This window comes from Styela clava, chromosome 3 (assembly GCF_964204865.1).
Source record: "Styela clava chromosome 3, kaStyClav1.hap1.2, whole genome shotgun sequence".
Lineage (NCBI taxonomy): Eukaryota > Metazoa > Chordata > Ascidiacea > Stolidobranchia > Styelidae > Styela > Styela clava.
Window position 1 is genome coordinate 21,702,090 of NC_135252.1, and position 288,358 is coordinate 21,990,447.

The 288,358-nt window shown below is 35.4% G+C and overlaps 12 protein-coding genes across 15 annotated transcripts; 7 read left to right on the forward strand and 5 right to left on the reverse strand.

The window, feature by feature from the left end:
- Positions 1-5,492: 5,492 nt before the first annotated feature.
- LOC120343117 (uncharacterized) lies at positions 5,493-11,220 on the forward strand. The gene is made up of 3 exons (XM_039412229.2): positions 5,493-5,775; positions 7,391-7,523; positions 10,121-11,220. Exons 1-3 carry the CDS (start codon positions 5,513-5,515, stop codon positions 10,394-10,396), a joined length of 672 nt encoding a protein of 223 aa, XP_039268163.2. The 5' UTR covers positions 5,493-5,512; the 3' UTR covers positions 10,397-11,220.
- LOC120343177 (choline/ethanolamine transporter flvcr2a-like) lies at positions 8,884-27,125 on the reverse strand. 2 transcript variants are annotated; one of them, XM_039412305.2, is made up of 13 exons: positions 26,961-27,125; positions 25,566-25,689; positions 23,827-23,950; positions 22,923-23,023; positions 22,053-22,148; positions 20,849-20,990; positions 20,311-20,442; positions 19,030-19,097; positions 18,232-18,338; positions 16,936-17,046; positions 15,472-15,577; positions 12,003-12,111; positions 8,884-10,548 (listed from the first exon to the last, which is right to left on the reverse strand). In XM_039412305.2, the coding sequence occupies exons 1-13, from the start codon at positions 27,044-27,046 to the stop codon at positions 10,478-10,480; spliced, it is 1,377 nt and encodes a 458-aa protein (XP_039268239.2). In that variant the 5' UTR covers positions 27,047-27,125; the 3' UTR covers positions 8,884-10,477. The 2 variants fall into 2 exon arrangements, with proteins under 2 accessions (XP_039268239.2, XP_039268240.2); XM_039412306.2 differs by lacking the exon at positions 16,936-17,046.
- Positions 27,126-43,523: 16,398 nt separating this feature from the next.
- LOC120342082 (signal recognition particle subunit SRP72-like) lies at positions 43,524-48,280 on the forward strand. The gene has a single exon (XM_039410756.2). The coding sequence runs from the start codon at positions 43,590-43,592 to the stop codon at positions 45,693-45,695; it is 2,106 nt and encodes a 701-aa protein (XP_039266690.2). The 5' UTR covers positions 43,524-43,589; the 3' UTR covers positions 45,696-48,280.
- Positions 48,279-93,894, forward strand: LOC120342083 (polypyrimidine tract-binding protein 3-like). 2 transcript variants are annotated; one of them, XM_039410758.2, is made up of 17 exons: positions 48,279-48,413; positions 50,846-50,891; positions 78,724-78,783; positions 79,001-79,129; positions 79,715-79,873; positions 80,418-80,583; positions 81,374-81,432; positions 82,070-82,262; positions 82,663-82,800; positions 83,894-84,000; positions 84,814-84,847; positions 85,881-85,973; positions 86,627-86,742; positions 87,324-87,424; positions 87,848-87,922; positions 88,846-88,909; positions 89,873-93,894. In XM_039410758.2, exons 1-17 carry the CDS (start codon positions 48,325-48,327, stop codon positions 89,939-89,941), a joined length of 1,698 nt encoding a protein of 565 aa, XP_039266692.1. In that variant the 5' UTR covers positions 48,279-48,324; the 3' UTR covers positions 89,942-93,894. The 2 variants fall into 2 exon arrangements, with proteins under 2 accessions (XP_039266692.1, XP_077966811.1); XM_078110685.1 differs by lacking the exons at positions 48,279-48,413; positions 50,846-50,891 and adding an exon at positions 73,490-74,007.
- A 2,591-nt stretch (positions 93,895-96,485) lies between these two features.
- On the forward strand, positions 96,486-118,766 carry LOC120342979 (uncharacterized). The gene is made up of 15 exons (XM_078111216.1): positions 96,486-97,138; positions 100,733-100,929; positions 103,473-103,724; positions 105,112-105,247; positions 106,946-107,037; positions 108,185-108,353; positions 109,724-109,866; positions 110,857-110,915; positions 111,926-112,031; positions 113,072-113,227; positions 114,238-114,368; positions 115,351-115,454; positions 116,094-116,262; positions 116,766-116,851; positions 117,228-118,766. The coding sequence occupies exons 1-15, from the start codon at positions 97,084-97,086 to the stop codon at positions 117,329-117,331; spliced, it is 1,959 nt and encodes a 652-aa protein (XP_077967342.1). The 5' UTR covers positions 96,486-97,083; the 3' UTR covers positions 117,332-118,766.
- Positions 118,767-126,922: 8,156 nt separating this feature from the next.
- Positions 126,923-147,527, forward strand: LOC120342085 (uncharacterized). Its single transcript, XM_078111006.1, has 14 exons — positions 126,923-127,167; positions 129,811-129,892; positions 130,424-130,507; positions 130,918-130,980; positions 133,114-133,194; positions 134,309-134,413; positions 137,162-137,197; positions 137,970-138,089; positions 138,608-138,691; positions 140,351-140,413; positions 143,695-143,748; positions 144,111-144,210; positions 145,140-145,260; positions 146,555-147,527. The coding sequence occupies exons 1-14, from the start codon at positions 126,952-126,954 to the stop codon at positions 146,747-146,749; spliced, it is 1,404 nt and encodes a 467-aa protein (XP_077967132.1). The 5' UTR covers positions 126,923-126,951; the 3' UTR covers positions 146,750-147,527.
- Positions 147,528-154,780: 7,253 nt separating this feature from the next.
- On the reverse strand, positions 154,781-185,405 carry LOC120343347 (angiopoietin-related protein 2-like). Its single transcript, XM_039412489.2, has 11 exons — positions 185,046-185,405; positions 183,440-183,589; positions 182,871-182,959; positions 181,824-181,985; positions 170,130-170,273; positions 169,356-169,419; positions 166,733-166,848; positions 157,343-157,457; positions 156,788-156,947; positions 156,198-156,356; positions 154,781-155,853 (listed from the first exon to the last, which is right to left on the reverse strand). The coding sequence occupies exons 1-11, from the start codon at positions 185,347-185,349 to the stop codon at positions 155,745-155,747; spliced, it is 1,572 nt and encodes a 523-aa protein (XP_039268423.2). The 5' UTR covers positions 185,350-185,405; the 3' UTR covers positions 154,781-155,744.
- Positions 185,406-190,655: 5,250 nt separating this feature from the next.
- LOC120327816 (zinc finger BED domain-containing protein 4-like) lies at positions 190,656-192,545 on the reverse strand. The gene has a single exon (XM_039394177.2). It carries the CDS (start codon positions 192,543-192,545, stop codon positions 190,656-190,658), a length of 1,890 nt encoding a protein of 629 aa, XP_039250111.2.
- A 22,757-nt stretch (positions 192,546-215,302) lies between these two features.
- LOC120342918 (heat shock cognate 71 kDa protein-like) lies at positions 215,303-220,787 on the forward strand. The gene is made up of 12 exons (XM_039411966.2): positions 215,303-215,413; positions 215,524-215,653; positions 216,128-216,234; positions 216,309-216,560; positions 217,259-217,382; positions 218,273-218,426; positions 218,846-218,993; positions 219,193-219,363; positions 219,605-219,766; positions 219,842-220,069; positions 220,205-220,402; positions 220,536-220,787. Exons 1-12 carry the CDS (start codon positions 215,348-215,350, stop codon positions 220,647-220,649), a joined length of 1,854 nt encoding a protein of 617 aa, XP_039267900.1. The 5' UTR covers positions 215,303-215,347; the 3' UTR covers positions 220,650-220,787.
- A 13,300-nt stretch (positions 220,788-234,087) lies between these two features.
- On the forward strand, positions 234,088-239,264 carry LOC120343109 (heat shock 70 kDa protein cognate 4-like). The gene is made up of 12 exons (XM_078110766.1): positions 234,088-234,153; positions 234,235-234,364; positions 234,928-235,034; positions 235,126-235,377; positions 235,586-235,709; positions 236,143-236,296; positions 236,989-237,136; positions 237,716-237,886; positions 238,139-238,300; positions 238,407-238,634; positions 238,828-239,022; positions 239,151-239,264. The coding sequence occupies exons 1-12, from the start codon at positions 234,088-234,090 to the stop codon at positions 239,262-239,264; spliced, it is 1,851 nt and encodes a 616-aa protein (XP_077966892.1).
- A 9,753-nt stretch (positions 239,265-249,017) lies between these two features.
- LOC144421011 (heat shock cognate 71 kDa protein-like) lies at positions 249,018-257,829 on the reverse strand. Its single transcript, XM_078111051.1, has 12 exons — positions 257,752-257,829; positions 257,181-257,310; positions 255,630-255,736; positions 255,300-255,551; positions 254,496-254,619; positions 253,692-253,845; positions 253,273-253,420; positions 250,625-250,795; positions 250,218-250,379; positions 249,916-250,143; positions 249,369-249,566; positions 249,018-249,239 (listed from the first exon to the last, which is right to left on the reverse strand). Exons 1-12 carry the CDS (start codon positions 257,815-257,817, stop codon positions 249,126-249,128), a joined length of 1,854 nt encoding a protein of 617 aa, XP_077967177.1. The 5' UTR covers positions 257,818-257,829; the 3' UTR covers positions 249,018-249,125.
- Positions 257,830-274,068: 16,239 nt separating this feature from the next.
- Positions 274,069-279,567, reverse strand: LOC120342233 (heat shock cognate 71 kDa protein-like). Of its 2 annotated transcripts, XM_039410980.2 has the most exons (12): positions 279,461-279,567; positions 278,910-279,039; positions 278,300-278,406; positions 277,969-278,220; positions 277,328-277,451; positions 276,546-276,699; positions 275,986-276,133; positions 275,593-275,763; positions 275,204-275,365; positions 274,902-275,129; positions 274,458-274,655; positions 274,069-274,331 (listed from the first exon to the last, which is right to left on the reverse strand). In XM_039410980.2, exons 1-12 carry the CDS (start codon positions 279,524-279,526, stop codon positions 274,218-274,220), a joined length of 1,854 nt encoding a protein of 617 aa, XP_039266914.2. In that variant the 5' UTR covers positions 279,527-279,567; the 3' UTR covers positions 274,069-274,217. The 2 variants fall into 2 exon arrangements, with proteins under 2 accessions (XP_039266914.2, XP_039266916.2); XM_039410982.2 differs by lacking the exon at positions 274,902-275,129.
- Between the last annotated feature and the right edge of the window lie 8,791 nt (positions 279,568-288,358).

Consider the following 288,358-nt stretch of genomic DNA (forward strand, 5'->3'; position numbering starts at 1 on the left):
GGAATAGTCCTGCATCTGAAATAAATACTGTTAACTTTTGACTATGTCGATAACCGACATCCAGATATTACCACTACTGTCTATTAATAAAGCATATTTTCTAATTTCATAATCCTTTACTGATTCAAATTCTGTACCTCATGAGCAGATTAATATAGTTTAAAAAAAAGATCCTTTCAACAAGGAAGTTCCAGTAAATTCACCTTAATCCAGTAAATTTACCTTAATAAAGATTCTTAAGCATTGCGAAAATTTAATATTAAATTAGAACCACACGGAAATAACTCCCTTTTACAAATAACAAACAATCTTATCAGTTATTATCATTGAATAAATTTGTAAGGCAAATAAGAAAATATTTGCGCTAATGATTTGGTTTCTGCGGGACTAACTACTTATCCTCCTTCTATGCCTTTGTGCCGGTGGATCTGTATGCATATAATGCAGAGATGCTGTAGCAAGAGTAGAGATAACTATCCTAAGTGATTCAAGAGCCTAGTTGAACTATGTATTTCTGAAGAAGTCTAACCTCGGTCAGACGAAACATTACAGAAATAATTTTGTGTTTGTGTGCAGCAAGACTCTTGAATTACTCAGGAAAAAAAAGATTTATCAGTACTAAGAACACAGTCTGAAGTAAACAAATCAAAATGTCAACAACTAAGTCAAGTGACAATTTTATTTCAAGAGAATCACAACTATGCACCTGTGCTTTTAAAATCAGACAATTCTATAAGCAGAAAACTTGTTAATTACAGGTTTTGGCGTCTCTGAAGGACAAACATGAAGTGTCTCGATTTAAATATAACAGTGAGCTGAAATTTGGCTTCGACAACCAGGTTTTAGAGATCTGATCTAAGTTGTAAGTAACCGAAATAAATTTTTTATTAGCGTAAATAAAGTATATTTCAAGCCAATAAACAATATGGGACTGATGGAAGTCATAGTCAAATTTCTTTTTTTCAATCCAGTAAAAAATAACATACAAAATTAAGAAAAAAAAATAAATTTAACAAACATTTTCACTGGAGAAGGGAAGTCGCTAGGAACCAAAACTGGTTTTCGAGCAGCAAGGCGTTGCTTAAAAAACAAAAGCTTTGGCTTAAATTTAAAAGAAAACTGTATTTCAATCACCAGTAAAAATCAAAGGCTAGAATCTGCTCTTTTTAGCTATCATGGAATAGTGGTAAAACAATTGCATTTGGATCTCTTATGGTCAAAAATCTTAGCTTTCCTGACAGTATTAAAAAATTGTTTCCAGTCTTGTACCAATCACCAACATCAGAATATCTACTGCCATTTCTGTGGGGATTTCATAACCAAATTTAATTTATTTGTTTTTATCAATCATTTTATTTATTGTTATGCTAATTATGGAGTCAAAATAAACTTATATTATACTGAACTTATGTACAGCTCTTTACATGTGTTAGTGATGATCGTATAAAACTAAAATTGTAGTTTGTCTGTGTCTGTACACCGTGTATACTCTTCTAGTAATTATGGAGAATGGTGCTATAATTACTGATTTGTCTGAAATACTTCAAGTACTTAATACCAGCCTGAAATTTAAATCTTATAATTGAATAGGTCAAAGGAAAACAAATTGAAAACAAAGTGTAGAACGTGACACCTATTTTATACATGTAGTTTGAGGACACGGTTGATTTCTTCTTGTAACCATGGCAATCTCATTTTGATACAATACCCAATGAAGCATGACTGAGCAGAATATTCATACTTAATAACTTTTGGGGTCACATGGTGGGTACGCCGTAGCTAGTAAAATAACCCCACAATAATAATGTAATGACTCATTTCTTAGAAAACTGCAGAGACAAATGAAGTAAATGATACATCAATTGTTGATAAAGCTTTGCCGACAAGATCGATGCTTTACAGTTTTATCTGTGGGAGTAGTACTAGTAGTAGTAGCTAAAGCGTGTACTCCATGAAACCCAATTTTTTTGTTTCAACTTGTGAGTATGTATTTTTATTTGCCTCAAAATGCAACAGTATCTACATAATAATTTAACGGTATAATAGAGACGGGATATATGTTCAAGACCTTACTGGCTTAAGACATGGATTTGCGACATGCATAGGTGCCACCCTTCATCACAAACTTTCTCAGTAAAGATCAAAATATTCCAACATAGGCTACTATATTATTATAAAGTTAGTAGGATTTACATATTTATTTATAATAATATAACATCAGCATGTTGTACATTTAGAAATAACTTAGATAGCCTACATCCAGCAAATAAAAATCTACCTGCCTGTCTACATACCGGTACTGACATAAACGAAGGATTTCACATATTTATCCAGGGGAGGGTAAAGTCGATAGGACGCATTTATCATACACATATGGCGAACAGCCTTTCGCTCGTCGGTTATCCCATCTTACTCTTTTCTTCATCCTATTCTTCCTACTTTTGGTGTTCAATCCGGCAGCCCTGCTTGAATTCTCCTCTTCGCATAGGGCTGTCCATATTTGAATACGACCGATAGAGCGGGACTAACGCGGACTGTAAGACATCAGGGAGTCGAAACTCAAAATAAGCGCCGATTCTATTAACATAATAATATAACATCAGCTTGAAAAATGCGGCCGATAGCTACTCATTCGCGACATCTTACGAAAAAGATCATACCGCAGAGTATGATAACCCTCTATAATCAATCAATCAATCATCAATCAGTTATTTCGGTACTCTGACATGAAAACAAAACAACACAAAAACTGGACAAACAAACAAAATGTAGAGATAACTGGAAGGTGAGCATAACTTTAAAACTAAAGTTTAAAGTTAAAAAACGTAAAAGTACGCGCCCGCCACCAAAAAAATAAAAAATATTAATACAAGAATACAAAAAACACGATTCAGAATCGGGTAATGCTTTTTAGGGATCTGTGGACAACTTACACAAGATATAACAAAATTTAGGTAGATAAATTAAATGTAATATACTTTTGACGACCTCTTCCGTCCAATTATGGTAATCACCAGAATTTATCCCACATATCATATATATAAATGAAGTTGATTTTAAATATTTGAATGCAGCAAACTCTGGGTCTGGAATTGTAGATTGTGTATTTCTAAATAAGTAAATAGCTGTAGGAAACATCTTGCTTTCAAATACATAAAAAATCACCAATAATTTATCAAATGTACAAACCAGATAAAAAAAATTGCATGCATGAAAGGCAGCATGAAGTTTTGAACATTGGAATTGGAAATAAAGTGTAAATTTGCAAAATCACTAAAAAAATTCTAAATTGATTTCATAGATTATTTCTTTGATAAGTTTGCTAACAAATATTGAACACAGCAAATTTCAATAAGAGTGCTATGCAAGTGGGGTCATGCTCCTTTTATAATCAAACTGAACTATCATTATCGTATCATTATCATGTGTCATGATGTACACTATGAATGAAAATTCGGCGCTCTAGAAGTATGTGTACCAACATGGAAGCAACTAATTTTTTTTGCCTACCCAACATCAAGTTGAGTAAAGAGGCTGAAACCTATGAACAGGGGGTATATTCACTTGGCTAACACAGACAGTCTCCGAACGTAATAGAACTAATATCGTGTTTTACTGAGAAAAAGAGTGGGTCTTATTTCAATTTTTTTTCTAAAAATAACACTAGGGCTTATTTTCAGGGCTTGTCCTATATTTTCATTTATTAAAAACAAAAAGGTCATTCTAAATCACTTTCTTTTGCCTCTATTTTGCACAACCACATCTCAACAAGTGTGCTTTGGTCGGAAGCAAATAGATCACTATAAGTAGAAAAGCTGGCTGTTGGTGGAATTTTACTTTGTAATATATTTAAAAACAAGGCACAGAGTTTTGAATTTTTGTATTAAATTTGAGTTTGAAAAGTTTGAAAACTGAATATATTTATTAAAAATAAACAAAAAAAGACTCAAAGGTTGTAAAAGAGAAAAAATTATTTTAGTCTGCGACTTGAAATAAAAACCACACAGAACAGAAATTCAGGAACGTTCTCAAAACTTTAATTGAAGTTTAAGCATGTAACATAGAAAAACAACATTATCAATCTCATTTCTTGACATAGAAAATAACTGAAGAGACATGTAAGCGATGTGTCGTGTTCCCGGAAAATAAGACCTAATCAATAGCGCAAATTTTATTTTGACCTAGTCGATAGCAAGAAGTCTTTCCTCCTCGTTTCATATGATTAAAATTCTGTGTTTAGCAGTAAAAATAAAAACATGGTATTAATAGGTAAATGGGTATCGGTGTTCATAGTATTTTGTATATTTAAAAATATAATTCTCTACCTAGTAATTTTGTTTTTGATAAAAGAAAATAAAAGACATCCCCCCAAAATAAGTCCTAATGTTATTTTTCGAAAGACAATTGGAATGAGACTGTCTCAGTTTACTTCTGACTGTTAGGCACTGTAGATCTAGTAGGTTGTCTATTTTTCAATAGGATGAATGGGTAAGATTTCTAGCAATTATTTTTGGTATTTCATTCAATACACGTGAATATTTACTGTTACAGACAAAGTTTCTTTGTTTTATTTTGTATATATTTGACCCGGAGTTATCTCGAGATATATCGGTCATTGCACTTTGTCGAATGACCTTTCACTGGCAGGTTATACATAAAGAGAAGTTAATATCGCGAAGTGTCACCGCCCAACACGTTATAGGCTTCTTGTAGAGCCTCATCATAAGTACGAAGTCGCTTATAATTTACATTTACTTTTCATTTTTGATAGCCTAAACGTACCACAAGAGGTCTCTCTAAACCAATTTGATATCAAATTTCAACTATTGTTGTATTTTGCTTTTATAGAGAAACATTATCCAGGTGTAACATCGTCTCGTCAGGATATTTAGCATTTGTGCTAAGACAAAAGGTCGTCGGAAACCTATTATATACGTCGACTACCGGTCTTAATATTCAGTTAGGTTTGAGATGTTATGAACGCTGTATAATTGTGTAGTGCTAGTATTTTTCTTTACCAAACTACTTTAAATTTTGCAATATTGAGGTATTTTGTTTAGAATATAATTCATTTATATTTTTTAGTGTTAGTGCATAAAATAGAAAAAAAAGCACAGTAATCAAATATTGCATTAAATATGTGAGTTACTCATCCCGGGCCAAATGTTGTCTTCTTACTAATGTGTTTTATTGGAAATGAGCTGAAATGGACAGCAAAGCTGTTTTAAATTCAAGCACGTTTCGTGTGGTAATATATTCAAATTTTTACGTATAAAGATTTTCAACTGATAATATGTTCGCTAGGTTATCAAGCAAATTTTATTATCAGATCAAATACTAGCTTCAAGCCGGTATGAAAGAACATATTCTCAGCCCTATCCTAGAAAACATTTTTTTTTTTATATAGCTATATATATATAGAAAAATTTGAAGGAAATCTATGTTCATATTCCTTTTTTTTTTCTTAAAATATATATTTGTTAATCAAGAAACAATAAAATAAACTCTGACCATGACGGATGTAATCAAGTTCTACCACACGCCAAGACTGCACCACAACACGCCAACTGGAATAGTTCGCAGTGTTCCCCCCGTTCATTTAATCACCACACTCGAAGCCCGAGCGTTAAGAACCGCGCCTGCTCCGACCCCGATGACAAAACTCCCACAGAAAGAGGAACACAAAAAACTGTTGGCGAAGGTTGTCGGCTTTGATGCTGGAGCTTTACTGGAAACTTCAAAACATCATCATCATGCAGGAATACAGAGTCCGAGGTTAGTGATACAGTCGGTAGATTGTTATTGGACACGAAATGGACACTATGAATCGCTTTGTTACTTATAAATCTTTAGATTGGTGTGTATGTTGATAGGTATTTGTCTGTTTGTCTGTTAGATGCACGCGATATCTCACGAACGCGTGATTGATTCTGCTCCAAATTTTGCATGTGCATTCATCATATCTCGGACCAGAAGCCTATTGATTTTGATAAATTGTCGTATAATTAGCGAGTTATTAATTAATTAGTGATGGGACACGCGGCGTCACTATAGAGTCATGAATCGAAACCGCAGTTTCGATCGATAAATCTTCGGTCTCCGACCGATATTCTCGTTATTATGTTGTTGTTTATCATCATGTGTTTAGTATTCCTTTACTTTTTCTTCTCGTTGGCACTGTATGAAAGGATCGCTTTTCTCATTGACTACTGGATCAACTGCTTTGAAATTTTAAGTAGTTAAGATTGTATTTTTCGCTGAAAGGCTATTACTTTTATCTATTTAAAACATTTCTGCGGCACTATGGGATTCGTTTTTTGTGAGCAATTGCGTCATCAAAAATTGCGCAACCTGTGGCGGTTATGTTTGCGTTATTCGCATAGTTTGCGGTTCGTTTTAGATTTCTGGTCCTTATATTTGAGTATCACGACATCTTGATAGACTAAGCAGCATTTACGAGTTGTGTACGTATTTGCCAATTGCAATTGTGAAACTTATTCTTTGTAACGTCCATGCTATCATGAGTAGTTCTTGACATACCATAATTACTTCAACATTTTTGCGGACTAATTTTATACTCGACCTGATTATAATTCTCACAGACCCAAGGGCATTGGTCCAAGGGCATTTTGCGCTTCAAAAGCAGATTTGAATTATTTACTTTTTATTAATTTTGCCGCCCTTTCTCCATAAATATATGTACCATGGAGTATGGCCGTCTACAATCAGATTGCCACCAAGTGGTTTAATTACTGACTGTTTATGACTCCACTAGCAGTCCAAAGCCGTCAACTGTTTAGCTTTTCGTACCGCTCTTCTGGTAACAGGAGCACATCAAAATATCAGAACTGTTCAAAATAGTATCAAAGAAGACATATGGTTGTCAGCGGTATAATTTTATGATATGTGATAGTCTGAATAGATACGTCTAAGATAGTGGTTTCCAACCTTTTTTGGCTCATGGCCCCCTTCCGGAAACTTTTAGCACTCATGGCCCACTGTAAATCATTCCAGTGGTATTTATGGTGTTATTTTAATTAGTTGATTCCAAATCCCATCATGTTCAAACAATTCATGCATAACAAAGGGAAAACACCATAGCAAGCAATGGAATTGGAATAAACGGGGAGTTATCATGTAAATCGGAAAATAAATCAGTTTCACGGCTAGCATTGTTGTCTCCCTCCAACTGCTCTGTGGCCCTATTGGAGGGCACGGGCAGCAGGTTGAGAAACGCTGGTTTAAGATTTGTTTGGACCTCACACAAGACAACACAAACTATCCTCATGAATTATAGTAATTAAAGCAGGCCGTGTCAGACCATATGATCGAGTCGTATTATCCATTTCCTTACTTTATGCGACATAATATTCTAACTTTTCACATGCAGGCATGGCAGAAGTATGAGAGAATTAACTCCCAAACCGGACAATACCGAAGTAGAGGTCAGAGGTCAAGCATTTTCAGGAACTCCGAGGCTACTGAGAGGCGGAAACTCAAAATCTTACGGAGTTCGTCGACAGGTGGGCCTTAGTTTTGACTTAAAATGGTATTTGGTATATTTTACTCCGTAATAGTTGAAAGAAGTCATCTTATATAAGTACTAAACTATTTCGTACAACTATTTGATAGGAATTAGGAAACAAAACTTTGTGAATGCCTCACACGTGCCCGGTATGGGTATCCTATTGTCTCGTCACAAATAGAAAACTTGTTGAAACATTATCCTACCACCCGGACATTTAAATGCCCTATTGTTCCGAAATAAATACTTCGGAATTAAGACAATGACTCATTGTAAAATTACTCCCGCGGACGCTAAATGTGAATTTTAACCCTTTATGAGCAAAACAATTTCCTTCTTTGCGCTTTTACTGAAACTATGATGTCACGGACAATGAAATATTTTCATCATTGTTTTGTAACAAGCAATTTAACATGACTTGAAGACTTTAATTATTTTCGTCACAATGAAAGCAACAGGTCGATACTTGTTCCAGGCGGGAGCCACGCCACAGGTGCGTGCATCGGATTGTTCGTAAGACGTTCCAGCCACACGCGCCCTTATAGTAAATAAATAAAAAACTGAAAGAAATACCAATACTATAGAGTGCCGGTAACAAGTTGTATTTCACTACGTCCACACACCGCCGGAAATCTTTCAAAACTCAATTTAAATGCATCACAAATGCGACGCAAAAACGTACCTGAAACCCACGTTAAATGAAGTTTTTTCTGCGCGGAACACCATGAAACGTAAAAACTCAGCGAGTCGCTTATTCGCTGCGCTCACACTGTCGAAAACCTTTCAAAGTGCAATGCATATGGCAGACTCGATTTTTTTGGACACATCAGTGTACATAACGATCGTTTCACTATTATGTTGTTGTTTTTCTTTCTTTCGTCATGATGAAATCGCTTTTCTCTTCGAATAGTGGACCAATTGCTTTGAAATTTTCAGTGGTTAAAGATTGATTTTTTTGCCAGAAGGCTATTACTTTCATCTATTTCAAAAATTTCTGTGAACTTCAAGAGATTCGTTTTTATGTGTCAGAATGAAAAATAGCGAAACCTTGTGACGTGTCCATATATTTGAGCACAGCTCTCTTGTTTCGGTTATGAAGTCTACGCATGTGCCCTGATTGACAGTCGATTTTCAATTATTATTCGCAAAACATACCGATGAATGCTTTCATTTCACTAAAAACCTTTCAGAAACCGTTTCATAATGCGATAAGAATAACTCAAAATCCTGCTGGATGTAATCGGAACTAAAATGAAACAATCTCCACGTGTACATCTTGAGACACGTCATCATCTCAGCTACACTTATTTAACACTCAAACTCTCCCGCCCAGAGTTCTTTTATATGACCTTACAATATAAAAATCCTTACTGTATGATATTGACTAATACCCACTATGTAATTTAAATTGCACCTTCGTGAATATCATCCTTACAAAATTACACAACAACATATAGTACAAAACTATCCGGAGATAGACTATAAATAAGCAAAAAATACCACGCTTACACAAAATACGGTAAAAAAAAATATTGAGAAATATAATGAAACTCGGGGCTGGAAGTCGGGAAGGGCTTTCGCTGTTGGGTTGGCGTTATAGTTTGAACTAGCAGCCATCAGCTGCGTTCTTCCCGGTTTGACTAAACGCCCTTATCGGGTTTGATTAAAGATATTCACATTGTCCCGTAGAGAAGGCTGGCGAGGCTGCTTTCAAGCATGAGGCGAACCACAGCCTTTTGCCTGGCCGAGTATGAAGAGTCAACCAGGTAATAGTTTCGTGTGCATTAACTTGGATGGCGCAAGAATGACGTAATCATTGACGTAACAATTTGCGTCTAGTTTGAGCTCAGACTAAGGTTTGACATTGTCTTTTTTTAGGAAAAAAACCATAACTGATTTAGTGATATCGAAATTGAAGTGTTTCAAATAATGGTTAGAATTCATATAAGACAATTTGTGTGTAATCTGAGATTAGATTGACTTTTGAACCGGTCTTTTTATAAAAAAAAAATCCTAATGCAAGGTCACGCGCACTCGCTCAGAAATAAAAGAAGATTGATCTCTGAGCGAAGTTACGCGCGACTGTTAAGAAGCCGAAGGCATGGCTTACTATGAATCAGTGGTTCTCAAGGTTGATTGACCGGGGGCTAAAATTAGAGGCGGAAAGATATTCGGAAGCGTCCGCAAAGGACCGATTGGTATAATTGAATCGTGACGATATACACGTGCTTGGACTGTGATAATGACGTAACAATTGGCGGTATCTAAAACGCAAAAAGAAGAAACAGAGTGTTAAACTATTTAATTCAATTAGGTGAGCCATATTAAATTGTTATGCAGACATTAATTGTCTAGCGGGTCGCAATTTGGGAGCTACTGTTCAAAATCAACTAGTAATCGTTACGCGGGCCGTAAATGGCCCGTGGTTTTGGAACCAATGGTACAAAATCATTATAGTGCAAAATTGCGCGTTAGTGAATACCGAATGACGTACAGTTGTTACGATGATACCAAAACGACCAGTAAAACAGTTACTTATTACCGACTAAAAGGCTCTTTATCAAAATTTTGACTTGAACAAATATTTATTTTCAGATTTCTCCGGACAACCAACTGGAATTATCACCAGATAATACAGCGCCTCCAGCGACCGCTGATTCATGGCAAGTCACAGCCGATTTCGTCCTTACGTCAGAGCCTTTGAGGTCATCAAGAAGAGTTGCCGTCACAAATAAATTACTAGAAAAAGAAAGACGAAGAGACGCTCCGTGGGTGTATTGTTTTAAAATAAAGAGAGATCGGTTACGGATGAGTAATCTCATTGTTACGAGTACATCACCAGTGGACAATTTGTACCCGGCGCCTCTGTGATGTCATAAATGATCATAGTGAACAATGTGATTATTTCAACAGTGACATAATTGTTACGCATGAATTGACAGAAAAATCGCATTATTTATGATCAGAATCTTCTATGATCTCATAATTTGCCCTCGTTCTTCGTAAATCTGGTTGCATAAAACCTAAAAAACGAAAGAGTCCGGGTTTAATGAACTAAAAAAGACTTGATCATCAGTCCTATGAAAATTTAGTTGGACTATTTGAACGGGCAATAGCCGTTCTAATTATGCGCTAATGATAGTAGAAAGCTAATCCTTAAATGCAAAAACCAAAAACTTTATTTTCAACCCCACAAGAAATTTTGATCGACTGATTTTAGCGCCCCTCGATTTCAGTGGATTCTACGTTTACATTTTTACATCATGTTTTCTACATTTTTGTGGCCGAACACCGTAAAACTTGTGTTTTCATGAATTTTGAGAGTGTAAAAAGCTACGAAAAGTTATGAGAGGGGGGAGATGGGTCCGACTCCCAAAACCACCCCTGGCTACACACCTGCCACAATGTGATAAAAATATGTTTTCCAGTCCGATATTTAAGCAGTTCTTATATATTTATCAGCATGGTTTTGTGCATGGATGAAACCCGTTTTTGAGAATTTCGAGAAAAAGAGAAACTGTTCTTAAAAAAATCGAATCCCATCACCGGTTATATACGAGGGAACAATCGTATAATAGGGAACAATCAAAATTTTCCTTATTTATTTTTGTAACATACACAATTATAGTGCTGATTTCTGTTTTTCAATTTCTCATTTCAATTATTGTTTACAAAAAATAAAAAGTACTTTAAAACGATTTGTGATGAATAGACGCAGCATTTGAGTATTGAAGATAGAAAAGCGACCAAGTTTATCAATCGCCTTTGCAGGGGGACTGGCGCTGCTTTCAATATTTAAATTCCAACTAGGAGACATGTGGTTATAACTTGGGTGAGAAATGCAGAACCAAAACGATTCCGGTCCTCCTTATTCAGGGATGGGCAAGGATTTTGACTCCTGGCACCTAGACTGACGGGCTATTAAGTGTGACGTAAAAAGTTACATTTCATGAACAATATTTACAGTGTTACAAAAGCAAAAGTGGAAAACAATGAGCCTCGTGCCCAAACTAATTTTAATCGTAAACTCAAATTTATTGCAGCATCAGGCGGGCCAGATTGAATCATCCAACGTGCCGGATTTGGCCATTAGGCGGTAGTTTTCCCATACAAGGAATCTAGACTATAGTGGCACTTTGCTCAGCAGTGGCCGCTTGTTCAGTGCCTTGTCTCAGTTGTCTGGGACAAAATATAACAAATGTCATAATTGACTATTAAAGTTAGAAGTAGGTTTGAGTGAAAGTTGGGTACATGGATGAAACACACAATGTGAAAAATTGAACAGGCTGGGAAAATCTGCCTTTTAATCTAGTATATCGAATTATTTCTTGTTCAGCAATAATAGGAACTACCATGTGCAGTGCACTGATGACTAGCGGTCGACAACAGAAAGAAGTCGCCTTTTCAGCTAAAAGTGTGTCAAATATGTTCTTGTTTAGTGACTTATTCTCAGGCAAAAATGAATAATAGTACTTACATGTAAATATAAACGCAACAACGGAGCAACTTGCGATGAATACATTGACATAGACGTTGGAAAGTGTCAAGAGATATCGCATCACTTGGATAAAAATAGTTGTGAAGAGCTGTGAAATAAGGGGAATTTGTAAGTCTCCCAAAGATCATTAATGGAGTGAGTTGGGTATCGATATGATGACATATAACGTAAAAGATTCCGGATTCAAACCCTATTCTCACCAGTTCATTCTAAGGTAAAATAAGAATCAAGATAGGTAACATATGTAAAGGCGTGCTCGATTCTGATAGATTTTATTTCTTGGCGATGGCCGTGATCAGTATAGTCAATACCGACCCTTTTTCATTTCGTCTACTCTCAATATATATATAAGCATCGACTGATGTACTAAGCATTACAGAGATTCGACGAATCCGAGTAATAGCTCAAGGACTCGAATCGAATCGTGAGGGCGACTAGCGGCAACATCATTGGTATACGTGATCAATAGTTTTTAACTTGCGTTATATTATATGGATATCTGTCGTCGTCTTTATTAGGAGTGTTTATAATACATATCTGACCTTGAATTTTAACTAGTTCAGGTATGTACTGAGATTTATAGAGGTAAAAGTACAAACATAGGCGTAAATCAGTAAAAACACAATTGAATATAGACTTGGTATAAACGACTTGGACTCAGGATAGAATCCGAGTCCAAAAAATGCGTGGATTTGACTCAAATCTGAGTCCGGATCCGAATCTCAGCCCGTCCCTACTCAATTTTTATTGAAATCGATAACCAATATATAGCGCGCAAAATAAATTGTATTGTATCTATACCGTGATTTAATCAAGGCGATGGGCGTTGGCGTTTCAGATTGCAGGTTTCGAGTATAACTCCGTGGCAACCATTTGAGTGAAATACACGTTGATTTATGTATAATAATGCATTGACAAGTAACGTCCCTAACAATTGATTGTGCTATCTGTCTAGTGTTAACCTTTCGCTGTTACGTCACTTGCTTGTTTGATCTGTTGCTGTAAGCATCTATGTTGTGTGTTATGCTGCTGTAATAAAGAGGTGTAAGCGCACTCAGTTGAACCTTTATATTATTATAGCTTGGGTGTAGAACTCGGCATATACCCAAACATTATTAACAATACAACATACAAGGCATGAGTAATGCTAGACCACTTGTTCCAGGTTGATGCGAAAAAGAAAATTATGAAATTGACCGATCTCGTCGGCTTTGGGAAACATCACCTCGCTCACTGAACGTCGCAACGAAATTTTAGTGAATTGAATTATTCTATTCATGCTATTTTAGGTAAATTCACTGATTTTTGTTAATCGTGTGTCACCATATACCGTACCCGATTTACGTCAAAGCTATTTGCGCAAGATTTTAGATTAAAAGATCAGTCAGAAATATCATCGTTAGTCAAAGGCGCGATTCACCGCAATATTTGAATAAGTGCAATTAAACAAAGTTTCTGGTCTGGGCTGTGAAAAGACAGAGAGAGAGAATGGATCGTAGATATGGTATATATATGGTATGAGCTTAAGGATTGTCTGCTTACACAAAGAGACTACATACGGTATAGTGGTTATCAAATAGGATAAGAGTTTCATACTTATTTGGGATGAAGGAAAGCCGATTGGACGGCTCCATCATATTATGGCGAAGCACGGTCTCTCGTCAAGTTACCAGTGCATTTCGGGTATGGAAATAGTGATATTTTGTACAAAATTCCCGTCACTAATGCAAAAATGTGAGATATAATAAACTACGTTTTTGAATAACAAATTAGCAATTAACCAGTTTAGGTTAGAAATGATTTGAAATTTTGTGCTTCCAGCGCAATTTGCATTTCTAAACCAAACCATAACTGGTTAATTTGATGGTAGAGGATGTCGTAACCAATCAGCGGTTACGTGAACCATCTTACGACGATGAGAAGTTCAGCAATACTCTTGCACATAATTGTCTTCTGTGGGATTCGAACCTGCAAACCCACGCAGGGTAATCAGAGGTGCGATGGCAAGTGTGTTTTTTCACGCACAGCATGACGCGCCAACAGACGATAACGGTGGGTTGCAAAATGAGAGAAGATTGCTTTAAACCAGAAAAAGTCTGGGTTAATATGAGTACATAGAAAGCACACACTGCGGCACACAGCAAGCACATATGGGTTACAAAATATGGACATACATCAACGTGTTATATAAGGTAATAAAATGTATTTTAATTGGCGCATCGTGCTAAGCTTTAGGAAAACTCTAGCCGCTGTACCTCTTATTACCCTACGTGGATTCGCAGGTTCTAATCCCATACGGCATAGTTATGTGCTGGACTCCTTGCCGCCGTGGTGGTTCACGTAACCACTGATAGGTTGAGACTTCTTTCACCATCAAGTCCATGCTTCCGAAAACAAATAACTGGCTGACTAATCTTATACTTTACATGGACTAGCAACCGGACGGGAGGCCGCGGTTCGCCACGTGGTCAGTTCGTATTGTATGAAAAAACAACGAACAATCACACAAAACATAACTGTTTTACGTGAAAGCGTGGAATGACGATTGCGATTACATCTTATCCAAATACTCAATTTCGTTATATAAACAATGATTTCATTGAACAATGAAATTATCTCGTGTACTTTCATCGCTAAGAACAGATGTGACTTATTTATTCAGCCGACAAAGCTTTTGATGGAAGCGGTTAGAACGCTAAAGTGAGATGCCAACGGTTCGAAACCGACGAGGGTGAACTATGCGAATTATTTAAATTGGATTGAATTTATTTTTGGTCTTTTAGATTGTAAGTGATAATTTATTCATGTCGTCTACGGAAGAACAAGGTAAAATGCTGTAACTATGATTTGGACTAGTGGCATTACAGCGTGTCCATAAAGTCCCTCTACAGTTTCAATTTTGTCATGAAGTCAGTTCTCAATATATCCTAACCTGGTTTGTTGTTTTTACTCAATAATTGTTTTGCGAGAGCCAACACAATAGTATTGATAAATTCTATTTGTAATTTTAAAATTTTCAGAGATTTTATGGACACCCTATATATTTATGCTTTGGCAAACATATTTCCTGTAACAGATTATGTCAAGAATTGTTTGTTTACGTCACATTAAGTCTTTTGTGTAACCAACTTTAAAATCTATAGGACAGAGGTGTGCAACCTAATGCGGCCCACAAGGAAAACTTGTGCGCCAGGAAACGAGTTTTCAATTCAGTTTAATCTAACAAGTGCGAGTGGTTCCAATTTTGTTGCGCTGCAAAGCCTATATCTGAGCTTGTGCGCAAACTTTTTTAGTCTGAAACTTCTAGAAAACCGCATAAAGGTGCGGTCCGCGGTTTCACCCAGTTATTTGCCCTTCGGTATTAAAGATTGCGCACTCCTGGACTAGGGTGTGTTTATTTTGTGAAACTTAGAAATATTCATCGGCCCTAAAATAAATTTTTACTCACCGACATCGCCCAAACTAGTATACCGGATGATGTTCCTTCCGGTTCCGGGTACGTCATCTCTGCTGCTGTTTCAAGTCCAACCGACATTTTACCTGTGAACCCGAACCTGGAACAGTAAAACGTTTATTTAATCTCTCAACAAAAAGCAAATACAAGACTGCTAGAGCAAAAATAAGCAAAAATTAACGGCGCCCAGAAGTATGTGTAGCAATATGAAGGTAACTAATTTTATTCGCCTATTTTACATCAAGTTGTGTAAAGGGACTGAAACCTACGAACAGGGGGTATATTCACTTGGCAGTCCCCAAACTTATAACAGAACTAAACCTGACCCTAACCTGGCACACATACTACAAGAGTATCCAATAATCACTACCAAGCTATGAGATATGCGTAGGTCTACTGGTGCTATGTTCAATTGATGTATACAAAATACTATATATATGCAGCAAATACTATATATATGCAGTGGTGGAATTCAAAATTTTTTGTCAGCCGGTTATATCACACAAATGTCATATTTTTCAGCCGGTTCTGTTACAAAAAGTCATGTTTTTTTCGGTAATGATAACCGGTTCGCTGATCTCATAAAATTTCGCGAGACGGTTCTATAGAACCGGTGCGACACCGGCTTAATCCCACTACTCTATATATGTGAAGTAAAAAATTGAAATATGATTATCCATGTTTATTTAGGGGAGAGGAAAACTGATAAGACGCTATCATTCTCATCTTGAGCATGCCCTGATTAATCATAAGCTGAACCACGGGCTCCTAACATACATAATTATCCATGGCTACGGATTCGAGGGGCTGTAGATTATGGGCAGGGGGTATACACGGATTAACACGGCTAACACGGACAGTCCCCATACTCGTAATGGAACTAAAATAAAGAAAATCGGATTAAAATTATGCCCTAATCCTAACCTGGTACACACACAATGGGAGTAATCTCTATGGTGCTCAGTGGTGGAATTACATGCCAACGTGTCCCCAATGCATTTTAAGGTTTTACATTTGAGAATTGGCTGGCCTCGTCTTAACCACGCACTGTTCAGATGTAGGTCGAAAATGACAAGATACACGTGACTCGTCCAAAGGTACGAATAGATGTCAGTAGAAAACAATATACATGCAATGGGTTGATACACCCTATCACCGCCCTTAATAGACACACCTCACCAACGCCCTAATTTACATCGTTTCAATATCGATTCGGTCAATATCGATCAATGGATTCAATTTGGAAATAATACAAGAAAAGGCTTAAACAAAGGGTCATAAAAACTTGGAAGGTTTTATTAACACATTAGAGAACTGAATTTTGTCAAACAATTCCCCTATATACTGCTTTAGACGAATGATGTTCCGCCACTAATCGACTATTTTCAACAATATATAGACACACCCTAGCACCGCCTTCATTTTCATCTTTATAATATTAATTTAATTTATACTCACCCAAATATCCCTATGCCAACCCAAACCATCCATATTGTTTGTGACGTCATAGCAAATACAAGAAATATTGCGGAAGTGATACAGATTCCATGAATGCATAATAGAGTCCACCTACAGCCGAGAAAAAAATTTTGTTTTAGAAATTTGAAATCTTGAATCTTCATCACTGAAAAACAGGATACAAGGATACAAGTATACGTTGTTGCAGTTAGGTGTATGGATGGCTATATGGTTTCAATCGACATTGTAATGTCCGTCTCTGTAAAGTGCTGCTGGGATGTCTATTGGATAGAACGTTGAAAATAATGATGGGTATGCGGTCTCAGTGATTATCCCTAACTAAAATTTTAACCTAACCGTCCATTCCTGACTTCAATTTAATTAAATTTGAATATCCACAAAGTAGCGTATACAACAGTGCAGATGATCAGTTAAATACATAACCTATTTCGAAAGGTTACCAAGTTACCTATAGTTTTATCGCGAATAACAGAATTTATAATGCCTTTTATATTTGGGAACACTTCCCTAAAATGTAAAGCTGGGAATATGTGAGGTCCTTATCGACATTTGAATACCTTCCTCAGAAGAGTGCTGTTGGGCTGCTATTAACCAACAGTTTGGTGATTAGAGGCAGCTGCACAACATGTGTTCAATCAAATGCAGTCCATGTGAATACTTATACACACTTTAGTATCAAACCGAAAGGGAATCGGATTGTTTAAAAATCCGTGGGCGACATCTAGCGGATAGATAATTTTACTTTTGTCCGAGTAATTCAGACGAGAATCAACGGCCAATTTGAGTTTATCAGAAATATGTTCCTGATTTAAAGTCAAATTACAACAAGAAAAAATATCAGGGTAATACTAACACAATTGTGTCGAATCCCCAATATAAAAACGGTCCTCTCGTTGTATGTGAACCAGGTTAGAGCATAATCTTATTCCGATTTTCCTTATTTACTTCTATTACGAGTTCAGGGACTGTCTGTGTTATTCAAATAAATATACCACCTGCCCATAAGTTTTAGTCCCTTTACACAACTTGATTTAAAGTAGGCGAAAAGATCGATTTGCCTCCATATTGGTACACACACTTCTGGAGCGCCCGAAAACTAGGAAATATAATTTTATGTGCATTCATGTGTTATGGAGGCGTTTTCACATTTTCAATGTAACAAGCAGATATTAATGTTTTTCGTAAAGAAAAATTTACTCAGAGGCTGCGTTAAAGTAGTGGGCATAAGTGTTGAAATGTGCTCATCAATTTCAAAATAAAGCACAAATTTCTTACTTGAATCTTTTTGTTTTATCCAGAATTATTCCAAACACAAGAGGCGCGGGTGTACCAACTAATATCATAAATGAAACGATCTGCCCCGTCGTAGCATCTGAGATACCCTGTGAAAGAAATCGAACAAATAATAATATTTTTTCCAAGAATTAAATTCTCAAACCAAAAAAAGGACCAGTAGAGGTTACGGGAGACTAACTCCCAATCCTGCCTCAATGCCTTTGAACCAGTGGATCCGTATGTGTATAATGCAAGAATGCTGTAGCAGAAATAAAAATAGCATACTATGCAATCCGAAATTCCTGCTGCACACCAACACGAATGTATTTCTGTAACGTTTCGTTTTACCAAATCAGACTTCCTCAGACAAGCAGTTTACAACAATCAACAACAAAAAAGATCTAAGAAGTACAAGACGAGGTAGGCAACTATCACTGTGATAAACTTCTATTAATAACAGCTGTATCTCGCTTGGATTCAACAAAAAAAAAATTCTGCAATGCAAACGAAACTCATTCACATGCCCGAAATATTACAATATAAAGATTTATTGTCATACATATGGGTTATATTATGTTTTATTTTTGATAGCATACTAGCAGAGAAGAGGATTACTGATTTGATTATATGCATATAAATAATTGTAAAACACTTGCCTTACCAAGAGATGAAAAAGAAATAAAAATGTGCAATATTATGCTAAAAATAGGTTGCAAAAAAATCGATTCGTCTTACAAGTAAAACTCAGTGCTGACTAGAATTTGGTTGCATTATATCTTATAAAGTTGAAAAACTTACTGTAAAATTATCTTCAATGACCGACTTGAAAAGTGATTGAACGCTGCTGAAGATTCCGAAATCGATACCTGGAATACAGACAGACAAAAAAATTTGGTAATAACGTCGAAAAAATGACATAAAAGTTGACATTTTAGAAATAAAAAACAGGGCGGAGCTCGCGACATATACCTGTCTACATTTGATTATTATAAAATAGAACATTTTAATGTAACACCATTAGTTTTATGTTCCAAGCTAAGTAAATCAATTATTTTCTACAATTAGTACAAGTATGAATACAAAATTCGATAAAAATACAAAATCGTGAGGCGACATTTAGATCATGAACCACCTTATATACGTTCCGTGATTTTTTCTTTTTAATCACCCGAATCAATATACAATAAACCCAAATACCTTGATTTGGCTTCCACTGATATATGGACCAGCAAGTATCATTTTTAATTGATATTACAAAGAGTTGTAACAACGTCATTTATTTTGAACACTTTAAGTTAAACATTAGTGTGAATGCTGTGCTTGTTCGGTGTAAATAATTTACGAGTTTATTCGACACGTTCAAACGTTAAAACAAACAAAAACGAGAGCAAAAGTTTAAATCAGTGGGTCTCAAACAATGGGGCGCGCCCAACAATGGGGGCGTGGAAGCTAATTAAAAACAAGAGAGCTATGCTCAAATATCTGGACACGTAGCGCCACATAATTTTGATGAGGTCATGGCAAAAAATAGTAATAGCCTTCTGGAGAAAAATTCAATCTTTACCCACTGAAAATTTCAAAGCAATTGATTCAGTAATCAAGGAGAAAAGCGATTTCTTCAAAACGTGTCAAAAACAACAAGAACAACATAACAACAGAACGATCGTCCACTATGTGTCCAATAAAAATATTTGTTAGGTTTGATATTGCCCGACTTATTTCGGATATTACATATATTTATTGTTTATAGATTGCAAAGTGCTGTTGCACTTGTATCTTTATTATCCTTATCGTGGAGCCTTACTATCTATTATTTGTGGCTTATTGTTAGCTAGTTATTTTTGAGGTGGGGCGCGAGACTCTAAAAAGAGGTCGGCTTGAAAAGTTTGAGAACCACTGGTTTAAATACCGTTACGGTATTAATTATTCATTATATCTCAGTCAATGTACATTAACTTAATTTTATCATCGTGAATTATATATAGTGAATATTTTTGCTCTTGGCTCCTGAGAAACGCCCTGTGGCCCTCCAAGACCGTCAATGGGCCCAGTTCGACAAACTCCTGTTTTAAAACTTACCATAAGAAAACATGAGTAAAACAAAATCGCCGTCAGTGAAGAGATTTTTTAAAGATTTAGCGAATGAGGTATTTGACGTTGAAAACGTTGCTTGTGCTTCTGATGGAGGAAATTCAGGCTTTTCTGCAAAGTCTATAAAAAGAATAATGTAATAAAGCGATTTAACGAAAGGCTAGATTTAGTAGATGCTTGTTTCAATCCTCGTTCAAAGTGGAGGTGTTGGAGCGCCTCATTGAAAACGGCTGTATTAAGATTAAAGGTACTCCCGTAGTGTGTGTATCAGGTTAGGGTTAGGCAATAATTTTATTCTGATTTTTCCTATTTTAGTTCTATTACGAGTTCAGGAACTGTCTGTTATAACCATCCCCACATGGAATTCAAACATGTGAGCCCACTCAGGGTAATCAGAGGTGCGGTGGCGAGCGTATTCCTAACGCTTAGCACGATGCGCCACATCGCCGTGCCAACCAAGCCAATATCTGATGAGTCAGGAAAATATATTGAATGAAAATATACCCCAAAAAATAAAAATACTTACAGAGCCGGATCATGATAAACATCACAAAGGAGAAGATTGAGATTGAGGTGAACGTCACAATAGCTCTCATCCCTAGTGTTGCACCAAGAAATTCTTTAGTGACCACTAGAGGCGCGGTTAGAAGAGAGAGTCCATTTCCCAACTGAAACAAATTATATAGAGACAGTCTATAGTAAATTCAAGTCTATTGGAAATAAATGATTTTTTTACGAGTTTAATTTTAATCGAAGCCTACAAAGTTCTTTCCATTTTCCTAACTATCGTAAGCTATATAAGTAGTCGTGTTTGCAAAATAGGACAGGGGCGTTTTGAAAATGCAAAAATGGCAATTTTTTGTATCATACATATAAATTTTGTGACCTGAAACGCTTTTTAAACCCTCAGCACTTTTGAAAATCCTCGGTTTCCGACCCGTTAGCTGTTACGGGTAAATTTGGCAATTGAAAATTTTAGAATAATCCCAGTGGTATTCGTAGTGTTATTACTTATCGATCTTAAGATCGGTAAGTATATTGATAGGTATTTGTCTGTCTGTCTGTCTGTCTGTGTGTCTGTTAGATGCACGCGATATCTCACGAAAGCGAGATTGAATCTGCTCCAGATTTTGCATGTGCATTCATCTTATCTCGGACCAGAAGCCTATTGATTTTGGGCGAATTATGTCGTATAATTAGCGAGTTATCAATCAATTATTGATATAGTAATCTAGATTTTTGTAAAGCGAGAGAATTTTGAAACCCGCCGAGTGTGTGTGTGCGATGCGCAGTGCGCAAGTTACAAGAGCGGATGAACCGAAACTGCAGTTTCTGTTTTGGGGGATCCCGTAACTATCGATCGATAAGTCTTCGGTTCCAACCGATATTCTCGTTTTGATATTGGCATATTCCAAATCCCATCATGTTCAAACAATTCATGTTTAACAGAGTGAGAATCTTATCAAGCAATTGAAACTAGGAAAAACGGGGAGTTTCTTGTATAGTGTAAGTTAAAGCAGTTTTGCCCCTAGCATTGGGGTCCCCTGCAACTTCCCTGTGTATCTTATGAGGGGCACAGGCCCCAGGTTGGGGACCGCTGCTTTAAAAGTGAATGGTCTATTAAAATTGTAAAATTCTAGATGAGGTAGTGGATAACGACTGACTTAGATCAGACATTAAACTTTCAAAATGCCATTTAGATGTTATAATTTTCGTTACCAAGTCCTCACCTGATAGAAGAACACCAGAGTCCCAGATGCCGTTGAAATTTCATTTGTTGGAAACCATTTCCCAGCTAACAGAGATGGGAGACATAATACGAAAACCTGTCAATAAAGGTGAAGTGTTATCAGATCTCTGATGAGTTTGTGATACAAGGATATTAGCTGATGAATTTTTTATCAATTTCAAAATTATATGCTTTCATTTGAAGGGGTTGAAATGGAGCCAAAGCTTTTAGATATGGGAACATGACACAGAGAATATGACAGAGTTGGTTGCTGAATATTTCCAAGTCTCTATAAAATGTACAGCAACGCCAAATCGTAGTGATGGATGGCCGGCAATAACAATGCATGGTTTTCTTAAAAATGCAGACAGACAAGTTACCCAATTAAATCCGTTCATCGTGTGGAGGGGCGATATGGAACAGAATTCTCACATGTATCGCGGGAGAGAAAGGGATTTATCATTAGGTGAATATTTAGTTAATTACTCAATACGCATTCTCTTGTATGACGGGGGAAGTCGTAAACGATTGAAAGTTTCGTGTAATTATAATGAAATAACATGCTGAAACAAGTAACCCGTGAGTTACACATTCCCATTCATTGACGGATTGAGTGCCAAATGGAAGCCCCTCATCAAGAAAACATTTGTGTGAAACGATAAAAGAATCAATGTCAGACAGATACGCAGGCAGACAGACAGAAAGACATAACGACTAGCATGGAATGTGTCTCTACATAGAAGATCTCTTATTATTGTAATTTACTTGACACCTGCGAGCACCACGTAATCCATCTACGCGTATCATATTGAAGGGTAGGGGTCAAAGGTGACATTTATGTGTGTTACATCACAATATAAAATTTACTCACCTGAGCACAGCCGGCGATGAATTCTGAGGTCAAAGCAACGAAGAAGAAGTTTCTGTTTGACGTTGAAATTGCAGTCATTGCTGTTCCGATGAATATTAATGCTGTAGAAATATAACATCGAATAAAGCACCTATGTTTTTAAAGCTTCCAAGACTTATATTTATTGTGTGTAGCCTAATATTCTGCGGAAGATGCCATTCGAATGTCGTTCGGCCCGTATGGCTATTACTAACTATTTATATATTGATGTAATTGTCTATCAGTAATTTTATACGTCGTATGCGTGTTAATGAACTGACTTATTTTAGTAAATAAAAAAAGGCAATGAAGAATAAAATTGAATGTTATACCTAAATCGAGATATAAATGAACAAGAACCCGAACGTAACTAGAACGATCGTCTACAACAAGGTTCGCAACATACGGCCAGCGAGCCGGATCAAAGTTGATGCCAAGTAAAAGGTTTCAATGGCGCCGAAAATATTCAAATGGATAAATCTATATTCCATTCGAGAGATGTATCAATGCTTGATTTTTATTTAAAAAGTATCATCCGTTTGGTTTTTAATTTTCTAAAAATATTTGCGGCCCGCCAATGACTTGCAACCCTTAATTTTGGCCCGCGAACGACGAAAAGTTGGCGACCGACCCTTGGTCTACAGCAACAATCATTAGGTCAATTGCTCACTCCAGGCTTCACTGACTGAAATGACCCTTCAGATCAGTGATTTTCAAACTTTTTGGCTCACTCAAGAAACAAAGTTGTTTAAGATATTTTTTAAGCTCCAACGCGACCGGTGTGGCTCTTTTGAAAGTAAATATGCTTGTCAACGTGGTTGTAGCATTTTGAAAGCCACTGCCATAGACGTGAAATGTTAAAAATAATATTTACAAAAGTACTTACTCGCGGCACATTGTACAGTGAATCTCAAGCCATATCTCATTATCAACCAAATTACAGGAAAACCAAATGCAATGAACGATATATAATATGCTTGTGTTAGAAGATCTCCTAGAACGTATGAAACCTGCAATAATGAGAGTGGGATGCTGAAATACACGTATACGAATGTCATATGAGAGTGTACTGAATGGCATATGAAAGTGTGCACATGACGTATAAAAAACAGCAAATTTGGGGTAAAATATTGGGAACGTAGAACTGCAAAGAAATTTGAAAAATATTAAAACTAAAAGTAATAGAATTCAAACGACTTCTTCCATCTATGAGAACTGAAACAGCATTTGTAAACTGCACCAGGGCTGTGGGCCGCAGAAAATGGAGGGTCTGGCCTTGAGCCTAGAGGTACCATTTGTACACAGTATCCTATAGGTATACTATTATAGACTATGGAGTACAGACCAACACGATATAGTGCCGGGGTAGACAAATTGCGGCCATCGAACGAACAAAAAGAGCTCACAATAGGCTGTTGCACGGTGTTTGTTTTATAGTAATTAGTCGAAGTCGCAGGTACGTCAAAATACGTTGAAATTTTATGGTTTTACAGGCGAAATTAACATTGTCCGGACCTTACCGAAAATGTGTATATTAGGTCCAGTGTTACATGAAGTTTGCCGACCACTGGCTTAGTACATGTATCCGTTTCTCTTTGGATCGAGCGTCTTCTGGGCATCTAGGTTGCTTCGACTTACTTTGACGTAAACTTCTTTCAATAATCATTGTATGATTACTTATCGATATTAAGATCGGTAAGTATGTTGATATTTGTCTGTTTTTGTGTTTGTCTGTTAGATACACGCGATATCTCACGAAAGCGAGGATGAATCCGTTCCAAATTTTGCACATGCATTCATCATATTTCGGATCAGAAGCCTATTGATTTTGAATTATGTCGTATGATCAGCGAGGTATTAATTTATTAGTGATGGGACACAAGGTGTCACTATGGAGTAAGAGCGCTGTTTGGGGGTCCCCTAACTTTTGATCGATAAGTCTTCGGTCTCTGACCGATATTCTTGTTCATCTATTGCTGTTAGATTTGGACCTAAATCACGTGTGTCGCTGCTTGATAACCAGCAATGATGTCTTGCGCATTCCTTCATTCCAAAGTGCCGTTTTACTTCTTTTTTGTATTGTTCATTTATACAGTGTATTTTAGTATGGTGGAAAAATAAATTACTGTTACGGTACTCCTTAAGTATACGCATCAAGATGTCGCACAACCTGAACCCTAACCTGGTACACGACCGAATTCAGGTTGTGCGCCATCTTGATGCGCATACTTCAGGAGGTCCCCTAATTCTATTCTCATATAACGCACATCAGGACAGGTTGGATTTTTTCCGCGTGTAAAATAAATTCCTCTGCTTTTATGTTTACTAATAGAAGTTGAGACAAAGAAACACACATACGCGCGCGCGCAAGCACACACATGCACACTTGTGTATTGGCGTCGGCGGTCGAACTCGGAGAACGCTTTTTAATTTATCGACAACAAAAAATTGGAAACTTTTATATATATACAACCGAAGAACGTCATGGAATACTCACTTCAAAGAATGTTCGAAATAAAACAACTCATTTTGCAACAAGACTGCCTTGAAATATTTTAATTCAACGACAACAAGAAAGAAAATATATTATACATAAGGAGCTAACAAAATTCATAAAATACTCACTTCAAAGAATGCCACGGCGGTCGACTCAAATCCTGCGAATTGTAGATTCTGAATTCCATTTATAAGTCCAATAGCTGAGCCCATGAATAACATAAACCATCTCGAAGACGAAGTGCGGACGATTCTAAAGAGAAAGCAATTTTTTTACACGGGCTTGACTTTTATATCTCAAACGGACCTCCTGAAGTATGCGCACCAAGATGGCGCACAACCTGAATTTAGGTTGTGTACTGCAGGGCTACTCAACTATTTTTATCGAAGGTCCGCAAACAAAACTTCAAAATTATTTGGGTCCGGTCTTTCCAGAAATGATATTTCGGCATCCTTAAACGAGCACTTCCTCGACCGACTAATGATTAGTAGCAAATTAAAATTGTTTATTATGGTGTTATAGTTCTTTTCGTATATATTCAAAACTATGAAAGTCATTTTATAATAGAAAATTCAAAAAGTGGGGCTAATGATCCAAAATAAATAATTAGGTGCGGTCCAAATCCAATACTCGAAAGGTCCGGATTCGGACCGCGGTCCGCCAGTTGAGTAGCCCTGACGTACTGGATCAGGGTTCAGGTTGTGCGACATCTTGGTGCGCATACTTCAGGAGTACCTTTCACACACGCACATCCACTAATAAAAAGGTAATTCAAATGACGATTGGGGCCATATAGGTATCCCTACAGCAACAATTAGTGAGATACATTTTATACAATGGCAAATGCATCTTTTAAAGTAACTCTGATATTTTTTAGTGAAAATATTTTTCCAAAATAAACAAAGTACCTAGGGAATGGATTAGCTGAAACCCGAAAGCAGTTAGTGTTAAACATTGAATAGCAATTGAGAGTTAAGCGCAGAGAAAGATAATCTGGTTTGAATATCGGCTCGGTGGTCTGACTCATCGTGCTCAGCGTTAGGGATAAGCTCGTCAGCTCAACTCTGATTACTCTGCCTGCATTCTGGGATGGTTATGTGCGAGAGGATTGCAAGACTTCTCACCGCCGTAGGGTGGTTCACGTTACCGCTGGTCGGTTACGGCTTCCACTATCATCAAGTTCTTGCTTTCGAACACAAATAACTGGCTACCTGGTCCCATACCCGACATGGACTGCTGGTAACCGGACGAGAGGTCGTGGTTCGCCGCTGTTTTATCGGCTTTTCTACCCCCGGGATAAATATGTAAATCCTATCCTAAATCGGTACTCCTGGTGTATGCGCATCAAGATGTCGCACAACCTGAACCCTAACCTGGTACACAACCTGAGTTCAGGTTGTGCGCCATCTTGGTGCGCATACTTCAGGAGGTCCCCTAATTCTATTCTTAGATAACGCACATCAGGACAGGTTGGTTTTTTTCCGCGTGTAAAATAAATTCTGATTCTGTCAAAACCCACTCACGTGTTTGTTTTATTATTCAGAAGTCTATCTTGCTCTTTTGATTCCTCTACAAATAATAAACCATCGCTTTCCGTTGATGACATCATTGTGATGACGTAATGAGTAGTTTCGTAATCCTAATTACCTCGAACGTAAAGATAATCATTACCTAATTAAACCTATTATCTAAATAGGAAACAAACAGGTGGATGATTTAATAGAAAAGGGAGTTTTTAATATAGCGTCGTGATTAGAAAATCATTTGCTCAAAGGTTATCACGAAGCACTTAAATTGATTTCCTGATTTGATAGGTTCAAACTATTAAAAGTTAAAATACGGGGGTGATCATACATATATGAAGCAGATCATTCAAATTGCTATATCAATCCCTGTTTCTGACCTGATTCCTATATTACAGATCAATAGCAGTGTACAAAAAATGCCACTCTAATAACGATTGGAATCATATATCCATTCCCAACCTGCTGTCAGTATGGTATAGCCCTCAGCGATTTTCACCCTAAATCCATTCCTAACCTGCTGTTTATATGAGCTCAGACCAATAGCTTTCAACAAAGAAGCCCATACTAGTAGCGAATGGGGCCATCCATATATCTATCTCCATTCCTAACCTGTTGTCTACGTCGCGGACAAACCGCCGCTTGCAGAGAAGGCCATTTAAATGGTGATTGGGGCCATATATCCACCCCTATTCTTAACCTGTTGTCTATATAAAAAGCCCGATCGCCCTCTACAGGAAATTCCATTCAAATGGCAATAGAGACCATTTATCCGTTCTTAATTCTAACCTGCTGTCTATATGGACAGCCCGATAGCCTTCTGCAGAGAAGGTCATTCAAATGGCGATTGGGAAAACATACCCAGCCCCATTCCCAACCTACTGTCCATATGGGCAGCCCGATGGTCTACGCAGGAGGTAACTCATATGCCTATTGTAAACTATCAACCCATAACCCACATCCTAAGGTGATGTCTACATGGCAACTCTATGCGCCCTCTACACAGAAGGTCTGTGAAACTATATACCCATCCATATTCTAACCCTGCTGTTAGTATGGCAGTCCAATATATATTCTAATTGCCTCGGTGAACCTATATCAATGCCCGTTTTGTACAGCAGCTCAACAACTCTCTACGGGAAAGGCCATTCTAATTGAGATTGGCGTATATATCGATCCCAATTACCAACATACTGATTACATGGAATAATTTCCACGCGTGGGGGCGTTTGATGTCAAATCGGAGAGCATATCCAACCTTCTTCCTAACTTGATGTCTCAATAAGTCTACTATTCTTCTACAAACCGAGTTCATAAAATAGGTGATTGGTATCATATATCAAGGGTTCTCTACTTTTGGTGTTACGGTGCCCGTGAAGAAGGTCCACAACCTGAACTCAGGTTGTGTACCAGGTTAGGGTTCAGGTCATGCAACATCCCGGTGCGCATACTTCAGGAGTACCCAAACATTGTTATTTACCGAGTGAAGTCCCTGAGTAAACTAAAATCACTCTATTTAATGATTCGGGTGTATTTGCTGCTCTGTATATAAAAATAATTCAGTATTTTAATAGGTGAACGAATAGCTTGCGGAGCATCTAGGTTTCTCTCACAGTCACATGCATATGGGACCCCTCGACGCAAGTAAGTGACTTTGCTCCAAGCATACGTTCTCTGAAGTCCATTTCTTCGCCTTCTTCCTTTGTGATTCTAGTACCCAATTGATTGTTTATTGATGTTTAGATCAAATTTGAAATAACAAAACAAGACTGTGTTTTTCGTTGTTGCGACATCGAATCCCTGTTCTATTATTTATTTATTTTTATTACAACTACAATACTTTCAATGAGCCCATAACAAACGATTTAAACTGTATTGCTGCCAAGTGACAAGTTGTTCCTTTATAATCATGCGCTATTAATATTAAACAAATCAATTTATATTCAAAAGTGCGGATCTCATTTCAATACTAATTCTAACGGTCAGTTCATTTTCATAACCCAGAGTTTCCCTAACTTTTTGGGCCGCGAACTCCTGTTTGTTAATCTTATTTTTGAAGGACCCCCAAGTCGCGACCTGTATTTTGTTATCATATTGGTGGGAGCTGAAATTGCTGCCTATATCATGTATGACTTTGCAAACGCGATAAAATTTTGATTTTCTTGCCTGACAGCAATTGATACCGATATTCGTCCGCAATGCTCAACCAAAAAGACGCATTGGAATAAATCATTAAAGATCGATTAGATTCGCTTCACACAAACTTTTCCTAAATTAAATTTTGTAAAATTTCGCGACCCCAAGACATGCTAAAATACCATACGGCATGTAATATTTTCATACAAAACAATTATTTTTACATATTATTTATATTCCCCCAGAAATTACCCGAAAGTGAAGAGGAACCGCTTGTTTGCACTCAGCGAGTTTTTGAAATGGTGGTGGGACTTTAATTAGCAAAATGAATGCTGCCAAGTATTTACGAATTGATACATATTTCCCATATATACAATTACTATTGAGCAACACTTCAATACTAAATAAAAATATAAAATTTACCACAAAATTAAAATTAGTAACTTTCAGTTTTCTTTCTGAAAAAAAAAAACGAGGGGGCTCCCGAAGTATGCGAACCAAGATGGCGGACATCGGAATGTGATATGTGTACTAGGTTAGGGTTAGGCCATAATTTTAGGCATAAATACTACGGGAGACTCTTGGCTAGTCTTCGAACTGATAATAGGACTAAAATGAGGAAAATTGGAAAAAAATTATCGCCTAACCCTAACTAACCTGTTACCCATGTTACGTTCCGATGTCCGCCATCTTGGTTCGCAAACTTCAGGAGCACCAAAACGAGCGACCTAAGAAAATTTACAGGCTATACATACCCAGTCTTTGGTCGCGAATCATAGGTTGGGAACACTGCACTATAGACCTACTGCGCCCACGAGGACAATACTTTTAAATAGGAATTACAACACAAGAAAATAAACATTGCTAGATCTTCATGTCCAATACTATTTGTTTAACCCATACTATTTCTAAATAAACTTTGATTGATCTCGTTGTTACTGTGAACACAAATGAGTTTTGTGTAAATCACACACGTTGTACGCACACACATGTATGTATTTGTACCTAATTTTATACTCACTTTGAGAGTATGATCGCGAACTGGGTCTCGGAACTAATTCATATGTTCAATACGATCATTTTGATTACGTATTCTATGCTAACTTTAATTCTGCACGGATACGCCCAATAAACAGAATCCATCAATTTATATTTTTTTCTACGAAACTGAGGGAAATTAATTTAACACTTCTTCTTCTGTTTGGGTAGGTACCAGTAGGTTTGGCCATAATTTTATTAGGCCAGAATTCTTTGCACAAAAGTTTTGTTTTTTGGCCAACCTGTACCTTGTAATACGTACTAAACATAACAAGAAAGTAAAGTAGTAAAGCTTTTTCTAACGCGAGTTCTTTTTCTAATAAAGACTAATGCTCTTTGTTTGACCTGCGCTTATCATGTAAACTTTGATTGATCGTGTTGTTACTGACAACACAAATGAGTTTTGTGTAAATCATACACGTCACCTTTATGTATTTCTGTTTCGTCAACGATAATATTTGTGAATCAGGCATTTTGTTTTTATTTATTAATTTAAAGTTTACAAAATCATTAAGCTTTCTATGAAAAAAAATTACTCATAAAAAAGTCAGTAATAGTAAATTGATATTTTGTATACACACTTAGCGTAATCGCATTGACAGTGATATAATTTCGTTAAAAATACAAATTGTATGAAATAAAAACTTAGCTCATAGACAGAATGATACGGTCTTTATGGTGCCATGGTACCCGGTTAATATATATATATATATATCAGGGTGGTCCAAGGTTGTCGGCTCCGCGGGCCACAAAATTATTTTTGCATTGTTCGCGGGCCACAATAGTGCCAAGAATAGGTAAACAGTGCAATACAAAACAAACATTTTTATTGTGCAAACACATAGTTATCATGCATAGCCATTCTAGGCTAATAGAATCCGCATTCGATTTTTAGTTTTTTTATGATGCCTATACTGTTAGCATATATTCCCGACCAATAAGTTAGAAAGCCAGATAACAATTTAGACTGCCAGGCACATCATTCAACTTCGCTAGTTTCCCCAGCTAGCCATAGCCAGCCAGCTAGCGTTTCAAACTACGAAAATTTGCTACGTATGATAAAGGAAAATGCATTTTTTACATTTCAAAAGGTGTGGTCCATTAATTTCAGTTTTCCTTCATTAATTAAAGAAACCGACACCCACTGGATGATTCGAAACATCACACACAGTGATTTTCAAACTTTTTAAGCCGCGCCCTCTTGAATTTGTCAAGTCTCGCGCCCAACCTCAAAAATACCTAGCTAACAATGAGCTATGATAAACATGCATGAAAAAAAACTAACAGCATGTAGTTGAACTCTCAAACATACTTCACGCTAAGGGTATTAAAGATACAAAGACAACAGGTCTCTACAATCTTTGAACAATAAAGAAATGTAAATATCCAAAATAAGGCGGGCAAGATCAAATCTGACAAATATTTTTATCTTTAAACCCACCCACGTACAGTTGAACCCATACATTTGCACCCGTATATCCGCGGGTTCAATCTATATGCGGGTGCTAAAATCCATGGGTTAGGGTTAGTATAGGTTCAAATATCCGTAGGTGCAAATTTACACAGGTGCAATAGTATGGAGGTGCAATATGTCGTGGGTTCAAATGTAATGGGACCGTCTACGCCAGGGGTGGGCAACATACGGCCCGCGGGCCGAGTGTCGAGCATTTAACAAAGATTGGATACCAAAGTATTTTTTGTAATAATCCGGCACGCCGAGAACTTCATTTTCCCACATCCGTCCGCCGACTGAAAAAGTTGCCTACCGCTGGTCTACGCCCTCCGTTTGAAATCCACTTATCACCCATATACAGTATAACGACCGATAACCAACGTTACTTCAGCATTATCGTCCCGTCAGGGCTAGATTGAGATCATAATGATCAGCTAACTAGCTCTGAAAAATCTTTCTCTCCATGAAAATAAACAATACGACATCCTCATGACTATTGTGATTGATTGGGAATAATGTAATCAACTAAGTCTCCGAAACTGCCGAGATCGAAGGTGGCTATTATCTACCTACATACACAATACAAAAGATGAACGCAGACGTAATCACTGATCACGTGTCACATTGAATGAAATTATAAACAGACGTACTGACTAGAATTAGATAAAATTTTGAAGTAAGTATACTTTAAAAAATACTTTCGAACGACCCATGTATACCGTCCAGGTTCCAGACCTGATGACGTCCAATACTGTATAACAAGTACTATATTTCATAATAAATGGGATTTATCACATTGGTGCGGAAAGCCGATAAGACATACTTAATCACATTATCTATATCCTTTTATCTTAGTTTGGGTAAAATTAGCAGAAGCATTCAATGAAATAAGATGAACAGTAAAGGGTGATGCAATAACTTAACATAGCTCATCTTAAACTAACCCAAGCATAGTCATATAGTCATGCCCCGCTCAAAAAAAAAATTTTAAACATTTTTTTAAATGCAATTTTGCGCGCAGTAAGACATACATTCACAGCCTTTTCCCACACCATTTTCTCCACTCTTGAACGATTTACTAAAAACCGGAAGTTTTCTTACTTGCTATCCATAATCCTTTCATCAAATGAGATAGACGAAAATGTGCGCTTATATGGGCATAACTTCGACAACAAAGTACGATTCTTTAAGATATTTTTACATATCAGTGCTTTTATTTGACTTTGTTCGGATAAAAAGGCACGAGTGAGCGGCGAATTACGTCATCACGTCAAAAAAAAAAATTGGTTGACTAAGCTCTTAATTACCCAAGCTAAAGAGAATTGAAGAAAATTAGTATTGGGGTAATAGATATGGGGATATCGTACCCAACTTTTTATTCCTGTCCAATCTTGATGTATGACATCTTGAGCTAATCAATACAGTGAAATCCATGGTGAATATACTGTTTTTTTAACTGCGCCGTTTCCGTAAATGATAGAAAATGTTGTAACACAATTCCTGTGTGACGACAATACAAAACAATATGGCGCAAGACAGATCAAAACAATACAACCCCCAAGAATAAGAATTCCTCATGAAAAGACTACGTAAGCCATGACTATGAATGCATAATTGTGTCACTACTCACGCCGATGTCAAAATGTGATTCTATTCGAGTGTCTGAACCTTAGCGCTGACATTTTTACATTATGTTGGTGTGACGATGTTACTTGTCGCACGAAATTTCCATTAATTACCTAAGTGTCAGATAAAAATAATTTATCTACAAAACCTCTCATTGACCATTATTTTCATTGTTAAACTATATATTATATACAATCAACATATATATAACAAAAGTGTTTCGGCATCATTGAAAATACCTAAACCACACGATCCGTTCATGATAAGTCTGACTTGAGAATACGAAAAACATACGTATTTGTTCAATACGATTTCGGATGTTCGTTCCAATTCATAACCATATTCACTACGATGCCAATAAACAATATAGCAATCGCAGACAAGCTGAAGAGAACTATATTGAGACCGCTCATATAACCGCGTGCTTTACACTTTGAGTTTTTAGCATCAACAAACGGATCGGCGGTGTGGCGCATCGTGCTGAGAGTTGGGAATACGCTCGCCACCGCATCTCTGATTACCCTGGCGTGGGTTGACATCTCACGCGGGTCCAATTATATGCGAGAAAATTGCTGGACTCCTTGCCATTGTGGGCCGGTTCATAATCTTTTCACAACATGGCCTTCGCCACCATCAAGTTTATGCATCTGAAACAAATAACTAATCCCACACTCGACATGAACTGGTAACCGGACGAGAGGCTGTGGTTCGCCATATGACTAAGTCTGGATAAACATATAAATTCTGTTCTATCCTATTCTAAATCATTCGCGAACTCTGTGTTCTCATAGCCTTTAATTATATGCCACGAACTGACACCTGCATGTATTGTAGAACGCGTATTATAATGCGTAGAAGCAGAAAAGCATCTGTACATCGAATCTAATACCGTTACGCCAGCACCTGTCTATCTCCGGCCGGTACGCGGAATCTGCAACGAGATCATCCCCTTACGCAAAAAACTTCGATGCACAGTAGTAGTTCTGAATATCACATTGTTAATTGCCCTGATTAAATGTATAGTACGTAGTTCCGGCGTTAACAACATTTCCTACACTTAATCTCCTACAAATACGCAATCAACAATTTGTCGTTCTTGTTACAACACTATTAAACAATACATTTCAGATATAATGCTCCGTGTTCAGATCCTGAGACGCCAAAAACCTATGCGGCCACAGTAGGCATTCATAGGTCACCGTATTCTCAAACTTTTTAAGCCACGCCCCTTTTTAAAAATTCGTCAAGGGTTGCACCCCATCTCAAAAATAACTAGCTAACAAAAACCTACAAATAACAGATAATGAGGCGAAAGTATGTTTTATTCAGAAACACGTTGAAAATATGTGGGTGGAACGTAATGAAAATAAAAGTTTTGAATAAAAGTTCAACAATCCGTTTTATTTTATATTAGCTTCACGCCCCCTCAAAAATTGTCTACGCTTTCTTGTGGGACGCACCTCACCGTTTGAGAACTTTGTATACATATAAGGCTCGTGAATAAAGATACTTTAACTGTGATTTTGTATTTAGGATAAAAGATAACAAAATGTGAAACGACGAATGAATTGTTTATTTTCGGCGATGTGTCTTATCGAGTACTTTGCGTTAGGAATACGCTTACCACATTGCCTCTGATTATCATGTGTGGGTGCGCAGAAACAATTACCTGCAAGATGATTGCTTGACTCTTCGCCGCTGTTGGGAGGTCCACGTAACCGCTGGTCAGTGACGGCTTCTTTCCCCACCAAGTCAATGCATCTGAAAACAAATTAAATAGCAAACTAATCTCATAATCCCGACATAAACTGGCAACTGCAGGAGCCGTGGTTCGCCCTATGATTTGGCCGTCTTATCGACTTTCCTTTCAATCTGGATAAATATGTAAAGCCTATTCTATCCTTTTTGGCTATCATCAATCTAGACTCGGCTCAACACAGTTCCTTTTGCACGAGTTATCTTAGATCGGCCCTGCCTATATTTCAGCCTTTTCAATCACACTATTGACGCTCGGACGAAAATCAAGACTAAATCTGAATGTTGACTGTTTACTGCTAGACTGATTTCAAATTAATGACTAATTACGAGCTAACGTTTGTTTTTATTTTGATTTAAATTAACCGATTCACAAAAATGATGTGATTAACTGTATATTCTTGAAAATAAGAGATCATAGAACGGGAAATTCATGCTCCTTTAAATCAAGCGGAACGACCTTTGACCCCTGCCGCGAACTTTCCGAACGCTGCGTATTGAGATAATAATACATTTACATACAAATGTATGGCTAAATTAATCATTTTTCTTGCATAACGTTTCCTGAAACTTGAGATCCAAACAATCATATTATACCGTTAATGATTTGTTTCACACGTGAATGACTTCCGTTGTTAATAACGGCAATCAAGCTGGCAAGGAAGTTTATCGTTACTCAGCGTTGTTAACGATTTAGAATGAAATATATAAATCCAAGGTGAATAATGTAGATGAAAGTGGTCGCGCTTATCTATCTGCCTTCAATTTTAATTTACCTAGCCCTAAATTTGTGACAGTTTCGAGACTCAGTGCTCTTTCGGCATGCTTTTGCAAAAATCAATTCTAATTAATATTTATTGTCAATCTAAACCTCCAATTTTTTATACATCGATGCGATACATTCTGAATATTTTGCGAAAATACGGTTTCATTATCAAATTAACCCGCCAAGTCTGTAAGACCCTCAGAAGATTCCAGATGATGCGAAGCCTACAATTGGTTGAGTAGACTGAGGATGTTCGTAAAATCTATTCCCGTCACACTATATTGCTTCATCGCTACTGTTCTAATTTGGTTGATATTTTAAACTAACGTCTATTGACAGTTTAAAGCGAAAAATGCCGTAATTATTTCAATAAAATTAATAATGAGAATATTGAAATGCCAGCTAGTCGATTACGGCTTCCTCCACAATCAAGTTCATGAATCCGGAAACAAATAACTGGCTAACTAATCCCATACCCGACTTGGACTGGGAAACGAACGAGAGGCATCGGTTCGCCACAAGTCGTCTTATCAGCTTTTCATAGTTGTAGTACCGGTTTGTCAAATCCAACTGTAATTCATACTTATCGATTTTAATCGGTAAGTATGTTGATAGGTATTTGTATGTCTGTTTGTCTGTTAGATGCACGCGATATCTCACGAAAGCGAGATTGAATCTGCTTCAAATTTTGCCTGTGCATTTATCTTATCTCGGACCAGAAGCCTATTGATTTTGGGCGAATTATGTCGTTTAATTAGCGAGTTATTAATTAATTAGTGATGGGACACAAGGTGTCACTATGGAGTAAGAGCGCTGTTTTGCGGGATCCCCTAACTTTCGATCGATAAGTCTTCAGTCTCTGACCGATATTCTCGTTTATCTATATTGTCAAATTTTACGACTGGATCGCTCATGCTGGTCATGACGAATATATTTTATCATCACTCTTGGTCTTGCCCGATCGGTTAGTAAACAAACTAGTGTGTGGAATATAATGAGTGTCATATTAATATAAATGATTTTGTGGTCTATGATAAAATGAGCATTTTATTGCTACCCATTGCTTGGAACAACATGAGTGAAAAAATATTTTCCACTGGAAAGAAGATAAATGTCACTAATGCTGGTTTGAAATACTTGACGCATAGACAGTGCTGGATTAATTATTAGCAAAATAAGCACATGCTTATGGCACCAGGGAAAAGGGGACAGCACAGAAATTTCCATAGACGACCTCCAATAGAATCACAAGAAATGCATATATTTTAGTTAAATATAAAACCGATTAGCCATAGCCTACCTACTTTACATTGATTATCTTATATTTCACCACAAACCGGGGAAAGATGGCTATGGACTAGACGTAGTTTCAGAATGAATAGAATCGTGCGTCGAACGAGCAGTTCTATCTTTAGTGTCAACGGTAGTTTTACCCGTCGTAGGGCTCTCAAGCCAAATTTATCGTGTTTTTGTTTTATTTCCAGTGTGTATGATATCGTTTCAATCTGTTAAGAGCATATCGCCGCGCTAATTTCAACATTTTTTTCTGAGATATTTCATAAATTTGGAAACAGTGAACCAGAGACATGACGGTCAGTTAGCACAAGACATAGAGAGTATCATACTGATTAAACGTCTTCCAGTATTAGTATTTTTCCATTGAAAATCAGGAATTTGGTTTGCAGATTCACTCATTTAAACACAATAATCCAAGATGAACGCCTTCCATTTAGGCATGTATACCAGGATTGTTCAAGGTTGTTGGCGTCGGGGGCTACATTATTAATTTTGTATTGTTCGCGAGCCACATTAGTCCCAAGTATTTGATCAATATTTATCAACAATCAATGTTTTTGTATCAACAATCAAGGACGTAAACAGGGGATTGTTTTGGGGGTCGGAAATGTTTAACTTTCAAATTGGAAAAAAAGCATCTTTCTGTATCATAAATAGCAATTTGTCGTAGCTTGAAACGAAAAAAATATAGTAAAATATAGCGTGACACTACAGGACGGCAAATCCACCATGCACTAACAGTACGTTGTGTTGTGCTGTAAATTTTTGCGATAGTACAGTAGGAGGGAGCCCATAATATTTTCTGGTGCAGTAGCTGAACTACCCCTCTATGTGTTGCTCAAGTTACTTAATGTAACACTGTAAATACATGCCAATAATGTGCATATTGTATGTGACACTACAGGACGTGACACTACAGGACATTTTTCCACTTCGGAATAGCGGCCTCTATCATCTCTTAAAATTCTGGTAATAAATCGTTAAATGGGTGAAGAAATGTCCTACAGCACTGCAACATTTAAACTTTATTAACTTAAATCCAGTGCGTCAATTCCATATAAAATAACTGTACCACACAATCAAACACTTTGTGTCAGGAATCATCACAAAATATGTCAATTATACCAAAATTTCTACATTTAAGGCCATTTTTTATAAACCATCAAAAACCTGGGTGAAATTTTAAATTGCTCGATGAAATGAATGCAGTCCAATAAAATTCCAATGTTTTTTGATATCAAAAATAAAAAAAAATTACTTTCACTACACTTTTTGAAAAATTGATGGAATTCAACTTTTGCTTGGAACGGCCCATATTCGTTTGACACCGACACATCTTGCAGACTCATCAAGCATTGAGGCGTTTTTTTTTTCAGGCAAGTACTTTTTCTCCCATATCGAGTTGAAATTATGTTTGAATTGGTAAGCTTCCCTTCCGAACTGGCGTTTACAAAGCGACTTACCAATCACTGCAGATTGATCAATTACTAAACTCCGGCAATTGTTAAGCAGAGTATTATCGTGACATTAATTGATATTTACTGAATTTTCGGCACTCCCGAAGTATGAGTACCGAATTTACTGGCATATAAAAACCAATTTTAGTGCTGCTGTTCACGCTACAGTAAAAAGACACAAATATACAATGCGATAGGGGTAGGGTTTACAATGCTAGGCAGATATTTAGTTTTCTATGTAGACTATTGAGATATTGTTAACGAATATTCCAGAAAGAAGAGATCAATTTGTGGAAGTTTTTAGTCATTCAAGGGTTTCGAAATTGCAAACCTGACGTTTAAACCTGTTTAGGCTGCCCAAGAACACTATTCAATTACCCTATTAAAAAATCACTTTTGCCCACTGACTGTCTCGGCTATTCCTGTCTGTCACCAGTAGACATTAGTGATGCGAAAATTTTCCCGGTTATTTTTATGACGAAACAATATTAAAATGCTATTTTTTGATAATCGCCCATTGTTACCTATAACAGCAAATGTGACGCGGGAAACAGATAATGATACAGCGTGCCAAATGCGGCTCGCGGGCCTTGGTTTGGACCGCCCTGAATTGTATACACTTGCATCGAATCAACGCAGTACGTTAAATATAATCTTCTCATGGCAATTAGCCTCGTCGTGGGACACCAAGCGTGACGTTGTTGATTAAGTAAGATTCTGATCCAGACGATCTCCATCAGTGGCGGTGGCGCAGAGGAAGCGCAGACACTTAGGCAAACATCAGACCAGGTATCGGGGCGGGTTCGAACCCCACAGGGTAGACTAAGTTGTAGGGTAGAAGATAGGTGGTCGAGGCGAGAGGAAAGGCAAAGAGCAAGCAAGAGTAGAGACAGACAGTGAGAGCAAATGTGGAAGGGAAAATAGATAGATGTCAGAGGAAAGTCAGTCAAGCAAATAAAGATGGTGGAAAGAACGAAAATAGCAAGGCCAGGGCGAGGATCAGGAATAATATATAAAGAGCGAGAGATGGTAAGTGCGACGGGTGCGCAGGCCGCCGAGTCAGGAAGAATGAGAAACGCAGCAAATTAGTGCTCTACCGGTGCAGTAAGGAGACCGTAAAATAATGAAGAATCTGATAAGGGTGAGCGAGCGAAGGCGATAGAAAAATGCCGAAGCAAGCAACCCAATCCGCAAGCAGTAATGAGACTGAAAGTGGGAAAACAGTGGATAAATCAAAAGTAGCAGTGGGAATCAACCAAAATTTACGATCAAATTTTTTTTCTTTCTCTTCACTGTCTAAACGACTACCACGAGCGAAGGATGCGACAGCCACTCCCCGCAAATGATTTGTTTCATAAAAAATGAATAAGAAGACACCGAGTCCAAAATTTTGTGTGAAGCATGTCGAAGCCGTGTTACATTAATGTCTATATTTCAGACGATTTGTGCAACAATTCTAGGAAATACCTTAATATGGCTTAAAGTAGAGAAATTTTAATGGGGGTAGGGCACCACTCACGGTAAAAACCAGGATAGGCAAGGATTTTGAACTAGTGGCCAAAAATTTTGCCCACTCAAGACTGGCGGACCATGAAAGTGTGACGTAAAAAGTAACATTTCTTGAACAATGTTTCCAGTGTTACAAAGCAAAGCTGAAAAACAATATGCCAAAACTGAATTTGATCGCAATCTCAACTATTTCCTTGAGCTATTTTTATCTGAAACATCAAAATGTTATTTCAGTTTGGTTGTGACAGCATCGGGCTGGCCAGATTGAATTACCCAACAGGCCAGATTTGGCCCGCGGGCCGTACTTTGCCCATGTCTGGTTTTAAAATGTGCAAGATATTTTATTCACAAATGTAAACTTCGTAATAAGAGGCCAAAATTTTCTCAATTTTTATTCGCGATGAAAATGTCAGTAACTGCCAAATTAATTATTGAAACTAATATTGGTAAACTGCCAGTTCATATGAAAAAGTGGAAAATTATATTGATCTCGTATTTTAAATGCAAATTTATATATGCGTTAACTATTATGTCTATAGAAAGTGATGTTTTTATCAATAAAAAAATAACATGTTTCATGAAGCAGGATTCTCCTATCGGTTGGCGTACTTATCATCACACCGATGATTAATGCCCCGAATAGAGTCATGTCGCGTTTATTTTTTCAAAACATTTCAAATATCAATTTCATACAAATACCAAGAAAAAGATAACTGTTTCATTGGTTTGAAAAAAATAAACTGGAAGCCCGTACACGTTACGCATTTACACGTTTACACGTTAGGTAAACAATAGAAAGCAAAGTGGTTTGGTATCCTACTGTAGGCAGTCGATGTGAACTGTAGTGATATTGCACATTTTATGTTAATTTAATTCAGTGCTCGAGTTCATGACCTTTCATGCAGCTGTTATCTTGCTCTGGCCTACCCTAGTGTATACTATGTATATCATTTTCTGGTTCATGAAGTAAACCAGTACTCTGAAATATCGATTCTGGATAATATTCTACACTCCGGTATAGAAATCAAGGGTAGGAACATTATTACAATCACCATGTACGCACATTTTAAATTAAAGAAGAATATTTGCCAAATTCTATGTCAATGTGTCAGTAGAATCGGAACCTTCATGTGTAGCACTGGGCTCTCGTATGATATTGCATAATGTACCGGTATGCTATAACAGTTATCCAATAAATCAGTCAACATGAATGCATTGGGGTGAAATGAAGGTCACTTCGTTGAGAAATAGTTGCTGGACCACTCGCTGTTTCAGGGTCGTTTGCGCGACGTTGACCGCTTACGACTAAATGGACACGTTTAGTGGACATAACGATCGTTTTGTTGTTATGTTGTTCTTGTTCATTGACACGTTTTTAAGAAATTGCTTTCCTCTTTGATTACTGGACCAATTGCTTTGAAATTTTCAGTGGTTAGAGGTGGATTTTTTTCCAGAAGGCTATCACTTTTATTTTTTGCTATGACGTTTTCAAAATTTTGTGGCGCTACGTGTCCGTATATTTGAGCATAGTTTTCTTGTTTATATATGTAAACACATCTGAGACAATAGAACAATAAACTAGTTACCTATTTCTATACATGACCTGATTTCATCCTGATTCTGTAATAAGTTTTTATTCCTCTTAGGTATTATTAGTTATGTTATGCTAATTAGTGTTTATCGATTCAAAATATATTTACATACAGTTTACTGAAATTCCGAACATGGGAACGCATATGATTAAGACTCACTCCACCGCCAATCTCTCCGCTTCCAGCGAGGTGTCCTTGTGGCTCTGTAATTTCCATATTTCTGTATTTAGTCTGGATGTCGGGATTTATGAGATTTATTTTGTAATTGAATTACCCCGTAAATATTCAGTACCGGTACAGTTACTGTCATGTAAAATATACCAGTGCGGTACCGGGACCGTAACAGCTGGACAGACTGCTAGACTGCAGCATAAAATAAACACGTCTTCTTGCCTTTTCATTCAGTCATTACTGCATTAAGTACGGTACAGCATTAATTCACTCACATACTATCATACCGGTACCGGTACTGTCAGACGGTGGGCAGGTCTAGTAGCCAACCAGAGAATTTTTCAACATTCTACAAGTGTGGTTGTGATTTTAAAATAATTTCTTTCCAAACTTTTGTAATTTGTTTAGACACCGGTCGTTTCAATATTGATAGGGCGTCGCAAAACTTTTCTTCTTTTGAGGATTTGTAGGGTGGTGTAGCCAGTCTGCGGACGATTTCATTCAAACCGCTATAAAAAAAAACAATATTTCTAACCCGTAGGTGCATTGGCATTTATTCTACACGCTAAACCTCGAATTAACTTTCTACGACCAGGAGTTAAAGCTATACAAACCACCAAAGTACGACACTCTGATTTCTGAAGACATATTTGCGACCGAACGACCAGTGTGCGACTAAGGATTTCAAACTTTGGACATAGATTCTGCTGCGTCGAGACTAGGGCATAGGCAACCATGCATGAAAAACATTAGCTTCTAATTGCGTTTCTGACCGTCATATATTTTAAGAACACGGTTATTTCGAACAAAACTCATCAAATTATAAACAAAGCACCGCATCACAGCAATCAAACAGACAAAAACACGGTGGTCGCAAATTGGTTGATCTCTTTATCTCTTATATTTGTATGGATTTTCAAGCTTTTCTAATGGAAAAATGGCCCGTTTTTTTTCTTCGGTCGGGTTTTCGGTCGTAACTTTTTTGTTTGTGGCCACACTTTAGTGTAATTTTGCAGATATACGAGGGATAAGTGGACGATAATGCGTGAGAAATATCGTCGCGGTTCGTTAATTTAATCGATGAAGTTGATGGTCGCAAATAGGTCGTGGCCGCAAAGTGGGTAAGCCACCCTACCTGCAGTGCGTAGAAAAAGTCACAATTTTCGTCATTCTCGTTTAAATCATACTTGAGAAGGGCCGGTTTGAATAAAGGTCCGGTTAGTGAGTTTGGTAAAAAAAATATGGGCCCGGGCTACAAAACGAGCAAATACAGTATTTAATATGGCTGTCACATGACCAAAATTGTGTTTTTTTACCTAAAAATTCTTAAATGCTCCGTTAAAATTTTTTTCCGAGGAATCTAATGGTGACGTTTTTAGATTGCAAGTTTATCGCAAACTCCAGTAACGCACAATTCTTCGATTCCAAGATGTAGCGACATTTGGTTCAAAAAATCTAAATTGTTAAAATTGTGTTTTTTGCTAAAAAGCCTGGAATGCACAGTAACTTTTGTTTCTTTGGTAAATCGTTTTTTTTCCCGATGAATCTAGTGGCGATGTTTTCAGATTGTGCTTTTTAGTTTGTTATGTAGTGCCTGAATGAAGTCCCAGACTGTCTCGTAAAGGGAGGTCTGTGCTGACTGTTTTAATTGAATATTTAAATCGGAGAACTGTGATGTACTGAACTCTGTAAACCAAACTACATTATGGTGTCATTTTCATGAATGTTGATTTAATCTAGGAAGCATGGAAGGGTGAACTAATCGATTTATTTTATTACTACAGAAAGCTTTAGTCGAATAACTTTGCTTCTTAAGAAACACACTTCAACATGGCAGAAGTTAACATTCTGTCATCAATGTTTACTGAGTTGAACAAAGCAATTCATGTGTCTGATTATAAGCAAGCTCTAAAAATTACAAACAAGATAATCCACACGAAGGAAGGGAATCATGATGAAAAAGCTATGCATTGCAAAGTAGCATGTATGATCAATTTAAACCAGTTTTCCGAGGCGTTGAAATTCCTACAATCGGAACCAAGTATTGATAAAACCTTGATCTTTGAGAAAGCCTATTGCCAGTATCGTCTTCTACAAACGGACAAGGCACTTGATACGATCAATGAAGTGAAAGATCTCGATAACAGGCTGATGGAATTAAAAGCTCAAGTTTTGTATAAACTTGGTTTTTACAATGATTCTTTAGATTTATATAAAAGATTGATGAAAGAGTGCGCAGATGAAGATGAGGAAGAGAGAAAAGCAAACCTTTTAGCTGTGACAGCTTCATTATCTCTCTGGCAAAATAAACAAGTCAACGTCGACTTGGAGTTGAGCTCGCATGAGCAGTTTTATAATAAATCATGTCAGTTACTCGGGGCTGGAAAAGCAAAAGAAGCAGAAGAATTATTGGATCGAGCAATTACTGAATGTAAGGAATATTTTGAAGAGGATCCTGATGTAACAGATGAAGATATCGAGTCTGAATTAGCTGTGTTAAAAGTACAACGTGCTTACGCGATGCAGTTACAAGGACGTGAAGATGAGGCAATGAAAGTGTACAATCAAGTTCTCAAATCCCGGCCTTCGGATATTGGGATCGTTGCAGTTGCTTCTAACAATATCATCACTATTAATCGTGAGCAGAATGTTTTCGATTCGAAAAAGAAATTAAAAGCGACTTTTGTTTCTGGAATTGAACAAAAATTAGTCGGCAAACAGTTAAGTTCAATTGAGATTAATAAATCTCTCTTGTACATGTACTCTAACCAATGGGAAGCTTGTCGCAAGTTGTTGAAGAACCTAAAACGATCGCATAAAGATAGTGACGTGCCGTGTCTAATACAAGCAGCTCAGTTTTGCAGGGAAAAGAATTTTGACAAAGCAATTGCATTTTTGTTTGATTTTATAGAAAATCATTCTGACCCTGACGTCCATTCTATTGATCTGACGAATGTTAAACTGACACTTGTCCAGTTACTTTTGGGACAAAACCAAACTGATCGGGCTTGTGAAATTCTGGAAGAAATGGAATCTATTTGTTATCGACCTGGAGTTATATCTCTTCTCGTGGCTTTGTACGATCGTCAGAAAGGAAGCGAATCGAAAGTTATCAAGATTCTCAACCAAGCAATTAATTGGCATCAAAAAAAGAAAAGTTCAAATAAAATTGTCTCAAAATTGATGTGGGAATGCGCCCAGTACAAACTAAAACGGCATAGACCTAAGGAGGCTGCTGAAACCCTGGAAAAAATGAGGAAAATTGACCCAAATAATGTGAAAGTTTTAGCTCAGCTAATTTTTGCGTATTCACAATTCAACCCTTCAAAAGCTCATCATTTGAGTGAAGATTTACCATCACTTGAAGAAATGTCTCTTTCAGTTGATGTAGACCATTTAGAGAAAAACGCAATTGGCTTACTTGCACCGAGGTATGTCAAAAGACAAGCAAAACAACAGCAAAAATTACAGCAGACTAAAACAGGAAAAAATATGGCCTCCGGAGATGAGGGAGGAAAAAAGAAAAAATCAAAGGCGAAAGAAACAGTTTCTGAAGTGAAAACAGATGAAGTTGTGAACGCTGAAAAGAAGAAACGTAAACGAAAGAAGAAACGCTTGCCGCAGAATTATGACCCTGCAATTGAACCTGATCCGGAAAGATGGATTCCACTTCGAGAGCGTTCATACTATAAAGGAAGACGTAAGGATAGAAAGAAGGGAGTCGGAACTGGAACGCAAGGTTCTTCTACTATTAGTGCAGATAGTTTAGACATGTCAAAACAAAGTACAACACAGACAGCTGGCAGCACAACTCCTGCTTCTCCTAAACCTGGAACTGCTGCCGTTAATTCACCTAAGCCTTCATCTGGGGCGAGACCAAAGACTAAACAAACTGCAAGAAATAGAAAGAAGAAGGGCAAAGGTGGTGGTTGGTAAATCCAATTTTTAAACTTTTCAATACAGAGCTTAAAATGAGAAATACATCTCAGAATCTGTGAAGTGTGCGATTTAAAGAGGAAGGAATGAACAGATATTTATTCAGATTTATGCACAGTCTTTTGTGCAATTTATTTTTTGCTGCTGGTGTGTCTTTGTTTTCAAGAAATTAATTTTCAAAATCAATTTTTAATGGTGTTGCAGGGTGCGTGGTATGAATATTGATTGTAATTTGACATGTTTCAACTCTCATAATGGTTTTGGTTCCGAATTCCCAGTTGGCAATAGAGATTATTAATTCATGATAATTATTCAAACAAGAGCACAATAGTCAATTATATGCGCATAAAATGACTTCCGCAATGCTATTGAAATTTCAGCCAAACAGGTTATGCTAGTAGAAAAGCGAACTCGAATGAATTTAACTTATTTTGATGATCTGGAGCAAGAATGCCAAGAATTGTACCAGATGCCATATAACAGTGTTTTGGTTGATTAAAAAAACAGTCGAATTTTGGGTGAACTATCAGGCCATGTTCCATGACTAGGAACAAATTAAAAAAAAAGAGAAGTATCGTTCTAGCGACATCTTACATGCTTACGAATTGAGATGGATTGGTCTAGTTGCAGAGGAAAATTTTTTTTTTACAAAAGCAACAACATTGGTTTAGCAAAACAAATTAATATATTCACTAAATGTCCATAATCATCTGCAAGACAAAACTTTTGTATTCAAATGAAATGGATATTTATTTCATTTGAGATCTTCTAGTTGCTGTAAAGTTATGTGTTTTTTTCCCACAATATTTATTGTCAGCCCAGATAAATTTTGTATTACTGATAACATTATGTGATGATATCCACTTAAAAACCACATGTCATGTTTTCATAGGTGTCATATGATACCTAAAACTAGTTGTTGTTATTTATTATCCCCTCAGGCATATTGTTTTATGTTTTACAGCGTTATGAATTTTATGAGTATAGGTTCAGTATATGCTTTTGAGGTTAATGATAACTTGGTTTTTGTCCTTATGGGCTTTTGTTGCTTTTTGGGAATTCAGATAATAAAACTCTTTTTTTTTGCATAGTTCATCAATTTTACAGCGGATTCATTGCAAGAAATTATTCTAATTTCTAAATTACTTGGCTATATGGCAATTAAAATCTTCAATCTAGTCTTATACGGAGTTGTACTTTATACAAGCAGCGTTGACTTTATAATTTTAATGGTTGGGGTCTGGTGTAGTTTGTACCTCAAGTACCTCTAGTGAACGTAGCATAACAATTTTTGCATATGTTAATCCTAACCTCAACCTTACTGTGTCCTCCTAAAATTATGTCACTACGACGTCACAGTGATGTAGGTAGGCCATTCAAACTATACGAACTATGCAAAGATCGCTATGCCCACTAGAAGTACTAGAGGTACAAAACCACACGAGACCCAATGCCTGTAGGTATTTCGTTCTTCAATTGTTTTGAATTAAACTATTAAAGTCTTAATGGGAATTCTTAAAATATTGTTAATAAATATACATCCTGCCTTTGGTAACTAACCTGGCCTAGTTGTGAAATAATTTTATCTGTATACTTTTGGGATGAGGGATGGTTTTGAAGTTTTTGCTTTTCATGTTTTATTAAAATTTATTGTCTATATCATTTTCAGAATCTTTTATGGTATATTGGTTATCACTGATGGGGATGAAACGGTCGTCTAGTTGAGTACTGTCTAGCGCCTATGAAAATGTGTGTAAACATGTATTACTATGGATAAACCTAGTAGTAATCATTGCTATTTAATAAGATCAGCCATGTCAAAATTTTTTGAAAAAGTTATGAAAATATATTGTTTATTTAAGCTAGGGCAAAAGTATAATTTTTCTCCCAACACACACTTCCAGACTCCCTTATTTTACTGTAATTTTCAGCAATTGCCAATAACTTTCTCTATGTGCTGTTTATGATCACTGGCTTAAAATTGTTTTGCAAAGTAGTACAATTGCTATTTAACTGTTTAAATAAGATTTGGTGATGGAGAAATTTCCTTAATTCTTCGAAATTAATATAATGTCTCATTATGTTCTGTTCAGTTTCTGTTACAGTGCCAAGTCACAATTCATAGTTTTTTCAATGGAATCCTGTTTTATTTCAAATCTGATTGTTTGCATCTCGCAATGGATAATTCTAGAATATTTATCTGTGCGACAAAATTGAAGTTTTTTTCAAACCCAGCACATGTTTTCTGAAATCCGAACCCCCCTATTTTTTGCTATGCTCGGCAATGGTTTGGCACTTTTAATAATTTAACTTTTAAATATCCACTGAGTTGAAACATTTACAAATGAGTGGTAATATTTACCTGGTAAAAATAGGATTTGGTGACAGATGAATTGTCTTATTAATATGTCAAAATGAAAAGAATGCCTCATAATATTTTGTTCTTTTGCAATTTCAGTGCCAAGACTAATATCATGTTGTTACATTTCATATTTTTGATCGAAAACTATGTCACAACTGCAGTTAGATTGAGTTTACAATTATTTTCTCTGTTGCAAAAATAAAATGTATGTTTTTTTCTCCAGTTTGTAACTTTTTAGTCTGCAATTAGAACATTGTCTGTGACTGTATGTACTCTTCAAAGACAAGCGCTTCGATTAATTCAATGTTGGAAGGGAATAGATATTTTCAAGAACTAAAATTGGCGGCCATAAATAGGTAAGTTTCAATTGAATTTGTACTCTGTTATATGTTTTTCTAAGAAAATCATTTAATAATGTAAATCAGTGCTGTTGAACTGGGGCTTCAAGGGTTCCGCAAAACATCTATTGGGGCTCCAACACCAAGTACACTGTTGTTCTTTTGTGTACCGATTTCCCAATACCTCTCTGTGTGAAACAGCTTTTTCTTAACAACTATTATTCAGAATAAAAACAGAAGTCGCTTCAATAGAATGGATATGTGTATGAGGATTGCATTGAGCAACCTGTGGCCACAGTAAGACTCAGCAGTGTGGCACATCGCGCTAAACATTAGAAATTGTCACTGTACCTTTGATTGTAGGTCCCAACTTGATAAAAATATTTTTAATTGATAGCTAAAAGTTTGATATATTGAATGTTTTCCTGTAATCTAATATCATTATTCGAATTCCAACACTAATGCCTCTCCCGTGGGAGAATTAAATTCATAAAATAAGTGTCCATATCTTCCAAATAAATGTTGATATCATTTTGTTATGTACATTTGCAGTAACTCCTATTATTTGGCATCAATACAGTGTATAAATGAGTCGTTATTAATGTAAATGTCATATAGTCGATAGGTACAGGTAGTCTAATGATATAGAAGGTTAATTAATAATGGTATTCAATCGATCAGACTATTACCAACGTGTCACCTAATACCTGATTGCCTGATGATTACAATTATGAGTATTCATTTTACAATGTTCACAAATAGTGCAAAGTTATTTTTCTTCAAAAAACCAAAAAATTGGGCAACCATCATAAAGGATGAAAATTTAAATATTTGATTTTTAGTACTGTGATACAGGTTTGACTGGCAAATTTTGTATTCTAATAGTTGTTTTTCTTTGTTATTGATTCAATTCAATTTTTGAATTTCAAATTACCCGAATGTACCATACCTTATTAATAATATAACAGAAGGCTTGTGTGGTCTCCCTTTTCGATATAATATGTGTGTGGATATCTTATCACACCTTGCAGGAATCATCTTTCAAAATATGTTTAATATTCCCCCACCAGATGGTGCTATTGAGCATACTCACATGTGCCAGACTGTTGAGAAAAAGGCGGGAAATAGTTGTTTGTTTTAAACTGGTTTGGCCTTCTTTTGTCTGGTTAAACATGACAGATTACAGGCTCATATAGGAGGAATATGAAATAATAATGAGTTTACTATAATGAATTTATATTTCCCTGACCTTTTTTATTGTTTTTGGTGGTTTATTCAAATAGGAATGGCAATCACTATTGTAACAGAGGTAAAATAAGATCCAGAATCAATATCTATCCATAGGTCGGCTACCGGTAAATTTCATAAATCCCAAGCCAGTAAATATGACTTTATGTTGTGACTTTCCTTTTTTACTGTTTTTACTGTTTTTGGTGGTTTATCCAAATAGGAATGGCAATCACTATTGTAACAGAGGTAAAATAAGCTCCAGAATCAATATCTATCCATAGGTCGGCTACCGGTAAATTTCATAAATCCCAAGCCAGTAAATATGACTTTATGTTGTATGTATTATTAAATACAATATTTTACTACTTGAATCCAATAAATTTTTATTCTAAAATACTATAGCTGGTTTATTTAATATAAAGTTTGTTGTATGCTGTTATTATTAATTACTACACTGTCAATTCCAGAATTAAGGCATTCTAAAATTTCATACACTAAAACTTCATAAATGGTTGCGTTCAAGCAATTAACGAGAATATAGGTCAGGGACCGAAGACTTATCGATCGGAAGTTAGGGGAACCCTCAAAACAGCGCTCTTACTCCATAGTGACACCTTGTGTTTCATCACTAATTAATTAATAACTCGCTAATTATACGACATAATTCATCTAAAATCAATAGGCTTCTGGTACGACATATGATGAATGCACATGCAAAATCTGGAGCAGATTCAATCTCGCTTTCGTGAGATATCATGTGCATCTAACAGACAAACAAACAGACAGACAAATACCTATCAACACACTTCACATCAACTCATCAACTCACCGATTAAAATCGATAAGTAGTATTAACTGTTTCTCCACTTTAGACCCATCCTATATACTTGAATGATAGATTGCATATCCATACTACTTCGTTTTGGCTTTCGTATCCATTATTTGAGCATCTCTCTCTTGTTGAATGGTCAAGAGGAAGCCAAGATGAACAGTTTGGGTGGCGTGATCTGATTCGGCGGCCTGCCCGGGTTTTAATTATTAAAGCACTGAATTTCCGTTTGAATGCAGCAGCATTTTCGACTAGAAATCATTTGTTGACTGCAGAATTGTTAGGAGTATTGAGTCGTTTGACTACAGAGGTGTCACTTTATTCGCCAAATACCCATCTGGGTTTACTGAATTTCGTGTTTTATATTTACACTTTTATGTTTTCTTTTCAGAATGAGAGCTATGGAGTCGGCATCAACAGGATCTAATGGAAACAAGGTACAACACTGTTTTTCTTTTTTTTTGCTTTTTAATTTAAAATTCTTTCAGCAAAGTTCTATTAGAAAAATAAAATAGAATTGAGAATAGCTAAGAAAAGATTATGCTATTCTCAACTATTTTTCTAATACTATCTCGTTCAAGCACCTGACACATACGGATCTAAAGTGCAACACAGTCTGTATGCCTACACAATACCTGAGTATCCTCATAAAAAAATAACAATTTAATAAATAATTAAAATTATAAAATCCTCGATTTATTATAGTAGTTCCTGATCTGGATACAGAATGTAGACAAAATAATAATAGGATTTTAGAGTAAAGGGAGATGCAAAAATCACAAATGGTTATCAAGCTGAGATGACTTTATTATATAAGCCATTCTACACTACATAAATACGTGGCTATATCCAGAAATAACTAAAATCATTGTCTCAATGGGGTCTCTGTGTTTTTGTTCTTGATAAAGTAGTTTATTTAGTAGAATGATTTATTAATGTTAATAAATTGTGCATGTCAAAAATAATCCCTTGGTGAGTTGTAAACGACGGGAAGAGAAGTTTCGAATTTCCATTTTGCACTTGAACATGAGCTCTTGGTTGGGTTTATTTTGCAGCATTCTGCAGGAGAAGGAAGATTAATAGGATACTATATCTTAGGTATAGGCAATTAACCACTTAATAACTGTCTGAAAAATATCCAGTGTGTCTTATAAATACAGTATAAACTCTTATATTGATATGTTATGCATAACATTTCAGAACGTTTAAATTACTTACGGTTATAGTAAAGCATCACACTGATTCTAATTGTAAGAAATGGCATTTTGCAATTATTTGTCTTGCAAATACATATCCAGATGCATGGAATTCTAGCTAATGTAATCTCCTTTGTGAAAAGTAATGCCAAGACTCTGAATCATCAAGCTTAGCTGTTTTGGACATTTGAACATAATGTCCAATTGACAACATAAAAACACAAAGAAGTCTGTTACTCGTATACATCATCTAACTTTTCAATAGTAAGTTTCTCTGACTGTTGCATTCAATTGTAAAAACAGGTTCTCTCATTTCCTCTGTTCACGTTTTAACATGTATAAAATTGGTAGAAATTAAACTATTCTTGCAACACACCGCCACAGCATGCTTAATTTTTTAGACGATGGATGTTATTGAGGTTATTTAATAGGTACTTGAGCTGGAAGCAGAACTAGTCTGCTATTCAAAACCTCTCATATTGGAATCGGACACTCTGCATTGTAATTATTGTTAATGGTAATTAATAATAGTTCTGGTTGTATTTGAAGTATGTCCTATTAATAATGATTTGAATATCAGGTGTGTTTCAAAGCACAAGTTTTGAAATTATAGAATTTCAGTCGCGTTTCCTGGTGTAAATGCCAAATCGGAAAATTGATTCTGCATCATTCTGCAATGACTAACAATATTTTTGTTAGAAGTATTATGGCTCTTGAATGCCCACTTTACAATATTATGTCTGCTGATTAATGCCACTCAATAGCATATCAGAATGTATGATGGAATTAAATGGTCAGACAATCACACTTTATGGTCACAACTGTCTAGGGGTCAGAAAATTGGACGTTATCGCGATTGCTCACTTGTAATACAGGTCTCTCATTTCTGATGTATACATTTTAATATGTATAGTTGAAATTCAACTATTCTCACAGTATCTTGCAGCAGCAGGCACAATTTTAAAGACAATGGATGTTATTGAGTTTATTAAATAGCTACTCGAGCTGGAGGCCCTCCCCTTTTAAAAAACATTTTTCTGCATCAGCACGGAGAAAATGAAATTTTGATCACAAAAATTTTGGCTTTCTTTTGCAAACCTTCTTAATTGTCTGTTGAGTAGGCTCAGTTTCTTGGATTATCTCCATAAAAATGTGAAATTCTTAAAGTTTTGGTTCTGATTCGAATTTGCGAGGTTCGAATATCTTGTGGCACACTTCAATAAATTTTACTCTGTAACACATCTTCTTACCACAGTCGGGCTTCTTCAGACAAGCCGTTTACAACTATGATAAGAACTAAGCTAACATTAGGGCGGTAAAAAGGAACAGTAGTAGTAAGGTACAAGGGACCCAATCATAAGAGGGCGCCCCAGAAGTGTGTGTACCAAGATGGAGGTAAATAATTTTGCTACCTACTTTACATCAAGTTATGGTCAAGGGACTGAAACCTATGGTCAGGGGTATATCCAATTGGCTAACCCATACAGTCTCCGAATTCGTAAGTCCTAATAGAACTAAAATAAGGAAAACCGGACAAAAAATAAATAAAATTATGGCCTAACCCTAACCTGGTACACACGTTACGATAGTACCGATTACTTTAACAGACGGGAGTACCCACAACACTAAGAAACTCAGATAAATTTTATGTTTTTTTTACACAGTGTACATCTGCCTGATAATGGGTCAAGAGCCATAACTCTTCCATATTAGTTATCACACTTCAGAACTGTCCTTCACAATATTAACTCCATTAATTGAACAAGTGGATGAATGAATTGAATATTCAAACCTCAATAGCCTTCTCAATATGTTGAAGGGCTTTTGTTTGTTTCCTAAGAGACTTTATGTGACTGATTGTTACAAATGAGAAAAACTGCCGCAGCTTGTAATTCCATTAGTCTGAACTCTGCATATGAAAAAAATTTAATGATTTAAATCAGCCCTTCCGGGGAGGTTTTCCTCTTCAGGGAGGTAATTTGTTGCTTCCTGGGAGGAAATATGGTGTGGCTAGGTTTAATTGTACTAATATTGTCTAGTTATTAAAAATTTATTTAGATATACCATGAATTGGGATATGCCAAGTATTTAGTTTAAGTCACATCTCCCTGAGAAAATTTCTTTTCAGGGAAAAATTTTGTTGCTTTCTGGGAGTAAATATGATGTTGTAATAAGGTTTAGTTATTTAAAATTATTACAATACATATTAATGATATTATAAGCTATTCAAAGTGTGCAAAAGCCATAGTGTGAGGTGCATGTAACACTTGCTAATGATCGTTTAAAGATTAAAATGATGAAAACGATCTTGTATGCATAAAGAAGGATTGTAGCTACATTGGAGGTGAGATATTAGCTTATACAGTGTGAAAATGCTGCAGGTTTATATGTACTCTACAGTAAAATGACTGAATCCGGGTTTTAGCTGTGCGTTTGAAGACAAGTCAACAATAAAGTGTCTCTCGAATGTATCGTGGAAGCTGTTGCTTTCAATGACTGATTGAATTTATCTTTTGTGATAAAAATATTATGACTCATAACTGTAAAATTGAAGAAGTGAATTCTGATATAATGAAGAGAAAAGGTCATTTTAAATTAGACAATTCCCGTATGTGATTTTCTATGAATTTTCTATGTGATTTTTTCTAATAAGTGGCAATGTGAGAAATCTTCATGTTGTTCATGGAATAAATTGCACTGATATTCACACACTCAATTTCAAACACTCTTTCAACATGGAACCTAGGCTATGCCTTGAGCAAACATATATGAAGAGAACAAACATGTTGTATTCTGATGTCCCAGACTGGAAATTTCTCACGGCCTTTGGACACTTCATGTTGATAATCTACCTCTAATTGAATATATGAAATGGTAATTGTGCTCTTGAGAGCAATTATGAATATCAGACAGAAATGGAATATCGAGCGTTCGAGTAAAAAGCTTCTGCTGTGACTCATCGTAGTTCGAATGAAAAGATCGGTGTGTCTAGACCTGGGGTTCATTTACTAAACTCAGGGTACTCCCGTAGTACAGACACCTGAACGTAGTATGTGTACCAGGTTAGAGTCAGGCCATAATTTTATTCCAATTTTCCTTATTTTAGTTACATAATGAGTTTGAGGACTCGTCAAGTGACTCCCACAGTATTTGTACTTGAAGTTATGGCCTAACCCTAACCTGGTACACATACTACATTCCGCTGTCCGCCATCTTGGTTCACATCCTATGGGAGTACCGAACTGAGTGTGCTCAAACCTCGGTGATGCATTTGGTAAAACCCGGTAAGGAGACAGGTTTATTAATATCATGCAATACTGGGAATCTCAGAGAAACTATTTTGAATTTGGCATTCACAAAAACTCTTATGAGGACTTGATGCACAGTGATATATATTCATTTTTAAATTAAGCATCTTTTGATAACAAAATGACTGCTTTATCCCTCAGCTGTATCTCCTACTGACGTCAGCCACTTATTAAGGGGACAAGAGTGACTCTATAGTTTAGATGAGGTTGCTTTAATTAGTCAGCCCAAGTTTCTATACCTGGTTTTAAAAACCATCCTTCGGATATTTTCCAGGCCAGAATTTCTTAGACTGGGCCCTCTGCCACAACCAAATGTAAAGTTCAAAGCAAATTAACTGTGGTTAGTTAATTTTTTCGACTGTGGTAATGCATTTATCCTTTTGTATTTGCTTGTTGTTGGTTGGTGTTTTTTTATGAAAAGTGTGGTGCATACACGAACTAATGGAATCATAAAAAGAAAAACTAGGTACCGGTAGGTATTTTTATAAAAGAGCAGAAGGCCACAGGTGTTGAGAGTTCCTTATTGGGGGCCACATATCATGAGAGTTTGAGAAGGCCAGGACAAGTATTACTTGCATTCAGAGTAATATATCCACAGAGGAGATGATCCGGTTATAACTGCTTTTTAGTTTGCTGTAAGTTTTGTGTAGCTTAGTCTGTTTGACCATATTAAACTTCCTCAATTCTCAAACAACATATTTTTACAATCCACTAAACCACTAACTCAAAGACATACACAAAGACGAAGTATTTATTACCATGATAAAAGTTATGAGAACTCTGAGGTCAATGGGAATGAAGATCCAATTATTATTAAGAATCGAAGTGATTTGTATTCAGAAGCATACAACAGACATAATGAATGTTTCCCTGACCCTTGAACCCAGAAATATTCTTCCTATACTTTAGTATTGCAAAACTCTGGATGCTTATTTTACAAGTGTTTTGAAGTGTTGACACTTGATCGTTCATGTCATCGTTGACTGTTTACTGATTGGTCATTGTTACGGAAATAAACAAGGAAATCTATGTTCGGGGAAACATCCATAGGAATTTACATTCATATCATATTTTTCCATGAATCTTACTTCTTAGTTTTCCTCATATTCTAGACAAAGAAACGTGATGTATAATACCAAAGTCTGGCTCATATGCCCACCGTTATTGAACAAGGTCTTACATGTAAATCCACAATTTACAGCCTTGTTGACTCTTGTTTGAAACATCAATACAAATCATATTTGCTTTTCCATTCTCTGTCAATATTTAGAGCCTTCTCCATTCATTCACCATCTGTTTTGACATGTTCTATGTGATCATGGACCAAAAATGTATTGGTTCCCCAGTTTCTTATATATTGTAGTGTAGTTACTCTGTATGCTTAGTAGTCGCATTGTATGCTTAGCCGTATGAAACTGAAGAAGAATAAATGTTCCTCTTTTCTTTGGTGAACATGGATTATCATGCTACTGTTAGGTGGGCATAGATTCTGATTTTATGTAGCACATAGTTTTTGAACCATGTGGTGGATTTTGAGGGGTCTAATAACTGTTTGTAGGGGTGGTGAGAACTCTGATTTCTGAATTCATAAGTTTGGTTAAGAATATACTGCCAGTAAACATACAGTGGCAACTGTAGCAAAAAGTTCAGCGGTAGCTCTGACTTTACTGGGAAACCGTAAATATTTTTGCATTACTGTAGTATACATATTATTTGCTACTGTACTACTGAGTTACCTAATTTTATTTGTTCTGGTTGTTCATCACGATGCTTAGCTTTCCTATGGGCTTCTGCAATAAATGGAAAAATCATACTACCCTGCCCTTTATCCTGCACCAAAATAGTAAAAGCAACTCCTACCAGATACATTCCTGTCTCAAAAGAACCCATAATAAATTGTTGTCCCAACAAATGTAGTCTTTAGATTCCATTAAAATCTCAAATAGTCAGTGCAAGGGTTACATGTAACACTACCCTGTATACACACAATTACTGAATGGGTGGTTCTCATTATAGTATCGTTCTTTGCCTAATCATCAATTATATAGGCCATAAATAACTGGGACCTCTATGGTGTGATCTATCCATTACCCATACAAGGCAATACGAGTTCCAAAGTTTTCTAGCTAGGTTAGCGCAAACAGGATTCACCAGCTGACCCGTGTTAATTTGTTATCACTTTCGTAATAAAGTTTAAAATTGCCCATTTCGTTACCCCGGTGATTGTTTTATAAGACGTTGTTAGGCTGGTCATTGGTTAATTAATCTTAAACTACATCCTATTTGTAGAATATTCTATGTTTTCTGACAGTTTTTACGCTGAGGTTAGATTGGGTAGTACGGAAATACAGCAGATATGAGGCTTTTTGTATATTACCGTAATAGTGGTACAAACGTGCTTTTTCATTTACGAAGTGGCATTCCGTTAATAGCAGACTTTGCATGCCAGCTTCGCTTTACAAAACTCTCATTACTTCTGATTTCTGAGGTGATATTTAAGTAGTACAGAACCTGAGGACGTTTTGAGGCTTTTTTGCAGATTAATAATGGTACGTACTTATTTAATCACAATACTGCATGCTGTAAAGCGAGCGCGACTCTTTAATTTACCACTTACCTAACTATCTATATTAACTGGGTTTATAAAGGTTTTATCATACACGTTTTAGACTTTTTATGGATTATTATTGCACAAAACATCGGTGCAGACCCTACAGTAGGAACACATTATCGCATGTCACATTGTTTTGAAATTTGAGAAAATTAAATTCTTGTAATAGTTTGTCTTACATCCAAACGTAACAATGGATCTTGTATGGAATATTTCGTAATTTTATCGCTGTAAATAAAGTCTGACCCCTATCTTGCTAAACTAGGGTTAGAGACAGTGGATTGGACACCAGTCGGTTAATATGAGGTCCATATCAAATTCATCACTATCATAAATCCAGAATTGTCCTAACAACCAATCATTGCTGGTATTTGTGTACCAATATTACGAGATTGCTATAGTGCAGCACAGCACGTTCAATGCGTCGGTTGTGGCGAAAGATTAAGTTTTGTATAAGTGCAGACAATTACTTTTTGACATACTTATGCTCATTGTTAATCTTCCAACGCGTGGAAGAAGCCGCCACTAATAATATTAATTATCTCCAGACCATTTTATATGATGGGCTGAGTAGATAATCGACGGCTAAACTCACGGAACATAAGTAAGCTCTTGTCAATCAGATCTTCGAGGTTACAAGTGGCGACAAAATTTTAAATCGAAACTAAGTATATGTTTAACAAATATCGTGTCAAGAATCGAAATGGTAGTTTTCGTAGTTACTTTGGCACTCGCGTAGTGTGTGTATCAAGTTAGGGTTAGGCCATAAATATAATTTTATTCCGATTTTCCTTATTTTAGTTCTATTACAAATTCGGAGACTGTCTGTGTTAGCCAAGTGAATACACCCCCTGCCTATAGGTTTCAGTCCCTTTACACAACTTGATGTAAAATAAGCGAACAAAATTACCTTCATATTGGTACAAACACTCTTAGGGCGCCATTACTTTTTTCGGTAGATATGTTTAATTAAAAGAATTACAGCAATACTCTTCGACGAATGGCAAATATAGGCATTGAAGTCAATAGGAGGAATATTTCTCTGCCCTATTGACTATTTTTTTTATTGTTGTCGATATTCATAAATAATTAATATACATTGCAGTTTGAGAAATATAATTTAAAACCTACCTCGATTTTGATTACATTCTTTGTGTTTGAGATAAATTTTAATCCATATTTGTATAAAAATGTTATAAAGCCGACTACAACTTAATATATTTCATTCATTAAATTCGATGTCAGCATTTTTCGTATCCATAAGAAACCAAAAAATTCTTTCTTATTAACATTTGTTGTTGCGTGACAATGGAAATATTCATTTAGACGCAAAGTTTTGACAGACACAATAACTTTTTTACTTCACTTAAGGGGCCCAGCGCAACTGTACATCGATAAATTCCTTCTGAAATTTAAAATACCACCCTGCCGCTAATAATTCGTATTTTAACAGCTATGATGAAATTCAATTACCATAAAAAACATTTATATTTACTTACGTTTTATACAGTTTAAATAAATAAACCACGCAGTCTATGAAAAATTATTTAGATGAATGAAGTCTAAGTCGAACTAATGTCAGGGATGAAGGGATAACAATAGAAAATTCCAGCTGAAAGGACCGGTAGCTTGTGATAATATTATTTGAGGCTTCATCGGGGTTTGGTGACATTGTCAATACTAGAAGGGAGCTAAGCTGGGATAAGACGTTTTAGTTTGTGTTTTAGGAAGGTTTAAACATACAGGATCGTGAATTCATAATGTAATATCAATTTTATTATGAAGTCAGTTCTCGGTACATCTTAGCCAGGTTTGTTTTATTTTAATCAGATTTTATTGAAGGTTTATTTACTTCATTCAATACATCTGTAAGAGCCAACATATCATATTATGGCGTCGAGAAATTCCTTTTGCAATCTGGAAAATTTAAAGACTTACGACCGTTTAGTTTTTTTTACTTGCATTAAAAGCTTGCTATTTATGAGAAGAATAAAGAGATGCATTTGCTGATCTGTTTTTTTAAGTTAGCAGTGTCTTATCCAGATACGTAGGAAGGTTATTTGAGAAGTTGTGGTGCTACGTGCTTCATTTTTAAGACTGAAAATCGGGAATTTATTTTGAAAAATCAAATATATTTTAAATTTATTCAGAACTCGATTAGTTCTGGATATCCCTGTTCTTATATTTCTTCTTTTTTAAACGCCAGGGAAATGTGATTCAAACGCAAAGTATCGAATCTGATATGTAGGTTCTTGATAGGTCGACGCGGGTCACAGACTTAGGCAAGGTTTCGACACAATTAGCGCACCTCATCGGATTACGTTGCGCATTTCATGGGTGTGATTTTCAAACTTCTATTCACAGCGTACCTCACAAGCGTTATGGTCAATTCCCATGTCAAGGTCTAGTATGCGTAATATCTACCCGGGGTCGTGTAACAGTTTCTGGAACTCAACCCAACAAATACATAAATTTTACTTTATTCCCGCATTTTCGTCTTGTTACTAGTGAGTCCTGTATGGAAGTAGAAATGCAGGTAATTATTTTACACTCACGGTTAATCGAATCTTAGAATCAACGCGCGGTGGGAATCAGAATTTTTTCAACTTGCAATCTCACTCGTTTACTGTCTGTGTACCTAACAGACAAAAAGAATTTGACTGCCAATAATTTTAGGTGGTCCCGAAGTATGTGTACCAAGATGGCCCATAACCTGAACTTAGTATGTGTACCAGGTTGTGCGTCATCTTGGTACATATAATTCCGCAGCGGTAAATGTTTTCCATTTATGTGGGATTCACTACTTCATTGCTACCGTTCCTTGCCGTAATGACAAACTGCTTCTGGTCTTTCTTCAATCAATATTTTCTAACACGAAAATCCACAATCTCTTCCCCGTCACTTCGCGCACATATCAGACTCCCCTTTTCTGAGTGAGTGTTCTTGGCACTTTGGGTGCATGGTCGCCCGTTACTTCGCTCAGAGACCTCCTTGCATGAGTGCGGGCACGTGATCTTGCTTGGAGCAAATTTTCTTAAAGTCTCTTCGAAATTAACGCCTCATTACCGGACAACCCGATGTTTATTTACGGATGGTGGTTTTTCCTATCGCGTGTGTATATTTCCGCGGCGAAGTCAACTCGGCGAAAAATAGAACCGCCAATTTTGTTTTTTATCCCTTTATTACGTTTAATAATAGTCATCGTGATATCACAAATACTATTAACAAGTAATAATCGTCCAAATTATGGGTAACCAAACACAGGAATTCCACAGGAAATTAAAACATCGGTAGCGCCGCCGTAAAAAACACCTCAGCATACTTTATTATGTTTAACTTTTGAGTTTAACCCATTACATACCTACTTATTGTATTATTACCTCTCGCATTCGAATCAAAGAGCGGAGATTATTTCAACATGAACGAACAAATCGCGGCGCCCTAGAAATTGTCTAACAATATGGAGGTAACTAATTTTGTTCGCTCAATTTACATAAAGTTGTGTAAAGGGACTGAAACCTGTGGACAGGGGGTATATTCACTTGGCTAACACAGACAGTCCCGAACTCGTAATAGAACAAAAATAAGGAAAATCGGAGTAAAATTATGCCCTAATCTTAACCTGGTACACACTCTAAGGGAGTACCCAAATCGCAATATGATAACTGCTGATACAAAAAGTTATGGTTAGAGCTGTAAGCCCTGGTCTTATGAATTCGGTGAAAATTGCATAGATCAAAACATACGACACTATTGATTCATCTTTAAAATTTGGCATTTTTCATCGAAACCATAAATACTGTCAAGTTTTTCTGGAAAATTCGTTATTTCGCTTTAAAATAGAGTTGAATACATAATTCCCTATACACCAAGCCATACGGACACAAACATTTCCTAATTTTGACTTGAAGTTCAACTGCCACGTCTGCAGAGGGTTAATATGCAGGTGCTCATGAGGGAAGGGTTTCGGTTCACGCATGATCGCTAGAGCGCATTTGTCGGGGTTTGCGGCCTCCAGAAAGGTGTTCTATTCCTTTGAGTTTTGCGCATGAAACCGTACTGTCACTAAGTTGTAATAATAAAGAGTATTACGAGCCAGTTTCAGGTATTCAAATTTTATATCGCAAATTTATGTCTGAATCGAGGCTTAGATGAAGATCTTTGCGTGAGTGTTGGAAGTGTGAAGTATAGTGCATGGGAACACCGCAGTACAACTCGGGGTCGAGCTTATTAGTGTGAGATGAAATGGCAAGGTGGTTGAAGTATATTAGAAGGAGAAAAGAAACTTATATTTCAATTTTGAAGTTGTAATTTTCGCGAAATTTAACAATAATTTGTTAAAGAGGCAAGAAAATTGGCCTAAAAGTAAATGGAGTAAAAGTAAAAATTCTATGTCAATATCGAAACTACCAGTCCTTTACAAAATAGTCCACTATTTATTTCGTTTGTAATTTTCACGTCCGAAACGTTATACCTTCAATTTATTTTTCATTCGTCATCGAATCTAACTTTTCACTCAAGTGGTTAAAGTTTCTCAAACTTTATAGAGTTTGCAAATTATTCCGTCAAGTTGTGGGGCCATCCATCCTTGACTCTTAATTTAGTCGAATGGAAGCTTGGTAACCTTCTTCATTAACACAGTACGCGAAACTCCTTTGTGAATGCGATACTTGAGTGTTTACTAGGAAGTTTTGTTTATTCTGAATGAAGTAAATGGCATATGCGATCATTTATATAAAGTAGTATGAAGCGAGTTTTAACATTAGATAGAAAAGTGTCAATTTCAGGGCTATGCAATGATTATTTTGCACTTGATTATGCGGGGAAGTTTTTTATTATCGTAGTTCGGGGGATCTCATACTTTTGGTTGTATGGAGCCTGTGGAGAGGTTGACTATTATTTACGGGGCCCAACAATAAATTTATAAAAAAAAAAAAATTGTTACTCACCGATTAATGTTCCTGATCCTGACTAAGTAAACTAAAATTACTTCATTTGATGACTTGGGGGTATTTGCTGCTTTGTATTCAAAAAATAAACGAATAGCTCGCGGGGCCGCTAGGTTCCTCTCACGGGGCCCTGGGACTCCGTAAACATCACTTTGAGAACCTATGCCTTATTGTGTCACGATGGCTTCTGGTTAATAACATTTAAGCATCGACTGTTACTACGGTTTCAAATATATGTTCACCACCCCACCCTCTGTCATAAACTGGGCAGGCAGGGCCGAACCGGAAAGATTCAGGTCTTCCAATACATGGTAGCTCCTCTTGTAGTAGTGCCCGCCCGTACAAAGCCTTGTTTGCAGTGAAGGACAAAAATTGTTTGGGAATAGAATGTGCAATAGATTTAGTTGGAGAATTCTCAATCATCATTTGACTTGATCGTCTTCTGAGCAATCTGTGCAGTGTATTGTCTTAGCAGTCGTTTATAGTTCATGATAAATTAAATCCGAGTAATTATAATTAACAAGTCCAAGCGTTTTGCCGGCGGGCCTGTGGAAACAACGCAAGTGGAACGCGAAAAGGAGTACAATTAAACGTGCAACTATGTGATAAGAGTAGTATTGCTTTTTAATTTTTATTATCAGTCAAGTAGACAGAGAATACGTCATTTTGCTGTATCTCGCCAAGTGAACGTTGGCGGAAAAATAAACGTTAGTTATGTTATGTTAATGAAGACGTTTGTGTTAGATTTAAAAAAGAGGCATGCGGCGCTGCACGGATTCACAGTCAGTAGATAGTAAATAAATATATGAAACTTGAAATCTTAGTAATTTTTGTTTCTGCAAGAGCTGATTGAAAGTCCGCACATGAACAGAAATAATATTAGAAGACTTCGTGTTATGTTAAAGTTCTGTAAACGCGTATATGATTTTATGTATTTTCTCATCTATCAGTGAGCATGCAATTCGGTACTCCCGAAGTATGTCAACCAAGATGGCGGACACCGAAAGGTAGTATGTGTACCAGGTTAGGGTTAGGCCATAATTTTATTCCAATTTTCACTTATTTTAGTTCTATCACGGGTTCGGGGACTAGCCGAGTGACTCATGAATATTTGTATCTGAAATTATGGCTTAACCCTAACCTGGTACATATACTACGTTTCGGTATCCGCCATCTTGGTTGACATACTTCGGGAATACCTGCAATTCAAGTATGTCTAATAGTTGCGAGTTTGTAGTAAACCTTCTAATTTTTCCCGACGTGTACACGGGATTACATTACGCATTAAAGCGTGACAATGTAAACAAATATTTATAATCCATTGTTAGGACATAATCATGTACATAAAATGTCGTTTTCTGAAAATCGCTTACCGTAATGTAACATAGTACGAGATGCATACGTAGGTGACCGTACATTTGAACGCACGTACATTTGCACCCATGTGTATATCCGCGGGTTCAATCTATATGCGGGTGCTAAAACCCATGAGTTAGGGTTAGTATGGGTTCAAAACATTGTAAAAAAATTTCGCACCTCCTGAAGTATGTGCACCAAGATGGCGCACAACCTGAACTAAGTTTGTGTACCAGGTTAGGGTTCAGGTTATGCGATATCTTGGTGCGCATACTTCAGGTGTACCAAACATTCCATAGGTGCAATAGTATGCAGGTGCAATTGTCGTGGGTTCAAATGTACGTGGTTTCAAATGTAATGGCACCGCGTACGTATATATAAGATTTTTATCTCAAAAATTTGTCACACCCCAGATAATATTATTAACAGACGAGGGTGTTTAGTCCTGGTCGGAGTGTGGAGTAGGGGTTAACATGTTTTTCAATGCTAGCGTGGCCGTACTCGTATTTCTTCTGCGGAACGGGGATTTGAGCCGAAATTCAGAATACTTTGTGGCCTGGAGCCGAGTCAGAATTCCAACCTGGAGTCAGATCTGGGCCGGGACGGAGTTTATTTTGGTCGTCATCGTATCCAGAAGAAACAGCAGACCCAGTATTAGCGATTCGCAGGCAAAGAATTCTCTTTTTCATTTTAGATTAAAAATAGCCAAATTCTGCCCGCTTCACATTTACGGAACGTCACGATTTCGATCAATTCACTCTGGTCGGATTAAAAAAGTTTTGAATCCGGCTCCAGGCTCGATCGAGATTGCAATTTTGACTCCGACTCCAGACTACGGAGTATTTACATTTTCGGTGGCAGTGAAATAAGAATCTGGCGCCAACCTCAGTTTGAATAATATAAACTCACCAAACTTAATTACTATGCCCGAGTCGTTTTTGAATGGATCGGGATCGAAATCTTTTGTCAATTTTTTACGACTCACAGCCCCTTATACCATTTCGATTATTTTAGCCTCAATGAAATTATTGCATCATCATAATTGCTTGCTTTCGTTTCACCCAACCTATCCCCGTATTTTCATTCACTCTTACGCACCAACCACGGCCGCTTTCATTTCAACAAAAACATATTTCAATTTGTAATTACAGCTAAGGTAGTTTCAATGACTTCACAGAACCAGTTTCGTTAAATTGACGCCCAATTAGGCTTCGTAGAAATCCCATAATAACACAGGGATTCGCTATGGAAAAACAAGCCCAGCAATTACGATTCAAACTCATTCAGGCATTTATTCCTTGCCGAGCTCATTATATTCCAACGGAAGATAGTTTTTGGTCTTATGACTTATGACTCATTATTAACAGACGAGAGTGTTCAGTCGTGGCTGGTGTGTGAAGGGGGGGGGGGGGGGGGATTTGACACATTTTTAATGATACTGGATTTGGTTTTGGCCGTGTTTCCGCCATCGACCCAAATATTCCTAAATCCAGGCGTGTATTTCCGGGTAAACCAATTATATCCCAGCCATAGGCCCGAAAGCATTGGTTTGGCCTGATTTCCAGCACTGGCCAAACTTATAACATCGATTTGGCTCATTTGATTGGGACATGTATCATATGTTAAACTTATTTTATTATTGAAACGATAGGCAATTGCTTTGCCCTTATACGCTATATTGTAATGGTAACCTAGGGAATGTATTTTCCACCCTAATTTCCATGCTAACTTTAAGCAATAATTTTCACCCATTTTCAGCGTTGGCTCAAATTTGATATTATAATTATTAAGGAATATTCCCAGTCACGATAGCGGTTCCTATGAAAAACCTATTTAAACGATAATTTTAGCTTTATTATTCATTTCCTACAGACCAAGTCGAGTTAATAAACTCAAAAACATGTATTTTTATATAATTATCCTTTTCAGGTGGCGCCGACTGTGTCGTACACAATTAAACTACCAAACCTAGTCTAACCCGTTTGTTATAGCATAATCCCCACGCTGCGTTATTTTTGTGTTAGCGAAGTTATTTATCTCCATTTTTGCGGAGTTATTTGGGTTAATTTTCCAAGTGCTTCCTACATATCGAATTAATTGCAGGTTAACTTAGCCTTTGAAATTGTTTTGAATTGAAGAAAAAAAACTTTGCGCTATTGAAAAAATACAGTCAAATATAATGCATTTCACTGTAATTCGTATCCCGTTATAACGAAGGTTGTGTACGCAAGCCAAGGAAAGGATGATTTTTACAATCAACCGTGAGCGTCTGTGGAGCTCTGCAAATTGAAAAGGCCAACTGTTCAATTTACCCTCGTTTTGCCAACATCTTTACTATTTTTCTAACAGTACTCTTTCCAAAAAAATAATACAAGTTAGGCGTATCGGGTGGGTTAGTCATAGGAGAAGATCGCTTGGAAGAGCTGTCAGTTGTGATGCTACACTTTCCTGAGTGCAGCGTTAGTTTCGACGCTTGCTGTTTGAACAATCCTGTAAAATTACGTTTTGTGTGTTTTCTGTTTTCAGCGTCCGAAAGTAGCTTCACTGTATCAGCGTTATGGTTTGCAGGAATAGCAGATTAGTATAGATTTGAATCATTAAAGTGTCGTTTAACAAGTAATATATAGGCCCAGATACTCCTACATATTGGAATCTTTTGCCACATTTAAATGGTACAATCGTTATTCCAATGGGAAAGTGCGATTTATAAAATTCTCCGTAAATTTGTGTGTGTTTTACCGTCCTAATATAGCTTTAGCGTTTAATACAACTTATACAAGGATACCAAAGGAAGATCAGAGTATATTGAGTGATGTTTTCCTGAGGACGTATGACTTTTGTTGAAAGAAATTTTACCGAAGTTTATCGATAATACATATGCAAATCATTTTACAGCGTTTTTATTAGTGTTGTTCGCGCACAATACCGTGTTTGCAAATATATATTAATATGCGTTCAGGATTTTGGCGCCTTTTTTATAAGGCAAGTTGGTCGTTAGGTCCCTTACTAATGGAGACCACAGCAACATAATTTTTTGTCGAGAACGCTTCTTGTAAAGACAGTAATGAACTTGTAGCCAAAAGGAAATGCTTATTTGCCGACATTCGCACCTTCGATAATCTCTTGCGCTTGCTAATTCGGTTTCCGAACGTTCCATTTTACACATTTGTGGAGTGCGATTGTCTAGCAATGATTGTTTTAGCTATCCTAAGGCCAATTTAGCGCATGATTGCCATCAGATACATTGATGTTGAAAATAAAGCACAACCGTTGTTGGAAATTCGATTTATTTTGTAGGATTTCCGCATTTTTGAACATAAAAACATCGGGATATACGGTCTTATGGCCAATGTCTCCCCCGGGTTTGATTTATTTGTACTTCGCTTATAAGTTGAATAAAAATATGCCGATGTTTTGTTGGTTGTGTGAGGATGTAACTGCCTATTCTTCGTTGCATATATCTTGTACTGTTGCATCTATGTTCCTCTGTCACAAGTAGTTCAGAGCAACAAAAGTGAACAATCTTATTCTACATAATACGATTTTTACCATGCATTACAGCTTCGTCATCGTCAATGATTTGAAATTAAACTCTGATCTTTTGCTACTGTCATATCTATTGGATTAGTAATCGGATGTTTAGTAGTTATTAAATTTGCAATTAGTAGGACATTAATTATCAGTTCAGATACGTTTTTATCAACGTAGTTTTGATCGCAACATCGTTCACTTCCTTTTGCGTTTGCCGATAACTATTTCTCTGATCATTTATTTGCATTTTACAAATCAACTTCCTACTTCCGCTTACGTATTTGGCGGTTACCTGCAAGAATGTCAGTTAGTTATTTAGTAAAGAGTGTCAAATTTAAATATAGATATGAAATAAGGATTTTTGGGTTTTTTAATGTTGCGTTTTGGTTATTGAGATACATTACAAGCCCACTTTCAGAAATGATCTTTGACGATTTACATATCAATCTTATCTTATAAAGCTTAAGCCCCGATTCAAGAGTATCTTCAATTACACTTATGTATTATCACTAGCTTAAATTAGAAAGTATTTCCCTTAATCTAATGCCACATTTCTTTTTTCATGCATAAACAAAAATAATATAGTTACGTCTCCATGACATTTCCCGCGTTCGAGTTGGTTCTATTTCCGTTTGTGTCACGTGACCTCTCAGCTTAACTGTTGATCAATTCCATATTTCCTGTGCCAAATTAAAGATTAACCCTCTGGTATAAATGTATTATGTTTCTCATGATTAATGTTTGATCAATTTTCTGAATTTTGTAAAAGGGTTAACAATAGAAAAGTATACAGTTTAAGGAAAAATTGGCAATGTCTGCATCGAATTTAATCGGCGTTCCCCGTGTTTTGACGTGTTGGATAAAATTAGCGCAATTCGGATTAAATGACATTGAACTTGGTATTTTTAACCAGGCGTCTGAATGTCTAATTTACTTCATGGCCTACGTAATATACAGACTATTATTTCGGTTATGATTTGACACGTTTGGATTTGTTGTTTGGGAACACTGCCAATCGCTCCTAATTTTGCTTTGTGAATTCAAAATATTGATAAGACCAGTATGCTAGTTAGCAACCATCATTGACGACTGGTTTATTAGTGGAATTGTATAACTAAGTATAATGAGATAGTTTGTTTTGCAATATAAAGTCAAGGATTATGTGAGTAGCCTTTTACAGTGAGAATTTTTAGACAAAATTGCGAGCCTTTCAGAAGCAATTTTCATTTATATCCTTTGGTAGGTCGATTATGCTTAAATGAGAATAAATACTGGGAACGGAGCGACATTCGTGGACGTTTTTGATTTTTGTTAATGAAATGCTAATGAGGAGAGTTTGTCGGAATATAACGTAAATATAATTTCCAAAATCCATAATTTCATGTGTGTACAAATATGGATGTAACTAGTTTTGTTCGCCTACTTTACATCAAGCTGCGTAAAGTGACTAAAATAATGGGCAGGGGGTGTGTTCACTTGGCTAACACAGACGTTTCCCGAACTCCTAATAGGGCCAACTAAAATAAAGAAAATTGGAATAAAATTATGGCCTAACCTCAACCTGGTACAAATACTGCGGGGCTACCCAGCGGGATAGGTTTGCGTCCAAATTGTTTTTTTATTTTCATTTTCATAGTAATTTGTGTCTATCATACATGCATGCGTCGCATTCATGCTGCGTCACGATAAGCAGACATTTTTAGTACTCAGGATCACTTGGGATCATTGTCCAACAATTCATTTCAATTCCGATTATTCTAAATTGTTTCATGATTATGAGCTTTGCCAAAATTGACAAGGCTAATTTCAGAAATGAAAAGGTATTTTTGATTATAGGATTCCTAAAACCCATCATGGAATTTTTCAATCTTGGCGCATTTTTTCCAATATTTCCGCTCTTTATAATTAGGATCATTTCCGTTATTAAACGGATTTATCTTGTTTATCTGACACAACGTTTCACAGTCAGCGAGGAATTCCTTGCGAGGTAGAAATTTTGGTACTCCCGAAGTATGTGAACCAAGATGGCGGACACCGGAACGTGGTACGTGTACCAGGTTATGGTTAGGCCATAATACTACGGGTGTCAATTGGCTAGTCCCCGTCGTTATAGAACTAAAATGAGGAAAATTGGAATAAAATTGTGGCCTAACCCTAACCTGGTACACATACTACGGTGTCCGCCATCTTGGTTCACCTACTTCGGGAGTGCAGAAATTTCGCCGTTTGGGGTGGGATTTTGCTTTGTATTCCGTATTATAACAAATATTCTTTAGTTTTTTGTTATTAATATGATACTTATTGATGAACGCGTAATAAACTACTTTTAAACTGTAGAAAAAGCGAGAAAAGACTGGCTCATAATACTAGCTATATATTCATTAAAGATTGAACAAATAAAGTAGTTTTTATGTATAGTGCGGGAGGAATAAAGAATTAATAATAGGCATAGGGAGGAATTTAACAAAAAAATTTGGGAACCACCGCAGAAACAGAGTAGACTGGTGTTTTCGGTTACATTATTGCCGAGCGCAATTGAACGCTAGAATGTCCGGAACGATTCGAATATCTGGATACAAATACCCCCGATATTTAATGCACTCATCATAATATAGCGAACTCTTTTATTAGAAATAATATAAATCTATTTTTCTTTAGGTTAACACTATCCACTGTGAAGTTACAATTACGTTTCATTCATGCTTCATTGACGTATTGTTTCTCATCATGAATATATTTGTACTAAGAATGTTACAGAACATGAATAGAATAGGTTTTGGCCAGCCCGGTCACGAATATATAAATAGGCGATTGTGAATCGGAATTAGTCCAATAACCGACCTGTCCTCTTTCGTGCTTAGACGTGATGATCACATGTCTAGGTCTATCTTTACTTATTTATACAGTAATAGGAAATAAACTATTCTCGACTTTATGTTATTTAAATACATTCGTACGTAGCATTGTAATTTACTAGGTAAAACTAAAGTTTTGTTATTAGACTACGTGGTTCCGAACAATTATCAGTGTTCAAGGAGTTATTTAATGTGCAGAGAGAAATGCTGTATTTAATAAAATAGTCTTAGGTCTGGTATAAAATCGTCAATACAATGGGGTAGTTTCTATTATTTGTGTGATTCCCGACTTGTTTTAAATTTTTACAAATATTGCGATTCCAAAAGAAGTTTGTTCTAGTGTGTAGCAACAGCAAGACTTTAAATTACGAAATATTGTATGTCAATTTATCAATATTTTATTTATTTTTTGCCTAATAGTTTCATACACGACCATACAAGTATCTGTCTCTAAATTTATTGACCTTTTTGTGCTGGATAAAGTCCAGCATCATTATATCATTATATTTTTTATACAAAGTTTTTTGTTTCCATGTTTCGGTTTTTTTAATTTATATCACATTCCCCCAAATATATACGGATAGTACTGAATCTAATGACTTGATCTGGCGTTCTACTTATCTTTCCCAGAACCCGATTTCCCCGTGTCGGTGATACGTGATTGCGCAGTGAAAGTTGATAATAATACAGTGTCCCGACTAATTAAATAATTTAATTGCTTGGAATGTCCCGCAGTTAACTGGAATGACTTTCGCGAGTCGCTTCCTTTCATGGTGTTATTTGTTTTATGTTTGACGAAGTACAAGATTGTTAGTTATGCGGTTCGCAATGCAAAGTCGAAGAAATGTTTTGAAGAGAGCGTAGGGCTCGCGGTCCGAAGCAAATACTCGAAAGGTCCGGATTCGGACCGTGGTCCGCCAGTTGAGTAGCCCTGCACCAGGCCATCTAGCTTCTTTGGAGCAAAAATTGTGTGTTGTCAAAAAATAAAAATAAAACGAAGTATGTGCACCAAGATGACGCACAACCTGAATATAACCTGATACACATACTATGTTCAGATTGCGCGCCATCTTGCTGCACATACTTCTGGAGGTCCCTAAAAAGACCACAAACAGAGTAATATTTGTGCACACGTAAGAAACCTGGCAAATGATAGTTTTGTACCAGGCACAGGGAGTGTTGCTATAACAACCAGCTTCAAATTTCGCCGACACCAGTAGTAATAATCAATGACTGGGGTCAGATAGGAATTTGTAGACAATATGATATTGAATGGTTAGTTATGCGGTTCGCAATGAAAGTCGAAGCAATGTTTTGAAGAGATGGTAGGGCTCAGAACAGATTTATAGTTTTTCGTGTTGTGGGTCTTAATAATAGACTTATTTCATAGTTATATTTGGACAACTGATAAGTAGTAAACAATATAGTTCAGTTTGTATATCTGTAATAATAGATTTAAATTTTGCTGCTAAAAAATATAGAAAAATCGTTCGTATGGTCAGACCTAAACGGCTACCAAATCAAAGAATGAATCCCGAGTACCGAAAAAATATATAAAAATGAAAAAAATAAACCTAAGCAATATCGGTACTATGTTTATAAAATATTGATTGTCTGTATATCTCTAATAACAGATTGAAATTTCCCTGTCGAAAAAAGATGAAAAATTCAAAATCGTTAGTATGTTCGGACCTAATCGGTTACCAAATCAAAGAATAAATATCCGAGTATCGAAAATATATACTCAAGAAGTATCGGTGGATACGTTTATTTATAAAATATCGATTATCAGTATATCTGTAATAACAGACGAAAATCCCGTTGCTGATATAATATAAAAAATGCAACATCGTTGGTATGGTCAGACATGATATCTGACATGATACAGACATGATATTTTCAGTTAGTATATTTGTAATAACTTGAATAAGTTGAAATATCGTTGCCGATATAATATATAAATGGCAAAATCGTTTCCTAAACAGCAACCAAATGAATACGTGAATTCTAGCAACAAAAAAAATGAATCAAAACAGTATCACTGTTGAGTGTTGATACATTATTTAAAAATATCACTGTCATTATATCTTCAATAACAACTCGTATTTGACCTCATAATGTCTGTTAAACAAGCCTAAATTTACGTTCTTATCCGTTTAGAGATGACAGCTCATGTTTCAATAATACCTGTTCAGTTAGACGTTTCTCCTTCTGAGTCACAGACCTAACAAATTCATTTCTTTTAGTTATGATTTTTGACATGGATGGGTGGGTTGTCAGGTTTCCTTCAGTATTGTTGTTTTATTATTTTCGCTGAAAATTTACATTTATCTGATGTACAGGTGTGTTGTGTTATAAGACGTTTTGATGAAAGATTATTATGACTGTTTAGTAATTAGTGTGAGGGATGTATAACTGGCAAACTATATGAGTGAATGTAGCATAGGCAACCTCAGTTTTCTAAGATAAATAAAAGGCTTATTCTTTGCTGTATAAACGGAATTTTAATTTTAGTCTAAATGTAGACTGGAATTAGGATACATGTGTCTTGTTGAACACAGACATGGGTACTCCCGTAGTATGTGTACCAGGTTAGGGTCAGGCTATAATTTTATTCCGATTTTCCTTATTTTAGTTCTATTACGAGTTCGGGGACTGCCTGTGTTAGCCAAGGAATGTCAGGAATATAAGTTGTTTTGTCTGTATGTTCTTGTGTATTTAATTCTAAATTGTGGTGTTTCGTGTGACAACTATCATGATGGCACTTCGTCGGTAGATTCCAGGGCGCTCCGGAAGTATTCGTACCAAGATGACGCACAACCTGAACAACCCGAACCTGATACACATACTATGTTCAGGTTGTGCGCCATCTTGGTACGAATACTTCCGGAGCGCCCTGGAATCTACCGACGAAGTGCCAACATGATAGTTGTCAAGCGAAACACCACAATTTAGAATTGAATACACAAGAACATACAGACAAAACAACTTATATTCCTGACATTCCTTACTTGCATTCCTTGGCTAACACAGGCAGTCCCCGAACTCGTAATAGAACTAAAATAAGGAAAATCGGAATAAAATTATAGCCTAGCCTAAAATGGTACACTTACTACGGGAGTACCCATGTCTGTGTTCAAGAGATGAAAGCTTACATTTTATACTTGGGTGAGAAAATGTTTTCTAAGATGTTTCAATATGTTCAAGTATTAATTATAATCCTATTTTTACAGATTTTATATTTAACTGTGTATATAATGAAGTAATTATATAATTAACTATATATCTAATTTGCCAAAGTTGCCTTATTTTATGTTCCAACTTCCTACTGCCAATTGATTTTAACAACGCTGCCTTACCTTGCTTTGCATTCTGACGTCATTCGTATCACGTCACTTCCTTTATTATCATTTGTATCGCTTCCTCATAAATAAACATCAAAGCCATTGGATTGAAAACAGATTCTTCCGGACTCCCTCGTCGCTATTGTTAATATTACGTCATCACCAATCACTGACGTCGTAGTTGTATCACCCAAACGTCACCATTAATCATCTCGCCCCCTCCCCGATGCCGGTGGTGTTTCTGCCCTTCCAGGGCGGCCATACACCCATTACCGCCGCGCCACAATTGGTGTCAATGAGCCAAATGATGCCTCAAACATGCGGCCCTTTACCAATTGGTACAACCATGGCTACTATTGCGGCTCCTCCGACAATGTACGAGACGACGATTGTAGGAACGAAGGTGATTATATTATGTTTACTGTTTTATGTTATGTTGCCAAAATAAATCGAGATAGCCTAATATGTCCACAATGCTTGCATTGCTCGCATTTTTACAATTATTAACCATAAAAGTTCGGGAACCACTGTTATACACAATGTCATTGATATAAATACGATGCAGGGAAACGAAGAATTTAATTGTTGATTTTTGTAATGATATTTTTTTCGCAAAAGATGGCTTCATCTTTTCTTACGAGCTCATTTCGAGCGATTTATTGTGCGAGTTTATCGTAAAATATATAAAAACGTATAGGTAAATGTAAAATATAGTTATAAATATTGAAGTTTCTATAATTGGTATTTTTCGCCAAACGTATTCCCACAAATGGGCCGATTTGATATTCCATTTGATCGAAACAGTAAATTGATATTTCGCGCCAAACTTATTCCCACAAATGGGCCGATTTGATATTCCATTCGGTCGAAACAGTAAATTGATATTTCGCGCCAAACTTATTCCTACAATTGGCCCTATTTGATGTACTATTTCGTCGTAACAGCAAACTGATATTTCGAGCCAAACGTATTCCCACAAATGGGCCGATTTGATATTCCATTCGGTCGAAACAGTAAATTGATATTTCGCGCCAAACTTATTCCCACAATTGGCCCTATTTGATGTACTATTTCGTCGTACTGGTAAATTAATATTTCGCGCAAAACGTATTCCCACAAATGGGCCCATTTGTTATACTATTTTGTCGAAATTTGACGTTGTTTTGACTGTCTTGTTTACATCCTTCCTAACATGTATCGATTCCCACCAAAACATCCACACGATCGCGTGATTTAACGCCCAGATTGTGGTGAAATTAAACCCCACTAAACAGACCCTGTTATTTCCTTACAAAACACACGGAAATTAACCCGACAGGGGGCATTTCCGTGTTGAATGTGTACGAATGGGTATCACACCTGTTGTGATCAAAATCTAAATAATGTTGGCCCCTGTTAAATTCTAAAATTTAAACGGATTTGCCCTCATGGAACGGAACACGGAAATTCGCTTGATATAAAAAAAAGTTGACTTTTTGTATTTTAAAGTTAAAACGGCTTTGCCCTCAGGAAAGGAACACGGAAATTCGCCTAACGCCAAATTATTTGACCTTTTTTGATTTTTTTATTTCAAATGGTTTTGACTACAAAACTTCGTCATAGCAAGAGAATTTGACCCTTCAATACAAAAATCTTAATACCAGTTTAGACCTCGGAAAGGGGACTAATTCGTTTAATTGTAAAATTTCACCAAGTGTTTTGAATTCAGTTATTTTTTGCATTTTTTTATATATTAAATCCACTTTAGCTTACGTTTCAAATTTCTGTTCTCATAATCACCCTAAAATGTCGCGACTAGCATATAATAATAATACACACAGTATATCTATTATCATTTACTGGGTTTCAATATTTATAATGTATCAAAAACCTGTGTTACGTGTATCCATCAGCTTTCACAAGGGTATCACAATACCCCGCAGGAAATTCCGATGTGGACAATTGGGATTGAAAAGTTCTCCCAAGGTAACGACTAACTGCTAACTACTAGAAGGTAGTCATCACATACCATGGGGTACATACAAGACTTTGAATAAGCATGCAATGGTATCTGCGCTACAATGGAAAAATCGGTACATTCCACAGTCTGATTTGTATAACCGTTGAGCGGTAAAATGCAATCCATTAACGATTCACACGATGTGTATAAGGGTACAACGGTAAAATGCTATTCATTACCGATCGACAATCGGATTATTTAACGGTACAACGGTAAAATGTTACCTGTTTTTTTTATTTTTATGTTACTCGAGGGCAGTCTGTAACTCAGTCTCTGCGGTTTGATAATGACGTACAGATTGACTGAAATTTTGCGTAATTTTCAATTTAATACAACTCTGCTTCGTTGGCGTCACGATGAGGAGTGCATTACATTATTTTGGAAACACGGGAATGTCGTCAAGGCGTTTTAAAACGGCTTTGATTGCCAACTGCAGCGAAGCGTGTACCTGTAACAGTAAACGAAACTTGAGATTTTGCTTTGAGAATACCTGCTTTTAAATTTCGTGAGGCAAATTCATTTTTTCTTTTTTAGCGATTAGGTATGTACATTTGGATCGGTAATGGAGTGCATTTTTTCGGTTGTACCGTTCCACATATACATCCTTGAGTCGGAAATGCCCATCACTTTTCCGTTTATACAAATCTTATTTACACTCGACTGTAGATCGGCAATAGCGAGCTCTTACTCTATCATTCAATGCTTGTAATTAGCATTGTGCAATCATGAACGACTTTAATTACACTCCACAAAATATACATTGCCGTGTTTCGTTATTATACACACTACCCGGTCGTGGAAAATAGTGTTATAGCATCCTTCCTCGCGCCTTCAATCAGTACTAAAACACCGCAATTTTATATTAGAATGTCACATTTTTAATTAATTTGTTTTGTTATCTTGATGACACCAGTCGTTTGAAATCGTCTCACATACTTATTCAATATTTTGACATCGTTTTGACAAATATTGTGACGTAACATATAAGGTCACATTTGTTATTATTTCGAGACAATATCAACAATAATTTGTTCCGTCCAACAGATGTCTGTCATTGTTCCGATCGATAAGCAAGGCTGAATGTCTTCGCCTTTTACCGTTAGGGTTCTGTCCTGTCAAATTTGGGATTTTCAATTAATATTAGCTAAAATTCAAGTAGACTACTGATTTCTCTATTGTAGTGCAATCAAGAGTTATACACCAGTATTTTTAATAATAAACGTCGATTAAAACATTTTTTTTGTAATTATCAAGCAATAACAACATTACTGTGACGTGTGATCATTCTATTTAGCCATTGTGTATAGGAGTGGCAATTTGGTGACTGACAACTGTGACAAGCCATCATAACAATTAGAGTATTTATTTAGTAATAAAAGCACTGTATAAATACGTTGGACAGGTTCTCACAGATGTATTAAATGAAGTAAAAATCTTGAACAATTACTGATTAAAAAACAACAAACCCGGTTAAAATATATTGAGAAATGACTTCATAACAAAATTGGAATTGTAAAGGGACTTTATGGACACCCTGTATTTCCATCTTCAAGTTAATCAGCATGTGCTGGTACATAAATTTTCTGGCGCTCCTGAAGTATGTGCACCAAGATGGCGCACAACCTGAATTCTAACCTGGTATACATACTAGATTCAGGTTGTGCGCCATCTTAGTGCACATACTTCTGGGGGCCCAATTTTTTTTATGTATTGGTTTATATAGTTTCACTGGCGATTGGCATTCCATTGGTCATAGATCACTTCTCTTAGAGATGAGGCCACAAGTACTTACTTTTCTTTCCTCTTTACTCGGCTACCGCCTATCAATTAGCTATGGAGTCTTTATCCTGTTTCGATAATAAGAATTTTCCAACACTTTTTTTGGATTAACAAACTAGAAAATTGTGTCTAATTAAATTCTCTTCATACAACTCTTTTTAGGCGAATTGTTTTATTATTACTGATGTTGTATTTCTGAATTCTAGTTTTCTATTTTGCTCAAATTTCTCTGTTTTGGGGTCATTTAAGGTCATATACACTGACCACGTGGTACTTCATTGTGACATACCGTTTAAAACATGTGAACTTTCTATTGGTCAATTGAATGAACTATTGATGCACTTCACACAAGTATGAGCAAACAAACACTTTCACACTATTGTTGTTTGTTTGCTAACAAAGATTGAAATGGATATATAAGTACCTAACAAGATTATGATGACATATTGGTGTTTTAGGTTGCGGCTGTGGCATCATAATACTATTTTAAGTGATGTATCTTAAAGTGATTAGGGGAACATATTCATAGTTTAAACCAAAGTATTAGAAATGAATGAATACATTAGTTTTTATTTGTTATCAAGTATTTGACCAATCAAATTATTGATTAAACTTTAAATTTCGTTCATCGTTTACTATATTTATGAAATTAGAGCCCTTGCGCAAATAAATTTAACAAAAAATAGTTAGGCCTATTGAGAGAAATGTGATCAGAGTTTTTCTGGTTGGAAGTATTCAAAATAAAAAAGCTGTTATATATTTAGAACACTTTTTCAAATCATTGAATTTATTATACATGTTGATGATGAAGAATGGAAACTACAATTTTGACCAATAATATTTAACAAAAAATGGTAAAAAGTAATGTGCGCTAATATAAAACAAAAAGATAAAGTTCTGAATAATGAGGCTAATATATCTACTTCTGATAAACTTGATAATATGCAAAATGGTTTACAGTTCGATGGAAACAGTGGCTTGGAGGAGGTGCAAACTTCAATAAACATCTTTAAATATGTTTTTATATTATATTTGAGGTTTTTCTATTTTGGTAAATTATTGTATCTGATTCTTATAACCTGTGATAGTGGTTAAATGGTAACAAAATGTAAATAATGTCATTACAAATTTCTGTTACGTACTCCTATATTCTTGACTCCTAATTGTATGTTTCATATTTGTGATTTTTCATGTTACCAAATATCATTTATGATAATGTGATTTTGTGTAAAGTGTGAATAGTCTGAAGAGTATTAAAGTAAAGGAAAAACAAAGTTTTATAAATGGGAAGACAAAATTCAGGATTCTTCAAATTTTTCAAATGTTTTTTTTTGTTTTCAGAGAAACAGTGAAGATGTCTCACATTTGATGGCTGGATCAATAGATAATGGAGCAAAGAAGGTATTCATTTTTTTTCATAAGATCATATTACTATTCTAGTTATTTTATTAAGTTCTTAAACCTTCAATAACTGTAGTCGACGATATAGTCTGTAGTTAGTTTTATTGTTCACAGACTGAGAAAAAGCATCGGTCGTTCATCGATTCATAACACTACTCTAATCCGTCGTCAAGTTTCAGTATTTTTGAAAGCAGCATTTTGTCCTTTTCATTTACAGATCAAGACAGACCCAGGTGCGGTATCTAAGGTGGTACATCTTCGAAGCCTCCCCACAGACGTTACTGATTCCGAAGTTATACAACTTGGTTTGAACTATGGAAGAGTTACCAATGTTCTAATGTTAAAGGTAATTTTTATTCTGGATAATCCGATACATATTAGTAGTAAAATTGGAGCTCCAGAAGTATGTGCACCAAGATGGCGCACATCCTGAACATAGTAAGTGTACCAGGTTAGGGTTCAGGTTGTGCGCCATCTTGGTGCACATAGTATGTCTACAAGGTTAGGGTTCAGGTTGTGCGCCATTTTGGTGCACATACATCGGGAGGGCCGTAAAATTTTCACATTTTGAGGAGAGGTGTAAGAGGGCTTTATGATGTGACAAATCTTGTCTGATGAGGATCCCAGCAATCCTCTCTGGTACAATTATTCCCTTCTAGATTAACAAAATAAAAATGAATGAATCAAAGGAGGACAAAATAAAATCAAAGTAAAATTTGGGAGAAATATCTTTTGAAACAGATTTAATGCATTTTCATCCATGTGTGCGATTTTTCAAACATAAAGCTGTCGTATTAGGATGTCAAGCTTGATGGCGAAAAAATTCTGCGAGTGTTGACAAGGACCCCACTAAATGGCGTGCCGGGCCGCATTGTGGCTTGCGGGTCGTCTGTTTCACGCCCCTGATCTAAACTAACTACTTCCTTTCCAGGGTAAGAACCAGGCCTTCCTTGAGATGGAGGATGATGAAACAGCCCAACGTATGGTGACAACCTGCAGTTTATCTCCGCCTTCCATCAGACAAAGAATGGTTTATGTTCAATACTCAAATCATAAAGAACTAAAGACAGATAGCTCTCCTAATCAGTTGGTGAGTGTCTTACAGAAATCCAGGAGTTATGCAACTTTCATGACAGAAATCCATATCCAATAAATATACATCTTAATGTTTTATAGTACAGCAGTCGCTTACAAAATTTTCTTTACAAAGTAGTCGGTTTTTTTTTTCTGAGGAGGCATTGGAGAGCTGTGTAACAAACTTCTTATCCTGCTTGGTTCTTTTTACATCTTCAATTTAGTTTTTCCTGCAACCTGTTTTCACTGATTCAGCGGTGTGGTGCCGATTACCCTGCAAGGGTTCACAGCTTCGAATCCCATGTGTGGATAGTTATGTGCAAGAGGATTGCTGGACCTCTCACCACGGTAGGATGGTTCACGTCACCACTGGTCCCTTATGGCTTCCTCGACCAGTAAATCCATGCTTCCGAAATTAAATTAACAGTTAACTAAACCCATATCCGACATGGACTGGTAACCGGACGAGAGGCAGTGGTTCGCCATATGGTTAAGCTGCCGTAATCACTTTTCTCTCCCCCAGGGTAAATATATAAATCTTATCTTGATTCTAATTTCAGAAAGCACAAGCGGTGTTGCAAGCACTCCAACAAACAGAGGGTGGAACCAACCATGTACTGAGAGTTGTTGTTGAAAATATGATCTATCCCGTCACACTGGATGTTCTGCATACAATCTTCTCAAAATTTGGTGTTGTATTGAAGATCATCACATTCACTAAGAATAGTAAGTTGTTTGTTTTGTGCTTTTTGAATTGTTAATTATGGTTAAGATAAAATATCGTTTTTATCCTGGGTAGAGGAAAGACGTTAAGACCACATTATCAAATGGCAGGGTGGTGTGGGGGTCGTGACCCCGCTTTTGAAAAATGAAGAAAGCATCTTTATGTATCATTCGTAGCAATTTTTCTATAGCTTGTAACATTTTTTTTGTTTTGATGCAATTTTCACTAAATATGTGGTCACATGGTAACTTTAAGTGGATACAGGTGGTTCAATGACAGTGTTAACGTAATGATAGGTTATTTTGTGTGGTCTATTGTGTTGCCAATATTCCCATGACATGGAGTATATAAAAAGTTAATCACATGAAATTAGTGTTGAACTCAAAAACGTACAATTGTTCAAACTATTATTTAAGTTGATTGCGTGTAACAGAATGTTATCTATTATCTTCTCTATGTGAATTGGTCAATGGGTAAATAATTTCTCATAAGATGAATTATCTTGCAATGTTTTTCATATCCTTTTTATCACTTTTCTATTAGAAGTTTGTCTTTTATACCGACAAAAATTTAACATGGGGCTTGAACAATGGCATGCGCTTTTCAAATTTGTAGCAAAATTAATGCTGAAATATAGTGTCCACACATTTGTAAATTGTCTGTCTAGAGCAGAATGCTTTACGAAGTAACAAAATTCTTATCATGTAGAAATCTGTGACCAGTATTTGTAAATTTCCTACTTTTGTATTCACTTTTACCTATTTTTTTCAACATTGTTTCTCTATTTTATAGATCAGTTTCAAGCATTGATACAAATGGGAGATGCAGTTCAGTCACAGACAGCAAAACTGGTGAGATATTATGCTTTTTTTACTTCGGAATGTTCGCGCCATATTCAAATTATTTATTTCATGTCGCTGAATAAAGCAACCTTCAAATTGAATGCGATATACTAAAGTTTTAGCGGCCATTTTACTTATATTATTATTTGAGAATATATTGTTAGTATAATACATGCATACTTGGCAAGGTTTTTTGAGAACATTTATGACTAGAAATTAGGCAGACTTTGAATCTGAATTGTATAATTTGAATAAATCCAGTACAAATACATAATCAAATTAACAAATTAAATTGAACATGGAATATACAAATTTTTGTGGCGATTTCATTAAGAATGCGTGCGTACTCATAGTAGAGCTTTCTGGCCTTGGTATAATTTTTTGTATTCGTGTGTGCAGTTGTTTGCATATTCAGTACTTGTTTTGGGCATGACCTTATTGTCGATCAGCCGATTGCAGGTTGGCCAACTGTGCAATAGAGAATTGATTTATGAAATTCACATTAATGCAGTCCCTTCTAATATCGATACTTTTTGGTCTTTATTAACTTTTTTGTGCAATGCCGGTGCAAGTGACACATGGCACTTTAGATAGCATTTAGTAAATAGAGTCTTGTTCAAATCTGAGATGTTGTTTTCCTTTTTAGTCTCTTGACGGCCAGAACATCTATAATTCCTGTTGTACATTGAGAGTGGAGTACAGCAAGATGGCGGCACTCAATGTCAAATACAACAACGATAAAAGCAGAGATTACACGAGATCTGATCTACCTTCAGGGGAAACACTTGACCCGTCTGCAGCTCTGCAATCAGTTTTGGCTGGTGCTGATATGTATTCAGGTATAATGATTATGAATGTTTTTTTTCTCGTACATATATACCGGTATATATATATATAGGCCAAACACAAATGTGGTGTGGAAATGCAACCCAAATTTTCATTTTTTAAAATTTTAAAAAGTCTTGCACGTACACGATACGCAAAGCAGCATGGGACATATCTGCATAGTTTAAAATTGAGGCGGTTTTATTTGAACTAAACGCATGCTTGAAAAAAAATTTTCTGTGTCATAAAGACTTTTTTTGTGATTACATTAAAACTTTGCATCACATCTTTGTTTGGCGTTATTTGAGCAGTTAAGGCATTTACTTCATCAGACCCCTAAAACCCATCCTGGTTGCACCATTGTTCCAGTGTCTATTGGTCTTTTTCCAACTTAATACTCAATTCTCTTTCCAGGTACATCAGCCTTAATGCCGAACCCTTACTCACAAGTTCAAAACAATAACTTTGCAGGACTGAACGCACAAACATTATCTGCAGCTTTATCATCAGGAACTGCTGCTCAGTACCTACAAGGCGCTCTGGGAGCTCAAGGTGAATCTTGGTTTCATACTGTATTTCATGGCTCATGGTTTTGGATAGGGTGACAGATAAAAAATCTGAGCATTTCGAGCACTGCACTGTCAATTTTAGAGGACTGTACAAATGAATAAACATACTCTCATTTTGGTACTCCCGTAGTGTGTGTACCAGGTTAGGGTTAGGCCATAATTTTATTTCAAATTCTCTAGTTTTAGTTTATTACGAGTTCGGGGACTGTATGTTAGCCAAGTCAATATACCCCCAGCCCATGGGTTTCAGTCTCCTTATACAACTTGACGTAAAAAAGACGAACAAAATTAGTTACCTCCATTTGTACACATACTACTGGAGCGCCCTCATTTCATATATATATATATATATTCTGCATAAGCGTATTCTGGAAGTCGATTTTAACAACTTTAAAAATAATACAAAAAAATTCCACTCTATACTATAATTACATGTATTGTTGTACTTTATGTGTTATACAATATACAATATATAGCATGCACCGCGGTTCGCCACATGATCAAGTCGTCTTATCGGCTTCTTCCTCAAGATAAATATGAAAATCCCATCCTATTTTTGAGTATCAGCTGACTGGTCATCTACTCAGTCATGAAGTCTGACAATAACTGGTAAACTATCACCTTGTATGGACCAGTAACCAAACATGAGCCCCTGATTCACTATACAGTCAAGACCTCTTATAGGCCTCCTTTTTTACTTATCGATCTTGATCGGTAAGTATGTTGATCGGTATTTGTCTGTGTGTCTGTGTGTTAGATGCACGCGATATCTCACGAAAGCTAGGTTCAATCTGCTCCAAATTTTACATGTGCATTCATCTTAGCTCGGATCAGAAGCCTATTGCTTTTGGATGGATTATGTTGTATAATTAGCGAGTTATCAATTAATTAGTGATGGGACACATGGTGTCACTATAGAGTAAGACCACTGTTTTGGGGGGTACCCTAACCTTCGATCGATAAGTCTTCGGTTTCTAACCGAATTCTAGTTTATTGAATTAATATGAAATCCTATTTCATCCCAATATTAAACTTTCTCTTATTCTATCCTATTACAAATTTTTCTTTTTACTCAGATCTCACTGGAGCGGCTTTTACCAATGCAGCAATAGCAGCTCAGCTTGCTGCTGTCACTGGACTCCAACAAAACACAGTCCTACATGTGTCTAATCTCAATCAAGACGTAAGTTTTTTTTTTTAAAGTTACTCAGACACCACATATTTGATAATTCTATTATTAATGGTGGTTTTGCTGAAGGGAACATTCATTTTTGTCGTGTATTTCTGAGTTGATATTTGTAATTTTATGGATTTACTCCTACGAAAAACATGTTGATCATAAATAATCAAAATCAGGTTTCATCAAAATTGGAAATTATGTTGAATTTTTGTGAATTCATTTCGGCATCAATGGTCGAATTGTGTAAAAAAATGTTTCTACATTTTCTGAAAACTAAATCAAACCAAAATCACATCATTAAACATCTGCACAATTTCTCACATCTGCAAGTATAAATATATAGAACGATTCGACTGTTTATCATCATTTCTTTAATTTTTATAAAACTCTTCTCAAATTTTAGTCTTTCTGTTGTCTTCCGCTTAGCCACCATTGTATCAGTCACTGAATTATATAATTGAACAATTTGAATTAAATTAAAAAAGAACTCTTTTTGTAATGAAGATTCTCTATTTTTATTTCATCTCTGCGACTACGGAACTCTTCTGGTTACTATGACCTATGAACTGTGAACTTCGACCTTCACAATTTGAAAAAAAATCAAATTTAAAAAATTCCCCTCTGCACTATACCCTAACACCTGCTATAACTATTTGTAATCTGGTAATTATAATTAACCCTAATTAATTTGACCTTATGACCTTTTAAATTTGACCTCCGACCCTAATGGTCCTACTCTTTGCTGCCTCGTCTCTGGTCTGGAAAACTGCTGATTCACTCTGAAAAATGCTGACTCATTCTCCTGTTATTCTACAGATGGTTACACCTCAAGTCCTCTTTATACTGTTTGGTATGTCTTATCTTATCTCTATATTTTATCTTTATCTTATCTATATTCCTTATCTAGATATTTCTGTGCTGTTCAGAAATTCTTGTCTCTTATATGAGAATCGATTCTTGAGTTATACAACACTGAGTTTTTCCTAAATTAAAAAAAATAGTTATGTTATTTTACATTTGTTCTAAATTTCATTTTGCACAATTATAATATCTCAGTTGAAATTTTGATAGAACTCACTATATTTAGTTAGCATTTGAATAATTGAAGTGAAAAAACTTGGTGTCATTAATGTAAAGTACTTTATTGTGGGCTCTTCCATTAAATGCTCCCTTTCTATTATATAAATCTTAAATTGTGATATGAATTACCGGTATAATATTATTTTCCGAATAAAACTTGATATTTATCAAATTATTTTTCTTTTTAAAATCCATGTGACTTCTATGTCTAAATCGAATTCAAACATCAGAATTGATTTTAAATAAGTTATATTAACACTAAATTACACTTAGATTTAGGACACTTTTGGCCTCATTCCTATGAGTATATATACCTATCCTAGCGACTCTGACGTTTTCTAAAATGATAAAATCTCTGAATGAATTAACTATATTTTTGATTATAGTCTACATTAGATATTTCTTCACTGCATATATACCACTTAACGGCGTTCATAATTTCCAGCAGTGCTCACAATATAAGTTATACATGGTGTTCATAAAGTCCGTAAAAGAACTTTGCTTTCTGCAACAATTGGCGGGCATGTAAAATTGTATTAAATGAAGTGAAAAGACCCGAACAATTACTGATTAAAATAAAACAAACCTGGTTAAGATATATGAAGAGCTGATTTCATGACAAAATTGAAATTGTAGAAGGACTTTATGAACACCCTGTATATTACTATACACTTCTTTGTAAACTATTCCTATATGTCCCCTGATTTGGGGATAATCCCTGCTTTCTGACCTTCGTCTCTGCTTTCTGTTTCTCTCGGTACTTCCATCGTAGCGTTCTCATAACCATATTCATTGAATCATAGGTGTATACGGGGATTGTATTCGTGTGAAAATCTTGTATCAGAAGAAAGACAGTGCTTTGGTGCAAATGAACGATGGCACACAGGCACAATTAGGTAAGTTTCCTGTAGAATTATTCGTATAATCCCTAATTTGAAACCCTATCAACATCGCCTGCACCTCGACGAAAAAAATGTAATTTTGTTTAATGTGTTTTTCATTATTTATTTTATTCGCCACATTTACTATTAAAAAGTCAACAATCAAAAGTAAAAAATAAATGTATTATGACCAAGTATTTAAATAAATAAATCACAGTAAGCTTTTAATTAATTAGTGCGGTCAATGCGAATGGTTCCTAGTGGAGGCCTTGTCCCACGGGTCCTCGAAGAATTGATCCCTGAACCCCTGGAATGTCCCAGGATCCAGTTTTTAAAATCCTGGTATAGCCAATAACAACAGTTTACTCATTCATCTTCTATTGTTGAGAGCTTATAACAAAATCTCATTTAGTGCATCAACATTTTATGGTTTTATTAAATCTGGGCAAATGCTAGTGTGTTCCTAATGCTAATCATGGCACATCATCGTGCTTCTTTACAGCGAGAAAACCCATACCTGACTTGGACTGGCAACCGGACGAGGGGCCGTGGCCGGCATATGATTAAGCCGTCTTATCGTTTTTTGTCTCCCGCTAGATGAATATGTAAATCCTATTCCAGAAAAACACCAATATAGTCATACAAATGTTGTGAATCCTCTTTTTCAGCTCTGAGACACTTGAATGGAGTGAAACTCTTCGGCAAGCAGATGCATGTTGTCTTATCGAAGCACAGTCAAGTACAAATGCCAAGAGAAGGACAAGAGGCCGCAAATCTCACACAGGTTAGTTTGTAGATGTAAAATGGCATGGTGCCCTGTAGGGCTGGGCATTTCAAATCGAATCGAATAATAAATTATTCGAATTAGTTTAGAGAAAATTTTCGAACCGCCGCCATCTTGTTTTACTCTTTTCGCCAATGGTTGAGGTAAATTTCTCAATTTTTTTTTCATTGAAGCCATATTTTTCAAACACAATTCTGACATATAACTCTTTTCTGTATTGAGGTATTGATAAAAACATGTTTTTTTTTATTGTCAGTGATGTATTCTTTTTTTTCAGTAATTTATGTGTATGGAGGACCTAAAATAATAAGAAAGTTACATACAATATCATACCTTCCAAGTATTCGAGATTCGATTCGAAAAAATTATTCGATTTGATTCTGAAATCATCAGATATTCGAAAATGCCCAGCCCTAGTGCCCTGGTACTGACAGCAGGCCTCGTGTAGATTAGTGCCACAATAACTTTCAGTCGGTGTGGCGTGACAATTTTTGCGTATGCTCTTTGTCAACCTATTGTCTAGGGCTCGGCTTCTTCAGAAGTGAAGGTGGAAAATTAAATATTTAAACATTTCCATTCAGGATTATACAAACTCCTCTCTTCATCGGTTCAAGAAACCTGGTTCCAAGAATTTTCAGAATATTTACCCTCCTTCACAAGTTCTTCATTTGTCCAACATTCCGTGAGTTGTTTTAACTTTTTATTTCATTTTTAGGAGGAATGCACCATGAATTGAATGTTTTAAGACCCTGCCAAAATAATGTTTTTTGCTTAAATCATGGAGGCTTTTTTGTGAATTTTAGCTATTTGCTCATAGTTTTTAAAACCTTGTAAAAAGTTTGAATTTGTTATGCCTATTTGATGTTTCACTCTTGTGTATTTTTCCTGACAGAGTTTATTTGAAATCTTCAAAACTACTAATATCTGTCATTATTATAAACTTTAAAATAGCACCTGGCATGTCAGCGGTCAACTCATTTTGCTTGTAGTTTTTAAACTTGAATAAAATTGAAAACACTTTTACTTATCATATCTGTAGATATTTTGAAGTTGCAAAACTTATCACTCAAGCTAAAGTAATTTTTCCATATTTTTGTCATTACAGAGCTGACATTACAGAAGATTTCTTGAAGGAACAGTTTTCTAAATACGGAACAGTAAAAGGATTCAAGTTTTTCCAGTAAGTATCCCATCTTCTTGTGTAGGCAATAATTGTTTGAATATATCACAGGGTCTGTATGTGTGAGCGGTCATGGGGTTCTTTGCACGATAATCTGTTTTATTGGCATTTCATTCTTCTGACACTATCACTCTATAGCAGGGCTGTTCAACAGGCGGCCTGCGAGCCACAATCTGGCCCGCCAAGCCATTTAGTGATGCCCTTGTCAACACTCAAGAATGTTTCCCCATCAAGCATAAAATCCTAATTCAACAATTTATTTTTAAAATGGATAAAAATGCATAATGTTTTTTGTTCTTGTCGCTGCGTTGAATTTTTCACCGTTTTTTCAGTGTTTTTATTACTGCAAGGCTAGGCGAGTAGTAGTAAGTGTTTCAGTCTTAGTGCTTTATCCTCTCATGTGAAGGCAATGTATGTTTGAATAGATCACAGGGTCGTCCGTATGTTCGAGCAGTTGTAGTTCTTTGCGTGGTAATTTCTTTTATATTCTGGCATAATTTAAAACTACATAGTGTGAATTAACGGAGACCAAACACCGGAGAATTCTATGTTTTCAGTAGAACTTCATCACTTCAGTAGAACTGGCATCACTCTGCTCACTAAGTGAGTGCATGTCACCTTTCTCTGATCAAATTTTCATGCAAGAAATGTACATATCTGCCGATATGAACTCATACTTGTATTATATCAAATATGAGGGGGCTAACCTGCTAAAAGCATAAGGATTGGATTCACTAAAATGTATGAAAGCTAGAGAGATCCTTGTTGTCCTATTCCAGTGATGACGAACCACTGGTTACAATGTGGTTTGTAATTATTTCTAGCAACTTTCTTTTTGTGTAGGCCCCTTTTGTTTAGGGCAGGGGTTTCCTTTTAAACGTCCTTGCTTCATTGCAGCTAATATTTCTTTATTGTTACAACAGGAAAGATCGTCGTATGGCATTGATACAATTGATGTCAGTAGAAGAGGCTGTGGAAGCACTTGTGGTAGGTTGATTTACTTTGGATTTGTGAAGAGTTTCAGGAGTATGGTCGATTGCTAGTAATATGGAATTTTAAATTATATCAGTAGTTCCAGAGCTGGCAAAGCGATTTAATATGGCCCGTCGAACTCGAGTGAAAGAGTTTGAAAACACTTTATGTCTTTACCTTTTTGCGTTCTAGAGACCGTGAATTGTTACGTCATTATCACAGTTTAAGCACATTTCAAATTTACCGATATCTTGAATATGCGAACCGGTATTGGTACCGGATTCTTGTGGCGCTTTCCACTCCCGCCAACAAATATCCTTCTGCTTTTAATTTTGGCCCGGCCAGGTCAAACAACTTAGAGAACCCTGACTGATTTGAACTACACTCAGTGCATCACAGATTAAAAACATCGAGTTCAAATCTCACGCTTAACACCTTACTAGGGGTGAAATAAATTAGGTGGACATTGCTGACCTGACCTTCTATCTGGCTACCTCTGATTCAATAATGATTAAATCTTTACAAAGGCCTTTCGGCTAGGATGGTGAATCTAAGTCGAGAAATACATTTAAAATGTATGATGAATAATGCGAAAGATTTCTATTTTTTAGATTTATGAAAGAAATATTTTTAAAATTTGAATTATGAAAGTGCGTTTTAGCTAATTCAAGATTTGACGCAGGTCTGTCTGAGATACTGTACTTACTGTCAACATCATTAGTTTCAAAACTCTAATATTAGATATCTGAACCTTTGGTGTCGCTGTTAGATAACCATCTTTGGTTCCCTGTGACTTCTCTTCCCCAGTAAAACTGTAAATTATCATTTTCTTGTAATTTGTGGCGACTGGTATTTTTTACTTTCCGGAAAAAATAAACTTGACTTGATACCATGTTTTAAGTCTGCTTGCCCAATCCTTTGATTTAAGATAGCATAGAACTGTATATTCTTTATAAAAATTTTACTTTTTCTTTTCAGAATCTCCACAATTTCAAGTTGAGCGATTCCAATCATTTGAGAGTTTCATTTTCAAAAGCTCAAGTTTAGTCATGTGACTAGAAACAAGCCTTCTGATTGGCTGATGTGTGATTTTACTACGTTCCACTTAGTGGTTGACTTTTCTTGTTAGTATTCTTTGAAGGGAGAATTGGACTTCACAAAGCTGTATGTGTAGTGTTTCCACCTCATTTAGAAATCACGGTTTCTTGGTCGAATCCCACTTTTATTATCATGATTGTCTTATAAAATTGTTATGGATGGATCTGTATGGTGCTCTGCATTATCCAGGGCTGGCCAATATCAGATAAAATATTTGATGGTTGGATATTTTTTTTTTACAAAATTAACAGAATATTCAAATATTTTGTCTGTGCCATTAGTTTACAGCCACGCATCCAGGTCTGGCCAAGATCAGATCAGTTATTATTTGTTTCGATATTTTTAACAAAATGAACAGTATATTCGAATATGAATCTTACTGCTTTGCCATTTTCAATTATCAGGTTTACTCATAGAATATAAACCTAAATTGTATTGAAATTAGAAATTGATTTTTGAATGTTTACTGTCCCGTTGACTGAGTTCAAAACTTTCTCCCAAGAATTATGCAAAAAATATTTCAACTGGTTCGCTTATGGATATTTGAAGCACTCGGCCTGTCCTAATGATATGATCAGATCAAGTTGAGATCTGAAGAGTGGTGGCAAGCTAAAATTTATTGCTCTGTACCAGAACTGTGAGTTCTGGGAAATTTAATATTTACCCCGTTTCGGGTTGTAAAACAAATTTTGATGACCAAAGTGCCATGCTGAGGAGAATTCGAACCCAGACTCAAGAATTGTAAAAAATTTGTCTCAGACTTTGGCATATGCAAGTCTTGTTTAATAGAATGTAAAAATCACTTAGTACATACACTTAGATAAAATTTGACTGTTTTTTTTTTATTAATCATAAATACTGACTTCAGTGATATAATGCCCAACTACGAACCAAACTCACAGTCATGGCTTCAATAATCTTTGGTTATGCTTCTTTCCTGATGCGGCATCAACAATGTAGATTTCAACCATCTTTCCATTTTACACATCTGACCAGCCATACTGCCATTCCAGGCATGACACATTGCTTTTATGATAAATGTGATCGAAACTATTATAATATGTGGCATCTGTATTTCTGGGTGTAACTTTACCCAAATGCATTCATTCATTCTAGAAAATTTTCTCTTTCCATCTTATTTTTCATGGCTTAGTCGTAAAAAAGCATGATATTGGTGTATAGTCACTTTTCTTGTTTTGTTTTTCTTTCCATTGTGCTTTTTTCTTTATTTTAGCATCATTATTTTGCTACATTCCTTATAATTATTGGCATTCCTCTTTGATTTCAAGCCAAAAGGATTTTTTTGTTGTTTTTTTATTAATTTTTTGTGTGAATGCGGGTATATTTTGTGCCTGCTGAAGATATATAGTGCACAAACGGTTTTAGCAAAATAAAACAAATTGTAGAACTTTCGAACTTCTATACTGCAAAAACATATCATGTTTGGATCAAGATTTTCTCTTTTATCTAGAAATTTGGCAAACGCAAATTACATTGTTTTGCTAATACAGACCTGCACCCTATATATAATATCTTTAACATTGGTTTATTATGTCTTGATGACACAGAAGAAGGAATTTCTGTAAAAAATTATCGACCATTTCAATTCCTATAACATTGCTTCCAAAATGACTGTTGCCAGCTTTTACCATGTTATGAACACTCGATTTTTGTTATCACTTATAAAGCATAGCCTTATCAACATTAGATTCATCCCATTTGTTGTGTGGAGTACTGAGGTGTCATAAAAATAAGAAGCCGTTGTTAGCCATGTGATTAAACCATCTTATCGGCTTCCCTCTCCTCCAGGTCGAATATTAAATTTCTATCTTATGTCTTATTCCACTTGTGAAACAATTTTAGACCATAGCAAATGTAAATGGCATGTAAGCATATAATATGTGAATTTACAAATCACTCTTGGATTAAAATACCATTCCCTAACAATTCGGGATGATACATTCCTCACTGTCCTGATTTGTAAAAAGTAGCCTAGAACTGCTTGTCAAGCGTCTTGTTAAGAGCTAATCGGTGTGTTTAAACACTTTTTGTAAAAATACAGCAAATTGATGTTATTTTTAACATTGTATTTCACTGCAGCATTTCGTAACCAATGTAAATCATTTATATATATATATGAGCTGGTTGTGGACCAAATTCTTGTTTGTATGTTGTTAGAAAAATACAATAATTACACTGGTATCTCTGAGTATGTATAACCTATTAGTTTTTATTCATCATGACCCACTTGGCACGGCAAAATTTTTACGTGACCCTCATTAATAAAAATAAAAAAAGTGAAATTGATAATACCTTTAATGAGGCCGATGTGCTTGCATATTCTCGCACAAGAGATCGAATCTTAGCTCCATTTCGATGATGATGTATCATCATACTGGTTCCAAAGCTTTCAAACATGGTCAATATTTTGTTTTAACATAAGTTATTGTCAAAAAATGTCTTACCTTGTCCCCGATTGAGCCATTTCAGAGGGTTACAGAGGACCCCCAAGAGCCCTGACCTAAAGAATTAGTTTTCAAACTTTCATGATCTGGGGCTCTTGTAAAATAAACACATTTTATATGTTAGTAATATGTGCTTGCTTGGAGCAAAACAGATCTGATTTGGATTTTTCAAGTTCTAACCAAATATAACTCAACTGCGCCTCATTAAAAAACTAGATTATTCTAAAACCGGGTTTCCCACACCGTGGGCCAAATCCGGCACGCGTAACGATTTGAAATGGCCCGCCGAGCTTAAGTGGAATTGTGAAACAGATTTTGTTTCTACCTTTTTGCCATCTAGAAACCTCCAATTGTTATGTCATTATCACAGTTTAAGCTCGTGTCTATCATAGCATTTCGATTATATAAGTATCTCAATTATACTTGCCGGTGTTAGGATTACATAAGCAGTAATTTGGTTTTCAGCCATGTAAGAAAGGTTCGAAGACTCGTATTTCTGAATTGAAAAAGAAAATCAAACTCACGCGATTTGTTTTCTTTGCCTACGAACTATTCCAGTTCTGAAGCAATACGACATAAAGCGCCATTAGGAGTCAAACATGTTTCTTCCGGCCCGCGAACATCCTTCCGATTTTGATTTTGGCCCGCGGCCAATAAAGTTTGGGAACCCCATGATCCAAACTTTCGAGTTCTCGATCATTTCAAACTTAAGTAGCTTTATACATGTTAAAAAGTGCTTCTCTAGGGTCCTGTTAGTGTGAAATATTGGGGTAACACCTCGGCTTCTTTTTACTCGGAAGTTTTGGTGACCTGATACTAGTGTAATTGTTGCATTTTTCGATATTTTTTATTATGTCGTCATAAACTGTATAGCCTTCAGTAGTTTTTATTTCGTTTTTATTATTTTTTCTATTTTGTGAAAAATTATTAATTGTAAGTATCATGCTATTCCTGTGTTGCCAAATTGAGCATGCCTATTGATGTTGAGATTTTCTAAATATCACTCTGAAATATGGTTTAAAGGGGGTATTTCTGGCAACCCTGAACACTGAAGTGAGATTTTTATTGTACATTCCATATTTTATTCCAGTCCTAATTATGAACGAATCCACTCAAAGACTTGAAGAAGCCGATACGATATGTTACGTCATAGATAGTGATGTCATGCAGTGACGACTTAATATCATGTGAAGACTCAAACAACATTAAGATATATGAATCTTATTTATCATTCTTTGAGTATTAATTCGACAATTTGTACCTGTATGTCACTTTCGTAAATATCATTTAGGGAATTCCCCCCCCCCCCCCTCCCAATTCAAACTTGTCTGCATGAGGCTGTCGTGATTGTGAGCTTATAGTGACAGAGTTGCCTGGTGATTAACTACTGCTGTGAAATATTATTTTTTTGAAACTCAATTAAAACTAGTGTCGGTACTGATCATTTTTTATTGAAGTGGGTCAATGACAGTGGTTTGCAGGGGCGCAGCCAGAAATTTTCAAAGGGGGGGGGGATTCTGAAATTTTTTTTTGTTAAGTTAGATCGAAACTGCTAGCGGATCCGATCAAACGCTGGAATACGCCTGTTTTTAGTAGTCTTGGTGGTTCATTTCAAGCTACGGATAATTGCTAATTATGATACAGAAAAATAAGTTTATTTTTTTTACATTTCAAAAGGGGGGGGGGGGGTTGACCCGCAAAACCACCCCCTGGCTACGCCACTGGTAGTTTGTATGGTTTGCTTCAGAGGCGTAACCAATGGGGAGTGTTGAGGGTCGGACCCCCTCCTTTTGAAATGTTCCGTATCACACATAGCAATTTTTTGTAGCTTCAAACACATCTTAGACCCTCGAAGACTCTTGAGTACCCACGTTTTCGGCCCCCGTTCTTGGGAATTGACAATTTCAGAACCCTCTCTTTGATTCCTGGCCCCTGGTCTGCATGGCATTAAAAATTTGGGTTGTGCGAGGACCTTTTGTGAGAAGTCTGAGGGTTTAGGGGTGTGTGCAAACCGTTTTTGATGGGGTACTCCCGTAGTTTGTGAACCAAGATGGCGGACACCGGAACGAAGTATGTGTACCAGGTTACGTTTAGGCCATAATTTTATTCCAATTTTAGTTCGATTACGAGTTCGGGGACTAGCCAAGTGACTCTCGTAGTATTTGTACCTGAAAGTACGGCGTAACTCTAAACTGGTACACATACTAAGTTTCAGTGTCCGCCATCTTGGTTCACATACTTCGGTAGTACCCATAGTTGTGGCTTAGTTTTTTGAAGAGGGAACCTGCTTTTAGTGAATTCGATTAAAAAAACGTTCTTAAAATTTTGAATCCCATCACTCGACAGAAATGAATCTTGTAATCTATAGCCGAAGTATATACACTTTCGGCTTCACATACACTCCGCAGTCACATGTTGCAATGCGTGGGTGATTGAAGTTGCAACACTTCTGCAGAGATAATGACTGGTGGGCATCACGAGCCTATACCGAGTCATTCGACTATTTGTTTTAAATATACGAAACGAATCTTTACATTAAGATTAAGCAAAGTTATTTCTGAAAATAACTCTCTTGCGTGTGACTTTCCCACGCAAGTAATAAAAGGGATATGTACTGAATCTAGCCCACTATGTATATTGATGGCTGATGAAAACTTGTTCATTCGTAAAGGTTAGGATCTTCATATTCCATGGGCAGGGCTGGGCATTTCGAATCGAATAGTAAATTATTCGAATCGGTTCAGAGCAAATTTCGAATCACCGCCATCTTTTTTTTTCTTCTTCCTGCCAATGATCGAGGTGAATTTCTCAATTTTTTTCGTTGGAGCAATGTTTTTTCAACGCAATTCTGACATATGACTATTTTCTGTATTGAGTTATTGATGAAAACGTGTTTCATGTTATCTATGAACGCTCAGTAATCCGTCTGGGTGATGTATTCTATGTTTTCACGTGGCGAAACACGGTCTAACTACCTGTTACGAATTCATGTTGGTTACGGGAATAATTCACCAGTTATTCACAAATGTATACTGAATATACTGTAAATTATTGCAATGGCTAGATAAACTTATTTATACGTATAGAAGGATGGTGTCTTCATATCCCATGGAAGAGGAAAATGCAAATAAGATGTGTGTGTAAAAATGTGAACCTTATTACACCGCTCTGTGCACAAGACATTTATATAATTACACTACAATGCGCGCCGCGATAAATTTTCCGCCTTCCGCAGATTGCCTACAAGGCAAAGTGAATGATATTAATTTTATCACATTCATGACTGCACTACTTGCAGAACTTTTGCAAAAATGAATGAATAATATTAGCCAAAGCAAGCTCTGCAGATATTCATCTTCATATTGTTATTTCCTTCTTTTATATTTTATTAATAAAACAGGAAAACGTTGGTATTATAGCCTACATAAGCTTGTGACTTACCCACGCAAAGTAATCGAAACCTCGTTTTCTTTTGAGTTCTATTAAACTTAAAAATAAAGAACATTAACTTTTGGAAATTATTCAATCCGGAGCTCGTGACTGAGTAATGAGAAACAATAAATGTATACAAAGTTAGTATTAAGGTTTATTTCAAATTTTATTTTAATTGATATATTATATATGTACTTGTATATACGATATGATTAGTAAGATATAAAAATAAACCGAATCACGAATGGAAATAGTGAAACCCAATTATTGTTTATGAGTAATTATGAAATTGGCGCAGTCGGAATTTCATACTTTCATTGAATATATAACGGAAACATAAAATATTAAGTTTGAGAAGCGTTTTCAACAGTCTATCAAACAAGAGAGTGAGGATCAAATATACGGACACGAAGTCCAAAACGATGTAGTAGGCTACTGGTATGCAATCTGTCACAGTAGAATCCCGGTATCAGATGTCAATCTACGAGAAAGCGGATCCGCGACAAATGTGATTTTGATGACTCCATCGCACAAAGAAGCGAAATTCATGGAGGCCACAGAAAGTAAATAAAAGTAATCGACTCAAAGGGAAAATCGATTTTTTCATAACAATAAGAAAAATACCGACAACATCCACATAATAACGATCCACTTCGTGTTCAATAAGACTTGCATTTTACTGATTTTCAACGATTCCTTCCATTTTTATATAATGATGAATTGTAATCGAAAGATCCAGCAGTTTGCGAAAATATACAATTTTTTTACAACAACAACAACAATTTTGCAAAATGATCCATAGATCCATTTCTTGTCCAATAAGTGTGATTATAATTGAGCAGGCAAAACATTAGAGTCCATTTCTATCCACTCCACAACAGAGTCTCAAAATTAATGTGTGGTCCGTGTTTGACCATTCCATATAACACGAGATCAAAGCATTATTCAAGCATGAAAATAACGACCATAAAGCATGACTCTCGCTTGATAAGAGTTCATATTATTCATTTAAAAAGTAGAATAGATCATTCTGTTTTCATGAGTCAATCGAATTGGCTATAAAAGTCATACCCAATGCGAGTTGAAGGCAGTTTTTGTGGCGTTGCTCTAAAAACGCATACAAAAAACAACTTCTAAACTGGATAAGAGAATTTGAGCAAGAAATAGCGAAGGAATTTTAGTCATCAGGGAGCGATGACTTCAACGCAAAATTTATATGGAACGGAAGCCCGCTTCAATGGGAATGAAGGTAAAACAGTATAATCTTTTACTACGGCAACTATTGATTTCTGTCAGATTTATTCATTGAACTTTTTGTACAAAGCTCCTGCCACTAGTGCAAGATTCGAGAATAACAGCCCCACCAAGTTTTAAAATATTAAATCAGTAATTATTCAGTTCGGGTTTGGGTTAGAAATGATTCGAAAATTAGAAATTCCAACTCAATCTGTATTCATAGCCCTCATTTTAATCTTTTAACTTCATAATTACTATTTTGTCTTATTTGAGCGAGGTTGGGGGCTTTGTACCAAAGATCCTATTCGTTTTGATCAAAAAGATAGATTTATTACCCCAGACAGTGTCGGGTAAAAGCCTCCTAACCAGGTGTAGCAAGTGAAGAGTGGAGCCACGCTGCATACGAGTCAAGTTTCACTGGCGGTTTGATGATGACAAATCCGGGCCATTTTATTTGGATGATAAGAATACCTTCGAATTTTTTTTCTTCTGATAAATGATGAATCAATCTCCCTAATCACTGCCACTCGAATTGACATTCTCAATAAACTCATGTGTTATCTAGAGGTGGGCATTTCGAATCGAATACTAAATTATTCGAATTGGTTCAGAGCTAAATTTCGAATCGCCGCCATCTTGTTTTTATCTTTCCGCTAATGGTCGAGGTGAATTCCTCAATTTTTTTCTCATTAGAGTCATATTTTTTCAACGAAATTCTAACATATGACTATTTTATGTGGTGAGTTATTGATAAAACGTGTTTGTTATTCTGTGTGAACGCTCAGTAATCTATCTGGGTGATTTATTCTATGTCTTCAGTAATTCATTTGTTGAGAGGACTAGAGATGTACCGATGTATCGGTATCGGGTATCGGTATCGGCAATATCGGCCATTTTTTCGGTATCGGCCATGTATCGGTATCAGTTAGATTAAGGCCGATATTACCGATATATTTACCTTTTTGATATGGTCCAGAATGTTTTAAAAGATAAGTTGGAATACTACTTTTTGATTTATTTTTGGCTGGAGAGATCGTGAGCTATGAGCCATACATGTCCCCACCCCTGCGAGAGAATAGGATTCACGTGTTTTTAGCTATTTATCAGCTAAACTAGCTCAACTAATTTGGCTATTTTCGCTGTCAAATTTTTATATTGACATTTTATATTGACAGAATGTTTTAAAAGATAAGTTGGAATACTACTTTTTGATTTATTTTTGGCTGGAGAGATCGTGAGCTATGAGCCATACATGTCCCCACCCCTGCGAGAGAATAGGATTCACGTGTTTTTAGCTATTTATCAGCTAAACTAGCTCAACTAATTTGGCTATTTTCGCTGTCAAATTTTTATATTGACATTTTTAATTTTTACATAGTTTTTATGAAGAAATATATCAACACAGCACATAACAAAAAGCAACTAGGCGCCCAGTTTTAAATCATACAGTGGAATTGGGGTCCTTCCTTATTAACGGCACATGGACTTTTGGCACGGGTATAAATTCTGACTGTTTGTCGTCAAGTACAAGTGTCATTTAGTCCGTCGACATCGATAAACTAAATTCCGACACAATTATCCCACTACACAGGTATTAATTTTATTTCTGCTTAACTACACGATTTCTTTATAGATATATTGACTTGACCGCCTAGCCCTAGACTGTCTCAAAATATAGGATAGCAATTGTAAAATATTATAAAATAGTGAAGTAAAAAAACATCCTCAACGGTTATCGGTGGGCCTTCTTTTTGTCGTTGCTGATTGATATTCTTTCATGTTGGCTTTGACTTATTGCGTCGACGATTACGATTAGCCACTAAATTAAGTATTTGTAAAATGCTTTTAATTTGAACGTAGGACGGCGGCGCTAGAATGTGTGGGTGATATTCGATATTCTTTTAAACACGAATAACGATATTTGAAGCTCGCGATATTAACATTAAATTCAAATTGGACATCCCGGCTTATGAGTTTTCTAATTGAACACCGAGATTACTAGCGTTACTGTACAATGTATCTTAATCAGTTACAGCATATTGATACCAAACATTAATTTCATATTATGTGATATATATATCTTTTTTTTCAATCTGAAATAATGTGTACTATGAACAACGCTTAAAGACCATTGTTTTAACCCGTCTGTCCTACACAGCATACCTAATTAAGTAATAATTACATAGTATCGGTATCGGAATATCGGTAATATCGGCCTTTTTGTAGTATCGGCGTATCGGTATCGGTATCGGCGTTTTTACCTGGTATCGGATCGGTATCGGTATCGGCGACAAAAGTGGTATCGGTACATCTCTAGAGAGGACCAATTACTATAATAAAGTCGCTTACAATTATATATATATTTTCAAGTATTCGAGATTCGATTCGAAAAAAATTATTCGATTCGATTCTGAAATCACGAGGTATTCGAAAATGCCCAGCCCTAGTGTTATCCCAACAAAGTAGTTGGCATTAGGGGAATTGAAAGCCGCCCCCCCCCCCCTCTTTTTTTAAAACATTTTCCTGTATCTTACTTAGCAGTTTTGTTGCAGCTAAAAATGCTCTTGAGACCCTCAAGTCTCCGGACCTGCTAGCTGTTACGATATAACTTGGTGACCAGCAGTTTTCAATCATTCGCATCCATTTGAAAATTACTGGATCCGCCCGTGTTGGCATTAATATTTAAGTCTTTTATTGATAGGATAGGTTTAAAGTAACGCACATTTATATGATATTTATGCTCTATTTAAATCAAGCAAGATATTGCTTCGTTTTATAAACCATACCATTTTAATAATATATTAGAATATTGACTTAATTTCCGCAACCATTATTCAATTAATATTCAGCCGCCAACGCGACTTTTTTCACTAATACTCATCTATTGCGCCATGCCACTGCAACTTATGCGTCGCATTGTGCCCACGAATTTTAGTTGAAGGATTTTAAATTTATTTATCATCAATTATAGTCACGTACAGATCAATGAGTTTGTTCTGAACAACTGAAACTCATAAAGTAAAATTACTTTCATTGTGATTTTGTACCTAATTAAAAAAAATAACAAAATGTATAGATGGAATCATTTTTTATCACGAAATCTTAATTTACAGTTATTCGACACGAAATGGACCTATAGATCGACCTAAGTTTCAGTAGATAATCATTTTTTATAAAATCCGTAAATAATAGTCAACTTCGTCACGGGCACCATGACACCCGAGTAGTTCGAGTACCCCTGTCTTTTCTTATCGAATATATACGAATGAAGTTAGTTTACTGCCGAAATTTGCCATGCAAGGGGCAAATAAAAGAAGGAATACCCCTGTATTAAATCAGTAAATTCAGACCCCATTTTTTTAAATTTTTGGTAGCGAATTTCAGCCATAACTCATCTCCTATTTGTGGACTCTGAAGGACATGTTGTTTCATCACAAACGTTTTTTAAAACATTAAAATATACATGATGGTCGCTAGAAAATCAGAAAACTTGTCAAACAGCTTTTTATTCTTACAAATGATGATTTGAAAACGAGCTCGGAATGAGCTTGAAAAGATATCTCACATTTATTTTACAATTCGGTAATACACATATTAATATATACAGTGTCGATGGAAAATTCCATGGGGTCTATGCCACCAGAAAGCATTCTCTCAACTACGCCAACACAGATCACTTGGCAAGCAAGAAGCAATAAGAAAAAGTGGCGAATCGTGGCTGCTATTTTTGCAATACTTTTCCTTGTTTTGCTATTCGTTATAATCGGAGTTCTTGTAAACTTGGCGTTCACCAAAAATAATCCGGTAAGTTTGTTATAAGTGCTGATACATTTCCGTTCAGAACAAAGTGAAAGACTGATATGGTAATACCGTGTTTTTTCGAAAATAAGACAGGGTCTTATTACCTATCAATCTTAAGATCGGTAAGTATGTTGATAGGTATTTGTCTGTGTGTCTGTGTGTTAGATGCACGCGATATCTCACGAAAGCGAGGTTGAATCTGCTCCAAATTTTGCATGTGCATTCATCATAGATCGGATCCGAAGCCTATTGATTTTCGATGAATTATGTCTCATAATTAGCGAGTTATTAATTAATTAGTGATGGGACACACAGTGTCACTATGGAGTAAGACCTTTGCTTTGGAGGATCTCCTAACCTTCGATCGATAAGTCTTCGGTTTCTAACCGATATTCTAATTTTACTTTTATTCAGAAGAATAACACTAGGGGTTATTTTCGGTGGATGTCTTATATTTTCATTTATCAAAAACAAAATTACAAAGTAGAGAATCACGAGATTTTCAAACATACAAAATATCGAAACCGATATTTATTTATCTATGAATAACACGTTTTTATTCGATATAGCTGCGAAACATAGTTTATCAATCATTCAAAACGTGTAGAGGAGATTTCGTCCTATCGACTAGGTCAAAAAAAAATTCGCGGTATTGACTAGGTCTTGTTTTAAGGGGAGGGCGTATATTGAAGCTATTTTAAAATTTAGGCTAGGCCTTATTTTGGGGGAAACATGGTATTCAGAGAGAACAGCGTTTTGGGAGTATTTTCCTGATTTGACCCAAAGACTTTGACTACAAACCGAAATCTTGTGATATCTTGTGATTCTTTTTCAAATTTTCAACTTGTTCCCAAGAGCGTAGGGGCTTCAAAGTTAAGGGCGGGAGAGGGGCAAAACTTTTGGGGCTCGTACCAAGATGGCACACAACCTGCTAACCCCAACCTGGTACACATACTATGTTCTGGTTGTGCGCCATCTTGGTACGAATACTACGGGAGCACCAAATTTTTTTCTGTGACGCTCTGAACAAGGCCAGGAGCAGCCACAGATATCTAATCTTAAAGAGGTCCTCTATAGCAGGGGTGTCAAACTCGTGGGTTTCCGAGGGCCGCATTGCATTTTGGGAATGTGCAAAGTGCCGCAATCAGTTTTTGATATATTTTGATAATGTATACTTGAAGCATAGTTTCAGATAGGTGTAGTTCGTGACATATATTGTGATGCAATTAAACAGCCGACTGAAGTTTTATCATTTTCCTAAATTTCAAATGCCATTTACATATTAATTTTTGCATTTTACTATTATTCTAATTTACTGCATTTATCACAAAAAATCATAAATTTGTACAACAATGTACAACTATTCAAAAAATTTTTGAACAGAGTTTCGATAAGCATATGGAAACAATAATACATATACGGAAAATGACTTAATCTATATATATAGACCTAATGTTTATAAGAATACTACAGATAAACTCAATGTTTTTTTTACTATATATGTACTGACGTTTGGCATCTCTTTTGTGCCACCAGCTTACTAATATCAGGCTGAAATGATTTTACAGTACCAAGTCTAATTAACGAGGTCACATGATCATCGGTTAATCTGGATCGTTGAGAATGTTTTATTTAATTACAGTAATGCAAAAATATTACGTTTATCATTTGTAAATCAAACAAATGACTGACTTCCATATCAGACATTTTCTACCTTTACGTGGCATAGAATCGTTTGGGTTATGATTAATATTGATTTTTAGTAACAGGGTAGTTGTATAATTATAATAATATACAAACATATAAAAAATTTCAGTTCGAATTGTCTTTAAATTTGCCATATTGACTCCTGAGCTTATTCTGATAATGTCTACTTATATTGATTCTTCCATTGTACTGATGGAAATGTGACAAATTAAACAATGTGCTTAAGAATTTTGAGAAATGCAGAAATATTGCAACTCCCATTTTTCTTCAAAAATGCCATCTTCTCCATGTACTTTGCGTTTCATTTAAATTCTGAAGTTTTTTATTTTCAAGTATTCTTTTGCTAGCTTGAGGGGTATCCATAATTGGGTCAGATTGAAAACAAAAAAATTTTAATTTTCCAAATCTACTTTCAGTAAGTTGTCGTTTTCTGTGTGAATAATCAATTTCACAAAGGTTATAAAAATGTATTACATTTAGATAATAAAAAAAAAACGTACAAAATACTACAAGTATTGTTAAGTGTTCGAGGGCCGCATTGGAAGCTCCCTCGGGCCGCAAGTTTGACACCCCTGCTCTATAGTATAGACTTACGAGCTTTTATATAACTGTCAATTCCTCAAAAGCGCGGCTGTTGTCGAACATTTCTTTGGGGGAGAGGGGAGAAGGGTGTTGTAGAAATGGAGTTTGAACCTGGAACGTGTTTTATGTTTAACAGAGTTAGTTCTCTAACTCCTTAGCATTAGGCACGGACGGACTATAAAGGATGATCTGTCCGTTTTTAATATGATCACCTGCGGTTCTAAAGTGATATCTGAAAAATTGTTACTCTATTGCAGGCTGACACCACGGTTCAGAATACCAACACCCCCAATACCCAAGGCCAGGTCGGGACATCTAGCACTACTTCGACCACCACTTCAACTTTGACCCCGAACATTGTTACCACAACAACGATGCAACCGACACCTACGCACACGCCAGACTACACTAGCAATGACGCAAAATCGTGCAAGGAGTTGAGGGAGCGTGGAGTGACTACCAGCGGAATATACATGATAAAGCCAGAGAAGTATTACGCTGCTATTGAGGTACGTGTTTACTGAGTTAGTAAAATGCGATGCTATTGGTCAGGGTTGTGCAACATTTTTCTCGGCGGGCCATATAACCAATTTCAGACATCTAGCTGGGCCAATAAAAAAAAGAGAATTCGTCTATCTCTCAGCCTTACAGTAATAAAGGGATCGGGCAAAACGGCAAAATATTCAACGCAAAACATTATGTATTTTACCCATATGTTAGCGACTTTTAACCTGTCAGCTTGGGATTTTATTCTTGATGAGGAAATATTCGAGTGTTGAAAAGGGCCACACTAAATAACTCGGGGGACTGGGTTGTGGCCCGCGGGCCGCCTGTGCGCACCCCTGGTATTGGTACCCAACTGAGCTACCATTGGAACGTTTTCAACAGAGACAGGGATTTTCAATCATTTTGATGAGACCGAACGCCAATGAAAAATTTTGGAGGCTCGATGAACCCCTGCTCGATGAATAGTTTGATTGTTTTTTAACAACAACATAACGAGAATATCGGTCTGAGACCGCAGACCTATCGATCGAAAGTTAGGGGATCACCAAAACAAAACCTGCAGTTTCGATTCTACCACTCTTACTCCATAGCGACACCGTGTGTCACATCACTAATTAATTAATAACTCGCTAATCATACCACATAATTCATCCAAAATCAACAGGCTCTTGGTCCGAGATATGATGAATTCACATGCATGCAAATTTGGAGGAGATTCAATTTCGCTTTCTTGAGATATCGCGTAACATACAAAAGTGTCTAACAGACAAACACACAAATACCTATCAACATACTTACTGATCCTAAGATCGATAAGTAATAATACCAAAACGATCCATTGTTCTACTTTGTGTCGAAAAAAAATTTAGTTTTAAACTTTCATCGAAATTACGACTTTTCGATTGGACCAACCCGGGCTAGAATTTGAGTTTAGTATTTGGGAACAGTAGCGCCATATTACGATGATTAATTTCAAGAAACTAAGGCAATCGATAGACATACCCATGTATTCAAGACTGTAGAGTCGGAGTCTAAATCCGGAATCGAAGTATAGCATTTTTCACCGAAGTTGTAGTCGGAACCGGAGTTTTTAAACTTCTCGGACTTGGAGTCAAAATTCTGAATACCTATAGTAGAAGTCTAATATACGCCACAGTTCTGTCATCCAAATTTGATCATCTTGGAGATTCAGAGTTGATTTTTTTCAACCAAAGTCAAAACTTGAAGTCGTAGTCAAATTATATTTGAGTCTGGTTGCTATGGAAAGTAGCGCCATCTCCCGGAAATTGTTTTTTAAAAAATTCGTGCGATATGAAGACATTGATGTACAGCAACGTCATAATCTATCTCTACCAACCTTCTTTTTTATTTGCGTTTTGTATTTTTAAGGCCTTGTGCGATATGGAAACTGACGGAGGAGGATGGACACTAGTTGCCAGTATTCATGAATCAGATATCCGACGAAAATGTTATTCTGATGATGTCTGGTCCGGATACGTACCGAGATCTCAAATTCTATACACAGGTATTGTTTTTAATACAGTGGTTCGCAAACGGTGGGACAGGTCACACAATGGGGGGCGTAGAAAATTTTTTGAGAGGGCGTGAAGCTAAGTATAATTATAATTTCTTTATTGTTTAGAGTCTGAACATAAGAGATGGCGAATTCATTTACGTATTTTCAACGTGTTTTTGAATAAAACATACTTTCGCCTCACTATCTGATATTCGTAGCTCATTGTTGGACACGTTTCAGTGGTTCGGTTCAAGATTGATTTTTTTGCCAGAAGGCTATTACTTTCATTTATTCCTGAATTTTCTATGAATCTCATGAGATCTAATATTTCATCCAAAATTGCGCTGTATTAATTTTTAATTATGGGAACACGGTTTTTAATCCGCCAAGCGTGACGGCTGACTGTGAAAATTCTTGCGACTGAAAACCCGGAACTTTTTTAGGGTACGGTACCGGTAATGTCAAAGGTAAACCCTGCTTCGCTCTAGTCCACGTGTCCATATATTTAAGCGTTGCTCTCTTGTTATTTTTTGAGGTGGGACGCGAGACGTGACAAAATTCTGGAAAGGGGGCGTGGCCCAAAAAGTTGAAAAGCCGCGGGTTTATATCACTGAAAAAATACCGGAGCTCTTAAACATATATTCTCAGTACATATTGGGCTTGTTCCGACCCTTAAAAAAACTATACATTTTCCATATTATTGACGGATTGTCCAGCTGAAGGGTAAAAAAACACACGATCGAAAAGATATGATGAAGTTAAGTTTAGAGGATATATCCGACCTTGAGAGACGCTTTTCCCATTTTTATTGCAGCCATTTCTCCAAGCTAGTTATGTGTGGTATGAGTTATTACACTATTTATAGTGAAAGTTCCTGTACTATTCTGTTTTGGCTTCGTATCCATATGTTGGAGCATTGCTCTCGCGTATATACATACCCCTATTACATCCTTCGGCACGTCGCCTTTAATTACCTAACCTTTTATTATAAACCTGTCAGAATAGAATTCTTATGTTTATTGGACACGAAATGCACAGATGGATCGGTTAAATATTGTATTTGTCGCTAGAAGGCTATTACCGTATATGCTCGTTTCACCGCCCGATCTTAATTAAGGGCCCGTTTGAATAGCCGGCTGTGTAAACAGAACATAAAAATAAATAAGGGCCGGTGCTTGAATACCCGCCCGATGTAAAAGCTGATTTTTCAGTGGTAGAGAACAATAGGAAACAAGACGCGCTTTTGTCACAACGCTGTTGAATTTTAAACGCCGGTAGATAACACTCACGCCTTTGGCGTCCAAGTACATAACAGATAACATTGATTACGTAACACCATGGTTCTCAAACTGGGCGTCACGTCGTTTCAATATTGATAGGGCGTCGCAAAACTTTTCTTCTTTTGCGGATTTGTACCTGCGGTGCGTAGAAAAAGTCAAAATTTTCGTTATTCTCGTTTAAATCATACTTGAGAACTGGAAATAACAATATATTAATTATTATTGTAACGATCGAAAATAACAAGCGCCCGTGCTTGAATAAGGACCCGGTTAGTGAGTTGGTTGAAAAAAATATGGGCACGGGCTACAAAACGAGCAAATATACGGCACTTTTATTTATACGCGTATTATTCGTATACGCGTACTACTTCGTTTTGGCTGTCGTGTATATATTTGAGCGTCACCCTCTTGTCTATACTTTTTGCAGGCCGAACAAACTGGGACAATGAAATGATCTTCGGAAATGTTCATACATGCTCTGAGAACGATTATAAAAACTCGGTTTACTACACAGCTAATGTAAGTATAAGCTCAAGGATATTTTCCTGTAGTGTGTGTACCAGGTTAGGGTTATGTCATAATTTTATTTCAATTTTCCTTATTTTAGTTCTATTAAGAGTTCGTGGACTGTCCGTGTTATCCAAGTGAATATACCCATAGGCTTCCGTCATATTACACAACTTGATGTAAAGTGGGCAAACAAAATTAGTTACCTCCATATTGGTACACACACTTGTGGAGCGCCAGTTTGCGTGTATTTGCCAGTCAAGAGTGTTTTTAGGAACCCTCTGTGAATTCTAGTTTTGCAAAAGCAATTCTGGATGGGATTTACATATTTATCTCGGGGAGAGGAAACCCGATAAGACGGCTTAATTGTATGGTGAACCAGAGCATCTCGTCCGGTTACCAGTCCATGTCGGGTATACGATAAGTTAACCAGTTATTTGTTTCAGATGCGTTGGCTTGGTGGTGGAGATCGTAACCGACTAGAAGTTATATGAACCACCCCACGGCGGCGAGGAGTCCAGCAATCCTCTCGCACATAATTATTCCCCACGGGATTCGAACCTCACGTCACGAGTAATTATAGGTGCGATGGCGAGCGTATTCCTTCCGCTTAGCGCGATGCGCCACACCGCGCCGTTCCTACTAAATTGCGAAAATAGTCATGGACCAATAAATTCGCTATATAAATTGTAATCTAATAACAATATTCTTCTAACTATTTTTTTCTATCTGTAATTCCTAAAATGTATCCATTAATTTTCTGAGGCACATCGTGCTAAGCGTTAGAGATACGCTCGCTACCGCACCTCTGATCACCCTGCGTGAATTCGCAGGATCCAATCCGCCCATGCGATGATGTTATGTGCGAGAGGATTACTGGACTCCTCGCCGCCGTAGGGTGGTTCACGTAACCGTTGGTTGGTTACGGCTTCCTCCACCATCAAGTCCATACTTCCAAAAACAAATAACTGACTAACTAATTCCATGACTGGTAACCGGACGAGAGACTGTGGTTCGTCATAATTAAGTCGTCTTCTCGGCTTTTCTCTTTCCCGGGATAAATATATAAATCCTATCCTTGCAAGAACATCGACGAGTATTAACGATCCACTTGTACACTACGTATGTCAAATAAATAAGATGTCCAATTATACTATAGGCCTCCGACGTCATGGTCTGGCACGCCCAATCAGGACTGCCTAATACGATAGTGAGAGATAGAGCAACACTACGCTACAGGACCACAAACAAATTTATGCAGAATTACGGGGGAAACCTAAAGAAGCTGTTTAAAACCTATTACCCCTTAAATGTTAAAACTGATCGAGGTAAGTAATTTCAATAATGGCGTCTCGTAATTATAATCAAGGAAAATAATTTGGTACTACCGTAGTATGTGTACCAGGTTAGGGTTAGGCCACAATTTTTTTTCTGATTTTCCTTATTTTATATCTATTACGAGTTCGGGACTGTCTATGCTAGCCAAGTGAATATACCCCATGCCCTTAGGGTTCAGTCTCTTTACACAACTTGATGTAAAGTAGGCAAACAAAATCAGTTACCTCAATATTAGTACACATACTTCTGGAGCGCCAATCATTTAACTATCGCCTCTTGAATCTTCAACTTTACAATGTCAACATAGCACGGGACAACGCCCTAACTTTCGTTTCATTTTTATCACCAATGAGGCAATATCTTCTACTTTGTTTATATTGTTTCATATCTTCTACTTTTGTTAACACTAAGTCATGGAAGTCATCAAAATTTGGCGTTTTGTTTGCCTACTTTACATCAAGTTGTGTAAAGGGACTGAAACCTATGGGCAGGGGGATATTCACTTGGCTAACACAGACAGTCCCCGAACTTGTAATAGAACTAAAATAAGGAAAATCGAAATATAATTAGGGTCTAACCCTAACCTGGTACACATACTATGGAAATACCCACAATTCTAAGAATAGTCGGTTTCTTCTTGATATCAAACTCACTAACAACAGATTCCCTCGTTTCATTCACATACATAAATCTAATGCATATTTTTCAAAACGCCAAATATAACGTTAGTCGTCAACTGTTGTTTAATGCATGTGATAGCACCTATTTGCCGAAGTCGTCTGACACTCTACGAACGGGTTCGCTGATTATGACGTCACTCCAGGAAGGGGTTCGCTGATATGACGCTAACCCAATAACAAATTCGCTGATTATGCCGTCACTCCGGTTTCGCTAATATAACGACACTCCAATAACGGGTTCGCTGATATTACGACACCCCAAGAACCAGAAAGAATCAGGTGAATATGACGTCACTCCAAAAACGGGTTCGTTGATATAACGACATTTCGAGAACGCGTTCGCTTGTTATGACGTCACTCCAAAGTGGGTTCGCTAATATGATGTCACTTCAAGAAAGGAATCGCTGCTATGACGACACCCCAAGTACGAATTCGCAGATTATGAGGACATCCCAAGTACGGGTTGTTCCCTGATGTGTCGACATTTCAGGAACGGATTCGCTAATATGATGACACTCCAAGAACGAGTTCCCTTATTGTGACGACATCCCAAGAACGGGTTAGCTGAATATGACGACACTTCACGAACGACTTCGCTGATTATGACGACACTTCGCGAACGACTTTGCTGATTATGACGACACTCCAAGAACACTGATTAATACCAAAATATATTACAGAAAACAGAACAACAAAAGTTCTCAATGCATTGGTAGAAAAAGCAGCCGACATCCGATCCCAGATTCCTGATTGGTATGACTACACATACAACAGCGGAAGAACAAATACTATAAGCGGTGGCATGTTTAATTATGGACCCTATGTAAGTTAGATTAAAATTATTTCAAGTTGGTGAACGAAACGACTGATCTTTTGTACAAAACTGCCTCCCCTAATGCCGAAATTTGAAATAACACCCCCGCCACATTTTAAAATAACAAATTAGTAACTATACATTTAGGGTTGGGGTTTTGGAAATGATTTTAAAATCTGAATTCACAGCGTAATCTGCATTCCTGGCCCTCACCCTAACACTACCTGGATAATTATTTTTTATTTTATTCAAGCGGTAGTGGGGGTGTTTTTTTAGCGGGGGTTTTGTACAAAGATCCGAAACGACTTTCTTGGCACGGAGTGAACGTATAGATCAAATAATAAGAGTTTTTTCTATTTATACCATACTATTCTATTAAATGTTAGAAATCGGTCAAACAAAACATCACAGGAATACATTTGTGTTAGTGTAAAACAAGACTCAGGAATTCAATAGAGTAGTCCTCTTTATTTTGGATACAGCTTTGAATTTTACGCATATGGGTTGCGCAAAAGCATAGAGGGAGTTATTATCGCGTAACCCAAACTGATGCTATTTTCCTATTTCCACTTAAAACAAGGCTCTGTGTATGAATGCAGCCGCTGCATGTTTCAATATTCCAACATATCAGAGTTTCGCAAACGTTTGGTGTTATGGATCCTGCAAAGAGGTTGACTATTATTTATGGAACCCCACAATGAAATTATCAAAAAAAAAAAAAACACAATGTTACTTACGAATTAATGTTCCTGGGTAAATTATAATTAATTTATTTAATAACTCGATTGTATTTGCTGCCTTGTATTTAGGAAAGCTTCAAATTGCGTTTGCCAAATTTTATTAATGCCGTTGTTGCTACTCTGGACAGTCAGTATTTCAATGGATAATCGAATAGCAAGCGGAGCCCCTGGTTTTCTCTCACAGATCTTTGGTGCTCAGTATGGAGCACTCTGAGAACCTATTCAATACATAATGACTCTTCGCTATTTTTTGTTGCAGTTGACTTTCGGGAGCAATCGCCAAAGTTATGGATATTTGTATTACGAGGAAGAATATGAGTAAGTTACTATATTATGATTTTTATTTAACCAGGTTCAAAAGTCATAGTTCAAAGTTCAGACTTCAGAGAAGATAGATAATTTGTTTTGGAAACTCCTTAGTAGTGGTTCTCAAACATTTCAAGTCGCGCCCCTATTTTAGAATGTGCTGTCAAGTCTCGCGCCCCACCTCAAAAATAACTTTAGCTAACAATAAGCTGTAAATAACAGATAGTAAGGCGAAAGTAATATAGCATATAATAAAAACTACAATAGCTCTCTGCAATCTATAAACAATGAAGAAATGTAAATACCCAAAATCGGGCGGGCAAGATCAAATCTAACAAATGTTTTTATTTTTAATTAGTTTAACGCCCCCTCATGAATTGTCCACGCTCCTTCTGAGGCGAGCGCCACTGGTTGAGAACTACTGCTCTAGAATTTTAGTTTGTGCCTATGAAGTAAAAAGAAATATTTTCACGTTATGTCGGCGTCCCGGTAGGAGGACGTCATATGTTTATATTATGATGTCACGGTTTTGTAATATGACGGCACGTTTCATAGGTTTGAATTAGGGCTTTGAGCAGACTGATAATGAATTCCTATACTGTTGAATAAATATTCATTTAAAATTTTCTGAACAATTCAAATTTCATAAATTTTCAAATCCAAACTTATTATTCCTTTGTACCAGTTTAACACTATACTATTCGACCATTCGTCTGGGATGTGGGAACAGCCACATACGGATCAGAAATAGGAAGCAAACAAGAATAAATGATTTGAGGGTGTCCATATAGTCTTAAAATGTTTTAAAATTGCAAAGGGAATTTATAGATACTACTCATAAATGTATAAAATGAAGTAAAAATACTCAAACACTTACTGATTAAAAAACAACAAACCTGGTTAAGTTATATTGAAAACTGACTTCATAACAAAATTGAAATTATAAAGGGACTTTATGGAGGTATCTCAATATTCAATACATAAGCACTGTCAATAATGAAATAGTTTACGCATCTTTTCAGACTCTCTTGGTCTAAAACTGGAATAAACAGCAGAAAATCACTTCCATTTCTGGCAGTTAGTGTGATTTCAAATGAAGAAAAATTGAGCGAGTATTTCCGTATATATGTAAGTACTTCTATTCTGATACAAAGTTCTCTCAATAAAGATTGATACTTGCACCAGTTATACATCGAGCACAGTACAGATCAAATATTAAAATTTGATTTGGTAACCTGGTTTGGTTACATTGTACCCTTGACATGGGCAAATTACGGCCCTCCTGCAAAATCCGGCCCTTTGATGCTGCCGCAACCAAACTGGAACTAAACTTTGAAGTTTTAGGTAAAAATAGCTCAAGCAATTTTTTGAGATTGCGATTAAATTTAGTTTTGACACGAGGTTGTTGTTTTCCCCTTTTGCCTTTGTAACACTAGAAATATTGTTTATGAAATGTAACTTTTACGTTACACCTACATGGCCTGCCAGTCTAGGTGGGGGAAACTTTTGTCCACTGGTCCAAAAAAATTCCCAACCCCCATCCCATGGTTAAAATTGGCCCAGAAGTTTTAAACTTGAAGAAGTTGCATTTTCTAGTGGCCTCCAATAAATTTGAATTATAGCAGTGATACACACAAAATTTCTATAAATCCAACATTACATATTTTTTTTTTGCCCAGTGAAATTGTTAATTCTTGAAACTTATTCCATTTTACTATTTAGGCCTCACAAATGGCGATTGTAATGTATAAACGAGAATATTGGTCAGAGACCGAAAACTTATCGATCGAAAGTTAGGGGATCCCCCAAAACAGCGCTCTTACTCCATAGTGACACCTTGTGTCCCATCACTAATTAATCAATTACTCGCTAATTATACGACATAATTCATCCAATATCAATAGGCTACTGGTCCAAAATATTATGAATGCACATGCAAAATCTGGAGCAGATTCAATCTCGCTTTCGTGAGATATCGCGTGCATCTAACAGACATACACACAGACAGACAGACAGAAAAATACCTATCAACATACTTACCGATTAAAATCGATAAGTAAAAACATATGAAATGAGGATTATAAATAGGATTCCATATGAATAAGTCGGCTTTTTTCTTCCCCGGAAAGAATATATAAATCCTATCGTATTACGTGTTTTTATTACAGTCATATTATCGACAAATAAGCGCAGAGAACAACTACACTTACTACTCCAACACAACCACTATGGGAAAATTCAAGCTGCAATACTACGTTGCTCAAGAACACAATAGGGCTTACCCGAGTCCATGTGAATTCTACTTTGTCGTTTCAAACAAGGAGGTAAGAGGGTAGGGTGTCTTAAGATGTTTGTAATAGGAGAAGTAATTATTTAATACTATTTATATGTAGTTTGCTCCCTCCCCATCCCTGGGGCGTGCTAACGGGATGGGCATAGAGGCGGTCGCTCCAGTCAGCACATGTAGGGCCAGCAGGTCCAAGCTGTAGAGTTAGCGTTATTACACATGTTTTTTTGATTCGTTTTATTTAGATGAAAGCTGACTTAGTCTTGTGTGATTGAATCAGCATTGTCTGACTGCCTTTTCCAGGCAGTGTGCTCCTCTGGCTATTGCCCGATTTACCTCAGTAATACAAACATTTCATTCTTACTTGACCTTTAATTTATTCACTCTCATGTATAACAACATCTATAATTTGCTTATCCCCCGAAATATTTTTGAAGTTTAGTATAAGGGGCATCATTATCAGAAACTTGCTCTAGGCAGCAGAAAAATTTGGCACGTCCCCGGTTGGCCGCTGCAAGTTTATTAAACGAGATTGCGATCAGTGACCGCCGACTTATTGATCTAGCGGCGTGTATCCTTCGCTTTGACTCAATAGCGATACCGCGTGTCTCATCACTAATTAATTAATAACTTGCTAATTATACAACATAATTCATCCTAAATCAATAGGCTTCTGAGATATGATGAATGCACATGCAAAATTTGGAGCAGATTCAACCTCTCTTTCGTGAGATATCGCGTGTATCTAACAGACAAACAGACAAATACCCATATTTACCGATCAATATCGATAAGTAATAGAATAGTAAGGTATAAACTTGAATAAATAATATAGAACAAACCTGGTTAAGTAAGATATACTGATGACTGACTTCAGTCAATATTCTCACGTTCACCCCTTACCCCATACGAAAAAATTGAAATGCTGAGTCTTTTAATCCCGTGAGCTGTAAGTGTAATTAGTTTGTCCCTGTTATTAAAAGTAGTTAACTATAAATTTCATTCTCAATGTAGCAGAACTGCTAAAAAAAACTGTTAATTTTCCAGGATTGGAAATCAGATGAGCCCAGTTCTTTTAGGCGAACTTATCTGAGTAATTACTGGAGATACAGAAACTTGGAAATGAGAATTGAAGGAAACCCTTCGCATGTCGTATTTGGCTACATGCTTCTGGCAAGGTATAGTTTCTTGAGTACTCCCGTAGTGTGTGTACCAGGCAAAGTATGATTTTTGTTACTCCGGTAGTTTGTGTGCCTGGTTAGGGTTAGGCCATAATTTTATTTCGATTTTCATTATTTTGTTCTATTACGAGTTCTGGGACTGTCTGTGTTAGCCAAGTAAATTTAAACTTGCCCGAAAGTTTCAGTCTTTTTACACAACTTGACGTAAAATAGGCAAACAAAATCAGTTACCTCCATATTGATACATACACTTCCGGAGCGTCCAAATTTTTTTTGTTAAGATTAAGAATATAAAGATCAAAACCATTGTAACTAAAACGATGCAATGTTTGAAAGTTTGAACGTTTGTCAAATTGTTTAGGTTGCTTGTCGACGTTATGCCCTAATGGTTAAAGCGTAGACTTAACTGTGCTGGTATCGCAGTGTAAAACATCCCACGTCAACCACCTCATCCAGAGTCTAACAAACTGGATGGGCCAAATTTTAAATATTCAGCTAATTCAGGAATATAGTTTATCTATAAGTATGAGTGGAAGTTTGTATAAAGCGGATAGTTTCAAGGAACCTCCTGAAGTATGCGCACCATGATGGCGCACTACCTGAACTCAGGTTGTGTACCAGGTTAGGGTTCAGGTTGTGCGACATCTTGGTGCGCATACTTTAGAAGTACCGTTTCAAGTCTCGTGTCGAACTCTTTCCACTAGCATTTTTCGCGCGTGGATAAACTATTACATAGTCACGTTCTTGACAATTGCTACTCTTCTGTCAATACTATTTCCACTTAGAGACCCGGCATCTCGCTTTGATAAAACTTGTATTTAAAACCAAATTAGGCATGTGAAAACCGAACTACAACAATTTTAATTTAAACTTTGATTTAAAAAAATATTTAAAACTCAAAGTGCTAATCGCCATTTTGAAATTATTTCGTAGCGCGAACGGATAATTTTTAGGTGAGTATAAACCTGTCTGTTTTCAGAAAAGCAAATTTGAATATCACATCTGATGAGACCATAGCTCAAGCTCAGAAAGTTGCTAAAGTTGTTTTGGAAGCATTTTCAACACAAAAAGATTTGTTTAATGGTAAGATATGATCGTGCAGTGGTTCCAAAGATTTTTTTCGCTACAGTCTTCTCCCCCTATCACCTTTTTTTGTTTTGTTGCGATTACAATTGCGATTACAATTCGTTTCCGTTATTTTTCAATATTCAATGAATTAGTCAGATGTTCTCAAACGGTGAGGCGCTTCCGCACAAGGGGGCGTAGACATTTTTTTGTTGGGCGTGAAGCTAATTAATAAAAAGCGACATACAATCACAAACAAAGTGTTCGAGATTCGATTCGTTTCGGAAAAAAAATTATTCGTTGTGACTCTGAAATCATCAGGTGTTCGAAAATGCTCAGCCCTACTCATAAGCACAACATATTGCAACTGTTTATAAACAATAAAATCACAGTGGACTTTTACCTGGATATACTCTTTCATACCCTGCATAAAAAATTAATTAAACTTAAATTTATTATCATGCTAAGAAAAACTATAAATAGCATAAAGTAAATGCACACACATATACACCCACACACAACACAACAAACAACACACACATTAAACCACTCTAATTATATAACGCATGAGTCGTCATGAAGATTGCTAATACTTGGATAAGTTGAATGATCGATAACCATTGTTCTTAACTTTTTTTAAAATTGATTATACTTCAGAGGACGCCGAAGAAAGTCTTCAGGTCTCAATTACATTCGACCAAGGCAGCAAGCAAGATATTTTGAACATGATTCCACCTGTCTATACAGACTACATTACACCAGGATACCTGCAGTTCAGGGCCAACAATTTAGCTGGGTATCCTAATGCTCTATGTCCCGGAATCTCGTAAGTATTCATTGTCTTAGTTCGAAGTTCTTTAAAATTCTATCATCACGGCTCCTTTTGCACGACCAAACTCCGGGAACTAAAATAAAACCAACGTAGGTTTGAAATGCCACATAAAATTTTCTGAAAACACAGGGTCGTCACAATGCATGATACGATGGCTTTTTAAAATCTCTGCAACATTGGTTGCTGTAGTAAATGTCGCATTCCTTTTTTTGTTTTGTTGCGATTACAATGTATAGGTATGGACGGAAATATATATCTTTCTTGTCTAAGGTGATGCGGGGTGAATCATGGTAGTCAAAATAGGACATTATGATATAGGTTGGGAGGTTTCAATGGCCTATTTAGTAAGAACTTTGTTATTGGACACAAAGTCTGAATATGGATCATTTTGCCAACTTCTTGTTTTGGTTGTCGTTGTTGTTTTCGAGGAAAAATAACTGTTTCCGCATCTAATGGACCAGTCACTTTTAATATTCTAAAGGTTTATTCTTTCACAGTGTTCAGTCTATCTCACCAGAATACCTTTGCATCGGTGGAATATCAAGCGATGTGTCTGATCATGGAACGTGTGGAGACTTCGCAGGTAAAAAAACTTCACTAATACATACTCAGTATTTGATCTTGTGTCCGTATTATGTTATTATTATTATTACAAATTTCGGTTAATTTATTTTCATTTAGTACTAGATCATCCAAGTCCAAGGACCGGATCCAATAGCTGTCTGCGGTCTTACTTGGCAATTTGAATTTTTAGAACCCCGCCCTTTGAAAATTGCTGGCTACGCCCTTGGGGGCGGTACACAATGTTGGAAAACTTTATTACTTACTTTACATCTAATCCGTGGTAAACATTAAAAGCGGACAGCATTTGTTTTTGTGTGCAGTCTCGTTCAAGACAAATTAAATTAAACACTTCATTGGCGAAGTTTAATGGAAATTAATTAACTTTATTATTCTAGGCTGGGGTGGGCGAGAGGATGATTCTATATTAACTCATCAACCATCTGGATCCGCTCATTCACACAGGGATTTGTTCTCGTCTTTACTCCTGTTTTATCGTTGATTTGAAAGCCTAACTAACTGTTTAGTTAGTAAGGAAGAAAACTGAAGATTGAAAATGAAATGAACTGTATTCATCAATATTATAAAATGATGATTTTTTTGCTATCAAAATTACTTTTATTACAATGTATCGTTGATTGACCCATACGTTATTTTTCTGATCGTATAGAAGTTCTTTATTCGCCTTGTCAATCGGTTATAAAGAATGTTTAATCGTACGTTATGTTTTTTCATATTTTCCATAGCTATTTTTGTTTTTATTTATGGCTCGTAACTCAATGAAATCGTTTATTATTAGCGATTCGGGAAAACAGGCACAATGATATGAAAGCAAATTCAAAAGTATATATTTTTTATGCGTTTGCCCAGAATGGACAAAATAACCGTGAAATGACCATTCGATCTTTTTGCTCTTAAGTGGGCGTGCTTGACCTATCGTTTGGACCAAATTTTCTCACAAACTATTTGACGTCAAAACATTTTCACATTCAATTTTTGGTTTATTAATTTTGTTTATTCTTCATTACATGATTTAGCAATAACCAGACAAAAATTTTTGATATATGGGGTGTCCATAACGTTATAAATTTTTTTTTTAAAATTGCAAAGGGAATTTATCGATACCATACATTGTTTTGGCTCTCGCAGATGTATTAAATGAAGTAAAAATACTTGTTAAAAAACAACAGATCTGGTTAAGATTTATTGAGAACTGACTTCATAACAAAATTGAAAGTGTAAAGAAATTTTATGGACACTCGTATATTTCATTGTATTTTATTAAATAATTGCTAATTAATAATGGGCAGCTCCACAGTTCTATCACCTCAATAATTTGTGTCTTTATCGTTTTTTAGTGATTTTAATTGTATTATTGTTTTTCATTGTTAAAAATACTTCCCAAATTTTTTTCTTCGACTATTAAAACTCAATGAATTTTTGAAGTGAAACTTTACTAGGTTTTAGAGATGCACACCGAGTCACGTGTGAAGATTGTGTGCCCAAAGTTTGTGAAAGTTTCAGACTATAGTTATGATTTATTATTTAATGAAACGTTTTTTCCCGGAGACCTCAGATCTTGCCTAGCCTCGGGTTTATAAATTTGGTTGGTAATGTCGAACTGTTAAAATACCTTTTCAAAATTTGTAACACTTCATTTATCTCTTGTGCTGAGTGAAAGTGTTGAAATTCCTCATGAAACTTTGATTATTACATATTATGATTGCTTTTTCAAGAATATTTAAATAATTGAATCTGCTTTTTATTAGCGCCTGTCTTTACAATGTATGCCTGTCTGCCATCTGAGAATCTTCATTAATAATATCTGATGCATTGTGTTTTTTTATCAAGTTTTTCGAATCATAATTTTCTCTTGTCTCTGGAAAATAAAATTTAACATGTTTTTGTTAATATAATGATTACTATATATTTCTCACTTTTGTCAGGTCAGGTATCTGCTTTCGAAAACTTCAGGTTAAAACTGTCGGTCCATGTTCACAACATGACGTAAGTACTTTCAGTTGGCGTGGCACAACCTTTTTTGCATATGGTATTCCTAACCACCACCTGACTACACCATTCAATAAATACGTCACTAACGTTCCATTACGTCCCCCCCCCCTCCCTCATTTTGGGATGCGAAGGAATATAGTCGCTCGAAACCTCCTGGTATTGATGTTATTCTAGAGTTCTGTATGTGACGTTTTGCAAAATTTATCGCACACTCTTAACAGGAAGGTTTACAATGAGGAATTATATTCACATAATTGGACTTGAAGTAATGTTTGTATGGTTGGGCTTAGAGTAATATCCTCACTTTGCAAGTTTTTTCCAATCTCATTTTACAGACAGTTTTCACAATGCAACAAATCTGTTAGCAAACATGTGCATGCAAAATTCCAATTGATATATTAATTGTTGCTGACATTGTTTTGCAACGCAGCCAAAACGTGATTCATTGATTGGATACAAAAGTTGCATTTTTTAATTTGAAATACGGTACTTTTCGTCCATGCGATCAATTATTTGTGTACACTGTACAGTAAGAGAGTATTCGGGGCTTTCAACAATTAATGTATTTTGCGCCAGACAATTTAATTAAAGCATATTTTTAATTGGAGATGGGCGCGGAATTTTCTGCCATATTACTCTTCACAGTACGTAACGATTTATACTAGCATGCAATTATGCATTATGCATTGAATACAAAAGTTTTCAATCGAAATTCAGTACATTCCGCTTATTCGATTTTGCAATCCGCGGAAGTGTACGTGTAGTGAGAAAATTTTAAGAACAATATAAAACAAACTTTCAATTAGAGACGTATACGCGGAACTGCCTTATTCAACTCTCCACAGTTAATATAGTAACGATATATACTTGCGTACATTTATGCATTTTGATTATGGATTTGAAGTTGCGCGTTTGCGTGTTCTCGTGATATCTATTCGATTTAATGAAATAATGTTCAATGTAAATACTCTACATTTAATAAGTTTTACTTCACAAATTCAAACATTAAAGCTTAAGTGCAGGGGTTGCTTAAATTAGTTTTTTGGATACAAAAACCGATGTCATATACGCGCATTTCAGATAGGTATTACAAGAGCATTGAAGCAATTTTAGCTTCGTATTGTTAATTTATTTGGCGCTTATACACTCTTTTCACTCCGAACAAGACTATGTATATTCAACCCTAATATCTCACGATTAAATATCTACTGTGTATTCGAGATTTTAATTCGAAAAAATATTCGATTCTATTCTGAAATCATTAGCTATTCGAAAATGACTAGCCATACGCATGGTATGGAAGGAGTTACTTTTATCTCAAAGGAACGCAATCCCTCTGGCTCGGCATTGTCAGCTTAATTGTACGTTTGTGACCTATTTTTAACTTGATTATGTTGTAATGCCTCTAGCAGTTTGTTTGTATACATCGCACGTAACTTTGACGTCAATGGATAAAGATGAACAAATGATAAATAATCGAGATTGAAGATTATTCCAAAATACGTTATTATTACTCTAATTTGCATATTTTATAATATTTTTTGTAAATGCGATCAGATTATGGAAAAATAACGAATATGCGTGTGATGCGATAATATGCAATGAATGAACCAAGACCAAACTTAAAAATCTGCAATGGGAATTTCTGTCTCAAAAAGACGAATGTGGCCAGGATTGAATAATTATCGTTTTGGTGGCAGCGACATAACTGAAAAATGATACTATATCTTGAAATTTGTAATGCAGTAGTTTAAGATTTAGCTTCATGACTTTGTTATAAGAAAATCATCAATTATGACTTTAGTTTTAAAATTCCTTAAATCTACAGCATTAAAATATACGGTACGGTATTATACGTCATTTTTGTAGACCAACTTATTTACTTGTTTGCATTGTCGTATCATCATTCATCACTCAGTAAAAGAATTGAAATGAATTTCATTTTGGAATACATTCCGAAGTCAGTGGCTTTACTGTGACGTCAGCAGATAAAAATGAGCGAATGATAAAAGATCGAGATCGAAGATTATTCCAAAATACGTTATTAGTACTCTATATTTTTTGTAAATGCGATCAGATTATGAAAGAAAACAAAGCGAAGGTGACGCAATAATATGGTCGATGACATAGCAAATAAGGTCTCACAGTCGTTTTCTTTTTGTGATGATACAATGTCTGACTTCTTTTTTCTCTTGATTACTTTTAGACTTAATTAATCATGGTGTCGCTGCTTGATAACTAATATTGGTTGACATCTTTGAATGACGTTAGAAAATAGGAACGTCACCGTAAACTGGGAATAATGGATACAAATGCCAGCAAGCTGCAACAAATTTGACCTGAACGTTCACATTTGAATTGAAATAAAAATTTGCAGGATGCCTCATTACAGAGAAAACATAATCTACAGTGGATAGCACGTACACATTAAACGAATTGAAATCCTTAAAAAATGAAACTAAAAAACTCAATTGCACCGCGATCACATGACGTAAGTAGCGTCAGCATCAAGTCTGTTTTGATTTTTTAAAGTTTCTAATCGTGACCTTGTGACGTCATACTAAGTTATATTTATACGGTTTTGTTTTGGGTTTTGTGGCAAAAGTTCATCCAGCAATTTGAGACGATGCAATGCAAATTGGTTTGCAAAAAAGTTGCAAAGTAGTTTCATAGACTGTGTTAAAACGGAAAAAGCTATTATATTTTGAAAGCAGGTTAAATTTGTAATAATTGGTAAATTAGTTCCATAATTCATCGTTTAAAAAATTCTTATCAAGTGCGTTTATAAATTTAGGTATATCGAATTTAGACATGCGAGTTTACTAGAGAATAAAATGGACGAAGACATAACTTGAGAAGATGCAATGAGAATTTTTTACTGCAAAAAGACGAACGAAGGCAGGAATAAATAATTATCGTTTCAATGGCAGCTTTAAAACAGAAAAATGATACCATATGTTGAAATTTGTACTATAAGAATTGAAAATTTAGGTTTATAACATTGTTGTAGGAAAATATTATTAAATATAAGTGAGTTTTATCTTCATTACTATGCATTTGATTAATTATTCAAAGATGAAAACACGCGCAAACGCGACAGTAAAATTCACGACAGTGTCTATCTTAATGGCTTGAAGGTGAATTTTTTATTTTATATAATAATGGTACTTGAAATTCTGAATGTATTCCGAGAAGTGAATTCCGTTACTCGGTAAACAGTTTTTACAGCTCAAGTTGGGATGGCGCCGTTTGAAACTCGAGACTATATGTAAAATATACGTTTTTAGTAATCGTAAGCAACTGCGTTTCCCAGAGACGCAAAAAAAATTATTATATATTGTAATTATTCATATTTCACATATAAATCATGCGAATAAAGCAATCGGTTTCCTTCTGGAAAGACTTAAATAGAGGAATCAAAAATATTGCGTTAGGTTTGGTCTAGATTAAAAATTGAAGTTAGCGATCATCGATGACGAACAACTTAGTCGTAAGTTGGGATATATAATAAAAATGATGCAGAAAAATCATATTTCATCGACTTTTGGGAATAGAGAGTCGAGCGTCATTTTCTCCGTCGTTTATACTCGAATTAAACGTACTTGATGTTCATGTACATGATGTTTGTGAAATCCCGTTTAAATTGATATCAATAGGGAAATATAAATGTTGCGTTAGGTTTTGGTATAGTTGAAAAAGTGCAGAGTGGAAAGATATAATCTATGACGTCATTATGACCCAACCCAATACGTCACCTTGCCCATCAAACCAAAAACATTGTAAAAATATCTGCCAAATTTAGCAATTTGAAGCTAAGGACGTCATACCCCCCATAAATAGATATTTATTTGTAAATTTCGACTGCATTGGGATTAGTCGGTGTATGATGCTTATATTTTTATCTATGATCTAATCCCGTAGATACGTATATTATGTAAGCAACCGAACAAAAACTGTATGTAAATTACGGTAAAGCGTTATGTAATATACTATACATTATCTATATATTATATATATAATAAATCTAATTTGACATTCCGCTGGAAATGTATATATGACAAAATATGTAGCCATTTGACAGGATAATTATCGCGATATATCATGTGATGACTTTATTTGAGTACAGTAAATCTTGTGATTACGGAGTAGACCAGTGGTCTTCAACTTTTCACTGACCGCGATTCACTTTATTGTTTTCACCCTGACCACGTACCCGCGACAAAACCCTTTTTTGGGGTGTAGGGAACAATCGCGCAAACACGCGATATGGGAATGGGAGTCTTTGATAATGTGGTGCGACATCCTTTGTGACGTAACTTGCAAAACGGACGAGGGCGATCTCTGAAAAAAGAACTGGAATCGCTGTAAACGCCGCTCAGCGAATACATACCGTATGGGTTACCAACTTAAAAGTTGTTGCAATACCTCAACGCTGCTCGCGTACCTCTTGAAAAGCTTCCGCGCACCACTGGTTGAGTACCACTGTAGTAGACAGACAGAATATTTCACATCAACAAAAGGACAATATATTCTGGCCACATTTTAGTGTGTTAACGTTGCGGATGACTTGAGAGTGTTTTAATGCGACACACCTATCTGGTTACACATTCAGCAACTTTCTATTTATTCAGCATCGTAATCGGTCCATGTGATCGGTAATAAAATTAGCACAATATGCAAATTTACAACCGATCGGGAGAACAACGACTTAACTGTTATATGCCAGTGTTTTAAATCCGATTATGTAGTTTTTTTACTTCCAATTTTTTGAGCGTATAAAAAGACAAAAAACATTCAAATCCTAGCATTCAAGTTAGCTATTAGTGATGAGGAACAACGTAAGAAGAGATATTTGAAATGATATTCATCCAGAAAAATATTGGGGTGTCATATTTTCCACAGTTTATACTCACATCCACCGTTCCTGTTAGAGAAATACATGATTCGAGTTCCAAACAGATAAAATGGATCAAGGCCAAATATGAGAGATTGCAATGTTAATTTTCATTGCAAAATGACGGCAGGTTTGAATATGTTCCTTGAAATGTACATGAAATTCCGTTAAAATTGTAATTTTGTTATGAAGGTTGTACCCAACGTTTCTCAACCGGTGTGGATTTTGATGTTCTTGGGGAGGAAATATCACTCTTTATTTTGTGTAGTTTCACAAATTATTTTTAGTTATTTCCTCACCAAGAACATCAAAATAGTATTCTTGTAATGCGTATGAATAGATATATTATAAACCACTTTACTGTTTTTACCCTGACCACGTACCCGCGACAAAACCCTTTTTTGGGGTGTAGGGAACAATCGCGCAAAAAAGCGATATGGGAATGGGAGTCTTTGATAATGTGGTGCGACATCCTTTGTGACGTAACTTGCAAAACGGACGAGGGCGATCTCTGAAAAAAGAACTGGAAGCGCTGTAAACGCCGCTCAGCGAATACATACCGTATGGGTTACCCAACTTAAAAGTTAATTGTTGCAATACCTCAACGCTGCTCGCGTACCTCTTGAAAAGCTTCCGCGCACCACTGGTTGAGTACCACTGTAGTAGACAGACAGAATATTTCACATCAACAAAAGGACAATATATTCTGGCCACATTTTAGTGTGTTAACGTTGCGGATGACTTGAGAGTGTTTTAATGCGACACACCTATCTGGTTACGCCTTCAGCAACTTTCTATTTATTCAACATCGTAATCGGTTCATGTGGTCGGTATTAATTAAAATTATCACAATATGCAAATTTACAACCGATCGTGAGAACAATGACTTAACTGTTTTAAATCTGTTTAAATCCGATTCTGAATTTTTTTACTTCTTATTCTCTCAACGACATCTTTATAAAAGGGCAAGAACCTGCAAACCCAAGCATTCAAGTTAGCGATTAGCGATTAAGAACAGCGTAAGACGAGGTGTTCAAAATGATATTGATCCAGGAATTATATTTTATCGATGTTGAAGAATAGAGAGTGGGGTGTCATATTTTCCACTGTTTATAATCGAATCTACCGTTCATGTTTGAGAAATACATGGTCCTCGTGAAATTCCAAATTTTCCAGATTCAGTTTAATTCTTGGGAAAGACTGTAATCATGTACTCGTTTTGGAGTCGAAGTACCATTAATCAAAGTCTCGAAGTTACTCAAGTCATTGAATTTAATAAAATGACTCGTTCTTAACTAATTGCCAGTAAAAATTAAAATGCAATATTGAAATTTTGTTATGACGGTTTAATCCGACGTTTCCAAACCAGGGAAGGGTTTTCTCTCAGCGAGGAATTTTCATGGTCTTATGGAGGTAAATCACTTTGTATTTAGTGGAGTTTATGAAAATCCTGAAAAAAAAACTATTTTTAGGTTTGGGCTGTTGATGATACTTTATGTTATGATACATATTTATAGAAACATTAACTATTCAAACCGTACGAAAACTAGATTTCAGGTTGCGAGTATCACAACGTAATGATTCATTATTGTACAGGGTGTCCATAAAGTCTCTTTACAGTTTCAATTTTGTTATAAAGTCAGTTCTCACAGGTTTATTGTTTTTTAATCGGTAATTGTAAGTATTTTTACTTCATTCAATTTTAATACATCTGTGAGGGCCAAAACAATATATATATATATATATATATATTGTAAAGATGAATTCTCTTCGCAATTTTCAATTTTTTTAAGACTTTATGGACACCCTATAGATTGAATAACAAATGGAAACAGTTTTTATGCATGGCGAGGGAGAAATAATAGTTCAAAGCTAGGCAAAGGGTCGAACTTATCGAAAAGCTTGGGAAACAATGGTTAATTAAATCAGGTTTTATTAAAGATTTTACTTCAGTCAATAAACCTGTAGAAACTATATATGGTACGGATAATATTCCTTCTCAATGCTAAAAAAAGTATGATTGAAATACAAAAAGCTAGACTAATATTTGTTAATTAATAACTTTAGTTACTAATTAATCAAATACTTTTTTGTACCCATCTTATCGAATTGGTCGGTAAACGCAATCTCAAAACATGCCCATCTCGAACATTCATTTATTTAAAAACCCTAACTCAACATACAACTTTTAACATTAATTCTGCGAGAGAAAGTATAATTAGGGAGTATAATCGATGGTATCAAACTTGAAATACAACTTTAAACGCCCATTTAGCAATATTAACGCGTTATCTCTTCTCTTAAAACAATACAAGGTCATATACAATTCACATAGATGTCATGAAGCCACAAATTTTCACTAGAATGTTCTATAAACATTCAATTTGCCTCGAAGCGATGAAGTAATGGATATTTTTAACCATAAATCGCTTGTTTACAATACATTGAAACGGAAAGTGCGGCAATACGGATTTTGTTCACTGAAATATGGGTCGGTAGCTATTTTCCGAAGTAGTCATATTCCGAAAGTACACTTTGTACAAACATAATCAGGAAAAATGAAAAAATGCATTTCAGTGTGAAGGGAGACGCGATAAATCAGTAATGGTTACCGAGCAGCGTCGGGAATATTACTTAATATTATGTGTAATTATACCAATATTGTTCAGTTATTTGTAGTATTATCGTAATTCCTATTTATACACACATTCTGGTCAAACTCTTTATAAGCCTGAGTTAGAGTTGTTCGTATCACTAGATAATCCATTAGAGGTTGAATAAATTTCGGTTACAAGGTTTTGTATAGATTATGTCAAGTATCAAGGTCGTAGCCAATTCGGGGGGATATGGGGTCGGAACCTCGATTTTGAATTGTGAAAAAATATGAATTTTTCTGTACGATACATTTTTGTAGCTATTTAGACCTTCGAGACTCAAACCTCCGGCCTGGCCCGCTAGCAGGTACGGTCTAACTTGGAAGTTATAAATTTCAGAAAACCTTTCCACCCTTTCTAAATTCCTTGCTACGCACCTTTAAAGTAAATTTGGCAGTATATGAAGATCATCTCGACAAGTTTAGGCGTTTTATTTTTAGTTTTCCTTCCCTGACTTTTGTAGCTTCCAAGTTTTAAAGTCAAGGTTGGCTCATCTCTATATAATTCTCATGCGATATTATGTTTGGTTTTCAGTTGAAAAATAATATAGACTTACACAAAATGGTACACAAAATGAATTTTCAAAGTGTATTTATTTGTCTGTGTGTTGGTCTGTCCGTGGTAGTAGGACAAGACATAGCACTCAAAGAACAGACAGAGGAAAAGTCGAAGTCAAAAACAAGACTTGTCTGCTTCATGGATAAAACATGCGCCAGAAAAGACAAGTGCGAGTTACCTTGCGAATTTAGAGATCCAAGCGGCGCAAAATCTGATCAAGTAAGTATAAACAAGTACAAGGGAATGATTTGAGCGATCGAACTCGAACCAGATTGTCACTTTCCTGATGATTCTTTTGGAAAATTCTAAATTCAATAAATTAATCAAATCTGGGTATGATCTAATACAGGAATGTAGGAGGGCCAAATACAAATACCACCTGGTGGCCGCACCTGTATTTAACATAGGCTCTCTAGTTGCAGGCAGAAAACTATTGGGAATTGATTTCATGACATGTGTTGTTCGCTTTGCACAAGCTATAGCTGTTATGGCATTGTAACGTCATAGGGATAGACCATAAATTGGACTCAGGTATAGTCTTGGAATTACCTCCACGTACCAGATTAAATAAAATAAAAAACACATTTTTTGCCCTGTGGGCCGTTTGGTCTAGTAGGCAATATCGATCTGTGAATATTTCAAAATCAGATAAATACCAATGGCTGGTTGTATATGGTCTTTTCCGAAGCAAAAGGTGTGAATGGTCGTGGTTTAATAATTGCGACATATTTGATACGAGCTTTAGCTAGACGTTACGTAACGGCACGTCATTGTTTGTTTACTTGCAACACGGGGCAGGCGTATTGCATCACACTTTCTTAATTCCATCATGATTCGTTTCGAAGTGCACATATGAATAGTTTTGCTAAATTATTTCTGTTGTTGAAATAATTATCATTCGGAACTTAATAGGACAAGCGACATCAAATTTCCGGAACTTAAAGATGGGAAAAGTCACTAAAGCAGTGGTTCTGAACTTTTTAAGCCGCGCCAGCTTTTTAGAATTTGTCAAGTCTCGCGCCCCACCAAAAAATAACTAGCTGACAATAAACTACAAATAACAAATGGTTGGGCAAAGGTATGTTTCATTCTAAAAACACGTTAAAAATACGTGGATGGAACAGATATCAAAAACACAAGCACAAGAGCTCTCTGCAATCTCTAAACAATAAAGAAATGTTAATATCCAAAATAAGGCGGGAAAGATCAAATCTAACAAATATTTTATTAATGATTAGCTTTATGCCGCCTCAAATATTGTCCACGCTCCTCTTGGCGCTCCCCGCGGAATTAATTCTGGAACAAGAGCAAGATATTTAAAACCCACGAGTTGAATATAATTTCATGAAATGGAATGTATAATAGTATTAATAAATATTCTATCAGTTGTTCTATAATCTTTCCAGTCCAAGCATAAATACAAATATTTCCTTTTTTTTCTAAAATATGGTGTGTAGTTTGTGATGGCTTTTGATGATACAAAACAACTAGGAATACAAACAAATAAGTGAAGTCAAAACATGTTTCAACTTAGCAAAATGTAAAAAACAAATCGCGAAAACTGGCGAAATAGTTGATAAACATATTTTTCGAGGAATTAATCCGCAATTTTGACAACAAGAGGTAAACAAAAAAGCGTTTAAAAGTTACTGCAATGTCAATGAATATAGTACACTTGCAAAGCAGTCCTTGTTGCATATATAAAACATGTAAGTTCGTTGTAACCAGGAACGTGCGAACTTTTCTCTCATCCAAGGCGAGTTTCTGATAAATGTTCCCCTTATACCTCACTTCAAAAATAATTTGTGTGATACACAAATTATAGATGTTGTTATACATGAGAATAAATAAGTTAAAAGTCAAGTAAAAGTGAAATGTCTGAATTGGGAATTAAATCGTCAAACCAAGCAACAAACTTACATGCAAAAGAAAAACACAAACCTTACATCTTGGATCCCCCCCCCCAAAAAAAAAAAACGTGCTGCCCGGCCCTGGATGGTTGTAACTGCTTCATATTATTGCTTACAATGCCGAATTTTTAAATTCGTATGTATGAACCTAATTATACAGCAAATTTGCGTGATTTATTTTGTTTATAATAACAACAAACGTGATGCTTTTAACCAGTTGTGCTTACATAAGAGTGTAGATATTCTGTCTCCAATTCGCATCATTTTAAACTACAAAGTAGTTCAAATAACAAGTAGGGGCGTTTCGTTTTGTGAAGTAATATTGGATTTGCTTTATGTCAACCGATGGTATAATGAATACAAAACTCAAATATCAGCATTGTCGAGCAATACAAAATTACGTGTGGTTTATTTTAATAAAAAAAATGATAGGGCTTTTTACTATTTCGCAGCACTGAAATATTTAAATCGATTGGGTATATTAGTTGCGAGAGAAAATTAAAATTTGGAAACTTGGAAACTAAAAAATCGGAAAACGAAAATTAATAAATTATCGGCGCTCCGGAAATGTGTGTACCAATATGGAGGTAGCAAATTTTGTTCGCCTACTTCACATCAAGTTGTGTAAAAGGACTGGAACCTATGAACAGGGGGTATATTCATTTGGCCAACACTGACGCTGAACTTGTAATAGAACTAAAATAGATAAAATCGGAATAAAATTATGGCTTAACCATAACCTGGTTCACACACTACGGGAGTACCAAAAAATCTGCCCTAACATGCCGGGATGATTTTTAAATAATTAAGGGTCCAGATATACTTGACATAAGCCTATGTATAAAAGGGTCCTTTACAATAACAACAACAACAAAGATAACAATTTAGAAAAATAATCCATAGTTCCATTTCGTTTTCAAAAAATTTCAGTCTGTAACAATTTTTTGTTAAGGGGATGACAACCAGCAATTTTATTGATGACGAATTTGAAGAGCTTTGGGATGAAATGCAGAATAAAATGAAAGGACTGAACGGTGAGTTTTTATTAGGACAAAGTTCAGCGTTGATATAACAGTCTTATATATATAAACTTTCTCTATTCTGAAGTCGTTGAAGTCTATATACTTCTCAGATTCAGGGGTCGTGATATCTGTTTTCAAACATTCAAAAAAGCTACAGTCAAAAGCAAAATTTCTAAAAATGAATTATCATAGCAGAATTCCTGCGATTAAAGAATCGGAGTCAAACTTCTTTTCCAATCGAAGTGTGGTAGTTGTTATCAGGTGTAATAGACAAGCGACCCTTTTCTAGGTGACCGTCCATTTGCACCCACGTAATTTGAACCCCTACATTTGCACCGGCATATCCGCGGGTTCAATCTATATGCGGGTGCTAAAATCCATGGGTAAGGATATTAGTATTGGTTCAAATGTCCGTAAAAAAGTTTTCCATAGGTGCCATAGTATGCAGGTGCAATTTTTGTGAGTTCAAATTACGGGTGCAAATGTACGTGACTGAAAATGTAATGGAACCACTTTCTCAATTTGTATTAAATTATTTTTCAGATCACCAAGCGGAATTGATTGCCCAACAGCACGATCTACTGAAGCAACAACAAAAACTCGAATTCGAAAACAGAAAATTAAAATGTAAGTGAAAAAGAGAGCAATCATTAAATTTGTTAAAAATCATATAAAAGTGTTTCGAGTTGATGCATTTCTCATTCAATTTAAACCGATAATGGATAAATGCTGCAATGGCTTTTGTTTTTCATTGCATTATAGCTAACATGGACGACCTATTGGGTAATTCAATCTGGCCCGACTGATGCTACCACAACCAAACAAAAACAAAATTTTGATATTTATTTAAAAGTAGCTCAAAAAATTTGTTGAAATTGAAAAGTTGAGAATAAGTTATTTGGGCCGTTTTTAACAGTGGTGCCGACATATAGTGAAACAAACTTGATTCTCATTCTCTGTGAATATGGACAGTTACAAATACCGCAAAAAAAATCATATTTTGCATCACCTAACTCCGCTACATTTTTTATTTACAGCTCAGCAATCAGACTTGCTCGAAAGACAAAAGGATTTGGAGGAGGAAAATGAAAGATTGAAAAGTGAGAACTAGCGGTTGTTAAGATTTCCTAAACTTACATACGTTTTTTAAACTTACCAAATCGCCACCGACTTACTTATGATTTAATTATTCGCCATCGACTTACTTATTCGCCACTGACTTACCTATTCGCCATAGACTTACAGTTTACACTTCCACTCCTTAATAAATTGAGCAACAAGTGCCAGGTCGGAAATAATTGGAATTGGAAACAAGGGTTTTCTTGGGGTGGGGGTCCACTTTTTTTGTATAATGACGTAATACGACGCAGACAATGATATCTAACAATATCTTAATGAGAATATCGGTCGGAGACCGAAGACTTATCGATCGGAGGTTAGGGGATCCCCCTAAACAGCGCTCTTACTTCATAGTGACACCGAATCTCGCTTTTGTGAGATATTGCGTGCATGTAACAAACTAACAAACAAACAAACAAACAGACAAATACCTTTCAACATACTATAAGTCAGGGGTCTCAAACTCAATTTACTTGGGGGCCGCTGGGGCAAAGTCTCAAATGAGTCCGGGCCGCATCAGGTTTTCCACAATAAAAGCTGAGCAACTCGTTTAAATTGTATTCCTTGTGCACTGAAACTTTAATTGTGCAGATAAAACAAGTCAGGATGCTCCTACGCTCAACAAAGAAATATTGCATTTCCCAGTTTTTTGAAATTGTCTGTGCTCATCACCAACCTTTCTGTTTACTGAGACTTCACTTCCAACGACACGTTTAGGGATGTGCAATATTATAAAATTCTATCTTGTAATAACTGTTGCGCTGATGTTTCAATCAAGCATTTAGCCGATGGACAGTGATGTTTCGCCACATGGGAAACATGGTTACAATGTATCAAGATCAATCTAAGCGTTAGTGATTGTGACGTCAAAAATTATGGAACACTGTTTTTAAATTGTTTCAGGCGGTCCCGCGATCGAATATCAGGCCTACAGGTATGATACTGTTAGGTTACCGCACCGCATATTCCTTTCAGCGGATAGATGATAAAATATTTTGTTTTGCCCTAAGTGAGAGTTTCCCTTTTTCGGCCACAGTTTTTATATCTCCATGCGAAACACCAAATATGAAAGGGTTATATTGATAAAGAAAAACGGTGCAATGTAGCGGTTCCCAATGGTTTCGCCGTGGCGAGTTGCAAATGCGCGACAAACTTTCAGCATTTCAAAGTAAAACGAGGTAGAGATGGAGAAGAACGGACGACCTTTTGCATTTATTCTTCAAATTTACTTGTTTGAATTTAACAAAGTCAAAAGTTAACAGTCAAAAAGCTAAACCGACGGTTAACGAGAATGCCACTACCCTAACTTAGTTAGTCCAATATAGGCCGACAGTGAAGCAATTTTAAACGGTCAGTTGGGCAACAATTTCATGATTCTCAGATCGCCATGGCGACCAATTTAGATGCAATTTTGATTCCTTTTCCACGCAACAATCGGGAGATGCTCGCGGAACATTAGTTTTCCGCGGAACACAGTTTGGTAAACGCTGTTATATTAAAAGCAATAATCATGCCAACTGAGCTAAGTGACTTGCGGGCTGCACTAACATTAAACTTTAATACCAAGGCGGGGGCCACAAACTATCATCTCGCGGGCCGCAATTGGCCCACGGGCCACGAGTTTGAGACCCCTGCTATAAGTAATAAGCCATCTCTTTACAGACTTTTTTAGCTGTCAAAGTTATCCAAGGTATACAAGCGCGCATTTTTATCTATCTCGCTCGGTTGGTTCATTTGATGAAAGAATTACTGATACCAACCAACGATTTTTTTTGCATGGCCCCGCAACCCCCCTTCTCCCCTGGCTTCGCCTATGAATAAATAGATCTTTGTTCTTCCAAAAATGGAAGCTTTTTCATGATATTTCCAAATAAGTCTTATAGATTAAATGGAAAGCCTTGTTCGAGGTAAAACGACGTATAAAAATTAGAAAAATTACACATGTCAATAGATATGTCTAATGCTCTATGAGATCTGTAAACTACGACGGTATATAAGCCCTTGTGGCAACAATCACATAGGGATCCAAAGCAGGAAGTAAACAATTAGAAGGGATTTTTCGTTCAATACACAATTTTCTAGAACCATATTTATGACGTTATCCTTACTTTTAGCTATTGCACCAGTAAACGGAGATGACGAGGAAGTGCGAAAGATGGTTAAAAATTTGGAAAAGAAAATAAAGGTTTTGACAGGTATGTTACTTTCGACAGAAATCACTAAACCCCAAGTTGCGAGTCAAGACGAGTCAAATGTCATCCGATTCTTGGGTTGAGTCATTGTTATTTTTTATTGGTTGTTAGGTAATGGTGGGTCCAAATCGTTATATCCAGATACCTCGAGTCACTTAGATCGTTTTATAAATGGGTAAAACACCCTAAATACCAATCGCAAGTTCTCGCAAGTCATTTTTTTGACAATCCTTGACTGTTATTGTAGGTTAGTTGGAATTTTTTTTAATAGTTTTAGTAGATTATCGCACGTTTTAGTATGTTTTTTGACGATCTTGGACTGTTATAGTAGGTTTTCTGATAGTTTTAGTAGGTCCATGTTAGGTTTATTTGCGATTAATTGATGATGATTATGAGTCATTTGATTTTGAAGACTCGTGTTACTTTGATTCAGGATTTGATTTGTGAGTCGAGTCATGGGTCATCTAAGTTTTCAGTCAAAGGTCCAAAGTCGAGTCACTCACTAATTCAAGTCCCACTGGATTTATTTTGAGAGGAAAGGGCTCGAGTCATTTAAGTTATATGATTCGAGTCATTTTGATGCTTTGATCATCGGTGACTCGAGTTGAGTCAATCACTCTAGCTACGACATGGGCAAAGTTAAAGTCAAAATCCATTTTATTTTTGCTTATAAATTAATACCGTCAACCTAAACTGAATTATATTATTATCAACGACGCCAGGATTACGATATAATCCGCGATAGATACTGAATAATAATTAAGAACTATTTTATACGCTGTAAATAGCAAGAAAAGCAAATTTACAGCGTATCGGTCCGTTAGTTAATTCAATCTGGCCCGCCTGATGCTGCCACAACCGAATTTCGATGTTTTCAGCTAAAAAATAGCTCAAGGAATTTGTTGAGGTTGTGATTAAATTTAGTTTTGGCTCGAGGCTTATTGTTTTCCACTTTTTCTTTTGTACCACTGTAAATAAAATTCTGTTCATAAAATGTAACTCTTTACGTCCCACTTACATGGCCCGCCAGTCAAGATGTGCAAAATTTTAGGCCCCTGGTCTAAAAACCATCACTATTGCTTGCCTCACCAATACTGATTACAACATTTCGTTTCAGAGCAACAAAAGAAGTTGTCTAGCCAGCAGACTCGTCTCGTTGAACAACAGAACAGATTGATGTCGAGGCAAAGCAAACTGGAGAAAGAAAATTCACAACTGAAAAGTAGGCAATATATTTTAAATAAAACTAATATTTAGATCAGGGTGGTATAAACCCGGACACGCGGGCACCGCCACCTATGCAACATAACAATAGGCCAGTCAGAACGGTAAAATCTCATTCTTTAATACATTTAAAGTAACTGAACTCGCATTATTTTGATCACTATTGAGTTTTCCCGACTGCGGCCCGCAAGGTCTCCGCAATATGCTTTGCGGCCCTTCAATCTCGCAACCTTGGACCACACTGAATTGAGGATTTTTTTAAAAATTTGTTGTAGACAAAAGTAGTCGATACATATTTTGTGAAGAAGTAAAAACACAAACACGTGCAATAGTCAATTTCCGACTCTTGTCAGTTGTTCTTCCCTTTACTCTCATTTCTATTTTCCATTATCAATTTCTTATTTTTTTGAACGCTTTCAAATCTTTCGATCAACACCAGTCATTTTATCTAGATATTGGACATTTCTTTCCCTTTGGAGTAATTCATTAGTTTTAATTCCTACAATATAATCGCAAATCCGACCTTTACTTATTTTAAATCTCTCCTTCCCCGTTCGTATGAGTCTGAACTATTTATTAGTAAGTTGTTCATAGATTATTAGCTATAGTGATACGCGCAAATCGCATATTTTTGAATTTATATTTTGCGCACAAATACAAGTAAATGATGCTACAAATACGACATGTACATACGAAGTCCCTCTTTTAAGTGACTTCGTCGTAGGTGACGCAGGTCGATTACTATTACTGGTTTATCGAGTCTTCCTTCACAATGAATCCATTTTATTTTATTTTTTTTCAATTCTGTTTGTACAATGTGTGTGTTCGTCATGTGTCAAAATAAACTACTGACTGATCCGACGACATATGCTAAAACACGATCGTTTCATTTAACCCAAATGATTGATAGTTTTTAATCATTTGTGTGTGGGTGTTATGAATATTCTACTGCTTATAAAATTATGATTGGGTTTGGCAGTCGTTAATGACTAGCTATAGATAATTACATTTAGCACCAGTCAACGTACTTCAATGAATATATATGTTTGAGTACTTTCGTAGTATGTGTACCATTATGTATTAGGGTTAGGCCATAATTTTATTCCGATTTTCCTTATTTTAGTTTAGTTCGTCGAATGTCTGTGTTATCTAAGTTAATATACCCCATGCCCGACACTCCCGAAGTATGTGCATCAAGATGGCGCACAACCTGAACCCTAACCTTGGTACACGTACTATGTTCAGGTTGTGCGCCATCTTGGTGCACATATTTCTGGAGGTCTCTCTGTCCATAGGTCCCAGTCCTTTTACACACCTTGATGTAAAATGGGCGAACAAAATTAGCTACCTCCATATTGGTACACATACTTCTGGAGCGCCCATTTTTGTACGTGGTTGTTTGTGAATGCGTGCTTGAGGCGGGATATCATTTATAATGTATCATACTTTTGTCTGTTTAATAAATGTTAGTAATGATATGCAACCGTTAATTTCATCTCAAAGGTGATTTTTTCAGTCATCATTTATTAGATGTAAATCAATGCATACATCCTTGTTTAAGATGCGATTTGATTCCATAATGCGCAGTTTAAGATTCGTTTAGAATCGTTTTTATGTGGGCGTCGTTAGTTTTTCACTGTAGTGTTTATTAAATAACGATTGGGTTAGACATTTTTGATTGCAAACTTTAGGAGAATTTCCCTAGCAAATCTTATCAAACGTAATGCAATAAATACTTCCTTGTTTTCGATGTGACCTTACTTACTAATACGCAGTTTAGGAAAAACATATCGTTACTGAATAGCGTCTTTTTATGTTTATTTAAATTATATTTGAGTTTGACATCCGTTGATTGCAAGCTATCAGTGATTTATTTAATATCGCTTATCAGACGCAGCTTTATGAATATGCGTGCGTGTATGTGTGTATATTTTCTAAGACGCAATTTGTATTCATAATACTTTCGTCGTTTCATTGACAGATCGTTTCTACAACACAAACCAGCCTTATACTGTTAATTAATCCATGATTGCTATGGACAGTTTTCAATTGCCATCAGATGATCAGATAAATTTCGGTAGCTTCAAACACAACTTAATGAGTAAGGCCTTTGTTGGCAATAAGAACCCACTTCCTACAACGCGATCTGTGTACGTGCTTCGTTTCATACAATCAATGTAAACCCTGTGTGTGTGTGAGTGGCATTACATCATTTTCAAGTTGCCAGATTTGAGAGCGAGATTGTTGACGAAACACAACGGTTTTATGGAATTGATTGGTCGTAACGCTCATGCTAAATAGAAAATGAGTCAAACGTCAAAAACTGTTTGTAGATATAGATTAAAACCTGATATTAAAAGCTTGGGAAGCTTTGCGGTTTGTCATACATGGAATGATATGAACTATATCAGAAAACGTGATCATAGGAGAAATTTTAAATAGTATACTTCCTATGCTTATAAAAATGACAATTTGCAAGGAAGACTTGAACAGACACGAAACACGAAAAGGTAAAAACATAACGTGTTAAATTAGTTCGGTGGGCCATATTTAATCGTTATGCGGGTCGTAACTGGCCTTCGGTCCGCGGTCGGGGCCCTGGTCTAAAAATCATCACATCTGTTAGCCTTGGTCTAGGAACCACTGCCTTAGACATACAGACAAATATGTAAAAATTAAAAGAAAAATTCTATTTTTCGAAATTGTTCAATTTTCTGCTTATAAATCATGAATAATCTCTTTTTAGGACGTCAAAAAGCAATTGAAGCAAGAGGATTTGGACGTAAGTTAACATTGTCACTTGTGAATACAATTATAACAAATGGTAGATCAACTAATCTAATGAGCCATTGTTTGGTATAAGCCGTCAATAGGCTACAGACAGAGGTGGTCTAAACATATACTCTATGCACAGGTTGCAGTGACCTAAATCTTACAATTAAAAGTGTTCTGAATTGTTCTGGTAAATTAAGAACAACGGGTGACAAATTCGGGATTGTTTGTACAAAAATTCCCGCCAAAAGTAAACGCTCCACCAACGCTCAAATAAGAAAGTTGGTAATTAACTAGTTAGGGTTAGAGATGCAGATTGGACTGGGAATTGAAATTTTTGAATCATTCTCAACTCTAACTGGGTAATTACTAATTCGTTATTTTAAAACATAGCGGGGATGTTTTTTTTAATCTGGCTGAGACTTCGTACAAAAGATCCCAGATATGAAACACGTTTGAACGAACATTTGAACGTTTGAAGCCTCTACAGTTACACTATATCAAATATGTTGTCAGATATAAGTCCTTAATAGGCTGGAGGACGAACTAATTGTTGTTACCGGTGTTATCATATATATGACTTATAAGCAAGCAGAAGAAACCTGTTATAAATATATAAATTTATATAGCTTATAAATCGACCATCCCGTACTTTTCTGGCTATGCCGTTGATTTCTTAAGATTTTGTTCACAATTAGAGTGCTCTCAATTACAGCAATTATCTAATAATTTTGCTAATTTTGCTACTTTTATCAAATTTCGATCTTATTTGTATCAACTAGCGACCACATCTTCAGCTCCCACAACAGTTGAAACAGTTCCCGAAAAGATCGACCCAAGAGTAGAGAGCAAGTTGGATGCGATCAAGAAGGAAATGCAATATAGAATTGAACAGCTTAGTGGTAAATGCCACGTTTCAATTCGTACAGATTTGATTTTGCAATATAGGAAACTTTGCGGCCAGTGCGCTCTGAGTTGAATGATGCATGCTTAGATATTTTTCTTATGGAATTATGGATGTATGGACATTCATTAAAATTTCCAAGTATGGTCGGCGCTTCCGAATAAAATATTCAGGCTTAGGTTCGATGTAAAAAAGATTTGAATATATGTGTTTGATAGAAAGGTGTGTTGATGTTCAGAAAAATTCCGAAACTTTTAACTAAGTTGCAGCTATTATTATGTTTAAACAGCCTTGATGCAATGTTTCTTTTCAAGGAAAATTCAGGCTATCCCTCTTCTCTTATATCTTCGATAAGACTGAATATAACATGAAAAATCTCCCCACATACTCGTATGTATTTGCCAGTGTTTGCATATGAACAACGAATATGAACATTTTTGTATCTGATATAATTGTGACGGATACTATACCAGTATCTCATCATGTTTTATCTTATTTATATCCTTATTATTCTAGGCCAACAACAGCAATTACTGAAAGAACAAACGAGACTGATCAACAGACAGATGAGATTGGAAAATGAAAATGAGGAACTAAGAAGTAAGCATTGTTCAAGTTCTAATTTAGTAAAATTATGTGAAAGTTTCCAGTTTTTACATAGGATTTCGGGTACTCTCGTAGAATGTGAACCAAGATGGCGGACATCGTGTATCAGGTTAGGGTTAGGCCATAATTGCAGGTACAAATACTACGGGAGTCACTTGGCTAGTCCCAGAACTCGTGAAAGAACTAAAATAAAAAAAAATGAAATAAAATTATGGCCTGACCCTAACCTGGTACACATACTACCTTCCGGTGTCTGCCATCTTGGTTCACATTGTTCGAGAGTACCGTATTCCGGATGTAGACTATTAGTGGCCCGCTTCGTTACAGATAAGCGTATTTAATGATGATTGCTGCCACAAACCTGCTAGATATCAAGAATGCAAACACCAGTATCACAATGGTAGGTTTAGAAATGAGTAATCGGGACTGTGGGATGCTATCGCACAGCTGACGAATATTATTCTTATCGGGTTGGTCGACCAACTGGTGTGACCAAGTGGTCTTCAAACGTACGGGGGGTATGAATGTATTAGTCGTTTTTTTGTTGAGGTGATTTCCGTATTCAGGGAGCCAATATATTTTATATTTTTAGTAATTTAGGGAAAAGTCATTGAATGGTTATTAATTCTATTCTTTAATAAATGTTCCACGAGCAAGCGCATGTCAATCTTTTTTGCCTCCCTGGATAAGTTTCTAATGCCCGGGTCGAGTTATACCTAACTTCAAAATAATTTGGGAGATTAACAAATTATAGATTTTATTAAACATGTGAGTAATTAAATTAAAGATCACGTGAGAGTGAAATGTTTGATATATTTTTATTCAAATCATCGAACAAAGCAACGAATTAGGCGGCTGTTTCTATGGCCCACCTCTAGACACGCTCCTGCTTACGATTCCTTTGACATATGTACAGCCAACATGGTGATCCTTTACTCCCTTAAGGCAGGGCTACTCAACTATTTTTACTAAAGATCCACTCACAAAACTTCAAAAATATTTGGGTCCGGTCTTTCCAGAAATTATATTTCGGCATCCTTAAACACGGACTTCCTCGACCGACTGATGATTATTAGCTAATTAAGATTGTTTATTATGGCGTTATAGATCTTTTCATAAATATTTAAATCTATAAAAGTGATTTTAGAAAAGGAAACTCCAAAAGTGGGGCGAATGATTCAAAATAAAGAATTAGGCGCGGTCCGAATCGAATACCCGAAAGGTCCGGATTTGGACCGCGGTCCGCCAGTTGAGTAGCCCTGCCTTAAGGTACTGGTGCTGCTGCACTACTTTCGTGCCTATATATTTAAGTACTGCTACCATGTTCAATAATCTAATCGTGCACATGAAGAAATAAGTTGTTGCGATAATCTGAACCAAAACACCTCTCCAATTTTTCGTCATTAGAAAGATTGTCTCAAATTGAAAATAGTTTGTTTGATCAAAGTCGTTTTTAAATCAAAGTAATCGCGTATACAATCCTTATTTAAATTTATCGTAAACTAAGTTATGAATCATTTAATATACAATTATTCTATAAACATTAATTATTAACAACTGTTAATATACCTTCGAAGTACTCCCTGTATGTTAAAATAAAATTAGCCAGCTACTTCGTCAATTTTTGATTTTGTATTCTTTTTACATTAACAGAAAAACAAGCTGAACTATATATTAAGCAGGAAGAATTGGAAAAAGAGAACCAAGAATTAAAAGGTGAGAAATAATTTGATAATTTATATAAGAGTCTTTCATAATTTAATCATAATTTCATAATTTTTTTCGATGATCATATTTGTGGTAAAGCAAATATTTGTTAAATATCATCTTAAATGGAACAAATTGTACAGGTGACAGAAGAAAGATAAATAATGGAGAGTTTACATCCTAATATTGAACCGACCACTGTAATCGTATCGCTATCAGACGCGCTTGGCTGAACGGTTAGAGCAGCGTTTCTCTTTTTTTTTGCATAGGAACACCTATGCCTTTTATCTCGTCTCGCGGAAAACAAGAAATTAGTATGTAAAATTGACCCTTCCAAAAAAATTAGCCTGTGTTAAAAGTAACAGTTTTCTGTAAATTTGACAATTGAAAAATTCGGCCGACGGTAAAAAATATTGAACGGTCTAGACTGGCACGAGGCCTTTCCGGTCGTTTGGATAGCAAGGCCTATCCGTCTGTACGACTGAGATCGCCATGGCGAATAATTTATGCCCATGGCCATCACCTCACCTAGAAATGTAACAAATTGTATCCAATTTTTTCAAAATTACTGGTGGCTTGTGCTCATGCACATAGCCTCAGTGAAACGCTTGAAAATCGACCTACAAAATAGATCAGGACTGTTTTTTACTTTCTTTTATTTACCAATATCATTTTTTTTATTGCAAAAACATCAAATGTCTATGTGAATCGCAAATAAAATATAAAAATTCTCAGAGAACAGAGAACGTGTGAATGTAAGTGTCATAAGCAAAAATTGAATTTTGTTTGTCTAATCTAATGCTAAAGTATATAAAATACGCGCAAATAAAATAAAATTAAAATAAAAGTTAATTTGTCCTCAAACAATTGGGGCGTATTAAATTGTCATCTGGTATTTAAATTACGAAATAGGTCACATCGGTTCATTCCCATTATAGTAATTTTATAACATAAAATTTATCTGATAAGGGATGAAATTGACAATGATATTTCGATACAATCTGAAATACGGGGTGTTCATTAAATTAGGTAAGAACTTCAATGTGTTTCGTACAATTTCGCGTCGGTCACGTGTATATACAGATGTATTATATGAAGTAAAAAACTTGATAAGCACTGATTAAAATTAAAAAAAAAAGCTGGTTGGGATATATTGAGAACTGGAATTTCATGAACAAACACTATAAAAGGGTGTTTTTTTTGCATTTGAAACAACGATGCTCAGAACTGTTTTCAGTACAAATATCCAAGCCCTAAGTTACGAGTCAAGCCGGGTCACGGGTCATGCGGGTCTCGAGTCCCGGCTGAATTTAAAGTTCGTGTCACACAGAAGTCAACTCTCTCTGGCAATTAGTTGAGTTTGAGTTTGAGTCGAATCATGGACTCAAGTATCCCCGACACTGCATAACTGCAAAACTGTTGTCGGGAAGTGTATGTGCGTTGAAATCAACTTTTAATTGGATTAGTCTTGGCAAATACATATAATAGATTACTTAGTAATCTTTTTGTTGAGGAAACACTTCATTCCCTTAAAGACGTCTGTACAAAAAGAATGTGCTTGTAACTCCTAGCATTAAGCGGTAGTATATACATATTCATTTTTCCTACACGAGACGATTAAAAATGCCAGCCAATACAATCTACAAAAATCAATACAGATCTTCGACATCTGGAAAACATTCAACTGTCTGAAAAATTGCGAACGTACTAACCAAACGCGGTCGAAACTCGATAGCTTTGCCTTAGACATCCTCAAAAATGTCTCCACAAAGACGTCAATGCAATTAGTGGTAACAATCAAGCAAGCATAAGCTATTAGATCGCTTTAACAACATTTTTAATTCTATTATTATTCTTATGAATTCGACCAAATGGTATAAAAATATTCAGATAATCTCTTACCAGCGTCATTTTTCACCAAAAATGTTAATGTTGAGATATTTCCTACACGTTTCGGCGATTATTTACTTATAAATACCACAGAATTAAGTCTGAGTTACGATTTGTTTACCAATACCAGCAAGCGCAAATACTTAGCACAAGCGGTAAGAGCAATGACATAGAGGAAAGATAAGTAGTTGATCCCACAGAAAGCTAATCCATGGCTGAAAACAGTAGGATTAGTGGTAATTTCTTTGTCGCATTTATTCAAAATACTGTTGTATGCAAACAGATATCGTCTCTTAACCTTTTCAGCGTCTCATGCTTTGTATAACAATCAACAAATATAATCAACTAATATAAAACAAATGGGAATAGCATAATCTCTTTTCACGAAATAGCAAGTATATATGATAAACTTACGTTAGATCATAGTTATTATGATAAATTTAGAAAATATGAGAGATGGTTGGGTTAGGCCTGTCTCAACTGCGATGTCTAAAAGGTTGATGTGGGAGGGTTCAAGGTTTGGCAATTTGTATATCACATAACAGCTACTATAGAACACATATTCATAAATAACTGCACCATGATTTTATGTCCCGTCTCACTTAAACTGTACACGTTTACCTTTAAAGTGTCACGGGTAGGTTGGGCTGAGAATTTCAGGTAAAACACTTTAACCGTTAACCGAGTAAAATTAACCGGTTAACCGCAGCGTGACGTTTGACGCCACAGGGGATAACTTTGCGACCTGAGATGCCTGTACCTGAGATGTCATTTTACGCGTAACCGTTTGCCATCCAAAATCGATTAACCGGTTAAACATTTCCAGCCCTAGTTACGGGTGATCGCTCTTGTTATTGTTTATGTCTAAATTGTATTCGTGTGACTGGATGAAATTCAAATAACTGTAAATATGCAAGAGAAACTTGAGTAGGAAAATCAACGATCAAAATATGTGGTCAAGTGCTCTGAAAATCCAGCTCTTACACGAGTTTGCACGCTTTCACTGAAAACAAGACTACATATACACAACTGATATCCAGAAAACTTGTATTTTCTGAAACAATCTTTCTTGTTCGGTATTGCCTACCATATACTTACTGTACCTTGGTGAGGTGGCGCGCATGGGGGTGAAATAGTAAGTTAATTTCAATGCTCTAAATATCAAACCATCGCACATACGATTTATTTTCATCTATTCAAGACATTTAAAATAAAGCGTATGCTATTTTCCAAACACATCACAGAGTAAGGCTCGATGATCTCTACATGCAAGCCATGTATCAATTCTAGATTATCTTGTATTGCTAAGAAATTTGATTCCCAAATTTCCACAATAATTGATCAGCGTATCTACTCAGGTCAAACCATAATTTTTACGGACTATTTTTGTATATTTTCAGCAAATCTCACACACCAAACCACGGACCCTGAAGTCAAGAGAGAGAGAATTGAATGTAAATTTTCAATCTACTATGAATAATAACTTTTATATTTATATTTACTTGACTGCAAGATCACCAGGTGCGCCCTGATGCGGAACTCAAAACCTGCCATGAATCCCCGGCATTATATATACTTTAGCGTTTGAAATCTTCGTTAATAGACTGTGAGACTAAGCAAACTTTGCGTTTTTCACGTTCTGTAGCAAATTTGGACTTCAATTATCCGTCGTTCAATAGTCTGAAATTCCGACTTCAATTCCCAAATCCGGATAACCCAAATTATGACTCCAATGACAACATGTCAAACTCTGACCCCACAGCCTAGTTTTTTTTATGATAAATAAAAATTTAGCAAAGTTTTTTTTAACTTTCAGCGCGAGGTCTTTGTGTAATTGAGCACGGTGATATTTGCTTCAGTGTACTTGGCGATGGAAGCGACGAATTGACCTACGACCTTGCTCGGGAGAATTGCAAGTAAGTTTACATTATGACGCAATTGTGGACAAGATATTGAACCAGTGATTTCCAATATTAGACAAGTGGTTCTCAACCGCATTCGATATATTTCATCCCCTGTCTATGTTCAAACTATAAACAAGTGGTTTTCAATCTTTTTTAGTGTCAGAGCCAAATTTCAAATCCTAATGTTGTAAAGAGCCGCATAAAAAACTACGCAAAAAATCAGTGTATTTGAACGAAGTGGGGAAAACACTATGACATCATGATAAAAATTTCACGTAAAACGACCTAACAGTTATGATGACATAAATTTAACAACTGCGCTTCAATCTTTCAATTTCAAGTCATTGAATTCTTTTTAATGAAAATGATTAATTTTGAAATAATGATGAGAACCGCAAGAAGAATAGTTGAGAGCCGCATGCGGATCTTAGAGCCGCGGTTAAGAATCACTGCTATAAACACTATTTTTCCATTTTTTGTGCAATATGCCTTACTATCGCTAAACAACACAAATATATCATTAAATACCACAGGGAAATTAAAAAAAAGTAAAATTCCTCGCTGGTGAGGAATTCCTTCCCGCTAGATTAGAGTCTCGTTCTACGTAATATAAGTTTCATGACGAACCTTTTTATGCTTGTGGAATAGATTCTGCTATTTTTCTATAAATTATTAATCAGTGACCAATTAACATTGCAATAACAGTGTATTAGATAAAACAAACAAAAGTGCCGTGTTGCTGCATATATACTCTTGGTGTATTGGGTGTCGCTGCTAGATAACCAATTCTGGTCCCCCGCGATTTCCATTCCCCAGTAAAAATGTGTGTTTAATTTTGTCAATCTCGTATGTTATTTTTTACTGGGCAGAAAAAATAAACTTGACTATGACTATAACCTTAATGATTTATTCATTCCAATGTAATAAATTCTCTTACTTAGAATGCACGGAGGTGATTTAGCAAATGTTTACGACCAAGAGCATTATGAGAAGCTGAAGAAATATTTCATCGACAATGACATCGAATCGGGAGTTTGGATTGGAATGACATACAATCCTATTGTGAGTATTTCTTACTTTAAATCTAAGCGTTGAACATGGATAATATGTAATAGGATCTCGCCCGCCAGCCCGCGGCTCCTCAGAAGTTCCAGAGCAGTTGGGGCCACAATGCAAAACAGATTTTACTTTCCATTTTACAAGAAAACTTACCGTTTTTTCTAATTTCATTACTTGATAAGGTTGTTCCAGAGGTAGTTTTCAGTTTTTTTAGCATGAAATGTTTTAATAGAATGGGATTTGGATTATACCGATAAAAATAACACCATGAAAACCGCCTGGAAGGGGTCAAGATCTATGGAAGATTGGGAACCACTGATGTAATAGTTGTAAAAAGGGTCGAAGTTTTTTTCACTTATGCGGAAAAATCGTTTTCGCGAACGACTGATTTGAAACATAGTGTAAAGAATTTGATAATATGGTTAAGACAGCAATTGAGATGAAAGAGAAACATTTGTTGAATTTTAAATTAAAATGAGGTTTAAATATGGGACATACATCAAGAATAGTCGGAACTCCCCTCCCCCTTTTGAAATGTAAGAAACTTAAAAGCTTCCTTCTGTATCATACAATTTTTTTGTAGCTCAAAACGCTTTTTAGAACCTCCAGACTCATGAAACACACACGTTTTCCGGCCGGACCCGCTGGCTGTTTCGATCAAACTCGGCAAATAGCAATTTCAGAATCCCCCACCCCCTCTTTGAAATATTCTGGCTACACCCCTGCTTTTTGTTCTTATATGTGCATGTAACACTCGTCATAGGTATGTGCATGTTAAGCTCGACATAGGTAGAACCTCATTACCTCGGAAAACTCTGTGGTGTCCCACCACAGAATAAATATGATAGATACAAGTGTATAAATAAAAAAGGAGAGCAAAAAACACTTAAATAGCAAAAAAGTATAAAGACTGAAGTTAGCTCTGACGTAATCAAGTTGCTTTGAAATGGGTAATGTCTCAAGGGAAAAACGAATGTTTGCGGTTCCATCTTATACCGTTCCATAGGACGTTTCCCATGGACAAGACTAAAAAATTAGAGTCTGAGTCGAGAGCTGGAGTCCAAGTTGGCATGTTTTCACTTCCGTCTGGTTGGAGCGGGGTCGTATTATCAATCTTCAGGGGGTTGGAGTCGAAATCTTAATTTCAGATTTTGATGATAAAGTCTTTTTAAATAAAAATGCTTGAATACATTTTAAGTCGAAGTCTTTTTTCCTGACCCGGACTGAGAAGTTGAAATTGACTATGATTACACCAGTGGTAATATAAAATATTTACCTATTTTTCTTCTTTATTTAGAGCTACAAAGCCAAGTATACGAACGGCAAAGAAGCGAAATTTGTGCTCTGGAATTGGGTTTACCCTGCAAGTTTTGCGACTTATACAAAAATGTATCTCTACATTGATAAAGATCCTGAAAGCATCTACAGCGGAATGGTAAACCTCCCAGGGAATTGGAAATACCCATATGCACTGTGCCAATTTGGAATGTAGATGAGAAAGATGTTTTGATACATTGAGACACATGGTTATATGATTAAAATCCAATTTTGTGTCAAAAGCAAATTTCATTGTGTATCTGTATTTTTCAATGTGTCACATTTTTATTGACTATAGGGATTAAATATTGGGTATCATATTTTATGAATTTGTCATGCCGGTATTTGCGAGACAATAGTCATGAAATGTAATGTAGCTCATTTACTTTCACCCGTAATATCTATTTTGTCTTTTGCCGTGTTTTCCGTAAATATTTTTTCAAGACTTGGCACTAAAAGTGTAGAGAGTCGAAGGGCTAAGCTAAAAGTACCATACCCGTGGAATTGATAAAAGTCTATTGTCTAATCGTCGGGTTTAACACGTAAACTCTGATCTAGAATTTTTGATGGTTCATTTGGTACTGCCGTAGTGTGTGTACCAGGTTAGAGTTAGGCCATAGTTTTATTCCGGTTTTCCTTATTTTAGTCATATTACGAGTTCAGCAACTGTCTGTTTTAGCTAAGTGAATATACACACACTTCTGGGGCGCCTTTTTGACTGCTTTATGCGATAGTAGCAATAAATATAATGTGAGCAGTATTCTCACCATTCATATAATAAGTATACACAAATGTTCGCTATTTTACATTTTCTTGCTGTCTATAGCTATATGAAAAGTTTCAACTATAATTAAAACTGGTATATATCATGACCGTTCTTTACTTTTTTTCGTTTCTGTTTATTTTGCTCTTTGAATATAAACATGTGAATATAAATATTGTGAAGTTCAGTATGGAAATTGCTTTTTATATTTTGGCGATTAGAAGAAACATAGGCGTATTCTGAATTGTCCGCCATCTTATTTCACATACTTCGAGATTACCAACGAAAGAAGTTAAGAACACAATCAGGGCAAGAAATTGGGGAAAAACGACCCGGTTGGAAAAAATAGATCAGACACCGGTTTTTGAAAATTTTGATTACAAGTCCCGACTGTTGAAAAGCTTGATCAACTTAACTTTTATTTAGTTTTTGGAAAAACTTTTGACTTTGTCATCATCATAAAAAAATCCAAAATATCGACTCAAAAATATTCGAATCTACTGCAATGAAAACATATCAAACTCCGATTCTCTGTAACACTCTAGTGCAGTGGTTCTCAAACCCTTTTTCGAATTTGTCAAGTCTCGCGCTCCGCCTCAATAACTAGCTAACAATAAGCTACAAATAACAGATGGTAAGGCGAGTGTATGTTTCATTCAATGAACACATTGAAAATACGTATACATAAAAAAGCAATTTGAACAATAGAGAAATGTAAATATAAGGCGGGCAAGATCAAATCTGACAAATATTTTAATTTTCAATTAGCTTCACGCCCCCCCCCCCAAAAAAAAATTGTCTACGCCCTCCTTGTGGGGCGCGCCCCACCGTTTAAGAACCACTGCTTAGCGAATATTCGCTAATAAAACAAGATGTAACGCTCAAATATCGAATACATATACATATAAAATCGATTGACTGAATACGTACATTAAGTTGGCTGTATGTGAGTATTGGGTTGGCTGTATATGTATATAACATTGGTGTACATCACGTGAATGGCTGTATATGTATATTATGTTGGATGTACATGAATATCATATTGGTGTACATCACGTGAATGGCTGTATATATGTATAGTATGTTGGATGTATATGTATATCACATTGGTGTATGTGGGTTGGCTATATGTATAGTATTGGCTGTATATGTATATCACATTGGTGTACATCACGTGAATGGCTGTATATGTATATTATGTTGGCTGTATATGTATATCACATTGGTGTACATCACGTGAATGGCTGTATATGTATATTATGTTGGATGCATATGTATTAGAGATATACCGATACCACTTTTGTCGCCGATACCGATACCGATCCGATACCAGCTAAAAACGCCGATACCGATACCGATACGCCGATACTACAAAAAGGCCGATATTACCGATATTCCGATACCGATACTATGTAATTATTACTTAATTAGGTGTGCTGTGTAGGGCAGACGGGTTAAAACAATGGTCTTTGAGCGTTGTTCATGGTACACATTATTTCAGATCGAAAAAAAAGATATATCACATAATATGAAATTGATGTTTGGTGTTTGCTTCAACTGATTAAGATACATTGTACAGTAAGGCTAGTAATCTCGGTGTTCAATTGAAACTCATAAGCCGGGATGTCCAATTTGAACTTGATATGAATATCGCGACCTTCGATTATCGTTATTCGAGTTTAAAAGAATATCGAATATCACCCACACATTCTAGCGCCGCCGTCCTACGTTCAAATTAAAAGCATTTTAATAATATTTTTTTTCGTGGCTAATCGTAATCGTCGACGCAATAAGTCAAAGCCAAATTGAAAGAATATCAAACAGCACCGACAAAAAGAAGGCCTACCTATAACCGTCGAGGATGTTTTTTTACTTTACTATTTTATAATATAAAATATTTTACAATTGCTATCATAAATTTTGAATTTCGAAATTTAGTTTATCGATGTCGACGGACTAAATGACACTCGTACTTGACGACAAACAGTCAGCATTTATAGCCGTGCCAAAAGTCCTTGTGCCGTTAATAAGGAAGGTCCCCAATTCCACTGTATGATTTAAAACTGGGCGCCTAGTTGCTTTTTGTTATGTGCTGTGTTGATATATTTCTTCATAATTACTATGTAATATTAAAAATGTCAATATAAAAAATTGACAGCAAAAATAGCCAAATTAGTTGAACTAGTTTGGCTGATAAATAGCTAAAAACACCTGAATCTTATTCTTTCGCGGGGGTTGGGACATGTATGTCTCATAGCGCACGATCTCTCCAGACAAAAAATAAATTAAAAAGTAGTATTCCAACTTATCTTTTAAAACATTCTGGACCATATCAAAAAGATAAATATATCGGAAATATCGGCCTTAATTCAACCGATACCGATACATGGCCGATACCGAAAAAATGGCCGATATTGCCGATACCGATTCCCGATACCGATACATCGGTACATATCTAATATGTATATCACATTGGTGTATATGAGTTGGCTATGTGTAAAGTATTGGATGTATATGTATATCAAGTTACCAACCCTATCCTAATTCCTTACCTACTGTGCTTATGACAGAACATAATTGGGATATAAATATACTTGTCATGCCGTTCTTATGACAAACCCAATAGTTCACTGCTGTGGGGGCATTTTGTGGCTATAGAATAAGAAATTGATCCATATTCCTAACGTATTATTGTTAAGGCAACTCACTAGGTCTCTGCATATGAAACATTTCGAATAGTGGATGTGATAATATATTCTACATCACCTACTGTCTATTAGTGGTCAATTAACCCTCTACGAAGGAGACCATCCAAACGATCAATGGGATTAGTTTGGATTTCTGCCCATTGACAAATCACCCTTGCCTACTATGTCTCTTTAACTAATATCCCGAAATGAAACGAATAGATTTCTCCCAGAGTGATTTAATCCAGATATCAGTAAGACAAAGTGACCTGACAAACAATAAAGATGAATAATGAATACAGGCAACCAAGCACAATACAAAGCAAGAATATACCAATCCACTTACATTGAAATGAGGCTTTGTCAGAACAGATTATTCCAATGTAAGAAAGTTAAGAAATAGATTATTCATACCCAATGAGTATAGCACTAACCATTAACAAGCTTTTGAGAACAGATCTAAAGACAGACTAAAGCCCTAGACCAGGCCTGCACAACTCAAATTACCACGAGGGCCGCAAGCATAAATCTGAAGACCCGACGGGCCGCAAACTTTGCCACATACATATTTCACAAGATGAACTACGAATCAAAATAATATTGTGAATTGTAAAAACAGTTAAATTTAATGAAACACTTTCATTACTGGGGAGCTTAAAAATATGAAGAATCTTATTTTCTTGAGTAAAAGCAGGGTACAGTATTTTTGCATATGAGATGGCAAATATGTATTTAGTGGTTCACGGTTCATCTACCTTGAAAATCCACCGTTCATTTTCAATATTTCTTTTTTATTAAAATTAGGTATTGCGTGTTGCAGTATAAACTGACTGCAGGAAAATATTTTACTCAGGTTCAGTTCTGTAAAATCGTCCCAAATATATGTATGACAATTTATTTAGTCATATCTACCATTATTGGATATTTCCATTGTATGCTAGACAAACAATCCGTTTAGTAGCACTAGATCTTCCTCTGTTGTACTTTTTTGACTGGTAAATTACATTTTTCTACAAAATCTGCTCCAATTTATTTGAAATTTTACAATAAATAGCAATATCTTTTGTGCGAGAATTTCTGCACCATTCATAAATAAAAGAATTGTTTTTTAATTTCGAAATTTGAATCAAAAAAGAAACTTAGTTCCATGAACTGCTAGTAATAAATAATGGGGTTATTAATAGGTTGCTAATATGCACTAATGGGAGTGAGATTGTATACCGATATTGTTTTGACCGTGATTCAGTCTGAACACTGAGATATCTAAATCAGGGTTTCCCACACTGGAGGGCGAGGGGTGGAGCGACGAATTTTAGGGGTCGCGAAGGGCACACCAATTTTACACAAAGTTCGATGTTTATTGAAACTAGTGCAAAACATATATCTCACGATTTCGAATATGATCGGAGTAACGGCGCGCTTGCATAACAATGCCGGCTTAGATTGTTAGATCCGAGAAGTGGCGTGTTTCCAAATCACCCGCGGGACGCACAGAAGTATCTAGCGGGACGCATGCGGCCCGCGGGCCGTATGTTGTGCAGGCCTGCCCTAGACAGTTAACCATAACAAGAAGTAATCAAGTAATCAGCCAATAATCGCGATGCAGTGAACCATACGTAAACACACCAAAAGTAAGTAGTACCAAGATAAATCAGTCAATTGTTCAAAACAGGGATCATATATCAAATCTCATTCCTAACATGCTATTTATATTTGACAACCAAATAGCGGAGGAGGAAATTATTCAAATTTATTATTTAGGTGACGCTTCTCGGTAACCATTACTGGTTTATCGCGTCTCCTTTCACACTGAAATGCATTTTTTTCTTTCTTTCGCCATTCTGTATGTACAATGTGTATTTTCGGCATGTGTGGAATAAATTACTGATTACTGATAAATGGGTATTTGGTCCTATATACAGCCATATTCCTAATTATACTTACTGTTTTAAACAATAAACAAACATAAGCCGATACCGTACACTCGAATTCACAAGCAATGTAAGCACAATGATATCTCTTGTTCATCGTCTATCAAATTTGTAAATTAACATCCATGTAAATTGTTTATCCGGTGTTTAAACCATATATCCATCAATGTTTCAAACCTGCTGTCTATGGACAGCCCAAAAGCTCTCCATAGTGGAGGCCATCTGAATGAAGATTGAGATCATACATGCTTTCTTTTTTCCAACTATACTATAATGTTTTCAGCATAGAAAAAAAAACTTATCCGTCGATACCTTACGGATCCCTTGAATCCATCACAATGTTATCCCAAATGTTTCATCATCTATCAAATTTGTAAATTTATATTCATGTAATAAGTAATTCGTTTGCGCGGCGTTTAAACCATATACAGGGAGTCTTCGACTTACGACGTTGTTCCGTTCTCGAACGCGGTGTAACCCGAATTTCAGTGTAAGTCGGAACATACTGTACAGTACATAAATTACTTTATACATATCGTACTGTATTGTAAAGTATAGCACTGTAATAAAATGTACAGATAATGCAAAAAAGTATTTTATTGAAAAAACAGAAAACAATTCCATATCACATGAATAAAAGCAAATACTGTACAGTACAGTGTTATCTTTTATATTTTTCATGGAGTTCGTTCGTAACTTCGAAACAGAGTTATGGTGTGCGCGTTCGTAACCTCGAAACAGCGTAAGTCGCCACCGTCGTAACACGAGGACTCCATGTATCTATCTTTATTCCTTTAATGTTTATTAGGGCTAGGCACTCCGAATCGAATTTTCGAATCGGTTCATAGCAAAATTTCGAATCGCCGCCATCTTGTTTTTTCCTTCCCGCCAATGGTCAAGGTGAATTACCCAATTTTATTGAAGCCATATTTTTTCAATACAATTCTGACATATGACTATTTTCTGCAGTGTGTTATTGATAAATAAGTGTTTTTTATTGCTTGTGAAATCTCCGCAATCTTAGTGATTTTATTCGTGTTTCCAGTAATACATTTGTTGACAGGACCAATTACAATAAAAAAGTAGAATATAATTACATATCTCCCATTGACTCCCAAGTAGTCAAGATTCGATTCGAAAAAAATATTCGTTTCGATGCTGAAATCATCAGGTATTCAAAAATGCCCAGCCTTCTATATGACATCGCTCAGGTGCTGTAAACAGGAAAGAATTCGAATAGTTATCAGGAGCATATATAACACCTTACTCTCAATCAAATCCACTGTATTTAAAATAAAAAGCAATTTACTATCAACGAATACCGTATCCAACACCCGAATCCACCACCAATATGGGCACAGTGTTATTACTATGCTTCATCGTCTATCAAATGTGTAAATTAACACCCATGTAATTTGTTTATCCGGTGTTTAGACTCCTGCGTTTAGATCGTGACGGATAAGATACTACAATGTCTGTGAAATTTATGAGATGCTCGCCTGATTGCATATTTGTGTGGATATTAAAATAAAGTGATTGTTTCTCCTAATATAACGCAACACCTATTTTAAATATAGTAGGCGCGATAGTCTAATGCAGGGTTTCTCAACTTTCTTTTATTCGCGGCCCATTTGAGTGGCACAGAAAATTTTGTGGCCCATGAACTTTCTCATGTAAGAAGAAGCAGAAAAAAAACACTAAAGGAGATGCTTTCGCAGAGATAGACACTACAACTTCTATGATTAAAATGAGAATTTACCACGCAGTGGCAAAAGCAGCATCATCATTCATTGCTACAACCATCAAAGTTTAGCTAATTTATCAATAACTCGGATAATTTTGAATAGGTGTGTGACCTACTTGAAAATGTTACTGTGGCCCAGTGGTTGTGAACCGTTGGTCCAGTGACATTAAAACGTCAAACTTAATTGTGATAAAGGTTCAACCTAGTTGTGTTGGCATCGCAAGCTAAAAATCACATGCCCACCACTTCATACACACTGGTATCAGACGTGGGCAAATGACGGCCCGCGGGCCATATCCAGCCCACCGAAGCGTTTCATCCGGCCCACTTGTGCTTGCTGAAATTACGACTATAGTTTTAATGCATATAAACTTCTGTTGGAAATATCGATGAGGATAGCGAATCGTTGGCTAAAACAAGCAACCAAGTCTCATTATCTGTAAGTAGCCCACTCGGGAAAATAATTGCCCACTCTTGCGGTATGCAGTGCCGAGCCGTAAATATTCCGGTTCTCGCAAAAATAAAGTAGATTCTCAACAAGCAGTGGAAGCTTGTACATAAACGTCGCATGGGGAAATTTGCATAATTTAAAAATGTGAAAGATAATACAATACTTCCATACTAGAAGTAGCTAATTTTCACTGGTAAAATTGAAATATTTTATAATTTGACTTATATAAATAAATAGCTACTCCCGAAGTATGTGAGCCAAGATGGCGGACACTGGAACGTAGTAAGTGTACCAGGTTGGGGTTAATTTCACCCTAATTTCACGTTCAAATACTTCGGGAGTCACTCGGCTAGTCGGAATAGAAATAAAATAAGGAAAATTGAAATAAAATTATGGCCCAATCCTAACCTTGCACGCATACTACGTTTCGGTGTCCGCCATCTTTGTTCACGGTGCTCCTGAAGTATGCGCACCAAGATGTCGCACAACCTGAACCCTAATCTGGTACACAAACTAAGTTCAGGTTGTGCGCCATCCTGGTGCGCATACTTCAGGAGGTCCCTAAATATCAGTTGTCCCCTCCCCATCATATTCATGCCTGACAACATGCTAGTCATAAGATACGTTTTAATTAATTTATTCACAAGTAAGGAACAATGAAAGGCACTTTAAACCAAATAAAAAATATATAAAAAAAAATGAACAACCAAAAAAGCAAAATTACAAAAGATATGAATTAAAAAAAAACGGTAAGTTTCAATTTAATAATGTGGTTTTATATAAAGAAGCATGCTTACGATACGAAGGTAATAGTTTAATTAGTTTAACCATTTTTGAATTAGGAATGCTTCTACTGATTCCTGTGATCACGACTGGTAATTTTTTTTATATTCATAATTCAAAAAGAGGGGGGTGGGGGGGAGAGGGGGGTACTGATTTTGGGAAAGTGGTTAACCCTTTCTGTCGGTAATAATTTACTGATTTGTGTATTCTCAGGTTCGTTTGGGAGTTTTAAATGAGTTTCAACGATTTTAAGTATAACCCCACGTATAAAGAAAGAAAATTTAGAAAAAGTTTGTTTGGCTTTAGCAATCAAAAACGATTCTGAAACGAGGGAAATTATAAATAAAGCATCTCAAAATAACCATAAAATTTCGCAATATACAGACAATTCAAATGCGTTTTGATTTTTCTTCCGATTCTCCAGCAATTATTGTATTAGTTTAATACTTTTTAGTAGCAAATATAATCCGAGTAGTAGCAAATTTTTGAAATTTAGCTGTGTCATTTTTTACTCCATATAAAAGATTTCTTCAACAACTGTCTACGTCGAATGATCAAACAACGGTCACGTGACAAAAAAAAGGTGAGAAAAACTTTGTGATAAACAATGTCCTCGATATTGTCCTCGTCGATACATATTGGCTTTTTTGAGGCATTTTCATATTTCCGCTCTGAACAAGACTCAGTACATCTATCCAGTGATACGCGAGGAGGTACTAAAGGACAGATTCGGGCAATTTGTACAAATATCAGTACTGCATCTTTAACACCATCAAAAATGCTCGAGCTTGCAATTTCAAACCCGGTTTTTTTATTCTGATGGTCTTATCTTCATCTCGACATGCTTCAGTGAATAAGACCCACCCCTCCATTCTGACCAATAGATTCCATCTTGGAACTTACTCCGGTAATGTCCACCCCTGAAATAAATAATAGTAAAGTTAGAAAATCGAAAAATTTGGCCACTCAAGATTTGACATTTAAATAATGATATATACATATTTATGAGCGTAAACTATTGTGAGTCGTGTACAAATGGCTGCGAGAGACGAGGTAGTGATAGAGGAGTTCAGTAATATTATGGGGTCAGAACTTGGACCCCCTGAAGTATGCTTGATTGCGCACAACCTGAACTCAGGTTGTGTACCAGGTTAGGGTTCAGGTTGTGTACCCAGAACTTAATTGAAGTCTTTTTTATGCTCGATATTTTATATGCTCGTAGTTGTCATGGATTAATATTCTGCGCAACGGCATTTATACTTACATATAGTAGACCCCATTAAGGTTGGAATGAGCACATGTATTGTACCACCACCCTCCTTTCTGGTAATTCGCACAATTTCTCGCAAAAGGGTCGTTATCAACGTTCTTCGTTGTAAATTTCATGTTGTTATGCCACGTCAGTGAGTCTCCTGCAGTTCCACTGTAAAAACGAATAGTGGAGTGCATGTACTTTGTTGTAAAAGGTGAATTTTCCCAAGATATGACGTACGGAGAATGGGTGATTACAATGTACCAACTTTAAATATAAATTTTATCGGATTCCTAAATATTCCTGTTCCCAATCATTGCAGTTCGGGCGTTGTCTACACAATTTATTCAATGCTAGCATGGGGTTTGTAACCAAAATCTTCAATAAGTAATACTAACACGGCCGAACGCTCTAACTACTAGATCAGAGTTTCTCAACCTGGCCGTCAGCTTACATTGGGGGACACGGTGCGCTTCTGAGGGGACACGGCTCATAAAAGTTCGAGTATCGTTGTCCACTAAGCTATTGTGCCTAGATTTTATGAAGATTTTCCTAATGTACCTATAAGAAAAAAAGTTAACTATGAAAAAATCAGGATTTACCTGTAATGCGCAACTTTCAGTCTGTAACCCTCGTCCTGTCCTTCTAATTTAAAACTCCCGTATTCAACAAATGTTTTTCTGCCGCTCCAATCTTCCATATCGATATGAAGTTTGTAGTTTACTCCTGGTTGATTCGTGAGATGATGAATGTTCTCTAAGCCTGGGAAGAAATGCATTGAATATTGTTAATGGGCGTGGTGACGAGACGGGAGCGTGTATATTTGGTAATTACCATGGTTGAAGCAGGTGAGTTCGAGCATAATGGCCACTGCATATTTGTATTTACCTGACAAAAACGCTGAAAAATTAATTTTCTTTTGGAAACGAGAAAAAAGAATCCCAATTTTAATTTTTTTTTTCTTGTTGAAAACGATTCGAAAAATGACAAAAATTTAGCAAAAAAGCATCGCATATAATGAAGATGCAAGTAAACCAAGAAGAAGCCTCATACCACAATGTACCCGGAATATTGGTGAACTCGCTGGTCTGGGACGACGCTCGATGATTTTTTTCTTCATAAGTTCCACATTGTGTGGTTTTATCTATTCAACTTACCAAGCCAAAATTCTCCTTCCAATGATCCAAATCCTCTTTGATAACTCGCAAAGTTTCGATAGAAATTCACTTTTCCTTCTGATCTTCGTTGAATCACTGTCCAGCCGCCTGGGTCCTGTTAAAATAAAAGAAAGGTTTGGATAACATAAAATAAACATAACGGTGGCATTTCTCTGATTAAAAAAATGGTTTAGTGGTAAAAATGTTAGTCCTAAACGCATCACAGGTCAAAATCATAGCTTCATATCCCATGTCTACTATCTGACCAAGAGTACAACAATTTGGGTAGACGGATAACGTAGCATTAATGACCCAACAATCATGTTAATACTTTCATTTATGTCCAATTCTCTTCAGAATAACAGTAGTATTTCTATACCTGGGGTGATAGGTTTATTAATACAATATTTTAGAACATTCTGAACGGGAAGGATCCAATTTTGCTATTATTTGTATTTTTGTCACGTTTCCTGAAAAAAACAGGGAGCATATTTTTGATTTTGGAAAGTTTGAATCTTGTTTAGTGCCCGTATTTTCAGCATTGCTCTCTTGTTCACTTTGCAAAAATACGAGGACGGAACCAAACTGAGAAAAAGTATTCTTTTTCCACATAGATTCCGTTTATGCTAACCGATGTGTGATACATTTATCTCTGAATAGTTTACTTATAATATTCATCACAAAAAAAAAAATCCAGAAAAAGGTTTATCAAAAGGTCCAACCTGCAATGTCTACATGACTATGCAGTATTCAAACATCAAGATAAGATTGACATTCTGAACAATTGTAATGAAAACCAGAGCACGCATATCTTGTCACGCATGATTTAAAAATGCCGTCACGATGACAACGGATGACGTCAATGGAAGTTGTTGCAAGATAAATGTGACACTAGGAATGATAAATATTAATTGACCATGTCATCCGGGTGCGTCATTTTCAACAATGCCGCAAAAATTCAGTGATTGCAAATGAGTTGAATTGAGTTGGGAAGCCTATACTAATTCCAATGTTTTTTTTTATATAAAAAAGTAGTTTATTTTATGAATATTCGACTGATTTAATATTGAAAAATCCTCAAACAATAATCTTAAATATAGTATATGGTGTCTATAAATTCTTAAATTTTTGTTGAGATTGCAAAGGGATACCATATATTGTTTTAGCCCTCACAGATGTATTAAATGAATCCGAACCGGTACACACATACTATGTTCAGGTTGTGCGCCATCTTGGTGCGCATACATCTGGAGGTCCCAATCAACTTTAGAAACTACTGCTCTATAAGTATTTTGTAAAATTCCTATCACTGAATTCAATGGCACACAAAATCATGATAGCCTATTAATCATATTTGATATCGTCTGCACGGTACTTGGTGATCTACATTGATAAAGCCAGGAGAAAAATTTCATACCAACAAATTGGAAAAACGATTTATGATTATCCCTTCGCACGAACGTACAAGAGGGAATTTTGGCCTTGACACGCAAAATCATAATACTTCATCAATTGGAACTCATATTGTCCATTGATGATATTGACGCTCCAGAAGTGTGTGTGCCAATATGGAGGTAACTTATTTTGTTCCCCTACTCCACATCAAGTTGTGTAAAGGACTGAAAGCCGTGGGAAGGGTATATATTCTTTTGGCTAACAGAGACAGTCCCCAAACTTGTAATAAGACTAAAATAAGGAAAATCGGAATGCAATTGTGGCCTAACCCTAACCTGGTACACACACTACGAAAGTTTCCAAGAAAATAGATAAAGGAAAGAGAGAAACATAGGAAGATGTATTAAAAGTGGTATACATTATGAGTCATTTGGGTACTCCCGAAGTATGTAAACCAAGATGTCGGACAGCGGAACGTAGTATGTGTACCAGGTTAGGGTAGGCCATAATTTTATTCTAATTTTTCTTATTTTAGTTCTAATCTGATTCACATACTACGTTCCGGTGTCTGCCATCTTGGTTCACATACTTCGGTAGTACCGTCATTTGCGCGAAATGGGACATTGGCATGCAAACTTGTAATTCCCCATCAATTATATTTAATGTCCATTCACGGCATCGGATGGTTGGACACAAACATTAATATCGATAAAGCCGTTACACGAAAATTAAGATTTAATGCTTTATAAGACGTTCGCAAGAGTGTGAAATTACGGTTCGTGTCCTCAGTACGATAAATTATGATACTTTTGTACCTTTTTCTTCATACGCAATCATTTAGAACTAATATTTTTTATTGAGGATACCTGCCATATTAATAGAAAAAAGTCTACTTTATTAAGAATTATGCTTTATAAGACGTTCGCAAGAGTGTGAAAATACGGGTCGTGGCCTTAGTACGATAAATTAATGTACTTTTCGATTATACATAATCCGTTAGAATTGTTATTCCCGATTGATGATACCTGTTATATTAATGAAACTCGGCAAATTATTTCTTGCCGTTCTCGTAAAAAGATTCATTACAAGTCGTTCGCACGAACGAGTGAGAATTTTGCGGCATTCGCACGCGAAATCGTACTACATTATCTATTAGAAGTGATAGTATTCATTGACAAAGAATACAGAAGCTACAGATTAAACTCTCATTTCTTATTGTGCTTGAAAGTGCAAGATGTTGCTTACAGCAGATTTGAACAACAAGGAATAATTGACCCAAAACTTGCAATAATTGCAAGTAAAAATTACTCACACGAAGTTGGAAGCAATAATAGATCTGAGTGACGTAGTAGGAATCCCACGGGGACGGTCAGGGTTATTTTTGTAATTGTTTTATAATTGTTTTTGTTTCAAGAAACTACCGACATTTCTGTCGAAAAATAAACTTGAATATAATATTGAGGACAAGTGGTTACAGGCAACTCTTCTCAAACTAAAAGTTTTTTAACGTTGTGTTCATGTGCAGCAAACTTTCTTTAATTACATAGAATAATCATATTTGGTCTTGCTACAGCATCCTTGCATTATATGTATGTATGTATGTATGTATGTATCTATGTATGTATGTTTATTTGCCTCAGAAATGTACCAATATCTGCATAATAAATAAACGGTAAAACAGAGACGGGATACATGTTCAAGACCTTACTATGGACTAAGACACATGCACCCCTACTAACAATAATAAAAGCAGTTTAGGACTGCTGCGGTATAATAGGACAACAGGCATGAAATAGACTATACAAATAAAACTCTAGTAAAATACACAGGACAAGGAGATACGACACAACGACGTTATTTAAAATATAGTCAGTTAGTTTATGGCACGTCCATGTCCCGGTGTGAGAGGATGAAGATGGGTCGCTAAAATGATATGTTTTTACAATGAATCTCACGAAACACTTAAAGATTTGTTCGGGACATAAACTTGCCAGAAACCAACGCTAGATGCAGACAGATTCAGCAACGCAAAAGCATAAAAGAAGGATAAATAGTCCCGCAGAAACCCGATCTTCCCACTTTCATTTGAGGGCTCGAGACCTTCGTCCCAGCAAATCTGTTACATGACCTAAAGGTCATGTGGTTGCATGCAAATTCATAAAACCGCTTAAATGACGTTGGGAAACCAATAATAGACCTAAATGACGCGACAAAAATTCCACGGGGACCGTCATTGCTATTTCTGTGCACTAGGTATAAATAGCCGACAACTAAGGTCGTATGATAGACAAGTTAGCTATATGCAATACATAAGGTTGTTTAAATAGATTTAATATAACGCGGTTAACGGTTTGGTCGGTTACGGTTTTATGGATTAAGTGACTTATAATATTTAATTAATCATAGACTGGTAATGTTGAGCACTAGACAAATGTTTTGTATAGATGTTCCTCATATATTAAGCTTATCGACATTGATTCAATAGGAGATGAATGTCTCAGCCAAGAGCCAAATTGCTATCAATTCTGCTACTTTATACACGATCTAAATAGACGTTGAGTTTAATAAAGCTAATCTTGAAATGAAATAAAAGACCAGATAAGCCAGGCTAAGCGTGAAACCCAATATAATTAAACAAAATTTCGACACCTGGCCTGTAAAAGACAAAACGAATTGTATTGGAGCCAAAAGAGGAGAAGACCCAGCTACAAAAATTGCCTCAAATTCTAATATTTGATACGTTTTAAATCCAAACTAAACCTCATTCACTTTGACAGAATTAAAACCTAGAACAAGATAGAGTAATAAGTTATAATAGCCTTGTTTTAGATTTGTTGACTCGTCCGAAAGTAAATTTTATTAAACAAAAATTCACACCTGGACTATAAAAGACAAAACATGTCGTTTTGGAAACCAAAACAGACAAAACACTGATACAAAATTCGTAAAATTTCACTCGATTCTACTCGTAAAACTAATTTCTTTCGACGCGTGATTATAGCGTGATAATGTAACACGCACGTTTGGTCGCATGCACACGGCTCTTCGGCTTCTACCGGCTCTTCAATTACTTTGAAATTCATATGAAGTTTACTTTTATTTTGATTTGTTTATAACAAACAGCTGGTTTGGCAACAATAATGTAAAGTTACGCTTGGCTTGAGATCACATGGTTGAATGATTTTTAAACAATGAACATTATTATGACACGCTTCAATGAAGTTTGGCAAAATAATCGAGGTAGAGTTGAAACATGAAACGAGAAAATGCTTTACTCAAGAATTTGCTGACGATGAATCGAACTTATACAGCGTGCGATCACAGGTCTAGGACAAGTAGAAATACAATAAATCTATGATCTCTTACACCAGTGGTTTTGTGGCATGTGTCCCTGTTTATCATTCCAGTGGTATTTATACTGTTAATATGATTGATTGATTCCAAATTCATTTCGTTTAAACAATTCATGGTCAAAAAGGGAAAATACCTTTAAAATTATCTCATCAAGCAATGAAACTGAATAAACGGGCATTTTTCTTGCAAAGGGAAATGTAAAATCATTCCTGCGCCTAACATTGTCGCCCTCTCCAACCGCTCTGTGGCGGCCGTGGGAGGCCACGAACCCCCGATTGGAACCGCTGTCTTACACCCAGGATGACGTGGTAGATATGGGATTTGTATTTAGGGTTTTTACCCCGTAATGCTAACCCCTGTAAAATGTAATATCCCACTGAACGATAGTTCTGGTGAGAACACGATCAACGCGATTCGAGAATCTAGCAGCTCTAGAAAAACCCAACACAAAGTTACAGAAATACATTTGTGTTGGTGTGCAGCAACGTGAAATAGTTATCTTCACTGTTACCGCAGCATCATTGAACTTTAAACGTACGGGTCCACCGATGCAAAAGCATAGGAGAAAAATAAAAAATTTTATCTAGAGAAATACATTTGTGTTGGTGTGCAGCAAGACTCTTGAATAACGTGGAATATTTATCTTCACTGTTACCACAGCATCATTGAATTTTAAACGTACGGGCCCACCGATGCAAAAGCATAGGGGAAAAATAAAAAAATTTATCTACAAAATATATTTGTGTCAGAAAGTCGTGAACTCTCGAATCACCTAGGATATTTATCTTCACTCTTACAGCATCCTTTCACTATACGCATAAGGATCCACTAGCACAACGGAATATGTCATATAAGTGAGATAAGGAGATAGCATCACGTAACCACTGATACTTGGAACTGATAGTTGGAATAAATTAACGTACAATACTATATATTACGCCATTGACAGACATGTCTAATTTTATCTCATGAACTTCTGGTACAAGTCCAAGTTTCTTTCCGCATTTGGAAAGGTCAAATAGTTCGGTTCAAATGTTATTACCCGTGCGTGTGATTTGTGCATATGGTGGTAATTTATTACTATCATGTCTTTCAACGCTCCTTTTTGTTTCTCCAAAATTTCATTGTGTGAACTAAATCTGTAATCTTCTACCGAAACGATTTGAAGATAACGTAACTCTGTTGGCATTTTGTCAGTGATTTTGAAACATTGAAATATATATAGATTTTTTTTTTAATGTTTCTAACAGTTTACCGAGTTATGATTGTGAAGTGAGAGCAAATTCACATCTCTAATACCGTTGATTTCTAGTTTTACGTACCAGATTAACAAGGTAAATGCTACATCATAGTTTTTATCGGTAATTTCATAAAGGTAATAGTTTTTATTTTTAACTACAGTAACTTAACAGTCTCTTTGAATATTCTAGCATCAGTAATTGTTTATAAAATGTTTTTTGTTAATTCGATTCGACCGCCGTGATCTCCCCGCTAGCTGCGTCCCCGTTAAAGATACTAAGGTTAGCGACTCGATTTGAACTTTCAAGTTCGCTGGGACTCGCATTGGACCCAAAACTCATGACTCGGGACGTAAGATTTTGACTTGTAACTAAACATTTCATACATTTATGAGTGGACCGACCTAAACTTTCGAAAGCATTTATATTTATGACACATCATTGTAGAACGAAAATACTTTTTGTGGGCGCGACGGTCTACTCTAGTGTTTAAAGACAGGGACGTACCCAGGAATTTTCAAAGGAGGGGGGAGGGTTGTAATTGCTAAGTTAGACTGTAACAGCCAACAGCCGGTGTTTCACGCGCCGTCAGGTTTTAAAAAGTTATTCAAGCTACATTTCAGAATGGAGGGGGGTGCGACCCTCACCCTTTGCATAAGCCTTTTGTTAAAGAGTTAGACCTAACTGTGTTGGCATCACAGATCACATATCTGGGGTCAAATCCCATGTACCTCACCAAAGAAGTAATACCCAACCCAACCCAACATATTTATTTCCCTAAAAAAAGTAGCTTCTTGCATATATCAGTTGCTATTTCTCTTTCTATCACGCCTTGTCTGAAGTGGTTGGTTTGACAACCTTTCAGCTATTCTATTCCGGTCAGAGTGCCAACCCCATGGCATCGTGCCCGCTAGTGGCGCGGAAGGATTTTCAATGCATGGTAGAATATCAGCCAACAATCTTCCAATTTCTCAGAAATTTGAAACGAATAATCGGATTAGGGTTAAAGATCAATCGAGTCTTTTGTTTACTGACACTGTAGCACTTATTTAAAAAAATAATAGGACTTTATGCTAATATAATTTTTACAAGATGTCCACATCAAGCAAGGCTCTAAATAAGAATTACTGAATTTTGAAAAGATGGTATTCTTTCGTATTGAGATAGCCAATCAAACTCATTTCACACAATAAAGAGGGGTTATGAGGTTCCAGGAATAAGAGCTTAAAACCGAGTTTACTGTTCAGTCATAAAAACTCAGCTCGATAACAAAAAGAACACTGATTCGCAACACTTTTCCATTTACAGTTTACAAAATCATCAACCGAGTCTCTAGCATTGGTGGGAAATAATATTGTTTGAATATCAATCCAAAAGGGCTAAACTCAAAAAAGAAAACTATTTACTATTTAGTGACTATTTATTGAAATTCTATAATAAATATCGCTTCAAACTTTGATCAGCATACCAACTTGAAAATCATATAATTTTTTGTAATTTTTACAAATAAAACTTTTTCAAAGTTTTAACATTCGCCATTTTGCCCTCCATATGTTATTAGCTCAACCATCAATTTGTTCTGTGTAAATGACACTGAAATGGATTTAGTATTACACGACCGTTTTTAAACAAACCTAACAATTCCTCGCTTCCGCAATCGTATAGGGCCAGTTATTGCAACCTCGCTTGAACAAGCCCATTAGAAAGAAAAACGTCTAGACTGTTTCAATATAATATTTGAGACCACTGATATTTAAAAGTAAAATAATGAATCAAATTTAAGTCACCTGTTATTGCGTATGACAGAGATAATTTTGTGAATTGTGCGAGAAATTAGAGTTGAATTTAACGATCTTTATTAACATAAAAAGTTTAAATACTCTCAGTCAACACAAGATAATTACACCTCTGACTCAACGCCAATTTCCTCGCCGTCAAAGTGTGTATGTGTCAAGAATATTTTCAGAAATTTCCCTGCTTTCGGTTTCCTATACATAACTAGGCTATGAGACTATGAACGGGCAGCCACTGTAAAGTTATAGTCGAAAGGTCGAAAGGTGGTATTTCAAAAAAAATATATTACAAAAAAGTTGGTGCTTTTAAATTTATTCTCTGATCATATCTCGGATAAATATTCACAAAGGGATTTCAGTAAAAAGGTTACAGAAGTTTGAAAATAAAAAACTCTTTATTTCTCCAAAACAGGCCATGGGTTAGGGTTAAGCAGTGTCTACCCTACCCGATTTATTACAACTTGGGTGGAGCGATGGGCGTGGAACTTGCAACGAAAAGTCGGGCGGAGCCACTCTTTCGTCACGAAATTTGGTGATATAGCTTTTTTTTTATCCTTTGGTTTGTCAGCTAGAGAATCATTGGTTATAGAATTCACAGTATGAGTATCCATCCCCCCACCCTCCCGACCACTTGTATAATAAACCCCAATCATGAACATTTTAACCATGAAAAGGATGGTTTCGCAATCTTTTGGACTTTGGTCACGGAGAGAAAATTGAAATCTTCTTATTATTTCAGATCCGGACTAATATAATCCAATATTATAAATTGGGGATGCTGATTTCGATGAGTGATATATGTTTACCTACGCCTGTCAATATCGGCAAGTAAGCGGTCGCGAAAAAGTAGTTTATTTTTTAGGCTTGTTTCTCTGATCATATCTTGAAGCAATATTTCAATAAGAAGTTACAAGAGTATAAGAATCAAAAACAATTCTCTTCATTTTCTCGGAACAGCTACGACCTTGAAGCACGCGTAATATTATTTTAAATATGGACCTGACTTTTAGAGACCGAAATCTTACCGGTTAAGCGTTATCTACACATTTATTAACCTGGGTGAAGAAGTGGTAGACATGAAGTTTGAGTTTGGATTTTTCTTTATGCTGCAAACCAAAGATGAGCAGGAACGCGCATGTGCTATCATTCCACTTGGGATTGTGGCTGTGTTTAGTATATATCCCCGTTTGTTTCATACGGACATGTAATTGCCTGCCGTAGAATTCTTGAATATGAAATTTACAATGTGATTGTCAGCCATCACTAGATCATTTCTATATTGCCTTCTCCTATGCACATTTCAATCATGATAATTAAGGATTGTTTCGCCATCTTTTGGTCACCGTGACAAAATTTGAATTCGCCATTTTGTTATACATCCGGGTTGACACAATAGTTTACTTCTTCTAAAAACTAATTTAGGAATTGTTTATTTAATGACAGATATATGTCTAACAATGCTTGTCAATTGTTTCTCAATTATGCATTAAATATTTTGGAAGTTGAGTTTCATGAGGCATTTGTACACCTTTACTGGATTTGACTCTGTAAGGACCAGGCCGAGAGAAAATTCAACAAAAAAACTTAAAATTTGCATTTACAAACCGTACCTGTTCAAAATCGCACCAGACTTTCATTTTTCTACTCAGCGATGGAAGAGTTAGAATGTATATTCCACTTTCTTTGCTCGCGTAAAGTTGAATATCCACGCAGTTCGTGTAAGAAGCTAAAATGAGAAAATAAAGAAGAGTCTTCATCAATAAAACAATAACAAAATGACTGAAATGAGCTCGTAAATCGAGATGAGTCTTCTTTGCTTCTTCAGAGTTTTTTTTTCATAAAACGTCAGACTCTAACACTATTGCAATGCAATAAAACTGTTTCTGGCTGTAATATCCGCACAGTCAGCAAAAATGAATTCACCAACACGAAGGCAGAAAGAATGGAATAATAGTTCGGTAGACGCCAGTGTCAGTTTTTATTGTCTTTCAAGACACGCCACGTCGAGATCCGCGATAAATGTCCTAGGCTGTGTATACATATAATATTTACTTAGGCTCATCTTAAAATACTCCATTTACGGCGCCCCAGAAAAGTGTGTAACAAAATGGACTAATTTTGTTTGCCTACTTTACATCGAGTTGTGCAGGGGGATAAAATTATAGTCTAACCCTAACCTGGTTCACACATTACGGGGGACCTTATTTACGACCACCCCCACCCCCCCTGTTTTCCATCTATATCACCTTTTATTCAATGATCTAAGATTCCGTGCTAAAAGTCGTAGGGCGTTATGATGAATGCAAAATTGTCTTCAAATTTCACGCATAACGTGTCACTCGTGACAGCAATGGTGTTATCCCACCCAGAAGAATAAACGATAATTGGTCAATTTAAGGTTAAAAATGTTGGGATAACCAAGATATCAAATTACATGATAATACTGTGAAAAACTTGCAGCCCAATGACATGCATTAATATGTTTTTAAAAACGTTGTATATTTTCTATATTCTTTTAGTAAATAGGCAATTTATTAGCATGTATAGAATTTGCACGAAATTAACGTGAAAAGAAAGATGATTTTGATTTGATTGGTTTTCGATTTTCATGAAGTTATCGACTTTTTTACATTTTATCATCTATGTTTACTTTGTTTTATCATTTATCTTTTATCATCTTTCAAATCAGACAAATCGACTTCCAAAATCGTGAGAAAGCAATGTTGCAGCTGACAACACAATCCTTATTTTCACACTTAAGATCAAATCAAATAGTTTTGACGGCGCTCCAGAAGAGTGTGTATCAAAATGGAGGTAACTAATTTTGTTCGTTTTTGGGGGGGGGGGGGGGGGTGTATTCAGTTGGCCAAAACAGACAGTCCCCGACACGTTATAGAACTTAAATACAAAAAATTGGCATAAAATTATGGCCTAACCCTAACCTGGTTCACACGCTACAGGAGTACCGTTTGGACACCCCTCTTTTATTAGAGTTTGGTTATCTATGATATATTTGTCAGCACACCCCCCTAAAGTTTGCTATACGCTTGTGAAGGACAAGAGCACAAATAACAAATGATTGTCATGTGGGTTGACGTATGCTTACATTTTTTCTTAATTTCGTTTTTCAATTATTTTGACGTTTTCTTCCAATATCGTACCAGGTCTTGAGACAATAAACAATAAAAACCATATATTACAATGCTAGATGACAATTCGATTTTTTTGTACCCTTCCCAGGATCAATATAGATCTGGGATTCCCAGCCTTTCCTCTTTTGTGGCCCACTTTTGTTGCACAACAAATTCAGTAGCCCATTAACTTACTCATGCAAGGGAAAATCTACAGTAGGAAGTGAAAACATTTTCTCGTAAAGATGGACACTTCCACATTGATACCCACGTGCTGGGAATTAAAACTCAGTAGCAAAAACAGCATCATCGTTTACTGCTTTTACAATCCAAGTTTACCTAATTTATCAATTACTATAGCAATTTGTTTGTTGCACACCAGAAAATGCTTCCGTGTCCCAGCAGTGAACCATGGCCCACTTGTTGGAAACCGGTGATATTGATCATATGATTATATAGACTCGTTTTCGCCGTCAGGGCTAATGCTTCTTGTTCAAGTTCCGAAATGAATAAATGTCTTTTTCAGTGGGATTTTCAAAGTATGTGAGCGTGTACGAAAATGCTTTTTGCGTTTATCCCGGAGAAGAAGACAATACGACGGCTCAATTGCATTACGGTCCTTCGCATGATTACCAGTCCAAGTCAGATACGGAAATAGTTGACCATTTATTCGTTTTTATGCTGCATCAATCAATCGATCAAAGCGTTTTCTATTAGCCGCCCAGGCAAACAGGCACAAAAAAGTGAAGCAAAATTGAAAACATATACATGCCTTTGCCCAGAATGGACATGATGACCGCGAAATGACCATTCGGTCTACTTGTCAGCGGCTACCTTGCAAAAACTGTATCAATTAAAATTGAAGTTTCAAAAATAATGCACCAATTCTCATCAAATTTATCACCAAGGGCTTTTGATAATTTTAATACAATGGACGATGTATTGATGCCTCAACTGATCAGCGGTTACGAGAATTACCTTACGACGGCAAGGTGTTCAGAAATCCTCTCGGACATAAATATCTCCCGCGGGAAGATGTATATGCGCTTAAAAATTCCTCACGAAAACTATACCTGCAAAATAAAACATACTATACACTTACATCGAGATTCTGATAATGAAGAATTAGCTGTGTCATTAACTTCATCCTTTTCGTCGTCTATTCCCTGAAATTAACAATATATATGAGCTAGTATATCAATCAGATGGGTTACGTACGATACTAAATATCAATCCTTGATTCCTTCCTATAAGAAATGTTCATGTTCATGTTTAAAGACGAAATATTACAGAAATAAAGTTGTGTTAGTGTGCAGAAAGACTATTAAATCACTTAGCTTATAATCTATTACGCTACATGCTTGATATGCCCATCAATCAATGTTCTTTTATTTAATTCAATACAGTACCTTAATGACGCGTTCGCTTGAACCTGTTATTGGAATGTCATGATAATTACCGGTTATTGTTTTTGCTTTAGACGTTAGGCGATCGAAGCAAATTGGTAACGTGCCTATCAGCTGGTAACTAGCTCACGTAGTAACATACATATATTTTCTTAAATGAAACCTATTGTTAGTGAGTTATATACAAAAGAGTACGCTTCAGAAGTGTGTTTACCAATATGGAGATACTTAATATTGTTCGCCTACTTCACATCAACTTGTGTAAAGGGACTGAAACCTATGGGCAGGGGGCTCGCACAGAAGTCCCCGTACTCGTAATAGAACTAAAAAAAAAGAAAATTGGAATAAAATTATGGCCTAACCATAACCTGGTACATATACTACGGGAGTACCCAAAAGAGAATCCGTTCTTCAAATATTGAATCTCATTGCTGTTCTTTAAGTTTGTGAATCATTAAAACATTTCTTACCATAAGTTGTATATCTACTGCCATTCTATTCATTCTGTGAACCATCTCCTCCATTTTTGTTTGAAGAATCTTAATCTGTTCTTGTTGTGATTGAGATTGTTGCTTCAATGCTTCGTGATCGGTGACCAATGCTTCGTGTTTCTCCTGAATGATATATGATCAGTTTAGACCAGTGATTTTCGACAGGGGTTCTCCAAGTGCAGTCCAAGCCGAGAGTATTTGTTAATATATGTATATTGTTTATTATAACCAAATACTTATTAGTTTTGTCACTATCATTAAACTTCCGACATTTCAAATGTCATTTGTTTTGCTAGTATTTGGTTTGCTTTATATATATTTATAGTTTATACAATCCAGACAATACCAATTAAGCTATTGCACGGTGGTTCCTCGAGTCTTTGGAATGTTTCATCAAATCTTTACCATATATTGTTTGATCGTTTGACAACGACTAGTCTAGACATCGGTAATGTCATGTGTACTTGACAAATGCAAGAGAAGCAAAGAATGAATCTCTGTTGGTAACAATCGTTACGAGAAGTACTTAGTACTTATGCAAAGTTGCGCCGCACCGGTTTTATTAAATAAACAAAAAGTAATTACATCATCGTAAATCAGTCGTATCAACTCTTCCGAATTACAAGCGTTACCCTGGGGAAAAGGACGATTAAAGACCACCCAAAACAAACAATTCAGATAGCTATCTGTGTATGTTTAGACAGCTATCAAGCACTACTTAATCTAAGTGGTCGTGACGTAAGTGATTATATAGCAGACCATTAAAGACTTGCGCAAAAAATGAAAGAAGGCAGGAGATATGAAGAAACTGACCGACGAAGTGGTGCACTTGTTCGGCCATCACAAAATGCTTGCCCGAGGTCACGTTAATTTTTGAATTAAATAAGACATATCATGTACGATATGGGTTTTTAAACTTTTGGTGACACGGAGCCCCTGATAAAGGTTGAATATTATTCACAAAGCCTACAGTACATTAAAAAAAAAAAAATTAAAAAAAAAAAGATGTTTTGGCTCTGATTAAACTAAAACCACTTTCTTTATGACTCGGATGTATTTGCTGTTTTGTATTCACAAAATATTCAGTATTTAAATAGGTAAGCGAAGAGCTTTCGGAGACCCTAGATTAGCTTATGCAAACCATGCAAAACATAAACATTAGTTCACTGAATATAACTTTTCAAATGCCAGTTAGTTTTAGATATTGCTATTGTTATTCACCGATAATTGCCATATAACATTTTGACAATGAAAATAAATACGAAATGTCAAAACGGTGTTGTGGAATCATATTGTGATAATGCGTCGACGCCCTTTGGACACGACATTTATTTTCGGTCATTGCTGTGTGTATCATATAGGCTATGTGACACGACATTTATTTTCGGTCATTGCTGTGTGTATCATATAGGCTATGTGACACGACATTTATTTTCAATCATTGCTGTGTTGTTGTATATGTTTTACTGACGTAACTATATTTAGATATAAAACCATTTCATGTACCTCACATGGTTACTCAACGGTAGGCAAAAAGTTGTTAAATTAATTATTTAATTAGAAAATAATTAGTCCTTATAAATCGTTAGTAACTTTTACTCTACTTTGGAGCCATCGTGAAATGCTACATTATACACACGCAAGTATAACGGCCACTGTTGTAATCCAAACAAAATGATATATTAGAGCAGGGGTGTGCAACCTTTATTACAGGAGGGCCAGATTCAAGTAATTGGGTGGAGCCGCGGGCCGCACTTTTATTTAAGGTATAATTTCTAGTAGTTAAAGTAGTTGAAATTTTTGCTAGCTAGTTTTGCTAATATTACAGTGGCACTCGGGTACTGGTATATCCTTTGCGACGCAAGTGAATTGGAATTACTCGCACGTACCAGAATAACTAAACCATATAACTCGTTTCGTGGGCACACCATTCAAAACTGGAACTTCTACGCGGGCCGCACAATATTTCCTCACGGGCCGCATTTGGCCCGCGGGACGCGGTTTGCACACCCCTGATTTAGAGTATCGAATATAGTTCAAAATCAGTATTTTCTCACTTTTCCACTCAATAGTAGATATAATCACAATGGATTAAATTTTTATCCTCAATAATCCATACATTCCGAATAATAACAAAAAAAAATGCACTTCAAGTCATCATCTAGAAAATGATATAGGACTTCTAAAAATGATGTTTTTTCTTAAGAGCACGGAATATCTAAATAGGCATTAAATGAAAATTTAGCTCACGGTCAGATTAACAGACGAATGTTGCCAGCTATTTCGTTACTGTTGAGTTTGGACTAATTTAGATGAAATAATGCAGTTTGAACCCAATGTATTCACAACCTACGCGAATCAACATGGTTATGCCCAATAAAGTGTCCACTACGCCATTGCATTAAAATATCAATATATGTACTTTGGCCTTCAAATCTTATTACATTCTGGATGAGATGTATTCCCAACAAGACAATGTCCTATTAACTGACCATTATGACATTGCACTCAAAGAATAGTATTTTAGATAGATTCGTTTAAAACTGTAACTTTCATTTTAGCTCATTAACATTACGTCATGTAAATTTCGAGACTATCATTATCAACGTCGAGAATCGAAAGTTTTAAGAACTAAAATAGCCGCCTAATTATACCTTTCTCTGAGTTAAGAAAAACTTAACTTGACAAAATCGCGATTGATTGCAGCACTAATTACATCAGGTATGTTTCCCAAAGCACATAGACAAATTAACTTTCAATGTACCCAAGGTTTGCAGAAAAAAAAATGAAAATTTTGCAACTGATTGAGTAAACCCATTGTACGTAATTTGCTATCTTGTTAGCATCATATTATGGAGATGCACTTTGCACAAAATTACGTACGTTGCCGATCCCACAACAATACGACATGATTATATGAACATGCTTATATGCTAATATATCTTCAAACTTAGCTGAGTTATCATAGGATGGATATGAACTTAAACAATAAAGTTGATCCCGTGAGTGCTGTAGAAAAGTGATTATTACAGTATCCATTTTTGATCTGTGCAATGGCATCGCATGGAAATTTCCGGCTTCAAACCCTGACTTCACGTCCCCACCATGGGTATAATTAAATTGGTTAGCCATTGCCTAACAGGAATGATTCTAAAATATCCAGAATAGTACATGTTGTGTGATCCTACAGAAAATTCAGAGACATTGCTCAATGTTTATCCCAGAGGTGGGCAAATTACGGCCCGCGGTTCGGCACCCGCGTTTCATCCGGCTCACTTCAGACCTCTGGAACTACGATTATAGTTTTTATTGATATAAAGTTTCCTTGGAAATTATTATATAAACGTTAGCCTAGCTGTTGGATTAGCTGTTGTAAATAAACTCTTTTTTATTCCCAATTTTTCAAATTGAGTTTGGATCCTCCGGCCCCGTAACCGAGCCTATTATCTGAAACTGGCCTACTCAGAAAAGTAATTGCCCACCACTGGTTTATAATATGGAATAGCTGTTATTAAACACTGTATACCTGCATAGATAGTAATTTGTATTCAATACAACTTTGACCTAACGAATAATATATAAGCTCTGCCCAAACTTTTCCATTTGACGAATACTCACGCCTTTTGCTTTGACCGAAGCCCATTCCCAAATACCTAACATTTACCGTTAAGTATAAGGTGCTAGTGTGTTACGAATTATGACCGGAGGTTTTTCCGGTTCGGTCCAATTTATGGATCCTTTGTACAAAGCCCCTCAAAATGAAAAAAAATGAGTAATTATTCGTTTAGGGTTAGTGTGAGGGCTAGGAATGCAGGTTGCGCTGGTAATTCAAATTTATATCTAACCCGACCTTAATTTAATAATTACTACTTTTTTTTAAAAAGGTGGCGGGGGATGTTTTTCTCAAATATTGCATTTTTGCATTAGTGGCGAGCTTTGTACGAAAGATTCCAATTCATGACACCTTGGTTTATGTGAGGGCGCGGGATCTGAACCGTTGGTGTGCAATCTGCGATACAAAGACAGTTAAATCAAACGCATTAACCTCCAGACCATAGCGCCGACGTTTGCATTTCGGCCTAACCCCAATTTGTCAACCATCTCAATTTCTACTTCTAATGGAGCCGACAGCTGTTGATAGATTTTTACAGAATTAATGAGTCACGTTAAAATCGTTGCGGGCTCTTGCAAAGGCTTGTTTACACAGCAGAATAACTAACAAATAAACAGATGTGCGTGTGTGGTCACTATATCTAACACCATCGAGCAAAAAAAAGTAAATTTTCTCGGAGATTCAATGAAAACAAAAACAAATTTGGTACTCCCGTAGTGTGTGTACCAGGTTAGGGTTAGGCCATAATTTTATTCCGATTTTCCTTATTTTAGTTCTATTACGAGTTTGGGGACTGTCTGTGTTAGCCATGTGAATATACATACCCCATAGGTTTTCGTCCCTTTACACAACTTGGTGTAAAATAGGCGAACAAAATTAGATACCCCCATATTGGTACACACACTTTTGGATCGCCATAAATTGAGTGGAAAGCAGTCTTGACTATTTGATCCTGAACGAACCCAGTGAGAATTCTGGTCTAATTGTTTTTGCGGGGTGAATGAGTATAATGACCTCGTATATTACAGAACTTTTATACAAGGCCGGCCCAGAGGATCATCTTTAATACCAGTGACTGACTATACTTTATCACACTAGGTAGAAGGTTTTGAACTCATCAAAAATGTATTTTGTACATATATTTTATGACAGTTTATGGAATTTTGTCTATATACTTTTATCTACATCCATAACCATTTGAAGATAACAAGAAGATTTTTAGATAAATCTATAGACATAATCATTTATTCAGACATGTCTCATTTTTAAATAATGCCAAAAATAGTGATAGCTCATAAAAAATGTCTCTGCTTGAGCAAACTAGCAGGTATTTACGAATAACAATGTGTCAGCAAATTGCACACTTTTTTCGTTTTTTAACAATTTCTTCATTTTCTTTACAAACGGCAAAATCCCAAAAAATTATCAATTATTTTCAACAGTATTCAGCTTATTTGCTCAGCATTCATTTCAAATCACCGTGGTCAGTTTTCATATTTGCTCAACAATTTGGTTTTTGGACAAAAAATATCACTTTCCCACCTTTAGCAAACAAATTAGCCAATTGAATATTTGAAATGGATACCTAAGCAAACATAATTTTACACGTTAAACTAGTGAGTGATCCTCAACCTTCTGTTAGAGCGGAACCTCCGTGAAACATTATAAGGTTTGTCTTTTATTGTCTGAATTGGTTAAGGTATTAATATCTATAAATACAAACCTAATACAGGCAAAACAAAATGGTCTTTTAAGCGTAGCAAGTTCAATAATAGTGGCAAACCAGGTATTTGATTATATTCAAACAGTATAAACATTAATACTCTCTTATTTGAATGAAAATTAGCGGAACCCCCGGACTGACTGGTGGCGGAACCCCAGGTTGTCGCGGGACCCTTTGAAACCATAGTGTTAATGAGACTTTGTTTAACTAAGATATTGAAGGTGTTGCAGGGACTCTTCCCATTTTTAACATCCATAACCCAGCGACTTACCTCAATTTATGACATACCATTTTGTTAGCATATTTTCCTGACAAAAAATATAGACAGCCATCTTATACTAGCCAAGCACATTAATCAACTTTGCTAGTTGCCCCAGCTAGCCATAACAATAGTCAATTCAGTGACATTAGTTATGTAACAATATGTCAAAAGATTGTTCTAGTTAATTTTATGACGAAACAGCACCAAATGCAATTTTTTGTTTACCCTCGCGCAAATGCGACGCGGGCCACAGATAATGAAGCGGTGGGCCACATGTGGTCCGTGGGCATGGGTTTAAACCCCCCCGACTTATACCTTCAAGGCCCCGCCATGAAGTAGAGCCTATATACTTTCTCTACTAAATATACCTAATATGGGTTACAAATTCTTTTCCTGCTGACTTTGAAACTCTCCATTCCCCTTTATCATGCTAAAACTCAATTTTAGTAGTTTGTTGTTTAATCATCATTAATTCCTTGTGACTAGCGTTATGCCCCTTTTGTACAGTTTAAGTATAGTGTACTATGTGTTCATGGAAAAGTATTATAGTATAATGAAATTAAGGATATTTGTAATACTGCAGCAAATAGAAAGAAAAAATTTCTCCCTACGAATGGCAAAATTCCTTCCTTGGAAGAAATTACTACCCGTTTGGAAACGATGCGGTATATCTACTATATTACAAACAGTATAATTGCAACCTTATGCAAATGCATGATATTAAATAGTAATAACTGCCATTACGTTGATTCATAGTAAGTACTAACTTATTGACCGCTTTGTTCAGAGAATTATTCGCAGAGAGGACAAGAAAATGCGTCAAGAAAGATTATGTTTTGGCAATAATAAATTACCGCAAAATTACAGTAAACTAATTCGGTTTAGCTGAACATACTATCAAGCACTTAGACTTTCATTTTCATGTGTTTGACTCAATTACCTCTGGAACACGTTTAGACACTTGTAGCTTAATGATCCGAGCCATCAAACGTTATACTTGAGCAAAATTTCACATCGCTTTTGTCAAATCAATCATTTTGTTTCTACTTTACTGAGTTTTAAGAAAATGTCTTTCCAGCAATTTTGGTTGGTTGGATGCTTAACTAGAGTGTTTGTAAAATCCTGTGGCAATTTCAGAATTTAGTTGGGAAAACAGTTTTTAACGTCTCTTAACTTTGATTGTTTACTTTAATGGGTGATTATGTAAGACTTTTTTTCATTTGATACAACTTTATTTGCTAACTATTTTCGTTTATATGTCCGTCATTAGCTACACTAAGCCAGTGTTTCCCAACCTGTGGGTCGCGACTCAAAACTGGGTCGACTACAAATTTTATTGGGTCCCTTGTTTTTTCAGCAAAAAGCCTGAAAAGTAGGTACTTACTTTATTTTCTAGTAAATATTATTGTTTATTTGATATAATATGTGGGAAGTATCAATGCGTAAAAACCTTATTTTTGCTAATTAAAGCCACGCCGGCTGCCTTTTTCTTTTGGTGTAATTTCTGGCTGAATAAATATTATGTAAAAATGATTGTTTTATATTAGGCCTCAAGTTTGAGTTCACAAGAGTACTAAATGCTGTTTAGCATTTTATCATGTCCTTGGGTCGCGTGATTTAAAGAAATTAATTTTAAAAAAGATTTGGGTGGCTCGAAAAAAAAGGTTGGGATCCACTGCACTAAGCAACTCAAAATTTCTATAACCCGACTCAATACAAGACTTTATGAACTCCCTGTTTATCTATACTGCTCACTGAACTCGACGTGTGAGTCAACATGTTATTTATGCGCGCATTTGAAAGTGATGTGTAATAGACATATTGGATTGAGCGGTTAACCGTGTTTTGGTTAGCGGTTACAAATAGATCGAGAAAATTTGTTTGTTTGAAAGTTCACTTTGGAGCGTAGCTTCGAATAGCGTGAAAAATGTCACAACTTACAGTTACAGTCACAACTTATAGATTTTCAAAAAAAGATCATCTTAGCAACTTGATTTCATATTTCTTTGTTTATCATTGGGGGTACTATTTCTACTACTATTTATCTTAAAGTATATTGTTTGGAAGTGCACTGTTGAGATTAAATAGTTTCGAAGACCGAAAAAATGTCCTAACTTCAGTTATATAAAGCCTGAAAGAAATATTGCAAATATACCCTTGACATAATTTTATATTTCTTTGTTTATTTTTGTTATTATTATTCTTTTATAGTTCTTATAACTGGCGTAGTAAACCGAGACTACACGATTCCTCGTTGAATGTTCAAATGCTTTCCCCCGGGATGAGGATAAATCACAATCAGACCAATTACACCTAGCGGAATTCAAGGAACGGCAGGATGAAACGTTCTTGGAATCACATATACGTTGTAATTTGTAACCAATACATTGAAAGCGGATATTGTAAATTACCTGAACAAGAAAGTGAAATCAAATTATGTCCAATTGGAAACCAATTTGGTCTGTAATGATATGTCTATGTAAAATACATTACTGTCCGTAATATGTCACTGGTACGCATAATAATATCGTGTAAGGTAATAGTGCTAACGCGATTTTTACTAGGTTATGTAAACTGCATCAGATGAACCTAATTGAAAGCTTTCAACAATGGAATTCATGAAACATTGCTGGATTCCAATATATTAGGCAAAATATCTGGTGGCTTCCCTAACCAAGTGATTAAAAACTACGCCCGTTCTCAACCTTTTTTAACTTTCTAAATGATATTTCAGTCGCATTTGCAGTATTTCTCCAATTCCTAATAATAAGGAATAGCAAGTTATTTTCACCGAGAATATGATAAAATTGAGATTTGTCTTCTTTTTGCGGAGAGAAAACCGATTAGATTTAGCAACAAAACAGAACAATTCTTCCGTCCACTTGCCGACAAATCGTTAGATATCAGTGGGTGATTGTACAGGGTCTTGATCGGTGCGAAAGACGTGAATAAGCGTCACATATCGGGATGTCCATATCTGAATACGAGGTATAGTGCTTTTATTTTGTCGTAAGTCATTGCAACTTCGAGTTACGTTTAACAAAATTAATATGGAAAGACTTTTCAAAAGCTCCTATCGGTCATGTATTGGATATTTTGCGCATCAGAAAAATCACTATCCGCTGAAAAAATAGGCTGTTTCAAACTGCGTGTTCCCGGCGTTTGTTTCTGAAGTCGTTAAATGGAAATTTTTGATTCCGAATTTGAACTACGCGACGGAGAAACATGTCGACCGTCGCAAAGTTTCACGCACTTTCTAAATAACGATTAACCGAAATCGTAAAAACTATTAGAATACATCGCTAAACGGAGACGAAACAAAAACGATAAAGACATCCCTAGTTACATATTATACAAACATCGGTGCCCCGGAAGTGTCTGTAACAAACAATATGGAGGTAACTAATTTTGTTCGCGTAATTTACATCAAGTTGTGTAAAGTGACGGAAGCCTATGGGCATGTTCACTTGGTTAACACAGACAATGCCCAAACTCGTAATAGAACTAAATTGAGTAAAATAGGAATAAAAGTATGCTTTAATCCTAACTTGATACACACACTACGGGGGTACCCAAAAATCTATCTATCAGTTATCACTTGAGATGCTTGGTGCTTGGTGATCGTGAGGTGGGGTACGTCATAACCGACCAGCGGTGACGTCGGCCACCCTGCGATTCCACACATAAAAAAAAGAAAAGCAACAACCGCCAAAAATGTATTCTACTTCAATCACGTTCCATATTATGTGACAACCAAATTTTAATAAACTCTTAACCACAATTTGAAAATATTTCTAGTTAAAATGTCCGACTTAAATGTCAAAAGAATCAAAATACAAAACCCGCACGTCTATCGTCATGAACCTAATATCCTGTTGCGACAAATATTAATAAAAATATTGTAAAATATACTCGATTTCAGAGTAATTTGATTACAAGAAGAGCAAAAACGTGTTCCATATTGAAGTAGGTTTAAGTGAGTATTGTCAACAAAACCAGAATTAAAATACAGCACGGTAACCAAAAATTTTACAGAAAAATCAAAGTCTGATTCTATAGCAATATGTTTAAGTATGCACCGTCGACAAAACTGCGGTTACAGCTGAGTAATTAGAAGGATATCAACATTAGCGATAACATAAAGACTCGCTTTTTCCTTGGAACCTATTTGGCGAGTAGTCAATGTTTCGACGACGCATTCAGGTTGGATGATTAAGAGAATTAAGTAATATTTTCGAGTTTTCTTAACAGTTAATAAATATTTCGTGGTTTTAGTTTGGGGTTATAGCTCATTTAACAATGAGGCTTTCCTTACAAAATATTGAAATATGTGATGAAATTGATTTGGCAACAGCATCGTGTTGATACACTCGTATTTCAACATGAATGTAAAATTGGTAAAAAAATAAATCCATGTATTCATATTAAGTATTAGTCGACTGTGAAAAACATATCCTATACAAATTTTCAATTCAATGTGTGGGTGTATATGTATCTTTGGGCTGAGAGATTCCTTGTAATTCGGGAAATTCGTTTAAGCATATCTTGTTCAGTATTACTCGATTTCGTGAATAAATCTTACAAAATTTGTAACTCTGTGTGTATATGTATATGTCTTCATAGCTAAGCTGAAGTTTTTCTTAATCATTGGTGAATTCGTTTGCCAATATCTGTTTTCTAAGAGCAAATACGCAAACGGCTTCAAATCTTGACTCAATCAATATTGACTATCATCTTTGTGTCGCAAATAAATATTCAAGTGTCAAACATTTTTCGCTAAAGAGCGTATGAGCTAGTATGAGCTTTCTTACATAAAATGTATTAACATATAAACATAAGTGACCAGTATTTGATGAAAAAATCTCAAACGAGTTCACAACCCTCTAGACTTGACATGAGCAAACTACGGGCCGCGGGCCAAATCCGACCCGTTGGATACTTCAGTCTGGCCCGCCTAATGATGCCACAAGCAAACTAAAACCAAATTCTGATTTTTCAGGTAAAAAAAAATAGCTCAAGGAATTTGTTAAAATTGAAATCCGTTACTGTAATGCATAAAAAAAGTTTGTTTTGAATTTGTGTTGTGATTTTTTTGCACGACGAAGTGAACGTACTGTTTATTGTCTATTCACTATTGTCTCAGAGATGATCTTATTTGCCTCCGAGTGAGTGTGCATGACTTTGCTTTGAGGATATTATTTAAAAACTAATTGACCCCCTTTTGCGCGCGAGAAACAACAATATTAAAATATTATCCTTCGAAACACTGCAGGACTGTTATAGATTTATTATCGCGACAAAAATGGTAAGAAATATTGGTCGAATCATGATGTATTTAGGTTATTAGTATTTGTTAATGTCAGGCACTCTAGTCTCTGGTTAGAATAATAGGTCCCTGGTCCAAAAACATTGTCCATCCCGGCTCTAGACTGTTTGTAAGTTTTTTTAGACGAGAGTATTTCATCCACTTTCAAAAAAATTTTTTGCACCTAGGTTTTTACTGACATTAACAAATACTAATAACCTAAATACATCAGGACCAATATTTCTTATCATTTTTGTCGCGATAATAAATCTATAATTGTTCTGCAGTGTATCGAACTATCGATGGATAATACTTTATTATTGCGGTTTCTCTCATGCGAAAGATTGGTTCGTTTTTTTTTAAATTTTTTAAAAATATATCTGTAGTATTTCTTGAGCTATCGGTATTTCGTTTGCGCGTAGTTTTTTCTGACATTATGAACTCGGAGCGCTTCAATTAGTCAAATAAAATAACTCAAAGCACACTTACTCAAGAGCAAAGGAGGTGATCTCGGAGTAAAATTTCACAAAAAGTCGAAATGAAATGAACTTAAGCCAATACCAAAATTGATATATAATTGATTCATAGTACATCTGAAGGTTATATTAAATTATTGTTGTTTCTCGCTCGCACGCAAGAGATTGTCAATTAGTGTTAAAAAAAATATTCTCAAAGCAAAGTCAGTCCCACTCACTCAGAAGCAAATAAGATGACGTCTGAGTAAAATTACACAAAATAGCGAAACGAAATGAACATAAGCCAACACTGACCTTTAATTCGTAATACTTGATCGTCACGTTCATGACGCTGTTTTCAACCGAAGTATATTCGATCGTATCGTCGCGTTTTCTAATGATTTCATGCAACAACTGCATGTAAAGTTGTGAAATCCTGAAATTCATATTTCGAGATTCTTTCTGGAGTAAACGGACCTGTAAAATATGATATAGAGTGAAATTCTGGGCGCTTCAGAAGTTTGTGTACCAATAAGGAGGTAACTAATTTTGTTTGGCTACTTTACATCAAGCTGTGTAAGGGAAACGAAACCTATGGGCGGGGGTATATATAATTCCCTGAACTATTAATATAACTAAAATAGAAAAAATCAGAATAAAATTATGGCATAACTATAATCTGGTAAACATACTACTGGACATCTGGAATTAGAGTATTTTCTCTATTAAGCGACGCTCACTCACGCCTTTTACATAGAGCAAGGCATCCTACAAGGAGATATTTTGGAAATAGGAACAAATGGTTATGAAAATGATATTTTTAAGTCTTTTCAAACATTTATTCATAATAAGGCTTTGTATCAGAATCCGCTAAGCCAAGTTTTCATAAACTGGGCCCAAGGCTCGGAAGCGGCTTTCTAGGGCCCACAAAAAAAGACCTTCACTATAGATAGCAGATACCATTTGCGATGAGTAGCTTGATTGTGAATTAATTTAATTCCCCGAATGTAATTTATTATCAAACATGGAAAATAAATTAACAGATGTGAACCCGTCAAAACCAAACTAGTTATTTATTAAAGAGCAGAGGGTCACGGAGTGTTGAGAATTCTAACTCTTTTTTTAATTCTCTGACCGCATTGCGTTTATTGTTTTACTTTCTTTGTTGAATTTTCAATATTAAACGTGACGGGAACTTTTTGGAAGCAAAACTATTTTTTTGTTTATTTATCAAAGTGCACGGAGTCTTGAGAGTCTTCGGGACATTCAAAGGTCATGGAAGTTTAAGAACCGCTCCAACAACCTTTAAAACATGACGTATGTAGCTGGCCAAGTCAAGTAACCAGATGTATTCGTACTTACATCATTTCTCACTGGTTCCAACGACGGTACTGCCAATCTTTCTTCAATCTGGGATTTGAGATCTCCCATTGATTCTTGCCATAGAGAGACTGAAATACAATAAACAAAGTTAATAAACACATCACCAGCTGAGGTATGGCGATCTCTCACTGTGAAAATAAAAACAAAACATGCAGCAGTTTGAATTTAGTACGTCAGAGAGAGAAAACATTACTTTTGTACAAAGAGTGCTTCATTACTTCAATTGGTACCGCCGTAGTGTGTGTACTAGGTTATAGTTAGACCATAATTATAGTCTGATTTTCCTTATTATAGTTGTATTACGAGTTCGGGACTGTCTGTGTTAGCCAAGTGAATATACCCCCTGCCCATAAGTTTCAATACCTTTACATAACTTTCTTTATGCAAAGTAGGCGAACAAAATTAGTTACCTCCATATTGGCACAAACACTTCTGGAGCTCCCTTAAATTGTGGGCACAAGCATGTCATCTGTTTTTTGGGGGGTCACCCATGAATTTTCTAACAAAAAAAGCCACCTCAATTTATTACTAAATAACAACATTCCCACCTTCATTCCGTAACGTATTCAAAGCTTCTTCGTCGCCAGTGCGTCGTTCTTCTGGATATGACGTCATCAAGGCACGGACGTCTCTCACGCAAACTTGCTGATTGCTGGGTCGAGGATTCGGCAGAGTGAATGTAAAAGCGCAGTCGTGATCTATGAGATAGAAAGAAAACTTTAAATCAAATCCATTATGACAGTGATTTAATAAGTTTAAAAATAGAGCCCAATTATCTGGATTATCGGTTGGTAAGAGCAGAGAATTAGTTAAGTTGAGCCTTGAAATAACCTAATCAAAAGTGGGAAATTAATATAATAAAGAATGTAGCTTTTATAAAGTTACAGATAAGTCAGTTTAACAGGTCTGGTTTTTATCCTATGCCTATTTATCTCTGCACAAGCGCCACTGATATCTAACGATATGAAAGAGACTCTTCTTTTTTGAAAGGCCAGATTGATTTTGATTCGACATTCATTTATCATATTGTTTTAAAACACACTATTATTCATGTGTCTTAGGATCTTGTGGTAGGAATAAGGAGAGAGATTTTACTAACTAACCAAACTGAAATAAGGTCAATGTTCCGGGAGTTATAAATACTAACAATTTCGCAAAATATTCGTAGTGTGACCATGATCTTATTTGGTAGGGAATATTGAATCCATGACTTCTTATACTACAATTATCGTAGTAAATGCTGGAACACCACGAAATTCTTAAAAAATTAGAAACAAAGAATTTAAAATGATTTCATATTTAGTTATAAGAACTTGATTTTGTACGTGGCTGCCTGTGGTTTGTACATTTAATTGATTTACTATTTAATTTTAGTAGATAATTAGTTAATTACGCGATATATTTTTGATGTGATGTACTTTTGTCGATGATTATGTCTTCTTCACGAAGCTAAGTAATGGCTATTGCCCAGATTTCTAATAGTAAGATTATCAGTTCTGGCGAAGTTACATTTAAATGTAAGTGATTTGGTATATATATCCATGCTATTTAATATGATTGCTTGAGCCTATTTTGTTGGTTATGTGTTATTGTTTGTCAGGTCGCTGCATGTGACTGATATCTGGGTTAAATCAATTTGAGAGAAAACAGTTTGTTTCATTTCGGGATATTAGCTAAACGGGCGTAGTAGGCAAGGTTGGTTTACCAATAGGCAGTAATCCAAACTAGGCAAAGCAAGAGCATAACAGACTCTATAACTGTAAATAATTAGGTGCATAAAACAACGATGGATAAGCTACCGCCCACATGAGACTTGCAACTTGGGATAATTTAAATATCAAATTCTAACTAAAAGTAACTAGGCAGGCTAACTTGGATCTTTTGGACAAAGCAACCGCCAAAAACTAAACACCCAACAACACCGCTATAGGAATGCAGATTGCGCTGGAAATTCGAAATTTCAAATTATTCCTCACCCTAACCGGATAATTACTAATTTGTTATTTTGAAACATGGCGGTGGTATTTTTCTCAAATCTCACACTTTTGCGTTAGTGGCTTTGTACGAAAGATCCGGTCCTAATCTGGCCATTCGCGAATGATATTTTCTGAAATCGATCTTTGCAAAAACAACTACTGGTGTGAAATCGCATACCTTCTTCAAGCAAATTCTCTTCAAAAGTCGAGCGAGTCTGAACTTCAATATGGTTCACATCTAAATCCGGAGGTGGTGTTGTTGTGGTTGTCGATATTTCCGTTGTTGTCGAGGGCGGCGTTTCAGGGACTCGAACGACAGTATATTTCCGTATTTTTACGTCATATTTCATGTTAGACTTCCCGTTGTTGTCTCCACCCGTTGCAATCTGCATAATTGGAGGGTCAACCACAGTCAACTGTGACCGCACGTGACCACAGAATAACAATGCTATGAACAGTGTTACAACAACTATTCGAGACATTGTCTAGTTTTTAAATACGATCGGAGGAAGTTGATCTAAAAATATCGAATACATGTTTAATACCCAAGAAAATCAGACATGAACTTAAAAAATATTTCGACCGAAGAGAGCGGGGTAGGATTATGGAGGTCACGATTACAGCTTAGAGGTCGGGGCTTACGTATCTGTAACGTTTGAAGATTTTTTGAATAACGAAGGTTTGTAATCGTTGAATTTGATGGAATGGCTTTGAGCCTAAGTACGGTTAGTTGGATCCAAGTAAGCGCCAGGAACATGACCGCGGCTCCGAAACCCTATGCTAAGTTTATGAGATTTGGGGCTCGTCAAGATTCTAAGCTGTGCGGTAGTTTCGGTTGTCAAAAAACTACAATACGGTATCCTCAGCCGGTTACCCACCATGTACCAGCCGAGTCCGGCATTGCTTAACTTCTGCAATCAGCCGAAATCGGATCATGTGTTTGACCCCGTGGAATATGTTTATGCTTTGATAACTGCCTAACTCAGATGTGTGCAAGCTGCGACCCGCGGGCCAAATGCGGCCCCACAAGGAAAAAAATGTGCGGCCCACGGAGAAGTGAAAATTTTGAATGGTGTGCTGCCCGTGAAATAAGTGTTCAACGCAGTTCAATCTGGTCCGTGCGAGTACTTCTAATTCTCTTTGCGTTGCAAAGCCTATACCGAAATCCAATTTATTATCTAGGCCTATGACGTTAAAAGGCATTAACAGCTAGCTTGTGAAAAACAAACTACGTGGGTAATAAGATCAATAACTAAAATTATTATGCCTACAACTGCTAGAAAGCATTTGTTGAATAAAAGTGCGGCCAGCGGTTTCGACGAGGCATTTGTAACTGACCCTCCTGTTTTGAAGGTTGGCCTAATTCATCCTAACATCCGCTGGTAAGTTGCGTGTTTGTTCAACCCTCGACATAGAGGATTAAATGGTTAGATGTATCAGGCCGAATCAGCGACCGCAGTTTGTCATATGGACTCTTTCTTATTCCCGATAATAAATTTTGAAATCCTTCCCTGCCTTAAATTACACTGATGCATATTCCGAGTTTTATCTCTTTTACAATTCTATCCTTTGCAATTACTTTAAATTACTTAGAATTCCGCAGTCTCACTGATCCCGAGTTATAGCTTGTGCAAGGTTTTAATATAACGCTATAAAAACGAAGTTTTAACCTAACGATAGCCCAACTGACCGCTTCTCCGCAGAAAGGCAAGAGCCGTGACCATTCGACGGAATATTGTAAGTGCTTTTGTCATCTTACCTTCGCCAACCTAGTGCTTCGCAAGTTAAATACAATTTCTGTGTAAAATAACATAATTTAATAATAGATACTGATATAGGTAGATCCGATCCAAATTACTGGTGGGGTGATGCAGAGAATAGCTCTAATAACTCAAATACATGCTTTCGAAAACAAATAACAGGCTAATTAATCACATATTCGACATTGACTGGTAAACAGACGAGAGGCCGTGGTTTGCCACATGATTAAACTGTCTTATCGGCTTTCATTACTTGATAAATATGTGATAAATTATATCATAATATCATTACGTGATAAATATGTAAATCCTATCTTATCCTAACTCGTTAGCAAAAGTGACGTTTACCGTTTTCTGGATTACCACATGCTACCGCTATCACTGCGATACTCTGATTTGCAACTGAAGCGCTAAACCAATGTTTATAACTGGCGTTTTTTCTCTTTCGTCACCGAGAATATTCAAAATTGTCTCTCGTATGTCAGCTGAGCTTTAACGATGTGATGACGAAACATAGGCGACCAACCGGGCGATAAAATCGTTCGCATTAGTTTTGGGAATTACGATCGTTTATTATTTTACAGTCATTTGTGTAACAGCGTCCTTATTTGGCTCAAGTCTGGGGATCTTATAATATTAGTGAAGACGATATAAACCCAAGTTTCCAAATCGGAGAATAATTTCCTTCAGGAAAATATTTTGACGTACTTTTGTATATGCTGTAGTGATACTAATATTCTTCAGTTATCTATTATATAATACATATTTATGTACACATTTTAATTGAACAAATAAGTTGTTTTTATGCATAATGAAGGAGGCTAAAATGTTCCAAAATAGGCGAAAGGAGGAATTTAAAAAAAAAAAGTTGCGACTCCTGGTGAAAACAGTTGCCCGTATACATAATAAGATATGCCCATCTTTGGCTAATACAGGAAAAAATCCTGTCACCTAAACAACGTTAAAAGTTGATTTATTTTATGTTTTCGTTTTCTGTGCCCTTTGTTATTTTTTGTGATGAACAAAATACGATTTACTGGCTGACTAACCTAATTCTGAATAACCTACTTGGTAATATTACCTTAAGATATTGTCTATATGGGATTAACTGTCTAAACTAGATATCAGTCGCCGCTTGTACAAGGCATTGTTTGAAATACAATGCGCGGATTGGCATCATATAAAAAAATCTCAAAATCGAAAATCTAGGTCGTCTGAATAGTTATTAACTTTTAATTTTGTTTTAGTACGAATTGAAATGAGTTTTCTGATTTTTTGCATTGTAATTTCTCTCCCTCGTTTGTGTATTAGAATGTATGTTTGTGTATCTAATCACCATCGCGCGTCGAAAGTTGTTGTTACATTTCTTAGCTTCGAAACCTGTTCACACTGTGGAATAGCCGCGAGAATACCCGTGGTTTCTTACTTTTCTGAATTCCGACGAAAAGAGCGTGTGCGGTGACGCAGTAGTTGGAGCAATGGACTTTAGCCACGTTGGCGTCCCAGGCTAAATATCTAGTGCAGTTGTTTTCAAACTTTTTAAGCCACGCCCCCTTTTTAGAATTTGCCAAGTCTAACGTCCCACCTTAAAAATAACTAGCAATAAGCTACAAATGGAAGATAGTAAGGCGAAAGTACGTTTTATTCAAAAACACGTTGAAAATGTGTGTACATGATAAATTAATGTAAACAACGAATAAAAAAAATATCGAAAATACGGCGGGAAGGATCAAATCTAACAAATTTCTTCATTTTTAATTAGCTTCACGCCCCCTCAAAAAAAAATGTCTACGCCCCCTTGTGGGGACCACTGATCTAGTGTTTAAAAATTTGGCAGCTAATGCCGAATCAACCGAAAGATCTCGACACTTTCCACAATGCTACTTCATACATATAAAGCTGCTCGAGCAAAGCCTTCACCAAAAATAAAAATAAAGTTGGGGTCCTCCCCCCCACAAATATCAATAATTCTTCTGTTTTCATTCATTGCTCGATAATGCTGGAAATTTTTAAAATTTAGCCAATAAATGGTGAATGCATTGATAAAGATGAATGAGTACCATAAGCAAAATTTTATTAGAGAATGTGAGCGTTCATATATTATTGTGTTTGTTTGTGTGTGGACGGGGTGGTTGGGGGGAGATAACTGGAAAGTTTCAAAAGTTGAATTATCAACTACTAAGATGTTTTAACAATAAACTGATAATACATGCCGGCGACATACACATAGTAGCAGTGGAAATATAAGCAATAAAGTGGCAAATACGGCAAAAATATTATTCCAAGCATGCTAGGTCATTATTTTCAAACTGAAACTGAAACTTATTATAAATGGCGTAAACATATCACGTTGAACAAGCATAAAAAGGAATCCAACGAGAACATCTCATAAGTGGTGTATACATTTTACGCTAAACTTAAACAAGAAATGAATGCAACACAAACTGATACATCATACATCAAGTAATTCACTGACTTTTACATGGTACTAATAAGCGTTAGAAATTATTTACGCGTCCATTGAATTAGAAATATATTTAAATGAAGTATACCGCCTATATCGGAATGGTGGATTACAAACTATATATATATCAGAGTAGAGAGGTATTATTGGTCATAGCCTAAAAATTAATAAATTGATAAACCAAATCGAAATAGTTACAAGTTTTTTTCGCTTTTAAAAACAAATCCTGAAACACACATTCGTTTACACTTTTCAAATATCAGTCTAAGTGATAGTTCAGAGTTTTTTCGCTTACAGCATATGCGATTGTGACCCGCTAAGATATTTCTTCAACTTTAAAAACTGAAATTTCTTTGACCAAATTACGTAAAAACACTAAATGACAGGTTGCCAAGAGGTACGGCGAAGCAAAAGTAGGAAATATTATTAGAATCTCATTTCTCCATTGCCCAAAATGCTTGGTTATATCCCCTGCTGTATGTTGGTATTTTGAAGTTTGTGGAACGTTTCCAAGTATTTTTTGAATTTCATTTCGTGTATCAATCCCAACAACTTCGGCTTCCTATTTGTTTCCATGGCAAACCCCAAATAATCATCTGAGTTTGACTATATCTAAGAGACATCAATATTCCAAAACAAATTTGTTTTGCATTTCTTGTTATCCAACGGGCCCGATTTTGAATCAAGAGTTCCAGGCTTTATATTTGAGGAACATTTAAAGCTGATAATATTTACAAGTTGTAAATAATGGCTTCAATTCAGAGATTGCAATACAATACTCACACAAGCATTGTTTAACGAGTAAAAACGTATATCAGCAGAAGCAACTGCATTATCTCACTTTTTATACTCCTCAATCTGAGTCAATGTTCCATGTGTCTCGGCTTGAAGATCTTTCGAGGTTCCTTGCACCTATCAGCCTATGCATTTTAGAAATATGCAAAGTAATGATTTTATTGTTACATGCGAGAGGATTGCTAGACTCCCTAGTCCTCACCACCGTCAGAACGTGGGGTAGTTCACGTAAGCACTGGTGTGTTATAGGGATGGGACAAGATTCGGATCCGGACTCGGATTCGAGTCGAATCCATGCATTTTTGCGACTCGGATTCGATTTCGAGTCCACGCCATTTTTACCGAGTCCCTATTCAATTTTGTTTTACATAATTGACGCCTCCATTATGCGATTTTACCGTTATAAAAGTCAGTATAAGCAATAGTTTTACAAAATAATGTGATTCGTCACGTGAGAGATCTCTAAAAACATACGCACATATTGTATCACAGGGGCTTATCAGACATTTCAGTCATTTCGTCGCTAGTGACCATATCCCAATAAAAACATCAAGGCTACTTTTGGTGCGCGAACCAATAAATTACTCTTCGTAAACAAAACAGATAGGAGAGCATCCCCAAGGAAAAATTTATTAACACGTTTTAATTACAGTTTATTGCATGCAATTTGCTTCTTGAAAAATAAGAAAGCAAGAAAAATTTGCTAAAAGCAACGAAATTATGTGTGCTACTTGCGAAATAACAGTTTTATAGCTAATAGCATCTGAAATCATGCAAGCGTATTGTAGTCAAAATTGAGTTTCTTTAGATTGACATGCAAGAATTTTAAAATTTCGACGTTTTTTGGTTTCAGACGGTTACGTAACGGCGACGTTACAACGCCAGCTGTGCTAAAAAGACGCTCAGAATTGACGGAAGTAGGCGGGCATGAAAGCAAGCTTACGGCTAGAGCGAACATCGCCTGGCATTCATTTCTGTATTGTGGCCAAAAAACAAGTGGAGACTTGTGCCTTTTAAGAGTAGGGGCAGCAAGATATTGCCTGACAGCAGTTACAATATCAGCATCCATATCCACCTGTTCCCTGACAAGACCCGCGTTCTCAGGTGCACCGAAGACCACACTATCTTCGGCCTCTTCTGATGATGATGATTGATATAATTCAGTCCCTTCGTAGAGTTCAACACTATCCGTGGCAAACTTCTTCACTTCAGTAACAAGCAGCCGTTCGATTTCTTGCCGATTGATAGTTGAGCACCATGACAACTTTAATCTTGGATCAAGTATTGTAGCCAATAAACAACGGTTATATGAGGCCTGGTTCTGTAAGTATGCGTCTCGGGGCTGAGGTCCATTTCCAGGAACGCTAAATCTCCGTTCTATACCACTTTTGAGGCTATTCAGAAAATTGTCGAGTCCATAAATATCGCTGTCACCAATGAATGCTTCCAATCTTTTCAACAAATTCTCTTTTACTGGTAGAATGCTTGCTATTGTCGCCTCCTCAGTACAAACTTCCTTGGTCGCTATGTCAAATAACTTCAAAACTCGAATTAAAGATGAAGCCATTCTCCACTGGTTAGGTGACAGAGTATTACCAATTCCCCTGAAGGACATATCATTAATAACTTCTCTCTGTTCCACCATTCGCTCCAGCGCGTAGTATGTAGAGTTCCATCTGGTACTCACGTCTTGTTGCAATTTATGTTCTGGTGCATTCAGCCTTTTCTGACATTCCCTGAGAGCACGAGCGTCGCGAGATGAGCGGTTATAGTGGGCAATTATAGAACGGGCATCAGCCACGATATCTTTCACATCAATGTTTGATCTGATAGCGTCGTGAACGATCAAGTTCAAAGTGTGTGCCATACATCGGATATTAAAAATCTCCCCGTCCTTTAATGCCTTTATCACATTCGAGGCATTGTCGGATGTTATTGTAGCAAACGATACGCCCCACTCACTTTCTTGTCTTCGTATTTCTGACAGCAGCAATTCTGCGGTTTGCGAGCCCACGAGCTCAGAACAGGAAAGAACGGGCGTAACACGGTGTAAATCACCCTTGTTCCAGATAAGAAAATTGGAGGTTATACTCATGAACGAATCATTTTGAAGACTTGTCCATTCATCTGTTGTAGCACATATGGGTCCAACGGCACTTTTCAACAATTCCTTGATCTTATTTGTCACTTTATCATATATTCCTGGAACAACGGTGTTGGAAAAATATTTTCGAGACGGAATAGTGTATCTAGCATTCAGTTCTTTCACAAGCCGCAAAAACCCCACATTTTCCACCATCGAATACGGCATAAAATCTAGAGCAATCATCTCGCCAATTTTGGATGTTAAGCATCGAGAAACGGGGTGTGAATTGTCATACAATTTACGTTTTGACAAGGCTTCGACAATGGTGGGTTGGCGACTGCTGCATTCTGCAGCAGCAGTACTTTCGACGTTGACTCTCTTAGATCCATCTGGTTTTTCAAAAACCTGATGGCAAGTTGACAAGTGCTTAAGCATTGAACTCGTTGTATAAGAAGATTTGCATTTCCCACGACTAATTTTAGTTGCGCAAATGCCACATTCGGCCTTCGAACAGTCATCTTCACAAATTTTAAAATACTGCCACGCAAGTGACTTTGCTTTCGGTGATGACATCGCAACAGACAACCAGCAGAAGCGGAAACCTTCTTGAAGTAAAGTTGCCAAAAGCAGTCTAATTCCACCCGTAAATCTTATCAAAAACAATCAACCTTGAGTAGCTTATTATACAATCATCCAAAAGATTCACGCAATTAGTCGGTAACTGAGCTGTACGCGAAGCATGGCAAGAAAACAGTACGTCACCGATCGCGCATTGTTGCGTCACAATTGAAACCGTGTTTTTGCCGTTTTCATTGTGACGTCACGGACTCGGCGGATTCGACTCGAGTCCATGACCTATTACTCGGATTCGCCGAATCTCTGTAATGCCGGACTCGTCCCATCCCTAGACTGTGTTACGATTTCATTGTTTTTTAGCGTGTATGATTAATTGGGTTTGACCAGTGTCACCCTTACCATCGGTAGACGAGTTGCGAACGCCATCTACCGGTAAGATATGACACAACATCCAGTCATAGTACAGTGCTATGGAGTCAAGTCGTAATCCCTGCATACAGACATTGCAGGCGGATTCCAATTTTACACTGTTGTATTTGAAAAATTTTCTGAGTCGGGTCAGGATTTACCATTTTCAGCAGTTGACGTCAGATTTTGATTTCTCGTTGTGCAATGTAGTCAAAATTCCTCACTGATATGTGATGAATTGACGACAATAGATATTTTCCCGACCCTTGACCCCAGAAAATTTACAGGCGAAACCACGAAATGATGGCTATGTTTACAAATACGCTTAAATAACTTTCGAACGAAAGAAGTGTCTGAGCGGTTGCAGAAATTGCAATTGTTATGTCACTGTTCACTTATTGCTGATTGGTCATTGTTATGGTTATAAATTTCCAATATTTTATCAAACATATATTCATCTCCAATTTTTGTGAAAACAATTTGTTCGTTCAGATGGATAGTGTTCTGCTTGTTGGCGGATCTATTCAAATTCCATACGTGCAAGAGTTATTACATGATTTCTTTGAAGGAAAGTAAAATCAACAAAACTCTTAATCCAGATGAAGCTGTTGCTTATGGAGCAGCAACATTGGCTGCAAATATGTCCCCACATGGATCGTCTGAAGTGAGATTAATTAGAATTATGAGTTGTGTTGAAAGTGCTTAATGATGATAAATGGGAAACATACTTGTTTTTGCGCCAAAGGTACATTTTTATCACGAACTTTTTAACAATACCAATATATATTCACACTCTGGAAAAAAAATAATGCAGATGGGTGAGTTAAAGATCAGTGATGCCGTTTCGCTTTCACTTGGATGAAAAAATAATAAAGGAGACATGGTCACTGTTGTAAAACGTAACACAAAAATACCAAGAAAAAATGGAGCGGTGGCCGGACAGGTCGTGAATACGAAACGAAATCGAATTTCTCAGTGAGTAAAAAAACATATATATCAATTCAAGGAAATTATTAACTTGAGAGTGAAAATTTTGGAGATCGATAAGTAATGACAAGATATGTATTTTATCAAGAATGTTATTTACATATTTTGATCCGGATATGACCATGCAAAAGCTCCAACAGATATCTAATGATATTTATGAAGTTTATTTTTTAAAAGACAGAAATTTTGTTCGATTCGGCATTGTCCGATTTATTGTACCCTGAGCAAGGGATTTGACCCGATATTTTAACTTCGATGCCAGCACAGTTGGTCCAATGCTTCTGACCTTCTGTTTCACCTAAATAGAGGCTAATGCTCTCTCACCGGTGAGTTTTGATTTTAGGTTTGTTGATGGCCCTGACGAATCGTGCATTTTTTCTGTTTTCCTGTTTTTTTTATCTATGTATTAGTATTATTAAAGTTACATGTGAAATTTTGCTTAGTTCATGCTTTGAATTTTTTAGTAGAATATCTGTATTTTTTTATGAAATAAACTTTATTTTAGTATTTTTTTGTTTATATTTGAGTAGCAAGGATAGGGTTTTTATATTTATCCATTTGAAGAGGAAAGAGGTTGGGAAACCCTAATCCTGGGGCGAGTGACACCATAGTATCCAGTTCCGTCCATGTTTTGAAATAGTTAACCTGTCATTTGTTTCAAATACACGGACTCGTGGTGAGCTTCATTTCGACTCCATGTCCCTTACAAAATGCCAGCCATCGGAATTGACCTCGGTACAACAAATTCGTGCGTTGCTGTGTACAGGAAAGATAAGGTATCTATTGAATGAAATTTTTAAATTCTTTTAAATTACTTTTTAGTTTTGTAAATCAGTGCAAACAAATTTTGTCATTGCAAGATCGATTCATATGTGTCCTTCACGGAAAATGAAAGAATTGTTAGAGATGTTGCCAAACGGGAAGCTTCATAGTAACATAGATTATGTGTTGAGAAGTGGACACTACAATCATTTTACTGCCACATATATCAAACTTCAGCATTAGAGCCAAATTTGGGACAATAATAAATATTCGATAAGTACAGTTGTTCAGCGACAGAATTAGCGTATGATATTGAGAAGTTTGGTATAAATATCAAACTTAATAAAGTAATGAAATACATTTGAAAAAAAACAAACTATGGAAGTTTTTTCTTCGTGATGCTTATTTCATATAAGAATTAAGATATTTCAAATCACCAGTTTAGTATTCTATAGACGACTAAGTTTACTTGAACAAAAACTGCAATCAATTTTATTATTTTAAATTTATTTTAAATAAACTTTCTGATTGCATTGCATCATCGCTGTTGTCTCGTTTTGTTAAATATCGTAAAAAGCGGTATTGAAAACAAAGCTCTAAAGCAGGGGTCGGCAACCTATGGAGACCGAGCAACATAATCCGGCCCGCGACGCTTCCCTGAATTATAGTAACAAAACAGCTGTTTTGACGATTATATTTTTTACGTTACACAATTCATTATGAGACGCGTGTAGACTGAATTTTATTATAGTCCAACGAGTATAAACACCACAATTACTCGTTTAATGAGCCTATAATTTAATTATAATTAGACAAACGCAACAAAACGTAGAAAAGTTGAAGCTAAGTGCAAAGGGTTCAATGGCGCCAAAAATGCAATGCAATGAGGAAATAAATCTATATTCTATTCGAGATATGTATCACTGCTCCATTTTTAATATAAAAAGTATCATCCGTTCGGTTTTCAACTTTCTAAAAATATGTGCGGCCCACCAATGACTTGCAACCATTATTTTGGCCCGCGAGCGACAAAAGGTTGCCGACCCCTGCTCTAAAGTATCGAATTCAGCTTTACACTTCCCCACTTAGCATTGCACAGTGTGACTGATGTACTTGAAAATATACATGTTTCTATTTATAATTCAATTACTTAAGATTAAGAATTATAAAATTGTAATCGATTTTTACAATTTTATTGCAACGTATAGCTTCGCTTAATAGCATCCATATTGGGAAATAGACAAACGTAAATGTATGAAAAATGACATCAGTAAATTGGATTCGTTCCTAGTTAGGTATGCGTACTTACCACTTACCTATTCGTTGATTGAGGTTCATTCAGATGCAAAAAAAAACAAATCGCACAATGCCGATTTCAACTTTATTGGGATGACGCTTCCTTGTATTAATCTAGAGAAGACGAAAGACGATTAGTCGGACATATCGCATTAGGGATTGTTGAGATTATTATTCTGACAAAACCTTTTATTGCCGAAACACGTAAGATAAAATCACATTTAAGTACATTTAAAGTCACAAATCCTTCACCGGTAGATGTCGAGAGAGAGAGCTTAATTTCATGCACTTCATTTATATGAATACCAAGGACAGGCATTAGACTTAACGTTTACTGGTTTACTTTGAAACAAAAGTGTTAACGATAAGTTAGACAACATACTTCAGTGAATTTGTTCCTTCTTGCCCAGCAGTAAGCAGTATTAGGTGACATCATAATCCAAAGTATTGAAATCAGATGAATTTGCAGTTTATGGTACTGCTCGAGTTTTAAATCAGCACGGTCAATTTGAGTTAGAATATCATTCTGTGAAAAAAAAGAATGTTTATAAAACATCAACATGGCCAAGGTTGATAAATCGATGTTTAATTAGATGGGCCATTCAACCTCCCCCAACCGTTTCATAGCTCATTATAAATTCTTTCCTTTATTGTGACTTTTGGTTTGTAATTCCCTGGTTTGGCCTGCAAATGAGAGTTTTGATTTATTGAACTGGCCTAAACATAGGAGTACGTGCAACTCCGGTTGATCCAATGACGTCTTAGCAACAAATAACTAAGTAACTAAGGAATAATCTTATCTGTATTGGTCGTTCGAACATTTATTGTAATTATTTGAATAAGAAAATAATTCAAGTAATTACTATTTTGGTGAAGGCGGAAGTTGGACGACATTACAAAATTAAATAAATTTCAATAATATGTTTTTGTACAATGCTGTACTGAAGAATTGTGTTTGTTAAATTAGTTTTTGTTATGTATGAAACTATGCGATTGGGTAATGGTATTTACTTCTATATATTTGGTAACCAAGTATCGTACCAAGTAACACTGGTAGGACACGATAAAAGTGTTTGTTTGTGTCTACAACTTATCAACTGTGGCGTATGTCGTGATTGCGCTTTGTAATTAGGACCCATGCTCGGTCGTCTATGTCTATTAATAAAACACAGGGCCGAATATTCATTAGTCTTATTGACTTCTTATTATAGCTAGTTCTTATTTGAGTCGTATACTACGTCAATTAGAATCAGCCTAGTCTAGTGATCCCCAGCCTTTGTTGCTTTGCGACCCCTTTTGAATTTTCCTAACATGACGCGAAGAATTATAAAAATTTAAAATTATTTGCAGTGCAGTCCTATTTTTGACACAGATGCTCAGAATGAAACTAACAAATTTTTGATTGAAGCCAAAAGTTTTCACGGCATAATAAAGAAAAACAAAATTAATTGATTGAAACAGATTAATTGATAAACAATTTTGCTTATTTGACTAGTCTTTTACTTTGGTATTACTTCAATAGTTCAAAAAACCTCATCAGTGATAGAAATTATGTTGCAAACACTTTCATTTCAATTACAATATATGTTTGTGTTCAAATAAATATGTATTTATTAGGCCATTTTTACGTTAAAATTTTCATTATGTTTCAGACCAATAAAGAACAGAATGTTCTTGTCTTTGACATTGGGGGTGGGACTTTTGACGTCACAATTATTAAGATCGAAAAAAAAAACATTCTATGTTAAGGAAACAGGCGGTGATACTCATTTAGTAGGTAAAGAAGGTAACAAGAATACTATGTAGAACATTTTGTACTCAAATTTCATTGACTCTTGCTTGTGTAATTTTTTCTTAGCTTCTTTCTCGCTAAATTTTGAGTTTTCCTTCCGGAAGCAATCTTTAAAAATATCTTATTTTGTTTGTTAACCCTAGCGTAGTCCGATTTAGTTACGACTGGGACTAACCACTATCACATTATCATTACAAATGAATGTTCATGTTTTCTGATGCAGCCGAACAATTTAAGTTTTGCCTCAATCTAACACAAAATGATGATCAATGTATATCACCTGATATGGTAAAAAATGATTATTGGCTAATTTGACTATTTTAATTAAACAGGTGCAGATTTTGACAATCGGATGATCCACCATTTTGTCTCTGCGTTCAATCGTGAGAATGGTTGCGATATGTCTCAAAACATACGAGGATTAAATCGACTACGTGTTGCTTGTGAAGATGCAAAGAAACTGTTATCTGTTAAGACAAAGGCAACGTACGACAATTATTTCCTACTTAAAAATATATCCATAAGATTGTGTTCATTAACTCTTTAAATTAGCAGTTTTGAATTGCATTTATGCTTCATACTTATTGGTCAAAATTAGCGAAAGAAATAATTTGTCGCATCATTTTAAATGCCCCTCATCTTTTTATGCCTTCTATACAAACAACTCCGCTCTGATAATTCAGCGCAAATATTTAATATATTTAACTGATGAAGTTTATTTTACCCATCCGCAAAAAGCAAAAACCACTTATTATTGAAATTTTACTGCTGGGAAATTATTGCAGAATAGTAGAAGGCTGTGGTGAATAAAATTTGTAAAAAAGATTATTTTTATCTTTAGAGTTTAAGTAGATGTACTTCACGCCGGTCTTGATTTAAAAAAACCATCATGCGTACACAGTTCGAACAGCTTAACGACGATTATTTTGAAAAAACTATTCAAATTGTAAAAAACACACTTTCGAATGCTCGCATGGATAAAAACGAGGTGTGTTGCGTCATCAAGAATTGTTTTGCAACCTGAGGAAAGACGGCGGAATGAAATATTAATATTTCAAATGCTCAATAATATCAACATTTATTTTAATTATCCAATTGTTTTTGCGAAATTCGTAAAAGTTGTATATTACACCAAGTTTTGTCAAACTCGCATGCTTCCCGATAGCTACAATAAATATTAGGAGCTTTTTTATATTTTTTTTTATAAATTACAAGAATTGTAATAAGTAATAAAGACTAAATTACTACTTGAAATATAACAAAAATTAGGCAATACTTCTACTGTTATTCCAGTAACAACTTATTTAGCTAGGCCAATAATATTTAGATCATGCGTTTACTTTTAGATAAAAACCAAAATTTGTTTCTACGCGGCCTTCGAGGGCTGCTAGGGTCACAGTTTTGACTTTCCACCATTGCACAATGTTACTGTCTTTACATTCGAGGCACTTCGCAAATCCATTTCAATCGAAATAATATCACTGCGTGTCTTAGTAATGTAATGATCAATTTATTCAATAATCAGATCGATAATGTTGTGGATCCACCCAAAATTGCAAGAGTTATTTTATTCGTGGATTTCCCAATGTCATCTTCATTTTTTAGATTTTTAATAAATAATTACTGTATTTGCAATTTGTTAAAAGTTAGGTACGTAATGATTACAATTTTTATGGTTTGGCCTTTTTCTACCATCCTTCAAAAATGTAGTACCTTTGTTTATTTAGATAGATAAGGTTGTGCTTGCCGGTGGCTCCACACGAATTCCAATAGTGCTAGAGTTATTACAAGATTTTTTTGGAGAAGAGAAAATCAGCAAAAATATCAATCCAGATGAAGCAGCTGCGTGTGGAGCAGCAGCATTGGAAGCTGATTTGTCTTCAGGTAAATCTTGCAAGGTGAGATTGATTAAGATTACAACTTTTATCGCAGTTTTTTTTTTTAAAACTTTGCATTGGTAATGGAAGCCTTTGATACCAATTAACTTTTTTGCTACAAGAGTATATTTCTTTGTAATATATCTCGAAATTTTCCTATTCATAATCCTCTAAATTTTGAATATTACATATCTTATATATGATTATACGAACCAAATTTCAAGTTTTCATTAAAATACAGATGAGAGAGTTGAAAATTAGTGACGTCGTCCCACTATCACTTGGATGTAAATCTGGTACAGGGGATATGATATTTGTTGTGCAACGTAATGCAAAAATTCCAACTACGAAAGGAAGCTTTTGTATGACACCCAGAGACGATCTAACTGAAATGAGTTTCAATGTGAGTGAACATCATATATATTTCAAAACACAAATCAATAAATATTTAAAAAATGTAACAGATGCAAAGGAATAATTGTTTATTTGACTGTTTTAAATAAATTATCGATTTTTTTTGCTGTTTTACCTACGATCCAAGATATTCGAAGGCGAACGAGCTGTTGCAGACGAGAATCGTCGTCTAGGAAGTTTCAAAATCAAAGACATACCTCGGAGTTTGCGAGGAGATCAGAAATTTGAGATTCGCTTTACCATAGATGAAAACGGAATTCTCAAAGTGACGGTGCGCAGTTTAAAGACTGGGAAAGAATTTCACATCAAAATTAGGAAAAACGGAAAACTCTGTAACAGGATATAAAGCAAATGGTTAGATTATTTCGTTGATGTTTATTCGTAGAATTCGTAGATTCAATCAGCACAAATTTGCTTTTCTCATTTCCCTACTAATTTTCATTAGCTACAATGGACGCATAATGATTTTCCCTAATATAAAACATATTAAATAATAGCGCTTATGATGACCTATGTACGAGAAAACAAAACTGAACAACTTCAAATTTAATGTTGGAATGGGGTTTTGTCTGTTTACCTGTTACATTATTTTGTTTGCATTTTATTCAATATAATTACCCAGATAAAAGATGCCGAAGATTTAAAAAAAACAAGATGCCATATGGAAAGGACGTAGTGAAAAAGCTCGCAATCTCGAAAAGTTTGTGTACTCTGTCAAACATGCAGTTATCGGAGAGATAAGCTCGAAGCTTTCAGATGAAGAAAAAGGAAAAATAATCAAAAAGTGCGATGAAATCATCAACTGGATAAATGAAAGTCGCGTAAGAACTACTTTTACACTATAATGAAACTACGACATATAAACTGATTTTATTAATTTTTTTCACTATTATTCCAAACGATTAAAGAGTAAATTTATAATATTTTCTGTATTGTAATTGTTTCAGAATCCGCGAATTCGTGATTCTAGAAAAAAGAAAGCCTATTTAATAAAAACATGCCAACCAGTATTTAAAAGGATTCTACGTGGTTCTGAAATTTTGAGTAAATATAAAAAGTAAATAATGACATTACCTCCAATTAACATTTATTCAGTATAACGGCTATATATATCAAAATTTTTTAATTATTATTATACGGTATCACCCATATAAATATACCAGGGTGTCCATGAAGTCTCTTTACAATTTCAATTTTGTTATGAAGTCAGTTCTTAATATATCTTAACCAGATTAGATGTTCTTTAATCAGTAATAGTTTTAAGTATTTTACTTGAATTAATACATCTGTAAGAAACAAAATAATACCTGGTATCGATAAATTCCCTTTGAAATTAAAAATAAAATTAACACTTTATGGACACCCTATATTTGTTTACAATGAAGATTGGGATTTTTAAATAGTTTGTCAATATTTTTGATAATTTCCTATTAAATTGCGTTACTATATAGTAGGGTCTACCGCCCTATGTTGCCTATACCCATATGCATCGACGGTCTGGTTAAAGTCAGATCTATGCCATGAATCGCTAAATCAAATACCGGTATATGAAAATAAGTGATAGAAATGTAACGTTAGACTTCACGCTGTAATTCTATCTTGAAATGGATCTCACGCTATAGTGTGGTAGACCTCATTTATAGTAATACCAATTATGTCTTGTGTGTTGAATAAAATTATACAAATAAAACATACATATTAAACAAAGTATATTTTATTTAAAAACGGGTTTGAATAGTTGGTAATATTCAATATTTCGACCCTGGTAAAATAGTTTTGAGACAAGTATTGCTTTCGACGTCAGAGTAAGGTAATATTTGTCCAAAAATCAACTATCGTCCAAGTGGCGTTCTTCCTTAATATCCTGTTTTCTATTGTGACATCGGGTTGACATATAGTTGAGAATTCAGCAGATGGCGACAGTAAATGAAAATAAATATGTTGGCAAACATACATGTGTTTATCATTTTGTGGTAACATCTATTTCACTGATTATGCGTATTTGCACTAGGACTCGAAGACGTTTGAGAGATCATGAACGATACGATACGACCAGCCTTACCCACTCCTTTCTTTGTATATATCTTTCAATCAATTTTTCTTTTTTACGTCCTTTTATCCCCAAATTTATTGTCCCTTCACCTACTCATACCTCTGTAGCTCTTTTGGCATAAATGCATCACGCCCATTCTATCCTCACCCCACTTTTCTCGTGGAACTAATGTTTACATTCTGCCCTATCTGGCAATTTTTCATGTATAAATTTTATAGAATGTACAACGCTATTCATAACTCTAGCAAATAACTATCATGTCGAACCGCAAATTCCTGACTGTCATGTCAATCTCAGCAATATTTATTGGCGGCCTACATTCTAGCCGCAATCGTACCCTTTAAACCAGCAGTTCTTAACCTGGGGTAAATTTAACCATGGGGGTAAATTTCATCATTATTATGGGTAAATTTCGTTATTGTAAAAAAAGATTTGGAATAAACATAAAACGGCATATATTTGCTTGTTTTATTACAAGAAACACTGTGTTATTTGTAGGCTGCGGGAAGCCTGCATTAGCAATTAGCCTCTTATTGGATGAGCGGGTATGTATTGACCCATTATCGCATCACAATATCGCGACTCTTCCAGAAGCTGATTCTGGCAACGGTAATCGAGGCCGCCTGCAGATTGTCGCAAATTCAGCGTTGGAGTGAGGAGTGTTAACTCGACAGTTATTAGTTTCGGGTGAAAATTAACGAAGTTCTAATTAAACAAGCTTTATAAAAATCAAATTAGTAAGTTTCAAGTTGGGAAAAAAAATACGCATGGCAGAGCTTGGATAGGTGTCATTGATTCGTAGCGTTCAAGTTGCAAGTTATTATAAAAGCTTCGTACGATAGAAAATATTTTCGCTTGTCCCGTTACCGGTACCCCGAATGGCCTACAGGTACTGACAAGTTGCCACGCAAGTATTTCAGAGAATTGACAATAAAATATTTCGTTTTGCTTGCCGTGCCCATATATTTGAGCATAGCCCTCTCTTTATCAGTAGGCCTACATTTCATATAAAATTGAAAACCAACACCTTCTAGCTTTTTGTTGTTTTACCAGACATTGAAGATCTGATTCCCACAAAACAAGGACAGCCGTCGCATTTCCCATTTCCATCGGAACCTCCCGTCCCGTCCCTCTCCTACCCCAACGATCATTTTCCACCGAAACCTATACTCGCGGAGAAGAAGGGGTAGGAAGAAAAGGGAGAGATAGACAGACTTCGCGTCTAAAGTTGGAGATCATCAAACGTCGCTTGACGAATTTTTGATAAATGATCACCAATGGCTGCGTGCATTGGGGGTAAATCTTCCAATTTTGTTCGCTAAAGGGGGACATAATGCAAAATAGGTTAAGAACCATTGCTTTAAACTATTCTCTGATTAACACAAACTCTTCTGCACTTAAACCTAATCTGAACTGCCTTCATTTCTCAATTTTTGTCATAAGAAGAACATAATTTTACCTAGAGACATCTTTCGTTTTTCCATTGCATATCTTTTTGTGGTATTCTCATCCCTATCTATTTTATTCTGCAGACTGTATTATGTCTCTCAGGCGCCCCTCTCATTTATATCAATCTCTGTGTTGTTCGCTTACTCTACTTGCTCTATCTACCACTTTTCCCTACCCCGTCGCTTTTCTTTTTGTATCTCCAGCAATTGACCGCCCCGTCTTATATCTGTAAATCGCCTGCAAATTTTTCTACTATCCCATACATTTTTACTCCCAAATGTCTGATTGTTCCAACTTCCTCTGCACTCATTTACAACCTATCCATCAAAAACTTCATCTCGCTGCACTCTCGATTAGTTTTGTGATTTTGTAATCGTACTCTTTACAATTCTCATAACCAGATTATTAGCTGACACTCTACTCCATCCAACCTTCTTACGTCTTACAAGTTTTAATTAATTAATTAAAAAAAACATGGCGTTCTAACAATCTTAACCCCTACGCTCTCATTGCCCTTACCATTTCTTCGCAATAGGTATTACCTTTCTAACTACCTTATAACAACACATAGGATTCTCAAGTACTGCCTCTTTTTAGGCTATCGTCAGTTGAACCATCTATTTATCTCCCTACAATCCTGCTGGCCGCGATTACTTCTCCAACCCTTTTTTTAATGTTACCCTTCCTACCTTACCGCTCCTACCTTACGCCTTTCCTGATTAATCTCTTACATCTCATAACAACTATACCTGTTACTGCAACCTTCTGTACTTAAAGTGCTGTTTTCTGTCCCATCTCTGTGCTAGCGATCGTTTCCTCATCATATCCGCTCTTTTTTCTGCATACTTCCTTTATATACTTCATGTAATCATCCCATCACTTCCACATTTTCCTTCATAAGAAATATTAATAAGAAATTGTAATAATAATAATAATGTTTCTTCTTATTTCTTTATGGTGATCTATGATTATTGTATTTCAGTTATTTGCAATCAGATATAATTGATGAAAATATTGCAACAAGGTTAATGAGAGGTAAGATTGAGGTATAATATAAATTGAAATAGCTAGAATGTATTTAACTAAAAGGCAAAATATCATCATATTTTGCAACAAATAAACGTTGTTCTAAGCTTACGTTGTTTTTGTTTTGCTGCTTACAAAACCACATGTTCAATGCGTTTTATCATCAGCATGGCGTTCGTGTTGTAGTTATTCATCCTTACCGCGGGTATTTGGTGAACACGTGGCCACAAATTCAACACCAAATCTCCGTTTTCCTCGATTAATCATACTTTCTGTTTATATACGACATCATGGAGCTAACTATTACGAAATACAATAAGCCAACATATATGTGTTGCATTAAACTTTTTGCGGTTAAGATATTAACAAGCCGGTAGGCGTCCTGGATCTCCGCTGACACCCAGGCCCGCGGCATACAGTATATCGCGAGGATCCAATTCATTTTAGTCTCTGTAGCACTTTAGTGGTCGGCCTAACTTCGTTCAGATTTAAATCTCTTTAATTTGTGCGCTTGGAAGTGAATTAATGAAAATTTCCTCGCAAGAAATAGGCGAGAGGCGAGTAGGTTTTGCACTAGCTGACGATTATTTGTTGCGGGGCAATGACGGCGTATTTCAAAGATTGTAAACGTGATGCAGAATTCATAAAAGATTCCGTAGAAGCACTTGCCGACCACCTTCGTAAAAAAGGGTACGACAGCCAGTACGCTATTTTAGCAACACAACAAGTATCAGCGTCTGCAGCTCGTATTGAAGCTTTGATTGAAAGAATGGAAAGCAGTTACAAACGACAGGACAACGATGTCTGCTTACCAGTTTGATTCGGATATAGCAATCCTAATTTATAGACTTAAATAGTTAAAGAAACTGTAGCCAGCGTTTAGGTGAACCACCCACTAACAGCGAGAAGTACATCAAATCTCAAGCAAATAATAATTCCGTATATCAAGAACACCTGTACCGGCTCACCAGTTCCGTTGAGTTCATTTCAAACGCTGCGCGTTCCGTTGACATACTCACGTGACTGATATACTGTGACTAAATGGGGAAATTATGTTCACTGAAATCCCTAAGGCTTCTCCAGTTTATGAAGTATCGAGACCAAAGACGACATATTGGAAAGAGTACTTTGCCATGCGGAAGGAAGCGCTCTTGGAATTTTAATTTTCGACTTGGTTGGCGAGAAAACGGCGATAAACTGTGAAAAAAATAGAAATTTCATAACGATCGGAGCGTGGAAACGAAACATTTATCTGGACTTTCTATAAAACGCACTTTACTAGGGTGACAGGATAACCCATGTGAAAAATTTCATCCAGATTGGTCCAGCCATTAAGACGCTACATCTAAACAGACAGACAGACAGACAGACAGATACACAGACAGACAGAACGACTGATAATAAGGGTCTCCTATAGAGCGGAGATCCAATAGTAAATTGTTAAGGAGTAGGTCAGTCAGTCTTAATTACTCTGTTTTGACATTGGAACTGTTATAATCCTATAGAATTGATAAAATCTTCTGGCATACTTTTCCTATGAATATATTTGTTTCTCGTCCTACAACTAATATTACGTGGGCAAAGAATTTAAAATTGTATTGATCTTTGAATATTACTATAATACGCACGATCAAATCAGACATTGTATTCAAAGTCAAAAATCCTACACCGGTAGATGTCGAACGAGAGATTGAATTCGCGTAGCCTTATTTCTATAAATAGCAAGGATTAGCAGTTGAACTTATAAAAAGGTAACGTGAATATACTGCAACAGTAGCGTCGATGATAAGTTATGTGGGACATTTATTGATGGCGTGGTATGCTTTTTACACAGCAATATGCAGTATTCAGTGACAGTATAATCTACTGACTAACTACATGACAGTTGGTGAGATTTTCGGTTCGCAATATTGCTTGGTTTTGGTATTAGCATAGTATATATATCTGAGTTAGTATAATATTAATATTTCGGATAAAGATAGAGTGTGTAAAAAAGCAATTAAAAGTTTAAATAAATGAACTATTTAATTTGTTATAACTAAATCATTTCTACGTATAAATAATTTTTAGAATCTTTGTAGTTACATTTTCGTGTTCTGGCCTGCTTATAAACACTTCGCAAAAAAACGTAAAAGTTTGGTTTATCAATAAAAGTCTTCAAAGCAGAAAATTAAATAATTGATAATTTTACAAATATTATAAACATATACTAAAATTATGTATATCGGGAATGTGGACACAAACACATTACTATTTTAAGAAATCAGAAAATTTATAATCATTAGAATTATGTTTTATGTACAATGCTGTACTGAAAAATTGTATAGATTAGTTTTTGATATGTAAGAAACTATGCGATTAAGTAAGCAGTGATATCAATAAAGTATTTACTTTATATTTGGTAACATTAAATATCGTACCAAGTAACGACGGTACGATACGATAACGATATTTGCTTTTAACACATGCCAACCATGGCGTATGCTTTTATTGCGCTGTGTATTCAAGACCCATACTCGGTCGCCTATGCACATCAAGGAAACACGGACTTAACCAAATATTTAGAAGATCTATATTGACCCAAAACCTTCGAGGCGTATATATAGAAGAGGTGGAAGAATGTAGAGAGGTTGGGCTGGTTTTATAGGGAGCATATAGGGACGAGGAAGAGCCTGACGACATATATATGTAAAAATAGTTATAGGATGAAGTAGGACACTAAAGGGGCGTTTACACTCGATGCCACAAGGAATGCACCCGAGTTTCACTCGAAGAGCGATTTTCGACGAGCTCCGCGGCGGCGCTTCTGGTCGAGCGACACAGACACGCAAGAAATGGAGCATGACAGGAATATATAGATGTATTGTCAAGTATGTGACGGCAAATCTTGCGATTACTTTTAAAACTTGTTACTTATCGATTTTAATCGGTAAGTATGTTGATAGGTATTTGTCTGTCAGATGCACGCGATATCTCACGAAAGCGAGATAGAATCTGCTCCAGAATTTGCATGTGCATCCATCTTATCTCGGACCAAAAGCCTATTGCTTTTGGGCGAATTATGTCTTATAGTTAGCAAGTTATTAATTAATTAGTGATGGGACACAAGGTGTCACTATGGAGTAAGAGCGCTGTTTTGGGGGTCCCCTAAATTTCGATCGATTTGTCTTCTGTCCCTGACCGATATTCTCGTTTTAAATTTAACGTTTCGCAATATGACACAATTCTGCTTTCTATCGTTGACTTCGGTATTAGGATCGACGTCGCTATTCCCATAGCGAATATTGTCTTAAAAATACATGCTACCAATTATGGTGGGTCGTTGAAATAAAGGTAAAAGTTAATTTTATATCCAGTCGCTAAATTATGAGTTTGTGACTTCGCAGAAGCATTTTCTTTAAACCAAATCATAATATATAAAATTAATGATTATGTTATGCAATTTTTGCGAACAATCATGCGGACCAATTTTGTGAATGGCTCTGTGTTGTCTACTCTAGAGTCTAAGACTCTAGACCAGGGGTGGGCAACTTCTCTAGTCGGCGGGCCAGATGTGGGAAAATTAAGTACTCGGCGGGCGGATTATTACAAAAAACACTTCGGTATCCAATCTTTATTAAACGCTTAAGACTTTCAGTCATCTTTACGTTTCTTGGGATATTCCATGCCTCCGTGGTTAATAAAACCTAATATAAAATCTAATTTCTAATATCTATCTATATTCAGGATCAAAATATATTATATTTAGAATCTAAATATAAATATAAGTGATAACAGTAGTGGGGAGTATTGACAACGCTCTCTGCTTTGACCTTATATTGTTTGTTTAACAAGTGTGCTAACGCAATTGTTTGTTCACAATTACCCGCGGGCCGTATGTTGCACACCCCTGCTCTAGACTGTTACATTAAAGGTTTTTACGTGGGTGGGCAATTATAGCCCGCTTGCCGGATTTGGCCCATTGCCATTACAGTGTTTCATCCGATCTACTTTTGGCTGCTGAAATTATGACTATACTTTTTTCTGGGTATGAATTTCTGCTGAAAATATCGATGAAATTCACGTCATAATGACCCCGATTGTTACATTGAGCTTCTTATTATTATATAAATTGTTATATTATTGTTGGAAAAGCTGTTGTATATAAACTGTTTTTTATTCATAGTTCATATTGAGTTTTGAGCCTAAGGATATTACCTGTAACTGGCCCACTCAGAAAAGTAATTTCCCAAATTTCAATGCGTTTCCATTTATAATGTTCCTATCTCTTTGCCCCAAATAAACTCGTTGGTATGTTTATTCACGATTAAACCATAAATTTTATGATCGATTCTCAGTTGAAGGAAGATCGGTACCGTTTCTGTAAATCAAAACGTAAAACAGACAAAGTTCATCCGTAATAAAACCTCAACAATATAGTTTGTGTATCAAGTCAAGAACTTCGTTCCATTGGCTAGTCAGAGCAGTAAGGCAGACATTTTAGTTGAGTGTCAATTGACGTGCAGACAGAGGTAGTGGGGAGAAGGACATGTGTCTTGTGACAGAGTGGTAAAGTGGCGTATCGCGGGGGGCAAATCCGATTGTCTGTTTCTTTTCTCTCCGACATGAAATAGCTTAGCAATGAGCAGTAATTAGTGTGAAAGTAGATCGAAGTGCGGTAGTATAACCCACAATTTTTTTTTTTGAAAAAACATATATACAGGGTGTCCAAAAAATGTCGCTTCATTTTTATATAGTAATAACGATCAAAAATGCCTTTGTCTTTGTTTATTAATAGTTGCTATTGTGCTCGTAGTTCTCCTTTATCATACAATGAAATTAATATGAACTTAATATTGTTATTACTATAAAATCAAGCAACATTTTTTGAACATTTTGTAAAGATATAGCCAAATTTATAAAAGGCTGTGCCTGTACGTTTGGGTGACGCATTCAATGTTTAAGAAATGACTCATGTCACCATACAAAGGATTAAAATTGTATTAACGAGGCGCCTTCGAAAACCTTTCACATAACGTATCTAGCCTAAGATTTTCGTCGGACCAAAATCAGACTTCCTCAGACAGTCAGTTTACAAAACGTTGATTGTTGTAAACTCCTCATCAGGGAAGTCTGATTTTGGTCAGACCAAACGTCACAGAAGTACATAGGTGTTAGTGTGCAGCAGGACAGTTGAATAACCTAGGATTTATTATGATAGAAAATTCAAACACTGATGACATTTTATAGTTACTTTGTCCAAACCATTTTCAGTTTCATACGAGCATGGTTATAAATGAATCGGACTGCTACAACAGGTACTGTACGCAGACATAGGTAGACATAAAATTAAACCCATACGTTGTGCTTTATTTGTGATGAGTTGCCAATTTTCTATAAAATACATTTTCAAGTAGCATATGGTGTATTAGTATTAGTGTATATTCCATAACATTTGGCACACCTCAGATACACCCTATTGATGTGGTACACCCTTTAAAAGTGTGTACAGTCAGGGCTGAAGGTACTATACACCCGGTTGACAAGCACTACATTTCTTTTGTATGACATGCTGAGTTGGTTAGAAAACATCGCTGATATCGGCCCGGGAGGCATCCATCCCCCTTAATAACAGAGAGAAACCATAGATTTAAAAGTTTAATAGAGAGTGTCTCATTGTGCCTTTGGTATATACTCTATAGTCTATTCTATAGCATGAGACAAAATCAAAGTAAAGCAGTTAATAATTAAAAATATTTTAATGAATTGTACTTTTGGTCTACCTTGTATTGTATATAACGAGTCGAAATGCGTTATATAATGTGATTTAGGAATATTTATTAAGGCATAAGTTGCAATTTGTTATAAGCTTGTAGTGCTCAAACATATATATTCATTGTAAACTTTACAAGATACCAGGAACGCGAATAGGTAGGTACACAATGACGTTAAATAAATATTTTTAATATCATGTATTTTACGGAACTCAGCAGGGTGGAGCGTGCTATTGCAACATTCTTGCTTCTCAATATGCCAAGTATGGAGTATGTTTTAACTGCACCATTTACATGCGATTGTTGCTTGGTCGTACATACATAACTAATGATTCACCAAATGTTTTAAACAATATTGACTCAGGAGAGGGATAATGCTTTGTTGGTCACGCAAGACTTTGGACACATTTTTTGATTAGTATATTTTATTCCATGGACTAGCTGTAATTTTTGTACTAGGATATGATTGGGGATCCTAGCTTTTCTAAATCATTCTATCATTGTTAAAGACTGTACAAATGAATTATACCGACAATTATTACTTATATAAATGCACTGTGCCGAATGTCGCTGTAATAATAACGCAAAAATATCATTCATTCAAAAGTTTCAGAATGGATCAAGGGTGAATCGACTCGAGTTCTTTCCCATGGCTGTAAGCAGTGTCATCTTTGTTAATAATGCCTTGGTTATATGTTAAGTTCTACACCCAAGCTGTTATAGAATAATGGTTCAACTGAATACGCTTTCACTTCTTTTGTTTACACCAGCTTAGCAAACAACAAAAGATGCTTAAAGCAACAGAACATACTATCGAGTGACGCAACTGCGACACGTTAGCACTACGCAGACAGCACAATCAATTATTAAGGACGTTACTCGACGGGGCAATATTAGCCATCATCAACATCCCTCTTTGTTTAAGATAAATTTCAAAAGTTAATTTCAAATTTGAAATAGGAAATATCCACCTTTACCTATTACACAGTTCATGACCATTCCAATTCAGACAAATAAATGAGCAATAGTATTTAACATTCAAGTTAAAGTCACTACCGAGTCACATATTCTTTCATACAAATAGGAGGTTTACGATTTCGACAAGGTCTGGTTGGAACATTATTCGAAATCAGAGGTCGAGAATTGTCATAGGCAAACGGAAGATTGTTCGGCTTATAGTCAGACAAGAATGGAATACTTGGTTCATATTTTTCGATACTACAACTTTCATCAGGATGTATATGAACACGATTTCGTCCGTATGTAACACCATTCTTCGTTTTGACAATGTAAGATCGTGTAGCAATTCGTTTCACAATAGTTTCTCTATTCCTTCCCTTCCGTTTTGGATGTTGAAAATATACAGCTTCGCCCAAATTAAGTTCTCGCATCGGTTTCGTAGATTTGTCATAACTTTTCTTCACGCTGTGCTTTCGACGCAGGCGTTTCAAATCAGTTTTCGTTTGGTTTCGTAATTATAGGTAAAATCGATCTGGTTGAAAGGCCAAACATCAGTTTTGATGAATTGCTTTTCAAGTCTTGACGCGGGGTATTCTTATTTCTAGAAAAGCTTGAAATTGATCTTCATTCGTGTCTGCAGTCCTTTCCAGCATATTCTTGAAAATTTTCACCGACGATTCAGCTTTTCCATTTGCTTATTGATGTCCAGATGAAGAGGTAACATGCTGAATTCTCCAATCACTCATGAATTTCTCGAATTCTGACGAGTTGAGATTTGTTCCGCAATCTGAGATTAATATATTTGGAATACCAGGTCTAGCAAATTGACGTTCCAGACATATGATGATTTGATTCGTAGTTGTCGTCGTCATCACATCGACTTCGAAGAAACTTGGAAAAATAATCATAATTTTTCCCTTTATACTCACACAAATCAATACCAACTTTTTCCCAAGCAACACTTCCTTCGTTGTGTTGCAGTAATGATTTTTTCTGATTATTTGATGAGAAAAATGAAGTTGTTCCTTTATTTCATTTCGCATAGATTTTGGGATCCATATACGTTCTCCTTTCAAAATAATATCATCTTGATGACTCAATGTATCGCTTATTGAAAAATATGGTTTTACACAGTCAGGTAAGTCATACTTATGCTCGGGCCATCCATGTTTGATATATCTCAGTAACTTCGTCGATTCCTCATTTGCATCATAGCTTGCTTCACATCTTCAATTCTTTCATCTGGAATTTGCTCTAAAGCGTCTATATTCAAAATATGGGGAAAATGTTTGGAATTTTCAATAAAAATTCTGCTCAAGGTATCAGCAATTAATAAGGATTTTCCAGGCATATATTTGAATTGGATATCATATCTGTTCAACCGCAATCTGTTCAAGTCCAAATACAACAGATAAAGTTTCTTTTTCAATCTGAGCCCAATTTCTTCCAGATTTTGACAAACCACGGGATGCATATTCGATAGGCTTCTTATTCTGAATTAAAACAGCACCAAAACCATCTTTGCTGCTATAAACTTGTAGAACTAGGTCAAGGTTTGGGTTGTAATAATCTAACACGGGCGATTTTGTAATTTTACGTTTGACCAATTCAAAAGTTTTCTCACACTTTTCGTCACATAGCCATTTAACATTCTTCCTAGTGAGGTTTCGAATTGGCTCTAGATCACTGGCAAGATTAGGTAAAAACTGGATAAATATTGGATCATACCACAAAACCGTTCCACATCATTGACATCTTTTAGCGATGACATTTTCACTATGGCCTCTGTCTTAGCAGGGTCTGGCTCAATCCCATAATTTTCTCTTTGGTATCATTTAATTTAATGTTTCTAGTTCGGCACCTGATTCAGAGATTTGCTTTAGCCTCAGATTTTGTGTCCCCACAAATAAATACAATGATGTCATTTGCTACCGTTACAACAGCATTCAATCTGAACAATGCTTCATTTAAACGTTTCTGAAATATTTTGCTGCTCACATTAAACCAAATGGTAGTTTAGCCCATCTGTAACGAGAAAAAGGTGTGATCATTGTCGTTAACTTACTCGATTCTTCATCTAATATTACGTGCCAATATGCTTCTTTTACATCCAACCTAGTAAACACTTTTGCAATGCGTAGCTTATGCAATACATCATCAAGAACAGGTAATCTGTAGCGTTCTCGTTTCAATGCGGCATTTAACGGCTGAGGGTCAAGCTACATATTCGAAGCTTTTAGTTAGGTTTCTTAGTAGCAGCCATTTGAATGACCCAATGGGTAAGTCCATCTACCTGTATTAAGATTCCCCTTTTCACCAGGTTATCTTTTTCTGATTTAACTCTATCTTGAAGAGCTATTGGGATTTTACTACAACGTAAAACTCTAAGTTGAAAATCAGAATCAACTTTTAATTTCGCTATTCCCAAGTTTCCCAAAATTTGCGGTAGGTCAACATTTGCAATAAATTTATCGCTGTTTATTGTAATCAAAAGACAGTTGAAATTACTCTTGACAACAGTAAATCTTACCTCTGCGACTTCATCATTCCGAGTATTTTTTACCTTTAAAATTGCCTCACCAAGTAGCTTCATTTTCGTTTTATTTCACATCACAAGATTGTCAGTAGTTGGTCTAATTTGGTCTTTCCGCACATATTTTTCGCATATAGTGTTGACATCTGCAGCACTATCAAATTGAAATCTGACATCATAATTGTTGACTTCCATCCGAGCAGTAATTCTTGAACTATTGAGTTTTTTATATTCTGGACACGCTGATGACCTTCTTCAAGCGTTTTTTTCATTTTGGTCATGTTTCTTCATTTGTCGAACATAGCTTGCGTTTCTATACTTCACTCGGAAATGATTTCCACCATTGCACAAATGACAAGTTTTTCCGTAGGCAGGACAATAAGATATTCCGAACTCGTGTCTTCGTCCACAAAATTTGCATTCGTGGTATGCATTCGGAATTCGCTTGTTGTGCATAGAGCTCTCTTCGTATTTTGGTATTGTCTATTTTTAGTCGACAAAATTCGTTGCTCGCTTTCTGAAGATCCACGGATATCCGTCGCTTGCTTTTCGGACATTTCATAAGTTTGGCAAATCTTTATGGCTTCCGACATATTGAGATCAGTCTCCCGCAGCAAAATTTCTTGTAATTTTCCACTTACTGAGAATACGATTTTATCTCTGATCATTCGCTCTTTGTTTTCAAAATTACAGGAATCTGCTTCACTACGAAGTTCAACGAGAAACGTATCAAAATGGTCTTCGTACTGTATAATGAAAAAGCAAAATGTCTCCATCACCTCATTCTTCCAAGGATTACAGTGTTTAGCCATTTCTGTAGTGGAACTTCAGGGTCATTTTCGACCTCAGTCTCACTGTATACAAAGTGTTCGGCAGCTTCAATCATTTGAGCACCTGCGCAATATAAGTTTATTACCTTCTGTTCTTCCTTTGTCTTGCTAGTAGAACCGCTGGCTAGCATGAAAATATCGATCTGTCTCTTCCATTTCTTAAATGTTTCTGATAAATTTTCATCATGCAGATCAAGAGTCGACGGTAAGCGAATTTCAGAAATCGCTGCCACCATGTTAATAATGTCTTGGCTATATGTTAAGTTCTACACCCAAGCTATTATAGAATAAGGGTTCAACTGAATACGCTTACACTACTTTATCACACCAGCATAGCAAACAACATAAGATGCTTACAGCAACAGAACATTCTAGCGAGTGACGCAACTGCGACACGTTAGCACTAGACAGTTAGCACAATCAATTATTAGGGACGTTACGCGGACAGGGCAATATTAGCCACCATCAACAATATTTTACCTATTTTATCTATTACAATTTTTAAAACTTCCGTTCTCGCCTCAAATCTGACATCAGCACCACTATCAATATTTTGTATCTGTGATTCATCTTTATCAAATGTCTTTAACAACTTCAAATACTATATTTTTAACAGTTATTCAATATCTTCTTAATAATTACGATTTAGACATATTATAATGAAAGTCATTGGTATTGATCTTGGTACATCGAATTCGTGCGTTGCTGTGTACAGGAAAAATCAGGTATTTTTCAGTTCATTTTTATTTTTATAAATTCACAAATTTTTTTAGGATTGTTGTCTTTTGTTCACGCAACAACGAAACAGTCTCAAATAAATATCATTTCAATGTAGGTAGAAATTATCGACAACGACCAAGGAGAACGCGTAACTCCATCATGGGTGTCATTTACAGACGATGAGAGACTAATTGGCAATGTTGCCAAACAAGAAGTATCAAGCAATTTTGAAAGGACTTTCTTTCGTAAGATAGTTTTTTACCTTTTTAATAAATATGATTTTTATATTGTATGATTTGATTTACAACTTCGCAAAAAAACGAGTCTTAATTCGAGAATGTTTGAATCAAATGAGCCTAATAAAAACTGTTTTAAAGCGATGAAATATCTTCAATACATTTGAATTATAGAAATAATTAAAACACATTGCCTATTAAAGCCATTTAATTTCTGATTCATTTTATGTTTTAATTTGCAAATTTATCGTGATTTGCCAATTGAAAATTAATTTGGAAAATTGTTAACGTCCTAATTCCAACTACCCGGATTTGGTGCTGACAAATACTATGCATTTCTCGTACGAGAAGCAAGTAGAAATTCGATTATGAAAATGTGTTTGATTAGTTTGTATGCTTTTTGTCATAGAAAAATTCCAATATCTCAAAATGCTGACCACTATTTCTAGAATGGCAAGAAAACGAATGAATTTTGTATTTCAGAGATTAAGCGTTTAATTGGCCGCACATACGATGATCCAATGGTGCAAGCCGACATGAAGTTGTGGGGATTCAATTTGATTGATGAAGACAATAAGCCCAAGATATCAGTAATGAGATACTTATTGAGCTTTTTAAACGATTCCAGAATATTTAAAAAAAAAACTATCAATGTTCATTTCAGATTGAATATCGAGGCCGGCGCAAAATATTCGACCCGGAGGAAATCAGTGCTATGATTCTCGAATATCTCAAAACAGCTGTCGAAGATCGTCTTGATGAAACAATCACTGACGCAGTAATAACTGTTCCTGCATATTTCAATAATACTCAACGCAACGCAACCATAGATGCAGGAAGAATAGCTGGACTTAACGTTCTGCGTGTGATCAATGAACCGACTGCTGCTGCCATCGCTTATGGATTAGAAAAAGAGGTTCTAGTTTTTGTTTCCAAACAATAAGCTAGTTTGTTGCATTAATTGGCAAAAAAAAAACGGAAGATACATGTATATCATCTAATTTTGCAAATACAGAACGACTATCATTTACATTTACTGAGCCGCACAATAAATTCAAGGAAATAAAAATTAAAAAAAAATCATCTATTGGAACCTATAGATCAGTATTACTTCTACTTTTTAGGGCGTGCCCTATACAAATAGCAAGCCGAAAAGTTATTTAATAAAAAGGTCAAAAATACGTAAATGGAATTGCAATCTCCAAAAAATAAAATAAAATGAATATCCAAAACACAGCGGGCAAGATCAAATCCAACCAATAATTGTATTTTTAATTAGCTTCACGCCCCCCCCCCCCACCCCATAAAAAAATCATGTCAAAATTGAATTACCGCTTCGTTGCCTAATTTCGACGCTGGCGGTGTCAAAATTTATTAATATTGGTATTGCTTTTTTTAACAGTGACAAAATTCAGTCTTTTAATAAATTAACAAATAGATCGCAGAGCCACTAGGTTTTTCTCACGGAGCCTGGTGCTCCGTAAAGAGCATTTTTGGAACCTATGAATTAGATTATAATTACGACTCATAATGCATTGCCGTTTAGCTCGTTTTATTATATATTTTTTTGCTACATAAACATAGATAAATTCTAACATCGAACATTAAATTTAGACCAACGAAGAGCAGAATATTCTTGTCTTTGACCTGGGAGGTGGAACCTTTGACGTCACAATTGTTAGGATAAAAAACAAAATATTTGACGTCAAGGCAACAGGCGGCGATACTCACTTAGGAGGTAATAACATATTAGGATCAAAATATTTAAATAAATATTTATCTTTGAAATATATTAAAATTTGTACTCAAACCTTGTTGATCCTTGGTCGTGCTTTTTAAAATTCAAAAGCTAAATAATATGAAGCATGCAGTAGGAGTACGAATTATGTTACATTTCACAGCAGTTAAAATACATATACGTTAGCATACATACTCTATGACCATACCATACAAGAGTGGTTTTTAACCTTATTTGAAGAGCGGCATCCCAATAAAGAATTCCCAATCCCAACCCTCGAGGAACGCCTATTTAATAATTTAATTGTCTTTTATTGTCTGATTCGTATAAGCCCGGGAGTGCAGCCTGCGGCCTACAAATAAAAATTGTTCGGCCCGCGGAAAAGTGCCCAATTTAAATGATGTGTGGTCCACGAAACAAGATTTTAACTTAGGTCAATCTGGTACGTGATAGTAATTCCAATTACTTTGTGTTGCAAAGCTGAGTTCAATTTATTATTTATGGCTATAAACTATATATAAAAGCAAACCGAATATTGGCAAAGTTAAATGATCTTTAAAAGTGTATCAAATTGAATAATAGGGGAAACCTAATATATATTTTATTATATTTTGACGATTTACATATACTGATACTGATACATACTGATATATTATACTGATTAGATTCAAATGGAATCTTGCGGGTCCCCGGTTAAAATCAACTGCTCTAATCCACTGCACTTTCTGCTTCTTGTTGAATTAAAGATTCATATAATCAGTGTAATAATAAATGTTTTTTTTTCTGAATTCTGAAACAAATGGCCATGAACTGGATCATTTGCATTCAATAATATTTACAACTTATTACTTACAAATCATTAATTAATTTGACTATACTTATTTCATCAGGAGATGATTTTGACAATCGCATGGTGAACCTTTTTGTCTCTGAGTTCAATCGTAAGAATGATTGCGATATGTCTCTAAACAAACATGGAATAAATCGACTACGTATCGCCTGTGAAAATGCAAAGAAGAACTTATCTGTGAAGAAAAATGCAACGTAAATATAATAAATTTGGATTATATGAAGATTTTATTAAGGGGATGGGCGGGAGAGGATTGACATATGAACAAACCTGGGTAGGAGTACCTGATCTTACCCATTGCCACACTCTTAGGTGGAGGGGGGTGAATCTCAAAATGAGCACGACGCTGTTGGATCTTTAGTTGGATAGTTTGGAGAATAGAAGATCCTAATAGGATCCAGAATTTTGACGTCGATTCTAGAAACCAGGTGTGACTGACGTGTTACATGATGTAAATATTTTTCATCATTCTCACCCTTGACTCCCTTCTTGTATAAACAATAGATATCAACTACCAAATTGGAATTACCAAAAATGTGAACTCATGTGTTGAAAAATCACTTCGCGACTAACATTGATAATGAATATTGAATATTTTAATTTTTTATTGCAGAGTTCAAGTAGATGGGCTTCATAACGGTATCGACTTCAGAAGTTCTATCACCAGGGCAAAGTTCGACGAGCTTAATCGTGATTATTTTGAAAAAACTTTTAAAACTGTAAAAGACGCACTTACAAGTGCTGATATGGATAAAAGTGAGGTGGGTTGCAAGTAGGAATTTGGTCATATAATCTGGTAAAAGAATAGGAAATCTCTAATTAAGTTCAAATATTTTGCATCAACATTTCAATATCTATATTTTGAAGGTTTACCTTAATAGCTGTATTTGCTATATTTGTTGAAAGTTAAGATTTGCAGTTCTTCACCATGTTCTAAATTTAGTATCTTTTTTTATTTAGATAGATAAGGTTGTGCTTGTCGGTGGATCTACACGAATTCCAAATGTGCGAAATTTGTTGCAAGATTTTTTTGGGGAAAAGAAAATCAGCAAAAATATTAATCCAGATGAAGCAGTCGCGTATGGAGCAGCAGCATTGGCTTCTAACATATCCAAAGAGGGACTATCTGGGGTGAGGCTAATCAGAAGTATAAAACTAAAGTATTAAGATAACCCAATGGTGATAAATTAGGACTTTTTATCAAATGTACATTTTATCACTTACTTTTTAGTATAACTTGTTTACGCCTCATATTTCCTGTTGCGAAATATTGTCGAGTTCAGCACATTTTATTATTTATAAATGATGTACTGTAGGTTACAAATAAGATACTTATACAAACTAAATTACTAGTATTATATTTGAAAAACAGATAAAAGATTTAAAGATCAGTGACGTTGTTCCGCTGTCACTTGGATTGAGACAAAGTACAGGAGGCATGAGCATTGTTGTGAAACGTAATACAAAAATACCAACAGAAAAATGGAAAGTCAATCAGACAGCCCTTGATTATCAAACAGAATCGAGCTTCAGCGTGAGTGAACAGACTGGATAATTTTCGACCTAAATGTACGAAAATATTTCCATCAGTTTTTTTTTACAACTTAAGATATTTGAGGGCGAGCGGGCTGCTGCGAAGGATAACCATTTTCTTGGGAAGTTCTGGATCAAAGGCATACCTGCGGCTTTGCGAGGAGTTGAAAAATTCAAGACGTGTTTTATCGTAGATGAAAACGGAATTCTTACTGTGACCTCTCGCAATGTCAGCACTGGAAAAGAAAACCAAATCACATTTGATAACAGTGGAAAACTTAGTGAAAGAGAAATTAGACGAATGGTGTGTCCATTATACTATTGCAAAAATTTACAAACCTAAACAAAAAGCAGCATTTTGCTCTAATCTATCTACGCATCGTCACTTCAAAACTCTAAATAAACATTTCTAAAAATAATTTTATATAATGTTATACAGTTAGAAGATGCCAACAGATTCAAACAAGACGATGCAGAATGGAAAGAACGGCGTGAACAAGCTCACAAGCTCGAGAATGCAGTCTACGCCGTCAAGCATGCAGTTACCGGAGAAATGAGTTTGAATGTTTCGGATAAAGACAAGAAAAAAATAATCAAAATCTGCAAGAAAATAATCAACTGGATGAACGATAATCAGGTAAGAATTAAAGTTCTTTGTTCCTAATTTTGCTTTTTCACTTTGAAATATGCGTTTTCAGACTTCCTCACTACTAATCAGGATAATTCTCTGAGTAGAAACGATTACATTTTCAACGTTTTTATTTTTTTAGAATCCACCAATTCAGGATTCGCAGAGGGAAATGGCTGACCTGGAAAAAATATGCAAACCCATATTTAAAAAAATCCGCGATGGTTCTGAAATTTTGCGCATTTTTCAGAAATGAATGATGATAATATCTGCAAGAAACTATTCATTATGATATTATCTTCGTAATTGAAATGTGATACAACTACTCGTCTAATTGTTTATACACCGTGATATTGTTATCGTTTGTAAGAAACGTGCTTTGCTAATTTTTATATTCGAAATATACCGTATTTACTGAATAAAATATACAATTTCTACATGAATTATATTCTATAAAAGGTAGATAGGAGCCGGTTTAATTCTGGCAATATGAATATTTATTAATACAAATATTGGTTTGCACTCTCGATGTCAGGCCAGAGTAAACAATAAACTAGCTCTTAGGTCTTGTCGCTATTTATCCGGTTTCTAGTTTAAAATCGAGCCGTGATCAAAACTTTGTGGGGCTTGAAGTACTTGAAAACGCTTATATACTTCATGATATTTTCCGTATTAATTTAAAAAGAAGTATAGTAGACAAACAACCCACAACAGGCCCAAACTCTAATTTTATTTGATCATTTTTAAATAAGGAGATGTTACCAGGAGTGTTCGTATTGTATGCCAAAGCATCAGAGACGTCAAATTTTGTCTTAAGCCCATCGCAAAATAATAAAACGACGCATTTTCAGACTGGTTCTTTATATTTTCCGCTACTATTGTGCGCATTAACGCATCATAACTAAATGTAGATGAAATGCTTTTTATTATACTATTTTAGAGCGCGCAAACAAGTACATAACAAAGAATAGTGACTATTGATATTTTCAAAATCTTGTATTATTGGTGATTATTCAATATTCATAAAATGTGATGTTTAGCTTGTTGACCTACAGGTGAACTAAAAAATTGTAATCAATTTTACAATTTTATTGCAACATATAGATTTGCTTTACATCTTGGAACATGGACAAACGTAAACGTATGAAAAATGACATCAGTAAATTTGATTCGTTCCTAGTTTGGTATGCTATTTATCTATTCGTTGCTTAACGTTAATTCAGAAGCAAAAAATCACAGTGCACAGTGCAGATTTCAACTTTATTGATATGCAACGGTTTTATATTAAACTAGAGTAGATGAAAGCCGATTAGTCGGACATATCGCATTAAGTATTGTGGAGATTAGTATTCTGACAAACCCTTTTTTTGCGAAACACGTACGGTAAAATCAACAAATACATTTAAAGTCACAAATCCTTCATCGGTAGATGTCGAGAGAGAGCTAAATATTGGACAACTATATTTCTATAAATAGCAAAATAGGCATTTTGACTTCTTAAACTTTTACTGAATTACTTTGAAACAAAAGTGTTAACGATATGTTAAGTTAGACATAATACGTCAGTGAAATTGTTTCTTCTGGCCCACCATTTAGCAGGCCCTAGTGACACCATAATCTACCGTATGGAAATCAGATGATTTTGCAGTTTATGGTATTGCTCGAGTTTTAAATCAGCACAATTTGAGTTAGAATATCATTTTGTATAAAATACATCATCAAGGTTGATAAAACGATGTTTAATTGATGGGCTATTCAACCTCCCACGACTGTTTCATAGCTCAGTATAAATCCCTTCTCTTGTCGGGTCTTTGGGTTTATATTTCTGTGTTCTGGGCTGCTCATGAGAATCATGATTTATTGAACTGGCCTAACATGGAAGAACGTTACAACTTCGGTTGATCTAATGGAGCCTTTGCAGCAAATAACTGAATATATATATATGGAATAATCTGATCTGATTGGTTGTATGAACATTTATTGTGAATATTTGAATGGGAAAATAATACTTTTCAAGTAATTACTATTTTACTGAGGGCGGAAGTTTGACGACATTACAGAATTTTATGAATTCCAGTATTGTGTTTTTTGTACAAATAACTTTGTTCAGGGGAATGAAACTAGCCTAGAAAGCCACGCTCACATTAATAAAACAAACAAAGTTATTCGCGTTACGAGTTTCTGCAGCTTCACGCTCCATTGCGGTCACTTGATTTGCTGGGGGATTGATGAAGACGGTATGTTAGTCGTTGGTGAAGACAGTGCACAAAATATCTGGCTGTATATTATTAGCTCAGCAGCCTATGGTATTTCATTAGGTTGGTTCAGTACTTTATTGTGGATAAAATATCAAATGCCGGTTGTCCATCTTAAGCTCTGTCTCTTTAATTTAATCAAAGATAGATTAGGTTTATTTTTGGCTTCAACTAGTAGTTTCCCCCTCAAGACAACGAAGGTACAGGTAACTTGGCGTTCTATGAAACACCTCAATACTGCAATATTCTACCTGATTATCGTAACCTAGGGCCTAGGCTACTTTATTTCCTATGTTCTGTGAGTCGGGTATTGGGTTACGATATTTTTAGTTGCATACCCCCCAGTCTATAGCAGATATAATTCTACTATTATAACTTACGACTAACATTCCAGCACTATAGTATTTACAGATTCACCAAACTCTAAAAGTCAGAAAGTACCAATTCCTTTTTTCAAAGTCAACTCATTTTTTCTTTCAGGCTAATTTTTTTTTAGAATTGCATAATTTGTATTATAGGCTATTTACTCACATTACTCATCAACATAAGTAATCGATGTTGCGTTCCACAATGCGATAGTGTCAGTGGATCTTGCACCCTGTTTTTGGCACCATCCAAGCGATTTTGTTCCGGTGAAAATTTTATATGGGCAGACAAAATTGAAAAAAATGTGATTGGTCAACAGCCTGATTATGATATTAAACACTTGTCTTTACATGACGAATAAAATTTGCAACTTCAACATCAACATTTTAATTTTATAATAAAAGAGAGGAATATCCAACAAAGTCTCACAGTCGCGTCTTAAAATTGGTGCAATACCCAAGATGAACGCCAACTTTGAATAGATCTTCTCCAAAAAAGAGGAAAATAGCTGAAAAAAAATGTCATAAATATTTGCAAGACTTGAAAAAAAGTGCATCCAACTTATTCACCCCCCAACTGCAGAACAATTTATCATGGTTGGACTATTGTAACATCGGAAGTCTTGAATGAAATTGATGTAAAAGAAACAACTTTATCAAATATCCTGCATATATTTATACAACGATCATTTGTGAGAGGGATACCTGGCAGCAACAGCAATTCCAGTTCTACAACAAGTCAACATTTTGGAGTGTCCTTTTCGAAATCTAACTCAAAAAATTCAAACAAGGGCCTCCACAGCTTAGATTGCTTGCTTTAAGATATTACATATTTTTCTAATCATTTGTTTCAAGAATTCACTGGTGTTGATATCATTATGTTATTACCTTGAAAATTTTTTCACTCAAAAAGTACATAAATCAGTAACTTCAGCTCATTCGCCTGAGTGTAGTACTGTCTATTTACCGTATACCTCCACTAACAGTATCATCCTGCATATGACTTAACAACACTGCTATATGGACACTTCCTTAGTACAATAATAAGAAAGTCTCTTATCATTATTTTGGATCACTAAATTGTGAAATATATATTTCGTCTGGGAAAAGATGCAAACAGTGTTTTATAGATTTTCCTTGTTTTACTTTTTTTACGAGCTCGGGGACTGATAACCTGTCCATAAGTTTCAGTTCCTTTACACAAATTGATGTAAAGTAGGCAAACAAAATTAGTTGATGAGTGCCCAAATTTATATTTAAACAAACTTTAATGTGCGAAATTGAGACAAATCTGGTAAGTTATGTGTAATTTGTTTCAAAACCTGGCATAACTTAGTCGATTCAAGGCAATATTTGAAAATAAACCTATCTTTTTAGTCGAAGAAAATATTGTCTACCGTTTAAAAAAAGATATGATGGTTGGCTTTGTTGAATTGGGAGAGTCGAGAATAGCAGAGCAAGTTCCTGCACACAATGCAGTGCAAGTTTATGCACATGGTTTGATTGGGAAGTTGTCAAAGCCCTTGACGTTATCCGCTCAGACCATCTCGCTAGCATTTTCTGGAAAAGTGTTTGACTTTTCTCCAAGAATGTGGGCTTAACGCACTCATTACAGATGGACTTAGTGCAAACCCTAAAATGTTCCAAGAGTTAAATAATTTGAGGTTAACTTTCCCATATATATGTATCAATGGTCCTGATCATTTCATTTACGCAATATTGTGTTTGCGAGTCATGCTGTTGGAATTCGCCCATTAAAAAATTTCGTGCAGTTTCATCCAAAAAGTTACCACTTGCTTACAAAGCTACCCAAAGTTGTATGTCAAATATGCAGCCCAGGTGCTATCTAAGACTGCTGCAGTGGGCCAGATCTCTTGGTCAGCACTGTCTATGGATAAATGTTTTGAAATTATGAATACTTGACCAAATTTTGGATATAAAAAAGGGTGCTCCCATTATATGTGTACCTGGTTGGGGTTATCAGGTTGTGTGCTATCTTGGTACACATACTACGGGAGTGCCTAAAAAATGCTCCGGCCATTCCATAGCATTGATGAGCAACTGATTTAGCTTGAAAATACTATTCCTTCTAGAAATGGAAATCATCTGTCGCTGGGACAACTCAAACAGTTCTAGAAATGCTGTATTTTTATTATGCAACTTACATTGTCTATTGTCATGAAAATATACTATATTCCATGCAGTGAACATTTTGTTATGAAAAATAGATTACTTTGTTTAATTACTGCTAAAGTAATAAAAATAAAACTGGAATCTCATCTAAACGCACTACCTTGCAAAATAAAGTGAAAAGAGATTGCTCTTCATCTAAATTTATTTTTTAAGCAGTTTTCGTAGGGATAAATTCTGTTTTTTTTTTCAAGAGGGCATTCAAGAGGGCATTCTGGCTGTGTTGGCACCATATTTTCAGGTAGAACTTACATAACTTTTCTAAGATGTCCAGCATGCTAGTATCGTTTTGGGCGATACCAAATGATTCTATATTGAAATTTTCAAAAACTGACTATAACACCTTCATGAGCATAGGACAATGGTACGATTAAGCGTTCATATTCTGTTTTCTGCATTACTGCAATCATAGAGTCAGTTATCAAACAGTCCGGTTCGGGATTAAATAATGACTGAATTCTTTTGCAGTCTTCCGGGTCTTGGCATAGTTTTTGCATTTTTTGTAAAATAAACTCAGCAATGTGTTGGATTATATGGACCTCATCGTCATTCGATATGATAGAACTTGAATCTAGAAAATCTGGAAAACATAGGGAACAGGGGTGTAATATTAAGATATCGCATTATTGATTACCATGAATGTCAATCAAACAGTGTCAATACTTGAAATTAAAATCGATCAAGCGCCTATTAAGCTGGCGCGAACAATGTATGAATCAGGTAGTGTTTTATTGCCTACATTCAAAACCAATATTGCTTAGAAAACGTTGCGTTTTATAGCCTTATGTATGAATAAAAACCCATTTCAGCAATTTTTGCCAGTAAATCATATGATCAGTCAAATTATGCTATCTAAACATACTCAAATCCAGACAAATATAAAGCACCGCACCTTTCGTTTTATCCATTTCTTTGGCTGTGAATCTATCAATTAATTTCACGACAGACTGGTGGGTATAGTAAACCTGGAATACTCTGTTCCAGTGTAGGGATTACGAGAACTGCATCACAGCTGAAGGGTAACATTTGATCATTTGATCCTTTTCTTTAGCAACAATTGTAAGTATTTGACCATATTTGGTAAAATAGGGACAGTGGCTGCAATGATCTTCCACTACAATTTTCTCCACACTAATATCTCTGCCTAAAAATGAAAAAAATTAAAATTATTTTGACAAATTTATCCCATCGTGTTTAAAAAAAAATCTTTCAAAACACCAGCCTTCATGTTTATTTTGAGTTGTAGAAGTTGTATTAGTAATCATGAAATTTATGTAGGAGTCTATAATTATGTAAATATAACCTTGTTTGTGAATATGTTGAGCCAAAGATGCCATGCTGGAAAATAACTTTTGACGCGTTGAACAACTTGAAATGAAACATAAGTTATTATTCATAAATCACAGAAAAGGTTGTTTATTAACAAAAATATTGTCATAAAAATATCACATTTAAGTATGTGTTATCTATAGAATAAAATCCAGAAAATGTATTGATGATGAGATAATTGAATGCATCATCTGTCAGTCTCCTGCATTAAACCTCTCCTAACACTTTTTGCCCTCTGTAGCTCTCTTTTCAATAGCTGTCTAACTTTTGCTCATTCAAGGTAAACTTTTCTTCCATTGCCTCGTCAAGATTTATGAATACTGTCAGTTTATGATCCTCTATCATGAATGAGTCTAGTACAGTACAGGCAGACAGGTAATGTCTGAATGTATCATCAAATTCAGGATCTGATTCGGGGATTTAAACTCGGCAGCTCTGTCTGTCATACATCAGCACATGGTAGCTCCCTGAATAGTCACCCGTTAAGGGAAACACACTTATAATATATATCTAACGTATAGAAATAATGGACTTACCTTTATTAGACATAGCCATTGATTATATAAGAACTACAGCCCGTGAGTGAGTCCGATGCGACCAACAGATAAGGTGAAACTGCAGCAAAACGCTGGGAACTCCAGTGGGCGTTAACGAATCAAGTTGCCACAATGGAGCGTATCGCGTCAGACACTCCTCATTGGTCAAGGCTTTAGTTGCGCATCATGGTATGTTAGTCGTTGTGTAGAATTGTGTAAATTAGTTTTTGTTATGTAAGAAACTATGCGATTGGGTAATGGTGTTTACTTCTAGATATATTCCGTAACCAAGCAACGTACTAAGTAACACTGGTGGGACACGAGTATTAAAGGTGTTTGTGTCAGCACTTGTGTCAGCACTTATCAACCCTGGCGTATGCCGTGATTGCGCTTTGTAATTAGGACTCATGTCGTCTATGTATATTAATAAAACACGGTACTTCCTATCAAATATTATTAGCTCATTAACTCATCCAACACTTATTAAAGCATATTTTTTTGCGTCTTTTAATATAGATCGATTAGAATCAGTCTAGTTCAGTGGTACCCAATCTTTTTTTGATTTGCGACCCCACGACATTTCCTAAATTTATATTTGAGAAAAGCACGAAATATATGGCATATCCAAATATACACATACCGTATATTTGCTATCAACTCTTCATTATTTAATGTGAACAAATTAATAAATTGCCTTTTACTAAAATTTGAACAAAAATATCTGTAAATGGTAATTGTGTGTTGTAGAAAGTAATTGCCTAAATAAAGACCGCAAAAAACAGATATTAAGTGGTTTTCGATTTGATCATAGTATGCGATTCAAGTTACTCTTCATGACCTTTTTAATAACTCAACGATTATTTTTGGCGTGTCTCCTCTTGAAGTTATTTTCTATTCTATGGGCGATTGGTATTATGTTGTTGATAATTGAAAATAGCCTAAACTTGATCATTTACAAAAGCTTCTGGAACAAACATTTTCATCTTATGAAGATTTTTTTTGTAATAAAATAGACCAAGGAAAAATTTTACAAAAAATAATATATATTTAAAATATTTAAAAAAGCGAGGATAAATGCATTGAAAGATTTTGCTTTCTGAATATAAGTATTCTTATTAATTTGATAAGATGTGCTGGCATACTTTTTTCTATAAATATATATTTTCTCATCCTTAAACTAATACCATGGCGGACAAAGAATTTAAAATTGTTTTGATGTATAAATATTAACAAACGTATGACGTATGAGCCAAATGACTGCTTCAATAAGTTTCTAGTCAACAATGCCTATATATCGATCCGTTTCTCGACCTTCATGTACACGCATTTGGCTGCAATTCACGGTACAACTTTGAACTTTGGAGATAGATACAACAAAGTCGATTATACGCTCAAAATTATTACAGTGTCTAGGCATGCACTGGTTTACAGAACAGAGTAGGCTATTCAATATTTTTGATACTAAACTGGAAGAAATGAAAGCCGATTAGATGGTAAAATCGTAAGATGAATCATTGAGATTAGTTTTCAGGAAATTAGTATTTTTGCCAAAACACGTACGAGCAAATCGTGCATTACATTTAAAGTCAAAAATCCTACACCGGTAGATGTCGAACGAGAGTCTGATTACGCGTAGCTTTATTTCTATAAATATCAAGGATTGATAATTGAACTCATAATGGGGTAATGTGAATACACTGTGACAGTAGCTTCAATGTTAGGTTATGTGGAGTGGGATATATATTGATGACCTAGTATGCTTTTTACACAGCAATAAGCAGTACTTAGTTCCAGTATAGTACACTGACTATCTACATGGAAGTTGGTAAAATGTTCGGTGCGCAATATTGCTTGTGTTTGGTATTAGCATAGTACATCAGAGTTAATATATTATGTTGGATAAAGTTAAAGTGTGTAAAATAACATGTGTATTGGCAATATTAATACAACTTTGCTTATTTAAATGGGCTAAATCTAGTTTGCTCTATCTAATTCATTCACTTTTTAGTTGCATTTTCGTGTTCTGACCTGCTTATAAATACTTTGTAAAAAAAAAAAGTTCGGTTGATCATTAGGAGCCTTCGAAGCAAATAATTGAATATTTGATAATTTTACATATATATATAATAAACATATACTAAAATTAAGTATATTGAGTTGTAATTAAGCAGTGATATCAATAATTTACTCTATATTTCGTAACACTAAGTATCGTACCAAGTAACGACGGTACGATACAATAGAATGTTTGCTTTTACCACTTGTCAACTATGGCGTATGCCGTAATTTCGCTGTATATTAAGGACCCATACTTGGTCGTCTATGTACATCAATGAAACACGGGACGTAACCAAATATTTGAAAGATCTGTTGAACCAGCAACGTCTACAGCATATTCTTATTTAAGTCTGATAACATGCCGATTAGAACTAGTGGGCTGGCTCGATTGAAAAATAAAAGTCGTGTAGGGATCCACTTATCATTCTCGAGTGCTTATCCCACGAAACACAATGGGGATATTTTTTTTAAAGTAATTTTCCAGCAAATGGACAACTAATTGCAAAAACACTTCATATATTTTATTTTCAAATAATTGAATACAGAATATTAATGATGAATCAAAAATATCAAATAACAAAGAGTCTTGATGCTTAGACCGCGAAATTTTTAGAAGTCTTGACATTCAATTTTCATTTTAATAATTAACTTTAAAAACGCGCAACTAATTGAAAGTTTTGAACTAATATTTGTTCCATTTTTAATTTAGGTATAATTTTTCATTCCGAATATTTTCCATTTGGAGAGTTTAAAAAAATTAGTAATATAATTTAACTAACTTTGAAAACTATGCCATTTTTACGGTATGAAACAATTAAAATTAAGTTGCAAATCAATTCAAACAGCTCATTAAAATGATTTGACCTATTATGAGTAATGCATTCCAATTTTTTGAAAAAGCTAAGTATACAAATATATATAAGTAATAACGAATCTAATTAATTATCTTTTTATTACGTATTTTTACAATTCAATTTATTTGTAGTCGTAAACCTGATAACTTAAAAAAATGGAATAATCATTTAATTTCCCAGTATGATGGCAATAAAGTTAAAAATATTTAAACAAAGAATTTTTTTTGAAAAAAGCGTGGTTTTTTGAATTCATTTGATTTCAACTGAAGGTTTTCCTATTATTATCTGCCTATTGTGTTAGATAGTGACAAAATTGTCATGCCCATAACTACAATTTTGAAAAGTGTGAATATTTGTTTAGGCCAGAGGGTCTCAAATGTTCTCCACCCATGTTCTTGTGGTTTCCTGATTTTAAATAAAATAAAAAGGATTCAACTTTTAACAAATACCTATCAAGTATTTTGGTTTTGCAAATTTCAATACGAAAAAGCCAACGAAATAGAAAAACGAGAAAAGAGAAATAAATGAATACGCAGTCAAGTTAATATCTTTGCAAGAAAATACATAGTGCAGGCTTTTGCTTAGAGATTATAGACAAGTTCGTTATGTGCCACAGGAAGTCCAAGAGACTAGTTTAAAAAGTTGCTTCAAAACTAAAAAGCAGAGAACGCAGTGGTTGAGTTTTAGTATTTAGCTTAAGAAAGTCATTAAAAATCATATTATCATACTTTATCGTTAATTATTGGCAGCAGATATATTAAATTTCTAGTACCTTGCAAAAAAGTGTAACAATTAATGGGAATACGTCTACTAATTGGATCATAGTGTTTATGTATTGACTCTGGCCCTCACTATTCAAATGTGAATTGAGCAGTTCGAAGACGAACTTTTTTGTTTGGTGATTTTCTAAAAATTCTTGAACGGTGCTTTCTAAAGTTTTCCGCTCGTGTTTATTGCTGTAGATCTATTGCTCACCTTCTAAATTGTAAACGAGATAGCGATCTGAGACCGCTGACTTATCGATCTAGCGGCGTGTATCCTTCGCTTTAACTCAATAGCGACACCACGTGTCCAATCACTAATTAATTAATACCTCGACAAATTCCGATCAACAGATTTACCGATCAGGATCGATAAGTAATAACAAAACGTGGGTTGGTACAGTTAATAAACAAATACTTACCGTAGCAACCCACGATTGTGCGTTAATCCTTTTGGAATAACAGCTATTTTACTAATTATGTGGATTATTTGTTAAAGCTGTTTTTTTGAGCTCATTTAAGATATTTAAAAAAATTACTTGCCATCTATTGGACCCAAAACAATTTATTAGCATGGGCTTGCGTTCTATTCATCGAGATGCCACAAAAGACACAATGCTACGTTTGTGGGCCAATAGTCATAAATTTTTGGAAAAAAAAAGGTTAAATTATTTGCACTTGTGTCTCGTAGAAAATTGTCTCCTGATTCTATCCATTTATATCTTGTCCCTGCGTTTTCTTGCGTAATGGGTATCTGTTTAGGGTCATATCTATGTCATGAACCGGAAAATCAAATATCAGAAAAAAAGATAATCTATTAGGAATAGAAAATATAACGTTAGACTTCACGCTTCAATTCTAGCTTTAAATGGAACTCGCGATAAGATGTGGTAGACCTCATTTATAATAATACCAATTATGTCTTGTGTGTTGAATATAATCATACAAACATGAAGTATGTTTCATTGAAGAACGGGTTCAAATAGTTTCATTTCGACTCTGGTAAAATAGTTTTGAGAGAAGCATTTCCTTCAGCGTCAGAGTAAGGGAATATTTAACCAACAATCAACTATCGGCCAAGTGGCGATCTTCCTCAATATCTCTTTGCTTGTTTTGACATCGGTTTGACAAATATTTAAGAACCCAGCGGACGACGACAGCGAATGACTTGGCATCCTTAGAATCACTTTGTGATTATTACTCATCGGTATACTTTTTCCTAGTCCTACACCAATTAAAGGTATGGTGAAAATAAACAAAAAATTTTACTTGTCATTAATTCGGCCAAAAGCAATTTGGTAGAACCTTGTTATTAATAATTCATTTCTTTATATAAATATTTTTTGTAGTTTCTGTGTTTTGTGCCTTGTCATAAATATTTGGCAAAAAACGTAAAAATTTGGTTGATCAATATAGGAGCCTTCGAAGCAAGGAATTAAATATTTGATAATTATACAAATGATATGAACATATACTAAAATTGAGTATATCGAGAGTGTGTACACAAACACATTAATGCATACATTAATATTGTACAAAATTAGAAAAATTTATTATTATCAATATTCTATTTTATAGATGATGTTTTATTGGAAAAATGTATCAATTAATTTCAACTATGATGTATGCTTTGCTTCCGCTGTGTATTCATAACCCATACTCGATCGCCTATTTACATCAATGAAACCCGAATATGTAAAAAAAACTGTATTGACCCAAAACCTGCGGTAGCAGGTTTTCGAACATGATTAACTGTTTAGAACTGTGACTTCAAAAGTTTTTCGGTCCGTGTCAGGCTTCTAATGACACTTCAATTCCAGCTGTTCAGGAAAAACAACATTTAACAAGTTTCTATCACGTATCTTAGTTTTGCAAAATCAATAATGAAAAGTCAACGAAATATAAAAACAATAGTTGGATTTTAGTATTAAACTTACGAAAGTGATTGAAAATTTTATTTTAACAGGTTATCGGTATTTGTTGGCAGCAGACATATTAAAATTATGGTGACGTATTTAACATTTTTAATATTTTAGTTTCGAACAAATTGCATTCAATTTACTCATATGTAGTGATTGCAAATGACACATAACGGAGTATTTTGCCTGTAGACCTTTTGATAGCCCAGTTTATGAAAAGCTGGTTTAGTACAACGTAAATATTCAAATCAAATTACGTGGAAATGAAAAAATCATTATGTGAGACTACATCCACTCATTGTAATATACTATGGAATTCAGTTTTTGTTTGCTTTTGTTACTTCCATGTGACCTAGTTTTTTTTCTATTTGTTTGTCATTCAAGAGGCACTTGTGGTGATCAGACATTTCTGTATGTTGAGCAGTTTTGAACATTTTAGAAAAATGAAATGAAAGCGACTTCTTTTATAAAAGAAACAAAAATAAACACTCCAAGGAAAAATAATAAGGGTGATTAAACTAAATTATTTTAAAATGTGTACAGCATCTAGCACTTATATAATCATGCCTTTTTTAAATTCTATATGTCAATTAATTTATTTCGAATACTTTATTTGTTTGGTTTAGTGTAATTTCCAAAGCAATCTTCATTTGATTTATTATCTAAAATTTTTCATTTTTTTTTCGATAATATAATTAGCAAGGGGATCGTATACAATTTTTTTATAATTAAAAATAGAATTATTTGTTAGATTTGATATCATTCTTAAAACATTTCATTTATTTCATTATTTACGTTTCATTCACGTATTTTCAGCGTGTTTTTTTAATAAACATACCTCGCCTATCTGTTGTTTGTAGCTTATTGTTAGCTAATTATTTTTGAAGCGGGCGCGAGACTAGACAAATTCTAAAAACGGGCGAGGCATAAAAATTTCGAGAGCCACTTGTCTAAATTCTTCCTTGGCACAGTTATATGTTGTCTCATAAATCACAAGCTTTTTTAAATATCAGAAACTGTATACACAATGATATGTACACATATATCTTGCAAATACTTAAGATCGTACCATGTTACACAGATTAGGGTAAAATTAGTTCCAGCTTATCAGCATTTCAAGTGTGGGCTTTGCCTTGATTTGCGCCGTGTATACAAGATCCATGCAGGTCCGCTTATGTACTTTGTTAACTCACGGGCCTTAAACACAATATTTACACGCAATGTTGACTCAAGTCATAGGACTTCTTAGAAGTATTCATTGTTGAATATTTTTTAAATTATATGACCCAGCAATGTATCCATATTGCACTTTATGGTGGTTACAAGACTTTGATAATTGATAACATACACCTCCTAGTAATGCCTGATCAACTTCAGTTCTAAGATTTAATTATAATTTATCCATTACATAATTTAGACCTATCATAATGTCAGCTATAGGAATCGATCTTGGTACAACAAATTCATATGTAGCTGTGTATAGGAGAAATAAGGTATTTTTTTTTATAAAATTTCTTTATATTTGAAGTTTTACACAACTTTTACAAAGTATCAAATAAAAAATTTTCTTAAAGGTTGAAATCATTGAAAACTATGAAGGAAACCGTTCAACCCCATCTTATGTGTCATTCACAAAAGACGAGATCCTTATTGGTGAAACCGCCAAAGACGAAGTATCATCTGATGTTGAAAATACTTTATTCCGTAAGAAAATTGTTATCTTCCTATAATCCGGCTCAATTATTTCCAATAAGCTTAATTCCTTTCCAACAATAAATTCAGTCAGTTTACACAGAACAAGCCCTAACCTCTGTAAAAATGCGCATATCTCTTACTGTGGTAGCATTTGAAATTCTTTTATTTATCATTATATAATGTAATAAATGAAAATTATATTTAATGGGCATGGCATTTATTTGATAAATTTTCAATTATCGATTCTCTGCGCAGGTAGTGATGATTAGAAATTTGACATTTCATTCAAGCTTCAATGTGTTTTAGACAGTTCGTCTTCTGACAAAAATGAAATATACACTGCAACTGAAATAATTTTAATTCTGTGGAGATATTCATTAAAATTAAAGAATTTATATTTGTTTTATTCATCCATAAAATAGTCATCCAATTCCTGTGATCTGGTAAAACCAATGTCAACAGAAGCCGACGATTTCCAAAAACTATATTAGAAATAGTGCTCAAGGACGGTAGCAATAATTTGTCAGTGAGAAACAAATAAGAGTTCGATTTCATACGACTGCTTATTTCAGAAATTAAAAGATTAATTGGACGCTCCTACGATGATCCAATGGTACAAGCTGACTTGAACTTGTGGGGAATCACTATAATTGACGATAGGAATAAGCCAAAGATAAAGGTGATATGTTTGTCAAACAATACTAAGCGAATATCTTACAGACCTGTAGTCATTTAATTAAACAAATTTTTGTACTCATTGTGAATTTCAGGTTAAATGTAAAGGCGAAGAAAAAACGTTCTGCCCGGAACAAATCAGTGCTATGATTCTCAAATCTCTAAAGAGAGCTGCTAAAGATCATCTTGGTAAAAAAGTCAAAGACGCCGTAATAACTGTTCCTGCTTATTTTAATGATGCTCAACGCAACGCAACAATAGATGCAGGAAAAATAGCTGGACTTAACGTTCTGCGCCTTATTAATGAACCAACAGCCGCTGCGATCGCTTATGGATTAGATAGAGAGGTGTGAGCATTTTCTTATTTCAGTCATTTATTACTTTGGTATTACAGAACATTCTTGAATGAACTAACTTATTAGTGATAGAAAAATTGTTGGAAAACGTTATATTTTCAACACGACATAAGTTTGTTTCCCAATATACGAGGATTTATTGAGCCATCATTTTTACAATACAGATATATAGGCACTAAGATTTATTATGCCATTGCAGAAAAATGAAAAACAGAATGTTCTTGTCTTTGATCTTGGGGGTGGAACTTTTGATGTCACAATTGTAAATATCAAAGACAGAGAATTCCTTGTCAAGGCAACAGGCGGTGATACTCATTTAGGAGGTATTAACGTGTTGAAGATTCGAGTCACAAAAATACTTCTCAGGATATTTTGTACTCAAACTTTATTTACTCTTGCTTACACAATCTATTGCTCTGTTTTGAAATTAATGAAGTACATTGTAAATCAAGCGAAACATATAAAATCGAAACATATAAAGAAAAATCATATACAGGGATGAAACAATACGTAATATTTAGATTTTTTTGATAGATTTAATGCTTTCGTCACAGAAAAAAATGAGAATTATCAATTTTGTTTTCTTACCCACAGTGACTAAACACTATAAAATTATTATTACAAATATATACATTCATGTTTTTTGATGCATCTGATTAATGTAATATTTGCCTGACTTGAACACAAGATGTTGCTAAATTTATATCACCTGTCAAGATATTTTAAGAGATCAATTTGTTTATTTAAATTTAACAGGCGAAGATTTTATCAATCGGATGGTCAACCATTTTGTCTCAGAGTTCAATCGTAGGTATGATTGCGATATATCTCAAAACAAAAGGGGAATTAATCAATTACGTGTCGCCTGTGAAGTTGCAAAGAAAAGATTATCGATATCCGAAACAGCAAAGTATTTGATAAATTTTTTCATATTTCTTATGAATATACCAAGAAGATGTTCTTCATATATTTAAATATATATTAGCAATATTAATTGCTTGTTAACATCAGTGAAGGAAATAATTCGTAGTAGTCATTTAAATGCCCTGACTTTATAGGCTGCTATATAAAACGAGATAGAGATCGAATACCGCCGACTTATCGATCTCCCGCATGTTCAATATTTTACTCGTAAAAAAATAAAATAAAATTGTTAAAAAAAAAATTGTCAAAAAAAAAAATGAATAAAAAAAAATTTCGCTTTGATATTTGCTCAATAGCGACACCACGTGTCCCATCACTGATTAAATAATAACTCACTTATTATACGACATAATTCATCCTTCTGGTCCGAGATATGATGAATGTACATGCAAACTTTGGAGCTGATTCAACCTCGCCTTCGTGAGATATCGCGTGTATCTAACAGACAAACAGACAGACAAATACCTATTAACATACTTATCGAGATCGATAAGTAAAAACTGCTCTCTTCCAGTCCAGCACAAATAATAAATGTTTCTAGTTTGATGATTTTAAATTTACAGCAAAAAAGCAAAAACTACTAAATATTAAAACTTTATTGTTGGAAAGGTGTTGCACGACAGTATCTACTGCAGTAGAAATACTAATATTAATAATAATGTTTATTTTTCACTGCAGAGTTCAAATAGCTAAACTTCACGGCGATATCGATTTTATAGAAACTATTTCTCGTGCAAAGTTTGAAGATCTTAACTGCGATTATTTTGAGAAAACGATCCAAGTTGTAGAAGACACACTTTCAGATGCTTGCATGGATAAAAGTGAGGTGGGTTGCGTATACAGCGTGATGAAAAACAGTAGAGTAAAATATTAAATTTTACAAATATATAAATTCTCAATAATCTTATCATGTCTATAATTTTATTTATGAGGTTCCTTTTTTAAGAGATTTCTTGAAGTTGTACATTACAATAGGATTGCCGAACTCTCCCGCTTTCGAGAGCCACAATTCTATGCTTTCACGGATAACAACTCGTTAGCTTACCGTATCTTGAGTGGATTAACTCCCCCCCATAACACTTAAATAAAACGTTTTGTTTTTACTAAAAATTAATGAAAACTACGCAGTACTTTATTGTAATATATGTCACATTTTAGCCGCGTTAATAATATTTGATCGCGTGTCTCGAACCTTTATTATCTTTAGCTAAAAACCTTATAAAATGTAATAAATATTGATGGGTGGTGGTCAAGGGCCCCATTGCAGGATTACTAGTGCCGCGAGTTTGACACTCCCGCAGTAAATACTGTTACTGTTTTTACATTTGATACAACATTTAGTCGAATGATTTTCGTGCCTATATTGTAATATTTCGTGCCCAGTATTGTAATATTCAATATTCAGATTGACAATGTCTTGCTTGTCGGTGGATCTACCCGAATTCCAAAAGTGCAAGAGCTATTACAAGAATGCTTCGGAAGAGAAATAATCAGCAAGGAAATCAATCCCGATGAAGCAGTTGCGCAAGGGGCAGCGATATTGGCCGCTGAGCTGTCTTCGAGTGAATCTTGTCAGGTTATTGTTTTCAGAAATATATAATCATAGTGTGTTGTGATTACTAATTTTCTTTCATAAACTTTGCATTAAAGCTGGAAAAAATCTTTGATGACATTTGGAACGAAGGTAATTTTATTCTGATACACACTATTCCGTAAATATTCAAATTTACATATCTTTTTTGATATTTTTGATTGCTAATAAATGGTGACGTTATTTGTACTTATATATGATTTGTAACTAAATTATAATTATTTTAATAAAATACAGATATTAGAGTTGACAATTGAAGATGTCGTTCCTTTATCACTTGGATGGAAATCTACTAGAGGAGATATGGTTACTGTCGTGCAACGTAATACAAAAATACCGACAACGAAAGGGAGCTTCTGTATGACACCAAGAGACGATGTTACTGAGATGACCTTCAATGTGAGTGAACATTTGGCGAGTGAAAAAGATGCCAGACAAATAATTGCTTATCATACTGCTTGAAACGAAATATCTTGTTTTTTATCTGTTTTATTTATAATTAAAGATATTTGAAGGCGAACGAGATGTTGCAGACATGAATCATCGTCTTGGAGGTTTCAAAATCAGAGACATACCTCGGAGTTTGCGAGGAAACCAAACATTCAAGATTCAATATACCATAGACAAAAATGGAATTCTAAATGTGATGGTGCAAAATTTAGAAACTCGGAAAGAATCTCAAATCCAAATCGAGAGTAAAGGAAAACTCACTAATAAGGAAATTAGGCAAATGGTCAGTTTATTTTGTTGTTGTTTATTTTTGAAAACCTAAATCGATTTGCTCTTTTTCTATTTTACTACTATCAATGACTTCTGATAATTTAGGTAATGGAAATTATGCTACAACTCAAATTTTAACATTGTAATAGTGTTATGTCTTTTTACCTGAATTACTCATTTGAATTTTTGTCATTTTAAATACCCAGATAAAAGATGCCGCAAAATATAAAAAAGAAGATGCCGAATGGAAAGAACGTAGTAAAAAAGCTTGCAAGCTTGAGAAGTTTGTGTACGCTGTCAAACACGCAGTTATCAAAAAGTTAAAGAATCTTCCAGATGAAGACAAGGAAAAAATAATCGAGAAGTGCACTGAAATCATTGGCTGGCTTAATGATAATCGCGTAAGAATTACTTTTAGACGCGTACTTTAAGAAACGAACGCTACTACATACGACCTTTTTATGTTCTCTTTACTATTATTTCATCAAGTAAATTTCTCCCATCTGTTATATTCTTATTTTCGTTTTAGGATCCGCCAATTTCTGAAACTAAAAAGAAGAAAGCTGATTTGAAAAATATATGCCAACCAGTATTTGAAAGGATTCCATATGGAGCTGAAATTTTGCATAAATATAAAAACTAAATGATGACAATACCTCATATTGACGGTCGTTTTTACAACGTCAATATAATGAAATAATGTTAATTATTACCATACGGTATTACCCACATAAGCACATGCATGGCATACATGAAGTCCCTATACAGTTTCGATTTTTTTATGAAGTTAGTTCTCAATATAAACATGTTTGTTGCTTTTTAATCAGTAATTGATCAATCAAATATATGAAAATAAGTGTGGGAAAATGTAACATTAGACTTCACGCTATAAGTCCAGCTTGAGGTGGATCTCACAATATAGTGTGGTAGACGTTATAGTAATACCAATTATGTTTCGTGTGTCGAATAAAATTATAAAAATAAAACATAGAGTTTGTTTCATTGAAAAACGGGTTTAAATAGTTGGCAATATATTTTTTATTTCGAATCTGGTGAAATAGTTTTGAGACAAGCATTGCATTCGACGTCAGAATAGGGGGTCGGAATAAGTCCTGGTGGCGGCCTTCTTCAATATATTTAATCCAATATTTTCTTCAATATTTCCTTGCTCGTTTTGACATCGGGTCGACATATATTTGAAAATCCAGCAGATGGCGACAGTGAATGTCTTGTCATCTTTGACATCACTTTTATTTATTACTCATTAGTATATTTTTCAATCCTCCGTAAATATAAAGTATGGTGAAAATACTGAAAAAATAAATATGTTGGCAAGCAAATACTAACTGTACCAACCCACGATTGTGTGGTATTCATTTTGTGATAACGCCTGTATTACTAATTATGTGTATTATTTGCGTTAGAAGACGTTCTCAAGACGTTAGCGACGTGTAAATCACTGAGAGCTGCTTTTTAAAGCTCGTTTCGCATAGGCAAAAATATTTGTCAACTATTAGGCCCGAAGCCATTTGGTAGCATGTGCTTGCGTTACACCCATCGAGCTGATACAAAAGACACATTGCTACGTATATATGTGAGCAAATGGTAAAATTTTCCAAAAAAAATTTTGTTTTGTTTAAAACAGGATTACCGTTTTTTTTGTGTAACTTTCCAACAAGACGTTACCACAACTATTATTATAACCGAACCCCCTTACGAAAAAGGTTACGTGGTGTTACGCTCAACAATTTTAGTATCGGAAATCGACTGCTGCAATTTAGTGGGAGCCCGCGGGCTCCGCTGGCAAAAGGTAAATTGTCAAAACAACACAATTTTTTTTTTTCAGATCATTGTATACTTAGCTAAATATTTAAAAACATAAAAAAGCACATGGAATTTTTTAAACGCTGCAACCTTTGAAGCACGTGTTCATATTGCACATGTAGATTAACAAGCTAGCCTTGCATTATTAGCATCAGTATTCGGTGTTTCACGCGCCGTATCTATACAACTCGTATTTACCTTGTTAGGTAATTTTGGGTGAATTAATTCCAAATGTTTGGACGATTTTCTGGGGATTTTACCAGCCAACTCATATGCATATAGAGCAGGCATGGGCAAAGTACGGCCCGCGGGCCAAATAAAAATCTGGCCCATTTGATACTGCCACAATCAAACTAAAACCGAATTTTGATGTTTTAGCTGAAAATAGCTTAAGGAATTTGTTGAAATTGCAATTAAATTTAGTTTTGGCACGAGACCTATTGTTTTCCACTTTTGCTTTTGTAACACTAAATATTGTTCATATAATGTAACTTTTCACGTCTCACTTACATGGCTCGTCAGCCTAGCTGGGCAAAATATTTATTCCCTGGTCCAAAAACCTTGCTCACCCCTGATATAGAGCCAACTCATTACATATATACAGATGCACGTACGGCCAACTTCATATGCATATATAGCCAATGCCAAATGCATATATGGCCATCGGCATATGCATATACAGTCAATGTCATATGCAAATATGGCCATATACAATCAATGTCATATGCATACGCAGCCAACTGATATGCATATATCGCCAACATGCAACTTACATGCACATAAATTCAATATCATATGTATATACAGCAAATGCATATACAGCCGATGTCATAGGCATGTGGAGCCCATGCATTATGCATATATAGCCAACTAATACGCAGCAAATGTCATACGCATATACAGTCCATGCCAGTGAAATAGCGCCAATATCACATGCATATGCAGCCAATGACATATGCACACACATACAGCCTATGTCATAGGCATATACAGCCAATACCCTGTGTACATACAGTTAATGCCAGAGGAAAAAAGATCCAGCCCAATGGACATCACCATACAGACCATGTTATACGCAAATACGGCCAATGCCTTATGCAGCTATATATGTATATGCATATGACACTGTCCGCATATTCATGACTTAAACCAGGGGTCCGCAACTACTTTTCAACGCGACCCAAAAAAGTTTTTTCTAATTTCTCGCGACCCAAGCATTTGGTAACAATGTAATTAGTTATCGATTTTAAGGCTATTATTGACACTATCAATTTTCTTGTACAAAATTACATGAAACATTCCACATAAAATCGTGAATAATAGCGTATATATTGACTAATGCGAATTATTAGCTTTATTCGCTATTTAATTAAGATCACACAAGTTTATTGTAATTTAAAATAAAACTAATCTAACATGAATCCTCCAAGACCACCTCCGAGAGAAAAACCACCTTTCAAGATCAAAAAGATGCGTATAAAGACAACAAAAAGTACTACCAATGAGGAAAAACTACAAACTGGAGAAACGGAAGCAATGGAACTACTCAACGTTTCAACCACGTCTGACCTGTCACAGCACAGTGAGTTAGTGAGCGGAATCCTTCCTCTAATAACGAGGAACATAATAAATGGCATAACCCTGCAACTCCCTGCCATGATAGGCCAGTGTCTTACTGACAACTACGACCTATCAAACAACTCAGACATTTTGACCCCGTTAACACCAAACATTGTGGAAACACTCAATGACTCAAATCAATCTATGCGAGATATTAGATCTGAATTGACTGAAATAAAAGAAAGTCAAGCGTTCCATACTAGATTGTATGATGTTCTTGCAAAAAAGAATAAATTTTTGGAAAAGCAAGCATCTGATAATAAGAAAACTATTGAAAGTCTGCTTGATCGAATACATGATCTAGAAGAAGATTTATTTTATGTCTTCGAAAAAGTAGAAGACCAAGAAAGACGAGGGCGGCTAGAGAACCTGGAGTTCCATGGTGTCCCTATTTCTGAAAATGAGAACACTGACCAAATAGTCTGCAACATCGCAAAGATGGTTGGTGTTGAAATTCAAGCTAGCGATATCTCGACATCACATAAAATGCCAACAGGGATAGAAAAAACTAGAACCCCTGCTATTATTGCCAAATTTGTCCATCGCAAAAACAAAATCAAGATATTTGAAAAAAGAAGACTCTTGCGCTCAATAAAATCGAGTACCGACTTCAAACTTCCATCAAAAATATTTATCGCTGAAAATCTAACTGCCATAAATAAAGACCAATACTTCAGAGCTAGATCAGCAAAAAATAATTGCGAATATAGATATATTTGGAAAGGTATTTGTGAAAAAGAACAGTGATGTCAAGAATTCTCTATATATTAGATGTGGAGAAGATCTTTCTAAAATCAAATAACTATTTATGTGAGTGTGATTTCTCATTTATTCTAAAATGACTATAAATGACAAATTGTGAAATATGTGGCAAACAATAACACCTCGAATGTGCTCTTATTCTCGCACCCTCAGATGCACCACTAGCTCAGCCTTATTTTTGCCAAGCATGTCTAAAGGAAACTCGATCGTATCAAAAGTTTCATGGTGTTTTTGCTAATAATTTTAAAGTGCTTAATGAACTGAGTAGATGTCGATGCCAAAACATAGAAGTGCCAGATTTGACTTTTATTAGTAGGTCCATGTCAAAAAACTGTTCTATTGCTTTCCACTTGAACACTAGATCTCTCCAAATGAATTATGACGAGCTTGTTAACTTATTGTCTGAATTTGCTACCCCCCCCCCCCCCCAACATATCATTGCTATTTCTGAAACAAGGCTTGGCTTGACCCCTAATTCAAATATATCCTTGAATAATTATGATTTCATTCATAAACCTTCCATAACAATTGCTGGAAGGGTTGGCTTATATGTCAAATCCATGAATATGAACTAGTCCTAGAGCACCCCGACTGTGAAGATTTATGGACAAACTTAAAAATTAATCTCAATATCTCATTCTTAATAGGAGTAATTTATAAACACCCAAGAAAAGATATTATTCAATTTACAAGTACCATTTCTAATGTATTAGATAGGTTGAACCGGGACAAAAGATTATTCATTTTGCAAGGAGACTGGAACATTGATTTATTAGGCCAATCGACAGATTTGGCCATAATGAAATATATAGATATGCATCTTGCCAATTTGTCATTGCCCTCAATTACAAAACCAACAAGAGTGACTCGCACCTCCAGCACACTAATCGATAATATTTTCACCAACGCCATAAACTATGATTTATCGAGCTTTGTTATTTTAACGGATATAAGTGACTTTTACCCACAATTTTGCACTGTCTCTACTCCAATATTTACAAGAAGACAAAATCAAATTTTCAGGCGTGATATGAGAAATTTCTCTATTGATATGTATGGATCTGACATAGAATCATCTACCCTCCCAATATCAAATTGACAAATTACATGTGATAATTTAAATATTTTATTTGACTCATTTGTAGCAATTATTAAATCGAGCATTGATGCTCACGCACCAATGAAACCATTGAGTCGGCGTAAAACTGGACTTCTAGCCAAACCTTGGATAACCAAGGGAATTCGTGTTTCAGTTAAAAAGAAACATAAAATGTATAAAACTCACTATAAAAATGGTAATAACACGCAATATAGAACATATAAAACTTATAGCAATTTACTGGCAGATCTCATAAACAAGGCCAAAAAAATGTACTACTTCAATAAAATTAAACAGGTCAGTGTTGATATTAGATCCACTTGGGACCTAATTGGTCTAATAGTTAACATCAAAAAAGAGAGAACGCCAGTGACTGCGATTAAAACAGTAATAACTGATAATGGGTCGAGGGTAAATGATCCATTATTAATCGCCAACTATTTTAATGATTACTTCACTTCTATAGGCCCGAAACTCTCTGTAAAAATCCCCCACATTGAGGGATCTTTTTTGAGTAATCTTAAGAACCCTATAAAAAAATCTCTTTTTCTTAGGCCTACAACTGTTAATGAAATATACACCACTATAGCGAGCTTATCTGATGATAGGGCAGTTGGTTATGATAACATACCAGCAAACATGCTGCTGATATAGATTCTCCCATGATGTGTAAACTATTTAAATGCTTCCATAGACTATAGTATCTTCCCAAATTGTTTAAAAATTGCCAAAGTCTCACCTGTGTACAAGACAGGAGATAAAGTATGTGCATCGAATTATCGCCCAATATCGGTTCTTTCTACGATGACTATAGTTTTTGAAAAAATTATACATAGTAGGCTAATCCAATTTATAGACCAACATAGCATCATAAACAAACCACAGTTTGGATTTCGAAAAAAGCATTCTACTAACCATGCAATGCTTGATATGGTGACTCATATTTATGACAAGATAGAGAGAAAGGAATACATTAGTGCTATTTTCCTTGACCTCAAAAATGCGTTCGACACTGACGACCATAACATTCTAATAAGAAAGATGAGCCACTATGGTATTCGCGGTCACGCGTTAACCTTTTTCAGGAGCTATTTGAGTTCACTTAGCAATGTGTTAAATTTGGTTCGAATTGCTCCAAACTTTCGACTGTTCCATGCGGAATTCCACAAGTGTCGATAATTGGACCGATAATGTTTATTCTATTTGTCAATGACCTTCCTCATGCCACTAAATTACTTGTCAAACTCTTCGCTGACGATACCGGTTTGTTCGGAGGTTCAGCTTCGCCAAATGACTTGGAATTGCGGATGAATTCTAAAATGCAAAAAATTGCAACCTGGATGACCATAAATAAACTCACCATAAATATTGAAAAATCAAAATGCTTATTAATTAGTCCCAGGATAAATGGAAAAAAATAAAATTCGGCTTCAAATTAATATTGACAAGGTTCCACTTGAAAATGTCAACTCATACAAATACCTAGGTATCCACATTGATGACCAATCGAAATGGACATCAAACCTTAATTCCATTGCTGGAAAGTTGCCAAGTGCAACAGGTTTATTATTTAAACTAAGAAAATTACTCACCATGCCAGCTCTCCGATTGGTTTATTTTTCTCTCTTTTCCAGTCTAATCTGCAGTATGGCATTGTAACTTGGGGTAGTGCGTCATCGACTCTACTCCACAGATTAGAAGTTTTGCAAAACAAAGCAATTAGAGCCATATGCAGTGCACCTTCCCGATCTAGACTAGATCCTTTGTACCACAGGTGTCGAATTATTAAGCTTGGTCATATCCATGAATTTGAGATACTGAAACTCATGCACCAGTACTTCGATAACAAGCTTCCCATGGCATTCGCGGAAATTTTCAGAATGCAGAGTAATATTCATTCATACTCTACTAGATCCGCTTCGTCAAGTTCATATTATGTCCCAAGATATTCATCAAGCAGGACGCAGAAATCCATAAATACACTGTGTGTAAAACACACGGTGTGAAATTGTGGAATGCCTTACCAGGTACCATTAAATTTTTAGGCTATTACGGTTTCAAATTATATCTAAAAAGCAAATATATTAGTTATTATCTCTCTTCCATCAGCCATTGATTGGCGTATTCAGTATGATTCGCCTTCTTTTGTCCATAGCCCAGTAGTCGCATTTGTAGACTGCCGCCATGGCTGCCCAAAAAGCCGGCGGAACTATAGGTGTAAGGAGTCTATTTCTAAAGTACCCGGTACTTTAACTTTACCAACCTTGGTGCAACCTCTACACTAAAATGCCCAAATTCGTTATATTTCAATTTATTGAGCAAGCATATACCTACCATCATTTCATAAATTTTATGCCCACTTACTGTGGAGCGTATTGTATATATATATATATATATATATATATATATATATATCAACGTTTTATGATTCTCAAAATAGTGAGTCTTGTTGCAAGTTTTTTTTATAGAGCTTACCAACTTCTATTCAAGTAATCACTTACAATTTTGTCTTTGGTGTAACCATTTTCCCCTCGCTTGTCGTTTGTCTTTTATGTAACTTACATACATTTATCCAAATATGCCTTTTTTAACAATTTATACTTGAGTTGTTTTTCTTTTTTTTCTTCTATTATATGATTTTAGTAAAGTTGCGTTTGCTGCGAATTTTTTTAATGATTCAAAATATGTTCATTTTAACGACTATTGCTTAGTCAATGTTTGTAGCAAATGTAGTTATTTTTTTTACACTGAACCAGTAACAGCGCTTTAGGTGTCGCTGCTAATGACCTAATAAGGTTCCTCGCGACTCCTGTCGCACAAATATCATTATTAATATATTTATTTCCTGTACCAATTTTTTGTGCATTTGATGTTTTTGTGACGACGAATAAATGATTGATTGATTGATTGTGTTTCGAACACAACTTATAAATTCGACGTTTAATTTGGGAAACAGCAATTCGAAGATCTTCTACTTTTAGCCTTGGTCTGTATTTGTTTTTTATGTATGAAAACGCAGAAAATGTCTTTTCACATAAGTGGGTAGTTCCGAATGACAACAGACCATTCATTGAAGCAATGAATCCGGATAACTCCGGATATTCTTTTACAATTGAAATCCAAAATTTAGCCAAACTTCTTTTGCCATCAAATGCGATCTTCAACTCGCGATCACTTGACAAGTCATCCAATGCTTCAATCAAATCTGATGATAGATGTTGTATATTTGATACTGTGAAACGTGATAATATCCAGTCGTGTTACTGTGGTGTTGTGTTTTCGGGAAATATTTATTAAACCACTTCGAAAGATTATGAAGATGACTGATTATGGACTGTTTCACAATTTTTTGATTGAACTCGTTTTCCTCGAGAAAATCGTTCAGCTCAGAAAACATCCATTCTTTCATTTTCGACTCGGGCAGTCCAGTGTTGAATTTTCTTCATGAAAGCTTCGATCTTATTATTTGCTTGGATATTTGGTCATTGTTTTTATTTCGCTTAACAAACCTTTTTCTAATCGGTGTAAAAATGTAGTGGTTTGTCAATGAATTTTGGATGCTTTGCTGTAAGATGGCGTTTCAATTTCACTGCTTTCAAGCTCTCGTTGGCAAGAACATCAGAACAAACAACACATTGAGGCCGTGACTCATCATTTATAAGAACACCCGTGAAACCAAGCTTTATAAATTTTTTGCAGTACTTCCGCTTATAAAGATGGTTTGAGTGATGTATTTCTATCCGATGAAGGTGAGAAGATGAGTCTTTTGTCGGGCTTTGATCCCCACTGCTTGAAGACGCAAAGATGTTTGAAGGTGAATGCGGTGTTCTGTTCTCACTTAATTTCTCCTTTGTATCTTCCGCGAGTTTTGGAGTATTATTCAGTAACCAGTTTTTCAACATTATTTTTGACTAAAACTACCTTTAGAATTCTTAAACCCATTAAATTTTGAATTTAATCAAAAATGCCTTACAATAAAAAATGTAATAGCACCCTAACTATTCAATTTAGAATGGAAAAATCTCATCATCTGTCTCTATCAAGCAATTCCACACGGCTACTGCTAACCTCGCGTTGCTACAAAAACAACACAATTGTCTACGTAGTAGGATAATACCAATTAACAATGCAAACAACTACGTAATGAATGTTTCCCCGACTTTCGATCTCAGCAAAATTCTTCCGCAAAATTATTGGTACTTATTTCAAGAATGATTGTGCGAGTTGGCGCCTATATAAACCGGGTTGCGACCCCGCAGTTGCGGACCCCTGACTTAAACGAATGCATATATAAATATGGATATAAATATAAATAATGTTTATGTACAATTTTTTGAATGAATGTATAATATTCATAACTGACTGTATATGCAAGTGACCCTGGTTATATATGTATTTCGCCAGGTTGGCTGTATATGTATGTTGAGCTGACTGTATAGTCATATTACATCGACACTATATGTATATGAGTTGGCTGCATATGTATATTTTTGGCTGTATTTGTATATCACGTTACCAAAATATCACGTTATCGGAAAAATTCAATTTAAGACTAGTTTCTTAAGGATCCATATTTTTAAAGTATGAAAAGCAATAATTCTTGCGTTGACATTAAAGAAATATGACGTATCTGACGCTCTTTTGCATTGACAATACGAATAACACACCTGGTAAGAATAACACACTTGGCTCCTTTTTAAAAAGGAATAAGTAAACTTGGAATTTGGGAATATTGTGGTTTGTTTGTCTACATATTTTTCTCTTCGTATGTCTTTTCTGTCTTTAAATTGCTACGGAAAATGTTATAAAGTACACAAGAGTTTACAATAACGCCAAGTTGTTGTCCCACGAAGCTGTGGTCGCTGCTCGATTTTGAACTAGAAACCGAATAATTAGCGAGAAGACTTCAGCAATAGTTTATTGTTGACTGTGACCTGACATCGCAAATGCTAACCAATGTTGGTATTACTAAATATTCATATTACCAAAGGTAAACAGATTCCTATCTTCCTCTAATAGAATATAATTCAAGTGGAATTTTATATATTATTTAGTAAAGACCATATAAAAATTAGCAAAGCACGTTTTTTTACAAACGATAATATCACGATGTATATACAATTAGGCTAGTAGTTGAATCAAGTTTCAATTAGGAAGATGATATCATAATGAATAGTTTTTTACAGATACTACTATCAATCATTTCTGAAATATGCGCAAAATTTCAGAACCATCGCGAATATTTTCAAATATAGGTCTGCATATTTTTTCGAGGTCAGCCATCTTCTTTTTCGAATCGAGAATTTGTGGATTCTAAAACAAAAAACGTTGAAAATGTAAGTGTTTTGCTCCAAAGTTTATATTGAATATTAGTGGGGAAGTCTGTACACGAATATTTCAAAGAAAAAGAACAAAATAAGGGACAAAGAACATAATTCTTACCCGATTATCCCTCAACCAGTTGATTATTTCCTCGCAGTTTTCAATTATTTGTTTCTTGTCTGTATCTGAACAATTGTGACTCATTTCTCCGGTAACTGCATGTTTGACGGCGTAGACTGAATTCTCAAGCTTGTGAACTTGTTCACTCCGTTCTTTCCACTCGATATCGTCTTGTTTGAATCTTTTGGCATCTTCTATCTGTGAAACATTAAATCAAATGATTTTCAGAAAAGTTGATGCTAAGTATATAAAAGTAAAACCCTTTTTTAAATATAAAAAAAAGAAAATTGTTAATTTTCACCATTCTGCCATCGACAGTCGCAAACTTGATTTAGATATGCAAGTTATAATTCCACAAATTATTTCATCAGAAGTTTCCTATAATATTAACGATAACGAAGTTCATGCCCAATTGTATTAAATATGTAAAGAGAACACCAACTAAAAAATAAATATGCAAGTGAAAATGCGTAAAAAAAGGAACATGAGAGCAAAGTGCTGCTGTTTGTTTGGTTTGTAAATTTTTGCAATAGTAAAATGGACACACCATTCGTTTAATTTCTCTTTCACTAAGTTTTCCACTGTTATCAATTGTGATTTGGTTTTCTTTGCCAGTGCTGACATTGCGAGAGGTCACAGTAAGAATTCCGTTTTCATCTACGATAAAACACGTCTTGAATTTTTCAACTCCTCGCAAAGCCGCAGGTATGCCCTTGACACAGAACATTCCAAGAAAATGGTTATCCTTCGCAGCAGCCCGTTCGCCCTCATATATCTTAAATTGTAAATAAAACGGATGGAAATATTTTCGTACATTCAAGTCAAAAATTATTCAGTCTGTTCACTCACGCAGAATGTCGATTCTGTTTGATAATCTTTGGATGTCTGATTTCTGTTCCATTTTTTTGTTGGTATTTTTGTATTACGCTTCACAACAGTAATCATGTCTCCTCCACCATCTTTCCATCCAAGTGACAGGGGAACAACGTCACTTATCTTCAAATCTTTTATCTGTATTTTTCAAATATAATACTAGTAATTTCGTTTGTATAGGTATCTTATTTGTAACCTATATATAGCACATCATTTGAAAACATTTAAATATGCAAAACCAGACAACATTTTGCAACAGGAAATATGGGGCGTAAACAAGTTATGCTAAAACGTTAGTGATAAAATGTACATTTGATGCAAAGTTATAATTTACCACGATTGGGATATCTTAATACTTTAGTTATATTCCTGATTAGCCTCACCCCAGATAATCCACTATTGGACATGTTAGAAGCCAATGCTGCTGCTCCATTCGCAACTGCTTCATCTGGATTGATCGTTTTGTTAATTTTCTTTTCTCCAAAAAAATCTTGCAACAAATTTCGCACTTTCGGAATTCGTGTAGACCCACCGACGAGCACAACCTTATCTATCTGAATAAACAAAAATACTTTAGAGCAGTTCCCAACCTTTTTCAGTTCTCGGACCGGTAAAATTTCAAAATATTTTTTGCGGACCGGCGGACCTTCAAAATTCAACAAAAATGTCATGAACACAAAACATAATCAAAAGAATGAAATTAGAACAAACGTAGGCGGTGTAAAAGAAGACAATCCAATTTAATGAGAAATTTGCTGCTGTCTTTTTAATATTAAACGTGTAAAACGCTGTTCTAATGAAGTTTCTGCAAGGCGAAGTAGAGCTGTTTGAACTGAATAATATTTTCCTGTTTGTTTGCCTCCATTTTACTATAAAACCTCGATAATTTATAGGCCTACTGTCAAATTACGGAACGTGCAAACTGAGAATTTTTCAATCAGGTACCGTATAATGTAGAGTTGGGACCCCGGAAAATCCCGATCCCAAAATCCCGGGTTTCGGGGAGGATCCCGGAGTCAGTCAGACTAGGTGGAATTATTGTGCGCAATTTTACCAAGGAATTTTTATTTGACTAGTAGAATTGTCATTATTGCCAACTTATTTAATCATAATTTGAACTCAAAATAGCATTCAGGATTTACGCAATGACTTTGCAGGGTTTTTATTCACTATTTATAACGAAAATAAAACACCCACAATAGAAAAGTAAAATCAAGAAGGTCAACTATCGTCTTCAAAAATATCCGCATTCGGATTTTAATATACAAACGGAGACAAAAAGATCGAAGCCGATCCAAAAGCTAAACATCAGAATAAAATCCCGAATTCAACCCGATATTCAACAGTTCGTTAAAATTATTCGATTCGATGGAAATATACTATTTTGCCCACCCGATCTGTAATCACGCCAGCAATTTGTCGAAACGCGTGGTAGTCCAAACACCGATGCAATGAAACTCAATAGAACCCTCATAAATTTAGTAAATTGCACTACTTCACGAAAGCGTGGGGAAATTGACGATTATTTCATATCTCGAACACAAAAACGGTTATCTTTTTCGGATATTTTCTGCAGTCTGAAAAGTCGAATCAGCGTTTCGAAATAGTAAATGCCATGATCTTTGCCATCAAATTATGCTCGGGCCTTGCACGAAACTTATAACGTGAAAAGATACGTCCAGCGGTGAAAAGTGTTTATAACAACTTTAAACCTATTTAGTGTTTTTAGCGATAATAACTAATTGTTTTAATGAAATACAGTTTGTTTGCCTCTTTCATTTCTCTCGCAAGTGCTGACAATATCACTATTGAACGATTTTGGAAATGGGAGAAACATATTGAATTGTAACAAAAATGAATTAAGTTGTGAAAAATTGACAATACATGTGATAATAATGAGGGCGTAACGTGGAACGGCGAGCAAAACCCAAGCGCGTGATCGGCGTCGCGTTTGAAGGCCACATATTACCCGTGAGGTCGCGCAACTTTTACAATAATGTGAGGTGCTCCGAAGACGCTCTCTTTTAATTTAATGTAAGAAAACAGTTGTAATATCGGTAACTATTACCCATATGTTCTTGTTCGAGTATCGCACTCTTTATGAGTAGAAAATGTTCGTGTTTTGTGATAGGTGTGCCGCGATATAAAAGAGGTTGGGAACCACTGCCCTAGATGCTCGAATATTTCTGTGTCGATATTACATGGAATAAATACGTGATTTTAATGTCATGCAAGTTGTTTCAATCTTTTACTTAATCCCGGGATTATACGGCTCAATACCGGGTTTTCAAAAACTGACTCCGGAATCCCAACTCTAGTTCTATGTGCTATTAAACTCATCCGGAGGACCTCTCGCCAAGTTTGGAAGTTGGAGTTTTGAAGTTGGAAGTTAGAAGAATACCGGTACTACGAATCAATAAGATTAAAAAAATCATAAAATTAATGGACATGAAGCCAATACTTTGTATTTTGCAATTTGATATTAATATATTTATATTGGAATATATTTGGCGGACCGGCAGCAAGGTTGCCGCGGACCGGCGGTTGAGAACCACTGCTTTAGAGCATGGTGGAGAATTTCAAAACTTAGAAATAGTAAAATCGTGAAACGCACAACTTTCAGCCAATATAGAAAATACAAATATTAATTTTAACCTTAAAAATGTTGGTACAAATTATTTTAATTTAATTTGAGATTTCCTATGCTTTTACCAGCTTATATGACCAAATTTCTCCCTGCAACCAATGTTCCCTCTAACTTTTTGTAGTATGTGTGCGCAGAAATTTTGGTGTGTGCGCACTTTTTTGGAAATGACTAATATTTGTGCAAAAACCAATGAAGAAATTTTGGCGTTCTAACCGGGTACTAAGTGGGCCAACAACAAACTTTCTCAACCTGCCAACCGAGCACATTGTTACATTACATCGAAATACGTCTGTGCGCAGTAAATCTATGCGTGTGCGCAGCCTCTGAAAGCTGTGTGCGCGCGTACACGCGCACACCTTAGAGGGAACACTGCCTGCAACCCACCTCACTTTTATCCATAGCAGCACTTGAAAGTGCGTCTTTTACAGTTTTGATAGTGTTTTCAAAATATTCACGGTTAAGCACTTCAAACTTTGCCCTGGTGATAGAACTTTTAAAGTCGATACCGTTGTGAAGCCCATCTACTTGAACTCTGCAATAAAAAAAATTGAAATATTCAATAATCATTATGAAATTTAGTCGCGAAGTGATTTTCAACAAATTAGTTCACAATATTTGGTAAATCCCATTTGGTAGTTGATATCTATTGTTTATACAAGAAGTGAGTCAAGAGTGAGAATGATGATTTACCTCAATCAACACGTAAACGTTCAATAAAAAACATGGTTTCTAAAATTGACGTCAAATTTATGGATCATATAAAGATGAGGGGGAGTTGATCAAATGAAATTTGATATATTTACGTTGTATTTGTCGCTGTAGATAATCTCTTCTTTGCATTTTCACAGGCGATACGTAGTCGATATATTCCCCGTTTGTTTTGAGACATATCGCAATCATTCTTACGATTGAACTCCGAGATAAAATGGTTTACCATGCGATTGTCAAAGTCATCTCCTGATTAAATAAGTATAGTCAAATTGATAAATGATTTGTATGAATATAAATCTTCCGGGTCTCAGGCATTTTTTTAGAATTAAGACAAAACATTTATTATTTCGCCTCATATAAGGATTTTGAATTTAACAAGAAGCAAGTCCATAACAAACTACATGATGCTTATAGAGCAGTGGATTTTAACCGGAAGATCCGCAAGATTCCATTTGAATCTTAGAGTCTTATTAAGATAATAGAACAATATATTTATGTATATTGTTTAAATATAATCGTGTCCCTTAGGATTTCAACTATTATTAAACTTGCTAAACTTGAAGGTCATTTTGCCAATATTTGGTTTTCATTTTATATTTATTTATAGTTTACACGATCCAGACAATAAAAGGCAATTAAATCATTAAATAGGGGTTTCTCGAGTCCCTGGGATTTTTAATTGGGGTTCCGCTCCACAAAATAAGGTTAAAAACCACTTTTCTGTGGTATGACCATGGTTGAGTATGTATTACCTACTGTAAAATGTAACGTAATTCGTACTCATACTGCATGTTTCGTATTGTTAAGCAGTTGAATTTTAAAATGCACGAGCAAGGATCAACAAGATTTCATTGCTGTTCATTTAATTAATAAATTTGATCCTAGTATGTTACTACCTCCTAAGTGAGTATCGCCACCTGTCGCCCTGACGTCAAATATTTTGTTTTTGATCTTAACAATTGTGACGTCAAAAGTTCCACCTCCCAGGTCAAATATGAGAACATTCTGCTCTTCGTTGGTCTAAATTTAATGTTTGGCCATAGAATTTCTCTATGTATATGTAAATAAAACCAAGCTAAACTGCTCCGTACGTGGTACTCCCGTAGTATATGTACCAGGTTAGGGTTAGATCATATTTTTATTACGATTTTCATCATTTTAGTTCTATTACGAGTTCGGGGACTGTCCGTGTTAGCCAAGTGAATATACCCCCTGTTCATAGGTTTAAGCCCCTTTACACAACTTGATGTAAAGTAGGTAAACAAAATTAGTTACCTCCATATTGGTACATACACTTCTGGAGAGTCCCATTTGGAGACTGTGAGAAAAACCTAGTGGCTCTGTAATCTATTTATTTACTTATTAAAATACTGTATTTTTATTGGTTTAAAGAAACAATAACGACATTAATAAAATTTGACAACGGTAGCTTCAAAATGTGGTAACAGAGCGGTAATTCAAATATGACATCATCTCTAGGTTCCGATGAATAATTTTTATTTTTTATGAGTTTATTGTCGGCTTTCATAAATACCAGTCCACCTCTTCACGGGCTCCCTAACACAAAAAATTAGAGAATCCTGTTATAATTAATACTGGACGTTCTATCTTTGCAAAATTAGATGATATAACTCATTTAGCTTAGGTATTTCAGCCAATGCAACAAATCAGTTTATTCTTCCGGAAACGAAACTTAAAACCTTTTTTTCTAATCCATAAGCGATCGCAGCAGCAGTCGGTTCATTGATGACGCGTAGAACGTTGAGTCCAGCTATTCTTCCTGCATCTATGGTTGCGTTGCGTTGAGTATTATTGAAATATGCAGGAACGGTTATTACGGCGTCTGTGATTGTTACATCAAGACGTTCTTCGGCAGCTGTCTTAAGAGATTCGAGAATCATCGCACTGATTTCCTCCGGGTCGAATATTTTGGGCCGGCCTTGATATTCAATCTGGAATGCACATGGATACAATTTTTTTTTTAAATTTTTGCTGGAAACAATCGAAAGGCTCAATAGGTATCTCATTACCGATATCTTGGGCTTGTTGTCATCATTAATCAAACTGAATCCCCATAACTTCATGTCCGCTTGCACCATTGGATCATCATATGTACGACCAATTAAACGCTTGATCTCTAAAATATAAAATCAAATGATTCTTTTGCCATTCTAGAAATAATTGTCAACATTATGAGAGAGTGCGAAAATATTGTGAATATTCTATAAGTAAAAGCATAACATTCAACAACATTTTCTAATTGAAAACCACTTTTTCTCTACCGCCCCTACGGGATGCTGTACTTTGGCTGGTAAAATCTAATACTGAAAGTTATTAATAACGCTCTCAGCTTTTTATTGTCTTATTGTGCCGTAGTGAGAGAAGAGAAAAAAAGTTTAAGCTATGACGCAAAGTGCGAGTTATGTAAAAGCTTTTTAGTAAATAATCAATGGGAATCTTGCGCTCGGTTCTGTCTAACTAGGTTCATTATATTAGGCACCGTCTTTCATATAGCCAGGCAATTGTCATTGTCAACATCAGGACGGTTACTAGATTTTGCTTTGTTGGTAAAAATTCAGAAAAAAATTAGATTCGCACAGATAGATTGTGGCAAATTGAACTAGCAATGAAGAAGCTTTCTTACTAAGTAGTAGGTAAGAATCGCAAAGAGATAACCAGAAACTAGAAAAGTCTTCTTTGCTCGATTTCAAAGCAAACTTGTTGGCAAACATAAGCAGCCATGTCACCAATAAAGCCAACGTAACTGTGGTTCATTTTCGTATTATGGGCATTGGGAATTTACATATAGGCTTCTGCAGTTATATGATATCGACGGTTATGTCGCAGTCTAGGGAAACTGCCCGTCTGCAGGTTAGACGGCCCACCAACGAGCTATTCTGACTAGTAGATTCAAAATTCCATTATGATCAAACAATTCACACATACAAGAAAGTGAATACACCTCGTGACTGGAAACAACCTATTCAGGTAATAAAACTGAGGTGAACGGGGAATTTTCTTTCAAATGGAAAGTATGCAAATGAAGTCGCTTCACAATCAATTTTTAGCCTTGTGTCGTTGCCCCCCTTGAACTGCTTCGTGGACCCCTCGGGGGGCCACTGGCCCCCGGTTGAGAACCACTGGTGTAGATGGTGAAATCACGTATACTCAATTGAAAATGGCAAGCGATACTCAAGCCAAATAGGACTCTAGCATGCGCTTGTAAAAAGCCATGAGTGAATCTTCAAAGCTTAACATATGATGAAAAGCAATTATTGAAAATAACCCATGCAAAATGACCTCAGGGGAAGCAGTCAAAAAAAGGGTTTGTCAATTGGCAAGTCATGATTAAATTTGCACATTGAAACAAAAAATAAAAACAGGTAAATAGATTCAATAGGGAATACGTTTCACTTATTTCTATAATTCTTATTTATTGAAGATATTCCATCAACAGTTTATTCACCCAGCTATAATTTGATTCGAACATTGTCAGATTAGGACTTGTTTTTTATGAAGTTGTAAATCAAATCATACGATATAAATATCAAGTTAAATAGAAAGGTAACGAACTAACTTACGAAATAAAGTCCTATCGAAATTGGTTGATACTTCTTGTTTGGCAACATTGCCAATGAGTCTCCCATCGTCTGTAAATGACACCCATGACGGAGTTACGCGTTCTCCTTGGTCGTTAGGGATAATTTCTACCTGCATTGAAATGATATTTTTTTTGGTACAGTCTAGTTCGGTGGTACTCAAACAGGGGGGTCCGCCCCACACGGGGGGAGGGTGAACATTTTTAAGAGGGCGTGAAGCTGATTGAAATTAAAAAAAAAAGGGGTAAAACCTTGCCCGCCTTATTTTGGATATTTACATTTCTGTATTATGTATATTTACATTTCATCCACGCATTTTTAACATGTTTTTTGAATAAAACCGACTTTTGCCTTACTATCTGTAATTTGTAGCTTATTGTTAGCTAGTTATTTTTGAGGTGGGGCGCGAGACCTGAAGAATTCTCAAAAGGTGTGCATCTTAAAATATTTGAGAATCACTGTTTCAAGCTGTTGCGTGAACTTTCAAAGAGAAACAATTCTAAATATTCTAAATATTTATGCTAATTCCTAAAATAAATGAACTGAAAAATACCTGATCTTTCCTGTACACAGCAACACATGAATTCGATGTACCGAGATCAATTCCAATTACTGTCATTATGAGAAGTTTTAAATCGTACCTGTTATGATATGGAGTAACTGTTAAATATATTTGGAAATGTTATAAGAAAGTTGCGGATGTTTTTGATAAAGATGAATCCCACTCACAAACTATGGGCATGGGTGCTAATATCTGATTTTAGGTGTAAACGGAATTTAATTTGCAAAATTAATCAAAAATATTCTGATTCCGTCTAGAAGCCAGATAAAAAGCGACAGTATTGCAAATAATTCGACAGTGAGATTTGGTAAATAGAAAATTAGTTAAAAGTTGACACTTATTCCAGCCATGAGAAAGAACCTTTGACCCCTTCAAGATGCTTTTGATGCTATATTAATTCAAAGCAACATTTTTGAATGCTATTTTCATGTTATTGTTGACGTGACATTTGACACAGTGCATTTAAATGCATGAATTGCAATATTATAAGAAACAATGATAGACCGACTTAGCAAAGCTACAATATGATAGTACAAAAACTATAGCTGGTTCATATAATAAAAAAACTACTTATCATCGAAAATTGTGTCCGAAGTCTCGCGTGACATACAAAGAATTTTCTCTCGCGTGGGTCAATAGTGTTTCTAAATATTTAATTAATCCTTAGTTGATGACCTGTATTCGGATAAGCAGGGATCATGCATAAACAGCGCATTGAAGCATACGCCATACTTGACATACTTAGAGACAAGAATGTTGCCATAACACGCTCCACGATACCCTGAACTCGTAAATTAATTGATATTTAATATTTATTTGACGTCATTGTGTACCTATTCGCGTTCCTAATATCTTGTAAAATAATTTATATGTTTGAGCACTACGAGCTTATAAAATATTGATAGTTGGGCTATAATTAATATTCCTAAGTCAGATTATTTAACGCATTTCGACTCGTTATACACAGGGTTGGCCAAAAGTATGATATAATTCATGAAATTATTTTTAAGTATAAATTGCTGTTACTTGAATTTTGGTTCATGTTATAGAATATATTCGAAAGACACAATGAGACGACACTCTCCAATAGGATTTTAAAAAGCTATGTTTATTGTGATAAAAGTGCCTTCTTCCAGGGCCGCCGATTTAGCGATGTTTTTTAACCAATTCAGCTTGTTATATAAGAGTAGAGCTCATCAGCCGGGTTTATAGTACCTACAACCTGAGGTTTACACAAAAATTGTTATAGGATGTACCACATTAATAGGTTGAGGTGGGGTGTACCAAATGTATATGGATATCCAATAATACTGATACACCATATGCAAATCTTAACTATTGTTCTCTTTTGTTAAGTCAGAGTTTCCCAACTATTTTTGGCCGCGGACTATTTTCTCACTAGCAAAAATCTTTGCGGACTCAAGGTGCGATAATTTTACCTCTGCGTGAAGAAGCAAACACAACAGAATTTTAACAAAGTAAGTTTAATCCGACGTGCCCCACAAATTTGAGCCACTATTGGCATCTAACAGAAAATGATATTCCCTGTGACTGAAACGCGCGAGAAACACCACTTACCCTATATCCTCGCCTCTATACGCGCATAACTCTGATCGCACTCACACGAAATGACATTTTATAAATTATTACCGCAAACTTAAACTGAACGATAGTATCATTAACGACGTAAGGCTAAAAATAACATCCACGATATATACTAAATAATACTTGTGAGCTATTTTATACGCTGTAAATTGCAAGAAATGCATAAATTTTAGGTTATGCTCGGTCATTATCGCAACTGAGGATAAAAACAATTAATTACGACACAACTTGCTTCAAAAGGAGCATACACGTACAAGTATGGCTTTTGTTCACAATACTCAATCAAATCCTATGCCATACTTTAAATAGTGATAAGCGTATACTAATATCTACATCATTCGCACAATTTCATGGAATTTCTCAAAGTTGTAAACCAAATGATATTAAATACCTACGTAGCATTATTGCGTACCTATTAATAAACAGTTTCCTACATTTTGAACAGTTAATATGTCGTAGAATAACTTTAAGCTGATATATTATCAAAGCCTCGTGTATTAGTAAGTATTCCTAAGTCATATTCTAGTACGTTTTTCTTTTTCAACAAGCATAAACAAACCTTTCTTGTTAAACTTATTTCTTAAGAAAAACATTTGATTAATTAATTGCTTAACATTTTAGCTAACATCAGCGAATTTCAAATTGAGCAAGTAGTTCACCAACTTTTTCAAGGATTTTATTCGTACCAAATCCGGAAATACATGCCAGAATAACTAATCCACCCCTTAGTTAAAAAGGACATGATTACTTCAATTACACAAAGTTTTCATCGTTTTTACCAAGTAATCGATTACTGAAAATAATGTTCTTCACTAAAATTATCATTTTCAAACTGGATCAAAAACCGAGAATACAATCATACTAACATGTACTGCTTATTGCTTTAACAGAAATGATAATATTTCATTTACATTTATTTATGTATGGCAAACGTTTCACGCTTGTCAATATGGTTTTGAAGGGTTTGAGAATGTTCGTCAATATTGTTTCGAAATGGTAGTTAATAAAAAGATCATACACATACAAGTATGGCTTTTGTTTGCAATGCTAATTTACCCTTTTGACAATTGCACTTGGATACATTTGCACCCACGTACATTTGCACCAACAGTCATTCGCACCCACGGACATTTTCACCCACGTACATTTGCACCAACAGTCATTCGCACCCACGGACATTTTCACCCACGTACATTTGCACCAACATACATATGCATTCATAGACATAAGCACCCATGGACATTTGCGTCCATAGACATTTGTACACATAATTTGCATCTAGAATCATTGCACCTGCATACTTTGGCATCCGCGTACATTCGAAATACAACTGCCCACATGTACATTTGCACCAACAGATTTTAACAGCAACATACTGTTTGAATCCATGGACATTCACACCATGAACATTTGCACCCAACGACATTTACACCTAAGTACATTTGCACTATCATACAGTTGCAATCATGGACATTTGCACCCACGGACATATGCTCCCGCGTAAACTTGCACCAACGTACATTTGCACACCCTAACATGCGCATCCACGGACATTTGCTCTCGCGTAAAGTATGTAAGAGCAAATGTCCTGAATGCAGTTTACCAATGTAAATTTACGTTGGTGCAAATGTGGCGTCACCATATCAAATATATGAATACCAAACACCACTAACAATTATTCTTGTTGTTTGGTTAGTGCTGAATCATTTCCATATTACTTGTAAGATTGACAATTTTTTATCAGTGTAAATATTGAATCGATATTTATAGACAGTCTATAATAGACTGATGTATTTGAATAGCACTGGACTTCAGGATGTGTAACGCTGAGTGGACATTCCTTTGGAAGTTTCCAGAGAACAGAACTCAGCACCTCTTTGGGTCCGCATAATCATTACGCAATTGGAGTTACCTTAATTGCTCTTTGTGTATGGGTGGTTGTTTGTTTGGGTCTTTTTAAAGGCAGTTTTCTTTTGGATGTTGCACAAGAGTAAATGTTGTAGTATTAGGAGTATTCGTTGTTTGATTGAAGAATAGGCCGCCTGTATGTGACAGAATATACCAGTTCTGGAGTCAAATTTGTAGATATGCAATATAAAAACGATTACTCAGCCCGACCAAACCGTACCAAAAGATTGAGCAAGGAAACCGACCACGTTCTGTTGCCGCAGAGATAAGTCAAGATATTAATTTTAAAGATTTTGTTGGATGTCTCAATGAATTCGGAGATCACGAAAAAATATATGGGACACCTCACTGAAACTTGACGGAGGGAATGACTTTTGTCCTTTGAATAACCGGACCAAAACAACAGAAACGGCTTGATGAGAAGCGCGTTTCTAGCTACGTGAAAACAATAAAATATCCACAACAGGTGAAATGAACGTGTGTTTTTCCACCGACAAAGCCTCTAACGCAAATCGGCATCAAAGGTGTGTAGGATGAGGCAACACGTCAATCATTCTGGGACGCTTCAATTAAAACTAATTACGGCAAATTGCAGAACATAAGAAAACAATACCGTGGCAGAACCTCAATTTATAACAAAGACATTAACTGCATGACCTCGTACTTCGACTGTGTCAAACTCCCACCGCCCTTCCCCAATACAAATAAATGGTGCGAGATGTAAATCCTACGTCCCACGGATCTGTACGTATGGGACAAGGTCACACGACGAGAAACTGTAACGCCGTTAAAAATGTTGGCTTTACTTAACGGATGTCAAATTGTCTCGAAAACCACAAAAGATTGTCAGGATACAATGGTATCTTGCCTCCAAATAACATCATTCAAGAAACCACAAGCGAAATTCAAAAGCCCAACCCAAAATTAGTCGTCTAATAGGATATTTTTTCCATTGGGTGAGTATAACAAAAGTTCATATCCTATACATTTTACATTAAACATACTTAATGTAAAATACAGTGCGATTGACAAATGGAAAAATCAAGTAAAAGTTGATACAGACTTGATGATAACAGGATATCCAATTTATATTGTCTGAATTGAAACAAGAATGATTTTGAAAATAGACGATGCCTAACCATAAGAAATACAGATGTGACCTATGATAAAAAAAAAAAACTATTAATCATAAAACGTGTCCATTCTCGCGCGATCAAACAGATATATTTAAGTATAGCAAACGTCTCAGGTTTGTCAATATTGTTTCTAAATGTTTGTTGACGCCCCATTAGTTTAAAAAGATCATACACGTAAAAGTATGGCTCATGTTTACAATGTTCAATCAAATTATACGCCACACTTCAAATACCGATAAGCGGATACTAATATCGACATCATCCGCAAAATCTTATGAGATTTCTCGGAGTCGTAAGATAAATGATATTAAATACCTAACTAGAATCATTGTGTACCTATTAATAAAAAGTTTCCTACATTTTGAAAAATAGATATGTCTCAAAATAACGTTGACCTGATATATTATTAAAGCCTCGCGCATTCGTAAATATTCATAAGTCATATTCTTGTACGCATTTTCTTTTTTAATAGGCAAAAAGAAATCTTTCTTGTTAAACCCATTTCTAGGACATATTAATTCATAACATTAAATTATGAAAATTCTCAAAATAATTATACCATTAACGAACTTCAACTTCACTAACTTTTTCATGGATCTTGTTTGTACAAAATCCCGAAAATACAAGCCTGAGTAACCAAGCCCTCTCTTAGTTTGAAAAAAAAAGAAATGTTTAGTTACACAAATTTCGCTATTTTCGCACTTGAGCAATGACCGAAACTCTAATCTTGCAATTATGCACTACTTATTGCTATACTGGAAACAAACTATTCTATTCATATCAGTCCCATTGGACATATCTTTAACAGTGATGTTTAACACTGTTCAGGTCAAACTCCATACCGATGTACGAAAGAGTTTAGGGGGAAAATATTTGCAAGATTTATACTAACGTATATTTTGTGAGAACATGCATTCGCGGATGCGGGTCAGCAAAAATTAATAAACATGCTGATTGATAGATATTAAATGATTTGTAGGTATTGATGAGTATTTCACCAATTAATATTCTAATCAATTTAAAAAATGTAAAAGTAATGGGTGAATTTTATTTTTGAATAAATTTGTAAATGTTCTTGGATTTGTGTAAATGACCTTTGTTGGTTTTGAGTTTTATACAGAAATATTACAAAATTCTCCCTCATAATAAAATGTATATGAAAATGATGCTTATATTTAAAGTGGTATTTATTGGCGCTCAAACTGTTTTACATGTTTAAAACCAACATTTTGATTTTCAATATATAGCCATTTTTTATTCAAAAGTACGCAGTTCATCTGCGTCAAAAATGTAAATATTACATTATAGTAATTAAACAGCAATAAAGCGAAGCGAAGCGAAAGTTACCCATGTTTCAACCCATACACAAACCATATCAAGTAATACAACGCACTATAATGGAATTACGTAGTACTGCATATTGCTGCGCCTAACAGTACAAACTTACTAATATATATATCTACTTTGACTACTCGATGACACTATTGTTTCTAAGCAATACGACTGCCAGTCTTGGCTATTTATAGAAATAAAGCTACATTAAATTGTACACTTTTTCGACATCTACCGGTGAGGAATATTTGTTTTTAAATGTACTCGCTGATTTGCGATTATGAACTCCGACCACAATTGAGCAAAATGTCGTTTCAGCACATGTTTCATCTATTTTCATTTTTAACTTGCCGGTTGTCTTTACAAGTTCACTCCATACTTGCATATTTTAGTATTTAGTGTTGTCTTGGTGCAAATACAAAATCGAATATGTAATTGTTATTATCTTTTCTAAGTGAGCTAATGTATTATAATATACGTACGTGGATAGCTTTACTTTAGTATTCTCAATTAGACTAGTTAGTATGGCGTTTATATAATAGTATATAGTAATTCCCAAAGACAAGTACTTTGAGACATTCAAATTGAATACAATATCAAATGGTTCCAGTTCCTTGGCATCCACGTAGATTTGCACCCACAATTTGCACCTAGGGAAATTGTACCCGCATGCACTTGCACCCATGGTCATTTGCCCCCACATACATTTGCAACAACGGACAAAGAAACATTTATATATTTTACATGCCGATTAGACAGTTATATTCTCAAAAGTTGAACATAAAACAAATTCAATGGGAAATACATTCCGATAACAAATAGAAAAATCAAGTGAAAGATGATACAGACTATATAATGACAAGTTAACCAAATTCTATTGTCTTATTTAAAAAAGAAGGAATTCGGAAAGCGACGATGCCTAACCATAATACATAGTCCGAGATATACAGATGTGTCATATCATAAGAAAAACTATAAATCAAAAAAACGTGTCCAGTCTCGAGCGATCAACAAGATATATTAAAGTATGGCAAACGTTTCACGTTTGTCAATATTGTTTCTAAATGTTTGAGAACGGCCTGTGCGTTAAAAATAGCATACAGGTACAAGTATGGCTCATGTTTACATTGTTCAATGCAATCATACGCCATACTTCGGATATTGATAATAGTATACTAATATCGACATTATTCGCACGATCTAAATAGATTTTCGTAAAATCGTAAAATAAATCATATTAAATACCTAAGTGTTAAGACCTAAGTAGAATCATTGTGTACCTATTAATAAACAGTTTCTTACAAAAATTAATATGTCGTAAAATAAATTTAAGATGATATATTATTAAAGCCTCGTGTATTAGTAAATATTCGTCATGTTCTAGTACGTATTTCTTTTTCAATAAGCACGAACAAACCTTTCTTGTTAAACTTATTCCTGAGACATGATTATAAGGAAAAACATTGGATTATTAAAATTGTCAACATTGTAACATTCTTATAACTTTTAGTTATACCATTAATATTTATGCTAACGTATATTTTCATATAAGTAGATGAAATCGTGGATGAGGGTCAACGAGAATCGATATAGATGCTGATTGATATACATTAAGCTAATGATTTGCAGGTTTTGATGAGTATTTTACTAAGCTTTATTATAATCGATAAAAAAAAATGTAAAAGCAATAGGATGAAATTAATTTTTGGTAGAATTTGTAAATTCAAATGTTCTTTAACTTATGGTATTTCGCATTGTAAGTTTGAAATTTTATAGCAGATTTATTTCGAAAATTACATATATCTCAGCTAACTTCCATGGATAAATGTATGGTGCGCAAACCAAAACCATTTGTTCCCTGCTCTAACCCCCTTAAACAACTAAATAAAAAGCATTAACGCAAACCGAAAATCACCCAAGTTTCAACCCATACACAAACCATTTCAAGCAATACTACGCACTATATAAAACAACTGCCAAATAAGCAAAATATTCAAGAAGGTATTAAAATAAAGGAAACTTGAATCACATTCTATGATTAAATCGAAAGACACCCAAATTCAATTCTTTGTGTACTATATTTTGATAATTCATAAAACTTTGCCACAGTAATTGGTAAATATATAGAATGCTCCTAGGTAAAAATTTTAGTTCTAACAATTACCAATAACTTAAAAATTGTCGTCAGGCCATTTTTTTATGAAAGATATCTTAACAAATTTCTAACAATAAACCTTTGTTTCTAAAATCACTTATTGACTGAATCATAAAAAACTATTCCAAGAATTGAAAATATCATTCATTTTTAGACAACTTTTCTCTACTTTGGTAATTGCAATTTTTTTTTGTTATGCAGAAGGCGGTTGGTTTTATCAATTTGTTTATTTCATTGAATACTAAGTGACAACTCTTGTGTACCTAATAATATACAGTTTCTTACATTTTGTGAAAAATAAATTTTGCGTTCCATAACCCTAAGCTTATACAGTATTAAAGTATTGTGCATTGATGAATATTTTTAAGTCAGATTCTTGTACGTAATTCATTAAAATGCCAACTTTTCTGCTATTTTGTTTTCAAGGTGAACTAACCCTAACATTTTTAAACATAAATTCAGTACATGGTTTTAAAACAAAACAATGATTTTCTATAATTCTTAACACTGTGATAACCTTTCTATGTTTTTGCTACTTTAACAAATTTCAAGCTAAGATTGGATTAATTTAAAATGACGATTCTTCATAGAATTTTGTCATCTAATAGAATATTTTTCCCATTTATTAGAATAAAAAACTGTACATCTTTCAAATCTCTATTATCCAGTTATAATTTCAATAATAGAACATAAAAAAAATTAAATGGAAATTTTAGTGCGACAAGATAACCAATTTATATTGTCTGAATTAAACAAGAATGACACTGAAAAACTCTGTCATATTATAAAAAAAAACTATTAATCAAAAACGTGTCCAATCTTGCGCGATCAACAAAATATATGTATTTTAATCGTTTCGCGTTTGTAAATGTTGTTTCTAAATGTTTGAGAACGAACCGTTATTTTAAAAGGAGAGCATACACGTACAAATGACTTTTGTTTTCAATGCTAAATCAAATCATACACCCTACTTTAGATCAGGGGTGGGCGAATTACGGCCCCCGGGCCGGATCCGGTCCACCGGAGTATTTTATCCGGCCCACTTGTGCCTGCTGAAATTATGACCATAGTTTTTAGGAATATAAATATCCGTTGAAAAATCAATGATATAAATTGAAACCGATCGTCGGCGAAAGTAAATACCATATTTCATCGCGTATTATAAGCAACTGAATATGATGTGCAAAAATCATCCATCCGAATCATTTAAGTCATTAAAAAAACTCTCAAGCTCCTGATATATCAGCATTTGGGCCTGCAAATTTTTTCGTGCGTTTGTGAATGCCCCAAGATATGTTCGTTCCCTTTGTCTAATCTTCTACAACGATTCCCAAAGTGGGGGCAAAAGAGATAAGAAACGGGGCGACAGGGGGCAATTACGCATTCTCGGTGAGTGAAATTAAGTTAAAAACACCGATTGTTTTCCTGACGTGGGTATGTGAGCCGAGAACATCGAAATTATGTCGATTTACGAAAGTATCTTGAAATTTTTAATCGGAAACTATTGCTTAGTCCAGCAGTTCCCAAACATTTTGTTTGTGCGGTGCCAGTTTACTGCATTAGAGTTATAATGCGTTACTTTATCGTATTAAATTGTACTCAGACATTGGGATTTTGCAAACGGTGATATCCTAAAATTATCTTAAACCAAAATTCAGATTGTAGTATTTCAGAATAGTGAAATTTTCATTTATTGTAACTCGGCGCAACGGCGATTCACGTTAATAAATAATTGAATTAATATTGCGAGACAATTTTAATGCTCGTATCGGCCATGAACTGAATATTTTAACAACAGAAAATCATCATCGGTGACAAAGTCGGCAATTTTAATGAATGTCGTAAGCGCGACGACTCGTTTCCCCTGTAAATGTACTGAAAATATAGTAACCGCGAGTCATTTGGCATTTTTGACGAAATAAAATTTTTGATTCTTTCATTTCTAACATCATATTTGATGGTAATATTGATGATGATTTTAGATTGTACCTGACTAAAATTCCTCCATCTTATCAACAACATCAGCTACCATGCTATTTCTTAATTGATTCGCAATAAATTTGTTTGTAACGTGATGTTTTGTTGTAGTTTTTGGGGGCGATTATAACGTTAAAAGTACAGTATGGGGGGAAAAAAGTTTGAGCCCCACTAGTCTAGTACATGATTTACAGTACTTAAATTATTCTGTCTGTACTCATGACATTTTCAATGTTCTTTCAACCCTAATATTTCAATGTTATTTACTAAATCCCCTGCTGCAAATACCTGATGCTTTACATCACTCAAACGCGATTAGGGAAACGGGAAGGCGATTGACTAATGACTGATAGACTTGCGAGTTGCGAATTTGCAAATAAATCGTTTTGGGTCATATTGAGTTTTGATCCTCCGGCCCAGTAATCCAGTCTATTATCCGCATCCGGACCACTCAAGAAAGTAATTGCCCACCCCTGCTTTAGATGGTGATAAGCGGATACTAGTATCTACATCATCCGCAAAATCATGTGAGATTTCTCAGAGTCGTAAAATAAATCATATTAAATACCTAAGTAGAATCATTGTGTACCTATTTATAAATCAGTTTCCTACTTTTTGAACAATTAATATGTCGTAAAATAACTTTAAGCTCATACATTATTAAAGCATCGTTTATTAGTAAATATTCCTAAGTCATATTCGTGTACGCAGTTTTTTTTCCAATAACCAGAAACAAACTTTTCTTATTTATCTTAATTCTAAGACATGGTCTCAACCAAAACAATTGATTAATAAAACGCTCAACATTTTAGCTAACTTTAACAAATTTAAAATTGAGCAAGTAGTTCAACAACTTTTACGATAATTTTTATTCGTACAGGACCCGAAAATACAAGCCAGAATAACATAGCCCCTCTTTGAAAAAAAAAATGACTTCAATACTTCAATTTCCCAAAGTTATCATTGTTTCTACCAAATGCTCGATTACAAAAAATAGAGTTCTGCTCTAAAATTAACGTTTTCAAACTGGACCAAAAACCAAAAATCCAATTTTACAAACATATACTGCCCATTGCCTTACCAGGAATAAAAATATTTCCCTTATATTTATTTATGTATGGCAACGTTTCAATTTTGTCAATATTGTTTCAAAATGTTTGCGAACGGTCCGTGGGGTAAAAAAGATCATGCACGTACAAATATGGCCTTTGTTTAAAATACTCGATCATATCATACGCCATACTTTTGATACTGATAATCGTATACTAATACCGAAGTTTGCAAAATCTTATGAGGTCAGAGTCGTAAAATAAATGATATTAAATACCTAAGTAGAATCACTATGTACCTATTAATAAAAAGTTTCCCTACATTATGAAAAGTTAATATGTTGTAAAATAACTTTAAGCGTAAGTCTCGCGCATTATTAAATATTCCTGAGTCATATTTTTCTGTTCTTTTTTTTTCAATAAGCACAAACAAAGCTTGCCTAATAAACCTATTTCTAGGACATTGTGAAGCAAAACACTGGATTATAAACATTTTCATCATTGTAACATTACTCTAAGCCAGCGTTTCCCAACCTTTTTTGGTCGCGGACTATTTTCTCACCGGCGAAAACCTTTGCGGACTCAAGGTGCGTTCATTGCAACCGTACTCTGTGTGAAGAAGCAATACAACCAAACACAACAGAATTTTAACGAATTATTTCAACAATGCGTTTTTCTGTCGCACAGTATTCAACCCATGACAACGACGAGAACTAAAAATGTCTTTCTATTTTAATTTAATTGTGTTCATGGTAACTCGCGGTTACGTTGACTTACGACGAGATGAAAGTATTACTTCTCTAAAATGCCACGGCAATCTGCGAATATAATAGTGTGATATAACATATTTTTTGCGATCTCGCGAATTTGTTATCGCCGTTAGATCCTACTATCTGCTATAAATTTCAGGGAAGTACAACTTAATTTAGTACTTATTAAAAATAAATTTAAAGTATGTTAGTAAATTAAAAATACATATTCATCGCCTTGCTTTATTAATATAATTGTGATCATTTTAAACTGCAGTTGTGTTGTCGAAATAAAAGCAATACCAGTTAGAAAATATCATGACAATCCGTGAGCACAAAAATGCGTATATATTTTGTATATATTGTTATATTTTGACTTTTGTTTTGTTATATTTTGTTTTTTTATCGTATTTTTGTGAATTCGACAAATCTGAGCTGTTCGTACAACATCTACGACAGTACTGTACGTACCGATGTGGAGGCAGTGAAGCAAAGAATCTTAAGGGAAAATGCCCTGGTACGGTAGCATCCGAAATTTTGCGATTTGCAATGTCTAAAAAAGCGATTTTATTCGGTCGCGGATTATCATAAAACAAAACTTATGGTGTACTCCGTTTTATTTTTAGTATTTTGTATTGGCGCTTTTCAATTTAGAAAATTCGGGTTGCCACTATTGACACTTACCAGAAAAAAAAAAAAATTCCTTGTTGTTCGAACTCGCGAGAAACATCACTTAGGTATCTATCGAAGCGTGTACAGACTCGTGTGTTTTCGTCGGAAATCCGCAAGTGAGTTGTGAAATCCAATCGTCTGTGACCTATGACCAGTCGCGTCACCTGTTACCAAATTTTCGAATAGTAAACTGCTATTCTAATAGTTGAATATTCGAATATATGCCTAGATCTACTCAGTAACCAGTAATTAACTAATTATTGACTCGATTAAAGTTTAAATGACTCAACTTGCTTATTATGTTTTATGTAAATTTCAACGTAAATCGGGATGTGGCTAATATTTAAGTTTCGCAAAAACGTTTGCAGCGCGCAGTGAATTTCTGGCTCGTTGCGGACTCATCTAAATGCTCCGCGGACTCATTTGAGACCGCGGACTCAGGTTGGGAAACACTATTCTAAGCTTTAGTTACACCATACGAACGACAATTTGAGCAAGTAGTTTTCCAAGTTTTTGAAGATTGTATCCATATATTTATTTATAAAATGTCTCATCTTGGTTTGGAAAAGTGAAATGATTACTTAATGCACAAAGTTCATCGACTTTAGCAAAGTGTAATCGATAATAGAAAATAATTTTCTGCTCTAAAATATTCTTGTTGATTTCACACTTGAGCAATAACCGAAACTTCATCTTAGAAACATGCGCTGCTTATTGCTATATCAGAAATGATAATATCCCATTCATATCAGTTCTATTAAACTTATCTTTGACACTGCTGTTTTACACTGTTTAGGTTTACAGGTTTAACTCTATACTCATGTTTAAAATAGTTTGGTGGGAAAATATTTTCTACATTTATGCTAACGCATATTTTGGCAAAAGCATTCTTTTTTTTTTTTCTGAAAGATATCATAACGTTTTTCAACGCAACGAATTTCTGACAGCAAACTTTATTTTTAATTGACTGATTGACTGAATCATATGAAACTATCCCAAAAATTGAAATTATTATGTATTTTCAACTTTTCTCTACTGAGGTAATTGCAAATTTAAAAAAAAAAATTACAACAAAAAGGGAAAAAAAATTATAAAAAAAACAAAATAAAAATTATAATTCTTCAAACTCTACAACACATATATATTCACAGATGTGCATGTTATAAAAGTTGGGTTTAATCAATGCGTTTACTTGATCAGATACTAAATTACAACACTTGTGTACCTATTAATATACAGTTTCTTACATTTTGAGAAATAAATATTGCCTTCCATAACGCTATGCTTATACTGTAATAAAGCTTTGTAAATTGGAGAATATTTTTAAGTCTGATTTCTGTACGTATTTCAGTGAAATGCTACCTTTTTTTTACATTTTTCTTTAAATGTGCACAAACTAACATTTTTAATCACAATACATGTTTATAAAATGAAACAATGAGATATTGTAATTCTTAACACTGTGACAACCTTTCTATGTTTTTGCTACTTAACAAATTTCAAGCTAAGAAAGTTGTTGAACGCGTTTTTCTATTTGATCCCCAGAGAACCCTAAGTTACGAGACAAAAAATCAAATAAAATTGTTTAAATAAGGAACTGGATACGCGAAGGCGATTTTTCGTGACGTTTAGTCTTCTAATCGGATATTTTCTCATTCGGTAAGTATAATGAAAGTTTATATAATTTCAATAGTTGAATATAAAAGAAATTCAATGAAATATCAGTGCGATTGACAGATAGAAAAATCAAGTGAAAACTGATACACCCTTGATGTTGCCAATATATCCAATTTATGAAGTCTGAATTAAAAATAGAATGTCTTTGGAAAACGGCGATGCCTAACCATGAAAAATAGTCCAAGATATACAGATGTGTCATATCATAAAAAAAAACTGTAAATCAAAAAACGTGTCCCGTCTCGCGCGATCAACAAGATATGTATGTCTGGCAAACATCTCAAGCTTGTCACTATTGTTTCGAAATGTTTGAAAACGCCCCGTTACACGTACAAGTATGGCTCTTGTTTACATTATTAAAGCATCGTTTATTAGTGAATATTCCCTAAGTCATATTCGTGTACGCAGTTTGTTTTTTAATAATCAGAAACAAACTTTTCTTACTTATCTCAATTCTAAAACATGATCTTATCCAAAACAATTGAATAATAAAATGCTCAACATATTAGCTAACATTGACGAATTTAAAATTGAGCAAGTAGTTCACCAAGTTTTTCGAAAATTTTATTCGTACAGGACCCGAAAATACAAGCAAGAATAACCAAGCCCCTCTTACGAAAAAAAATGACTTCATTACTTCAATTATACAAAGTCATCATCGTTTCTACCAAGTGCTCGATTACAAAAAAAAAAGAGTTCTCTAAAATTACTCTAAAATTAACGTTTTCAAACTGGGCGAAAAACCAAAAATCCAATCTTACAAACATATACTGCTTATTGTTTTACCAGAAATGATAATATTTCATTTATATTCATTTATGTATGGCAAACGTTTCACGTTTGTCACTATTATTTCGAAATGTTTGAGAATGTTTGTCAATATTGTTTCGAAATGTTAGTTAAAAAAAGAGCATATACACGCACAAGTACGGATTTTGTTTGCAATGCTAAATCTCAAACGTTCGGATAGTTTTATGGGGGTTTTGAATCAGATAAGGCTATGAAGAATATATCGATCGTCATGTGCATCAACAGCTAACTCATATGCACATCAATCAATGTCATGGGGGTATATAGACAAGTTATTCACATCGAATAGTAAATTGCATATGCCTATGTAGATACAACTAATGGCAAATGCACAAAACATCCAATGCTTCGTTATCATTGAGGCATATCCGTTTTACAGATGTCGCTGTTGAGTCATCTATTACGCCATAATCATTGTGGTATCTCGCGGTTAATTTCCCTCTGTCATGTTGTCCATACTTTGTATGATTGAGTTTAATTAAGTATATGTGTAATATTCCATAGTTATCATCCTGTATTCCATTTGGAAACTTCGTTTTTTTTTGTATGAGTCTAATCAAGTAAATATTTAAGTAATATTCCATAGTCATTGTGATATTTGTATTTATATTGATGTTGTATATGCACATGGCACGCGCACTATATTTTTATGAGTTGGATATATAGATGTATATATTTAGCTGTATTTGTAAATCACTTTACCAACTATTTCGGAAATATTTGATTGCTAATTGAATAAGTATTCAAAGTATTACAAATTACTTTAAAAGTATGGGGAGCAATAGTTTTTGCGGTGACATTAGAGAAAATATGACGTCTCTGACGATTTAATGCACGAACACACCTTGTGAAACGTCCTCTTTGAAAAGAATTAATTAAAATTAGAGCTTGGCACCTGTTGTGGTTTGTTTGTCTACAATTTTTTTTCTATGTATGTCTACTATTCTTCCTGTCTTTGAATTACTATGGAAAATATTATGAAGTATAAATGACCTCCAAAAACGTCAAGTCGTGGTCCCACAAAGGTGTGGCCGCGGATCGATTTCGAACTAGTAATCGGATGATTAGCGAGAAGACTTCAGCGATAATTTATTATTGACTTTGGCCTAACATAGCGGGTGCTAACCAACGTTTGTATTACTAAATATTTTCATTACCAAAGTTAAACAGGTTCCTATCTCCCTTCAATAGAATATAATTCATGTAGAAATTGTATATTTTATTCAGTAAACAAGATATAAATTTAAAATAATTTTTTTTTTATTTTAAAGTTTTTTAGAAACGATAATAATATCACGGTGTATATACAATTAGGCCAGTAGTTTAATCAAATTTCTATTAGGGAGATATATCATAATGAATAGTTTCTTACATAAATTATATTCATTCATTTCTGAAAAATGCGCAAAATTTCAGAACCATCGCGAATTTTTTCGAATATGGGTCTGCATATTTTTTCCAGGTCAGCCATTTTCTTTTTCGAATCGTGAACTTTTGGATTCTAAAATAATAATAACGTTGAAAATGTTTTAGTCCGAAAATTATACTGATAAATAGTGGAGATGTCTGAAAAGGCAAATTTAAAAATTAAAAAACAAAATAAGGAACGGAGAACTTTAATTCTTACTTGATTATCGTTTATCCAGGTCTTTACTTTCTTGCAGATTTTGATTATTTCTTTCTTGTCTTTATCCGAAACATCAAAACTCATTTCTCCGGTAACTGCATGCTTGACGGCGTAGACTAAATCCTCAAGCTTGTGAACTTGTTCGCTCCGTTTTTTCCACTCGGCATCGTCTTGTTTGAATCTGTTGGCATCTTCTAACTGTATAACATTATATAAAATTATTTTTAGAAAAATAAATGCAGAGTTTGAAAATATAAAACCCTATTTTAAATACCAGAAAGAGAATTTCACATTTTGACAAATTTGCCCTAGCCAGTCACAAACTTGACTCAGATTTGCAAGCTTTAATTTGTGCCTGATTGTATTCAATATGTAAACAGAACAAAGCAAAGTTCTGCTGTTTATTTAGATTTGTAAAATTTTGGAATAGCAAGATTGGCAAACCATTCGTCTGAGTTCTCCTTCACTGAGCTTTCCGCTCTTATCAAATGTGATCTGGTTTTCTTTTCCAGTGCTGACATTGCGAGAGGTCACAGTAAGAATTCCGTTTTCATCTACGATAAAACACGTCTTGAATTTTTCAACTCCTCGCAAAGCCGCAGGTATGCCTTTGACGGAGAACTTTCCAAGAAAATGATTATCCTTCGCAGCAGCCCGTTCGCCCTCATATATCTTAAATCGCGAATATAACGGATAAAAATATTTTCGTACATTTTAGTCGAAAATTATTTAGTCTGTTCACTCACGGTGAATCTTGCTTCTATTTGATTATCTTTGGCTGTCGAATTTTTGTTCCATTGTTTCGTTGGTATTTTTGTATTACGTTTCACAACAGTAACCATGCCTCCTCCACTTTGTTTATACCCAAGTGACAGCGGAACAACGTCACTGATCTTCAACTCTCTTAACTGCGTTATTTGAATATAGTAGTTTAGTCTGTATAACTATCTGTTTGTAAACTCTAACACGTCATTTTTAAATATTCAAAATACAAAAACAGACATTATTTTGCGAATGCACATATTGCGGTAAACAAGTTGTGCTAAAAAGTTCGTGATAAAATGTACCTTTGACGCAAAGTCCTAATTTATCACCATTGGGAAAGTACTTTAGTTGTATTCCCGATCAACCTCACCTCAGATAATTCATCTTTGGATATGTTAGAAGCCAATGCTGCCGCTCCATACGCAACTGCTTCATCTGGATTAACAGTTTTGTTGATTTTATTTTCTCCAAAAAGATTTTGTAATAACTCTCGCACTTTTGGTATTCGTGTAGATCCACCGACAAGCACAACCTTATCTATCTAAAAAAAAAAAAATATACTAAATTTGGAGCATAGAAAGGAATTTAAACCTTAAAAATAGTAAATCGTGAAATACTCAACTCTATACAAACCTAGAAAATACAATTATCAATTAAAACCCTTGAAATTGTTTATATTGAATTTTAATAAATATTGAAATTCAAAAATGATTTTCTAATATTTTTACCAGATTATATGAACCAATTCGTTCTTGCTACCTACCTCACTTTTATTCATATCAGCACTTGAAAGTGTGTCTTTTACAGTTTTGAGAGTGTTTTCAAAATAATCACGATTAAGATCCTCAAACTTTGCCCTAGTGATGGAACTTTTAAAGTCGATACCGCTGTGAAGCCCATCTACTTGAACTCTACAATAAAATGTTAAAATATTCAATAATAATTATGAGTTTTAGTCGCGAAGTGATTTATCAACACATTGTTTCACATTATTTGGTTATTCCTATTTAGTAGTTGATATCTATTGTTTATACAGGAAGGAAGTCTAAAGCGAGAAAGATAGAAAACATTTACATCATGTAACCCTTCAGTCAAACATGGTTTCTAGAATTGACGTCAAATTTCTGAACCATATGAAGATCTTCCCCTCCCCATATATAACCAAATGAAGATCCACAAGTGTCGCGTTCATATCGAGTCCACATCCACCCTTTGGTAATTGGTAAGTACAGATACTCCCATCACGGCTTGTTTATATGACAATCATATTCCTCCTACCCCCTTGAATTAAATCTCCATATAATCCAAATTTAATATATTTACGTTGCATTTTTCTTCACAGATAGGTTCTTCTTTGCATTTTCACAAGCGATACGTAGTCGATTTATTCCCCGTTTGTTTGGAGACATATCGCAATCATTTTTACGATTGAACTCAGAGACAAAATGGTTCACCATGCAATTGTCAAAATCATCACCTGATTAAATAAGTATAGTAAAGTGATGAATGATTTGTAAGTAATATGTTTATCGTATTTGTTATTGAATATAAACATTCCGCAGGTTATGAATATTTATTTCAGGATTTAGCCAAAGCATTTATTATTTCACCTAATATATAGATTTTGAATTTTACAGGAAGCAAGACCATAACAAACTATATTATACTTATAGAGCAGTGATTTTAAACCGAGGTTTCGCAAGATTTCATTTGAATATTAGAGTCCTATTACTATTTCAATATATGTATGAATATCGTATAAAAATATTGGAATATATATTCAGTTTTCAGCTAGTTTTAAACTTTCTACACTTTTTTTGGAAATATTTGGTTTTTGTTTTGTATTTATTTATAGTTTTATACTATCCAAACAATAAGAAGCAATTGAACTACTAAAAAAGGGTTCATAGTGCCTCTGAATTGTTTCATTGAAAAAAAGTTGAAAACCACTGTTCTATAGCATGTTAAGTGCTGAGAATGTATCGACTACTGTGAAATGTTAAAAATGCACGAACAAGGATCAGCAAAGTTTGATAGGGTGCAAAGTTTAATATATTTTAAAGATAAATATTTATTGAATTAATTTGATCCCAGTATGGTATTACCTCCTAAGTGAGTATCACCGCCTGTTGCCTTGACGTCAAATTCTTTGTTCTTGATTTTAACAATTGTGACGTCAAAAGTTCCACCTCCCAGGTCAAAGACAAGAACATTCTGTTCTTCGTTGGTCTAAATTTAATGTTTGACGTTAGAATTTATTTATGTTTATGTAAAAAAAATCAAAACAAAAACGAGCTAAACGGCAATACATTATGTGTCGTCATTATATTCTAATTTATATGTTCCAAAAGTCTTCTATACGGAGCACCAGGGCTGCGTGAGAGAAACTGGTGGCTCTGCGACTATTGGTTTACCTAATAAAATACAGAATTTTGCTACTGTTTGAAGAAGCAATAACGACATTATTAAATTTTTTTAAAATAAAGCAACGAGGCGGTAAATCAAATTCGACATTATCTATTGCAGTGGTTTCCAAACGTTGAGGCAAAAACATGACGAAGGGGGGGGAGGGGGTTCGAGAAGCTAATTCAAAATACAATGATTGATTAGTTGGATTTGACCGCGCGTAATTTTGGATATTTTCCTTTTTTATTTTCTGGAGATTGCTATTCCATTCCCGTATTTTTTACGTTTTTACCTATTGAAGCAACGAAAAAGTTTGCTGTTTTGAAACAAAAACTCGAACCTCTTTCTCTAATCCATAAGCGATCGCAGCAGCAGTCGGTTCATTAATCACACGCAGAACGTTAAGTCCAGCTATTCGTGCTGCATCTATGGTTGCGTTGCGTTGAGTATTATTAAAATATGCAGGAACGGTTATTACGGCGTCTGTGATTGTTTCATCAAGACGATCTTCAACAGATGTCTTAAGAGATTCGAGAATCATTGCACTGATTTCCTCCGGGGCTAATATTTTGCGCCGGCCCTTATGTTCAATCTGAAATGCACATTGATAATTTTTGTTTTTTTCTAATTATTCTGAAATCGTTCGAAAGGCTCAATAGGTATCTCATTACCGATATCTTTGGCTTATTTTCTTCATTAATCAAAGTGAATCCCCACAACTTCATGTCCGCTTGTACCATTGGATCATCGTATGTACGACCAATTAAACGCTTGATCTCTGAATTACAAAAACCATTGGTTTTCTTGCAATTCTACAAATAGTGTTCAACAGCTTGAGATAGTGCATATATTTTGTGATAAGTCTGTTAGTAAAAACATATTAATCAATAACCAGAAACATTTCCATGATCCAATTTCTGCTCGAAATGTTTCTCGTACGAATAACGCATAATCTTTGTCAGCACCAAATCTCGGAGGTTGGAATTAGGACATTAACAATTTTCAAACTTAATTGTCAATTGGAAAATTACGATAAAATATGAACATTAAAACACAAAATGAATTAACAGCTAAATGGATTAAATAGGCGATATATTTTTTATTTCTATAATTCTAATTTATTAATGATATTTTTTTTTTTATCGTTGCATAATAGTTTATTCATTATTAAGCTTATTTGATACAAACATTGCCAGATTAGGATTTGTTTTGTGCCAAGCTGTAAATAAATTTAAACAATATATTTGTCAAGTCAAGTATAAAGGTAACAAACTATCTTACGAAATAAAGTTCTCTCAAAATTGCTTGATACTTCTAGTTTGGCAACATTGCCTATGAGTCTCTCGTCGTCTGTAAATGACACCCATGATGGAGTTACGCGTTCTCCTTGGTCGTTGTCAATAATTTCTATCTACATTGAAATGATACTTTTTTGGTACTGTCTATTGCAGTCGTTTTCAAGGCGTTGGGCGCGCCACACAAGAGGGGCGTAAACATTTTGAGGGGGCGTGACGTTGGTTGAAAATAAAAATATTTTTAGAGATTTGATCTTGCCCTTTTTATTTTGGATATTTTTTTAATATAAATATTAACGATTCATCCAGATATTTTCAACATGTTTTTTAATGAAACATACTTTTACTTTAATATATGTTATTTGTAGCTTATTGTTAACTACTTATTTTTGTATATTGTATTTTTGACAAATTCAAAAAAAAGGGCGCATCTTATAAAGTAGGAGAATGCCTGGTCAAGTTTTTGCGTGATCTTTCGAAGACAAACAAATCTAAATATTTATGTTAATTTACAAAATATAAGAACTGCAAAAATACCTGATTTATCTTGTACACAGCAACACAAGAATTTGATGTACCAAGATCAATTCCAATGACCTTCATTATTAAAGTCTAAATCGTAATTGTTAGGATATCGAGTAACTGTTGAATATATAGTATTTGAAGTTGTTAAAGGGGGATGCATTTGATAAAGATGAATCCCAGTCACAAAGTATTGGTAGTGATGCTAATGTCTGATTCGTGGTGAGAACGAAAATTTAAAAATTGCGATAGATAAATTAGGTAAAAGATGACACATGGGAAAGAACTCGATTCAACTTTGACCCTTTCGGAAACTTATGAATGAATGATATTTTCGCGTTATTATTACATCGACATCCGGCACAGTGCATTTATATAAGTATGAAATGCCGGTATAATTCATTTGTACAGTCTTTAACAATGACAGACTGATTAGAATAACTAGAATCCTAGTAATATCCTCGTACAGCGGTTCCCAAACTATTGGTCGCGACCCACTGGTGGGTCCCAAAAGGAATCTTAGTGGGTCGTGAAGCATGCGAACCAAAATGGCGGACATCGGAATGTAATGTGTGTACTAGGTTAGGGTTAGGCCATAATTTTAGGTATAAATACTACGGGAGGCTCTTGGCTAGTCTTCGAACTGATAATAGGACTAAAATAAGGAAATTGGAAAAAAATTATCGCCTAACCCTAACCTGTTACCCATGTTACGTTCCGATGTCCGCCATCTTGGTTCGCATACTCCGGAGCACCGGGTAGGGCTTATTTAAATGCATTTTCAAAATCCAAATTAGGTCTTATTTGCAGGCCAGGTCTTATTTTCGAGAAAACACGGTAGTTTTGCGATGATTAGCCATTGCTGTGTTCTGTATTATGTCATAAAAAGTTAAGTGGGTCGCCATAAGCTGTGGTAATAAATAGTGGGTGCCAACTCTAAAAAGTTTGGTAACCACTGTCCTAGTACAAGAATTACTGCTGGTCCAAGTAATAAAAAATACAAATCAAAAAGAGTGTCCAAAGTCTTGCGTGACCAACAAAGCATTATCCCGCTCCTGAGTCAATACTGTTTAAAACATTCGGTTAATCATTAGTTTATGACGTATATACGACCAAGCAGCAATCGCATGTAATTAGCGCAGTTAAAACATACTCCATACTTGACATATTGAGAAGCAAGCATGTTGCAATAGCACGCTCCACCCTGCTCAGATCCGTAAAATACATGATATTAAAAATATTTTATTGACGTCATTGTGTACCTATCTATTCGCGTCCTAGTATCTTGTAAACCAATATATATATATATATATGTTTAAGCACTACAAGCTTATAACAAATTGATACTTATGCCTTAATAAATATTCCTAAATCACATTATTTAACGCATTTCGACTCGTTATATAAAAGGTAGACCAAAACTAGGATACCATTCAATAAAATATCTTTTATTATTAACTGCTTTACTTTAATTTTGTCTCATGCTATAGACTATAGAGTATATATCAAAGACACAATAAGACACTCTCTAATAAAGTATTAAAACTATGGTTTCTCTCTGTTATTAAGGGGGATGGATGTTTCCCGGGCCGATATCAGCGATTTTTTCAAACCAACCCAGCATGTCATACAAAAGTAATGTAGTGCTTGTCAATCGGGTGTATAGTACCTTCAGCCCTGACTGTACACATTTTTAAAGGGTTTACCACATCAATAGGGTGTACTTGGGGTGTGCCAAATGTTATGAAATTTACACTAATACTAATACACCATAATATGCTACTTGAAAAGTATTTTATAGAAAATTGGCAACTCATCACAAATAAAGCACAACGTATGGGTTTAATTTTAAGTCCACGTATGTCTGCGTACAATACCTGTTGTAGCAGTCCGATTCATTTATAACTATGCTCGTATGAAACTGAAAATGGTTTGAACAAAGTAACTATAAAATGTCATCAGTGTTTGAATTTTCTATCCTAATAAATCCTAGGCGATTCAACTGTCCTGCTGCACACTAACACCAATGTACTTCTGTAACGTTTGGTCTGACCAAAATCTTCCTCCGATAAGGAGTTTCTAAATTCAACGATTTGTAAACTGATTGTCTGCGGAAGTCTGATTTTGGTCCGACGAAAATCTCAGGCTAGGTACGTTATGTGAAAGGATTTTGAAGGCGCCTCGTTAATACAATTTTAATATATAATTTGTATGGTGACATGAGTCATTTCTTAAACGCTGAATGCGTCACCCAAACGTACAGGCACAGCCTTTTATAAATTTGGCTATATCTTTACAAAATGTTCAAAAAATTTTGCTTAATTTTGTAGTAATAACAATATTAAGTTTACATTAATTTCATTGTATGATAAAAGAGAACTACAAGCACAATAGCAACTATTAATAAACAAAGACAAAGAAATTTTTGAATGAAATGGGGCGAAATTTTTTGGACACCCTGTATATATGTTTTTTCAAAAAAAAAAAATTGTGGGTTATACCACCGCACTTCGATCTACACTAATTACTGCTCATTGCTAAGCTAAAAATCAAATCAAAATCATTACGTATCACACAACTTTCTCTGTCACCAGCTCACCAAAATAAGACGACTTTTCATAACTACCACAATCAAGGATTATTACCAAGTTTATTTTACGAGATGAATTTTCTTTTTCTTATCATGTCGAAGAGAAAAGAAACAGACAATCGGATTTGCCCCATGCGATACGTCACTTTACCACTCTGTCACAAGACCCATGTTCTTCTCCCCACTACTTCTGTCTGCAAGTCAATTGACACTCAACTAAAATGTCTGCCTTACTGCTCTGACTAGCCAATGGAACGAAGTTCTTGACTTGATAGACAAGCTATATTGTTGAGGTTTTATTACGGATAAACTTTGTCTGTTTTACGTTTTGATTTACAGTAACGGTACCGACCTTCCCTCAACTGACAGTCGATCATAAAATTTATGGTTTAATCGTGAATAAACAAACCAACGAGTTTATTGGGGGCAAAGGGATAGGAACAATATACATGGAAACGCTTTGAAATTTGGGAAAATTACTTTTCGGAGTGGGCCAGTTACAGGTAATATTTTTACTTATTTTCATCAGAAATTCATACCCAGAAAAAGTATAGTCATATAGTCACAACAAGATTGCAATTAAAAAGAACCGGCTTTGCATCCGGTCCTTTAGGATTACAGCATCGCAAACTTGGATTATATATAAATAAACAGAATCATGTCATACGCAAGTAAGGCCAAGGAAGGAACCACCAACACCGAAATGTCCACAAACAACAGACCAAGGTCATTGTTTATGGAAACTAATGTGGATCTCGATTTTTAAAGTCTCTACAAAATAATAACCGAAGAGCCACTTATTTCGCGATACAAAGACGAAATTAAAGGCCTGTACGAAACAAGGAAAAGGATTTGGCTAATCTCATTCAAGCCAACCTCTGACAACAACAATAGTTGTCGGGATGAAATACTTGCAGCCACAGAAGGTAAAATCGAATCCGAACTCGGCAGCATAAAACTATCACTTCCAGCAGGCGCACCTGTCCGAATTTCACTCAGAGGAATCCCTGATGAAACCACATACACAAGAGTAGTCGATAAAATCAACCAGCTTAACATTGGAAAAATTAGGAACGTAACAAAGAATAACCATAGGAACACAACCATTTACAATGTTTATGTATCCATCGTATTGGAAGATTTTCGACAGAAAAACTTGCCCGAGTTCATCACAATAGATGGTGCCCGATGCAAGACATATCTACCTAAAGAATTATACACGCCGACATGTGGGCGTTGCCTGCAAGAAGGCCATACCCTTATAAACTGCGAAAACAAACCTGTATGCAGACACTGCAAAGAAGAAGGACACATTCAAATGCAATGTCCGGTATTGAAAGGTCGTGAAAGCGCTAGAAGAAGTACACTCACAACATGGAAACTGCCGCAAAAGAAAATTAATACAACCAAAATCACTGAAATGAGGAATGATAATGAAACAGAAGAAATACACCAGGATTTAACTCAAAATAAATCGAAACAGAATAGCCTGTTAAACGATGGGTTATGTCTATCCCCGGAATCATCTATGGAAATGCGGAATAACATAAAAGAACAAAAAAGTCAAAACACAAACAAAAACAAATCAATCATTAATTCGACAGTAGAAACCGAGTCGGAGGATTTACCTTGGGCAAACACAAGGTCATCTTAAACCAATTTGCCGATGATAATACCACTTTTGCAGTCACTATACCGGACATAGCAGAGACATTTATGGAATTTAAAAAATATGAGAAAATAACAGACCAACGCCTTAACGACAACAAAACAAAAATCTTGTGCTCAAATACACTAGCCAAGACAAGAATACAACATACTCCCTACGTAAAATATGTATGTGAAAACACTACGATATTAGGACAAATATTTGGCAAAGATTACACGACAAAAACTTGGACAGAGCAAGAAAAAAAAGTAAGAAACATATTGCAAAGAAATTGGACTCGTAATTGCACATGGCTCGGTAAACTGCAAATATTGAACGCGCTGTGCATATCACAGATAATTTACCATGCCAGAATAATCCCGATCACTACTTGGCAAAGAATGAAACTCAATAAAATATTTTTTGAATTTCTGTGGCATCCTGAAAAAATACAATTAATAAAACAAGGTAAATTAATCTGTCAAGTTAGAAATGGAGGTATTGGAATGCCATGCATAAAAAGTAAAATCGACGCATGCAACCTTGAAAAAGTGAAAATAATGAAAAACTTGGACCACCCAAAAGAAATCTGGCACACTATTGAACTATATAATCTAGCAACGAGAATCAACAAAATTAATAAAGGAATTTACGCCAACCAGATGCCACACTCTGATAAGAAACCAGTAATATGGAAAAAATACTTAGACATGACAGAAAAAATTGGTATTACTAACGAAGAATGGGAAACAATCATATTCAAACAGTTATACCAAAATATAGTTGAATTAAATTCGGCCGTAGAGAACAAAACGATAGACGAAAATATAAATTGGAAAGAAGTTCTAGGAAAGGAGAAGGATGTCAACAATTTTATAACAAATAAAGAGAAAATAATTTCATATAGATTGGCGCACGACGGAGTACTGAATGGTCAAAAAAGGAAAAGATTCAATTTGTTGCACTCAATTGAAGGAAAACGAGTGTGTCTGAATTGTCAATTCTGTAATAGCAAACAAGATAATTCTGAACATCTATTAACAGAATGTCCCCTTACATGGCGAATAATCTATAACATCCAAGATATATTAAATGCAGTATTCGGTAAACATCATCCTTTTTTGAATAAGACAATCTATTACAATAATTATATAGGAGAAAACCAACTAATAGTGAAAATAACAGTAAACATTCTGAAAGCAGAAATATACAATCTCAAGATTAAACTATACAAAACTCAGGAACAACTCCAATTAAATGAAAGACATAATATAGAAAGTGAATTGACCAGAAAAATAATCAATAAGGTGATATGGAGAATTAAAAATGTGAAAGGGACCCAAAATGATATTAGGAAGATAGAAAGAATTGAAGAGTGGCTCAAAATAAACAATAACGAGACTTGAACACGACTGTAAAAAGCCACTATGCCCAAACTGACATTAAATCCATCGTTTTTTATACTACCCCATCACGCTCACCATAAATGGTAGCATGAACGAAAGTAATACCATCAAACGACCCAGCGGAAATGAAGATACTGATGCTTGAGGGGTGTTAACTGTTATGTACATAGCAGCCCCCAATATGTATGATTGCTTTTGAAGCAACATGCTTATAAGCGTCATAACGTTACGAATCTGACATGACGTATCAAGAAGATACTGATCCGAGATAAATCGTATTCGTAACTGAATTTTACTGATCCGTAAAATTTAAAAAAAAAAAAAAAAAAAAAAAAAGCAGAATTATGTCATATTGCGAAAGTTAAAATTAAAACGAGGATATCGGTCTAACTATCACAATTCGCCATGGAGTGAGGACGTGTTTACGCGCGGCGGTGACTATTTGCTGTTTAATTAAGATGTTTGCAATCGTCTGTGTTTTATTGCGTCTCCATCAGCTTTACAACAGTTCTGTGAGAGTTTTGATTGTCTCTTGAAGATAAATCAGAAAAGAATTAGGGAGTTTACTCGGATTAACTATTATATCATACAACTGGACAATATGGCCTACTCAGCAGCTGCTGCCAACTCAACAACTCTGGATACTGCAACCTCAACTCAGAAAAGACCTCGGACACTATTCTTGAAAACAGATCGTGATATAGATTTCACAGGAATTATGGATATATTAAAGGATAACACTGCTCCACGGGAATATGTACAACAAATGGTAGGGCTATATGAAGGTAGGAAGGGAGTATGGATCCTGACCTTTGCCGCCACGGATTCACCGATTACGAGCTGCCGCGAAGACTTTCTATTGGCCACCGGTGGAATAATCAAAGCGTCGGACATAACAATGGATCCCTGCCAAATAAAGCCCCAATTCGAATCTCCATTCGAGACATACTGCATGAAACATCGTATGCAAAAGCGTCAGCTATTATCAATAACCTTGGATGTGGAAGAATCATAAGCGCAGTAAGGAACTACCACAGAGGCACACAGGTGTACAATGGCTATACGTCATTTTAATGGATAACTTTAAAAAGGAATGTTTACCGGACTTTATAATCATAGAGGGGCAAAGATGCAAGACTTTTTTACCCAGAGAGCTCTATACCCCCACATGTGGAAGATGCCTACAAACCGGACACATCTTCACGGACTGTAATAATGAGCCGGTGTGTAGGCACTGTAAGAAGCCTGGGCACTTGCGGAAAAACTGTGACGTACGGGAGAAAGAATTCCCGAACTTACAAGGAGGGCGACAACATGGGCAATCCCAAGACGCCGTAGAGCAGCACCAATAAGACCGGAAGCCTCTACTGCCCAAAATGCAATGCAAAACGATCCTCAGGTCAGTTTACAGAAACTAACACCGGAATCCACCCAACCGATTGAAACAACCACGCCCCCTAACGAGAAAAATGAGAGAGGAGAAATACCTCCTGCAACGGAAGATAATGAAGCCCTAACAAGGCACGAAAGAAATTAACAACCGAATTTACAAATGATAAACAAGATACGAAAGACAATCAAAACCTAACAAAAAGTGAGATACATGAGTTCTCAACATCGAGCTCTGGTTTGAACGAACTAAGTAACTGGTCGGAATGTGATGACGCCGGGAACGTCATCAGCCCGTTAAAAGCCACCCCGCAACCATCAAGACCGATTAAAATGTGCTCAATACTGAAACAAACGTTCACAATAGGTAATACGCCTTTTCGACCACCTCCGAAAGGAGGCGCTTACGTAAAAGTACTAGTACATAATTATGAAAGGCGAGACTCAGAACCATCTCTATTCAGCGATTCACCCCAGCAAGTATTATCAGCTCCCGCTAATTTGGAAACCAACACAACTTCAATAAACTTTGTGGACTTAACGGATTCAAATGTGGAAAAATTGGAATACAATAGTGAAAGAAATAGGCAAAGTACGTCATCGGAGTCATCTTTCTCGACAATCTTAGAAGAGAAAATGACAGGTAAAAAGAAAAAATGATGGACTGCATAAACGTGAGTTGGGAATTTTCTCTTTCTTTTAAATACGTACCATTTTTAGGACCTAAAAGCTGACTCGGTCTAAACCGTGATATATCAAAAATTACCACAAACGCTAGCCCGAGGGTATCATAATACCACCTGTATAAGCAAGTAATGCCGAGCATTAAGATAATAACTATGAACGCCAATGGTGTTCAACATCGTTTAAACGAATTGAAAATCTTTGTTGAGCGCGAAATTTCTCGATAAGAACTGTACCCGACCATATATTATGTCCAACAATTGTGCTGAAGCAAGCAAAGAAAGTGCGCTGGGGTAGGGGTACTTGGCGTAACAATCTGTCATTGTACCAAGATCCAGAATATAAGAACAATGTAAAAAACACCTACGAATCTGCTTTGCTCGATCTGGAAATATGTGAAACCATACAGGAGTGGTGGGATAACTTGAAACACAAAATAAAGAAAGTAACAGTAGCTTACTCTAAAAACAAAACAAAATCCAAAATAAACAATTCGGCTTATCTCAGAAAACAATTGGACATACTTAATGACGGGAAATTGGAAAATATATATAGAATTGAAAACCTAAAAACTCAGTTGAAAATCCTACAAGACGAGCGTGAAAAGTTGAATATGTTAATGACAAACATAGATGTACTAAAGCAAAATGAACGACCAACTAAAGCATTCTACGCCAAAATTAAAAGAAGGGCCAAGCAAACAACGGTAGAAGGGCTAATATCTCCAAACAACACCTTGGTCACCAGAGAGGATGAAGTGCTGTCGGTGGTGTGAGAAATACTACACGAACCTTCGGGGTAATGAACACCAAACCAATGACGTACATCAACAAAACTACGTATCATTGATGAGACCCACCCAAATATCTGATGAGGAAACATCACCCTAGAACAATATGTCTCCAGCGAGGAAGTTTTGGAGGCCATTAGCTCCTTGCGAAATAACAAATCGCCCGGTATGGACGAACTTTCAAATGAGTTTTATGTTACTTTTTGGGACCTGATCAGATGTCAATTCACACAGCTTATTAAGGCCATTTTCAAAAATCCTCTTCAATCGCTAAAGTAAAATTATTATATAAAAAGAACGACCAATCGAATCTTAATAACTGGAGGCCTATCACGACCCTCAATATGGACTATAAAATTATTTCCAAAATCTTAGTAAGCAGAATTACACCCATTATGGACCGTAT

Excerpts from the sequence above, each read along its gene's own strand:
- LOC120327816 (XM_039394177.2), bottom strand. The coding sequence starts at position 192,545 with ATGTCATCACCGAAAGCAAAGTCACTTGCGTGGCAGTATTTTAAAATT.
- LOC120343177 (XM_039412305.2), bottom strand. The coding sequence starts at position 27,046 with ATGATGTCATCAACGGAAAGCGATGGTTTATTATTTGTAGAGGAATCA. Across the intron at positions 23,951-25,565 it reads CCGCCGTGGCATTCTTTGAA|GTTTCATACGTTCTAGGAGA; the intron begins GTGAGTATTTTA and ends TCATTATTGCAG. Across the intron at positions 10,549-12,002 it reads TGTTGCGTTTATATTTACAT|GTTTTATGCAACCAGATTTA; the intron begins GTAAGTACTATT and ends TTCGTTTTTTAG.
- LOC120342979 (XM_078111216.1), top strand. The coding sequence starts at position 97,084 with ATGACTTCAACGCAAAATTTATATGGAACGGAAGCCCGCTTCAATGGG. Across the intron at positions 108,354-109,723 it reads AAATGTTAAAACTGATCGAG|AAAACAGAACAACAAAAGTT; the intron begins GTAAGTAATTTC and ends AATATATTACAG. Across the intron at positions 115,455-116,093 it reads ACAAAAAGATTTGTTTAATG|AGGACGCCGAAGAAAGTCTT; the intron begins GTAAGATATGAT and ends ATTATACTTCAG.
- LOC120342233 (XM_039410980.2), bottom strand. The coding sequence starts at position 279,526 with ATGAAGGTCATTGGAATTGATCTTGGTACATCAAATTCTTGTGTTGCT. Across the intron at positions 277,452-277,968 it reads CTTATGGATTAGAGAAAGAG|ACCAACGAAGAACAGAATGT; the intron begins GTTCGAGTTTTT and ends CATTAAATTTAG. Across the intron at positions 276,700-277,327 it reads CGGTGATACTCACTTAGGAG|GTGATGATTTTGACAATTGC; the intron begins GTAATACCATAC and ends TTATTTAATCAG.
- LOC120343117 (XM_039412229.2), top strand. The coding sequence starts at position 5,513 with ATGACGGATGTAATCAAGTTCTACCACACGCCAAGACTGCACCACAAC. Across the intron at positions 5,776-7,390 it reads GCAGGAATACAGAGTCCGAG|GCATGGCAGAAGTATGAGAG; the intron begins GTTAGTGATACA and ends TTTCACATGCAG. Across the intron at positions 7,524-10,120 it reads CTTACGGAGTTCGTCGACAG|ATTTCTCCGGACAACCAACT; the intron begins GTGGGCCTTAGT and ends ATTTATTTTCAG.
- LOC144421011 (XM_078111051.1), bottom strand. The coding sequence starts at position 257,817 with ATGACAGTAATTGGAATTGATCTCGGTACATCGAATTCATGTGTTGCT. Across the intron at positions 257,311-257,751 it reads CTGTGTACAGGAAAGATCAG|GTAGAAATTATCCCTAACGA; the intron begins GTATTTTTCAGT and ends ATTTCAATGCAG. Across the intron at positions 250,144-250,217 it reads AAACAGAATCGACATTCTGC|ATATATGAGGGCGAACGGGC; the intron begins GTGAGTGAACAG and ends TTACAATTTAAG.
- LOC120342918 (XM_039411966.2), top strand. The coding sequence starts at position 215,348 with ATGAAAGTCATTGGTATTGATCTTGGTACATCGAATTCGTGCGTTGCT. Across the intron at positions 220,070-220,204 it reads AAAGAGAAATTAGACGAATG|TTAGAAGATGCCAACAGATT; the intron begins GTGTGTCCATTA and ends AATGTTATACAG. Across the intron at positions 220,403-220,535 it reads ACTGGATGAACGATAATCAG|AATCCACCAATTCAGGATTC; the intron begins GTAAGAATTAAA and ends TTATTTTTTTAG.
- LOC120343347 (XM_039412489.2), bottom strand. The coding sequence starts at position 185,349 with ATGTCTCGAATAGTTGTTGTAACACTGTTCATAGCATTGTTATTCTGT. Across the intron at positions 157,458-166,732 it reads TCTGGTGCGATTTTGAACAG|GACCCAGGCGGCTGGACAGT; the intron begins GTACGGTTTGTA and ends TTATTTTAACAG. Across the intron at positions 155,854-156,197 it reads CTTAATGGGGTCTACTATAT|GGGTGGACATTACCGGAGTA; the intron begins GTAAGTATAAAT and ends TATTTATTTCAG.
- LOC120342085 (XM_078111006.1), top strand. The coding sequence starts at position 126,952 with ATGGTACACAAAATGAATTTTCAAAGTGTATTTATTTGTCTGTGTGTT. Across the intron at positions 143,749-144,110 it reads CAAGAGAGAGAGAATTGAAT|CGCGAGGTCTTTGTGTAATT; the intron begins GTAAATTTTCAA and ends TTTAACTTTCAG. Across the intron at positions 145,261-146,554 it reads GAATGACATACAATCCTATT|AGCTACAAAGCCAAGTATAC; the intron begins GTGAGTATTTCT and ends TTCTTTATTTAG.
- LOC120342083 (XM_078110685.1), top strand. The coding sequence starts at position 73,831 with ATGCCGGTGGTGTTTCTGCCCTTCCAGGGCGGCCATACACCCATTACC. Across the intron at positions 84,848-85,880 it reads AGTCCTCTTTATACTGTTTG|GTGTATACGGGGATTGTATT; the intron begins GTATGTCTTATC and ends ATTGAATCATAG. Across the intron at positions 86,743-87,323 it reads AGGCCGCAAATCTCACACAG|GATTATACAAACTCCTCTCT; the intron begins GTTAGTTTGTAG and ends ATTTCCATTCAG.
- LOC120343109 (XM_078110766.1), top strand. The coding sequence starts at position 234,088 with ATGTCAGCTATAGGAATCGATCTTGGTACAACAAATTCATATGTAGCT. Across the intron at positions 237,137-237,715 it reads CTTGCATGGATAAAAGTGAG|ATTGACAATGTCTTGCTTGT; the intron begins GTGGGTTGCGTA and ends TTCAATATTCAG. Across the intron at positions 239,023-239,150 it reads GCTGGCTTAATGATAATCGC|GATCCGCCAATTTCTGAAAC; the intron begins GTAAGAATTACT and ends TTTTCGTTTTAG.
- LOC120342082 (XM_039410756.2), top strand. The coding sequence starts at position 43,590 with ATGGCAGAAGTTAACATTCTGTCATCAATGTTTACTGAGTTGAACAAA.